Here is a 288,358-nt window from a genome sequence, read left to right as displayed (position 1 = left end):
GTGCAACACAGGGAATCATATACAGGACACAGACATAGGACACAATTCCAAAAACATACACTAACAAGTCAAAACACACACAGCTTAATTTTCTAATAAAAGGAAAAAAATTACAGATGCAATATAGAAATAGGTCTGTGATGTGGCACTCCAAACACACATTACCACAATATGAGGGCAACAAAAAAACAAACAAAAACAAACAAACAAACAAACAAACAAACAAACAGTAAGGTAACTAAGTCTGCAGTTGTTGTGTCAGTGTACAAATACAGACTCAAAATGAACCAGCAAATAGTGGCCTTGACTTAAACAATATTACATTGAGTACTAATGAAATTACACATGTAACTGCCTTCAAAGACACTTTGCACTACTCCAGCCTCTACCATATCAACCACTGATTTGGAAACATTGCACATGGATAACTGAAATAAAAAACATATTCCAACTTTCAAAATGTACAATGTGCAAAAGGAAAACATTATTGCGGGACAATTCAATGACACACCAAGTCCAAACTACACATGGAAAATGTACTGTCCAAAAACCACATGACATACAAGCAAGTAAGACGTTACATTGACTTTTGAATAAAACATGACCCAAAACAATGTATTTGATGACGCACACTTGAAGATGGGAGTAATATGCAATGTCACATGACACACATTTAAAACATACAGTATGGTGATCAAGCCCAATAGGTGAAACGTACGTCCAGCTGCTAGCGGAGTTGCTCTCAATCATCATACAGCTCCTTTCTGCAGAAGGACGCTGTACTTTCGGGCTGGTGAATCTACACCTGATTTTTGGACTATTTATGCTGCTGTGACTACCACATTCTCTGGGTATCAGGAGGACATAGCTGCCATACATGAAAACGTGATGAGAACTGGGAGGACGCACCTGACAGTTTAGCCGCGGTCGGCGGCCCGGTATTTCAAACGTCCCTTGTATTTTTCCCTTCTCCCTGTTTTCACTCCCCTATATTTCAGGCACGCCTCCTGTTCCCTCCTTAAGCAGCAGTTCTCTGTGACTATAACTACAAGTATAGCCCACAATGATCTAAATTTAATTTACATATTTGCACCAGTATAAATGATCTAAATAGTGTTCTTCTCTTCTTTTCTTTTCACAGGTGTCCCTCCGGTCCCCGCGGCGTATTGAAGCCTTGCAATGCATTAGTAACAAGGCCTCTCTAACACCGAATACGGAGACACGGGGGATACTGGGGTCTGTTTTTCTATCAGCATAGCAGTACTCCTACTCTCACTCTTCCTCCGCTCATATGATGAGGGAGGGCAGCAGATGGGAATATCTGCTACATATGCTGTACTAATCTCTATAAGAGAGTGTGCCTTGGTATTTAACGTATATAAATTAGCATAACGACTCAAATTAAAAGAGAATTTGAACTCTACAGCTTGATTACAACAGCTGTGATCAAGAATCTGACCACATATCACACTCTTCTTTTTCTTTTTCTTTCTCTTTTTTCTTTTTTCTTTATTCCGTTTTTTCACAAGTGTCCCTTCGATCTCCGCGGCGCATTGAAGCCTTGCAATGCACCTGGTAACAGGGCCTCTCTAACACCGAACACGGAGACACGGGGGACTCTGGGGTCTTTTTCTCTATCAGCATTTCAGTATTTCCACTCTCACTCTTCCTCCGCTCATATGACGAGGGAGGGCAGCAGATGGGAAGATCTGCCATATATGCTGTACTAATTCTATGATTTTCTTTTTTTCTTCTATACACTCCATTGATTAATAGGCTTTATTAGCTGTAAAGGTTCACTTTGAATTGAGATTAATTCCTGTATGCACTAATATTGATATCTAATTATATGCCTTTTTTAATAATGGAAACATTGATGCTGCCAATGCTTATGCACAGACTTTATAAATAAGATGTGTTTAACTGTGGATATGGAATTGATACTTTGTATACTTCTGCAAGAAAAATATTTGATGCTCTTTTAAGAGGATGCGGATACATTGTATTGCAGCATAAAAAACACCTGCATATTTTTATAATTGTTTATGCGGATACATTGTATTGCAGCATAAAAAACACCTGCATATTTTTATAATTGTTTAGAATTGTCCTGAGGGCTATAAAAAGATTATCTCTCTTATAAGTTGAATTTATACCTAATGAGATGTTTAAGTTATTAATTAACAATCAAGTGGTAATTGAATTCATGGGTTATGGTCGGATGCTTAACAATACTACTACTTTATAGAGACACAATTTTGAAAAATGTCATTACATACTGCTGCAAATGTACAATTGTGTTCAATGTAGCAACTTTGAAGGAGCACTACATGCATAAGAAAAGTGATTGCTTGATATTTCCTACTGCTTTTGCTCTAGCTGTAGGATTCATTTTCCTATACAATAAGGAAAAATGTGATAACATCTATTATAATTATTATAAACAGCGACCATTAATATCTATGTTTTTGTGAACCTCATTAAACATCAAGCCGTTAGCCTTCTTTTTTTGCCCCCCCCTCTTAGGAGGATATATATGGTTTTATGTATGTGTTGTTAGGGTTTAGAATCTTTGAAAGCATTTGACCCCAGTAAGGAGAGAAAGAGAAAAAAATATATTTCTGTAGTGTACAAAAATTTTTTTTCCTCCTTATATATTTTATACTAACAAGAAATAAAGGTTACGTTTTAATCATATATATCATTTCTTTACATTATATTTTCTTAAATTTATTTAAAAGAGTGCTCCAAAAAGGAATTCTCTATGGGGCTAGTCCCCAAAAAAGTATATTCATGTGAAGTTTTTTCATAATTCCAGGAGCACCTCCAGCCTAAATAAATTATATACAGGATCTTCCTGTAGAACCTTTTTTCTAGCTGGTTATAACTTGATATTCTCAATACTTATAGTCTGGTGCAGGAATCAACCTTAGCTTTAGAAAACATACAGTAAGCCAGAAGTAATGTCATAGAATGTTAAGGCAAATACACATGCTCACCATCCTTCCTGGGGCGATCGGACATGGGTTGCAGACACTACTTCTGGAGGGATTATAGTCCGCATGGGCTCCTCATAGTCCAGATATGTGGCAATAAAGGGCGGACCACCACCGGTTTTGCGAGCCGACTTCACCTCCTTGGCCATTTTGGACTTGACACGCCGCTTTATGTCATAGTACCGTTTGTGGCACTTGTCCTCCGTCCGCTTCACCACCCCCTCACTATTTACAGTAGCAACTACTTTCGCCCACAACACAGTCTTCCTCCGTGTTGGCACGTTGGCTGACTCAGGCCCAAATAGCTGGCGCTGATACTTCATCAGCTCCCGCACCAATGCCACATTTTCAGCATAACTAAACTTTACATTCCGCCCAGTCTTAGTAGTGGTGCGTGGCTGCGGAGCTCTCTGACTGTCACTATCACTGTCACTTGAGGCTGCTGCAGCAACCTCACCCACCTCCTCCACCTCACTAACCTCACTCACACTCACCTCCTCCACCTGACCGACCTCCTCCCCCTCACTCACACCCTCCACCTCACCCACCTCTGAGTCACACATAATTGTGTGTCTAAACACTTAACACAGAAAAAGAAAAAGACAAACAACACACTCCTCCACTACCACTGCACAAATCACACACACACACACACACACACACACACACACACACACACACACACACACAGTGACAAGGGACTTTAAAAAAAAATTACTTGAACCAAAAATTAGACAAAACCACAAAATACAAGACTACATCAAAGAAAAAGAGGCGTTGAAAAATCTTAAGCAAAATGAGAATATTGTCATCAAAGAAGCAGATAAAGGGGGGGGGGGGGGTTGTCATTTTAGATAAGGAGAAGTATGATGGAGAATGTGTGAAGTTGTTGGCTGATACCTGTACTTATCAAAAACTTCGACAAAACCCAATGGGGGAATATAAGATGAAGCTAGAGAAAATTTTGAAAGAAGCATTTAGGAAGGGAATCCTTACGAAAGATGAATTTGAATATATATACCCCGAATTTCCGAAAGTGGCGGTATTTTACCATCTACCTAAAATCCACAAGGATAAAAATGCCCCCCCCCCCCCCCCCCCCAGGAAGACCTATTGTCGCTGGGGTCCAGTCATTAACCTCACATCTATCCTGTTATATTGATGTCTTCTTGAAAAAGCTGGTCAATACACAACGGAGTTACATAAAAGACACTGTGCATATTTTGGACATTCTGAGTGGAGTGATATGGGAAGAAAACTGCCTGCTAGCCACGTGTGATGTGAAGTCATTATACACTTCCATCCGACACGATCAAGGAATGGAAAATGTCCGCAAGATCATCACCAATGAATCCGAGATGAAGAGTGAACAAATCGAGTTCATTATGGAGGGCATTCAATTCACACTGGAACATAACTTTTTTTGGTATGGGGGCAATTACTACAAACAAATCCAAGGGACCGCTATGGGTACAAATTTTGCTCCTTCATATGCAAACCTTTTCTTGGCTCAGTGGGAAAACGAACACATATGGACCAATAATGAGTACCTTCCCTATCTTGCCCTATGGGCAAGATACATAGATGATGTGCTCATCATCTGGAGGGGAACGAAGGAGAGTTTGGAACAATTCATTAGAAACATCAATGACAATCTATACAATTTGGAATTTACATGTGAAATGAATGATACAAATATTAATTTTCTGGATTTAACCATCTTCATTGAAGGAAATAAGATCGAAACGAAGACATACAGAAAAGATGTGGACTGTAACAGTTTCCTAAATTTTAAGAGTAATCATCATGCAAAGTGGCTATCGAATGTCCCGAAAGGCCAGATGAAAAGACTAAGAAGAAACTGCTCTAAGAAGGTAGACTATGACATTCAAGTATTGGATCTGATGGAACAATTTGAGGAGAAACATTACATTAAGAGCGACCTCGAAAAAAGCAAGGATGAGGTAGACAAAGTAGCTAGAACAGATCTCCTCCATTACAAAGACAAGAATACGAAGAACAAACAGGATGTGATGTTTCTGACGGGTTATTCTAGCCAACGAAGGTTCCTAGAAGAAAGCATTTACAAACACTGGCATATTCTTACTGCCGACGATGACCTCAAAGAGATTTTACCTACGAAACCAAGAATAATTTATAAAAGAGCACCCAATTTAAAAACAAGTCTGGTTAGGAGCTACTATAAGAATGATAGTAAAGGAGGAGAAACTTGGCTGAAGGAAAAGAAGTCTGGGTTCTACAGATGCAATAATTGCATTGTATGCAAAAAAACCAGAAAGATCACTACTAAGTGTATAGACAAATATACATCTAAAAGTACAGGAAAAGAATACACAATAAGGGATAAAATTACATGCAACTCAAAAGGTGTAATCTACCTGGTGACGTGCCCATGCGGGCTACAATATGTAGGGAAAACCTACCGCAGTCTACACACTAGGATCAATGAGCATCTTAATAATATCAGGACCAACAAAGATAATCACAGTATTCCAGAACATTTTACGAAGATGCATAATAGTGATCCCATGTGATGTGAAGTCATTATACACTTCCATCCGACACGATCAAGGAATGGAAAATGTCCGCAAGATCATCACCAATGAATCCGAGATGAAGAGTGAACAAATCGAGTTCATTATGGAGGGCATTCAATTCACACTGGAACATAACTTTTTTTGGTATGGGGGCAATTACTACAAACAAATCCAAGGGACCGCTATGGGTACAAATTTTGCTCCTTTATGTTTTTTGTTGTATGTGGTTGTCCTTGTGTATACCGGTATTAGGATCACTTTAGATTTTTAAGAATAGAGAGGACCTGGATATTAGGGTCCATTACACATTTATATATATATATATTGGAAATTTTTATCCTGTGTTAGGTTAATAAAATATTATTTTATTTATAAATTATATTGTTTTTTGAGTGATTTATATTTCTATGAGCAGATATTGCCATTGACCATCGACTCCATACCTGACAACATTAGCGCTGGGAGACATTTTATTCTTTTCTACAAGAATGACAAGACTACTTTCAAACACAATACTACACTCAGAAATCGCCCAAAAAACTCCTCACCAAACCAACTACTCACCAACCTCCACAGCACAACCTCCCTCCTCCTCACCACTAACTAAACCCACGTGGTGCGGACGGTTTGGGGCGTATTTATATGGTTGCGCACAGACACTCCTACCATCTGAAACACAACCAATCACGAACGGGGATGAAAATCGAAACTAAAAGTGAAAATGCGGCCGCGGGAAAAAAAAACCCTGCCGCGTTTAACTTAGAAAAGAACCCAGCAAAAACAACAAAAACACGTACGCAAACGATAATGACGGCCGCAAATGTGCCAAAAAAAACGGCTGGCATCGACATCGGAAAACACGAAAACAATAAACTCGAATGCTTAGTAACTTTGCGTATATGGATTCAAAAAGTTGCATGAAAATGCACCCGATACAAAACGAGTTTAAACACTACACAAACCGACTCAAACACGAATATTAGTAAATATTGGCCACTGTCTCTAATAGATATGTTTGTGTAATAATTGATTAAAACACAAAATGCACCAGTTCCAAAATGCAACAATGAAGGGTAGTTTGCTTTGCCAGTCTCCACTTGTGACAGAAGAGAAGTAAGTGTGCTATAAGGGGGAGTTCTCACATTGGCAGTAAAGAATGCATTGATTATACTGTAAGCATACTGGAGGTTGCGTTTACAAATATCAATGCTACTTTTAATAAAGTTGCTTTTCCTTAGCCTATGCATGAGATGCTTGTAGTCCTATGGTTTTGATGTTTTGCTACCCTTTATGGCACATATTAAATCTTATTGTGTAATCAGTGGTAATACTCTAGTGCAGGGCTGGCCAAACCAGTCCTCGAGATCTACCAACAGTTCACATTTTCCAGACCACCTAGCTGGTGCACAGCTGTAGTCATTACTAATTAAGATGTGCTGCATTCATTCCTAACTGACAATTCTACAGATATCCAGGAGGCCTGGAAAACATGAACTGTTGGTAGATCTCGAGGACCGGTTTGGCCAGCCCTGCTCTAGTGCATGCATGTCAAACTCATGGTCATCCAGCTGTTGTGAAACTACAAGTACCAGCATGCTTTACCAGCTGATCAGTGGAAGGTATGCTGGGAAAGCCTGCTCTTGTGAATACATCTGGAATTTTGATCAAATATCAATATGTTTGAAAACCATAGTGAATTTCCTACCATTTTGTTTAAAGTATAATCAAAATTAAGTTGACAAATAATCCCAAGTGCATATCTTGAAGTTAAGTTTATTGTTCTTGTATATTGATAATGGATTCTTGTGACACAGCTGGACTGATATCAGCAAGACAGAAACATGCTGGGGGGAAATCACTGGTTTAGCATGGGTGGTAATCATGTGACCGCCGGTCTGCTGACCGACAGTCACATGACCTCCTCCACCATCCCGCCGGCTCAGTATCCCGATGGTCGGCATGCCGACCAACAGGGACTATTTCCACTCGTGGGTGTCCACGACACCCATAGAGTGGGAATAGAACCCGTGGTGATCGCAGGTCGCCACCGAGCCCACAGCGTGGCGAGCGTAGCAAGCCCGCAAGGGGCTTGCTGCACTCGCCCCTCCCTGCCGGGATCCCGGCGTCGGTATGCTGCCGGGATCCCGGCGTCGGTAAGCTGACCGGCGGTCAGGAGACCGCCGGTCAGCCATACTACACCCGTTTAGCATATATACTGTAGTAGCAAGGTGCAAATAATTGAATGTATCTGAAATTAGCAACTACACAATTATGACACATTAGTACAAACAGTTATTTAAGGCCTGAAAGCTAGAAATTAGAGCATCCTATCTAATATGGTTACTATACAAGTTAGTGCTTTAGAGAGAATTTGTCACTTTTGCAACATCACACACAAAAGAGTTACTAAACAAAAGGCACGGTTTGTGTGCAGAACAGGTTGACAAAGCAGACATTGCACCAGGGGGCTTAACCAAAGAAGCACAATAACACAAGGTTAAGTACAATGACACAGAGACATGCAGATTTGTCCTGTGCCATGCAGTCATAAATGACCCCTATTGAATCTTTTAAAATCCATTTCCGTTGTGTGTGCAGTGTTGACTGTAATGAATTGATGTACATGTTTATCAATTCTTCCAGAACCAACAAATTATATTGGACAGATTTGCTGTAGTGGGATCATAAACTGAACATTGTCAAAATAACATATAGGCCCTCATTCCGAGTTGTTCGCTCGGTATTTTTCATCGCATCGCAGTGAGAATTCTCTTAGTGCGCATGCGTAATGTTCGCACTGCGCATGCGTCAAGTAACTTTACTAAGAAGAAAGTAATTTTACTCACGGCTTTTTCGTCGCTCCGGAGAACGCATTGTGATTGACAGGAAATGGGTGTTACTGGGCGGATGTACGGCGTTTTAGGGGCGTGTGGCAGGAAACGCTACCGTTTCCGGAAAAAACGCAGGCGTGTCTGGAGAAACGGTGGGAGTGCTTGGCCGAACGCTGGGTGTGTTTATGACGTCAGCCGGGACCGAAAAGCACTGAATTGATCGCACAGGCAGAGTAAGTCTGGAGTTACTCAGAAACTGCTAACTCGGTTTTGATCGCAATATTGCGAATACATCGGTCGCACATTTAAGATGTTTAGATTCACTCCCAGTAGGCGGCGGCTTAGCGTGTGTAACTCTGCTATAATCGCCTTGCGAGCGAACAACTCGGAATGAGGGCCATAGTGTATACGCACTTTACAGATGATCTGACTAACAGAACATCTGTGGACTTTATCGTTATGCTAATTACATTATTATAATTAACTACCTGCAACATTTTCTGCCAAATTCATATTGTTTTATACTTATTACGATGAACATTGGCTATATTGGTGAAGCGTGATTTCATTTAATTTATGGCTTATGTTTGTATATCGCTGTTGATGTACAGCATGAAATAAATATACTTTCTTCATATTAGGGATGCAGCAAAGGCATATTTTACATTTCTGCTAAATAGAAAAAAGAAAGCAAAATAATAAACTGTTTACTGAAAAAAACATTAGCAGTTACATTTGTTCACTTAGCTAATGGATATGAGAATTTTATATTGCATTTTATAGTGATTTTTGTTTTTATTTTCCTGGCTTTTTTGTTTTGCATTCCTTCTTGCTTTAATTGTATTCAGTAGAGTATAAAACTTGGTTGATCTACTTATTCATAAGCTAGAGACTACAATAATCTGTTGAATATTTGAACTTTCTTATAGAGGTGTTATGCACACCTAAAAGCTCTTAGTTTAACATACCAATCTTTCTCTTTATGTTGTACCAATTGGAATGCCATGTCTGTGTACAGTCCATGACTACTACATTATCTCCAACTCCCTCAACCACACCGCTGTAGGCAAAACCTGCTCTCCCCATCCAACAGTATTTTTCCCACTGACTGTCATTCTCACACAAACTCTGACCTGGGAGCTGCCAGTATGGTGGCATGGTGGTACTTCTCTGTTCCCAATGCTCCTTCTGGATCCTCCCCTGTAACATCACTCTCTCTTCCTTCAAGGTTTACTCTTTCTTTCCACCCTGATCATCTTCAAGTGATAGTCATCCACTGTAGTGACGTGCGGTGAGGTGAGGCAGAGCCTTTCCTGTCATACTAACGTTTGCGCCAGAGTTTTGACTATATAAAGTATATGAAAAATACAGAGAATATTTTAGAAATATCTTCTTTGTATTATTTTAATCATTTTTATAGTCAAAACTCTGGAGTAAAAAGTCAATGGCAGGTGAGGAAGTGCCTCCCCTGCTTATCTTTTCATCACATCTCTGATCAAAACCCACCAAATTTCCAGGAGTTTATATTGCTGCACCTGTATATAATGCCCACCTGAACCCTTTGGCTCACACTGTATATTGTGTGTAAATCTGTCTCTGATACTAACCAGTGCTACCTGAGCCAATTACCTCACCGCACGTCCCTGATTTACTGTCACCCTCAACACAACATCCACTTCCTAAATAATTTTGCCATCTGACTCCCCCATTTTCTCTCCTCTAACAGTGTTTGCCTTATCCTAGAGAACTTCAAAATACCTATAGACAATCTCACTGACACTGCTTCCTTCAAAATTTTCACCCTCACTTCCATTTTGGCTTCACCCAATGGACCTTACCCCACCCACTCAAGTTGTCACTCTCTTAATCTTGTCTTTTCCCAAACGCTGTGACATCTCTGACTGCACCATCGCTACCTTCACTCTCTCCATCCATCATCTCTTTTTTTTTAGTCTTTCTCTTCCCCTCTCAACTTCTCCTCCTCCTGCTTCTCACGAAACACAACTCAATGCCCTAGAACAAACCCTGTTCCCTTCTTCACTGTACTTACTTCTCTTCCCCATCTCTTACCTTATCTGCTCTAGCAAGGCTCTATCCCTTTACAACTTCACCCTAACTTCAGTCGTACTTTCTGCTTCCCCGTCTGTAAACTCTTATACTCCGTTACTCCGCACCCCTACCTTGGCACTCCAAACTCACCTACTACCAAACACGCACTTGCACAGCCAAGCAGCATTGGAAGAAGTCATGCTCTTCCTGTGACTTCCTCTACTTTTAATTTATTCTTTATTACAGCTGTGCCCTTTCTTTCTCCAAATAAAGTGCGTATCTATAATGCATGCCAGGGTGTGTAGTGCACATGAACCACTAAGGCAACAGGGGCCCACACCTCTTACCCTGCACCAATAGACTATACTTACCTTTCTGCTAACATTGCACAGATCACTGGCAAAATGGTGTTTGCGATAGGATTAGATAGGGTGTGTATTCTGTTTACATCCATACACCACCGGGATAACAAGGGATGCTTCAAGATGCCCCACCCCTTATTGTAGGTAAGCATCATCAGCCTTTTAGGCATCAACTCTTTGCCTACATTTATTTTTCTCCTCTTTCATGAATTTTTGACAGTGCTAGTACAAAATACAAATACAGTTTGGATGAGACTGTGCTATTAAAAATAATGGAAAAATGGAAATTATAGTATCAGCTATGTGTTTATTATTATTACCAGTTATTTATATAGCGCACACATATTCTGCAGTGCTGTACAGAGAATACTTGCCCATTCACATCAGTACCTGCCCCAGTGGAGCTTACAATCTATATTCCCTATCACATGTACACACAGACACATTCACACTAGGGTTAATTTTTGTTGGGAGCCAATTAACCTACCAGTATATTTTTCGATTGTGGGAGGAAACTGGAGTACCCAGAGGAAACCCACGCAAGTACGGGGAGAATATACAAACTCCGCACAGTTAGGGTCATTGTGGAAATTAAACTCATGACCTCAGTGCTGTGAGGCAGTAATGCTAACCATTACACCGTCCGTACTGTTAGATCACTGTAACTCTAAGCATAGCCCTTTTACGGGTGTGGATCATAGGGTTGATAGTAACTAGGTCGACAACTATTGGTCGACAGTGATTAGGTCGACACCTGAAATAGGTCGACATGGTCATAAGGTCAACATGAACTAGGGCAACATGGAAAAGGTTGACACGAGTTTGTTTTTTTGGAATGTGGTTTTCTTCGTAAAGTGACCGGGAACCCCAGTTAGTGCACTGTATGGGCTGTAACACACACTCCGGTTTTTCCCGGATGGCAAAAAGCCGGACAAACTTTGTCTGGCTTTTTGCCATCCGGGAGAAACCGGCAGAGTCTTTCACACAGGACGGCTTTGAGCCGTGTGTGATGCTGTGCGCATGCGCAGCATCAGACATGGCTTGAGAAAAAACCGTTGTGTGTGAAAGCTCCCCTTCACACACAAGGTTCACTGGCTACAAAGACGGCCCGGCGCCCGCCCAGCAGCCGGACCTTCCAGTGGTGAGACCCGGCTGCAACCCGGCAGCCGGGCCGGGGCCGTGCAGTATGAAGGGACCCTACCCCTCACACTGTTAACTACAATGCCGGCACGGGAAAAAGCCGTCCGGCTTTTTCCCGGCCGGCAAAAGCCGGGTAGTGTGTTTTAGCCCTCTCCCCTCGCATGGCTTGATTCGCTCGCCATGCTTCAGGTTACTATTCCAAATCATAGTCCACCTGGATTGTAAAGTATAAAAAGTAAAAAAAAAAAAAAAAAAAGTGAAAAACCCATGTCGACATTTTCCATGTCGACCTAATGACCACGTTAACCTATAGACCAGGTCGACCTAATGCATGTCAACCAATAGTGGTCGACCTAATGAGTGTCGACCTAAGTGCTGTCGACCTAAACCATGCTGCATGCGCTAATCTCATCACGGGGCAAATCATTTAGGAATGTTAAAACCATATGTGAGGAAACGGGATGAAGTTAACATACCAGATGTCAGTATCTTGATGTTCAGGATCCTGACAGCAGGTTAAATGTCAGTGGTCGGAATACTGACCGCTCCCTGGTAATCCCACTCCGGTGTTGGGTCCATGCCACCACACAAGGGAAAACAGAACCTGTGGCGAGTGTAGCTTGCTACCATGCCTGAAGTGTGGTGAGCGCAGCGATCCTGCAAGGGGACCTGCTGCATTCGCTGTCGCTAATGCGGCTTTCAGCATAACATACTGAACCCGAGGAAACTTACACCCAATTGTATCTCCACCAGTGCCTTCATTCATCTAGCCATAACCTTGCTTTAACCCACCTTTGCCTTGACTCATAATCGGTAAGCCAAGCCCCTCTTTTGGCACCAAAAGCAAGGACTGAGAAAGAGAGAGAGAGAGAGAGAGAGAGAGAGAGAGAGAGAGATGCATTTTCTTCAAAATGACTATATCTTCAAACTCAGATCCTGGAATGGTAGAGATGGAATGTGTCCCAACAGGAAAGATGTTCCTTCGCTGAAATTCAATTAAATATGACATTTTCCAAAGCTTGGGCTCCACCTTAGGACTAGTGATGGGCACCGGAAATTTTTCGGGTTTTGTGTTTTGGTTTTGGATTCGGTTCCGCGGCCGTGTTTTGAATTCGGACGTGTTTTGGCAAAACCTCCCTGAAAATTTTTTGTTGGATTCGGGTGTGTTTTGGATTCGGGTGTTTTTTTACAAAAAACTCTCAAAAACAGCTTAAATCATAGAATTTGGGGGTCATTTTGATCCCATAGTATTATTAACCTCAATAACCATAATTTCCACTCATTTCCAGTCTATTCTGAACACCTCACACCTCACAATATTATTTTTAGTCCTAAAATTTGCATCAAGGTCGCTGGATGGCTAAGCTAAGCGACCCAAGTGGCCGACACAAACACCTGGCCCATTTAGGAGTGGCACTGCAGTGTCAGACAGGATGGCAGATTTAAAAAATAGTCCCCAAACAGCACATGATGCAAAGAAAAGAAGAGGTGCAATGAGGTAACTGTGTGACTAAGCTCAGCGACCCAAGTGGCCGACACAAACACCTGGCCCATCTAGGAGTGGCACTGCAGTGTCAGACAGGATGGCAGATTTAAAAAATAGTCCCCAAAACAGCAGATGATGCTAAGAAAAAAAGAGGTGCAATGAGGTAGCTGTGTGACTAAGCTAAGCGACCCAAGTGGCCGACACAAACACCTGGCCCATCTAGGAGTGGCACTGTAGTGTCAGACAGGATGGCAGATTTAAAAAATATTCCCCAAACAGCACATGATGCAAAGAAAAAAAGAGGTGCACCAAGGTCGCTGGATGGCTAAGCTAAGCGACCCAAGTGGCCGACACAAACACCTGGCCCATCTAGGAGTTGCACTGCAGTGTCAGACAGGATGGCAGATTTAAAAAATAGTCCCCAAACAGCACATGATGCAAAGAAAAAAAGAGGTGCAATGAGGTAGCTGTGTGACTAAGCTAAGCGACCCAAGTGGCCGACACAAACACCTGGCCCATCTAGGAGTGGCACTGCAGTGTCAGACAGGATGGCAGATTTAAAAAATAGTCCCCAAACAGCACATGATGCAAAGAAAAAAAGAGGTGCACCAAGGTCGCTGGATGGCTAAGCTAAGCGACCCAAGTGGCCGACACAAACACCTGGCCCATCTAGGAGTGGCACTGCAATTTTCTAGCGAGAGGATGAGTGCTTCCATCCTCATGTGAATCTGAACCACTAGCCATGAACATAGGCCAGGGCCTCAGCCGTTCCTTGCCACTCCGTGTCGTAAATGGCATATTGGCAAGTTTACGCTTCTCATCAGACGCTTTTAATTTTGATTTTTGGGTCATTTTACTGAACTTTTGTAGTATACTTGACGACACAGAGTTAGAGCAGTGGACTACTGTACCGTACTGCTATATATATACTGGTGGACAGCAAAATTCTACACTGTCCTCCTACTATATATTGCGCACAACTAAAATGCAGCACAGGTATGGATGCATAGTATACTTGACGACACAGAGGTAGAGCAGTGGACTACTGTACCGTACTGCTATATATATACTGGTGGTCAGCAAAATTCTGCACTGTCCTCCTACTATATACTGCGCACAACTAAAATGCAGCACAGGTATGGATGCATAGTATACTTGACGACACAGAGGTAGAGCAGTGGACTACTGTACCGTACTGCTATATATATACTAGTGGTCAGCAAAATTCTGCACTGTCCTCCTACTATATACTGCGCACAACTAAAATGCAGCACAGGTATGGATGCATAGTATACTTGACGACACAGAGGTAGAGCAGTGGACTACTGTACCGTACTGCTATATATATATCCTGGTGGTCAGCAAAATTCTGCACTGTCCTCCTACTATATACTGCGCACAACTAAAATGCAGCACAGGTATGGATGGATAGTATACTTGATGACACAGAGGTAGAGCAGTGGACTACTGTACCGTACAGGGCCGGCCCTAGCCAATTTAATGCTCTAGGCAAAATTTTGTCTGGTGCCCCCTAGCACCACCGCTAGTTCTGCATCTGACCCAGCAACACTTTGGCAGTGGGGCCCACCGGAGGGGTACCCTGTGGGCCTGTTCAACCATGCATAATGGCACACAGTGATGCCCATAATACACATAATTCCACACAGTAATGCACCTTACACATATGCCCCACATTAGTAATACTAATAGCTTTTTTTATAAAACGTACTTTTGCTTGCTGTCGTGCTTGCAGTCAGTGTGTGCGCCCATGCAGCTCCCTGGATCCGTGACTGCATTTTGTGTGATGGGGTGGCAGGATGGGTGAGTGCTTGCGCTCGCACCCGTTAAAGGGATGTGACCTCACAGGGTATGCCATCCTGGCAGGGGAATTTTACGGCATGGACTGACTAGGAAATAAAGTGTGAGGAGAACACTGCCCATGTTATGTCCCTGCAGACACCTGGGGTTTGCACAGGGATAAGGGACACACACACAGGATGGCAGGGTTCCCCTCCCCCATGTGCACAAGCAGTATAGGTGATGTCAGATTTATGTGAAGCAGTCTTCCAAATACACATGTGGTATCATAAGGATCCATCCAGTAATAACCTTATATAGTCAGCGAAAATGTCACAGGTCCAGGAATTGCAGTTACCAGGCTTCTGCTGTCTGTCAGAGGTCTCACAAGTCAGGGGCTTTCAAGCATGTAAGAGGGAGTTTAAAGAACTTTAAGGGAGAGTGTGCATTTTATTTGACAAATGTAAACAGCAGTGTGTACAAGTACTGATTGAATACATTTGGAAAGTAACAGTTTGCAGACTGTCCCTCCCAGCATGAGATACTGCAGGGACATGCTTGGATGCCCCTAGACATGCTTGGATGCCCTAGGCAAATGCCTAGCCTGCCTATAGCTAAGGCCAGATCTGGTACCGTACTGCTATATATATACTGGTGGTCAGCAAAATTCTGCACTGTCCTCCTACTATATACTGCGCACAACTAAAATGCAGCACAGGTATGGATGCATAGTATACTTGACGACACAGAGGTAGAGCAGTGGACTACTGTACCGTACTGCTATATATATACTGGTGGTCAGCAAAATTCTGCACTGTCCTCCTACTATATACTGCGCACAACTAAAATGCAGCACAGGTATGGATGCATAGTATACTTGACGACACAGAGGTAGAGCAGTGGACTACTGTACCGTACTGCTATATATATACTGGTGGTCAGCAAAATTCTGCACTGTCCTCCTACTATATACTGCGCACAACTAAAATGCAGCACAGGTATGGATGCATAGTATACTTGACGACACAGAGGTAGAACAGTGGACTACTGTACCGTACTGCTATATATATACTGGTGGTCAGCAAAATTCTGCACTGTCCTCCTACTATATACTGCGCACAACTAAAATGCAGCACAGGTATGGATGCATAGTATACTTGACGACACAGAGGTAGAGCAGTGGACTACTGTACCGTACTGCTATATATATACTGGTGGTCAGCAAAATTCTGCACTGTCCTCCTACTATATACTGCGCACAACTAAAATCCAGCACAGGTATGGATGCATAGTATACTTGACGACACAGAGGTAGAGCAGTGGACTACTGTACCGTACTGCTATATATATATCCTGGTAGTCAGCAAAATTCTGCACTGTCCTCCTACTATATACTGCGCACAACTAAAATGCAGCACAGGTATGGATGGATAGTATACTTGACGACACAGAGGTAGAGCAGTGGACTACTGTACCGTACAGGGCCGGCCCTAGCCAATTTGATGCTCTAGGCAAAATTTTGTCTGGTGCCCCCTAGCACCACCGCTAGTTCTGCATCTGACCCAGCAACACTTAGGTAGTGGGGCCCACCGGAGAGGTACGCTGTGGGCCAGTTCAACCATGCATAATGGCACACAGTGATGCCCATAATACACATAATTCCACACAGTGATGCACCTTACACATATGCCCCACATTAGTAATACTAATAGCTTTTTTTATAAAACGTACTTTTGCTTGCTGGCGTGCTTGCAGTCAGAGTGTGCGCCCATGCAGCTCCCTGGATCCGTGACTGCGTTTTGTGTGATGGGGTGGCAAGATGGGTGAGTGCTTGCGCTCGCACCCGTTAAAGGGATGTGACCTCACAGGGTATGCCATCCTGGCAGGGGAATTTTACGGCATGGACTGACTAGGAAATAAAGTGTGAGGAGAACACTGCCCATGTTATGTCCCTGCAGACACCTGGGGTTTGCACAGGGATAAGGGACACACACACAGGATGGCAGGGTTCCCCTCCCCCATGTGCACAAGCAGTATAGGTGATGTCAGATTTATGTGAAGCAGTCTTCCAAATACACATGTGGTATCATAAGGATCCATCCAGTAATAACCTTATATAGTCAGCGAAAATGTCACAGGTCCAGGAATTGCAGTTACCAGGCTTCTGCTGTCTGTCAGAGGTCTCACAAGTCAGGGGCATTCAAGCATGTAGGAGGGAGTTTAAAGAACTTTAAGGGAGAGTGTGCATTTTATTTGACAAATGTAAACAGCAGTGTGTACAAGTACTGATTGAATACATTTGGAAAGTAACAGTTTGCAGACTGTCCCTCCCAGCATGAGATACTGCAGGGACATGCTTGGATGCCCCTAGACATGCTTGGATGCCCTAGGCAAATGCCTAGCCTGCCTATAGCTAAGGCCAGCTCTGGTACCGTACTGCTATATATATACTGGTGGTCAGCAAAATTCTGCACTGTCCTCCTACTATATACTGCGCACAACTAAAATGCAGCACAGGTATGGATGCATAGTATACTTGACGACACAGAGGTAGAGCAGTGGACTACTGTACCGTACTGCTATATATATACTGGTGGTCAGCAAAATTCTGCACTGTCCTCCTACTATATACTGCGCACAACTAAAATGCAGCACAGGTATGGATGCATAGTATACTTGACGACACAGAGGTAGAGCAGTGGACTACTGTACCGTACTGCTATATATATACTGGTGGTCAGCAAAATTCTGCACTGTCCTCCTACTATATACTGCGCACAACTAAAATGCAGCACAGGTATGGATGCATAGTATACTTGACGACACAGAGGTAGAGCAGTGGACTACTGTACCGTACTGCTATATATATACTGGTGGTCAGCAAAATTCTGCACTGTCCTCCTACTATATACTGCGCACAACTAAAATCCAGCACAGGTATGGATGCATAGTATACTTGACGACACAGAGGTAGAGCAGTGGACTACTGTACCGTACTGCTATATATATATCCTGGTAGTCAGCAAAATTCTGCACAGTCCTCCTACTATATACTGCGCACAACTAAAATGCAGCACAGGTATGGATGGATAGTATACTTGACGACACAGAGGTAGAGCAGTGGACTACTGTACCGTACAGGGCCGGCCCTAGCCAATTTGATGCTCTAGGCAAAATTTTGTCTGGTGCCCCCTAGCACCACCGCTAGTTCTGCATCTGACCCAGCAACACTTAGGTAGTGGGGCCCACCGGAGAGGTATGCTGTGGGCCAGTTCAACCATGCATAATGGCACACAGTGATGCCCATAATACACATAATTCCACACAGTGATGCACCTTACACATATGCCCCACATTAGTAATACTAATAGCTTTTTTTATAAAACGTACTTTTGCTTGCTGGCGTGCTTGCAGTCAGAGTGTGCGCCCATGCAGCTCCCTGGATCCGTGACTGCGTTTTGTGTGATGGGGTGGCAGGATGGGTGAGTGCTTGCGCTCGCACCCGTTAAAGGGATGTGACCTCACAGGGTATGCCATCCTGGCAGGGGAATTTTACGGCATGGACTGACTAGGAAATAAAGTGTGAGGAGAACACTGCCCATGTTATGTCCCTGCAGACACCTGGGGTTTGCACAGGGATAAGGGACACACACACAGGATGGCAGGGTTCCCCTCCCCCATGTGCACAAGCAGTATAGGTGATGTCAGATTTATGTGAAGCAGTCTTCCAAATACACATGTGGTATCATAAGGATCCATCCAGTAATAACCTTATATAGTCAGCGAAAATGTCACAGGTCCAGGAATTGCAGTTACCAGGCTTCTGCTGTCTGTCAGAGGTCTCACAAGTCAGGGGCATTCAAGCATGTAGGAGGGAGTTTAAAGAACTTTAAGGGAGAGTGTGCATTTTATTTGACAAATGTAAACAGCAGTGTGTACAAGTACTGATTGAATACATTTGGAAAGTAACAGTTTGCAGACTGTCCCTCCCAGCATGAGATACTGCAGGGACATGCTTGGATGCCCCTAGACATGCTTGGATGCCCTAGGCAAATGCCTAGCCTGCCTATAGCTAAGGCCGGCTCTGGTACCGTACTGCTATATATATACTGGTGGTCAGCAAAATTCTGCACTGTCCTCCTACTATATACTGCGCACAACTAAAATGCAGCACAGGTATGGATGCATAGTATACTTGACGACACAGAGGTAGAGCAGTGGACTACTGTACCGTACTGCTATATATATACTGGTGGTCAGCAAAATTCTGCACTGTCCTCCTACTATATACTGCGCACAACTAAAATGCAGCACAGGTATGGATGCATAGTATACTTGACGACACAGAGGTAGAGCAGTGGACTACTGTACCATACTGCTATATATATACTGGTGGTCAGCAAAATTCTGCACTGTCCTCCTACTATATACTGCGCACAACTAAAATGCAGCACAGGTATGGATGCATAGTATACTTGACGACACAGAGGTAGAACAGTGGACTACTGTACCGTACTGCTATATATATACTGGTGGTCAGCAAAATTCTGCACTGTCCTCCTACTATATACTGCGCACAACTAAAATCCAGCACAGGTATGGATGCATAGTATACTTGACGACACAGAGGTAGAGCAGTGGACTACTGTACCGTACTGCTATATATATACTGGTGGTCAGCAAAATTCTGCACTGTCCTCCTACTATATACTGCGCACAACTAAAATGCAGCACAGGTATGGATGCATAGTATACTTGACGACACAGAGGTAGAGCAGTGGACTACTGCACCGTACTGCTATATATATACTGGTGGTCACAGCAAAATTCTGCACTGTCCTCCTACTATATACTACAATGCAGCACAGATATGGAGCGTTTTTCAGGCAGAGAACGTAGATATTTTCAGCACACTGAGCACAGATATTTGCAAGCACACTGAGCATAGATATTTGCAGCACACTGAACACAGAAACTGAGAGAACGCAGCCACGTCCTCTCGCTATCATCTCCAAAGCACGAGTGAAAATGGTGGCGACGCGCGGCTCCTTATATAGAATACGAATCTCGAAAGAATACGACAGCAGGATGATGACGCTCGGGTGCGCTTGGGTTAACCGAGCAAAGCGGGAAGATCCGAGGCTGCCTCGGAACCGTGTAAAATGGGTGAAGTTCGGGGGGGTTCGGATCCCGAGGAACCGAACCCGCTCATCACTACTTAAGACCCGTCTGCTGTTGTTGGCATTGCAACAGCAGGCTTCTTTGTGGGCTAGGAAGTGGAAATTAGCTTTCCTCAGCATCATATGCACTGACACCACTTGTGACAAAGGGGTTGGGGATGGAATCCTGGCGGCCGTGATCTCGGAGATCAGAATACAGACACTGGTATCCCAGCCGCCAAAATGCCGGCAGTGGGGCAGAAAGCTCCTTGTGGGTTCGCAGTGCTTGCTACGCTGCAGGTTCTATTCCCGCTCTATGGGTGTCGTGGACACCCACGACTGGGAATAGCCCTGGCACCGCTGCTGGCATTCTGGGCTGTTGGGATCTCGGCGTCGGTATCCTAAACGCCAGAATTTCAAACGTCGGGACATTGACTACATCCCGTGACAAAGAAGCTATGTAGTGGAAGCAAACACTGACTCTGGATTTCTCTACTACGGTTTTATTTAGTAAGGATGAATACACAGTAAATTCATGGCCCTGTCACTAGCTAACAGATCTACTCCCTAGTCACCGGCCAGGTTTCCCAGCATCTTTTTATATCCTAGAGCACAGGTTCTCAAACTCGGTCCTCAGGACCCCACACGGTGCATGTTTTGCAGGTCTCCTCACAGAATCACAAGTGAAATAATTAGCTCCACCTGTGGACCTTTTAAAATGTGTCAGTAAGTAATTAATACACCTGTGCACCTGCTGGGTTACCTGCAAAACATGCACTGTGTGGGGTCCTGAGGACCAAGTTTGAGAACCTGTGTCCTAGAGTCACCCTCCCCCACCTAGACTGACAGGCATGCACCACATTCACCCTGTATTCATAAGGAAGTGCCTTACAGCTGATCTGTTTTAATCAGTCACACGCCTTCAGCTGTGCCAGGCTGCAGGGGAAACCCACTGAAATCAACAAGCAGGTAAGACACACACTTTTTCATCCTCCAAATGCGTGCTATTGCTACAGTATGTTTTGAATATCTGAGCCAAAGAGTTGTGCACAATAACAGAGAATTAAGAGTTTCTGGAATAGGTGGGTGTAAAAAATAAAATAATGTTAAATTCAGGCCTGTGTGCACTAGGTGCTTATGTAACAAAGCTATTATTTATTTATTGAGAGAGAGAGAGAGAGAGAAAAAAAGAGAGAGAGAGAGAGAGAGAGAGAGAGAGAGAGAGAGAGAGAGAGAGAGAGGGATCCTAAACTGCAACTGAAAATAACTACTCTAAAGTTCAAAATTGAATGGAGAAAACCAGCACGGTTAATTAAAATCAAGAGCTGGCACAAGGATGCTGATTATGGGAAAACATCTCTGCAGCCATTCCTGTAAATCTCTGCACCTCTTAACGAATGTCTCTGAATTGCTTTAATTCAGCGTCTTTTAAATAATTTAACGGCACGTGTAATAGGACTATAAAAATCTATTATAACTTCAATAAAGAGCATGCACTGAGCAACAGGGATATTTCTACTATATAGGAACAATATGAGCCATGTGTACATTTCTCAACTTTAATGGGGAGTTTAATGGATGGATTTACAGCGGTTGTGAAATGGAATCTGGTAGGTACAGGATTTGGGCTGCAAAAGACCTAAATTATTATGGCAGATAAAACCATTTGTAGTCCTGGGAATGGAACAAAAATGCTTGCAATGTCTCAAAAGAATAAACCTTTTGCAAAATGTCTGTCAACCATAGATGTAAAACCGTGGGCCTTGGAGTTGATAAATAACCAGAATTTTTAGATTTCCCTTCTTAATCATAACTCATCTGGTGATGATGACAGTAATGCTACAGTAGTTGTCACTTTTTTGATTATGTGCAAAGTGTTCCCAAATCTGTTTTATGGTGTGGCTGACTAGAGTAGTGGTTCTCAAACTCGTCCCTGGGACCCCAAACAGCTCACATTTTCCATGTCACCTAGCAGGTGCTCAGATGTATTAATTACTCAGTGACACATTTTAATAGACCCACAGGTGAAGCCAGGGGTGGACTGGAAAATGGAAAACCAGCCTGAGAAATTGATGCAAGCCACCCTAATGGTCGTAGGGTTTGTTGAGAGGGTGGGGTCTGTCAAGGTGGGCGGGATATGGGTGTGGTCTGTAGAGGGGTGGGGTCCTTCAAGGGGGGTGGGATCCCTCCTTATAGAGCCTGATTCTGAGTTGGACTCAGCTGCGGCCTTCCTTGCATCTTTTGCTGCAGTTGCTCCTGTGACTTTATACTAATGCCACTACAGTGCAATTCCCTGGTGTACATGCATCTAAATATGCAAGGACTGAGGCGCCCACTGTGTCTGCAGATGCTGAATCATGCTTTGTGCCTTTTTACATGCTACCATTGGTTGCACCATTGAAACTTTCACCAGCCCTATGCTAGGTGCAGATCATCCAACTATGGCCTCTAGTATGAGTGAGTCAGTATTTCTGTACACAGCCACTATTAGCAACACACCTATACTATGTTACCTCTGCTTCTGGTTAGCCAACCCCCTCTAACCGCATAGAGAAGCCCAACACATTTCTAATACACTTCTTGGTGCATGCACCTGAATCTGTACTGTAACGCAGTACGAACAGCATCAGGACGCATGTACAGACTAAAAACACATTGGCCCACCTCAGGAAAAAAAACACATTGGCCCCCACAGAAAAAAAACCCTCATTGGCCCCCACAGAGAACAACAAAAAAAAACACCCTCATTGACCAACATAAAACAAACACATTAGCCCCTACAACAAAAACACAAAAACAATGCCTCCCACAGAAAAAAAAACACATCGGCCCCCACAGGAAAAACACACACACACACACACACACACACACACACACACACACACACACACACACACACACACACACACACACACACACTGTATAGGGACCAGATGCACACACACACACACACACACACACACACACACACACACACACACACACACACACACACACACACACACAAAATAAATAAAACACACTGGCCTCCACATGGAAAAAATTAAAACAGACTGGCCTCCACAATAAAAAAATGGGAAGGTTAGTGTGTATATGCCTGGGTTCTGATGCTGAGTGACCTGCCTTAGGTTGGGAGCAGGCTGCATGGAGGATTCAGGAATAACTTTCCTGGTACTGCAGCTCTCCCAGGTACCCAACCCCCAACCTCCTATCACAGCACAACCCAGTCTTGCACTGTGCAGCTCAACGATCCTGAATCGGAGAAGGGAAGGATGCACTGCAGAGTCACAGATGATGGAGTACTGACACTGACCTGTACAAATGCTTCAGTCTGTACACATGCTTCCACGCGCATCCAGTTCCTGCAGGCTGCTGGGTCCTAGTACCCAAAGGTTGTATGGCTCCAGGGCGACCCATGCAATTACACGACTTGCCCGGCCCTGGACGCCTGGCCCCTCAGTGTCCTGGCTGCCCTTGGTCATTTGCTTTGAAGGCAGTACACACTAACTAGCAGTACACATTGCTGCAGCTACGACTTGAATGAGTTTCTGCTCATGCGCAGAAGCTCAGATCGCGGCAGCCGCGGATACAGTATATGAATTGGCCAACCGGTGGTCTGTCTCGGCGGACCAATCCGCCCCTGGGTGGAGCTAATTTTTTCACTTACATTCTGTGAGGAGACCTGGAAAACATGAACTATTTGGGGTTCTGAGGACAGAGTTTGAGAACCACTGGACTAGAGTAACAACCCTCCAAGAAGTCAGACTTTACCAGTACTTGTCTATTTTGCTGAAATGCCCATAAAACAGCAAATTTCTAGGAGCTGTTCTAGCAATGGAAGCAAGCAGGAAGTCACAGATGGAAGGTTGGTAGTGGAAGGAGTGGAAGGAGTCCCTATTAGCCCAAAGTATTAATGTATAAATGTTAACATTAACTAGTTAAGGAAGTGAGGTTAATTATTCTTGATTGATTGATTCATTGATTATGGTTTGTTTCTGTTATATGGTAAAATAAAATGCTTTTAAACTGCAATTAGTATATTATAATGTAATATTAAATGTACTTGCAGGGGCATTATTAGAACATTTTGTTGCTCATAACAATATTTTGATGGGGTCCCAATTTCAATCTTTCTTGAGAAACTTTGCAAGGGTTGCTCATTTTATGCCCCACAGCAGTGCCCCAGTTCACATTGTCCCCATTGTAGTGCCCCTAGTACACATTATTGAAAAACATGTACCTAGTGAGTGCCACCATGTGCCTATATAGTGCCACCTATATATGTGCCTATATAGTGCCACCATGTGGCCTATATAGATCCCTTAGTGGTAGTATTTAATGCATCTAAATTGTAAGATAAGTAGAAAGGTCTTATTTATTTATTTTATTAACAGGTTCTTATATAGCGCAGCATATTCCATTTCGCTTTACAATTGGAAACAACAGTGATAGAACAAACCGGGAAATAACAGACAACATATAGGTAGGAAGAACCTGCTGGTAAGCTTACAATCTATAGGTAGAATAGGCATTGATACACAAGGACATGTGCTATCTTGCATAATTGTCCAGCCAGATTGCAAAGGGCTGTATGATATAGTCACATAGCAATGTTGGCCAAGGGTCAGGAGGATGTGATGTAAATAAAGACAAAATATGTGAGGTTATGTATGGACTGAATAGAAGGGATGTACTTGAGTAGTATAGCTTGTGAAGGCTATGTAGGCAGTTCTGGAATTTGATAAGCTTGCCTGAAGAGGTGAGTTTTAAGTGAACGCTTGAAAGTTTGGAGACGAGAGGATAGGTCTTGTGTAAGGTCTGGTCATAATTTCGATATTTACTTAGATGTATGTTACATGATTTTGAGACAGATTGAATGTAGGTAACAAAGCACAGTTCAGAGTCAAGGATGACACCTGGGCATCGAGCTTGTGTGGTAGAGTTTATTTGTCGAGTTATCAACAGTGATAGAGATATCAGGTTGGTAACTACTATTTCCTGGTGGAAATATAATTAATTCTGTTTTGGAAATATTAAGTTTGAGGTGGCGAGATGACATCCAAGATGAAAAAACAGAAAGGCATTCAACGAAGTGGACTAAAACGATGGTGACAAATTTGGGGAAGGATAGATCGTTCTGAGTATCATCTGCATACAAATGACACTGAAAGCCAAAAGAGCTGATTAGTTTACCAAGAGATGATAGATTGAGAAATGCAGAGGGCCTAAGACTGAGCCTTGCGGTACTCCAACTGATAGAGGTAGCGAAGAGGAGGTGGCTTCAGAGAATCAAACACTGAAAGATGGTGAGAACCAAGAAAGGGCTGTGTCCTGAAGACTTAGAGATTGTAGTGTTTGTATGAGAAGAGGCTGGTCAATGGTGTCAAATGCAGCAGAGAGATCTAGAAGAATAAGAAGTGATTAATGGCATTTAGACTTAGCAGTGACCAGATCATTCACTACTTTAGTCAGTGCTGACTCAGTGGAGTGTTGTGAACGACAGCCTGACTAAAATGGGCCCAATAAGTTGCGCAAGCTAAGAAAGTGTGTGAGGCGAGTGTAGGCAATTCTCTCAAGTAGCTTGGAGGGGCATGGGAGCTGAGAAATGGGCTTGAATTTGAGAGTTAAGGTCAGGGTCAGTTCTTTCAGAATGGGAGTAATCATTGCATGTTCGAACAGTGGTGCCATACTTCCAGTAAAGAGAGAGAGATTAGAGATTTTAGTTAAGATTGTTAATAGCACAAAGCTTTACTAATTTGTGAGGCTATAGGTTCTAAAGGAGAGGTAGTAGAGTAAGAGGATGAATATTAGAGATGAGCGCCTGAAATTTTTCGGGTTTTGTGTTTTGGTTTTGGGTTCGGTTCCGCGGCCGTGTTTTGGGTTCGAACGCGTTTTGGCAAAACCTCACCGAATTTTTTTTGTCGGATTCGGGTGTGTTTTGGATTCGGGTGTTTTTTTCAAAAAACCCTAAAAAACAGCTTAAATCATAGAATTTGGGGGTAATTTTGATCCCAAAGTATTATTAACCTCAAAAAACATAATTTACACTCATTTTCAGCCTATTCTGAACACATCACACCTCACAATATTATTTTTAGTCCTAAAATTTGCACCGAGGTCGCTGTGTGAGTAAGATAAGCGACCCTAGTGGCCGACACAAACACCGGGCCCATCTAGGAGTGGCACTGCAGTGTCACGCAGGATGTCCCTTCCAAAAAACCCTCCCCAAACAGCACATGACGCAAAGAAAAAAAGAGGCGCAATGAGGTAGCTGTGTGAGTAAGATTAGCGACCCTAGTGGCCGACACAAACACCGGGCCCATCTAGGAGTGGCACTGCAGTGTCACGCAGGATGGCCCTTCCAAAAAACCCTCCCCAAACAGCACATGACGCAAAGAAAAAAAGAGGTGCAATGAGGCGCAATAAAAAAACCACGGTTAGGTGGTATATATTATAATAATAATACAATTATGGATGGACGGACTGCCTGCCGAGTTCCGACACAGAGGTAGCCACAGCCGTGAACTACCGCACTGTACACTGGTTGATAAAGAGATAGTAGTATACTCGTAACAACTAGTATGACACTATGACGGTATAAAGAAAGAAAAAAAAATACCACGGTTAGGTGGTATATATTATAATAATAATACAATTATGGATGGACGGACTGCCTGCCGACTGCCGACACAGAGGTAGCCACAGCCGTGAACTACCGCACTGTACACTGGTTGATAAAGAGATAGTAGTATACTCGTAACAACTAGTATGACACTATGACGACGGTATAAAGAATGAAAAAAAAACCACGGTTAGGTGGTATATATTATAATAATAATACAATTATGGATGGACGGACTGCCTGCCGACTGCCGACACAGAGGTAGCCACAGCCGTGAACTACCGCACTGTACACTGGTTGATAAAGAGATAGTAGTATACTCGTAACAACTAGTATGACACTATGACGACGGTATAAAGAATGAAAAAAAAACCACGGTTAGGTGGTATATATTATAATAATAATACAATTATGGATGGACGGACTGCCTGCCGACTGCCGACACAGAGGTAGCCACAGCCGTGAACTACCGCACTGTACACTGGTTGATAAAGAGATAGTAGTATACTCGTAACAACTAGTATGACACTATGACGACGGTATAAAGAATGCAAAAAAAACCACAGTTAGGTGGTATATATTATAATAATAATACAATTATGGATGGACGGACTGCCTGCCGACTGCCGACACAGAGGTAGCCACAGCCGTGAACTACCGCACTGTACACTGGTTGATAAAGAGATAGTAGTATACTCGTAACAATTAGGATGACACTATGACGGTATAAAGAATGAAAAAAAAACCACGGTTAGGTGGTAGGTATATAATAATAAATAATACAATTCTGGTCGGACGGACTGCCTGCCGTGTGCCGACACAGAGGTAGCCACAGCCGTGAACTACCGCACTGTACACTGGTTGATAAAGAGATAGTAGTATACTCGTAACAATTAGGATGACACTATGACGGTATAAAGAATGAAAAAAAAACCACGGTTAGGTGGTAGGTATATAATAATAAATAATACAATTCTGGTCGGACGGACTGCCTGCCGTGTGCCGACACAGAGGTAGCCACAGCCGTGAACTACCGCACTGTACACTGGTTGATAAAGAGATAGTAGTATACTCGTAACAATTAGGATGACACTATGACGGTATAAAGAATGAAAAAAAAACCACGGTTAGGTGGTAGGTATATAATAATAAATAATACAATTCTGGTCGGACGGACTGCCTGCCGTGTGCCGACACAGAGGTAGCCACAGCCGTGAACTACCGCACTGTACACTGGTTGATAAAGAGATAGTAGTATACTCGTAACAATTAGGATGACACTATGACGGTATAAAGAATGAAAAAAAAACCACGGTTAGGTGGTAGGTATATAATAATAAATAATACAATTCTGGTCGGACGGACTGCCTGCCGTGTGCCGACACAGAGGTAGCCACAGCCGTGAACTACCGCACTGTACACTGGTTGATAAAGAGATAGTAGTATACTCGTAACAATTAGGATGACACTATGACGGTATAAAGAATGAAAAAAAAACCACGGTTAGGTGGTAGGTATATAATAATAAATAATACAATTCTGGTCGGACGGACTGCCTGCCGTGTGCCGACACAGAGGTAGCCACAGCCGTGAACTACCGCACTGTACTGTGTCTGCTGCTAATATAGACTGGTTGATATTTAAAGAGATATTAGTAGTATACAACAATACTATACTGGTGGTCAGGCACTGGTCACCACTCCTGCAGCAAAAGTGTGCACTGTTAATTAATATAATTGTACTCCTGGCTCCTGCTAACAACCTGCAGTGCTCCCCAGTCTCCCCCACAATTAATTATAAGCTTTTAATTTATACATTGATGACTGTGCAGCACACTGGGCTGAGCTGAGTGCACACAGACTGAGTCACACTGTGTGACTGACTGTGCTGTGTATCGTTTTTTTTTTCAGGCAGAGAACGGATATAGCAGAGAGAAGTGAACGGATATATTATATTAAATAAAAGTTAACTAGCAACTGCACTGGTCACTGACTGTGGTAAACTAACTCTGTCTGCGACTCTGCACAATCTCTCTCTATCTAATCTATCTATCTCTATTCTAATGGAGAGGACGCCAGACACGTCCTCTCCCTATCAATCTCAATGCACGAGTGAAAATGGCGGCGACGCGCGGCTCCTTATATAGAATCCGAGTCTCGCGATAGAATCCGAGCCTCGCGAGAATCCGACAGCGTCATGATGACGTTCGGGCGCGCTCGGGTTAACCGAGCAAGGCGGGAAGATCCGAGTCGCTCGGACCCGTGGAAAAAAAAGTGAAGTTCGTGCGGGTTCGGATTCAAAGAAACCGAACCCGCTCATCTCTAATGAATATAGATACTTCATATTGATTTGTGGGATTAAATGTAGAGAAGGTGGCAGAGGGTACAGGTGGGAAATTGACCAGGTCACTGGCTGAAGACGAGCATACCATTTCATTTTGCATCTTATCAATCTTACCCTTGAAGTAGGTAGCACGATCTTGCACATTGATCGTGGCTGACGGGTTGGGTGAGGGAGGGTTAAGAAGTGATTTGAAGGTATTAAAATGTCGCTTGTGGTTAGAGGCTTGAGCAGAGATGAGAGTTTGGAAAAATGTTTGTTTGACTGTGTCCAGAGCATTACGATAGGAGTGGTAGATAGTCTTATAAGTGAGGAAGTTGCTCGGAATACTAGATTTACGCCACTGACATCTTACTATATGTGAAAGTTTTTGTAGGTGTCTTGTTAATTTCAAGTGCCACGGTTGACATCTAGGTCTATGTGGAGTGTCATGGGTAGCTGGAGCCACTTCATTCACAAGTATTGCATATTGAACAAATTCCTAACTTGCTATGCAGCAGTGGTGTAAGATCAATGAATACATCCACATGAAAAATGTATAGTAGTCGGGTGTGGTATATTATGCTCACATTCAAAATGTCAACATATATTAGGTCAACAGGAGAATGTCAAGATGGTTGTAATGTAGACACTGAACATGTCGATCAATATGTTCATAATGTTAAATTAACCATGGCGACGGTCAGCATGTCGAGACAGATGAAAGGTCAACATTGTTGAAATGTCAACAGTGACTTTTTAGGGGTGTTGTATGCTTTACCCTAACATTAATCATAACACTAATCCTACAGGTAACCTTAAAGCTATCCTTAATTCTAACAGTAACCTCAGTGCTAACCATAATCCTATTCCTAATGGTAACTACAATGCTAAAAAACCCTAATCCTAACAGTAACCTTAATGCTAACTTTAACCCTAATCCTAATAGTAAATTTAGAACTACCAGAAATTATGGAATTCTGACTGGTAACATTGTGACTGCGTACTATAGTAGTCATGCGTAATTCACAATGAATACCTTACATATAACATACAGTAAGGGCACCTACAAGGTAATCTGGCCTTAATGTGTACTTGGCCAATATCTGCATTATACACGTGCATTCTTTTCAATACATACAGATGTACAACATACACTTATCGCCAAATAGTCCCGTTTGGTCCATTACGGACTTTGGGGGTCATTCCGAGTTGTTCGCTCGCTAGCTGATTTTAGCAGCATTGCACACGCTAGGTTACCGCCCTCTGGGAGTGTATCTTAGCATAGCAGAATTGCGAACGAAAGATTAGCAGAATTGCGAATAGAAAATTCTTAGCAGTGTCTGAGTAGCTCGAGACTTACTCCTACACTACGATCAGCTCAGCCCATTTCGCTCCTGGTTTGACGTCTCAAACATGCCCTACGTTCGGCCAGCCACTCCCCCGTTTCTCCAGACACTCCCGCATTTTTCCCTGATACGCCTGAGTTTTTTAGCCAACGCTTGAAAAACACTAAGTTGCCACCCAGAAACGCCCCTTTCCTGTCAATCATTTACCGAACACCAGTGCGACTGAAAAGCGCCACAGACGCTACAGCAAAACAGCTAAGTTTATAGTAAAATAACTAAGCGCATGTGCTCTGCATACCATGCGCATGCGCAGTAAGTGACTATTCGCAGTATAGTGAAAATCGGCAACGAGCGAACAACTCGGAATGACCCCCTTTGTGACGAGACCTGCCAGAGACTTTACACAAAATTCAAGTCATGTCCTGTCCTGAGTCCCGTCTGCTTCCTCATTTCCCTCTCCCTCTTCACCGCCGCGGCCACTGAGTTCTCCTCTCGCAGTGCTCCTGATGGCCGTTGGCGCATGCGCACCAGTCACTTTTTTTTTTCCGGGCATGCGCACACAGCCTTCCTGGATGGTTCCTGGAGGCTTCCTGCGCCACAGTTGCAGCTTCTGGCTTTGCGCATGCACCAACGGTCATGGGGAGCGCTGCGAGAGGAGAACTCAGTAGCCGCGGCGGTGAAGAGGAGGGAGAGGGAAATGAGAAAGCAGACGGGGGAGCTAAGGGCAAGCGGCGGGCATCGGAGCGGTGAGTGTGAACGGAGAGAAAACGGCACTTTAAGCGGGGGTGAAGGATAGTACATCCCGCCCAGAGGCTGCTGATAGTGTCAATGGAAAGTAAATAGTACAGCTATATCATACTTATGTACCTACTTTTATGGTCTCCTCTCTGCTGGGAGAAGCCTGGACAGGAGATGCTTCAGGACACTTCAGGGGTGGGGCTGGGCTGTCTTGTCACTATGTCCCACCTCTATCACATCAAAATGCCCCAATTAGCAGGTCCACGGGAGTGGGATGGGCTAAATTACATGAATTTGCATAACTTAGCCCTGCCCCCTCTATACAGAGCTCTGAATCCCCAGTATAGTTTCCTCATCCATATCACTAGAAAGTGGATAGGATGCAGTAGATTCAGCCACTCTTCTGTGGGTACAGAGGGCTGCCCCAAATATCGGGAATCTTCCGCAAGAAGGCAAGTATGAGCTATATCCTGTGCAGAGCGTCATTCTGATGGAATGGGAGAACTGGTAGCAGAGAATTTTGATAAATTACTGCTGTTACTGTAAGCAGGGATAAGGAATCAGTGTTGTGTTTCTAGGTGGTGGGAGACCCAGGTACTGTTTATCAAGAGGAGTTTGGTTCACACTGTGCGCTGTTAACAGAGTGCTGCATGGGCTCCTGGAGGGGGTTAAGGGTACCCTAAAGTGTAGATATAATAATGTATTGAAGAAATATACACGGTCATGGGAAGAGAAGAACAGCTGCAAGAGGTAGCATAATTGTGAACTCACAGGAGACTGCACAAGAGAGCAGAAGAGCATATGCTGAGCTCTGATTGGTGGAAATTAGCACATGTAGTAAAGGTGCTAGTGAACTGACAGTAGGTATGTCTGCTAAATTGGAGTACAAAAGAGAAGTGCTGCTCGCTTCTTGTCTCATGGCTATCTGGGTGCAGTGGAGGCAAGCTCCACAGATAGTCCAGGCCCTGTAGCAATGGCATTAAGGGCTGCCATCAGGGGGTTCTGCAAGGAGTTCAGTCCCAAGCCCTGATAGAATTGGGGGGGGGGGGAGGGGGGTGTCTCCACTGGCTCCTACTCCAAAGCTGTGCTGCTGCCAGCATTCGGTAGTCGGAAATAGGCCATGCCGTCTTATCCAGTGCTCCACCTCCTTATCAGATGCCCCACCCCTTCTTGGCCACCCGCCCGGGCAACATACATGGTGAACGCATAGTGTCTTAGCCTGCACTTCAGCAGCTATCAGAGTGTTCTGCAGCCTGAGCATTAGTGCCTTCAGAAAGTGCTGCAATTGTTTTAAATATATATATATATATATATATATATATATATATACTGTGTGTGTATATATATATATATATATATAAATATGTATGTATGCATATATGTGTGTGTGTGTGTAAGTACATATAGACACTAGCATTTGCAGGGTCATCTCAATCTGCCCTCGGCTCTGCCACCTCCACCTCAGCCGGTCTGTCTCCAGCTCTTCCACATCTCTATATGCTGCTCTTATAGGGCTCCCACACTTGCATCGTCCCATTCGCTGTGTATATACACTGAAGGTGGGTACACACTGATAGATATATCTGTCGATCAATTGATCATCAGATATATCTATAGACGGATCGGGCAGTGTGTTGAGCATACACACTTCCCGATCTGTCGGAGACTGACATCATGAACTGGGCGGGCGTGTATACACGCCCGCCCAGTTCATCTGTCAATCACCGCCGGCTGCCGCAGCATGTGTACGGGCGGCTGGCTGGTCGCCCGTACACACACAGCGATGCGCCAATATATCGGTAGATATATTGGCCGTCGGCTGTGCTGCAGGGCTGACGCGATATGTCTGTGAACGACGGAGTTCACAGACATATCACCCATACCCCAATATATCGGCCGTTCAATAGAACAACCGATATATCAGCCAGTGTGTACCCACCTTGAGTCTCTGACTCTATCAGCATACCCCTAAGAACCTGCCCGCACCGTCATGGCTCTATCCCTGACGCTCAGTCCCGACTGCACCTCTGCAGCTCCCGTACTTTCCCCTAAGTTTGTCCTGTCCCCCCACCCATGCTCTTTGGCAAAGGGAGTCCATTTTTATTTTCAGATTATGGCCATGTTAACAAGGGTTTAGATAAGGTAGCGAGAGAGGGGCCTATCTATTTTTACAGTCCCAGACCCCACAATTTCTGATGGCAGTCCTGATGGTACCCCTTGCTCCCACTGTAGTTACACCCCTTTCAACTCCTCCTTACTGTACTACATATTTCTCAGTGTTTCATTATATTCAAGTTTTCTTTAATACATGTCTTCTTTGTCCTTCTTATTTTTAAACCAGGGTGTGCATATGGAAAAAAACAACAACAACAACAACAACAACAACAACAACAACAACAACAACAACAACAACACAGTTTTGTCTATGAACAACTCTTGTATCCATTTGCATGATTAAAGTGCACTTGTTAAGTTTGTCTTCTTCTTCTTTAAAGAGAGCGACAAAGGTCAATCATAGTTCAACCATATGCCAGACATCAGTCTCTGTATTTTACCAAGGAGGTAATAAAAGGAAACTGCTGATTTGTGTTTAATTAAATAACATACTGTATACTCACAATAACACCAAACAGTGTGATCTAGGCTATTCGAGTTATGTGGAAGAGAAAATACAGAATTTCTTCTATTTCCAACCTCTTAGCTTGGCAATATATCTTGGCAACAATCTGAATAGGTTGCTACCAAAAGTGTATACTTTCTGTGTATCCATCTGAACAGAGCAGAGAGGTTCCCCCAGGCTGCCCCACTCACTTACATGAGAAAGCATCAGTCATGAGTCAGAATGGATTAGACAGTAGCAGAGACCATCCTTAAGTATGAGCCAGCTCTGTCTCCAGTAGCATTAAAGTGACTATTGACTACAAACACAGGAGCGTCACTAGCAATTTAATTAGGGTGAATGATTTTTGACCGCCAAGCATCAAAGAGATGCACAGAGGGCATGTAAAAGCTAATGTATTAAATTGGTTCTCATATAACTGTAAACTTAATCTATTGAGAAAGTTTCGGAGAAAGTGGTTAAGATGTGAGCAAGTTCCCTTATATGTTTTGCACAAATTAAGATCTGGCTTAATGCAAGACATTGAAAGAAATTAAAATATTGATAGGCAATATACAAATTATATGTGCCTATAGTTGCTTTAGAATTTGTTACATTTATATTACTTATTGCTAAATGTAATATTTACGCTGTTAACTTTAGTGACAATAAATTGAAGAACCACTAAGAAAAAATAAATGCAATACTGCCCGTCCATATTTTAGTACCTAATTTCTTTCTATCCACGTTACTTTTCTGTAGCTTAAATATTTTGCTTACTTGTAATGAATAAATAAAAAGACTACCAACCCCTGTCATTTTAAAACAATATTAAAATAAAATATATAGAATGTTTTTACTATATTAATTATCTCATTTTGCACAGTTTAAAGATAACTATGACCTCTTTTTTCTAAGTTTCTACTTTTAGGGTGTTTTAAATGCAAATACTGTACTTTCCAGCATGTAATAATCAATGAACCGGGGAATAATAGAAATCTATTGTATTTTTACAGTAGTCTATAATAATATTTAAAGTAAATGAGATCAGACACTAAGGTGCCTATTTATATACAGTATAATTGCATAGAACACCTGTAAATTAGTGTCGTGCCTGGTTAGGTGGTTAACAAATGTCTTTTTTTGTAGCAATTGTGTATTTTTAAAAATTTTTTAGGAGAGGTTGTGGTCTCACCCCCCCAAATTTGTCCATGCCCCCAGTACCCAGGCCTGTGTGAGCTGCAGATGGCCCTACAGAGAGGTTCCTGATTAGAGATAGGCATGGTACAGGTGATCCCGGGGATCTGCTGCTGCATCACTGCGGAGGAGTGTCCAGCAGTTTATAAGAGGAGACCCAGGAGATTGAGATGTGCATCTCAGAGTGTATAATGAAATACCCAGCCCCCATTGAGAGCAGATGACAGTTTATGAAGACCAGCTGAGGAGACATCAGAAAAGGAGGACAGATGTGTGCTGCGGGAGCATCCCCTGGACTGCGTTGCCTTAAAGATGCACCTAAGGGCAAAATGGTTGAGATTTGGAGCCAAACCGCTGACAGGGATCCGTAGCAGAGACCCTGCCCAAGTTGACACTGAGGGACAGAGACCCCAAGTTGAACCCACCAACTATCAGGAGATTCCCTCCAAAGTTCCTATCCCTGCTGCTTGGAGGCATGTACTGACTAGATATAGTGCCAAAAGAGCTATACGGGGACCAAAGGTGCTGAATATATTGTCAGAATAAGAATTTGTAGCTAAGCTAACTATCAAGCTGACAATATTATTGTTTGTCAGATCATTATAAGAGACATCAAAAGGAACAGGGCTAGTCCGCCCCGCATGTCAGGCCCTGCCCCGATGCACAAGTACAAAAGCATTGCACGGTGGCAAAGCTTTTGTACTTAAAGAGTTGCTCACCAGAAACGCAGCTCCTGCGCGATGGCAGGGAGCTACCCGTTGCTGTCAGGGTCACAGCGGCTGCATGTGATGTCACGCAGCCACCACGGCCCGCCCTCCACATGGTCCGGGCACGCCTACATTGCCGGACCGCGCCCCTAAAACAGCGGCCAAACGACGCCGGCCCGCCCCCTCCCACCCAGCGAACGCCTTTGTCTGGCAATCAGGCAGAGGCGATCGCAGGGCTGAGACAGCCGTCGACTGTCTGGCATGCGCCGGCGCATGCGCAGTTCAGACCTGATCACTGCTGTGCGAAAACGCACAGCACCGATCAGGTCTGAATTAGGTCCATAGAAAGGTATCTTTTATTCATTCTGGAAATCCTAATATAATAAGGTTGGGGAATGCAAGTTATATTAGTTTGTACAAATTAGGCTCTATAATTGAAGTGTTTAGTATTGTAACCTACAGTAATATTCTGAACTTTACAGTGCATTCAATGTATAGGTTACATTGTATGGATGGAACTTTCCACTTAATCTAGGTAAAAAGTAAAGCCACATCTTTAATCCATATACCATTGTGGTGAGTTGTTATTGGAAACCAGAATACAATTTACTAGCCCTTAGGTCTAGGAAACTGGTTTTCTGTACCTTGCAGGTTCTGAACTCTGATGTCTCTCGCTGAAACCAGTCTCATGCATGGATTTTTTTTCTCCCAGGAGAAAATCTACCCATGATGGAAAGAAATACCGGCTATACTACTGACAAGTTTACAGAGGAAGTGGAGAGATGAGAAGATACTGTTGCTCTTCTTGCCGAGTCCCGATAGTGGGTAGAAGGAAGGGAGATTCCACGTGTGCCTGGCTCCACTCACTGCAACTGATGTCCCCAGGATTCTAATACTGCACCAGATCCTGTACATCAAACTCTGCTATACACTGCTCTGCCTCCAGCCCAGCTCTACAACATCTGCTCTTATACCCTGCTCTGCCTCCAGCCCAGCTCTACAACATCTGCTCTTATACCTTGCTCTGCCTCCAGCCCAGCCCTACAACATCTGTTCTTGTACCCTGCTCTGCCTCCAGCCCAGCTCTACAACATCTGCTCTTATACCCTGCTCTGCCTCCAGTCCAGCTCTACAACATCTGCTCTTATACCTTGCTCTGCCTCCAGCCCAGCCCTACAACATCTGTTCTTGTACCCTGCTCTGCCTCCAGCCCAGCTCTACAACATCTGCTCTTGTACCCTGCTCTGCCTCCAGTCCAGCTCTGCAACATCTGCTCTTGTACCCTGCTCTGCCTCCAGCACAGCTCTGCAACATCTGATCTTGTACCCTGCTCTGCCTTCAGCCCAGCTCTGCAACATCTGCTCTTGTACCCTGCTCTGCCTCCAGCCCAGCTCTGCAACATCTGATCTTGTACCCTGCTCTGCCTCCAGCCTAGCTCTGCAACATCTGCTCTTATACCCTGCTCTGCCTCCAGCCCAGCCCTACAACATCTGTTCTTGTACCCTGCTCTGCCTCCAGCCCAGCCTTACAACATCTGATCTTGTACCCTGCTCTGCCTCCAGCCCAGCCCTGCAACATCTGCTCTTCCTCTTATACCCTGTTCTGCCTCCAGCCCAGCCCTACAACATCTGTTCTTGTACCCTGCTCTGCCTCCAGCCCAGCTCTGCAACATCTGATCTTGTACCCTGCTCTGCCTACAGCCCAGCTCTGCAACATCTGATCTTGTACCCTGCTCTGCCTCCAGCCCAGCTCTGCAACATCTGATCTTGTACCCTGCTATGCCTCCAGCCTAGCTCTGCAACATCTGCTCTTATACCCTGCTCTGCCTCCAGCCCAGCCCTACAACATCTGTTCTTGTACCCTGCTCTGCCTCCAGCCCAGCTCTGCAACATCTGATCTTGTACCCTGCTCTGCCTCCAGCCCAGCCCTGCAACATCTGCTCTTCCTCTTATACCCTGTTCTGCCTCCAGCCCAGCCCTACAACATCTGTTCTTGTACCCTGCTCTGCCTACAGCCCAGCTCTGCAACATCTGATCTTGTACCCTGCTCTGCCTCCAGCCCAGCTCTGCAACATCTGCTCTTATACCCTGCTCTGCCTCCAGCCCAGCTCTACAACATCTGCTCTTGTACCCTGCTCTGCCTCCAGCCCAGCTCTGCAACATCTGATCTTGTACCCTGCTCTGCCTCCAGCCCAGCTCTGCAACATCTGATCTTGTACCCTGCTCTGCCCCCAGCCCAGCTCTACAACATCTGATCTTATACCCTGCTCTGCCTCCAGCCCAGCTCTGCCACATCTGATCTTGTACCCTGCTCTGCCTCAAGCCCAGCTCTACAACATCTGCTCTTATACCTTGCTTTGCCTCCATCCCAACTCTACAACATATTCTCTTATAGTCTGCTCTTATACCCTGCTCTGCCTCCAGCACAGCTCTGCCTCCAGCCAAACTCTGCCACTCATGCCCTTATATAGGACACTTGGTGCAGAGTACAGGAGTCCCCGAGGGCGTAGCTAACATAGGTGCAGGGGGTGCAGGTGCTATGGGGCCCAGAGCTGAGGGGGGGGGGGGGGGGGCACTTCAGTGTAAAATTTACATGTGTTACATACATTTCACCATTGGGTGGTACAAAAGGGCCATTACAAACTTTTGCATTAGCGCCTGCAATAAATCTAGGTATGTACCTGGGACCTGCTCATAAGGTGAAGGGGCACTGTATTGTGGCATAATATGAACTATGGACACTGTAAGTCATAATGTTAAATGGGGGTACTGTGTTGCATAATGTGTACTGGCAGCCCTACAATGTGACATAACGTGAACTAGGGCACTATGATGGTTCATCAAATAAACAAGGGCACTAGTTTGGGCATTACATTAACTAAGGCATTACTATGATTCAGAAAACGAACTAGGGATCTATTGTGGGGTATACAAGTAACAACTGCTGTGGAGAGGTGTCTCTCTAGGAGCTTAGAGACAGGGTCCCTTCAAAATGTTGCTATGGGGCCCACAAAGTTCTGACTACGCCCCTGGGAGTGCCCACAACTTACTTCCACACCTGTCAGATCCCTTGTGGTTTGAGCACCAACGTTATGACCTGCAGGGATCCCTATGGACAACAGCTAAGGCAATTTACAACTCCCGCTACTCTTGGCAGCTGTGTGGTACAGAGCACAGGATTGCAAACAGAGCCCGATAACCGGATGGAAGATAGTAGAAAGATAGTCATTAAGTCAACACCAAATGGTTGACAGTCAATATGTCAACAGGGTCAAAAGGTCGAACGTTAAATGGTCGAAATGTACTTAGGTCGCAGGTTCAAAAGGTTGACATGCAATTGGTCGACAAAAAAAAGGTTGACACGTTTTTTCATGATTTTTTTGGAGGGTGTTAGGGTTACAGTTAGGTTTAGGGTAAGGATTAGATTTAAAATAACACAGCTCTGCCACCCCTACCCTGCTCTGCCTCCAGCCCAGCTTTGCCACCCCTGCCATCATATACGCGCTCTGTCTCCAGCCCAACTTTGCTTTTCCACTTCGAGCCGCAGCCCACTGACAGGCGTTTGCAGTCTGCCAATGCCTGTCAGAAAGAATGGTAAGTGACACACTATTGGGGGATGAGGCCACGTGCTGCATTTGGCAATATGGTCGGCCTCCTGGGACACTTTCTGGTGACTTTAATGGTCAATCCCTGTGTGCAACACCCAGTTCAGACATGATAATCTTTCTGGAAACTCAAACAATAGTGGGGACTCACCTCCCAATTAAGTACAGTAACCCATTTACATATATTATATTTACCAGTTTGGTGCCTCACCGCATATTCTTTTCCTTGCACTGTAATATGGTTAAAATGTCAAAATATTAGTGAGACAACTGTGCTATTAATATTTTAATAATGCGTAGCTATCAGTAAATCTATTCTTGAATCTAAAACACTTGCTGAAATATGCATATTTCAGAGATGCAAGGCTCTAAAACAGCCTGGCTGCATAATTAAACTCGCAGACTCATTCTTTATTAAGAACCCTTTATTTTCTTTTTGTTATACCTTTTATATAGTATTACATTTTAAAGCCTAGTTAATTACATAGATGCTTGCTAATAATGCCTGTTATTTGCATTGAATTAGATTTTTGTTTCTAAATTTTAGAAATACAAAGCTGAAATCTAAGTACTCAAAATTTTGTGTTAAAGAACAATAATAATAATAATAATAATAATAATTGTATATACTGTATACGTACAGTAGTGCTCAAAAGCATTACAATACTAACAGATACGTTTTTGGGCTTAGAGTTGGCAACAGTGGTCCAATCATCTGTACTGACACATGAAAGCATATCACCTCAGCAGGGACTTCACAAGATATTGGAGAGAACAGTTTCTATCAGAAAAATCCCCCTGGGCAATACTAATAACCCAAACGTACTTTGATGTCTACGGTTTTTAAGTGAGGTGTCTACTAAACATATAATATTCTGCTAATGTGAGGGAGGGATTTAGACAAGCATGTGATTTTGATATCTTGCATCAAAAAGTGTTTGGAATTGCCTCTAGAGGGTCCTGGGCCATGTCAACAACATCACCATTCCAAGAAAACCACAATCAGGGTGGTCGGGATCAGTGTCGGCCTGAGACACGAAGGGCCCACCGGGGGAATGCAGTGGTAGTGGTCCATTTTTAGGGGTGTGGGCAGTCTCCAGAAGGGTTGTGGCCAGCAACCACATTGATTTGCCTAACAATTAGAGAGTGCATGGGCTGGACCCCATGAGAAACTGCTATATCATATATGTATAATGTATAATTCAAGTGCACAGTCTGATCCCTAGAGGAGGAGGTGGGGCCCCAGGCAGTGGGGCCCACCGTGGTTTTCCCCTGTACACCTGTGGGCCAGTCCAACACTGGACGGGATTATTAGAAATATGTCGGTAGCTGATCCTCGCTAGTCTGTGCCTCAAATAGCTCAAGATTTATGGGTAAAATATTAAGTAAATATCCACCTTTTAAATGTAAACCATCAACTGAAAGATCACACTTTACTGGGTTGTTGTCAGAGCAAGATGCCATTCATCAGTGCCAAGAATAGGAGAGCAAGTATTGCTTTTGCCAAGGAGCACCTCAACTCTATGGCTGCTGATTTGTCCAAGCTGTTCTAGAGTGCCAAGAGCAAATTTAATCTAGCATCCTCTGATGACAAAAAGTTTGTCCATCAACCTAAAAATAAAATACACAGTGCAAGGTACCTGGTACCCAACTGTGAAACATGGTGTAAGGACACATCATGGTTTGGGGGTGTTTCTTTAGCAAGGTTGTGGGTCCTCTGCACTGCGTAGTTTACAAAGAAATGCTAAATTCTACCACAATTTGAAAATCAATGTACTAGAGTGGACAAGCCAACCTAAATCGCATTGAGCACACATGGGAAGAGCTAACTAGGCATGTTAGGGCCCAAGAGTACTCAAACCAGGACACTAACTATTGTGCTTTTAAAGGGAAATGACAAAGGTGCCTCGGGAAAGTTTACTTAACATTGATGTAAGAATGTACGCTCTCACGAGCAGGGCCCTCTTCCCTCATGTGCTTATCCTTTCTTACTTTAATAATCTTCAACTGCACCAAATCCAGCAGTCTTCTGCCACCTGATACTTATTCCAGTGTCATCTGCTGATGTAACTATGTTTATTTACCCTGTACTTGTCCTATACTGTCATCAACTGTAAGTTGCTGTTTTCCTGTTTGATTATTTGTTTATGTACTCTGTAATTGGGCGCTGCAGAACCCTTGTGGCGCCATATAAATAAAGGATAATAATAATATGCCTCAGCAATACCAGGCTGTAGTATCAGCCAACGGTTTCGCAACAAAGTACTAGTGCAATTATCTTGAAATAAAATTTTATTTTATTGCAGGCTATGGGGTTAATTAACTAAGTGTTGGTGCTTCAGAATGCGTTTATGCCTTAAATATAAAAGAACAATGCTTTTAATTGGTAATCGGTAATTGTTTTGTGGTGCTTTAAAATAAATAAAAAAACTTGTTTGGAAAAAAATACTAAATATTTTTTGTATGCTTTATTATTAGAATTGATTATTTACTGTATACAGCACCACATCATATCATATTATGCAGCGTTGTACAAGCACTGTGCCACTGTTGTTAAAATATGTAACTGTATTTTCAGTTATATTAACAAAGTGTGGTACTACATGTCATGAATTAATTTAATGTTCTCCGTATATGACAAACTTCTCCTGTGTGGTGTGGTTGGGAAGGATATTTGTGAGAATTCGGGGTAGAACAAAACTGAATTACATGGGAATGTGTGAAAAGAGGCAAGAGATAGAAAGATAGATAGATAGATAGATAGATAGATAGATAGATAGATAGATGCGATAATAGGGGTCGCAGTTCATTTCCCAATGGTCGGGATCTCGGCAGTCAGGAGATATCACACTCCGGACTTTTAAAACTACTTTCTTACCTATGCGATGTCTATCCTGGTTGGAGCAGAGGTCCACGCTCGCTGTGTCCCCACATCGATCCCAAGGGCCCGCTGATGCTGATCTCGCATGAAGTCTCCTGAAGCGGCCACTGCCTCTGTGCATGGCGCTTCACGGTGCTGTCTTCCATTGTTTCGGTGTTCATTCTCCATTGTGCTCACTTCCTGGTGTTTGGGCCTAGTCAGAGTTTCCCTCCAAGGGGGTCATTCAGACCTGATTGCACTCTAGATTTTTTTGCTGCGTTGCGATCGGGTCAGAACTGCGCATGCATATGCACCGCAATGCGCAGGCATGTCGTACGGGTGCTAAGTGAATCGTTGCTGTGCGATGAATTTAACGAAGAATCCATTCGCACAGTCGATCGCAAAGAGATTGACAGGAAGAGGGCGTTTGTGGGTGGCAACTGACCATTTTTTGGGAGTGGTTGGAAAAATGCAGGCGTTTCAAGCATTTGCAGGGCAGGTGTCTGACGTCAGTTCCGGGACCCGACAGGCTAAAGTGATTACAGAGGCTGAGTAAGTTCTGGTCAACTCAGAAACTGCACAAAACTTTTTTGTAGTACTCGGCTGCACATGCGATTGCACACTTGCAAAGCAAAAATACACTCCCCTGTAGGTGACGACTATCTGATCGCAGCACCGCAAAAAATAGCTAGCGAGCGATCAGGTCTGAATTAGTCCCAAAATCCGGGCATGTTGGATTCCGTCAGCTGATCCTCCATTGCCCAATTCTAGAGCTACTTTCATCAGCTGACCGCAGCACCCAATGAATCCACACTCTAGGGTATAAAGGGAACTTCCTGGGATTACCAATTTGCCAGTACAACAGTCTCTTTTTAGGAAGTAACAGCTCTGTGCTTTGTTCCTCCATTCCGGTGACTTTGGTTATGATCCAGTTCCAGTCTAGTAATTTCAAATTGCTCTGCATTGCTCTGATCCAGTTCTAGTCTGGTAATTTCTGAAGTACTCTGCAATATCTCCATGGACTCTTCAGTGTCAAAATCCCGAATTTAGCCCGGTCAGCACTTCAGCCGTTCCTGTTCCATTCCGGTCATCATTCCGGTTCCATTCCTGTCATCATTCCGGTTCTATCTTTATCTCATCATACAGAATCTGCAGTGATCCACAGACCAGTGGCGTCACAAGGCGGGTGCGGGGGGTGCGGCCTGCACCCGGGTGTGACGCCTGGAGGAGGGTGACACCAAATGTCAGCTCCTCCGCACTGACAGGAACCAGGTGCTGCAGTGAGAAAGTCTCCTACAGCACCCGGCTCCTGTCACAGAAGAGGAGCCGACAGCGGACGGAGACTGGCTCTGGGGGAAGCCCAGCATCCCCGGAGATGCTGGGCATGCCCCCAGAGTGACGATTCCGGGATCCCCTCGAAGCCACGCCCCTAAGTACAAGGCTACGCTCCTTTTGTCGCGATCGCGGCAGGAGATCAGGGGCGCGCACCGGGTGTCACCACACCCGGTGACACCTCTGCCACAGACTCTATTCTTAATAAAGTTTAACTCATGTTATATCTGTCTTCACGCTTATCACTGCTAGAACACCAACAATTCTTTTAAGTAGAACACCAACCATTTTTCTAAGTACATGTATCAAGATCCATACACCATACCTGGTTAGAGCCTCCTCGCTTCGTTCACACTCCCTCTGTGCCAGCTCCATCCACAAATGCCTGCCCAAGCCAAACCCAACCCTCCGGCGTGACAGGAGACCAACGCCGTAATCCCGACAGCCGATGAAATCCCGACGATCAGAATCCCGTCAAATGCTCGCTATTCCCACTCGGTTGGCGGGTCCATGTCACCAACCGAGGGAGAATATAATAGTTTCTAGAATCCAAAGCATGGCAAGCGCAGCAAGCCCGCGAAGTGTCTCCTGACCGCCGGGATCCCGACCAGCGATAAATCGTACCGAATCCGATAATAGATAGATAGATAGATAGATAGATAGAAAAATTATTCAACAAAGCTCAACCAACATGCTGCTGCTTTCAGTTTAGCAGCTCTATAGGAGGGTTGCACCTTTAAGTGGATAAAAAGTCTTTAAAGGTCGGGCCTAATTGCACACGGTAATATTGCCGCAGCCACTCAAGTTCTGAGTGTATTTATTTTCAACACCGGTTGCTGTTAAAAATTTTTTCCAGCTGCTGCAATAACCATTTACATTGTGTTAAGTATTCACAGGCAGGGAGCTCCACAATGAAATGTCATGCAGGGCTTTACTGTGTTAAAAGAGTTTTCTGCTCTGGGATTATTACTATTGAAATGAACTGAATAAAAGTGAAAGCATTTTTTTCTAAAATCCTACTCTTCAAGTGATTTCATTCTACTAGAAATAAAGAAATACTGAAAATGTGAATGTGTTTAAGCAGAAAGGCAGCGTTAAGGGACAATTGGGCTGCATTTGGGAACAGCTTATCCGCAAATAATAAATGCTGTTTACTGTCCATTAAATATTGATGTGTAGGAAAAATAATACAATCTTGGGATTATTAGTTATTTTGTATTTGTCAACATCATTATCCAAGTGCAGAATATAAAGCAGGCACTATCTTGACATACAGTACAAGCATAGATGTACACTGCAGGCAGGTGGCCCATAGGTTAATGGGAGTTGCTTCCCAGGAGGAGAGAAATAACAACAGCTTTTAATAAAGATGATAGAAAGCGGAGATTGCAGAACAGATATCTGTATTCTGCTAGATATCTATAAAATTTGGGTTAATAGGAATTTTTTTCCAAGTGGGGAATAATAATCAAAAATAGTATCAGTTCTTCTTACAGAAGAGGATAGAGCCAAGCAGGTAAAGCAAATATGTGTTACCTGCAGTTATCAATTACTGTATGTAAGGATTTCTTTTCTAGCGGTTTTCAATTACATGCATATAACATCAATAAACATATTTTTTACCTCTGCCCAGTTTGCCTGGATAATCATAAACCCGTCTCTGTCTTCACTACCCTTACGTTTCTCCACCACTAGCTCTCATACAACAAGTTCCTGAAGTTCAAACATAGGGCTCGATTCAATTCTGAGAGTTGAATAGCGCCGGGAATAAGCTCCCAGTGCTATTCAATACAGCACAATGGTAAATTGGAGAAGGCCCATTCTCCCCGACTAAACAGGGTGTTTTGTCGGGAGAACCGGCATTCTACAACTTAGTTCCCAGCACGATACTGTTTTCGCCGCACTAAGGGCAGAAATCAGCACCGCGCTGGAACTTTTGTCGTATTTCTGGTAGAGATGAGCGGGTTCGGTTCTCCGAGATCCGAACCCCCCCGAACTTCACCTATTTTACAAGGTTCCGAGGCAGCCTCTGATCTTCCCGCCTTGCTCGGTTAACCCGAACGCGGCCGAACATCATCATCCCGCTGTCGGATTCTCGCGAGATTCGTATTCTATATAAAGAGACGCGTGTCGCCGCCTTTTTTTCCTCGTGCATTGGAGATTGAACGGAGAGGACGTGGCTACGTTCTCTCCCTGAAAAGCTTCATATCTGTGCTCAGTGTGCTGCAAATATCTGTGCTCAGTGTGCTGCAAATATCAGTGCTCAGTGTGCTGCAAATATCTACGTCCTCTGCCTGAAAAGCTCCATATCTGTGCTCAGCGTGCTGCAAATATCTGTGCTCAGTGTGCTGCAGTTTGGTGACCAACAGTATATAGTTGTACAGTACAGTAGGCCATTGCTGTATCTTGCAGCTCTGTGTCACTGCAAGTATACATTCCATATCTGTGCTGCATTTTTGTGAGCAGTATATATAGTAGTACAGTGCAGCATTCTGGTGACCAACAGTATATAGTTGTACAGTACAGTAGGCCATTGCTGTATCTTGCAGCTCTGTGTCACTGCAAGTATCCATTCCATATCTGTGCTGCATTTTTGTGAGCAGTATATATAGTAGTACAGTGCAGCATTTTGGTGACCCAACAGTATATAGTTGTACAGTACAGTAGGCCATTGCTGTATCTTGCAGCTCTGTGTCACTGCAAGTATACATTCCATATCCGTGCTGCATTTTTGTGAGCAGTATATATAGTAGTACAGTGCAGTATTTTGGTGACCAACAGTATATAGTTGTACAGTACAGTAGGCCATTGCTGTATCTTGCAGCTCTGTGTCACTGCAAGTATCCATTCCATATCTGTGCTGCATTTTTGTGAGCAGTATATATAGTAGTACAGTGCAGCATTTTGGTGACCAACAGTATATAGTTGTACAGTACAGTAGGCCATTGCTGTATCTTGCAGCTCTGTGTCACTGCAAGTATCCATTCCATATCTGTGCTGCATTTTTGTGAGCAGTATATATAGTATTACAGTGCAGCATTTTGGTGACCAACAGTATATAGTTGTACAGTACAGTAGGCCATTGCTATTGATATAATAATATTACTGGCATATAATTCCACACATTAAAAAATGGAGAACAAAAATGTGGAGGGTGAAATAGGGAAAGATCAAAATCCACTTCCACCTACTGCTGAAGCTGCTGCCACTAGTCATGGCACAGACGATTCAATGCCATCAACGTCGTCTGCCAAGGCCGATGCCCAATGTCATAGTAGAGAGCATGTAAAATCCAAAAAACTAAAGTTCAGTAAAATGACCCAAAAATCTAAATTAAAAGCGTCTGAGGAGAAACGTAAACTTGCCAATATACCATTTACGACACGGAGTGGCAAGGAACGGCTGAGGCCCTGGCCTATGTTCATGGCTAGTGGTTCAGCTTCACATGAAGATGGAAGCACTCATCCTCCGGCTAGAAAACTGAAAAGAGTTAAGATGGCAAAAGGACAGCAAAGAACTGTGCGTTCTTCTAAATCACAAATCCTCATGGAGTGTCCAATTGTGTCGGTTGCGATGCCTGACCTTCCCAACACTGGACGGGAAGAGGTGGCTCCTTCCACCATTTTCACGCCCCCTGGAAGTGCTGGAAGGAGCTCCCACAGTCCAGTTCCTGATAGTCAAATTGAAGATGTCACTGTTAAAGTACACCAGGATGAGGATATGGGTGTTGCTGGCGCTGAGGAGGAAATTGACAAGGAGGATTCTGATGGTGAGGTGGTTTGTTTAAGTCAGTCACCCAGGGAGACACCTGTTGTCCATGGGATGAATATGGCCATTGACATGCCTGGTCAAATTACAAAAAAAATCACCTCTTCGGTGTGGAATTAATTTAACAGAAATGTGGACAACAGGTGTCAAGCCGTGTGTTGCCTTTGTCAAGCTGTAATAAGTAGGGGTAAGGACGTTAACCACCTCGGAACATTCTCCCTTATACGTCACCTGGAGCGCATTCATCAGAAGTCATTGACAAGTTCAAAAACTTTGGGTGACAGCGGAAGCAGTCCACTGACAACTAAATCCATTCCTCTTGTACCCAAGCTCCCGCAAACCACACCACCAACTACCTCAGTGTCAATTTCCTCCTCCTTAGACAGGAACGCCAATAGTCCTGCAGGCCATGTCACTGGCAAGTCTGATGAGTCCTCTCCTGACTGAGATTCCTCCGATGGATCCTTGAGTGTAATGCCTACTGCTGCTGGCGCTGCTGTTGTTGCTGCTGGGAGTCGATAATCATCCCAGAGGGGAAGTTGGAAGGCCACTTGTATTACTTCCAGTAAGCAACTGACTATCCAACAGTCCTTTGCGAGGAAGATGAAATATCACAGCAGTCATCCTGTTGCAAAGTGGATAACTCAGGCCTTGGCAGCTGTGTTGGTGTTAGACGTGCGTCCGGTATCCGGCATTAGTTCACAGGGACTTAGAGAATGTCTTGAGGTAGTGTGTCCCCGGTACCAAATACCATCTAGGTTCCACTTCTCTAGGCAGGCGATACAGAGAATGTACACAGACGTCAGAAAAAGACTCACTAGTGTCCTAAAAAATGCAGTTGTACCCAATGTCCACTTAACCACGGACATGTGGACAAGTGGAGCAGGGCAGACTCAGGAATATATGACTGTGACAGCCCACTTGGTAGATGTATTGCCTCCCGCAGCAAGAACAGCAGCGGCGGAACCAGTAGCAGCATCTCGCAAACGCCAACTCGTTCCTAGGCAGGCTACGCTTTGTATCACCGCTTTCCATAAGAGGCACACAGCTGACAACCACTTATGGAAACTGAGGAACATCATTGCAGAATGGCTTACCCCAATTGGACTCTCCTGGGGATTTGTGACATCGGACAACGCCACCAATATTGTGCGTGCATTACATGTGGGCAAATTCAAGCATGTCCCATGTTTTGCACATACATTGAATTTGGTGGTGCAGAATTTTTTTTAAAACGACAGGGGCGTGCAAGAGATGCTGTCGGTGGCCCAAAGAATTGCGGGCCACTTTCGGCATTCAGCCACCGCGTGCCGAAGACTGGAGCACCAGCAAACACTCCTGAACCTGCTCCGCCATCATCTGAAGCAAGAGGTGGTAACAAGGTGGAATTCAACCCTCTATATGCTTCAGAGGATGGAGGAGCAGCAAAAGGCCATTCAAGCCTATACATCTGCCTACGATATAGGCAAAGGAGGTGGAAATCACCTGACTCAAGTGTAGTGGAGAATGATTTCAACGTTGTGCAAGGTTCTGCAACCCTTTGAACTTGCCACACGTGAAGTCAGTTCAGACACTGCCAGCCTGAGTCAGGTCATTCCCCTCATCAGGCTTTTGCAGAAGCAGCTGGAGAGATTGAAGGAGGAGCTAAAATGGAGTGATTCCGCTAGGCATGTGGGACTTGTGGATGGAGCCCTTCATTCGCTTAACCAGGATTCACGGGTAATCAATCTGTTGAAATCAGAGCACTACATTTTGGTCACCGTGCTCGATCCTAGGTTTAAAGCCTAAGTTGTATCTCTCTTTCCGGCAGACACAAGTATGCAGAGGTTCAAAGACCTGCTGGTGAGACACTTGTCAACTCAAGCGGAACGTGACCCGTCAGTTCCTCCTTCACATTCTCCCGCAACTGGGGCTGCGAGGAAAAGGCTAAGAATTCCGAGCCCACCCGCTGGCGGTGATGCAGGGTAGTCTGGAGGGAGTGCTGACATCTGGTCCGGACTGAAGGACCTGCCAACGATTACTGACATGTCGTCTACTGTCACTCCATATGATTCTGTCACCATTGAAAGAATGGTGGAGGATTATATGAGTGACAGCATCCAAGTAGGCACGTCAGACAGTCCGTACGTATACTGGCAGGAAAAAGAGGCAATTTGGAAGCCCTTGCACAAACTGGCTTTATTTTACCTAAGTTGCCCCCCTCCAGTGTGTACTCCAAAAGATTGTTTATTGCAGCCGTTCACCTTGTCAGCAATCGGCGTATGAGGTTACTTCTACAAAATGTGGAGAAGATGATGTTCATCAAAATTAATTATAATCAATTCCTCCGTGGAGACATTCACCAGCAATTGCCTCCAGAAAGTACACAGGGACCTGAGATGGTGGATTCCAGTGGGGACGAATTAATACTCTGTGAAGAGGGGGATGTACACAGTGAAAGGGGTGAGGAATCGGAGGATGATGATGACGTCGACATCTTGCCTCTGTAGAGCCAGTTTGAGCAAGGAGAGATTGATTTCTTCTTTTTTTGGTGGGGGCCCAAACCAACCAGTCATTTCAGCCACAGTCGTGTGGCAGACCCTGTGGCTGAAATGATGGCTTTGTTAAAGTGTGCATGTCCTGTTTATACAACATAAGGGTGGGTGGGAGGGCCCAAGGACAATTCCAACTTGCACCTCTTTTTTTTTTTTTTTTCTTTGCATCATGTGATGTTTGGGGCCAATTTTTTTAAGTGCCATCCTGTCTGACACTGCAGTGCCACTCCTAGATGGGCCAGGTGTTTGTGCCACCCACTTGTGTCGCTTAGCTTAGCCATCCAGCGACCACAGTGCACCTCTTTTTCTCTTTTCTTTGCATCATGTGCTGTTTGGGGACTATTTTTTTAAGTGCCATCCTGTCTGACACTGCAGTGCCACTACTAGATGGGCCTTGTGTTTGTGCCGCCCACTTGGGTCACTTAGCTTAGTCATCCCGGACCTCGGTGCAAATTTTAGGACTAAAAATAATATTGTGAGGTGTGAGGTGTTCAGAATACACTGGAAATGAGTGGAAATTATGGTTATTGAGGTTAATAATACTATAGGATCAAAATGACCCCCAAATTCCATGATTTAAGCTGTTTTTGAGGGTTTTTTGAAAAAAAAACACCCGAATCCAAAACACACCCGAATCCGACAAAAAATTTTCAGGGAGGTTTTTCCAAAACGCATCCGAATCCAAAACACGGCCACGGAACCGAATGCAAAACCAAAACACAAAACCCGAAAAATTTCCGGTGCACATCTCTAATTTCTGGTCACATGGTGCTGTATTGAATAGCCCCAGGAGCTAATTCCCGGCGCTATTCTACTGTTATCGAATTGAATTGTGCCCATAGTATGCCTTTCAACCCAAACTCATATACCAACTCCTTATGAATCACTGTATATTAGTTATATAACTACCAGTATTGTTGCTCACTAAGGGGGACATGTACTAAGCAGTGATAAAAGTGGAGAAGTGAGCAAGTGGAGAAATTGCGCATGGCAACCAATCAGCATTGACGTAACATTTAAAATTTGCATACTATAAAAGTATTCAGAGCAGCTGATTGGTTGCCATGGGCAACTTCTCCACTGGCTCACTTCTTAATTTTTATCATTGCTTAGTACATGTCCCCCTTAGTCACCTATCCATAATCATGAACGGGCACCGTTACCAGGGCTGGCTGGCTCATTATGCACAGTACACAGCGGCATATGGCGCCAAACTGTAAGAGCGCCATCTCCCACTGCTGCTGTGCTATTTACTTCTGTCACCTGCCAGCGCCACTGCACGCCGGTGCCGCTAACTGATTCTGACCAGAGTGACTGCAATATACAGGCACTTCGGCAAGATTGGATAAGAAATGGGGGGTGGGGTGGAGTGGGGTAGAGTGGCGATGGGGTGGGGGTTCTAGCAGTGCCCCCTTCAATAAATCAAGCTTTTGACCCACTCAGCTATCAGAATATACATCGGCCACACGACTGTGCACCCTGACAAGGTGACCTAGTGCAAACAAGACAGTTCTCAAAAAGTGTCACTGAGTGTGGTAATGACTGTGGTACAGGGAGAAGTTTCCTATAATTACATGATAGGCATTAGGCAGACTGACAGGTAGTGGTAAAGAGGACAGAAGATACCCAGGGCTGGCCCGACCATTACGCTGGCTACACAACCAGCTAGAGCGCTACATGTGTAGTGTGCCACAGCACACATCAGTGTGCCTTGTATACAGTATACACAGCACAGCCATTTGATATGAGTCTGGACACAGCACAGAAAATGTAACCAGTAGAATAAAGAGCAGCACACAGCAGTGTGCCTTGTATACACTATACACAGCACAGCCACTTGTTATGAGTCTGAACACAGCACAACCAATTTAACCAGCAGAGTATAGTGCAGGACATAACAGCGTGCCTCAGTGAAATGGTACCAAGTCACCAAAGCAGGGTCCTTATATACAGTAGAATCCAAAACCAGCGAGAATCCGACGCTGGGAGGATGATTTTACCTGGGTTTGAAATATGGGGGCGAAAGTTGTTGCTGCTGTCAATAGTGAGGGGGTGGTCAAGCGGACGGAGGACACGTGCCGCAAACGGTACTATGACATAAAGCGACGTGTCAAGTCCAAAATGGCCAAGGAGGCCAAGTCGGCTCGGAAAACCGGTGGTGGGCTGCCCTATATTGCAAGTTATCTGGAGTATGAGGAGCCCATGCGGAGTGTAATCCCTCCGGGATTCAGATAGGCCCAGGAAGAATGGTGAGCATGTGTATTTGCATTTACATTCTATGTTGTTGTTTTTTTTTGTTTTGTTATGTGTGTCATGTGACGTTGCATATTACTCCCATCTTCAAGTGTGTGTCAGCAAATACATTGTTTTGGTTAATGTTTTATACAAAAGACAATGTAACATCTTACTTTATTGTATGTCATGTGTTTTTCAGACAGATATTTTGCATGTGTAGTTTGGACTTGGTGTGTCTCTGAATTATCCTGCAATAATGTTTTCCTTTTGGGCTTTTTTAAAAAAAAAATTGTGACTATGTTTTATATTTAAGTGATCCATGTGCAATGTTTTAAAAACAGTGGTTGTCATGTTAGAGGCTGGAGTACTGGAAAGTGGTTTGAAAACCACTTACATGTGTAATGTCATCTTTAGATAATGTTAATTATTTAATTTAAAAAACAATATATTTTTTTTTGCTTGTATTTGTACCGTGACACCACACTGCAGTGTAATTTTTTTTATAAATTGCTGCATTTTTTTTTTTGCTCATATAGTGGTAATGTGTCTTTGGAGTGCCACATCACAGAGCAAATTATTTATTGCATCTGTAATATTTTTCCTTTCAATACCAAATGAAGTTGTGTGTTTTTTATTTTATTTTATCTTTTCTTGAACTTGTGGCCTATGTCAGTGTCCTGTACATGTTTTCCTGTGTTGATGTTGCCATAGTGCATATGTGTTTTGGTCATTTTTTTTTTACATTTTATTTCTGGTCCTTATGTTTGTTTTAAATAAAAACCAAGCATTTCTAAAAGAATAAATGTTTATAAGCATAATGGGTGGATGTATACACAATAGCATGATTTTTTTTTTTTTAATACAGTGTCTGAAAAAAGCAGTACTACTCGTCGGCCAGTAACTCCTATCACATCTGATGATGATGACGCTGCGGAAGCAGGTAAAGTGTCCATTGTAGTATAGGGTATGCTAGTAAAGGAAAGGGCATAACAAAATTGCACTTTCATTAAAAGGTCCATCAAAAGAAGTATGGAGCAGCAGAAGTGGCACTTCTGAAAGACATCACCACAAAAAACCTGTGGCCGAAAAGAAAGCAAGGTCGTATGTCCCGGCACAAACACAGCAGGCTACCCCGCCACGAAGATTATCGTCCGTATGTTCTGTACCCCCACTCCAAATTTTGGACACACCTCCAAGACGTCATCCACACTCCCCTCATCTTGATTGTGAGTATCAAACTGAAAAAAATGTGTAAAATGTCAGAACATAATTAAAATCAGTCATAACCGCATTAAGTCAAAACACATCAAAAACTAAAATACTTACCGCAGTAAGTAAAAGCTGAAATGGATTCCAAGCTAAATGGCCTTGTCCACATCCAGTAAAGATATGTATGTCCACTTGAGCCATACAGTATGACATTGGGTGTAAGATGCTGCAACAAAAAAGCATGTTTGTTTGTCTGCAAAAAGTAAGGTTGTTTGTCCAAATTTCACATGTGTGCTTGAGCTAACATTGCAAAATACATATAAAAACATTACTATGTTTGTTTGAACAAAGCTATAAGGTAACACATTATGTATTCCAATGTGTTTTTATGGTGGAGTATGTGTGAGCTACAATAAAACTAAAGTGTTTGCTTTCACAATTAAGTAACCAGACACATTTGCCTCAAACAGGCATATGTATGTATTTAAGCTATGAGTGATGATGTTGCTAGCCAGAATAGTTGAAAGCAACAGTGAATGACATGTGTTCCATGTGTAGTGATTTTTTAACATTTCACAAACATATGGATAGCTAACGGAGATTTGTTTAACATTTCAGCTTCGAGTCCTGGGAACAACATCCCTCCGCAACAACACCAACACAGTGACATGGAGGAGACAAACATCTTAGAAATGCAGCCATTAATGCAAGGAATGAGCCCCCCAGCACCTGTGAGTACACCACCACAGCAAAGCACACCACCACCACCACCACCACAACACAGCCCAACAACACCAGGAACACAAGGCCCTGATCAGGTGTTTTGGACTATTTGGGCTAGACAGCAGGCAACTAATGAAGATTGCCTGCGTAAGCAGACACAAATGTTTGCAAGCCTACCATCTCACCTCAGAAGAATATCAAGAAATCTGAGCAGACAAAATGAACAAACAACCAGAATAGGCAATACCATGGAACTCATGCGTACAGACATTACACAGGTCATGGGCAACTTACAGCGCATAATGGAAGAACAGCACAGACAACAGCAAAGTTATATGAGCATTTTTCAAAACAATCAAAAGATTAATGAAAGTTTATTCCGAATAGTAGACAATCAAAATGCTGCTACACGTGAACTCAATGCCACCCTCACTAACCTGAATGAAACACTCAGATGCATGCACCAACAGCAAACAAGCAGCAGTTCTGGTATGACTACTCCAAATATCATGCCAGTCTCATCACCACCAAGACGCTCCACCAGAGCACGACAACATAACAGTGCTAAAGGCAAAGGGCAGGACAAGCAGCCACCCAAAAAAATGTGAAAAAATACAAGTTAGACATTTGTGATAAGTAGCTCAAAATAGTTAGCAAGTTTTTTTGTTGCTAAAAAAATATAACACTTAGCTCCTTGACACTTTTTTCAACATCATTAATTATAAGTGGTACAAACAAAAACAAAAAATTAGTACGCACATTTATTCATTACCATTTTTTTTTTGGTATTGGAGGATGTAAATGTTGATGGAGCCACACATACATGTTAGCAGGAAGTAAACTGACCACTTGATTTTTTTCTAATCATTACTCTTTCTAGATTCCAATCATTCTCTTTGCCTGCAGATACAATAATTGCCAGCCAGGCAGAATGTCTTTAGCAGGAAGTAAACTGACCACTTGATTTTTTTCTAATCATTACTCTTTCTAGATTCCAATCATTCTCTTTGCCTGCAGATACAATAATTGCCAGCCAGGCAGAATGTCTTTAGCAGGAAGTAAACTGACCACTTGATTTTTTTTCTAATCATTACTCTTTCTAGATTCCAATCATTCTCTTTGCCTACAGACAATCCAAATTACAATGTTAGTGATACATATCTTAGCTTTCTTATCTATACAACATTACAAGAAGAACACAATTGAGTTGCGTAAAAAGCTTGTAATATGTTGGCTTTGTTTTGTTTGGAAAACATTGTCCAAATGAATGTCAGTATTGTTGGGACATGTTTGTGTGTGTTAAAAATTAGTAAGAATGTTTTTACACATGATGCTGAAACAAACAAATATGTACTTTTACTACAAAAATAAAAAAATGTGTATAATAATGTATATGTGTGGCAAACTGTGTATTTACTTACACATCATCAAGTTGACAGCATCAAACATTAGGAAATAAATTATTCCTGATTACAGTAAGTTTGTGAGTCTTAAATATGATGGTGCATCACACATAGGGACACATGTATTCCTCAAGGCTAACATATTATATGTTGAGGAGTGTTTTTTGGAAACACAGGTTCTCAAACTCGGCCCTCAGGAACCCACACAGTGCATGTTTTGCAGGTCTCCTCACAGAATCACAAGTGACATAATTAGCTCCACTTGTGAACCTTTTAACATATGTCTGTGAGTAATTCATACACCTGTGCTTCTACTGGGTTACGTGAAAAACATGCACTGTGTGTGGTCCTGAGGGCCGAGTTTGTGAACCTGTGCATTAGGACGTTAAACACAATGATAAAGTGAAATACTAAATGGATGATGTGGGCTTGTAAGAAATTAGCACTGCAAGTTTACGATCACTTATCCAGACTTAATGCATGCCACTCATAATCTGTTGTTTTGAGATTAAAAAAACACACAATACACATGCGACATTTGTTTTTCATATAGCGAGGGTATGTTTGTATGTGTCAAGGAGACAGACACATTCTGAGTAATGGTTTTTGGAAAAAAAGGCAAAACATCTATTTATGATTACACAACAAATGAAATAAGCAAACAAAGCTTACCTTAGAAATAGCGATTGATGATCTGTTGCCTAACCTGCCTCCCTACATCAGTACTCCAAGTATCACCAGATGTCTCTAATTCCTCTGCTTGCTGGCTGCTTTCTTCCTCCTCCTCCTCAACATGTGGCAGATGTTGTTGCAAACACATGTTATGAAGAAAGCAGCAGCAGAACACAATTTGAGTCACCTTGGAGGGACTATAAACAAAAGGCCACCAGACTTATCCAGACACCGAAACCTAGATTTCAGCACACCAAAACATCTTTCTATCACATTCCGCGTGGACTTATGTGCATGATTGTAATTGTGTTCAGCAGGGGTATCAGGTCGGGACAATGGAGTTAGAAGCCAAGAGAAACAGCCATATCCTCCATCACCTAATAGACAGATATAGTAACGTGATTCATGTTAAGATACAGCAACACATAAGTAACACACTGTGGGGCAGATGTATTAACCTGTAGAAGGCATAAGGAAGTGAAAAACCAGTGATATGTGCAAGGTAATAAAGGCAGCAGACAATCTGTTCCTAAATGTTAATTTACATATTGGAGCTGATTGGCTGGTGCCTTTATCACCTTGCACAGATCACTGGTTTCTCACTTCCTTATGCCTTCTACAGGTTAATACATCTGCACCTGTATTTGGACAAAGTATACGCAGGCCTACACATATCAAATTACATACCCAGCAGCCATCCATCTGGCATTTGTCCATCCTCAAACTTATCAAAGAGGGATGACTGACTGAGGATGAAGGAGTCATGGCAGCCCCCAGGGTAACCAGCAACAACACTCATTATTTTGAGATTTGCATCACAAACCACCTGCACATTTGTGGAGTGTTCGAAATGGCGGTTTGTATATATGTGCTGCCTGCCCCTAGGTGGTTTCAGCTGAATGTGTGTGCAATCTATGGCTCCAAGCACATTGGGCATGCCAGCCAGCTCATAGAAATCTATCCTGATGGCATGCCACTGAGACTCCTGGGTAGGGAAGCAGATTGAGGCCTCGATGTGGGGCTGCAAAACAGCCAACACCTGTGTGTACATTTTAAAGAACAATAAACATGAGATTTTAGGACAGAACTGGCCACCGAAAAATTAAAACAAACACAAAACAGAAGAGGTCGTTAGGTATACATCACCTGTGTTAAGATTCTGGAAAATGAGGGCTGTGAGATTCCTATGACATCCCCAGACACAGCCTGAAAGCTGCCAGTAGCCATAAAGTGCAACACAGCCAGGAGTTTGTGCAGGCCTGAGACAGGGCGAGAGCGTGCTGTCTCAGGGTCTAGGCCCAGTTTGACAAGGTCATACAGACGGAAAATGTTGTTACGATTTAGACGGAACATCTGTATGACCTTATCATCGGACAATGCGTTCAAGTTTAAACGCCCCCTAAAAAAATGAGGCCTGCGCAGCCTCTGCGGAACCTGTACAACCTGCTGACCATGTTCAGTTTCTTGGCCCTGGGTACTTACAGGCTGATGTCTGAGTCTGAGGAATCCCACAGCACACAAAAGATCACTGGCCCACAGTCCTGCTGCCATTTCTGAGTGTGTGTGTATTGAAATGGGCCTAACATCCTTTTATAGGCATCCTCATTCAGGTGTGAGTGATTTTTTATTTGCAACACATGTAAACACGACTGAAAAAAGCAGGTCTATTTTTTTGTCGCTTTTTTTTACGAATCGCAAAAAAATACGACTGCATTTGAGCACTCAGAGACTAACACCCAAATACGAATGAATAGTGAATTCACGTATTGTATGAAATAACAGCCGCGTTTGACCGATGGTCTATTCATTCGTATTTCGAAACGTTGTCATTCAAACCATTACGAATAGACCAGACACTGCCGAGATTGGTGCTTAGTGAATTCCCGGATTGGGACTTAGAAAAAAAAAACACAAATCCGCCAAACTCGGATTTTTAGTAAATACTGGCCCAAGTGAGGGAAGGTGAGTCTTCTGCAATACAAGTACATCAGTAAGGGGGTCTTTTACTTGTCCCCCAGTTTTGTAACGTCTTGATAATCTAGAGCTGATATCTGCAGTGCCTTCTTTGCCACCTTTCTCCAAGAGCAAATGAATTAATAAAAGCTGTGACCTTTTACGCCAAGTTGTGGTGTCTGTGCTGTTATTTCATTTGGACAAGTTCATTTAAGTTAAGGGTTTTTAATGTGGTTTATTATTGACAATAAACCAATGTATGTCTTATAGAGGTTTTAGGAGATGAAAGCGTTCCAGGAAACCAGATAATCATATATTATATAGCTTTCTGATTCCTTCTGAAGTCATTTCAAATTAAAGAAACTCTGCTCTATTAAGAGCCAAATTAGAGGTTCAGCTTGTACTGTACGTTATATTTATAAGCTTCAATTTATTTATTTTTTAAAGACATTAATTTTACATGTTCAGTAACATCAAAAACATACTACAGACAAAAACCATATAACTTTAAAATAAAATCATCTTACACGCACTAGTGCATGCACACACACCCAGTCATTCTCCTGCTCATGAAATACATAAATTAGATCATACTTGAGACGCTGCAGGAGACTTAAGGGGGCGGAGCCGGGCAATGACCTCAGCAAGACCTGCTCCCTTCCCGCAGACCTGCGATTCGTGGTGTTTTCTGGATTGCGGGGGCGGGGCCTGCTGATGCGATTCACATCATTTTAACCCCTTCCCCACTCCACGGACCCACAAACACAGGAGTGTATGTCTTCATCCTGCGCGCATCACTAGGATGCGAGCAGGAGGCGGGAGACATGCCTACTCTTCCGGGGGTGTGGGGGGCTATCCCAAAAACCGGGAGCCTCCCGCAGATTCCGGGAGAATAGGCAAGTATGAATGACTGTAGATACATGACTATACCCATACTACAACATTTGGAAATTGAATCTAACCTCAAAGTCCACACTCTAGGTCAGAAAGTTCCTGCAAATCAAATTTCATAGTAACAGGCCATTTTGCACAGGGGCAAATGTCTGGCTATTTAATCTTTGAGTTTTTGAACATTTGCACTGTGGGCCTGATTCATATTTGTAAGTAATGCAAAAAAGCATGTAACTTTGTGTCTGGAACAAACCATATTGCATACCTCCCAACTCTGAAGCCTCTTGATGAGGGACATTTACGGTCGCCAATGGAAGCACCCAAAATTATGGGGCGTGGCCTTGGAAATTAAGGGCGTGGCCTCGTGACTGAGGTGCGTGGGCTCGCAGGAAGTGCTGCGATCACGAGCCACGTTTTCATCACTAATGGGGGTTAAGCAGAGCAGCAAGTACACTGCAGCCCGCAGGTGGGACAGTGGGTCAGTCCCTGAAAAAGAGACTGTCCCCCCATATTAGGACAGTTGGGAGGTATGATATTCTATGCAATGTAAATACTGGCTGCTTTTGCATGTAGTCCATAAATGTTAGACAGCTTCATTTTTACACTGCAATTTAGATTTCAGTTTGAACACATCGCACCCAAATCTAACTCTCTCTGCACATGTTATATCTGCCCCACCTGCAGGGCAACATGGTTTTGCCCATTTGCTTGCTTTTTTTCTGTACTTACAGTACAAACATGAATCAGGCACTGTATTTGTAAGTACACATTTTGCACAATTTTTAGTCTAGACATAAAGTTGTACATCAATGGACATTTTATTCTGGGCCTGATTCAGAGTTGGACATAGTTGCAGACGTGACTGCCTCTTTTGCCGCAGTCGCTAATCCATTGTAGTGCTTACCGAGATGCATAATCGGTAGCATCATCGAAGATTGCAGCAGCTCTACGGAGGCACAGAATTTCCATCTGAATACGGCCGCCTGTGTCAGTGCAACATGGCTGCGCCTGGCTAGTCCCCCCTTCCCTATTACCACCCAGAAACACTCACTGGAATTGCATCTCTCTGTAGGATGCATGCTCAGTGTGACTAGGACGTGTATGCAGACTGAAAACATTGGCTGCTTGCATCCAACATCGTACTGCGACCACCTCTGAATCCAGTCCTTTGTATGGGGGGAAAAGATTAGTACTGGGAAAATTTTAAGCCAAACCGCTGATAACAGCTAAGAAATGTCAACTGTTTGAAAATTTTTGCTCATCTCAACTATTTAAATTGAATTGGGCATAATCTCCAAAAACTTTGAAATATAAATAGTGTTGGAAGGCAACATAAAAGTGTGACTATATTTAACGTTTTCAGCTGTGAGACCAATAAAATACTATGCCAGTACAAATGTATTCAAAAATGGTACTTTACTCAACAATGTCTGCATTGGGCAGGACTTTATAAAGTATTTGTTCTTTAAATTTATGTTGCCAGTACAGACAGAGCAGACAGACAAGCTGGATGGGTAACCACCCAAGGCCAGAGGTCAAAACCTGTAAATCAGAAGAAACAATAAGAGATACGACAATGGCAACAGACAAGACAGATGGAGGACTAGGAAAGGAGAACTGGCTGTTATCTAATCCACTAGCGAAGATTCATGGTCTTTGCATATGCTTCGGCCTATCGCAGCTGCCTTTCCAGGGACTTAGAAAAAACTTACTGAGACCTGCTACAATGCATGCTGCGGAGACAAGGTCATGACTGAGACTTAAAGGTAAATGGTAGGACACAATAATAAGATGCACTTATAAAACAAGGCAGCAATATGAAGATTATAGGAACACAAGACAAACTGAATTGGGACAGATTATGACTGAGGCTGAGACTAAAGACACAAAAGCCGTGGACAAAGACTGCAATAAAAAACTCAGTTGTATAGTGACCTATTAATTGGGTGGAAATACTGGGCTGTGCCAGTGCACTATCCTTAGTTGCTGCAGCAGGCTTTATATAGGTCAGGGCATTGTTGGGATTTGACTACATCTGCCCTTTCTACAAACACGGCAGTCGCAGAACAACCCAACATGCATAAACAAAAAAGGTGGAGAAACAGGCTATAAACCTCCAACTCAATAGCCAAGAACGGTGTTCAGAAATACAGGTTTAGCATATAGGACCAGGCAAACTTAGGAGTGTACATTATGTCACTTATAAGCTACACTTCTAAGGTTTACTGCAGCTTCATTGGTCACTCACAAATCGTGTTTTCTAAAAACAAGTTATAGCTTTCTTTCTTTCTTTCTTTCTTTCTTTCTTTCTTTCTTTCTTTCTTTCTTTCTTTCTTTCTTTCTTTCTTTCTTTCCCATTGGGGGCAAATATAGGTTCTACAGAGAGCAAGAGTGCTCAAACACCGATTGGTGCACTATACAGTTAATAGGGCTCCAAGATGGTGGGGAATAAAGTGCCTGGTCCCGAGATTAACAAAATGCCTCCGTTCCCGATCCCACCCGAAACGGTCTGGATCGTCAAATTAGCAATTTTTAAAATGAAATATTTCCCTGATTCACGCCGATCATCGATGGCGGTTCGATCTGGGAATCAGGGAAAGGGGGCTCTGATGTATCGGGGGCCTTTAGACGCAGAGTAAAGGCAATGAGCTAGCCAACAGCCAGAAAAGCTCTGTTAGCAGAGCAGCAGCAGCTTACAGAGACAGGAGGCTTTGCTTCAAATCATGACAAAATTAATAATTCATCATACCACACAATTATTAGGCTTAGAGTATTTGGTGAAAATAAGGGGCGGGATGTACTAAAGGGGGTTTTACCGCATTTTCAAATGTACTAACCCCCGTCTGCCCGCTTATCGATGTGGAGGGTATCAACATCTTTTTGTGGCGATACCCTATAGAAGCCTATGGGCATCTTATCGCATCCCGCCACCTCCGCCGCTGCACCGTGCCGCTCATGACAACGCCCCTCATCTCGTCCTGTAAGCCTCCTGGTGCAGCTCCATGATGCCTGTGTGGCCCCCCACCTCCTCCTCCCCCTCAGCACAGCCATTTGTCCTTCCGGCTGCAGGATGGGCACCTCTAACATCGCAGGGGGCCTCTGGCATCGCTTTGAGATACTAATTGCATATGTTAGTACATATGTGATTAGCATTGCTGCAATGACCGGAGATGGGCAGCGATGTATATTATTACCCAAGATTCCTTAGTAAAAGAGCTCACTCACCTACAGTATATATACTAAAAAAATAATAATTGAGGCCTTGATTCAGATCTTGACGCTTCTGATTCACTATGCACAATGCACCAATGTTCTGTACTTTGCACATGTGCAGCACCCATACCGCTCATGTGCAGTATGGGTCTTGCATCGTCGGACGCAGAATGGCTGCAGACGTCAGTTGATTGACAAGTAATTTGGGGGCATGCTGAGGCCAAGCTCTCCATCTTCCAATGGATATTCCCTGACCTCTTTGAAGGAACTTGCTGCTGATTTTGCGTGACCCCATAGGTTACGCAGTCAGCCAATGGAGTCACAAGTGATCTGATGCTTCATATTAGGATGCAGCACTGGATTACACAAGCATGCAGGAAGCGCCTTCCTTTACCAGACGTCTCCTGCTGCATTACCATATATGAGCAAGGCAGTGATCACACTCCAACCACATCTGAATCAGAGAGACAACACACAGAATTGTAAATTGCTGGACTGAAAGAGCATAAGATAATTCTGGGAACATCATCCATTAAATAGTGATTGGGATTTCCTCAAGCCATGGTCACACACTTTGGAATTACAGCAAATTGTGGGATTCTACTGCAACATATACATTTAAGAGATTGTATAGTGCCCATAATGGTTCCAGTATATTGTGAACTGTGAGTCTGAGAAGTAAGCAAATACCATCATAGCTGTAAATTTGCACACAGCTGTTGTGCAAAAATATGCAAATGTTGCAGCTGCCAGGATTTGTATTGAGGCGCTCAGTGGAGGCGTCTCTGTGTACAAAGAACCATTGGATGCACATCGGTTAAACATTGATCTTCTGAGTAATCCTATGGGCGCGCAGCATGACCGTCACAAGTAAGATGCCGGAGTCACTGCAATAGTGTATGGGATAGTTACCGCCAACAAACGGCTCCTGACTATGAATCACTTTGTGAACACATCCTCTCTGCAACCACCATTACAAGACCACTGTGGCACGTGCGCTGTGTGACTTACTGTGTATGCATGATCAGTTGCATGAAATTGCTCCACTGTGTACGACATTGCCATTGCACCTGTCTCCCTGTGTTAATTGTGTTTATGTCCCAAGACTCCCAACATCACGTATTACAAACGTTCATGTAAAATGGACCTCTGTCCAAGACACCACCCATACAACTTACAGATGAGTATGAGCTGGCCAAAGTTAATTCGGAGGAGGTACTGCAGCTGCAGCATAACAAATTAGTACACAACATGGGGTACTATATCATTGCACTATTATCACCTACACGGGGTTACAATAATGTTTTTACAGTACAGTTTGGTTGTAGTGATTATGGTTCTTAAGGTCTGGCGGGGGATAGATGTATAGATTCAGCTAAAGCCAATACTAGAAGTTGTACTACAATACTTTGTGGTAGAGATGAGGGGGTTCGGTTCCTCGGGATCCGAACCCCCCCGAACTTCACCTATTTTACATGGTTGCGAGGCAGCCTCGGATCTTCCCGCCTTGCTCGGTTAACCAGAACGCGCCCGAACGTCATCATCCTGCTGTCGGATTCTCGCGAGATTCGTATTCTATATAAGGAGCCGCGCGTCGTCGCCATTTTCACTCGTGCTTTGGAGATTGAACGGAGAAGACGTGGCTGCGTTCTCTCCATGAAAAGCTCCGTAATCTGTGCTCACTGTGCAGAAAATACCTGTACTCAGTGTGCTGCAAATAATCTGTGCTCAGTGTGCTGAAAATATCTACGTTCTCTGCCTGAAAATGCTCCATATCTGTGCTCAGTGTGCTGCAAATATCTGATCAGTGTGCTGCATTGTGGGGACTGGGGACCACCAGTATATAATATATACTTTTCTATAGCTTCTATACTGCTTGTCAGGACACATGGTCACAGTTACACCGCTCTGTACAGATATATACAATAATATATATATACTTTTCTATAGCCTCTATACTGCTTGTCAGGACACATGGTCACAGTTACACTGCTCTGTACTGATATATATAGTAATATATATACTTTTCTATAGCTTCTATACTGCTTGTCAGGACACATGTGTCACAGTTACACCGCTCTGTACTGATATATATACAATAATATATATACTTTTCTATAGCCTCTATACTGCTTGTCAGGACACATGGTCACAGTTACACTGCTCTGTACTGATACATACAATAATTTTAAATAATTTTCTATAGCTTCTATACTGCTTGTCAGGACACACATGTGTCACAGTTACACCGCTCTGTACTACTACTGATATACAGTAATATATATACTTTTCTATAGCTTCTATACTGCTTGTCAGGACACATGGGTCACAGTTACACTGCTCTGTACTGATATATATACAATAATATATATACTTTTCTATAACTTCTATACTGCTTGTCAGGACACATGTGTCAGTTACACCGCTCTGTACTGATATATATATATATACAATAATATATATACTTTTCTATAGCTTCTATACTGCTTGTCAGGACACATGGTCACAGTTACACTGCTCTGTACTGATATATATAGTAATATATATATACTTTTCTATAGCTTCTATACTGCTTGTCAGGACACATGTGTCACAGTTACACCGCTCTGTACTGATATATATACAATAATATATATACTTTTCTATAGCCTCTATACTGCTTGTCAGGACACATGGTCACAGTTACACTGCTCTGTACTGATACATACAATAATTTTAAATCATTTTCTATAGCTTCTATACTGCTTGTCAGGACACACATGTGTCACAGTTACACCGCTCTGTACTACTACTGATATACAGTAATATATATACTTTTCTATAGCTTCTATACTGCTTGTCAGGACACATGGGTCACAGTTACACTGCTCTGTACTGATATATATACAATAATATATATACTTTTCTATAACTTCTATACTGCTTGTCAGGACACATGTGTCAGTTACACCGCTCTGTACTGATATATATATATATACAATAATATATATACTTTTCTATAGCTTCTATACTGCTTGTCAGGACACATGGTCACAGTTACACTGCTCTGTACTGATATATATAGTAATATATATATACTTTTCTATAGCTTCTATACTGCTTGTCAGGACACATGTGTCACAGTTACACCGCTCTGTACTGATATATATACAATAATATATATACTTTTCTATAGCCTCTATACTGCTTGTCAGGACACATGGTCACAGTTACACTGCTCTGTACTGATATATATACAATAATATATATACTTTTCTATAGCCTCTATACTGCTTGTCAGGACACATGGTCACAGTTACACTGCTCTGTACTGATATATACAATAATTTTAAATCATTTTCTATAGCTTCTATACTGCTTGTCAGGACACACATGTGTCACAGTTACACCGCTCTTTACTACTACTGATATACAGTAATATATATACTTTTCTATAGCTTCTATACTGCTTGTCAGGACACATGGGTCACAGTTACACTGCTCTGTACTGATATATATACAATAATATATATACTTTTCTATAGCTTCTATACTGCTTGTCAGGACACATGTGTCAGTTACACCGCTCTGTACTGATATATATATATATATATATATATACAATAATATATATACTTTTCTATAGCTTCTATACTGCTTGTCGGGACACATGTGTCACAGTTACACCGCTCTGTACTGATATATTATATATACAATAATATATATACTTTTCTATAGCTTCTATACTGCTTGTCAGGACACGTGTCACAGTTACACCGCTCTGTACTGATATATATACAATAATATATATACTTTTCTATAGCCTCTATACAGCTTGTCAGTACACATGTGTCACAGTTACACCGCTCTGTACTGATATATATACAATAATATATATATACTTTTCTATAGCTTCTATACTGCTTGTCAGGACACATGGGTCACAGTTACACCGCTCTGTACTGATATATATACAATAATATATATACTTTTCTATAGCTTCTATACTGCTTGTCAGGACACATGTCACAGTTACACCGCTCTGTACTGATATATATACAATAATATATATAATTTTCTATAGCTACTATACTGCTTGTCAGGACACATGTCACAGTTACACCGCTCTGTACTGATATATATACAATAATATATATAATTTTCTATAGCTTCTATACTGCTTGTCAGGACACATGTGTCACAGTTACACTGCTCTGTACTGATATATATGCAATTATATATATACTTTTCTATAGCTTCTATACTGCTTGTCAGGACACATGTGTCACAGTTACACCGCTCTGTACTGATATATTATATATACAATAATATATATACTTTTCTACAGCTTCTATACTGCTTGTCAGGACACGTGTCACAGTTACACCGTTCTGTACTGATATATATACAATAATATATATTCTTTTCTATAGCTTCTATACTGCTTGTCAGGACACATGTGTCATAGTTACACCGCTCTGTACTGATATATATATACAATAATATATATACTTTTCTATAGCTTCTATACTGCTTGTCAGGACACATGTGTCACAGTTACACCGCTCTGTACTGATATATATATATATATATATACAATAATATATATACTTTTCTATAGCTTCTATACTGCTTGTCAGGACACATGGGTCACAGTTACACTGCTCTGTACTGATATATACACAATAATATATATACTTTTCTATAGCTTCTATACTGCTTGTCAGGACACATGTGTCACAGTTACACCGCTCTACTGATATATATACAATAATATATATACTTTTCTATAGCTTCTATACTGCTTGTCAGGACACATGTGTCACAGTTACACTGCTCTGTACTGATATATATATACAATAATATGTATACTTTTCTATAGCTTCTATACTGCTTGTCAGGACACATGTGTCATAGTTACACTGCTCTGTACTGATATATATACAATAATATATATACTTTTCTATAGATTCTATACTACTTGTCAGGACACAGGTGTCACAGTTACACCGCTCTGTACTGATATATATACAATAATATATATACTTTTCTATAGCTTCTATACTGCTTGTCAGGACACATGGTCACAGTTACACTGCTCTATACTGATATATACAATAATTTTAAATCATTTTCTATAGCTTCTATACTGCTTGTCAGGACACACATGTGTCACAGTTACACCGCTCTGTACTACTACTGATATACAGTAATATATATATACTTTTCTATAGCTTCTATACTGCTTGTCAGGACACATGTGTCACAGTTACACCGCTCTGTACTGATATATACAGTAATATAAACACTTTTCTATAGCTTCTATACTGCTTGTCAGGACACATGGGTCACAGTTACACCGCTCTGTACTGATATATATACAATAATATATATACTTTTCTATAGCTTCTATACTGCTTGTCAGGACACATGTGTCACAGTTACACCGCTCTGTACTGATATATATACAATAATATATATACTTTTCTATAGCTTCTATACTGCTTGTCAGGACACATGTGTCACAGTTACACCGCTCTGTACTGATATATATACAATAATATATATACTTTTCTATAGCTTCTATACTGCTTGTCAGGACACATGGGTCACAGTTACACTGCTCTGTACTGATATATACACAATAATAAATATACTTTTCTATAGCTTCTATACTGCTTGTCAGGACACGTGTCACAGTTTCACCGCTCTGTACAGATATAGATACAATAATATATATACTTTTATATAGCTTCTATACTGCTTGTAAGGACACATGTGTCACAGTTACACCGCTCTGTACTGATATATATACAATAATATATATACTTTTCTATAGCTTCTATACTGCTTGTCAGGACACATGTGTGACAGTTACACCGCACTGTACTGATATATTATATATACAATAATATATATACTTTTCTACAGCTTCTATACTGCTTGTCAGGACACATGTGTCACAGTTACACCGCTCTGTACTGATATATATATACAATAATATATATACTTTTCTATAGCCTCTATACTGCTTGTCAGGACACATGTGTCACGGTTACACTGCTCTGTACTGATATATACATTAATATATATACTTTTCTATAGCTTCTAGTATTACAGTGCAGCATTTTGGTGACCAACAGTATACATATATAGTACAGTACAGTAGGCCATTACTATTGATATATTACTGGCATATAATTCCACACATTAAAAAATGGAGAACAAAAATGTGGAGGGTAAAATAGGGAAAAATCAAAATCCACTTCCACCTAGTGCTGAAGCTGCTGCCACTAGTCATGGCACAGACGATTCAATGCCATCAACGTCGTCTGCCAAGGCCGATGCCCAATGTCATAGCATGTAAAATCCAAAAAACAAAAGTTCAGTAAAATGACCCAAAAATCAAAATTAAAAGCATCTGATAATATGCCATTTACGACACGGAGTGGCAAGGAACGGCTGATGCCCTGTCCTATGTTCATGGCTAGTGGTTCAGCTTCACATGAGGATGGAAGCACTCATCCTCCCGCTAGAAAAATGAAAAGACTTAAGCTGGCAAAAACAAATTGAAGATGTCACTGTTGAAGTACACCAGGATGAGGACATGGGTGTTGCTGGCGCTGAGGAGGAAATTGACAAGGAGGATTCTGATGGTGAGGTGGTTTGTTTAAGTCAGGCACCCGAGGAGACACCTGTTGTCCGTGGGACGAATATGGCCATTGACATGCCTGGTCAAATTACACAAAAAAATCACCTCTTCGGTGTGGAATTATTTCAACAGAAATGCGGACAACAGGTGTCAAGCCATGTGTTGCCTTTGTCAAGCTGTAATAAGGAGGGGTAAGGACATTAACCACCTAGGAACATCCTCCCTTATAGGTCACCTGGAGCGCATTCATCAGAAGTCATTGACAAGTTCAAAAACTTTGGGTGACAGCGGAAGCAGTCCACTGACAACTAAATCCCTTCCTCTTGTACCCAAGCTCCTGCAAACCACACCACCAACTCCCTCAGTGTCAATTTCCTCCTTAGACAGGAACGACAATAGTCCTGCAGGCCATGTCACTGGCAAGTCTGATGAGTCCTCTCCTAACTGGGATTCCTCCGATGGATCCTTGAGTGTAACGCCTACTGCTGCTAGCGCTGCTGTTGTTGCTGCTGGGAGTCGATCGTCATCCCAGAGGTTAAGTCGGAAGACCACTTGTACTACTTCCAGTAAGCAATTGACTGTCCAACAGTCCTTTGCGAGGAAGATGAAATATCACAGCAGTCATCCTGCTGCAAAGCGGATAACTCAGGTCTTGGCAGCTGCGGTGGTGTTAGACGTGTGTACGGTATCCACCGTTAAGTCACAGGGAATTAGAGAATTGCTTGAGGTACTGTGTCCCCGGTACCAAATACCATCTAGGTTCCATTTCTCTAGGCAGGCGATACTGAGAATGTACACAAACGTCAGAAAAAGACTTACCAGTGTCCTAAAAAATGCAGTTGTACCCAATGTCCACTTAACCACGGATATGTGGACAAGTGGAGCAGGGCAGACTCAGGACTATATGACTGTGACAGCCCACTGGGTAGATGTTTTGCCTCCCGCAGCAAGAACAGCAGCGGCGGCACCAGTAGCAGCATCTCGCAAACGCCAACTCGTTCCTAGGCAGGCTACGCTTTGTATCACCGCTTTCCATAAGAGGCACACAGCTAACAACTTCTTACGGAAATTGAGGAACATCATTGCAGAATGGCTTACCACAATTGGACTCTCCTGGGGATTTGTAACATCGGACAATGCCACCAATATTGTGCGTGCATTACATGTGGGCAAATTCCAGCACGTCCCATGTTTTGCACATACATTGAATTTGGTGGTGCAGAATTTTTTTAAAAATGACAGGGGCGTGCAAGAGATGCTGTCGGTGGCCCAAAGAATTGTGGGCCACTTTCGGCATTCAGCTACCGCGTGCCGAAGACTGGAGCACCAGCAAACACTCCTGAACCTGCCCCGCCATCATCTGAAGCAAGACTTGGTAACGAGGTGGAATTCAACCCTCTATATGCTTCAGAGGATGGAGGAGCAGCAAAAGGCCATTCAAGCCTATACATATGCCTACGATATAGGCAAAGGAGGGGGAATGCACCTGACTCAAGCGCAGTGGAGAATGATTTCAACGTTGTGCAAGGTTCTGCAACCCTTTGAACTTGCCACACGTGAAGTCAGTTCAGACACTGCCAGCCTGAGTCAGGTCATTCCCCTCATCAGGCTTTTGCAGAAGCAGCTGGAGAGATTGAAGGAGGAGCTAAAATGGAGCGATTCCGCTAGGCATGTGGGACTTGTGGATGGAGCCCTTAATTCGCTTAACCAGGATTCACGGGTGGTCAATCTGTTGAAATCAGAGCACTACATTTTGGCCACCGTGCTCGATCCTAGGTTTTAAGCCTATGTTGTATCTCTCTTTCCGGCAGACACAAGTGTGCAGAGGTGCAAAGACCTGCTGGTGAGACACTTGTCAAGTCAAGCGGAACGTGACCTGTCAACAGCTCCTCCTTCACATTTTTCCGCAACTGGGGCTGCGAGGAAAAGGCTAAGAATTCCAAGCCCACCCGCTGGTGGTGATGCAGGGCAGTCTGGAGCGAGTGCTGACCTTTGGTCCAGACTGAAGGACCTGCCAACGATTACTGACATGTCGTCTACATTCACTGCATATGATTCTGTCACCATTGAAAGAATAGTGGAGGATTATATGAGTGACCGCATCCAAGTAGGCATGTCAGACAGTCCGTACGTATACTGGCAGGAAAAAGAGGCAATTTGGAGGCCCTTGCACAAACTGGCTTTATTTTACCTAAGTTGCCCCCCCTCCAGTGTGTACTCCGAAAGAGTGTTTAGTGCAGCTGGTCACCTTGTCAGCAATCGGCGTACGAGGTTACTTCCAGAAAATGTGGAGAAGATGATGTTCATCAAAATGAATTATAATCAATTCCTCCATGGAAACATTCACCAGCAATTGCCTCCAGAAAGTACACGGGGACCTGAGATGGTAGATTCCAGTGGGGACAAATTAATAATCTGTGAGGAGGGGGATGTACACAGTGAAAGGGGTGAGGAATCGGACGATGAGGAGGAGGTGGACATCTTGCCTCTGTAGAGCCAGTGTCACGAACCTCGGGCAGCGGCGACCGCGCTTGTCCCTGCGGGTGGCCTGGTCTGCCCGGCGCCTCTCTTCCCCTGTCAGTCTCCGGCTTCAGCGGCGGGTCGGCGCTGCTCTCCGGCGGCTTCCCGGAAGCAAGGGCGCCGCCATCACAAGCAAGGGCAAGGAGGCGGAGCAGGTCTGACGTCACCTGCCTGCTCCGCCAATCAGGCTAGGGCGGGGAATTTAAAATCAGATACCAGGCAGAGATCCGATGCCTGAGTATCTTCGTTTCTCCTGTGGAAGCTATGATCCAGAGCTCCCTCGTCCCTGCAAGCATCCTGTGCTTCCAAGCATCCTGTCCCTGCAAGCATCCTGTGCTTCCAAGCATCCTGTCCCTGCAAGCATCCTGTGCCTACAAGCAACCTGTGCTTCCAAGCATCCTGTGCCTACAAGCACCTCCGTGCCTCCAGTTACCTCCGTGTCTCCAAGCACCTCGTGCCTCCAAGCACCTCCGTGCCTCCAAGCACCTCCGTGCCTCCAAGCACCTCGTGCCTCCAAGCACCTCGTGCCTCCAAGCACCTCCGCGCCTCAAGCACCTCCGTGCCTCCAGTTACCTCCGTGCCTCCAGTTACCTCCGTGCCTCCAGTTACCTCCGTGCCTCCAAGCACCTCCGTGCCTCCAAGCACCTCGTGCCTCCAAGCACCTCGTGCCTCCAAGCACCTCCGCGCCTCAAGCACCTCCGTGCCTCCAGTTACCTCCGTGCCTCCAGTTACCTCCGTGCCTCCAGTTACCTCCGTGCCTCCAAGCACCTCCGTGCCTCCAAGCACCTCGTGCCTCCAAGCACCCCGTGCCTCCAAGCACCTCCGCGCCTCAAAGCACCTCCGTGCCTCCAGTTACCTCCGTGTCTCCAAGCACCTCGTGCCTCCAAGCACCTCGTCCCTCCAAACACCTCGGTGTCTCCAAACACCTCCGTGCCTCCAAGCACCTCCGTGCCTCCAAACACCTCCGTGCCTCCAAGGGTCTCCCAGCACTCCCTGTACTCCCAGTACCTCAGTGCCTTCAATACCACAGTGTCTCCAATATCTCAGTACCCCAGCCTTCATTATTTCTACAAGTCTTGTCTTACAGGAGACCTACAAGAATTCCTCTGGGCCTCCCGCCTGCCGTCTTAGTTCTGCATGAGGAAGACCTACATCCGGCCATCTCTACTACGACCCAGTGGCGGTTCCTCTTCCCGGTCATCGGAAGAAGCCCCGAGTCCACAACACTCCCAAACCAGGTCAGTGATAGTATACTCAGGCCACATGGACTCGGGGGATCGGAACACGGACTCTAGTGCCATCCAGAACCTGGCTTCTCGAGTGCAAAGTCAGGAAGCAGCACAAGGTCAGGTGATGCAGTACCTCCAGCAGTTGTCCGGGCGTCTGGATCAGATTCAGGCGTCTCTGGCCTCAGTAATTCCGGCTCCTGTTCCAGCAGTCGCACCAGTTGCCGTTGCCAGCAATGTTCAACCATCGGCCGGTGTCACTCCACGCCTTCAGTTGCCTACTCCGTCCCGCTATAATGGGAATCCCAAAAATTGTCGTGGTTTCTTGAACCAGTGCGAGGTACATTTCGAGCTACTTGCACACAACTTTCCTACAGACCGGTCCAAGGTAGCATATATTATTTCTCTGTTGGAAGGTTCTGCTTTGGATTGGGTGTCTCCATTATGGGAACGATCTGATCCCATGGTTTCCAACTACACCAACTTCATCTCGTCCTTTCGAAGGATTTTCGACGAGCCCGGCAGAATGACCACTGCTTCTTCCGATTTGCTCCGTGTTCGGCAGGGCGCCCGTTCCGTGGGCCAGTACGTGGTTCATTTCCAGACCATTGCTTCCGAACTACGCTGGAATAATGATGCCCTGAGAGCTGCCTTCTGGAACGGTCTTTCCGACCGGCTGAAAGACGAGCTGGTTACTAGAGATCTGCCGGATCCATTAGAAGATTTGATTTCCCTTTGCGTCAAGGTGGATCTTCGGATGCAGGAGCGTGGAAGAGAACGTAACCGTTCGGATCGTTCCAGGTTCCGGAATCCTACTCCTAGGCCGGTGGCCTCACCTAGCTCAGATGAGCCCATGCAAATTAACCGCTCCCGACTGTCTCCGGAAGAACGACAGCGTCGTCGTGAGGGTAAACTCTGCCTTTACTGTGGAGCCGCAGATCATTTTCTTAAATCTTGTAAAGTCCGTCCGGGAAACGGGCAGACCTAGCTTGTTCCGGAGGAGTCAAGCTGGGAGTTACGACAAAAGCTTCTCCAACTTCGGACTGCTTGCTTCCAGTAACTCTAGTCTCCAATTCAGTCTCCAGGTCTTGTGAAGCCCTATTGGATTCCGGAGCTGCAGGGAACTTCGTTTCTTCCTTCTGTGCCCAAAGTTTGGGTTTAAAGTTACGGCCTATCGAGCGGCCAATTTCACTGACGGCTATCAACGGGACTAGAATTTCCAAAGGTCTCATAATGTGGCGCACGGGGCCAGTTAAGCTGCGGGTCGGGGCTCTACATCAGGAAGATTTGGAACTCTTGGTAATCCCAGAAATGCCCCATGATCTGGTTCTTGGAATGCCTTGGCTGAAAAGTCATAACCCCCACATCGATTGGAAGTCGTCACAAATTCTGTCCTGGAGTTCCTTTTGTCACACTAATTGTCTTACTCCTGTTTGTCCGCTCCGTGTTACCTCCAAAACGGATGAAGAGCACATTCCGGAGGCATATCAAGGGTACAAGGACGTATTTTCGGAACAAGCTGCTGACCTGTTACCACCTCACAGGCCTTGGGACTGCCCTATTGACCTTGTCCCAGGGAAGACGCCACCTCGTGGTCGCACATATCCTCTGTCTCTTCCCGAGACTCAAGCCATGTCGGAGTATATTAAGTCCAATATGCTCAAGGGATTCATTCGCCCCTCTTCCTCCCCTGCTGGTGCAGGCTTCTTTTTCGTGAAGAAAAAGGACGGGGGGTTGAGACCATGCATCGACTACCGCGGCCTAAACGACATTACTATTAAGAATAAATACCCCTTGCCACTAATCACAGAGTTATTTGATAGGGTTCGTGGTGCCCGCATTTTTTCAAAACTCGACTTGAGAGGAGCTTATAATCTTATACGCATCCGAGAGGGGGATGAATGGAAGACTGCCTTTAATACCCGAGATGGGCATTACGAATACTTGGTGATGCCGTTTGGTCTTAGTAATGCTCCCGCGGTTTTCCAGGGATTCGTCAACGAAATCTTTCGTGATATGCTGTATCAGAGCGTTGTGGTATATCTGGACGACATACTGATTTTTTCCAAGAATCTTGTCGAACACAGGACTCAAGTCAAAGAGGTGCTACACCGTTTACAAGAGAATCATCTCTACGCCAAGCTTTCCAAATGTACCTTTGAAGTAACATCTATTCCGTTCCTCGGTTATGTCATCTCGGGGACGGAGCTTCGCATGGATCCGGAAAAGTTGTCGGCCATTCGTGATTGGACTCAGCCTCTTTCCCTGAAAGCAATACAAAGGTTCCTGGGCTTTGCGAACTACTACAGGAAATTCATTAAAGGTTTCTCCACCATTGTTGCACCCATTACTGCCCTGACGAGAAAGGGTTCTAATCCTAGTTTGTGGCCTCCGGAAGCCATTGTAGCTTTTTCTCGCTTAAAGTTAGCTTTCACGACGGCTCCAGTTCTCCAACAACCAAATTTCGAGGAACCCTTCTTCTTAGAAGTTGATGCATCTTCAGTCGGGGTGGGGGCTGTCCTCTCCCAGCATTCCTCTGATAAGAAATTACATCCGTGTGGCTTCCACTCTCGTAAATTCTCTCCAGCCGAACGAAATTACTCTATTGGAGACCAGGAACTCTTGGCAATCAAATCTGCCTTGGAAGAATGGAGATATCTTCTAGAAGGGGCTAAACATGTGTTTACCATCTACACGGATCACAAGAATTTACTGTACATCAAATCCGCACAATGTTTGAATCCTCGCCAGGCGAGATGGGCACTTTTCTTTTCCCGATTCTCGTTCATTATCAAGTACCGTGCCGGGACTCTCAATATTAAAGCAGATGCGCTTTCCCGTTCACAGGTTCCCACAGACGAGGATGAACCTCCGGAGCGGGGTTTAATTCTGAATCCAGTTTCTGTCTCTGCTGCTTTAACTACTCCAGCTCCTCCTCCTGGAAGAATGTCCGTACCAGCTAGATTCCGCCCAGGAATACTACGGTGGGTCCATAACTCCAAGTTTTCCGGTCATCCCGGCGCTCAGAAGATGTACAAGTTTCTGCAAAGGTCTTACTGGTGGAACACCATGAGGAAGGATGTACAAGATTGCGTTAATTCATGTCCCCAATGTACACAACATAAATCTCCTCGTCTGCCTCCTGCAGGGTTACTTCGTCCTCTGCCTATCCCTGTGAGACCCTGGACTCACATTTCCATGGACTTCATCACTGACTTGCCCTGTTCCAAGGGTTGCAACACCGTTTGGGTTATCGTTGACCGTTTTTCGAAGATGGCACACTTTGTGCCCTTGACTGGTCTTCCGACAGCACCGAAACTGGCTCTATTGTTTATCCGAGAACATTTTCGTTTGCATGGGTTGCCACAAGAGATTGTTTCTGACCGTGGAGTACAGTTCACCGCCAGGTTTTGGAAAGCCCTTTGTTCAACTCTACACATTAAACTTAAGTTTTCGTCGGCTTATCATCCCCAAACAAATGGACAAACGGAACGAGTCAATCAAGATCTAGAGACTTTTCTTCGGTTGTATCTCTCTCCTTCACAGGACAACTGGGTGGAGTTGTTGCCTTGGGCGGAGTTTGCCCATAACCATTTGTTTCATTCTTCCACTGGGGAATCACCATTTTTCGTCAACTACGGGTTCCATCCCCGTGTTCCGGAATTTCCAAGCCTTCCGATAATAGAGGTTCCTGCTGTAGCGTCCACTCTACGACACTTTGGACAAATTTGGAGAAAGGTTCATGCTAATCTTAAGCAGGTTTCTGTTCGGTACAAGTTCTTTGCAGATAAGAAACGGCAAGCCGCACCTCAATATAAAGTTGGGGACAGGGTATGGCTGTCCACACGGAATCTCCGGTTGAAGGTGCCCACCATGAAATTCGCTCCAAGGTTCATCGGTCCTTACCCTGTGCTACAAGTCTTAAATCCTGTGGTCTGTAAACTGGGTTTGCCTGCCCATCTTCGCATACCTAACGCCTTCCATGTTTCTCTACTCCGTCCCCTCATACTGAATCGATTCCACTCAGCACTCCCAAGGCCAACGTCCGTAGTGGCAGAAGCTGGAGCGGAGTTTGAAATCAAAGCTATTCTGGACTCTCGTTATCTTCATAAAAAATTACAGTACTTGGTGGACTGGAAGGGTTATGGACCTGAGGAGAGAAGTTGGATTGGGGCTACTGAAGTAACGGCTCCTCGTCTGATTCGGATCTTCCACTCCAGACATCCGACTAAGCCCGGGAAGTGTCCAGGGGCCACTCCTGGAGGAGGGGGTACTGTCACGAACCTCGGGCAGCGGCGACCGCGCTTGTCCCTGCGGGTGGCCTGGTCTGCCCGGCGCCTCTCTTCCCCTGTCAGTCTCCGGCTTCAGCGGCGGGTCGGCGCTGCTCTCCGGCGGCTTCCCGGAAGCAAGGGCGCCGCCATCACAAGCAAGGGCAAGGAGGCGGAGCAGGTCTGACGTCACCTGCCTGCTCCGCCAATCAGGCTAGGGCGGGGAATTTAAAATCAGATACCAGGCAGAGATCCGATGCCTGAGTATCTTCGTTTCTCCTGTGGAAGCTATGATCCAGAGCTCCCTCGTCCCTGCAAGCATCCTGTGCTTCCAAGCATCCTGTCCCTGCAAGCATCCTGTGCTTCCAAGCATCCTGTCCCTGCAAGCATCCTGTGCCTACAAGCAACCTGTGCTTCCAAGCATCCTGTGCCTACAAGCACCTCCGTGCCTCCAGTTACCTCCGTGTCTCCAAGCACCTCGTGCCTCCAAGCACCTCCGTGCCTCCAAGCACCTCCGTGCCTCCAAGCACCTCGTGCCTCCAAGCACCTCGTGCCTCCAAGCACCTCCGCGCCTCAAGCACCTCCGTGCCTCCAGTTACCTCCGTGCCTCCAGTTACCTCCGTGCCTCCAGTTACCTCCGTGCCTCCAAGCACCTCCGTGCCTCCAAGCACCTCGTGCCTCCAAGCACCTCGTGCCTCCAAGCACCTCCGCGCCTCAAGCACCTCCGTGCCTCCAGTTACCTCCGTGCCTCCAGTTACCTCCGTGCCTCCAGTTACCTCCGTGCCTCCAAGCACCTCCGTGCCTCCAAGCACCTCGTGCCTCCAAGCACCCCGTGCCTCCAAGCACCTCCGCGCCTCAAAGCACCTCCGTGCCTCCAGTTACCTCCGTGTCTCCAAGCACCTCGTGCCTCCAAGCACCTCGTCCCTCCAAACACCTCGGTGTCTCCAAACACCTCCGTGCCTCCAAGCACCTCCGTGCCTCCAAACACCTCCGTGCCTCCAAGGGTCTCCCAGCACTCCCTGTACTCCCAGTACCTCAGTGCCTTCAATACCACAGTGTCTCCAATATCTCAGTACCCCAGCCTTCATTATTTCTACAAGTCTTGTCTTACAGGAGACCTACAAGAATTCCTCTGGGCCTCCCGCCTGCCGTCTTAGTTCTGCATGAGGAAGACCTACATCCGGCCATCTCTACTACGACCCAGTGGCGGTTCCTCTTCCCGGTCATCGGAAGAAGCCCCGAGTCCACAACACTCCCAAACCAGGTCAGTGATAGCCAGTTTGTGCAAGGAGAGATTGATTGCTTCTTTTTTGGTGGGGGCCCAAACCATCCAGTCATTTCAGCCACAGTCGTGTGGCAGACCCTGTCACTGAAATGATGGGTTTGTTAAAGTGTGCATGTCCTGTTTATACAACATAAGGGTGGGTGGGAGGGCCCAAGGACAATTCCATCTTGCACCTCTTTTTTTTTATTTATCTCTGTATCATGTAATGTTTGGGGCTAATTTTTTTAAGTGCTGTCCTGTCTGACACTGCAGTGCCACTCCTAGATGGGCCAGGTGTTTGTGCCGGCTACTTGGGTCGCTTAGCTTAGTCATCCCGGACCTCGGTGCAAATTTTAGGACTAAAAATAATATTGTGAGGTGTGAGGTCTTCAGAATAGACTGGAAATGAGTGGAAATTATGGTTATTGAGGTTAATAATACTATGTGATCAAAATGACCCCCAAATTCTATGATTTAAGCTGTTTTTGAGGGTTTTTTGAAAAAAAAACACCCAAATCCAAAACACACCCAAATCCGACAAAAAAATTTCAGGGAGGTTTTGCCAAAACGCGTCCGAATCCAAAACACGGCCGCGGATCCGAATCCAAAACCAAAACACAAAACCCGAAAAATGTCCGGTGCACATCTCTGGAGTTAGGCTTCTGCTATAAGCATATAGGAAGCAGTGACATTTAGCTCACCACACGTCCCTGATAGGAAGTTAACTGTAGATTTTCATGTTGGCTTTCTGTAATAGCTAAAACTTGCAGTTAGCAGGTTCTGATTTACTCAGTTCTTAACGCCAAAATTAAGGCGAGTTCGGATTTATCCAGATTTTTCTTATTGGCTATCCAATACACATGACATCCGAGAGCCAATAAAATGCTGTTTTGAGATCCGGATAAATCCGAACCCGTACATCTCTACTTGCAGTATAGGATTGGAGTATGCAGAGTATAGCAGCGAATCTAGCTCATTCTCTTACATCTAATGGAGAGCCCCCTGCATAGGGGAATCTTTGGCAGATGAGCATGTGCCCACCTGCCAGTGTTTGAATGCTGTATTCAGAAGATATTTAATGTAAGCTGTGACTGTGATTGTGTAATCAGAAATGTTTTTCTGTCCGGGGATTCTAGTTCTTTAGATAATTGCAGATCCCCTCAGACTCATCCATGTGACAGTTGAACTGAGCTAGAACTTCACAGACCTGAATTGTTCACAGCTGGAGTTGTGAGAGGCTTGATATTTTTCTGGTTCACTTTGTGGCCTGAAAAGTCAAAGACAGTTCAGATAAATAGAAATCCTTAAATCCATTCAGTACGTCAATTTTTATTAATTATGACAATTATACAATTATACAAATCTTTTTCTCATTTCCATTTTTTTAATGGAAATAAAAAAGAAAACTCTAATGATTAATAAAATTGCCAGAGTTTGTTAAATTACTATGTGAAGTATGATTATAATTATAATATCTTTAGTGCTATTTACAGTATAAAAGAATGGAGAGGAAAAACATTCCCACTGACACATTGCGTTTACAGCACACATGAAAAACTTTTTTTTTTCCCAATAAATTTTTATTGTTTTATGGTATAATAACAAGGCAAATGAGACAGCGTTCATAATTCAACCGATAATACATGGAAACACAATCCGTAAGGTGTAATTATTAACAGTTAAGCTTAGGCGATATGGCCAGATATGAATAAACTCGCTGTCCAGGTTAGTAACTCCCAACCGAGGTCAAATCCGGCCTCTCTGGGTTAAGGCTATCTAAACCAAAGAATTACTTAACACTAAAACTAAGGAAGAAGTAAGGGACAGAAAAGAGTACAGTGTGGAAAAAGAGACTCAGAAAAAGAGAAGGGGAGGGGCAAAGACTGTGTGGACTTTCCCAGATCCAGTCGGGTCAGGGAGCTGAGTTATCAACATCTAACGTCGAGTGACAGTATGGCCACTAAGGGTCGGGAAATAGGGACCCTTGTGCGGGACCCGAGTCAGAGTATCATTATCGTGCAGCTTGTGAGGATTTGAATTCCAGCCAGGGGGACCAAGTAGTCGTGAACCTCCGATGAGCCTCCGGAGTCACCCGCAGTTCCTCCATGGACATATACCAGTCCACTCTGGCCACCCACTCCTTCACAGTAGGGGGCTCAGCGGACCGCCAGTGAACCGGGATAACCGCTTTGGCTGCGCTATTTAGAAACTTAAACAAGGAGTTTTTGTAGGTCGACAGGGGCCATGCAACACAGTTGAGAAGCCAGAAGGCAGGTTCAGCAGGTACCTCCGAACCCACTATCCTCTTTGAGTTGGCGATGACTGTATCCCAAAATGGGCGAAGTGCGGGGCAGTCCCACCAGATATGCATTGGGGAGCCCGTTGCGGAATTACATCGCCAGCACGTGTCGGGTACGTCAGGGAACATTTTAGCCAGGGTTAGGGGACACCTGTACCATCGGGATAGGACTTTAAAGTGCGTTTCGAGGACTGAATAACTTGAGGAACTCACAAAGGTGGCTTGAAAACACTTCTCCCAGTCCTCCTCTGACAGGTCCATCTGTGTGTCATGGCCCCAATCTTTGGCATATTTAGGAAGATCTAGAAATTTATTCACGATCAAAGATCTATAGCATTTTGAGAGGAAGTGCAGTGGGCGGGATGGGTCTACGCATAAATTCTCAAAAGCCGTCAGTGGTCTGGTCAGGTTCGGGCGGATAGCACTCCCCAGGGCAAAGTGTTTCAGTTGAAGGTACCTCCAAATCTCCGAAGGCGGGAGATTCTACTTAGATTGCATCAAGGGGAAGGGGATTATCTCCCCACTTTCCACCAGCTGGCCAACACGCGTCACCCCCACCAGTTTCCAGTAGTCAAATCCCCGGCCTGAGGCTGCCGGCAGGAAATCTGGATTATAGAACAGTGGGGTCAGAGGGGAATATTTTGAAGAAATATACGGGAGAGTCCTAAGTCTATTCCAGCGCAAAAGTGTAGGGCCAATGGTAGGATGGTCTATGTGTGGTAACTGTGAGCGCCAAGGGAAGTAAGCAATGGGGGTGGGTAGCACAGTTCCCTCAATATGGACCCATTGTTTCGTATCATGCGGGCGTGACCACTCCAAAATTCGGTGGAGAATGACAGCTTCATAATACAGTGTGAAGTGCGGTAGTTGAGGACCGCCCTTATGTTTAGGGCAAAAAAGTATGGCGTGTTGGAAACGGGGTCGCTTGCCCCCCCATACAAAGTCCCGGACTACATTATGCATATCTCTGAACCAAGTTTTGGGAATGGAGATCGGGAGCGCCTGGAGGAGATAGAGGACTCACGGAAAAACGTTCATTTTAATGACACTGAGCCTCCCCAACCAGGATAACCTCTTGCTGCCCCAGTCCTGGAACTCGGAGCGAAGTGAGGTGAGCAATTTTTTGAAATTTTCATCAAAAAGGCGCGATAGGTCTTTATGCAAGGTGACCCCCAGGTATTTAAAGCTAGAGGGATGCCAATGAAAGGGGAAGGATTGTTTGAGCCCTTCAAGAGCTTGGGAGGGCTGTGAAACAGTCACTGCCACTGACTTAGAGAGGTTAATCTTAAAATTTGACAGGGAACTATTCTATCAAGTTCGGACATCAGGTTGGGTACTAAGACCACCGGGTTCGACATAATAGCTAACAGGTCATCTGCGAACAGCGCAAGTTTGTATACCCTGCCCCCCACCTTGAGTCCCGAGATGTTAGGATTCAATCTAATGGATCCCGCCAGAGCCTCCATACAAAGAACGAAGATTAGAGGCGAAAGGGGACATCCTTGTCTAGTGCCGTTCCTAATTGGAACTGAACGGGACAAGTCTCCATTCATTTTTATCCTCGCGGTTGGGAAATTATATAGTGCTAAAACGCGGCTCATGCTGACAGGTCCCAGCCCTATGTGTCGCAGGACCCCCTCCATAAAAACCCAGTCAACTCGGTCAAATGCCTTCTCGGCATCGGTAGAAAGCACTACTATCGGTTTTTGGCTATTCGAGGCTAAATGCATCAAATCAATAATTTTGGTCGTATTATCACGGGCTTCTCTCCCGGGTATAAAACCCACCTGGTCCAAATGTACAATGTTGGGGAGTAGTAGCTTCAATCTGTTTGCTATAAGTTTAGCAAACAGCTTGATGTCTGTGTTAAGGAGGGATATCGGGCGGTAACTGGCGCATTGGGACGGGTTTTTCCCTTCCTTTGGTATGACCGTGATGAAAGCCTCTAGTGATTGCAGTGAGAAACCGCGTTTATCGGAAACCTCATTGAACGCCAATAACATTTTAGGTAAGATGGTATTTCTAAAAAGCTTATAATAAGAGACGGTATAGCCATCAGGGCCCGGGCTCTTCCCAGAAGGGGTCTCCTTAAGAGATTGTTCCAATTCTGGGAGAGAAAAGGGGGAGTCTAACCAAGCACTATCATCCTCTGATATTCTAGGAAGTCCTGCGGCACTAAGGTATCCCTCCACCAAGTCTCGAGTAACCGGAAGTGATTCAGGGGCTCCAGGATCCTGAAGATTATATAATTTAGTGTAGTAAGAGTGGAAGGCCTCAGCTATATCTTTCGTGAGGGTGCGGCGGGCCCCCGCCGCGTCTTGTATCGACTGGATAAATAGCGTGGCCCTCTGTGCGCGGAGCGCCCTAGCCAGAAGCTGACCCGGTTTATTACCCCATTGATAAAAGCGGTATCTGCAGAGCCTATAATCCCTCTTAATGTCTGCGAACAACAGGGTGTTGAGAGCTGCTCTCGTCTCGGTCAGTGCGGTCAGCACCGATGAAGACGGGCTCATCTTATGCGTCGTCTCTAAGTCCCTCAGCCGTTGGAGAAAAAGTGGCCTTTTCCCCCAGCCTTTCTTTCTTCAGCATGGAACCTAACTGGATGAGCTTCCCCCGCAAAACATACTTATGGGCTTCCCACACCGTGACCCGGGAGACATCTGGCGTCTCATTAGTTAGAAAATAGTTCTCTAACGTCTCGAGTAGCTGAGGTTGGAACCTCGCATCTGTTAGAAGTTGTTCATTCAACCGCCAGGTGCATTGTTTGGAGTGCGGATAGAATGTCTCCAGGGTCAGGGAGACAGGGGCAAGCCAATATCAGTTGCCCTAACTAGGTGCAAAAATCTGTGGGGTAGGAGAAGATAATCCAACCTGGAGTAGGTGTCGTGGGGTCTGGAGTAGAAAGTGTAATCCCTGTCCCCGGGATGTTGGAGTCTCCAGGTGTCGGCCAGCTGGTGGTCATGAAGGAATCGACGCACTCTACGGTGCGATGCTAGGGAGGGCCTTGTCGGGGTCCCGGAGATGTCCACCTCCGGCTGGAGGGACCAATTAAGATCACCTCCAATAACTGGGATACCCCCAACTAAGGGGGCTATACGATTGAGGGCCTTCATTAGGAAGCTAGGTTGTGATTGATTGGGAACATATAGATTAATGAACGTATACCGCTGATCAAACAGTTTGCATTTCACTAGAAGCGTTCTACCCTCCTCCAAAGACTCAGACGTAATGTCACAGAAGGGCAAGCGTTTGGAAAGCAAAATAGCGACACCCAAAGATTTACCTTTGCTGTTGCTGTTATAAAAGGAATGTGGGTAATTACGGTCTTTGAGAACTGGGGCCGCTCCCGGAAAAACTTTATTTTTTATAAATATGTGTCTCCCGCATTCTTCTTAGATTGCACTGATAGAATACCCACATTTGCATTGCTGGACTTGCTGAGGAAAGGTTTCCTGTGGACCTGATAGGACTGATGAAAGGACCGGACCATAAGATTAGCAGCCAGTGGTACACATGCCTTGAGTTTCAGTTTAAGACATATCTATGAATTTGTTTTAATTGCGAGTGCATTTTATGTTGAGCATTGTTTTAATAAATTAGTGATTTTTGGCAATGCACCAGAGCGGATTGTATTATATTGTCTACCGACATAATCTGACCTGCTTAATAGGGACCGTGGCCAGTGGCGCATGGCGATCCACTGGCCACGGTCCCTATTAAACAGGTCAGATTATGTCGGTAGACAATATAGGCCCTCATTCCGAGTCGTTCGCTCGGTAATTTTCATCGCATCGCAGTGAAATTCCGCTTAGTACGCATGCGCAATATTCGCACTGCGACTGCGCCAAGTAATTTAACAATGAAGATAGTATTTTTACTCATGGCTTTTTCTTCGCTCCGGCGATCGTAGTGTGATTGACAGGAAATGGGTGTTACTGGGCGGAAACACGGCGTTTTATGGGCGTGTGGATAAAAACGCTACCGTTTCCGGAAAAAACGCAGGAGTGGCCGGAGAAACGGGGGAGTGTCTGGGCGAACGCTGGGTGTGTTTGTGACGTCAAACCAGGAACGACAAGCACTGAACTGATCGCAGATGCCGAGTAAGTCTGAAGCTACTCAGAAACTGCTACGAGGTGTGTAATCGCAATATTGCGATTACTTCGTTCGCAATTTTAAGAAGCTAAGATTCACTCCCAGTAGGCGGCGGCTTAGCGTGTGTAAATCTGCTAAAATCGCCTTGCGAGCGATCAACTCGGAATGAGGGCCCTAATACATAGTATACATAGTATAATATATAGTGGTTTCAGATAGGGTTACATGATTTTGTTCTATGGGAGTTATTCAGATTTGTTGCCAATTGGGCAAAACCATGTTGCATTGCGGGTGGGGCAGATGTAACGTGCAGAGAGAGTTAGATTTGGGTGGGTTATATTGTTTCTGTGCAGGGTAAATACTGGATGTTTCATTTTTATACTGCTATTTGGATTTCAGTTTGAACACACCCCATCCAAATCTAACTCTCTCAGCACGTTACTTACATCTGACCCCACCTGCAGTGTAATATGGGCCCTCATTCCGAGTCGTTCGCTCGGTATTTTTCATCGCATCGCAGTGAAATTCCTCATAGTGCGCATGCGCAATATTCGCACTGCGACTGCGCCAAGTATCTTTGCTATGAAGATAGTATTTTTACTCACGGCTTTTTCCTCGCTCCGGCGATCGTAATGTGATTGACAGGAAATGGGTGTTACTGGGCGGAAACACGGCGTTTTATGGGCGTGTGGCTGAAAACGCTACCGTTTCCGGAAAAAACGCAGGAGTGGCCGGAGAAACGGGGGAGTGGTTGGGCGAACGCTGGGTGTGTTTGTGACGTCAAACCAGGAACGACAAGCACTGAACTGATCGCACAGGCAGAGTAAGTGTGGAGCTACTCTAAAACTGCTAAGTAGTTTGTGATCGCAATATTGCGAATACATCGGTCGCAATTTTAAGATGCTAAGATACACTCCCAGTAGGCGGCGGCTTAGCGTGTGTAACTCTGCTAAATTCGCCTTGCGACCGATCAACTCGGAATGAGGGCCATGGTTTTGCCCAATTGCTAACTTTTTTGGTTTGCTAACAAACCTGAATAAGGCTCTATGGGCCTAATTCAGACCTGATCGCTCGCTAGGGGTTTTTTGCACTGCTGGGAGCAGATAGTCGCCGCCCATAGGGGGTCATTCCGGCCTGATCGCACGCTAGGATTTTTTGCTTTGCTGCGATCAGATCCAAACTGCGCATGCATATGCACTGCAATGCGCAGGCACGTAGTACGGGTACAAAGCGGATCGTTGCTGTATGATGGATTTTACGACGAATCCATTCGCACAGCCGATCGCAAGGAGATTGACAGGAAGAGGGCGTTTGTGGGTGTCAACTGACCGTTTTCTGGGAGCGGTTGGAAAAATGCAGGCATGTTGAAGCGTTTGCAGGGCGGGTGTCTGATGTCAGTTCCGGGCAAGAACAGGCTGAAGTGATCGCAGCAGCTGAGTAAGTTCTGAGCTACTCAGAAACTGCACAAAACTTTTTTGTAGTGCTCAGTTGCACATGCGTTCGCACACTTGCAAAGCGAAAATATACTCCCCCATAGGCGGCGACTATCTGTTCGCAGTGCTGCAAAAAATAGCTGGCGAGCGATCAACTCGGAATGACTCCCATAGGGGTTAGGGTTAGGGCTGGGCACTAGGGGGAGGTTAGGGTTAGGCTGCAAGGGGAAGGGGGTGCTGCTAAGATTAGGCACTAGGGGGGAAGGAGGGAGAGGAAGTAGGTTTTAAATACTCACCAAAACCGCCATTCTTTCAGCAGTCTGCACCAGGACCCAGAAGCCGAGCTGGAGCGACTGCAGCCATCTGGACCAATTATGCAAAAAGAAAAAAAGAAAGACTCTGTGTTGGGGCACTCTTATTTCCAATAAGAGTGCCCCAACACAGAGTCTTTCTTTTTTTCTTTTTGCATAAATGTTCTGTTTACTAACTCTGGGTGCACCACCGGCAGATTAATCATACATATTGTGAATTATTACTATTGCCGGTATACAGACTAGGACCCCAACGGAGGCATAGTCTGATATACTTATCTGTCGCGGAACAAAACCACTTGTTGTACTAGCCATCTGGACCAAATAAGTGACTGCTGGGCCACCAGGGATGTTATGTCAACATGCTATTATGTCAACATGTCATCCATTTGTCATGCTGACGTTTGACCATGTCAATATTCTCATGTCGACCTGATGCAAGTCAACATGATAGCTGACAACCTAACATACCACACCCGTATGTGGGAACATTGGGGGTAATTCGAAGATGTTCGCAGCAGGAAATTTTTTAGCAGTTGGGCAAAACCATGTGCACTGCAGGGGAGGCAGATATAACATGTGAAGAGAGAGTTAGATTTGGGTGGGTTATTTTATTTCTGTGCAGGGTAAATACTGGCTGCTTTATTTTTACAAGAAATTTAGATTGCAAATTGAACTCACCACACCCAAATCTATCTCTCTCTGCACATGTTATATCTGCCTCCCCTGCAGTGCACATGGTTTTGCCCAACTGCTAAAAACTTTCCTGCTGCGATCAACTTGGAATTACCCCCAAGGTTTTGCCCAACTGCTAAAAAATTTGAAGCTGCGATCAACTCAGAATTAGGCCCATTATTTCTAAGAACCGTAGTGTCACGATCCAGGTAACTAGACGCCAGTTCCTACCCGTTAGGTGCCTCCTGAGGTTGGCGCAGCGAGCCAGGGCCGGGCTATAGCCATGGTTTTGGTTATTGCCTGCAGCGCTGGTTTTTTACGGCCTCCTCAGTGTATGTACTTGTGGTGGTGCGGCGCTCTCAGTCCCGCCGCGGCCGTCACTGCCGCGCCCGTGGTTCTCTGCTGGATCTGCATCCTCTGTGTGCTCCGGTCACCGCTTCCATCCCTGTGGCCGCTGCGTGCGTCTGGGCGCGTGGAGTTTTTGTTGCTGCTGCCTCCGCCGCCATTGCACATGGTTTCTGAGTATTTAATTCCCCTTCAGTCTCCGTCAATGAGCGCAGCCATTTTGGACTTTAATCACATGTCACCATTTCACCTATCCACAGTGCTGCTGGAGCCAGGGCATAATTGTCAGCCAATCCCTGCTATCCAGCAGTGTGTATTGTTGTGGCTTTCCAGCAGCCACTCTCCAGCAGTTCTCTGTGTACTCTCCTGCCAAATACTCCCCAACATTGTGGAGTATATATTCTACGATCCCCAGCTTCATTCTCAGTCTCATCTGCGAACCACAGCTTCATTTCCAGTTTCACCTGCGAACCCCAGCTTCACTCTCAGTTTCACCTGCGAACCCCAGCTTCACTCTCAGCCTCACCTGCGAACCCCAGCTTCACTTTTAGTTTCACCTGTGAACTCTAGTTTCATTTACAGTTTACCTGCGACCCCCAGCATAACAATATACCTCACTTGGGTTCCCAAGCATTATACAGTGCCATCACTCATATTCTGGAATACTGGTCTCTACCAGTTGTGTTGTTTATAATCACTGGTGACATTTATTATTTGACTGCACTTTATGATTTAATAAAAACCCTCAAAGACATTCTCTGTTGTCGTGGTCACTCCTTCGGGCATCAGGTACTTCTGTCTTAGCGCATGTCTAGGAGTCCTCTCTCACCTCCTAAATTCCGGTACCCGTCAGCCCCTACAACTGAGGCTACCAGTTACCGGCTCTTTTGTGGCACGGGTGTAGTCGCAACAGGGGGGGATCCAGGCGACGGCAGTGGCGCATGCGCAGCAGGACATTGGGTATCATTTACAAAAAATACCCCGATGATGCTGCAAAGAGGCATTGCAGGGACAGATGTCCCTGCATGCGATAATTGATACATCCATGCGATGTAATCAATTATCGCATTGCGAGTGTGAACGATATTATCACCTGTCATTCGCATTATCAGATGCGGTTTGTAATAAATCGGCCCCTGAGTCAGCTGACCAGTAATTTAGCCATGCTTTAGGTGAGGGATTTCTTCATTATCAAGTATTGTTTGTTTTAGTCTGATAGCCATCTAGCAGCAGCAGCTGCTGCATCTGTGCTGCAGTGCCATCCAAAGTGTGTAAGTGGGAGCTGGCCAGGACATACTGTATGAACATACATGTGAAGTTGTATGTAACATATGTCTTGGCTTTCTTACCCAAGAATCAGCAGCCACCATAGGATGGAGCACACTGCTCAGATTGTCAATCGTCATTTAGCTCGCCTCCGGACTCCTGTGAAACCAGTCAATGGGAGTCCGGGGACGGGCTTTCACCGCTACAGTAATTAGTAGCTGCAAAAGTTTGTACTGCCAAGCAGGGCCATATCTACCTATGGCGAGGAGTGCCTGGCACACAGCGCAAAAGCACTGTGGGTGCAGGACTGCCACCAGAAACCCGGGGGCCGCGACTACCGCCACTCGCTGCAGTGCTGACAGCGCTGATTGGCGAGGTACGCCTGGCCCCTTCTCCTGCAAGTGTCGCGGCCACCAGCGCAGTAGCTGTCCGCCCCCTCCCGGCTCCCCATATCCAGCTGCAGCTAATCCTATCACATTCAGTGGCCGCCCAAAGCCCCGCCCACTTCCTCGTGACACCCCTCCCACCCTAATGTCTGTCTGTCTGCTGTATGCAGATTACACTATAGCAGCTGCCAAGACAGTGAGAGAGTGCTTCCAATGTACTCTTATCACTGATCCCCACGCCACCCATCTTGCACTGTAGTGTGTGGAGAAGAACTCCTGGGGGACACAACAGAAGTTGGCAGCTGAATAGATAAGTATGCAGTGCAATACTCACTCTTACTCCCTCACTCTCTTTACACACACACACACACACACACACACACACACACACACACACACACACACACTCTTTCCACACATATACACACACTCTCTCTCCCCTCTAAATAGTTAGCGTAATGTGTATAAGGGGCTCTCCCATGGTATAACATGTATAAGGTGATGAACGGATACTGCTGCTCTCTGTAATGTGACTGACAGACGCTGCTGTTCTGTAATGTGACTGACGGACGCTGCTGCGCTGTGTAATGTGACTGACAGATGCTGCTGCTCTCTGTAATGTGACTGACGGACACTGCTGCGCTGTGTAATGTGACTGACAGACGCTACTGTGCGGTGTAATGTGACTAACGGACGCTACTGTGCGGTGGAATGTGACCAACGGATGCTGCTGCGCTGTGTAATGTGACTGATGAATGCTACTGTGCTGTGTAATGTGGCTGACGGACGCTGCTGCGCTGTGTAAAGTGGCTGACGGACACTACCGTGCAGTGTAATGTGACTGACGGATGCTGCTGCACTGTGTAATGGGACTGACAGATGCTGCTGCTCTCTGTAATGTGACTGACGGATGCTGCTGCGCTGTGTAATGTGACTGACGGACGCTACTGTGCGGTGTAACGTGACTAACGGACACTACTGTGCGGTCTAATGTGACTGACGGATGCTACTGTGCAGTGTAATGTGACCGACGGATGCTGCTGCGCTGTGTAAAGTGGCTGACGGACACTACCGTGCGGTGTAATGTGACTGACGGACGCTACTGTGTGGTGTAATGTGACTGACGGATGCTACTGCGCAGTGTAATGTGACTGACGGAAGCTGCTGCGCTTTGTAATGTGACTGACGGGCGCTGCTGAGATGTGTACTGTGACTGACGGACACTACCGCGCGGTGTAATGTGACTGACGGACGGTGCGGTGTAATGTGATTGACTGATGCTACCGTGCGGTGTAATATGACTGATGGATGCTACTGTGGGGTGTGATGTGACTGACGGACGCTACTGTGGGGTGTAATGTGACTGACAGACGCTACTGTGCGGTGTAATGTGACTGACGGACACTACTGTGCAGTGTAATGTGACTGATGGACGCTACTGTGCGGTGTAATGTGACTGACGGACACTACTGGGCGGTGTAATGTGACTGACAGACATTACTGTGCGGTGTGATGTGGCTGACGGACACTACTGTGCGGTGTAAGTGACTGACGGACGCTACAGTGCGGTGTAGTGTGACTGACGGACGCTATTGTGCGATGTAGTGTGACTGACGGATGCTGCTGTGGTATGTAATGTGACTGACGGGTGCTGCTGCGCTGTGTAATGTGACTCACAGATGCTAATGTGCGGTGTAATGTAACTGACTGATGCTACTGTGCAGTGTAATGTGACTGACTGACGCTACTGTGCGGTGTAGTGTGACTGACGGACGCTATTGTGCGATGTAGTGTGACTGACGGATGCTGCTGTGGTATGTAATGTGACTGACGGGTGCTGCTGCGCTGTGTAATGTGACTGACAGATGCTGCTGCTCTCTGTAATGTGACTGACGGACACTGCTGCGCTGTGTAATGTGACTGACAGACGCTACTGTGCGGTGTAATGTGACTAACGGACGCTACTGTGCGGTGTAATGTGACCAATGGATGCTGCTGTGCTGTGTAATGTGACTGATGAATGCTACTGTGCGGTGTAATGTGGCTGACGGACGCTGCTGCGCTGTGTAAAGTGGCTGACGGACACTACCGTGCGGTGTAATGTGACTGACGGATGCTGCTGCGCTGTGTAATGGGACTGACAGATGCTGCTGCTCTCTGTAATGTGATTGACGGATGCTGCTGCGCTGTGTAATGTGACTGACGGACGCTACTGTGCGGTGTAACATGACTAACGGACACTACTGTGCGGTCTAATGTGACTGACGGATGCTACTGTGCAGTGTAATGTGACCGACGGATGCTGCTGCGCTGTGTAAAGTGGCTGACGGACACTACCGTGCGGTGTAATGTGACTGACGGACGCTACTGTGTGGTGTAATGTGACTGACGGATGCTACTGCGCAGTGTAATGTGACTGACGGAAGCTGCTGCGCTGTGTAATGTGACTGACGGGCGCTGCTTTGCTGTGTACTGTGACTGACGGACACTACCGTGCGGTGTAATGTGACTGACGGACGGTGCGGTGTAATGTGATTGACTGATGCTACCGTGCGGTGTAATATGACTGATGGATGCTACTGTGGGGTGTGATGTGACTGACGGACGCTACTGTAGGGTGTAATGTGACTGACAGACGCTACTGTGCGGTGTAATGTGACTGACGGACACTACTGTGCAGTGTAATGTGACTGACGGACGCTACTGTGCGGTGTAATGTGACTGACGGACACTACTGGGCGGTGTAATGTGACTGACAGACATTACTGTGCGGTGTAATGTGGCTGACGGACACTACTGTGCGGTGTAAGTGACTGACGGACGCTACAGTGCGGTGTAGTGTGACTGACGGACGCTATTGTGCGATGTAGTGTGACAGACGGATGCTGCTGTGGTATGTAATGTGACTGACGGGTGCTGCTGCGCTGTGTAATGTGACTCACAGATGCTAATGTGCGGTGTAATGTAACTGACTGATGCTACTGTGCAGTGTAATGTGACTGACTGACGCTACTGTGCGGTGTAGTGTGACTGACGGACGCTATTGTGCGATGTAGTGTGACTGACGGATGCTGCTGTGGTAGGTAATGTGACTGACGGGTGCTGCTGCGCTGTGTAATGTGACTCACAGATGCTAATGTGCGGTGTAATGTAACTGACAGATGCTAATGTGCGGTGTAATGTGACTGACCCTACTGTGCGGTGTAATGTGACTGACTGATGCTACTGTGAGGTGTAATGTGACTAACAGATGATACTATCCATTGTTATGTGACTGACAGACGCTACTGTGGGGTGTAATGTGACTGACAGACGCTACTGTGCGGTGTAATGTGACTGACGGACACTACTGTGCAGTGTAATGTGACTGACGGACGCTACTGTGCGGTGTAATGTGACTGACGGACACTACTGGGCGGTTTAATGTGACTGACAGACATTACTGTGCGGTGTAATGTGGCTGACGGACACTACTGTGCGGTGTAAGTGACTGACGGACGCTACAGTGCGGTGTAGTGTGACTGACGGACGCTATTGTGCGATGTAGTGTGACTGACGGATGCTGCTGTGGTATGTAATGTGACTGACGGGTGCTGCTGCGCTGTGTAATGTGACTCACAGATGCTAATGTGCGGTGTAATGTAACTGACTGATGCTACTGTGCAGTGTAATGTGACTGACTGACGCTACTGTGCGGTGTAGTGTGACTGACGGACGCTATTGTGCGATGTAGTGTGACTGACGGATGCTGCTGTGGTATGTAATGTGACTGACGGGTGCTGCTGCGCTGTGTAATGTGACTGACAGATGCTGCTGCTCTCTGTAATGTGACTGACGGACACTGCTGCGCTGTGTAATGTGACTGACAGACGCTACTGTGCGGTGTAATGTAACTAACGGACGCTACTGTGCGGTGGAATGTGACCAACGGATGCTGCTGCGCTGTGTAATGTGACTGATGAATGCTACTGTGCGGTGTAATGTGGCTGACGGACGCTGCTGCGCTGTGTAAAGTGGCTGACGGACAATACCGTGCGGTGTAATGTGACTGACGGATGCTGCTGCGCTGTGTAATGGGACTGACAGATGCTGCTGCTCTCTGTAATGTGACTGACGGATGCTGCTGCGCTGTGTAATGTGACTGACGGACGCTACTGTGCAGTGTAACGTGACTAACGGACACTACTGTGCGGTCTAATGTGACTGACGGATGCTACTGTGCAGTGTAATGTGACCGACGGATGCTGCTGCGCTGTGTAAAGTGGCTGACGGACACTACCGTGCGGTGTAATGTGACTGACGGACGCTACTGTGTGGTGTAATGTGACTGACGTATGCTACTGCGCAGTGTAATGTGACTGACGGAAGCTGCTGCGCTATGTAATGTGACTGACGGGTGCTGCTGAGCTGTGTACTGTGAGTGACGGACACTACCGTGCGGTGTAATGTGACTGACGGACGGTGCGGTGTAATGTGATTGACTGATGCTACCGTGCGGTGTAATATGACTGATGGATGCTACTGTGGGGTGTGATGTGACTGACGGACGCTACTGTGGGGTGTAATGTGACTGACAGACGCTACTGTGCGGTGTAATGTGACTGACGGACACTACTGTGCAGTGTAATGTGACTGATGGACACTACTGTGCGGTGTAATGTGACTGACGGACACTACTGGGCGGTGTAATGTGACTGACAGACATTACTGTGCGGTGTAATGTGGCTGACGGACACTACTGTGCGGTGTAAGTGACTGACGGACGCTACAGTGCGGTGTAGTGTGACTGACGGACGCTATTGTCCGATGTAGTGTGACTGACGGATGTTGCTGTGGTATGTAATGTGACTGACGGGTGCTGCTGCGCTGTGTAATGTGACTCACAGATGCTAATGTGCGGTGTAATGTAACTGACTGATGCTACTGTGCAGTGTAATGTGACTGACTGACGCTACTGTGCGGTGTAGTGTGACTGACGGACGCTATTGTGCGATGTAGTGTGACTGACGGATGCTGCTGTGGTATGTAATGTGACTGACGGGTGCTGCTGCGCTGTGTAATGTGACTGACAGATGCTGCTGCTCTCTGTAATGTGACTGATGGACACTGCTGCGCTGTGTAATGTGACTGACAGACGCTACTGTGCGGTGTAATGTGACTAACGGACGCTACTGTGCGGTGTAATGTGACCAACGGATGCTGCTGCGCTGTGTAATGTGACTGATGAATGCTACTGTGCAGTGTAATGTGGCTGACGGACGCTGCTACGCTGTGTAAAGTGGCTGACGGACACTACCGTGCGGTGTAATGTGACTGACGGATGCTGCTGCGCTGTGTAATGGGACTGACAGATGCTGCTGCTCTCTGTAATGTGACTGACGGATGCTGCTGCGCTGTGTAATGTGACTGACGGACGCTACTGTGCGGTGTAACGTGACTAACGGACACTACTGTGCGGTCTAATGTGACTGACGGATGCTACTGTGCAGTGTAATGTGACCGACGGATGCTGCTGCGCTGTGTAAAGTGGCTGACAGACACTACCGTGCGGTGTAATGTGACTGACGGACGCTACTGTGTGGTGTAATGTGACTGACGGATGCTACTGCACAGTGTAATGTGACTGACGGAAGCTGCTGCGCTGTGTAATGTGACTGACGGGCGCTGCTGAGCTGTGTACTGTGACTGACGGACACTACCGTGCGGTGTAATGTGACTGACGGACGGTGCGGTGTAATGTGATTGACTGATGCTACCGTGCGGTGTAATATGACTGATGGATGCTACTGTGGGGTGTGATGTGACTGACGGACGCTACTGTGGGGTGTAATGTGACTGACAGACGCTACTGTGCGGTGTAATGTGACTGACGGACACTACTGTGCAGTGTAATGTGACTGACGGACGCTACTGTGCGGTGTAATGTGACTGACGGACACTACTGGGTGGTGTAATGTGACTGACAGACATTACTGTGCGGTGTTATGTGGCTGACGGACACTACTGTGCGGTGTAAGTGACTGACGGACGCTACAGTGCGGTGTAGTGTGACTGACGGATGCTATTGTGCGAAGTAGTGTGACTGACGGATGCTGCTGTGGTATGTAATGTGACTGACGGGTGCTGCTGCGCTGTGTAATGTGACTCACAGATGCTAATGTGCGGTGTAATGTAACTGACTGATGCTACTGTGCAGTGTAATGTGACTGACTGACGCTACTGTGCGGTGTAGTGTGACTGACGGACGCTATTGTGCGATGTAGTGTGACTGACGGATGCTGCTGTGGTATGTAATGTGACTGACGGGTGCTGCTGCGCTGTGTAATGTGACTGACAGATGCTGCTGCTCTCTGTAATGTGACTGACGGACACTGCTGCGCTGTGTAATGTGACTGACAGACGCTACTGTGTGGTGTAATGTGACTAACGGATGCTACTGTGCGGTGTAATGTGACCAATGGATGCTGCTGCGCTGTGTAATGTGACTGATGAATGCTACTGTGCGGTGTAACGTGACTAACGGACACTACTGTGCGGTCTAATGTGACTGACGGATGCTACTGTGCAGTGTAATGTGACCGACGGATGCTGCTGCGCTGTGTAAAGTGGCTGACAGACACTACTGTGCGGTGTAATGTGACTGACGGACGCTACTGTGTGGTGTAATGTGACTGACGGATGCTACTGCGCAGTGTAATGTGACTGACGGAAGCTGCTGCGCTGTGTAATGTGACTGACGGGCGCTGCTGAGCTGTGTACTGTGACTGACGGACACTACCGTGCGGTGTAATGTGACTGACGGACGGTGCGGTGTAATGTGATTGACTGATGCTACCGTGCGGTGTAATATGACTGATGGATGCTACTGTGGGGTGTGATGTGACTGACGGACGCTACTGTGGGGTGTAATGTGACTGACAGACGCTACTGTGCGGTGTAATGTGACTGACGGACACTACTGTGCAGTGTAATGTGACTGACGGACGCTACTGTGCGGTGTAATGTGACTGACGGACACTACTGGGCGGTGTAATGTGACTGACAGACATTACTGTGCGGTGTAATGTGGCTGACGGACACTACTGTGCGGTGTTAGTGACTGACGGACGCTACAGTGCGGTGTAGTGTGACTGACGGACGCTATTGTGCGATGTAGTGTGACTGACGGATGCTGCTGTGGTATGTAACGTGACTGACGGGTGCTGCTGCGCTGTGTAATGTGACTCACAGATGCTAATGTGCGGTGTAATGTAACTGACTGATGCTACTGTGCAGTGTAATGTGACTGACTGACGCTACTGTGCGGTGTAGTGTGACTGACGGACGCTATTGTGCGATGTAGTGTGACTGACGGATGCTGCTGTGGTATGTAATGTGACTGACGGGTGCTGCTGCGCTGTGTAATATGACTGACAGATGCTGCTGCTCTCTGTAATGTGACTGACGGACACTGCTGCGCTGTGTAATGTGACTGACAGACGCTACTGTGCGGTGTAATGTGACTAACGGATGCTACTGTGCGGTGTAATGTGACCAATGGATGCTGCTGCGCTGTGTAATGTGACTGATGAATGCTACTGTGCGGTGTAATGTGGCTGACGGACGCTGCTGCGCTGTGTAAAGTGGCTGACGGACACTACCGTGTGGTGTAATGTGACTGACGGATGCTGCTGCGCAGTGTAATGTGACTGACGGAAGATGCTGCGCTGTGTAATGTGACTGACGGGCGCTGCTGAGCTGTGTACTGTGACTGACGGACACTACTGTGCGGTGTAAGTGACTGACGGACGCTACAGTGCGGTGTAGTGTGACTGACGGATGCTATTGTGCGATGTAGTGTGACTGACGGATGCTGCTGTGGTATGTAATGTGACTGACGGGTGCTGCTGCGCTGTGTAATGTGACTCACAGATGCTAATGTGCGGTGTAATGTAACTGACTGATGCTACTGTGCAGTGTAATGTGACTGACTGACGCTACTGTGCGGTGTAGTGTGACTGACGGACGCTATTGTGCGATGTAGTGTGACTGACGGATGCTGCTGTGGTATGTAATGTGACTGACGGGTGCTGCTGCGCTGTGTAATGTGACTGACAGATGCTGCTGCTCTCTGTAATGTGACTGACGGACACTGCTGCGCTGTGTAATGTGACTGACAGACGCTACTGTGCGGTGTAATGTGACTAACGGACGTTACTGTGCGGTGGAATGTGACCAACGGATGCTGCTGCGCTGTGTAATGTGACTGATGAATGCTACTGTGCGGTGTAATGTGGCTGACGGACGCTGCTGCGCTGTGTAAAGTGGCTGACGGACACTACCGTGCGGTGTAATGTGACTGACGGATGCTGCTGCGCTGTGTAATGGGACTGACAGATGCTGCTGCTCTCTGTAATGTGACTAACGGATGCTGCTGCGCTGTGTAATGTGACTGACGGACGCTACTGTGCGGTGTAACGTGACTAACGGACACTACTGTGCGGTCTAATGTGACTGACGGATGCTACTGTGCAGTGTAATGTGACCGACGGATGCTGCTGCGCTGTGTAAAGTGGCTGACAGACACTACCGTGCGGTGTAATGTGACTGACGGACGCTACTGTGTGGTGTAATGTGACTGACGGATGCTACTGCGCAGTGTAATGTGACTGACGGAAGCTGCTGCGCTGTGTAATGTGACTGACGGGCGCTGCTTTGCTGTGTACTGTGACTGACGGACACTACCGTGCGGTGTAATGTGACTGACGGACGGTGCGGTGTAATGTGATTGACTGATGCTACCGTGCGGTGTAATATAACTGATGGATGCTACTGTGGGGTGTGATGTGACTGACGGATGCTACTGTGGGGTGTAATGTGACTGACAGACGCTACTGTGCGGTGTAATGTGACTGACGGACACTACTGTGCAGTGTAATGTGACTGACGGACGCTACTGTGCGGTGTAATGTGACTGACGGACACTACTGGGCGGTGTAATGTGACTGACAGACATTACTGTGCGGTGTAATGTGGCTGACGGACACTACTGTGCGGTGTAAGTGACTGACGGACGCTACAGTGCGGTGTAGTGTGACTGACGGACGCTATTGTGCGATGTAGTGTGACTGACGGATGCTGCTGTGGTATGTAATGTGACTGACGGGTGCTGCTGCGCTGTGTAATGTGACTGACAGATGCTGCTGCTCTCTGTAATGTGACTGACGGACACTGCTGCGCTGTGTAATGTGACTGACAGACGCTACTGTGCGGTGTAATGTAACTGACTGATGCTACTGTGCAGTGTAATGTGACTGACTGACGCTACTGTGCGGTGTAGTGTGACTGACGGATGCTATTGTGCGATGTAGTGTGACTGACGGATGCTGCTGTGGTATGTAATGTGACTGACGGGTGCTGCTGCGCTGTGTAATGTGACTCACAGATGCTAATGTGCGGTGTAATGTAACTGACAGATGCTAATGTGCGGTGTAATGTGACTGACGCTACTGTGGGGTGTAATGTGACTGACAGACGCTACTGTGCGGTGTAATGTGACTGACGGACACTACTGTGCAGTGTAATGTGACTGACGGACGCTACTGTGCGGTGTAATGTGACTGACGGACACTACTGGGCGGTTTAATGTGACTGACAGACATTACTGTGCGGTGTAATGTGGCTGGCGGACACTACTGTGCGGTGTAAGTGACTGACGGACGCTACAGTGCGGTGTAGTGTGACTGACGGACGCTATTGTGCGATGTAGTGTGACTGACGGATGCTGCTGTGGTATGTAATGTGACTGACGGGTGCTGCTGCGCTGTGTAATGTGACTCACAGATGCTAATGTGCGGTGTAATGTAACTGACTGATGCTACTGTGCAGTGTAATGTGACTGACTGACGCTACTGTGCGGTGTAGTGTGACTGATGGACGCTATTGTGCGATGTAGTGTGACTGACGGATGCTGCTTTTGTATGTAATGTGACTGACGGGTGCTGCTGCGCTGTGTAATGTGACTGACAGATGCTGCTGCTCTCTGTAATGTGACTGACGGACACTGCTGCGCTGTGTAATGTGACTGACAGACGCTACTGTGCGGTGTAATGTGACTAACGGACGCTACTGTGCGGTGGAATGTGACCAACGGATGCTGCTGCGCTGTGTAATGTGACTGATGAATGCTACTGTGTGGTGTAATGTGGCTGACGGACGCTGCTGCGCTGTGTAAAGTGGCTGACGGACACTACCGTGCGGTGTAATGTTACTGACGGATGCTGCTGCGCTGTGTAATGGGACTGACAGATGCTGCTGCTCTCTGTAATGTGACTGACGGATGCTGCTGCGCTGTGTAATGTGACTGACGGACGCTACTGTGCGGTGTAACGTGACTAACGGACACTACTGTGCAGTCTAATGTGACTGACGGATGCTACTGTGCAGTGTAATGTGACCGACGGATGCTGCTGCGCTGTGTAAAGTGGCTGACGGACACTACCGTGCGGTGTAATGTGACTGACGGACGCTACTGTGTGGTGTAATGTGACTGACGGATGCTACTGCGCAGTGTAATGTGACTGACGGAAGCTGCTGCGCTGTGTAATGTGACTGACGGGCGCTGCTGAGCTGTGTACTGTGACTGACGGACACTACCGTGCGGTGTAATGTGACTGACGGACGGTGCGGTGTAATGTGATTGACTGATGCTACCGTGCGGTGTAATATGACTGATGGATGCTACTGTGGGGTGTGATGTGACTGACGGACGCTACTGTGGGGTGTAATGTGACTGACAGACGCTACTGTGCGGTGTAATGTGACTGACGGACACTACTGTGCAGTGTAATGTGACTGACGGACGCTACTGTGCGGTGTAATGTGATTGACGGACACTACTGGGCGGTGTAATGTGACTGACAGACATTACTGTGCGGTGTAATGTGGCTGACGGACACTACTGTGCGGTGTAAGTGACTGACGGACGCTACAGTGCGGTGTAGTGTGACTGACGGACGCTATTGTGCGATGTAGTGTGACTGACGGATGCTGCTGTGGTATGTAATGTGACTGACGGGTGCTGCTGCGCTGTGTAATGTGACTCACAGATGCTAATGTGCGGTGTAATGTAACTGACTGATGCTACTGTGCAGTGTAATGTGACTGACTGACGCTACTGTGCGGTGTAGTGTGACTGACGGATGCTATTGTGCGATGTAGTGTGACTGACGGATGCTGCTGTGGTATGTAATGTGACTGACGGGTGCTGCTGCGCTGTGTAATGTGACTCACAGATGCTAATGTGCGGTGTAATGTAACTGACAGATGCTAATATGCGGTGTAATGTGACTGACGCTACTGTGCGGTGTAATGTGACTGACTGATACTACTGTGAGGTGTAATGTGACTAACAGATGATACTATCCATTGTTATGTGACTGACAGACGCTACTGTGCGGTGTAATGTGACTGACGGACGCTACTGTGTGGTGTAATGTGACTGACCACTATTTTTGGCACAGGGCACCAAAATGTCTAGTTACCGCTCTGGCCAGCCTAATGTGTAAAAAGGAGGACCCTGCCTTATGTGTAAAAAAGGGGAACTGCCTGCCATAATGTGTAAAAAGGGGGACTCTGTTGCCTAATGTGTAAAAAAGAGGGACTCTGCCTGCCTAATGTGTTAAAAGTGGACTCTGCTGCCGTATTGTGTAAAAAAGGAACTCTGCCTGTCATAATGTGTAAAAAGGGGGACTCTGCCTGCCATAATGTGTAAAAGGGAGCTCTGTGGACACACCCTTCCCCATGAAGCCACACCCCTATATTTTTGGTGTGTGCCGTGCATGCGGCGCGCACTGGCTTTGTTTTATATATGGGGAGGGGGGGGGGGGGGGCGCTGATGCTGTTTCTTGCACACAGTGCTAAAATGTCTAGTTACGGCACTGCTGCCAAGCAGTGTCACTGACCAGGAGTAAGCTTAGGTTGTGTCTGTGCAAAGTGAGGGCAGAAGGGGCAGAGTGATCCGAATAATCCCTCTTTCCACTCTGGATCTCTAATATGGGTGCAGTATGTGCGGTGTGGGCCCCCCCTGGACCCATGGGCCCGTGTGCACCGCACCCATTGCACCCATTATAGAAACGTCAATGAACATACTGTATAGATCCTGTCAGAAATGATTTTTTTTCCCAAAATAACATTTAGATAGTAAGTAGTTAAAATATATCCGTTATTTCCTCTGCTTATTCCTCCTTTCTAAGTTTTAAACATTCCATGCAAAATGTATTTGTTAAAAAGCAGCTGCAAGAGATCAATGTTCTACAGATGTCTAAGAGGTTTGGAAAGAAATCATTTGTAAATTGTTAGTGCACAAAGTAATAGGCATGCACTATGCAGGAAGATCTGTGATGTTCTGGAAAAGATAAAGGCCCTCATTCCGAGTTGTTCGCTCGCTAGCTGCTTTTAGCAGCAGTGCAAACGCTAAGCCGCCGCCCTCTGGGAGTGTATCTTCGCTTAGCAGAAGTGCGAACGAAAGGATCACAGCATTGCTACAAAAAAAGATTGTGCAGTTTCTGAGTAGCTCGAGACTTACTCCTAGCTAGCGATCACTTCAGACTGTTTCGTTCCTGGTTTGACATCACAAACACGCCCTACGTTCGGCCAGCCACTCCTGCGTTTTTATCTGACACGCCTGCGTTTTTCCACACACTCCCCGAAAACGGTCAGTTACCACCCAGAAACACAAACTTCCTGTCAATCACTCTGCGGCCAGCAGTGCGACTGAAAAGCGTCGCTAGACCTTGTGTTAAACTACATCGGCTTTTGTGAAAATACGACGCGCGTGCACACTGCGCACCATACGTATGCGCAGAAGTGCCGCTTTTTCACCTAATCGCTCCGCTGCGAACGAAAGCAGCTAGCGATCAACTCGGAATGAGGGCCAATATGCGCATTTACTACTTAGAGCATGCATTCCCAAATTCGGCCCTCAAGGCACACTAACAGTCCAAGTTTTAGTGATATCCAGGCTTGAACACTCTCTACTAGAACCTCAGTTAGTTTGATTTAGCCATCTGTGCTGAAGCCTGGATATCACTAAAACCTGCACTGTAATACCCCTTTCACACCGCACAAATAACCAAGTATCGACCCTGTGTGTGGTTTGAAAGGGGTCACTGCCGAATTCCCGGGTCGCCTGACCCGGTAATTCAACCCTGGAATAAAGAAGGGTTATTTCCGGGTTTAATACCGGGTCAGGTGCAGTGTGAATAGGTTGCCGGGTCAATGCAACCCAGGACCCATTCACAGCATAAGCAGAGGCGGCGTGGAGATGATCTCATCTCCCAGCGCCACCTCCGCCCCCAATGCCGGCTCCGACCCCTGCCCACGATGGCAACCTTACCTGGCATTTTGCCAGGTTGGGAAATCAGTGTGTAAGGGTCCGATGCCGTGTTCCACCCGGGAAGGACCCATTTCCAATTCCCGGGTGGGACCTGGCATTGCGATCTGAAAGTGGTATTAGTGTGCCTTGAGGACCAAGGTTGGGAATGCCTGACCTAGAGGAATAAATTCTGCTAGAATTCTGTGAGAGCTCACACGAATAATGCCATCTGGACTTTCTTCACTTAGAGGCCAACTTATTGCCATCCGCATCTGAGCATGCGGATGTGATGTGATAAAATTAACCTAATCCGGAATGCGATCATTTATACAGAGAAAGCTCTGTCCCTGCAATGCCATTCCGCAGTATTATCGGGGTATTTTTTTACGAATAAGTGTTGCGCATGTGTCGCCAAGATCGCAGATATAGCCGCCCTCAGGCACCCCATAGTCGCAATGCTCTTTTGCCCCGTTCCGCAACCCCCCTACCCACCCACTGCTGACCACACTTACCCACCCAGGGATGGGTGATTGGTGCTCCAGGAGGGCTGCCAGTCATCGGGGTTCCCTGCTGCTGTGATCACCGGTGCTGTAAAGTGAGTTACCACTTTGCAGCATCACTTTACAGCATCGGAGGTCACAGGAGCGGCAGGGATCCCCAATGACTGGCAGCCCTCACCGGAGCTCCGATCACGATTCCCAGGTAGGTAAGCATGAATTTATTTTCTCTCTGTGGTATATTGGAAATTCCATCTGAGAACTGTCTAAGGTACATTGGGCTTATTCAGAGATGTACGCTACTGCCACAGCAGCTGCAAATTAGTACGCAGCAGCTATGCGAAAATATAAAACTATCGTAGCTGCCGGGATCTGTATTGAGATTCCCACTGGCAGCATCTCTGAACCACTGCTTGCATACAAAGACACAACTATCGGACACACATTAGTCAAACATCGACCTTTAAAGTAACCCTATGGTCATGCGCATGGCAAAACAATGTGACTTATACGCATGCGCAGTGGCAAAAAATAGCTTCACTGCGTACATTATTGACACTGAGTCTATCACTGATTCAAGCCCATTATTGACTCATGCAAAACTGGGTGATCAGAATGTTCCTAAGGTGAAGATACAGCTATAGAGGAGTGCACACACTGTATAAATGGCCACCAGAAAAAGTTACCTATGCATAATGTCTTGCAAATTTAAGTTTCTATAATTTCTAATAAAAAAATCAAATCAATTCAGTGATTAAGCCACAAATTATCAAAATACGTTTACCACTTTTGGGCGATTGTCTTGATTGAAAATCATTTATAAAGTGTACTGGATGAGCACTGGAAAATTCATGGTGGTGCACTGGTGTGTTCTCCACTCTTTGGAAATACCTGAATAAACTAAAAATGCACCACCTACATTTACGGTGAAAAAATCCAAAGAGGCATGCTGTGTAAATGTCACATCAGTGTGATGTCAACATTGTAAAAATATCAACAGACAACATGTCAACAGGAGAACTGTTGACATTGGGGGTGGTAAAGTCAAATATTTACCTTTGAACATAAGCTATGTATCAACACCATGAAGCCGTTATGGCCGCTAAACCACGTGCACGTGCTACGCACTTTGTACGCTATTTGCATACAAAGACTTCGCACGTGGTACGCACGTAACGTACACACGCTGCGCTGGTTGTACGGAATATACACACAGCGGGCGCACACACAGTTGATAACCTTTAAACCTTTTAAATGAACGCAGTAAGGGTATGCTTATACTGTAAACCTTGGCAATGTAAAACCACAATGATGTAATGCTTAAACCTTTAAACGATGTGAATATGGTATGAGCGGTTAATACGCTAAGAGAGAGACCCTATATAATAACTGGTGAAACACACAAGACCTGGTAAGGTTCCAACACCTTCTTAGAAGATTCTTTAGTATATATATATAAAAGGGGAAAACAATTACAGCTTATACACTACAAACCTAACATCAATATCTAAACAGAATAACAAGAAATAAGATATAAACATTAGCAATGCGATCGCAAATACAAGCACACAGAGAGAGAATGAATGGCATACACAAAGGGAATAAATGGCTACAGTGAACTTACACACATGGGGATGATTCGCAAGCGCTTCTGGAACCAGCCTCCAGCCTTCAGTGTGAAAACCTTGCAGAGAGTGAGTGACTGCCCCAGCAATGGTGGTCCTTATATTTACAGCATACATTCACAATACAATGGTCCCTACAATCTCATTGTTCATTGGACACAGGAATGTGTCTCCACATTATAGTAAAGGTCATAGGTGGGTTTAAACAGGTGGGCTGTGTCCTTCTCCAACTGCCCAGGTGGGAGGTATCCTCTGGATTCCCCCCGCATGTGTAATAAACTGCAAATACATTTAATGTTCCAAACATACTTTTGTGCATAACTATACGCAGCAGCGAACAATCTCTTCCTAACCAACACTGAAATGTTACTATTAAAATACTCTACAGCTGGATACTAAACACCACCTTGCAACCTTTATCTGACCCTTCCTATCATGTAAAGAGGAATCTCTCTGTCCACAAACCATTTAAACTAAACATTTTTACTGACATTGTTAAGGGAAATATCTACAAAACACACTATATAGGTTAAATATGTTACGATCGAGTCGCCCGCTACACGCTCACAAACTCTACCGTAAATGCGCATAACACGCGCGTGATCGCCGGAGCGATCTTACGCAATTTGCGGATATGCACACGCACCGCAGACTGGGTGCACGTGCAGCGGTATTGTGCATGGGGTTGGTACAAGGCATGTGAATCAAGATATTTTTCGACTTTGACAGTCCACCCTTTGGCAGTCAACAATAACTGCCACTATCTAAATAATCAAACAGAAAAATATACAATTCAATGAAATACCTATAAATGATTGGGTGGAGGGAGGAGAGGAGAAGGTAGGAAATGTATGTCCTAGTGAGATAGTAAAAGCATGTATGTATGAAATCCATGTCTGAGGGGCATGTATCATCGTGCCGTACATGTTTTAAATAAGCTTCGAGGTATTGCGAAGTATACATTGAATCCTTCTTATACCGTATTAAGGGTCTGTGGATGGGCTGTCAAACTCTACCGAACTCTTTTCGGCTTTTAGTTCCAAAAAATGGGGTGCACATTAGTTGATGATACATGAAGGGGGAAAATATGTGAATGCTAATATGTGAAAGTCACCTGTCGACTATGTGTGGTACTACCTGGAGGTTGTAGAGATGAAGATAAGAAACATGCGTTATAAATGCATTCATATGATTATGTATGTGGTCGTCGATTGGAGTCTTGTTGATGTCTTGTCTGATGTCTTGTCCGGATTGTCGTATCTTTGCTGTAACTTTGCTGTAAGTGGCAAGCAAAGCTCTTCAAGTGTCCATAAAATTACAGTCTCTAAAAGCTCATCAGGTGTTTATAAAATTACAGTCTCTAAGGGTCCATCAGGTGTCGGTGACACAGTTCATCAGTGGTCTGTATAAAGGGTCATCAAATTCTTCTTCCAAATGGAGGTCTTTGTACCTTGAAGAAAACCAAAGGAGAAACGGGTGAAAGAAACGGACCGTGGAATCACATTTTATCACAACATTGTCTCGATTGACGGGTCATAAATCACTTCAGGCAACACTTTTCCAATGTAACACAATCCCTCTGAGTTTGGGGCAAGGAACCTATTCGCCTTCCTCCCACATATGAAATATGCGTCATCGGGGAGGACATATGGGACAGAATATGACATAACCATATTACAAACCTTCCAGGTGAAAAATCCTATCCCTAACTCTCTCATCTGTCTAGTACACGTATCAGGTTGTATGATATGTGCACAGTATCCTGGTGATACTTCTCCAACTCGCATGGGCCTATTCCCTAGAGTGTACCTATATTGGAAATATCTTCCACTGTTGGCTATTTGGCGTATAAGCTCTGAGTCGATGGGCATTCTATCGGCTCTGTGTGAAAATGTCATGGTTTGGTTGTTCCATGACACTTCCCAATTTCCCGGCTTTCGGGGATTGGAAATGTTAAAACATATAAGGGACCTATCTACAAGGTATTGGTGGAGCTTCAAACTAGGAGGGAAAGAAATATTAAATTTCTTGTCCACCGGTCTCCCACCCCTTAACTCAAGTACCTCATCTATCGTTAAAGAGTATGGCACTAGTCCTGACTTTCTATGACCTTGAGGTACTTGTGAGCACACCCAGCATTCTGTTTGGTTTAAAACCTTACCCACTAATGAGTGATAGTCACTCAATGGATGACGGTCCATATCGATATTAATGCTGGACTGCCATCTCTGGATGCACCCATCCTCAATTATATTTTCACAATTCCTACAGATGCATTTCTCTTCAGCTAACAATCCTTCACAATGTCTTTTAATGTCATGGCTACCAGATCGTTTTCTGATACTCGCCTTTGCTCGGTGATTGTGTTGCTCTTGGAATTCTACGAGCCCATCCTTGTCATCAGAACCCATTCCAGATCCTTTCTCGACCTTACTGGTACTCTCACCGAAACAGACTGCTCTGGTCAACAACAGGGTCAATAGGAAAACACGGACTGCAGTCTCTTGAGGTGAGTCCATCTTACAGGAGGAGAAAGAGAAAGTTGTAATGGGGTACAGAAAATAATTGAAGGGGAAAGAAACTTGTTACGACAATTTGTCCTCTAGTCTTGTTGTTCTTCTTGCTCGGCTGTCATCTCAAAGGTGCTGTCTCTCAGTCTTCCCAAAAAGAACACTCCGGTGATACAATATTCTTTCCAAATCAGCGATATTTCTGTAAGGAGCATAAATCTTGCATTACCATTTGTCTAACTGAGGTGTGACATACTATCCGTACAACATGAAAGAACAAAAAGAGAGAGAGAACAAATAGAAAAGAAAAACATTGTCAGATTCATCAACAGGCTGTCGCATTAACATGTCCACCGCTATCTCTGCACAGTCTCCCCCACCAGTATCTCCACTCTCCACCCTTTGCGTCTGGCCAAACACAACGATGCTGGTAAGATATACTGGGGTTGGGTAGACCTCTGAAAAGACCAAGTAGTCAGGTGACGTTTGAGTTCCGTTGGTGAACGTTAGAGATGAGAAGGTTTACCTGGCCGCCCTTGCGTCTACAAGGAATGACCTCCCAATTAGATTGACTGTAACCTCAGGCTTACTATCAAGGCTAATGATCAGCTTTACTGGCTGCAAATTACAGGTGTGGCCCAAAATTCTTCATATATGATCCCTGATTATAATTACGTGTGTCATGTCGTTGTCTAGCGGGTTTATATACCTTATATGGGTCGTTAAACATACAATTCCGTGCATAATGCCCTTCCCTCTGGCAGTTATAACATTTTATCACATTTGACTTACCCACAGGGGTCTGGGGCTTTGACTGAGGTAGCTTACTTATGGTCATCTGCTTACCGCCCTGTGACTCCCTGTGTTTGCTGATGTTCCGCTCGTGCCCAACAGCGGATTTTCTTAACGCAGTCACCGAGATACTTCTCCAGTTAGGTTGAGTAGTCTGTACCCTTGTTCTCAACACTTTTGTTAAACCTTCCATCAATACATAAACTGCTACTTTTCTATGATGTACATTTTCCTCAATGTCCGCGATCCCAGTGTATCTAGCCATTACTTGCAGTGCTCGATTGAAATAATTAGAAGCAGTTTCACCTTCTTTTTGTCTTATGGAGAAGATTTTGTTCTGTCAAAGTCAGAAAAATATCACGATGCACACTGCCATATTTGCACCTCATACAGGTCCGCGCTGCGCATGCGTGCGCTCTCCCGTGCGTGCGCATACTCGCTGTTGCGGGCACCCGCAGGCGCACGGTATGTGCATTTACGGTAGAGTTTATGTGTTCGTAGCGTGCGACTCAATCGTTACATATTTTCACCATATAATGTATTTTGTAGATTATGGTCCCTTTGATAGAATCTGAAAGTTTGGTTAATGTAGCATGTTCGTGGACAGAGAAATCCCTCTTTGTTTGATACGAAGGGTCAGACAGGAGTAATACAGTGGTGTTTAGTATCCATCAGAAGAATATTTAATTAGCAATATTCCGGTGTTGGTTTGAAGCGGATTAATCGCTCGTGCGAATAGTTATGGACATAAGAAGTTTATGTCCATTTACTATTATTTGCACTTACTTATCCATGCGGCGGGAAACCTAGTTTCCCACCCACCTGAGCAGTTGGAAATCGTCACAGCCCACCTGTATGAATCAACCTATGACCTTTTGTTATAATGCGAGGAGGAATTCCTGTGTCCAATGAACAATGAGATTGTAGGGACCATTGAATTGTATTGTGTGTGGGGCATAAATAGACAAGCCGATCACATCCAGCTCTCACTCTTCAACGGTTCTCATTGCTGATAATCGGGAGCTGGATGTCCAGAGGCGCATGCGATCGTTCCCCTTTGTGCGTAAGTTTTCTCCGCAATCATATTGTCTTTCTTGTTATTATGGGCCATATCTCTCTCTCTCTCTTCTCTTTCTCTCGTATTCTCTTAAACGTAATAGTATTGTATTGTATTTCACGTGTAGTTTTCTGGTTAGGTAGTCTATGTTATATTGTAGTGTATGACTTGTACTGTATTATTCTTTCTGCAAGTATAACATATTCATAAGGCGTTAGACCCTAAGCCCGGTAGTTGTGTATTTATTATAGTGTTAAGTATTCACAGAGCGTCGGTGACGCTCAAACAGCTTTTAAGTTAATAAGGTTACACTGTGTTGCATCTACACCCTATCTCTACACTAAGGTTTTACTGCATATTACATTGTTTATGGTTTAGAGATAAAGGTTTAACATTGTGAGCGTCTGCGCCGCTGGTGATCTCCTCATGGTCCCGAGCGTCCGCTACGCTATAGCGAACCACTACGTTAGTCAGCAGCCAATAGCGTGCCTGCCTGTGATCTCTTGGCCGTGAGCGAACGTGACGCTTGAGCGTCTCGACCTCGGCTAAGCGATTGCTACGCAACGTGCGTACCCTTACGGTACTCCATACGTCAATAGCGTACTGTGTTCTTAGGCCTCTTAAAGGGTTTTAAATAAGATAAATATTTAGCTTTATCAATTGGCGGCTCATCCGTCCTTAACATATCTCTGCTAGGTAATTTCAGCAGACATTATCCAGCAGCAAAGGGCGGGAGGTCATATTCCTCGTAGTGCTGTTTGGATAAGCGTCTGCTTAGCTTAGTAAAGGGTGCTGAAGGAATCCGGAACCGGAGGTAAGAACAAAACGCTAGTGTCTTTTAAAACTGTTTATTTCTGTCTTGCGTACGCACGCACGCACATATCTGCATTTCTTTTTCATTCGTGTATTTTCATATCACTCTCCTGTTTGCCATTTTATAATTGATAAAACGTGCTAAGAGAGATTTGTCGCTATTTCATAGTTAAAGTGTAAATGTAATATATAAAGGGATAAAGTGTAAAGCCCACACGCAACTCTACCTAAGGTATAAGGAGAGATTGGTGTGTTGCGCAGTAGACGATCGAGGATCATCTACATTGATAAACGTGTTAGTTGTGTTACGGTGGATATTTGCTTTGCGTACACGCGTCTCTAACAAAGGGTGAGACTCGCGTACGCAACTCAAAGGCCGACGCACGCAGCGTAAATTACGCAACGGAGCATCCGGGTACGCCCACGTAGCTCAAATCACACGGTAGTCTTATCGTAACAGGCGAAAAGGTGGCAACGCGATAAATAGCGCAAGTTTATTTTAGTGTCCGAAATTTAGACTAACAGATCCTTCTCCAAATTCACAACACATCTGGTTTAAAGAAAATTTCTGCGCAGAAATAGAAATAGAAACAAAAGTGTACATGTGGTGAGTGAGTGTTTTGTATATATAAGTTTATACAATTTTCCAGGTTGAACCACAAGAAGTCGAGTTCTCGCAGAGGTACATGCATGTAAGTGTCGTACATGGTGGCGAGGGAGGCATCCTTTGTTAAATATAAAATTTGAGCAGTAGAGTATAGTAGACCAGGAGGTCATACTACAGACCAGGAGGTCCAGGTACAGCAGACTAAGAAGTCTGCCATAAATAAGAGAAAAGGGCACAACCCAGGGGGTTGGTGCAAAACCCATATAGGCCAATAAAGCTCTGGCTGAAGGAATTCGCAGCCGAAATTTTCGATTCCACTGGTCGCTCAGCACATAAGATTAGTTGCTTATGTGCTGAACGATTGTACCGCACATAATTGTGTGCATTAGTTAATCTGACCAGTACCATTTGTGTACGAACCCGGTCATAAAACTATTTGTACATTCTGATGTGATTTGTGTAATTTTTTATTTTCTGAAGGGAAGTTCGCTGGTCACTCAGGAATTGTCCAACAACCAATAGTTACTGGAAAGAGTAAGTGTTCTGCGGATATCCCTCGCATGTTCCAGTAAATAGAGGTTCATAGGGGCCCTGGGTCGAGTACGCCAGCGCTAAGGCAGTGTGTAGGTCGTATTGGTCGGCGTGGGCGAGTGAGTGGGGTACTCGGTAAACCGCCACCGTCAGCCTATCGTGAACATTTTGGTTTTTGTAAGGGTTCGCTGAAGACCCTGATTGAAGGTCAGAGGTGGTGAAAGCAACGCCTGCAAGTTATGGGGGCCAATTGTTCAGGAAGGGGGCGATCAACTTCGGTTCGGGTTGATTCAGTAAACCGACCAGTCGGGTCGGCAAGGTACGTAATGTGTGAAAAATATGGTTCACATACAGAGGTTTTATGTGATGAATGGGAGAGAATGACAGTGCATGACGGGGAGAAATTCCCAAGAGTAGGTAGCTTTAGCCCAGAAGTGTTGCAAAATTTAAGGAGGAGGATATGTCTCATTAAATCAACAAAGAGACGAATCCAACATTATGATTATTTGCAGTTATGGCAACAGGAGGGTGAAATACAGAGAGGATTGGCTCTGGCGGCGGGATCTAATCCTATCAAGAAATTGGTAGCCACGGCCCCGCCGCCACCATACATATCAGGAGAGAAATTGGTTGCGGAGAATGACGCATTAGGGTGTAACAAACAAACACTTAGCAACTGTGTAAATGTTAATAAGTTAACAAATGCAAGTATTAACCCGTGCAAGTTGTACCCTGTTTTGAACTTTCCCCAGGAGTGTGATCAAGAGGACGAATCGGCAACAATATCGGCGCTCTCTCTAGCAGCCACCATAGCAGAGACAACAGTAGGCACGGCTCCACCCACGAGATTAGTAACAAAAGCCCCTAGCGGAGGGATAGGTGAGGTCGTATCTACAGGTAAGTACGGCACCATACACTATGCTGAAACCATTTCACCACAGGCTGTAGAACCTACACAGAATGATGTTAGTAGACTTAATCCTGTTAGGGTAATAGCAGTGCCAAATGGGAAAACTGACACGACAGGAATCACACCTGTTAGGAACATTGCCATGTACAGCCCATTTTCCCGAATGGAATTAAGAACCATAGTGTCAGAATTCCCTGACCCTAGGAAAGACTTAGTTGCTAGCCAGAAATACATCAGAGACCTAGGAAACACTTTAGAGCCCAATAACAAAGACTGGCAGATATTGCTGAGGGCATGTTTACCCTCCAATGTCGACGCAGCTCAATTATTAGCTGACTGTGGATTGGATCAGGATGTACCTCTTACAGATGTGTACAACAAAGATAACGTAAAAAGAATAAGTTTACAGTTAAAGGAGTATTTTCCAGCGGTAGTTAAGTGGAACAAGATTTTCTCCATTAAACAGAAAGAGTCAGAAACTGCTGCAGAATATTTTCACAGGGCATTACTAGAAATGGCAAAATACACAGGTATAGAGGACATTAAAACAAACATAAACCATCGAGAAGTAGCAGTATCTGTACTAATGGATGGTTTAAAAGAGACATTAAAGACAAGGGTACAGACCACGCAACCATGTTGGCGAGGTCTGTCGGTGGCTACTTTGAGAGAGGCTGCTATTGATCACGACCGGAATATCACCCGACACAGGGAGTCACAAGGTGATAAGTTAATGGCCATAAGTATACAGGCCCTGACCACAAGGCAGCCTTTGTATAAATCACCAAACCCTGTGGGTAAGTCAAATGTGGTAACTTGTTTTTCTTGTCATAGACAGGGACACATGGCACGAGACTGTAGAGTGAAAAATTCACAAAACTCATATCAACCCCCTAGACAATGACACGACACACGACATTGGGAGCAGGGTCCGCAGAAACGGAGTTATGAGCCACATGCAGGGGAAACAAAAAGATACCCCCCGAACAGAGACTGGCAAGCCTCTGGCAGTTCCCATTTAACCCCTTCACAAGTAGTTGCTGCCAGCGGGATTCAGGGAGGTCACCATACCCAATAGGGGTGTGGCCATACCTGTAATCTGCAGCCAGTAAAATTGATTGCAAGTCTTGGGAGTGAACCCGAAATTGCAATTAATGTAGCTGGTAAAACATTAAACTTCCTTGTAGATACAGGGGCGGCCAAATCAGTGATAAATTCGACAGTGGGCATGAGAACCACTGGTAAGACAATTCCAGCCATAGGAGTAACGGGAGTAGTCCAGCACTACCCTGTTAGCAAACCAGCCGAGATTACAGTAGGGCCTTTACATACCAAGCATTCCTTTTTGCTGGCTGCATCGGCACCGACTAATCTCCTGGGAAGAGACTTATTGTGTAAAATGGGGTGCGTCATTTATTGTACTCCTGAAGGTGTATTCTTGGACATACCTGAGAATCACGCTCAGGAAGTGCGAGACATGTTAGACTCCCCATCAAAATTAATGTCACATACCATTATGACAAATAGGACTCCATCCCAAGTAGAAGAAATGACATCCCAGATACCAGAGTCACTTTGGACTAAAGATGGACAGGACACTGGATTAATGGCAAACGTAGCTCCGGTAGTTGTACAAGTAAAAGATGGTAGGATAGCTCCAAAAATCCCACAGTACCCTCTGAAGCCAGAGGTGGAGTTAGGAGTTTACCCAGTAATAGAGCGCTTGCTACAACAGGGCATTCTGGTAAGAACGTCCAGCACTGCCAATAGTCCCATCTTCCCTGTGAAAAAGAGTGGGGGGAGGGGTTACAGGCTAGTGCAGGATCTAAGGGGGATTAACAAAATAGTTGAGAGTCAGTTCCCCGTAGTGCCAAATCCAGCTGTCATCCTTATGCAAATCCCTCCCACTGCGAAATTTTTCACTGTTATTGACCTCTGCTCCGCTTTCTTTTCGGTACCTCTGCACCCTGACAGCCAATATTTGTTTGCATTTACATACAGAGGAGTCCAATACACATGGACTCGATTACCACAAGGTTTCATAGACAGTCCAAGTATATTTTCCCAGGCTTTGCATGATTGTTTACAGTCTTTCCAACCAGAGAGTGGATCAGTATTAATACAGTACGTGGATGATCTACTACTGTGTTCTGATTCATTGGAAGCATCCCTGAAGGATACGAAACAGCTCCTGTGTCATCTTAAGACACTGGACACAAGGTTTCCAAAGACAAGTTGCAATTATGCCAAACTAGGGTAAAGTATTTGGGACACTGTCTAACACAAGGACTGAGACACCTGACCGCTGATAGAATTCAAGCAATTAGAGACATGACTCTGCCACAAACCCAGCAACAGATCAGAACATTTTTAGGAATGTGTGGGTATTGCCGTAACTGGATCCCAGGGTTTTCCATTCTAGCGTTACCTTTGCAGGAGATGGTCTCCTCAAACAAACCTGATCGGATTTCGCACACAGACGAGTCCGAGATGGCATTTGAGAGACTTAAACAGTGCCTAACGCAGGCACCAGCATTAGGTATGCCAGACTATGGGAAACCCTTTGAGCTGTACGGAACAGAAAGTGCTGGTTGCGCGGCAGGCGTCTTAACCCAAAAGCACGGTGATGCCAGCAGGCCAGTAGCATACTACAGCGCTCAGCTAGATACGGTAGCGCGATCCCTCCCCACATGCTTGCGAAGCGTTGCTGCGATAGCATTGCTAGTAACGAAAAGCGAAGATGTAGTGCTAGGTCACAACCTCACAATTCATACGTCACATGCAGTGTCAGCCTTGCTAAATTCTGCCCAAACCAGGCACATCTCATCAGCGCGGTTTACAAGATGGGAATTGGCACTAATGGCCCCCGTAAACATCACCATAAGGAGATGCAGTGCATTAAATCCTGCAACATATCTCCCAGGTGTGCCTGGACAGGCACAAAGGGTGGAGGATGAGAATGGTGGGGAAGGAGAATTTAATACAAAGGAGGACACACATGATTGTATGGAATATTTGACCCAAAATTTTACCGCAAGGCCTGACATCAGTGACAACCCACTGGAAGATGTAGATCTAACTTTCTACACGGACGGTAGTTGTCACAGACAGTCAGACTCGGGAGACTTGTGTACTGGATACGCAGTCGTAGATGACTAAGGCACCATAGAAGCGGAACCGCTAGGCCCACCTTACTCAGCCCAGGTTGCTGAACTGGTCGCCCTACCAGAGCATGTGAATTGGCTAAGGGCAAATCAGCCAATATCTACACCGACTCTAGATACGCATTCGGGGTAGTCCATGATTTCGGAGCCCTATGGCGCCTCAGAAATTTCATGACGGCAGCTGGTACACCGGTAGCGCATGCAGCTCACATCAAAAGGCTTCTAACAGCGATACAGGAACCCGACAGAGTGGCTGTTATCAAGTGTAAAGCACACACATATAGCCAAGACCCAGTATCACTTGGTAACAGCCGAGCAGACGAAGCAGCTAAGTTAGCAGCTGGTACCCCCAGACAGACAGACACCACACAACTGATGGTATTTAATACCATCAACACACAGAAGCTGTGTGAAATGCAAAATTTGTGTTCCACACAGGAAAAGGCAGTCTGGAGGGCAAAGGGATATGGCCAGGAGTCCTCAGGACTCTGGACGGATGGACAAGGTAAACCAGTGGCCCCCAGAGCATATCTTCCATGTTTAGCTGAGGCAGCTCACGGGCTGACTCATCTGGGCAAGGAAGGAATGTGCAAGTTGGTAAGAGCATATTGGTGCGCCCCAGGATTTTCATCTCATGCAAGTAAGAGAGCAATGTCATGCCTTACATGCTTGAGAAAGAATATCGGAAAGGCAATACCAACAGAACCATCTCATATCCCACCTACAGGCGGTCCTTTTCAGGTAATACAGATTGACTTTATTCAATTACCCCCTTGTCGAAATTTGAAATATGTACTTGTTTGTATAGATGTGTTCTCAAATTGGGTCGAAGCATTTCCTGCGGCCACAAATACCGCTATGTTTACTGCTAAGAAAATTGTGCAGGAATTTGTATGTAGATATGGTATCCCTAGAATAATTGAAAGTGATAGGGGTACCCATTTTACAGGTGATGTCTTTCAAGGAATGTGTAAGTTGATGGGAATTGATAGCAAGCTGCACACTCCATACCGTCCACAGGCGAGTGCGAAGGTGGAAAGAGTGAACAGCACTATTAAAAATAAACTGAGCAAAGTTATGGCAGAAACAGGATTGACATGGCCAGAAGCTTTACCCATTGTACTGTACAGCATCAGAACCACTCCCAGGTCCCCTCTTAATCTGTCTCCCTTTGAAATCTTGTTTGGTCGACAACCGCATGTTATGATTAACCCTCAGGATGATTTGAAGTGTAACAATGAAGTGACTGTAAAGTACCTGGTTAATATGAGTAAACAGCTAAGGAACCAAAATGACAATCTGAAGCTAGTGATTCCTGATTTGCCAGATAGTAATTGTCATGACATTGAACCTGGGGATTATGTAATGATACGGAATTTTCTACGCTCAGGTTGCCTTATTGACAGATGGGAAGGACCATACCAAGTCTTATTGACTAGCACTACAGCATTGAAAGTTGCCGAGAGAGAGACTTGGGTTCATTCGTCCCATTGTAAGAAGGTTGCTGACCCAGAGAGGTCCCGTGATAAGGAACAGACGGTAGAGGAAGTTGTATCACTGGAGTGTCTGTTCCAGGAGGACTGAGGCGGCACCTGAGCATTGAAAATCACAAGATCAAAAGCAGTTGTCGATTCCCTGTTCCCTTTTATTGTTTTTCTCCACTTCCCATCCCCTCTCCCTCAAATTATTTTTCCCCCTTCTCATTCTTCTTCGTTTCCTCCTATAAGATGGACTTGCCCCAAGAGACTGTGATCCGGATTTTCCTGTTGACCATGGTGTTGACCAGAGCAGTCTGTTCCGGCGAGAGTACCATGGAGGTCGATAGAGGTTCTGGAATGGGTTCTGATGACAGAGATGGAGGCGTAGTTTCCCAAGAACAACATAATCAACAAGCAAAGGCGAGTATCAGAAAACGATCCGATAGCATTGACCATAGAAGGGATTGTGAAGGATTGTTAGCTGAAGAAAACTGTATCTGTAGGCTCTGTGACAATGTAGTTGAGGATGGGTGCATCAAGAAATGCCAATCCAGTTTTAATATCCACATGGACCGGCATCCCTTGAGTGACTATCACTCCTTAGTGGGTAGTGTGTTAAATCAAACAGATTGTTGGGTATGCTCTCAAGTACCTCAAGGTCATAGCAAATCAGGATTAGTACCATTTCCTTTAACGATAGGGGAGGTACTTGAGCTAAGTGGTGGGAGGCCGGTGGACAGGAGGTTTAATATCTCCAGTCCTCCTAGTTTGAAGCTCCACCAATATCATGTGGATAGATCCCTAATATGTTTTAACATTTCCAATCCCCGAAAGCCGGGAAATTGGGAAGTGTCATGGAGTAACCAAACCATGACCTTTTCATATAGAGCAGATAGAATGCCGACAGATACAGAGCTTATACGCCACATAGCCAGTAGAGGAAAATCTTTCCGATATAGGTATACCCTAGGAAATAGGATTACGAGAGTTGGAGAGGTATCACCAGGATACTGTGCACATATCGTACAAGCTGATACGTGTACTAGACAGATGGGAGAATTAGGGTTAGGAGATTTCACATGGAAGATGTGTAATATGGTTATGTCCTACTCCGTCCCATATGTTCTCCCCTATGATGCATATTTCATATGCGGGAGGAAGGCGTATAAGTGGCTTGCCCCAAACTCTGAAGGATTGTGTTATATTGGAAAAGTACTGCCTGAAGTAATGACTGTATCACATGCCAAAATGAAAGATATACACCGTGTTGCCCAAGCTCCTTATACTCATACCCATTACGAGCACGTAGTTAAACGGCACCTGATAGAAAGAACAGAGCATCCGGCCTCTGACATGATCCATGAATCCACCGGGATTCAGTTTCTAATCGCGTTAGATATCACTCGCACCGCTAGAGGAGTGCTGAACTATAGATACATCTCTGCGCTTGCAAATTTGTTAGATAATATCACAGAAATGTACGATGACACGTTTAGGTATACTGGAAGAGAACTTCAAGCTTATAAAACAGAACTGGTTCAGCATAGAATGGTTCTTAATTATCTCACAGCAGTAACAGGTGGATATTGTGTCACACTGGCAACGCAGTACGGCGTGAAATGCTGCACATATATAACGAATAGTACCGAGGACCCGGTCGAGGTCATAGACCAAAAGATGGACGATATTCTCCAATTGAAGTGGGAATTTCGCAGGAGACACAATCTCACCCTTGCTGCTGTGAGTAATGAGCTGACTAGTTGGGTGTCATGGTTGAACCCGCGAAATTGGTTCTCTGGTTTAGGAGAATGGGCTCAAGGAGTCATAATGGATGTTGGGAAGTTTCTCCTATGTATCTTAGGTGTTGTCATAACGATTGGCTTGATATTTAGATGCGGTCAGGCTTTAATGAAGTGCAAACGTAGTACCAGGGTAATGAGTCTAAGGAGTGAGGAAATTGTAATACCAATGGATTTGATTTATGACCCAACTGTAGAAACAATGATGTGATGAAAATGCGATTTCTACGGTCCGTTTCTTTCACCTGTTTTTCCATTTTTTTTCCAAGGTAAAAAGACCCACTTTTGACGAGGAATTTGATGATCCTGTATACAGACAACGGATGGATTAAAGAAGAAGTTTTGACAACCTTATACACAGAGATTTGATGAACTATGCCATAGACCCCCAGTTTCCCTAGAAATTTTAAAATTACGCTAGCCCAACACTTTTGTAAGTCTATGGACATTGACAAAGCTTTTTGCCCACACGCCTTTTGGCAAAAGCACAAAGAAGACTGCATTCAACAGACACCGAACAAGACTTCAACCGACAAATGTTCATTAACCTGACATAGAATACCACTGCATTTTACCATAAGTGTTCTTTATCTTCATCTCTACAACCTTCAGGTAATTACACACATAGTCGATAGGGAATACAGGCACAGATATCAGCAATCACATATTCCCTCATTCATGTATCATCAACTAAAATGTGCTCCCCATTTTGTTACAACCACAGCCGAAGAGAGCTCGGTAAAGTTTGACAGCCCATCCACAGACCCGTACCACGGGATAAGAAGGAATTCCAATGTATACTTCGCAATACCTCGAAGCTTGATTTAAAACACGTACGGCACAATGATACATGACCCCCAAACACGGATTCATTCACACATGCTTCTGCTATCTCACTAGGTCATACCCTTTTCCTACCTTCTCCTCTCTTCCCCTACCCAACCATGGAAATGTATTAACCCCTGACATATATTTTTCTCTTTTTGAAATGTTTTAGGAAGTGGCAGTTATTGTTGACTGCCAAAGGGTGGACTGTCAAAGTCAGAAAAATATCACGATGCACACTGCCATATTTGCACCTCATACAGGTCCGCGCTGCGCATGCGTGCGCTCTCCCGTGCGTGCGCATACTCGCTGTTGCGGGCACCCGCAGGCGCACGGTATGTGCATTTACGGTAGAGTTTATGTGTTCGTAGCGTGCGACTCAATCGTTACATATTTTCACCATATAATGTATTTTGTAGATTATGGTCCCTTTGATAGAATCTGAAAGTTTGGTTAATGTAGCATGTTCGTGGACAGAGAAATCCCTCTTTGTTTGATACGAAGGGTCAGACAGGAGTAATACAGTGGTGTTTAGTATCCATCGGAAGAATATTTAATTAGCAATATTCCGGTGTTGGTTTGAAGCGGATTAATCGCTCGTGCGAATAGTTATGGACATAAGAAGTTTATGTCCATTTACTATTATTTGCACTTACTTATCCATGCGGCGGGAAACCTAGTTTCCCACCCACCTGAGCAGTTGGAAATCGTCACAGCCCACCTGTATGAATCAACCTATGACCTTTTGTTATAATGCGAGGAGGAATTCCTGTGTCCAATGAACAATGAGATTGTAGGGACCATTGAATTGTATTGTGTGTGGGGCATAAATAGACAAGCCGATCACATCCAGCTCTCACTCTTCAACGGTTCTCATTGCTGATAATCGGGAGCTGGATGTCCAGAGGCGCATGCGATCGTTCCCCTTTGTGCGTAAGTTTTCTCCGCAATCATATTGTCTTTCTTGTTATTATGGGCCATATCTCTCTCTCTCTCTCTTCTCTTTCTCTCGTATTCTCTTAAACGTAATAGTATTGTATTGTATTTCACGTGTAGTTTTCTGGTTAGGTAGTCTATGTTATATTGTAGTGTATGACTTGTACTGTATTATTCTTTTTGCAAGTATAACATATTCATAAGGCGTTAGACCCTAAGCCCAGTAGTTGTGTATTTATTATAGTGTTAAGTATTCACAGAGCGTCGGTGACGCTCAAACAGCTTTTAAGTTAATAAGGTTACACTGTGTTGCATCTACACCCTATCTCTACACTAAGGTTTTACTGCATATTACATTGTTTATGGTTTAGAGATAAAGGTTTAACATTGTGAGCGTCTGCGCCGCTGGTGATCTCCTCGTGGTCCCGAGCGTCCGCTACGCTATAGCGAACCACTACGTTAGTCAGCAGCCAATAGCGTGCCTGCCTGTGATCTCTTGGCCGTGAGCGAACGTGACGCTTGAGCGTCTCGACCTCGGCTAAGCGATTGCTACGCAACGTGCGTACCCTTACGGTACTCCATACGTCAATAGCGTACTGTGTTCTTAGGCCTCTTAAAGGGTTTTAAATAAGATAAATATTTAGCTTTATCAGTTCCACTTGACAACAGTTGGGAAGTATACTCCTAATTGAATGTTTATCTGCTTAACATTTTCCTGATTGTATGCATCAGTGAGAGGTCTCTCTTCGTCTAACCTACAATCAGAAATTAATTTCAAGGGGTCAATAGTAGAGGGCAAACATGCCCGCAGTACTGTTCGCCAACCTTTGTTAGTGGGTTCAGTGGCGTTACCTAGTTCTTTAATGAAACTTTGGCATGCAGCTAGATCGCTCCTGGGATCGGGAAATTCAGACATAATTGTCCTCAATTCTGTCCGGGACCAGGGACAATGCATAACAATGTCTCTGACGGGAGTGACTCCCTGAGCGTCAGTCCTCCCATTGGGGACTGTGATCACCCTGACAGAATTTAGTTCAATTACACCATCTTGTGTTGACTCTACAATGTGAGGTGTAATTGTCTGTGCATGATATACAATACCGTACTTACCTGTGGACACGACCTCACCTGACCCTCCGTTAGGGGGCTTGACTACTGCCTTTACCGATTGGGCCGTGCCCACCTGGGTGTCTCGTATGATGGCTGCTGTAAAAGGTGCCGACATCGTGCTGGGCTCACTTTCTTGCTTGTAATCCTGAGGGAAGTTTAACATGGGGTGCAACTTGCACGGGTTAGAATTTGTACATTTATCAGTTTTCCTTCTATCATTATTACATTTATTACATTTATTACATTTACTCTTATCATTGTTAATACAGTTACTAAGTGCATTATTATCATCATATCCCAGTATGCCATTCTCTGTAGCCATTGTTTCTCCAGTTGCCATGTATTTCCTAAAGTGAGAACAAGCTGTGTAAGTTAATTCCCTTTGTATCTCACTTTCCTGTTGCCATAAATGTAAACAATTATAATGTCTATTCCGTTGCTTTCCGGATTTTATGAGACCTATCCTTCTCCTTAAATTTTGCAACACCTCAGGATCAAAACTGGCCACCCTGGAGAACTGTTCTCCATCATTCACAGTCATACGTTCCCACTCATTGCATAAAACCTCTGTGTGTGATCCATATTTTTCACACATTATATACCTCGCCGACCCAACTGGTCGTGGTACTAAATCAACCTGAACCTTGGTTGATCGTCCCTTACTTGAGCAACTGGCCCCCATTATTTGCAGGTATTGCCTTCTTAGCGAATTCCTACAAAAAACCAAGTTGCCTGAGGTAAGGCGACAGTGAAAGCTCAACGAGTGCCTTCACCCACTCTCGCCCACGTTGACCAATACACCCAGAAACTGCATTAGCGCTGCTGTACTCAACCTAGGGCCCCTATGAACCGCTATTTACTGGGGCGTGTGGGAGTATGCTACCCTCCCCAGTAAGTATTGGCCGTTGAAGAATTCCTGAGTGAACAGCGAACCTCCCTTAAAATAAAAAAAACCTACACAAATCACGTTAGAATGTACAAATAGCGTTTATGATCCCACAAAAACTGAATGGGTATCAAGGTAACCAACTAATGCACACAATTACGTGCGGTACAGTCGCACTTCGTATAAGTAACTATTACTTATCCGCCTTACGACCAGCGGAATCGGTTGTTTAGGCTGCAAAACCTTCAGCCGGAGCGTATTCTCAACACGGGCCTACATGGGTTTTGCGCCAACCCCCCTCTGGGTTGCGCTCACTTACCTCTGACTTTTCTTAAGTCAGGGTCTTCAGAACTTCGTATAGGTACTTTTAACGGATTTCTGATTTTAGCGACCTTCTGGTCTGCTGTAACACTACTTGCTCCTTTTATCTTATTTCACTGTTAACGTGAGCTGCCTCCCACGCCACCACGTGCTTCACTTCACGGGTGTACTTCTACGAGATCCCGATTTTTCTCAAGGTTCACCCAAAAGAAAAATTCACTTGCATACAAACGCTTCTTTCACTTCAAATATACTTTGATTTTTCTGTACAGAAAATTACTTTCATTCAGGTAACACAGGTTAATCCTAGAGGAGATGCAGCAAGAGAAGGATCTTTTTTTTAACTAGTTTTAGGAAACTGAAAGAAATTTTGCTATTATCTCGAGGCTTCCGTATCGCCTTACTAAAACAATGTTATCGTGTGATTTGTATCTAGTGGGCGTATCTGTACGCACGTTGCGTAATTTACGCCACGTGTGTAGGCCTTTGCGTCGCGTACGCTTGACTCGCACTCGGTGAGAGACACGTGTACACAGGCCGGAAACGTCCGCAGTAACACAAATAACACGCGTCTATAAATGTAAGCGATATTTCACTATAAACGCTTACCAAACACCACACAGTATCTTCTATGCTGCGTGCGTGTTTTTACAATTACTCCCTTAAGTATTACTCTTTACTTTTAACTAAAATAGCAACCAATTTTCTCTCAGCACGTTTATCAATGCAAATGGCAAACAGGAAGGTAGATATGTGAAAATACACAAATGAAAATTCTAAATTAATCTAATAATCAATGCTTCCAATAGTATGATTCATATTGGATAGCCATCTTGCAGAACATACATTGATGTAAACACACACATAATTATAATATTATCTCTATGTACCCATTAAGTGTTTCTAATTTGCATATGAATGCTGTGCTTTTGACTGTCTGTGAAGGTGATTTTTTCACTGCCAGAAAAAAAAGCAGCCACACAGGTTAATTTGCATTTCAATGGCTTTCCTGCAACAAGCAGAGTTTAACTGAATCACAGAGGTAAGGAGAGAAAAAAAAAACACAAAACTTTGTTTATCTGTGTGTGTCGTTCCTAAATCAAATATTCATTTTATTATTATTTTTCATTAAGCCCCATCTGAAACTATTTGTAATTGATTATGACATTGGTTAAATAAATGCATTGGTAACTCAAATGGTGATTTCTTTTTTTTTTTTTTTGACCATGGTCGGCTGATTATTCCTGAGTAGACTGAAAATCAGCTATTTTGAAAAAAATGACTTTCCCCAAAATGGCCGCTGCTCCTCCCCCTTCCACATCCATGAGGGTTACACAAAATGGAGGAGAGACCATGCGGCTTCCTTTGTCACAAAAAAAAAAATCACCATGCAAGCCCCTGAAGTTATTTTAGGCCTGGGTTAAAAATAAAACTATCAAGCTATGCAAACTTTTAAAAATACTTTTAAACCTACTTAAACAGATAAGCAATCCAATCTGAATCAAACACAATATGACTCATTTGAACCTTGTTTTGCAACAATATGATCAGATATGCAGAGTACAGGTGTGTGCGTGTGTTACGTGTCTTGCGTGTGCAGTTGGCACCAAACAGAAATTAAACAGATTAAAAACAAAAAAAAACAAAGCTTTACGTTCTTACCTTCTGGAACCGGATTCCACCAGCATCCCTACAAATCAAGCGAAGCAGACGCAGACGCTTATCTGATCAGCACTACCGTATCCCCAACCACAAACACGGATACAGGGGATACTACCTTTCCACCCTTTGCTGACGGATAAAGTCTGCCTGGTTTCGCTTGACTGCGGATATGAGGTGGACTGGACGAGCCGCCAATTGGTAAAGTCAAATATTTACCTTTGAACATAAGCTATGTATTAACACCATGAAGACGTTATGGCCGCTAAACCACGTTATTTGCGTACAAAGACTTCGCACGTGGTACGCACGTAACGTACACATGCTGCGCTGGGTGTACGGAATACACACACAGCGGGCGCACACACAGTTGATAACCTTTAAACCTTTTAAATGAACGCAGTAAGGGTATGCTTATACTGTAAACCTTGGCAATGTAAAACCACAATGATGTAATGCTTAAACCTTTAACGATGTGAATATGGTATGAGCGGTTAATACGCTAAGAGAGAGACCCTATATAATAACTGGTGAAACACACAAGACCTGGTAAGGTTCCAACACCTTCTTAGAAGATTCTTTAGTATATATATATATAAAAGGGGAAAACAATTACAGCTTATACACTACAAACCTATCATCAATATCTAAAAAGAATAACAAGAAATAAGATATAAACATTAGCAATGCGATCGCAAATACAAGCACACCGAGAGAGAATGAATGGCATACACAAAGGGAATAAATGGCTACAGTGAACTTACACACATGGGAATGATTCGCAAGCGCTTCTGGAACCAGCCTCCAGCCTTCAGTGTGAAAACCTTGCAGAGAGTGAGTGACTGCCCCAGCAATGATGGTCCTTATATTTACAGCATACATTCACAATACAATGGTCCCTACAATCTCATTGTTCATTGGACACAGGAATGTGTCTCCACATTATAGTAAAGGTCATAGGTTGGTTTAAACAGGTGGGCTGTGTCCTTATCCAACTGCCCAGGTGGGAGGTATCCTCTGGATTCCCCCCGCATGTGTAATAAACTGCAAATACATTTAATGTTCCAAACATACTTTTGTGCATAACTATACGCAGCAGCGAACAATCTCTTCCTAACCAACACTGAAATGTTACTATTAAAATACTCTACAGCTGGATACTAAACACCACCTTCCAACCTTTATCTGACCCTTCCTATCATGTAAAGAGGAATCTCTCTGTCCACAAACCATTTTTACTGACATTGTTAAGGGAAAAATTATCTACAAAACACACTATATAGGTTAAATATGTTACGATCGAGTCGCCCGCTACACGCTCACAAACTCTACCGTAAATGCGCATAACACGCGCGTGATCGCCGGAGCGATCTTACGCAATTTGCGGATATGCACACGCACCGCAGACTGGGTGCACGTGCAGCGGGCATGTGCATGGGGTTAGTACAAGGCATGTGAATCAAGATATTTTTCGACTTTGACAGGCGTCATTCCGAGTTGATCGCTCGTTGCCGATTTTCGCTACGGAGCGATTAAGGTGAAAATGCGCATGCGCATGGTACGCAGTGCGCATGTGCTTAGTATTTTAACACAAAACTTAGTAGATTTACTCACGTCCGAACGAAGAATTTTCATCGTTGTAGTGATCGGAGTGTGATTGACAGGAAGTGGGTGTTTCTGGGCGGAAACTGGCCGTTTTCTGGCAGTGTGCGGAAAAACGCAGGCGTGTCAGGGAAAAACGCGCGAATGTCTGGAGAAACGGGGGAGTGGCTGGCCGAACGCAGGGCGTGTTTGTGACGTCAAACCAGGAACGAAACGGCCTGAGTTGATCGCAATCTGTGAGTAGGTCTGGAGCTACTCAGAAACTGCTAAGAATTTTCTATTCGCAATTCTGCTAATCTTTCTTTTGCAATTCTGCTAAGCTAAGATACACTCCCAGAGGGCGGCGGCCTAGCGTGTGCAATGCTGCTAAAATCTACTAGCGAGCGAACAACTCTGAATAACCCCCTTTGTCAGAATGGCAACATTAGGTGTAGGCAACAGACTGGAGAGTTAGCATTAGACTGTGGGGTTAGGCACTAGGGAGAGCTAGGGATTAGGTATAGCATATACGTACCTGGACACCCATACATTGGAGGTCTGACCCAGAAGTGATGGTCACATGACTGCCAGAACCCAGAAGACACAGCTGGAACCGTTGCACATGACAGGAGCAGGTAAGTCTCTGCTGGGCCACTAGGGTGAAATGATGACATTCTAATATGTCAACATTTCATAACTGTTCACATGATGAATACCAACATAGTCAATGCCAACATTAGGACCATGCCGATATTCTCATGTCAACATGATACACGGAAACATTAGACTGTTGATATTTCAGACCCAACCCTGCAGGTGTAAAGCTTGTATTTCACATTAGGCAAAATGTATCTAGAAATGGATTTCTCAACTGAAGTATATATAGAAGGTGATACGTGTGTAGCCCAAAAGGACTAGAACAAGGGGGGTAATTCCAAGTTGATTGCAGTAGGATTTTTTTTAGCAATTGGGCAAAACCATGGGGGTAATTCCAAGTTGATCGCAGCAGGATTTTTGATAGCAATTGGGCAAAACCATGTGCACTGCAGGGGAGGCAGATATAACATGTGCAGCATGAGTTAGATTTGGGTGGGTTATTTTATTTCTGTGCAGGGTAAATACTGGCTGCTTTATTTTTACACTGCAAATTAGATTGCAGATTGAACACACCCCACCCAAATCTAACTCTCTCTGCACATGTTATATCTGCCTCCCCTGCAGTGCACATGGCTTTGCCCAATTGCTAACAAAAATCCTGCTGCGATCAACTTGGAATTACCCCCATGTGCACTGCAGGGGAGGCAGATATAACATGTGCAGAGAGAGAGATAGATTTGGGTGTGGTGAGTTCAATCTGCAATCTAATTTGCAGTGTAAAAATAAAGCAGCCAGTATTTACCCTGCACAGAAATAAAATAACCCACCCAAATCTAACTCTCTCTGCACATGTTATATCTGCCTCCCCTGCAGTGCACATGGTTTTGCCCAACTGCTAAAAAAAATCCTGCTGCGATCAACTTGGAATTACCCCCTAGATACTGTTTTCTCCATCTCTGACCTGTGCTAAATTCATGTGGTTTTGCAGGTTGAAAATTGCAGTGGACCCTTCCATGAAGCAAGGAGCGCCATCCTCTCCTCCTCTCACCCTCTATCACAAATTTCTTCCTGTAAAATTATATTCTGTTCTTGTGTTGCTTAACAAAACTGGTTCTGTCAAAGGCAGGTTGGCCTATTCCACAAGGGTTGCCCACGCCTTGTGTACCTGCCCCCATCAGACAGTACAAAGTATTGCTCCTGTGCTCACTCTGCCACACTGCATCATACACGGAAGGCTAGGGGCAAGCAACCCAGCACCAAAAAAAAGATTTTGCAGTTCTTTTAGACATACTAAACATTTAGCCTTGTTGGAGATGCGAGGACAGCACGTTATTTGTCAATCAAATGGTTAATTCTGTCCAAATTACTGTTTAAAGCATTTTTGCTTTCCGTGTTGCTGAGGGGTGTGTATCCATCCCCTGGATAATAACAACTAACAAGCCTCGCTCTCTCCTCCCTCCCGAAAAATCATTTATTCTCCAAGGAACATAGATTTCAGTCTGATTATAGAAAGGCAATCAAATCTCGCTGTCAAATTCAGCCCAAAATGAGACTTGTTAGTGATTACCACAGGGGTATTGTTAAATCCCCCTATGCAATTTCAAGTAAGTTGTGTTTTTTTTTTCTTAAGGAAATTACTGTATAGAAAAAAAGAAGAAAAAAGCAATTTTGCTTCTTCAAGAAAAAAAAAAGACAAAAGGCTTCTGTGTTTTTTATGAAATACCTATAATTTCCTAGCTTTTTACACATTTTTGTGTGCGCTCCACTCGGTTGATTTAAGCAACTCCTTGTGAAGGCAGATGGAAAAAATATTTCAAAACTTTCTTACCTATCAATCATGCTTAAAAATAAAATATTCTACTGAGTGGGATTCATATGTGCAGGGAAAATGAAACGTGTAGTTGCCTTAAAAAATATCCACAATATGTTTTATTCATGCAGGAGAAAACACAGGCGGAGGACGAAACAAAGGATAAACTATGCCTGCCATTTCTGACTTTATCCAGATTGCTGGAGTTGAACTTTTTGCTAATTTTTATTTACTAAATATAATGAAAATATTGTTTGCGTCATTCAAAACTGCGTATGTCCAAATGATGACATCGCCAATTAGAGTCACTTGTTTTAAATGAAAAATACACTATGTTGTTCTTTATCTGGTTATTCCAGTAATAGCACACTATCAGGTTGGGGATGCTTGGTATCAGGGTGGGGATGCTTGGAGAAGAGGAGGGCTAAGCAATGCTGGTATTTCTGCTGCTGCGGCTCCTGTTCTGCCTTCAGAGAATGCTTGGTAGCCACTGGAAGTACATTGAAGCCCTATTTGAACTTTTGGATCCAGAACTAAAATGGTGCTTCACTAGGCTTAAACCACCCCTCACATATGGTCAGTAGAGCAGAGCAGGGGCCTCTAAATAACACAAATAACAAATTATCCCCAGTGCTGTCTCAAACCCTAACAAAAGGCAAATCTTGAACCATCTCTGGAAAATCATTTTACTTGCAATCATGACAAATAGCAAAAATGATCAGTTTCAGAAAACCAAAATACACAAGAATATACTACAAACTTCACAATATATTTAATATCATTATATTTTGAAGTTTTTGGTGTACTGTATACTAGAGATGAGCGCCTGAAATTTTTCGGGTTTTGTGTTTTGGTTTTGGGTTCGGTTCCGCGGCCGTGTTTTGGGTTCGAACGCGTTTTGGCAAAACCTCACCGAATTTTTTTTGTCGGATTCGGGTGTGTTTTGGATTCGGGTGTTTTTTTCAAAAAACACTAAAAAACAGCTTAAATCATAGAATTTGGGGGTCATTTTGATCCCAAAGTATTATTAACCTCAAAAACCATAATTTACACTCATTTTCAGTCTATTCTGAATACCTCACACCTCACAATATTATTTTTAGTCCTAAAATTTGCACCGAGGTCGCTGTGTGAGTAAGATAAGCGACCCTAGTGGCCGACACAAACACCGGGCCCATCTAGGAGTGGCACTGCAGTGTCACGCAGGATGTCCCTTCCAAAAAACCCTCCCCAAACAGCACATGACGCAAAGAAAAAAAGAGGCGCAATGAGGTAGCTGTGTGAGTAAGATTAGCGACCCTAGTGGCCGACACAAACACCGGGCCCATCTAGGAGTGGCACTGCAGTGTCACGCAGGATGTCCCTTCCAAAAAACCCTCCCCAAACAGCACATGACGCAAAGAAAAAAAGAGGCGCAATGAGGTAGCTGTGTGAGTAAGATTAGCGACCCTAGTGGCCGACACAAACACCGGGCCCATCTAGGAGTGGCACTGCAGTGTCACGCAGGATGTCCCTTCCAAAAAACCCTCCCCAAACAGCATATGACGCAAAGAAAAAAAGAGGCGCAATGAGGTAGCTGACTGTGTGAGTAAGATTAGCGACCCTAGTGGCCGACACAAACACCGGGCCCATCTAGGAGTGGCACTGCAGTGTCACGCAGGATGTCCCTTCCAAAAAACCCTCCCCAATCAGCACATGATGCAAAGAAAAAGAAAAGAAAAAAGAGGTGCAAGATGGAATTGTCCTTGGGCCCTCCCACCCACCCTTATGTTGTATAAACAAAACAGGACATGCACACTTTAACCAACCCATCATTTCAGTGACAGGGTCTGCCACACGACTGTGACTGATATGACGGGTTGGTTTGGACCCCCCCCAAAAAAGAAGCAATTAATCTCTCCTTGCACAAACTGGCTCTACAGAGGCAAGATGTCCACCTCATCTTCACCCTCCGATATATCACCGTGTACATCCCCCTCCTCACAGATTATCAATTCGTCCCCACTGGAATCCACCATCTCAGCTCCCTGTGTACTTTGTGGAGGCAATTGCTGCTGGTCAATGTCTCCGCGGAGGAATTGATTATAATTCATTTTAATGAACATCATCTTCTCCACATTTTCTGGATGTAACCTCGTACGCCGATTGCTGACAAGGTGAGCGGCGGCACTAAACACTCTTTCGGAGTACACACTTGTGGGAGGGCAACTTAGGTAGAATAAAGCCAGTTTGTGCAAGGGCCTCCAAATTGCCTCTTTTTCCTGCCAGTATAAGTACGGACTGTGTGACGTGCCTACTTGGATGCGGTCACTCATATAATCCTCCACCATTCTATCAATGTTGAGAGAATCATATGCAGTGACAGTAGACGACATGTCCGTAATCGTTGTCAGGTCCTTCAGTCCGGACCAGATGTCAGCATCAGCAGTCGCTCCAGACTGCCCTGCATCACCGCCAGCGGGTGGGCTCGGAATTCTGAGCCTTTTCCTCGCACCCCCAGTTGCGGGAGAATGTGAAGGAGGAGATGTTGACAGGTCGCGTTCCGCTTGACTTGACAATTTTGTCACCAGCAGGTCTTTCAACCCCAGCAGACTTGTGTCTGCCGGAAAGAGAGATCCAAGGTAGGCTTTAAATCTAGGATCGAGCACGGTGGCCAAAATGTAGTGCTCTGATTTCAACAGATTGACCACCCGTGAATCCTTGTTAAGCGAATTAAGGGCTCCATCCACAAGTCCCACATGCCTAGCGGAATCGCTCCCTTTTAGCTCCTTCTTCAATGCCTCCAGCTTCTTCTGCAAAAGCCTGATGAGGGGAATGACCTGACTCAGGCTGGCAGTGTCTGAACTGACTTCACGTGTGGCAAGTTCAAAGGGCATCAGAACCTTGCACAACGTTGAAATCATTCTCCACTGCACTTGAGACAGGTGCATTCCACCTACTATATCGTGCTCAATTGTATAGGCTTGAATGGCCTTTTGCTGCTCCTCCAACCTCTGAAGCATATAGAGGGTTGAATTCCACCTCGTTACCACTTCTTGCTTCAGATGATGGCAGGGCAGGTTCAGTAGTTTTTGGTGGTGCTCCAGTTTTCTGTACGTGGTGCCTGTACGCCGAAAGTGTCCCGCAATTCTTCTGGCCACCGACAGCATCTCTTGCACGCCCCTGTCGTTTTTAAAAAAATTCTGCACCACCAAATTCAAGGTATGTGCAAAACATGGGACGTGCTGGAATTGGCCCAGATTTAATGCACACACAATATTGCTGGCGTTGTCCGATGCCACAAATCCACAGGAGAGTCCAATTGGGGTAAGCCATTCCGCGATGATCTTCCTCAGTTGCCGTAAGAGGTTTTCAGCTGTGTGCGTATTCTGGAAAGCGGTGATACAAAGCGTAGCCTGCCTAGGAAAGAGTTGGCGTTTGCGAGATGCTGCTACTGGTGCCGCCGCTGCTGTTCTTGCGGCGGGAGTCCATACATCTACCCAGTGGGCTGTCACAGTCATATAGTCCTGACCCTGCCCTGCTCCACTTGTCCACATGTCCGTGGTTAAGTGGACATTGGGTACAACTGCATTTTTTAGGACACTGGTGAGTCTTTTTCTGACGTCCGTGTACATTCTCGGTATCGCCTGCCTAGAGAAGTGGAACCTAGATGGTATTTGGTAACGGGGGCACACTGCCTCAATAAATTGTCTAGTTCCCTGTGAACTAACGGCGGATACCGGACGCACGTCTAACACCAACATAGTTGTCAAGGCCTCAGTTATCCGCTTTGCAGTAGGATGACTGCTGTGATATTTCATCTTCATCGCAAAGGACTGTTGAACACTCAATTGCTTACTGGAAGTAGTACAAGTGGGCTTACGACTTCCCCTCTGGGATGACCATCGACTCCCAGCGGCAACAACAGCAGCGCCAGCAGCAGTAGGCGTTACACGCAAGGATGCATCGGAGGAATCCCAGGCAGGAGAGGACTCGTCAGAATTGCCAGTGACATGGCCTGCAGGACTATTGGCATTCCTGGGGAAGGAGGAAATTGACACTGAGGGAGTTGGTGGGGTGGTTTGCGTGAGCTTGGTTACAAGAGGAAGGGATTTACTGGTCAGTGGACTGCTTCCGCTGTCACCCAAAGTTTTTGAACTTGTCACTGACTTATTATGAATGCGCTGCAGGTGACGTATAAGGGAGGATGTTCCGAGGTGGTTAACGTCCTTACCCCTACTTATTACAGCTTGACAAAGGGAACACACGGCTTGACACCTGTTGTCCGCATTTCTGGTGAAATACCTCCACACCGAAGAGCTGATTTTTTTGGTATTTTCACCTGGCATGTCAACGGCCATATTCCTCCCACGGACAACAGGTGTCTCCCCGGGTGCCTGACTTAAACAAACCACCTCACCATCAGAATCCTCCTGGTCAATTTCCTCCCCAGCGCCAGCAACACCCATATCCTCCTCATCCTGGTGTACTTCAACACTGACATCTTCAATCTGACTATCAGGAACTGGACTGCGGGTGCTCCTTCCAGCACTTGCAGGGGGCGTGCAAATGGTGGAAGGCGCATGCTCTTCACGTCCAGTGTTGGGAAGGTCAGGCATCGCAACCGACACAATTGGACTCTCCTTGTGGATTTGGGATTTCGAAGAATGCACAGTTCTTTGCTGTGCTGCTTTTGCCAGCTTGAGTCTTTTCATTTTTCTAGCGAGAGGCTGAGTGCTTCCATCCTCATGTGAAGCTGAACCACTAGCCATGAACATAGGCCAGGGCCTCAGCCGTTCCTTGCCACTCCGTGTGGTAAATGGCATATTGGCAAGTTTACGCTTCTCCTCCGACAATTTTATTTTAGGTTTTGGAGTCCTTTTTTTTCTGATATTTGGTGTTTTGGATTTGACATGCTCTGTACTATGACATTGGGCATCGGCCTTGGCAGACGACGTTGCTGGCATTTCATCGTCTCGGCCATGACTAGTGGCAGCAGCTTCAGCACGAGGTGGAAGTGGATCTTGATCTTTCCCTAATTTTGGAACCTCAACATTTTTGTTCTCCATATTTTAATAGGCACAACTAAAAGGCACCTCAGGTAAACAATGGAGATGGATACTAGTATACAATTATGGACTGCCTGCCGACTGCAGACACAGAGGTAGCCACAGCCGTGAACTACCGTACTGTACTGTGTCTGCAGCTAATATAGACTGGTTGATAAAGAGAAGATGTCTATGTAACTATGTATGTATAAAGAAGACTGAAAAAAATCCACGGTTAGGTGGTATACAATTATGGACGGACTGCCTGCCGAGTGCAGACACAGAGGTAGCCACAGCCGTGAACTACCGTACTGTACTGTGTCTGCAGCTAATATAGACTGGTTGATAAAGAGAAGATGTCTATGTAACTATGTATGTATAAAGAAGAATGAAAAAAAACCACGGTTAGGTGGTATACAATTATGGACGGACTGCCTGCCGAGTGCAGACACAGAGGTAGCCACAGCCGTGAACTACCGTACTGTACTGTGTCTGCAGCTAATATAGACTGGTTGATAAAGAGAAGATGTCTATGTAACTATGTATGTATAAAGAAGAATGAAAAAAATCCACGGTTAGGTGGTATTACAATTATGGACGGACTGCCTGCCGAGTGCAGAGACACAGAGGTAGCCACAGCCGTGAACTACCGTACTGTGTCTGCTGCGACTGGATGATAAATGATATAAAAAATATATATATATCACTACTGCAGCCGGACAGGTATATATTATATATTATATAATGACGGACCTGCTGGACACTGTCTGTCAGCAGAATGAGTTTTATTTTTATAGAATAAAAAAAAAAAAACACACAAGTGAAGTCACACGACGAGTGTTTAACTTTTTCAGGCAATCACAATATAAGTATACTACTAACTATACTGGTGGTCAGTGTGGTCAGGTCACTGGTCAGTCACACTGGCAGTGGCACTCCTGCAGCAAAAGTGTGCACTGTTTAATTTTAATATAATATGTACTCCTGGCTCCTGCTATAACCTATAACTGGCACTGCAGTAGTGCTCCCCAGTCTCCCCCACAATTATAAGCTGTGTGAGCTGAGCAGTCAGACAGATATATAATATATATAGATGATGCAGCACACTGGCCTGAGCCTGAGCAGTGCACACAGATATGGTATGTGACTGACTGAGTCACTGTGTGTATCGCTTTTTTCAGGCAGAGAACGGATATATTAAATAAACTGCACTGTGTGTCTGGTGGTCACTCACTATATAATATATTATGTACTCCTGGCTCCTGCTATAACCTATAACTGGCACTGCAGTAGTGCTCCCCAGTCTCCCCCACAATTATAAGCTGTGTGAGCTGAGCAGTCAGACAGATATATAATATATATAGATGATGCAGCACACTGGCCTGAGCCTGAGCAGTGCACACAGATATGGTATGTGACTGACTGAGTCACTGTGTGTATCGCTTTTTTCAGGCAGAGAACGGATATATTAAATAAACTGCACTGTGTGTCTGGTGGTCACTCACTATATAATATATTATGTACTCCTGGCTCCTGCTATAACCTATAACTGGCACTGCAGTAGTGCTCCCCAGTCTCCCCCACAATTATAAGCTGTGTGAGCTGAGCAGTCAGACAGATATATATAATATTATATATAGATAATAGATGATGCAGCACACTGGCCTGAGCCTGAGCAGTGCACACAGATATGGTATGTGACTGACTGAGTCACTGTGTGTATCGCTTTTTTCAGGCAGAGAACGGATATATTAAATAAACTGCACTGTGTGTCTGGTGGTCACTCACTATATAATATATTATGTACTCCTGGCTCCTGCTATAACCTATAACTGGCACTGCAGTAGTGCTCCCCAGTCTCCCCCACAATTATAAGCTGTGTGAGCTGAGCAGTCAGACAGATATATATAATATTATATATAGATAATAGATGATGCAGCACACTGGCCTGAGCCTGAGCAGTGCACACAGATATGGTATGTGACTGAGTCACTGTGTGCTGTGTATCGCTTTTTTCAGGCAGAGAACGGATTATAAAGTAAACTGCACTGTCCTCACTAGTAAACTCTCTCCACTCAGTCTCTACACTTCTACAGTAACAGTACTCCTCCTAGTCAGCTCCAGTAAATCTCTCTCAGTCTCTTATAATCTAAATGGAGAGGACGCCAGCCACGTCCTCTCCCTATCAATCTCAATGCACGTGTGAAAATGGCGGCGACGCGCGGCTCCTTATATAGAATCCGAGTCTCGCGATAGAATCCGAGCCTCGCGAGAATCCGACAGCGTCATGATGACGTTCGGGCGCGCTCGGGTTAACCGAGCAAGGCGGGAAGATCCGAGTCGCTCGGACCCGTGAAAAAAAACATGAAGTTCTGGCGGGTTCGGATTCAGAGAAACCGAACCCGCTCATCTCTACTGTATACTATTTTGATCTCATGATACTGACTGTTTGCACTAAAAACATGAGTCCCTATAGGAGTATGGGACTCATGGGAGTAATCCTGAGTTGATCGCAGCAGCAAGTTTGTTAGCAATTGGGCAAAACCATGTGCACTGCAGGGGGGGCAGATATAACATTTGCAGAGAGAGTTAGATTTGGGTGGGTTATTTCATTTATTTGCGGGGTAAATACTGGCCTGTTTATTTTTACACTGCAATTTAGATTTCAGTTTGAATACACCCTACCCAAATCTAACTCTCTCTGCACATGTTATATCTGTCCCCCCTGCAATGCACATGGTTTTGCCCAACTGCTACCAAATTTGCTGCTGCGATCAACTCAGAATTAGGTCCTATATCACTCCAGGACCCACCAACAGAAGTGGATTGGGATGCCGGGACAGTTTGCAGCTGGAACCTTAGTGGTTGTGCTTCCCCTTTCACGGTCACCAGGCAGACAGGGAGGGAGAGATTACAACCTCCCTGCGTAAAGAGGCGGCTCAGCCTGCACGGAGCTACTGTCACAGAGAAAGTGAAACTGCAGGAGACAGTACAGCTTACTTGCTGCTGCTAGTGCGTATGCTTGCTGCTTATGGAGGGGGGGGGGGGGGGTACATGCAGAAATGGACTGAAGAGAGTCTGGGGGAACTGAGGAGGGAGGGGGGTAGGGGCAGATAAGTAATGGGAAGAGAGAAATCGGCATGTGGGGAGAGGGAGGGAAGCAGATATTTTTAATATAGTATTACAAATAATTTAAAAAGTAATTACCCCTTACCCTTGTGATTATATAGCTTAGTGATGGCCAAGTGCAAATGGGTCTGTAAATGTTCCACCTAACTTCTTTTTTCCTGTTGGGTATAAATGTAATGGTTATTTTCCTTTGGCGGCCAATGTGTAACGCAATGTGTTTATTTATTTTTCTTCTGCAATGTTTTTCATCTGCACCAGCATCCTGGTGGTGCTCGTACAGAACCACAGTACAGAGAAATGTGTTTGGTGCTCCTCAGCTGTTATAGGGAGTTTGCTAATCAGATGCAGATGTAGCATAGTATGGTATAGCTATGATATTAGAGTGGCAATAGAGTGACAATGGCATGTTGCTGAAAGTGGATGCATACAGACCGTAGAGATGTGCAGTTGGCACTTTTCGTGTTTTGTGTTTTGGTTTTGGTTCTAATTCCACTTTCGTGTTTTAGTTTTGGCATGGTTTTGCCAAAACCACCCTTTTCGTGTTTTGGTTTTGGATCTGGATGATTTTTGAAAAAAACATACAAACAGCTAAAAATCACAGAATTTGGGGGTAATTTTGCTCCTACAGTATTATTAACCTCAATAACATTAATTTCCACTCATTCCAGTCTATTATGAACACCTCACACCTCACAATATTGTTTTTAGGCCAAAAGGTTGCACCGAGGTTGCTGGATGACTAAGCTAAGCGACACAAGTGGACAACAGAAACACCTGGCCCATCTAGGCGTGGTACTGCAGTGGCAGACAGGAGGGTAGAGATTTAAAAAAATGCCCCAAACAGCACATCGTGCAAAGAAGAAAAATAATTGCAATGTATGACTAAGCCAAGCAACACCAGGGCCGAAACTAGGATTTCTGTCACCCGGGGCAAGGCAGTAATTTGGCGCCCCCCACCCCACCCCACCCAAAAAAAATTAAATAAAAACATAAATAAATAAAATAATAAATACAAAACACAGAAAACCCCACAACTGTACACTTTGCCCTTTCAGACATCTTTCAACCATGAACGATGGCCCTTCTGACATAAATGTAATATCCATCCCTTAAAAATATTGAGTGAGGTTTCTTAAATAACACCATCAAATATCCAAATTGTTTTATTCAAATTACAATTATTGAAATAACATAATATTTATAATCAGTGGCGCTTGCAGTGCCGACCATATAGTGCAGGGGGAACTGCTTAGCAGAAGTAAACATACATTCAGCCACTACTGGTTACAATATAAAACACAGATGCACACAAAAATCAATTAAAGCTGTACTCTCCTAGCTTTTTTCGCAGCAAATATTTTTATAATGTCTTCATAGCAAAGAGTGGAGGCTCTCTTGTGTTCAATTGAAATTATGCTGAGGTTTGTCAGCCTTTCCTGACCCATGGTATTCCTTAGGTAGGTTTTAATAAGTTTTAATTTACTAAAACTTCTTTCCCCGGAGGCGACAGAGACTGGAAGTGTTAGAAAAATTTGAAGTGCTGTAGTGATATTAGGATATGCCTCTTCAAGCCTATGTTTGTAGATAAGGGTCAAGATGGTCGCTGGAGGGGATGATTTCATCTTTTCGTCGACTTCCAATGCATGAAATTTAAAACTCTCGATTTCATGGAGGAACTCTTCTTCATTTATATCTTCCTTGTAAATTTGTGCCAGTTCCTTTGCTTGTGTTTTCAGATGCTTTGTTTCTGATTTCTGTAGTTCCATTCCAAATTTTTCATTGATTTTTTCTAGTGCTAGAAATCTTTTATTAAGTTCACTTATTATTCGATCAATAATTTCCAATAGTGAGATCCTAAACAATTTTTCCTGTGAGATGTTAGATGCATCATCACCAGGAGTTTCACTTTCATCAAACATCCTCTTTTCTTTCTTCTTCTTGTTTCTTTAAAATCAGTTGTAAGATTGTCAGTGTGTGCTATATCTTTAGCCTCAGTTATAGCTTCGGGCACAGCACTCTCTCTTGCTGACTGAATCAGGTTTATCAGCCCACGTATATTTCTTACTGCCTTGTCAACTGTTACATCATCTCTCTGTAGATACTGACTCACACGGTCAATCTTTCTTAGGATTCCATACCAGAAACAAGTGATGATGATAAATTCAAACTTGCTTATGTGTTTTAACAGAGAGTTTGCCTCTGACTTAGTTTCTGGAGAAGACAGAGGGTTGGTCCCCAATTCTTCCAGGGCCTTCATAACTTTATCTAAATGTTTGTATACTGCCTCAACAGCTTCCACCTTCGCTGACCATCTCGTCTTACTTTGTGATCTTAGTGAGGTTGGGACATGTTTCTTCAAAACTTCCCATCTTGAAGTTGATGCTGCAAAGTACAGATAGAGAGAGTGAAGTGTCCCAAAGAAGGTCTGTGCTTCAGGAGATATATCAGCAGCATGTACTCCTACTAAATTTAGTGAGTGCGCCGCACAAGGCACAAAATATGCCAATTCGTTTTCTTGGAGTATTCTTGCCTGGACGCCTTTATAAACTCCAGCCATGTTTGCTCCATTATCATATGACTGACCTCTGCAAAACTTCATGTCTAAACCATCATTTTGGACTTTCTTGAGGATTTCTTCACTCAGACCAAGGCCTGTCTTGTCAGAAACTACAAAAAAGTCAATAAAACTTTCTACAATTTCTGGGCCATTTTCACTTACTTTGACATATCTAATTACCTCTGTCATTTGTTCAAGTTTGGTCACATCTGGAGTGCAATCAAACATGAGCGCAAAATATCTAGCTTCTTTTATTTCATTCAGTATATCTTGTCTTACTTTTCCTGCAATTATTTTAAGGAATTCATCTTGAATTGCTGAAGAAAAGTAGGTCACTTGGCCTTTCTTGTGCCGTTCTATGTGTTCACGCAAAGGAGCGTGGTAGTGTGATATAAGGTCTATGGTGTTTAGAAATTTGCCACTGTTGGGATTCCCAAAATCACTACTTTCTTGAGATCCTCTCAAGGGACTCCCCTGCTTGGCCAAGAACATAATAGCATCTATAATACAATGCAAGACTACTCGTCAATGTTTTTCTTCCTTAGCTATCTGGAGTTGCAGTTCTCTGTCTATACCACCAATTCCGAGGGAGGTTTCAAGAGTTTTCCAATTACAAAAACGTGATTTGTGATGTAGGGAGTTCTCGTGGTCTGGGATTTTGTCACTGAGCTTTCGCCACTGAGTTAAACCTTCCTCTTTAGCCAAATAGGGCAGTGTTGTCTCTGATGAAGCTTGTGAAAATAGCCTACATGGAATGCAGAACAAAGCATTTTTTGTTTGGCTATAACCTAGCCATGATCTGTTTACTTTTTGACCATTTGGTAGTTGTTTGAAAAACCACTCCTTTGTGAGATGTCTTCCTTCTCTCAAGCTTCTGCTTAGATCAGGATTATGTTGGGTCCCTGCTCTCATTCTTGTGATGAAACATCTCTCAGGATCAGAAATTCTACTTGGCCATGTACCTGGGTCATTGAAATCAAAAGCAAAATCCATGCAACTTACACCTTGTGTGCCTGCTGAGGTTCCAGAAATGGTGTCCTGGTTGTGAATGTCTGCAGAAATGGTACTGCTTGAAATATCTTCCTGCTGATCCCTAATCTTCTCTTGTGTCTTATCTGCCTCCAAATCACAGCTCTTTTCCATTTCACCTGAAAAAAACCAAATAATATAAAAATATAATATTTTACAACTTACTACTTCACCTGAAGCATTTTAATGTAGTCTTATTATAAATGCATATTTTTAATGTACCTTTGTTGGAGCTTTTGTCACTCAGCCATGATGACATCAAGGACGATGATCGTTGTGCTGCTCGTTCTCTTTCCTTTGCCTTCTTCCGGTACTCTGCTCCCGATGGTTTCTTTGACATCTTTGCAAACTTTTTTCAGTTTATGCAAATTAAAGTCCCTAATTTTTATTTAAACACCCCCCCCCCCCCCCCCCCCCATTCCTCCCTGCTAGGTACAGAGCAGGAGTATTTTCTTACCTAATGTGTACGGTGGTTTCTCTGCAATGGGGAACCTGCGAATAAATGGATCCACAATAACTTCAGTCAGTATCCACTCATAAAGGTGATCACATGGTTTAGAAGAAGTCTGTTTATGTAGGAATATAACCAATGTCACCATCATACAACAGAAGTAATGTTTGTTTGTTTGTTTTCTTAATTTTATTTGAATTGGTGTCTTAATAAATATTATTGTGCCCCATCCCCTTCTACACTGTCTCTCCTCAACAGTCTCATCCCACTGCATCTCTCCGTAACCTTAGCTTCCTCCCACCCAGTGTTCTACTAAGCAGGACTGAAGTTTAACGGGAATGGGATCGCCCTGCACAATCTGTACTGCACGTTTAAATAAAAAAGGACACTGTCTCCCATCATTCAATGACTGCATTAAATATTAGTGTCCTCCCCTCACTGAATGCACCATTTCCCCCCATCCCCTGAGGGGAATGAGGCAGGGGTGTACTGTGTATTAGAGGGGATGGAGTGATCCATCTATCTATCTATCTATCTATCTATCTATCTATCTATCTATCTATCTATCTATCTATTTATCTAATCTATCTAGTTGTAAATTATCCAGGCACTCATCCTCTTTGTGGTCAAGCAAGGATCGTTATATGTAGGTATACTCAGGTGCTTGTGGCATGAAGTGCTTTACTGAGTAGCTGCCTCATCCTCTATGTGGTATCTTACGTGCTAAGGTGCAGTCTCTACGGTATTGCGGCTGTACATGTGTTTGTAAATGAGACGGAACTCCCAAGTCTTTCAATACAAACATAAACATATATATATATAATAGATTGCAAGCTCGCAAGAGCAGGGCCTTCTTTTCTCATGTGCCTTTCCTTTTCTTACTTACACTATCTTATAATCCATACTCCCTTTGATGGCAACTAATTGCTGGTTTTCCATACCTGTCCAATATTGTCTTGAACTGTAAGTGCTTTTTTCTTATTTGCTCATTTGATTATTTACTGTGTAATGGGTGCTGCAGATCTTGTGGCACCATATAAATAAAGCATAATAATAATAATTAAAAAAAAAAAAAAAAAAAAATATATATATATATATATATATATATATATATGGGGAATAGTGGAAAATAGCGCCTACGTATACCTGGTCAGGCACCCTGGTATGAAAATACAAAAGGATTGATTTCTGATAATCCTTTTTAGTGAACACGACACACCTCATACATAAGTGAGTGGCAGCTCTAAAACAGTATATAGGTAAAATTTAAGAAAATGGATTAAAAAAAGCGCCTAATAGTGTCAGTCAGAGAAACCTTTGTGGGTTCAAACGTAGTGATAAATTTAAACAATAAGTCATTGCTTATTGTTTAAATTATCACTACGTTTGAACCCACAAAGGTTTTTCTCACTGACACTATTAGGCACTTTTTTTACTCCATTTTCTTATATATATATATATATATATATATATATATATATATATGTATGTAACAAACAGCAGTAGGCGCCACTCACGGCTCGAAGAAGAAATAAAGGATTCCCTTTGAACGTGTCAACGTTTCAATGTTTATAATAAAACATTTTCGTCATTATAAACATTGAAATGTTGACACGTTCAAAGGGAATCCTGTATTTCTTCTTCGAGCCGTGAGTGCCGCTTACTGCTGTTTGTTGTATTTTTGGAGACTTTGCCTCCAATGGAGGGCACCGTCCATAACTGGATGTCTATTTCTACACTATATGGAGTGCCGCTGACTATGTATTGCTATATATATATATATATATATAAACCAATAAGGGGTACCTTCAACTAATGTCCATAGAAAAAGGAAACCAGGCGGCACTCCAAGGATTTTGTTCAAGCAAAAAATTTTTGTATTAAAGTGACAGTGCAAATGATTTAATCCAGCATAGTGCAAGCCACCGACGTTTCAACGCCCATCCGGCGTTTTTTTCAAGGTGCTATGCTCTAAAGTGCAGCGTGACAAACAGCAACATCAAACAGCAGCTCCGTGCTTTCAGTCTCACTAGCCGGGTGCGCGCGTCACGCCACATGCACGTGCGCGTGCGACGTCATGACGTCACACGCGCGATGACGTGCCTGCGCCCGCATCCCGGAACACAGATGAGCCGCGTCTAGTGCTGCTGCTGGCTTCCTACAGCCGGTCAGTAGCTACAGACGAACTGGGCTCATTAGCGCCCCTTACAGCCCAGCACCCGGGGCACGTGACCCCCTAGCCCCCCCTTAGTTTCGGCCCTGGCAACACAAACAATTGGCCCGTCTAGGAGTGGCACTGCAGTGGCAGACAGGAGGGCAAATATAAAAAAAGGCCCCAAACAGCACATCATGCACAGATGTAGACGAGGTGCAATGAGGTAGCTGTATGACTAAGCCAAGCGACACAAACAATTGGCCCATCTAGGAGTGGCACTGCAGTGGCAGACAGGAGGGCAGATATCAAAAAAAGCCCCCTAACAGCACATGATGCAAAAAAGAAAAAAAGGTGCACCGAGGTTGCTGTATGACTAAGCTAAGCGACACAACTACCTGGCCCATCTAGTAGTGTCACGCAGTGGCTGAATGTCGAGAGTGGGACACAATTGTTCGGTCCACTGACAGCATCTCCAGCACACTGCAGTCATTTTTAAAAAAATTCTGCAATTGGTGGACTTATACGGCAGTACCCCAGGACTAATACAGCAGTACCCCTAGACTCATATGGCAGTGTCAGACAGTATGGCACTTTTCAAAACCTAGGCCCCAAACTGCACCTCATGCAAAGTAGTGATGAGCGGGTTCGGTTTCTCGGAAACCGAACCCCCCCGAACTTCACGCTTTTTACACGGGTCCGAGGCAGACTCGGATCTTCCCGCCTTGCTCGGCTAACCCGAGCGCGCCCGAACGTCATCATCCCGCTGTCGGATTCTCGCGAGGCTCGTATTCTATCGCGAGACTCGGATTCTATATAAGGAGCCACGCGTCGCCGCCATTTTCACACGTGCATTGAGATTGATAGGGAGAGGACGTGGCTGGCGTCCTCTCCGTTTAGATAGAGAGTGAGACACTTGATTTACTGGAGCATTAGGAGTACTCAGAGAGTGCAGAGTTTTGCTGATAGTTATACTAGTGACCACCAGTTTTATTTATTATTTAATATAATCCGTTCTCTGCCTGAAAAAAAACGATACACAGTCACATACCATATCTGTGCTCAGCCTCATGGTGCTGCATGATAATATCATCTATGTATATCTGACTGTGCTGAGTAGTGCTCACTGCTCACACAGCTTAATTGTGGGGGAGACTGGGGAGCAGTTATAGCAGGAGTACATATTTAACAGTGCACACTTTTGCTGCCAGAGTGCCAGTGTGACTGACCAGCAGTGACCACCAGTATATTGTCTGCCTGAAAAAGTTAAACACTCGTGTGGTGTTTTTTTTTTATTCTATAAACGCATTCTGCTGACAGTGTCCAGCAGGTCCGTCATTCATTATATTTCTATCTTCTTCATACTAGTAGTTTAGGAGTCTGCAGTGCTGACAGTGTCCAGCAGGTCCGTCATTATATAATATATACCTGTCCTGCAGTAGTGATATATATATATATTTTTTATATCATTATCATCCAGTCTATACTAGCAGACGCAGTACGGTAGTCCACGGCTGTAGCTACCTCTGTGTCGGCAGTCGCTCGTCCATAATTGTATACCTACCTGTGGTGGGTTTTTTTTTTTATCTTCTTCATACTAGTAGTTTAGGAGTCTGCAGTGCTGACAGTGTCCAGCAGGTCCGTCATTATACAATATATACCTGTCCTGCAGTAGTGATATATATATATTTTTTATATCATTATCATCCAGTCTATACTAGTAGACGCAGTACGGTAGTCCACGGCTGTAGCTACCTCTGTGTCGGCAGTCGCTCGTCCATAATTGTATACCTACCTGTGGTGGTTTTTTTTTTCTATCTTCTTCATACTAGTAGTTTAGGAGTCTGCAGTGCTGACAGTGTCCAGCAGGTCAGTCATTATACAATATATACCTGTCCTGCAGTAGTGATATATATATATATTTTATATCATTATCATCCAGTCTATACTAGCAGACGCAGTACGGTAGTCCACGGCTGTAGCTACCTCTGTGTCGGCAGTCGCTCGTCCATAATTGTATACCTACCTGTGGTGGGTTTTTTTTTCTATCTTCTTCATACTAGTAGTTTAGGAGTCTGCAGTGCTGACAGTGTCCAGCAGGTCCGTCATTATACAATATATACCTGTCCTGCAGTAGTGATATATATATATATTTTATATCATTATCATCCAGTCTATACTAGCAGACGCAGTACGGTAGTCCACGGCTGTAGCTACCTCTGTGTCGGCAGTCGCTCGTCCATAATTGTATACCTACCTATGGTGGGTTTTTTTTTTTCTATCTTCTTCATACTAGTAGTTTAGGAGTCTGCAGTGCTGACAGTGTCCAGCAGGTCCGTCATTATACAATATATACCTGTCCTGCAGTAGTGATATATATATATATATTTTTTTTATATCATTATCATCCAGTCTATACTAGCAGACGCAGTACGGTAGTCCACGGCTGTAGCTACCTCTGTGTCGGCAGTCGCTCGTCATCCATAAGTATACTAGTATCCATCCATCTCCATTGTTTACCTGAGGTGCCTTTTAGTTGTGCCTATTAAAATATGGAGAACAAAAATGTTGAGGTTCCAAAAATAGGGAAAGATCAAGATCCACTTCCACCTCGTGCTGAAGCTGCTGCCACTAGTCATGGCCGAGACGATGAAATGCCATCAACGTCGTCTGCCAAGGCCGATGCCCAATGTCATAGTACAGAGCATGTAAAATCCAAAACACCAAATATCAGTAAAAAAGGACTCAAAAATCTAAAATAAAATCGTCGGAGGAGAAGCGTAAACTTGCCAATATGCCATTTACCACACGGAGTGGCAAAGAACGGCTGAGGCCCTGGCCTATGTTCATGGCTAGTGGTTCAGCTTCACATGAGGATGGAAGCACTCAGCCTCTCGCTAGAAAAATGAAAAGACTTAAGCTGGCAAAAGCACAGCAAAGAACTGTGCGTTCTTCGAAATCACAAATCCACAAGGAGAGTCCAATTGTGTCGGTTGCGATGCCTGACCTTCCCAACACTGGACGTGAAGAGCATGCGCCTTCCACCATTTGCACGCCCCCTGCAAGTGCTGGAAGGAGCACCCGCAGTCCAGTTCCTGATAGTCAGATTGAAGATGTCAGTGTTGAAGTACACCAGGATGAGGAGGATATGGGTGTTGTTGGCGCTGGGGAGGAAATTGACCAGGAGGATTCTGATGGTGAGGTGGTTTGTTTAAGTCAGGCACCCGGGGAGACACCTGTTGTCCGTGGGAGGAATATGGCCATTGACATGCCTGGTGAAAATACCAAAAAAATCAGCTCTTCAGTGTGGAAGTATTTCAACAGAAATGCGGACAACATTTGTCAAGCCATGTGTTGCCTTTGTCAAGCTGTAATAAGTAGGGGTAAGGACGTTAACCACCTCGGAACATCCTCCCTTATACGTCATCTGCAGCGCATTCATCATAAGTCAGTGACAAGTTCAAAAACTTTGGGCGACAGCGGAAGCAGTCCACTGACCAGTAAATCCCTTCCTCTTGTAACCAAGCTCACGCAAACCACCCCACCAACTCCCTCAGTGTCAATTTCCTCCTTCCCCAGGAATGCCAATAGTCCTGCAGGCCATGTCACTGGTAATTCTGACGAGTCCTCTCCTGCCTGGGATTCCTCCGATGCATCCTTGCGTGTAACGCCTACTGCTGCTGGCGCTGCTGTTGTTGCTGCTGGGAGTCGATCGTCATCCCAGAGGGGAAGTCGTAAGGCCACTTTTACTACTTCCACCAAGCAATTGACTGTCCAACAGTCCTTTGCGAGGAAGATGAAATATCACAGCAGTCATCCTGCTGCAAAGCGGATAACTGAGGCCTTGGCATCCTGGGCGGTGAGAAACGTGGTTCCGGTATCCATCATTACTGCAGAGCCAACTAGAGACTTGTTGGAGGTACTGTGTCCCCGGTACCAAATACCATCTAGGTTCCATTTCTCTAGGCAGGCGATACCGAAAATGTACACAGACCTCAGAAAAAGACTCACCAGTCTCCTAAAAAATGCAGTTGTACCCAATGTCCACTTAACCACGGACATGTGGACAAGTGGAGCAGGGCAGACTCAGGACTATATGACTGTGACAGCCCACTGGGTAGATGTATTGACTCCCGCCGCAAGAACAGCAGCGGCGGCACCAGTAGCAGCATCTCGCAAACGCCAACTCTTTCCTAGGCAGGCTACGCTTTGTATCACCGCTTTCCAGAATACGCACACAGCTGAAAACCTCTTACGGCAACTGAGGAAGATCATCGTAGAATGGCTTACCCCAATTGGACTCTCCTGTGGATTTGTGGCATCGGACAACGCCAGCAATATTGTGTGTGCATTAAATCTGGGCAAATTCCAGCACGTCCCATGTTTTGCACATACCTTGAATTTGGTGGTGCAGAATTATTTAAAAAACGAGAGGGGCGTGCAAGAGATGCTGTCGGTGGCCAGAAGAATTGCGGGACACTTTCGGCGTACAGGCACCACGTACAGAAGACTGGAGCACCACCAAAAACGCCTGAACCTGCCCTGCCATCATCTGAAGCAAGAAGTGGTAACGAGGTGGAATTCAACCCTCTATATGCTTCAGAGGTTGGAGGAGCAGCAAAAGGCCATTCAAGCCTATACAACTGAGCACGATATAGGAAGTGGAATGCACCTGTCTCAAGCGCAGTGGAGAATGATTTCAACGTTGTGCAAGGTTCTGCAACCTTTTGAACTTGCCACACGTGAAGTCAGTTCAGACACTGCCAGCCTGAGTCAGGTCATTCCCCTCATCAGGCTTTTGCAGAAGAAGCTGGAGACATTGAAGGAGGAGCTAACACAGAGCGATTCCGCTAGGCATGTGGGACTTGTGGATGGAGCCCTTAATTCGCTTAACAAGGATTCACGGGTGGTCAATCTGTTGAAATCAGAGCACTACATTTTGGCCACCGTGCTCTATCCTAGATTTAAAACCTACCTTGGATCTCTCTTTCCGGCAGACACAAGTCTGCTGGGGTTCAAAGAACTGCTGGTGACAAAATTGTCAAGTCAAGCGGAACGCGACCTGTCAACATCTCCTCCTTCACATTCTCCCGCAACTGGGGGTGCGAGGAAAAGGCTCAGAATTCCGAGCCCACCCGCTGGCGGTGATGCAGGGCAGTCTGGAGCGACTGCAGATGCTGACATCTGGTCCGGACTGAAGGACCTGACAACGATTACGGACATGTCGTCTACTGTCACTGCATATGATTCTCTCCCCATTGAAAGAATGGTGGAGGATTATATGAGTGACCGCATCCAAGTAGGCACGTCAGACAGTCCGTACTTATACTGGCAGGAAAAAGAGGCAATTTGGAGGCCCTTGCACAAACTGGCTTTATTCTACCTAAGTTGCCCTCCCACAAGTGTGTACTCCGAAAGAGTGTTTAGTGCCGCCGCTCACCTTGTCAGCAATCGGCATACGAGGTTACATCCAGAAAATGTGGAGAAGATGATGTTCATTAAAATGAATTATAATCAATTCCTCCGTGGAGACATTCACCAGCAGCAATTGCCTCCACAAAGTACACAGGGAGCTGAGATGGTGGATTCCAGTGGGGACGAATTGATAATCTGTGAGGAGGGGGATGTACACGGTGATATATCGGAGGATGATGATGAGGTGGACATCTTGCCTCTGTAGAGCCAGTTTGTGCAAGGAGAGATTAATTGATTCTTTTTTGGTGGGGGTCCAAACCAACCCGTCATTTCAGTCACAGTCGTGTGGTAGACCCTGTCACTGAAATGATGGATTGGTTAAAGTGTGCATGTCCTGTTTATACAACATAAGGGTGGGTGGGAGGGCCCAAGGACAATTCCATCTTGCACCTCTTTTTTCTTTCATTTTTCTTTGCGTCATGTGCTGTTTGGGGAGTAGTTTTTGGAAGGGCCATCCTGCGTGACACTGCAGTGCCACTCCTAGATGGGCCAGGTGTTTGTGTCGGCCACTTGGGTCGCTTATCTTAGTCACACAGCTACCTCATTGCGCCTCTTTTTTTCTTTGCGTCATGTGCTGTTTGGGGGGTGTTTTTTGGAAGGGCCATCCTGCGTGACACTGCAGTGCCACTCCTAGATGGGCCAGGTGTTTGTGTCGGCCACTAGGGTCGCTTAGCTTACTCACACAGCCACCTCATTGCGCCTCTTTTTTTTCTTCTTTGCGTCATTTGCTGTTTGGGGGGTGTTTTTTGGAAGGGCCATCCTGCGTGACACTGCAGTGCCACTCCTAGATGGGCCAGGTGTTTTTGTCGGCCACTTGGGTCGCTGAGCTTAGTCATCCAGCGACCTCGGTGCAAATTTTAGGACTAAAAATAATATTGTGAGGTGTGAGGTGTTCAGAATAGACTGAAAATGAGTGGAAATTATGGTTATTGAGGTTAATAATACTTTGGGATCAAAATGACCCCCAAATTCTATGATTTAAGCTGTTTTTTAGGGTTTTTTGAAAAAAACACCCGAATCCAAAACACACCCGAATCCGACAAAAAAAATTCGGTGAGGTTTTGCCAAAACGCGTTCGAACCCAAAACACGGCCGCGGAACCGAACCCAAAACCAAAACACAAAACCCGAAAAATTTCCGGTGCTCATCACTAATGCAAAGATGTTGAAGAGGTGCAATGAGGTAGCTGTATGACTAAGCCAAGCGACACAAACAATTACAACTGGAATTATACGTCCAATTCACTGGAATTAATTGGTAAAATCACTGGAATTATACATCCAAATCACTGGAATTAATTGGCAAGATCACTGTAATTATATGTCCAAATCACTGGAATTAATTGGCAAAATCACTGTAATTATACGTCCAAATCACTGGAATTAATTGGCAAAATCTCGCTATCGCCTACCTAGTGAAGTGGAATCTAGATGGGATTTGGTACCGGGGACACAATACCTAAATCAATTGTCTAAATCCCAGTGCACTAATGGCGGATACCGGTCTAACACCAAAATAAGTGTCAAGGCCTCAGTTATGAGGGCTTCCATCGTCATGTGAAGCTGAACCACTAGTCATGAACATAGGCCAGGGCCTCAGACATTCCTTGCCACTCTGTGTCGTAAATGGCATATTGGCAAGTTTACGTTTCTCCTCAGACCATTTAAATGTATTTTTTGGGGTCTTTTTACTGAACTTTGGCTTTTTGGATTTTACATGCCCTCTACTATCACAATGGGCATCGGCCTTGGCAGACGACGTTGATGGCATTTCATCATCTATGTCATGGCTAGTGGCAGCAGCTTCAGCACTAGGAGGAAGTGGTTCTTGATCTTTCCCTATTTTGTCCTCTAAACGTTTGTTCTCCATTATTTTTCTGGAGTTATATAACACAGTGGTGGTCATTCCGAGTTGATCGCAGCCAGCAACTTTTAGCTGCTGCTGCGATCAATAGTCCACGCCTATGGGGGAGTGTATTTTAGCTTAGCAGGGCTGCGATCGCTTGTGCAGCCCAGCTAAGCTAAAAAAAATTCAAGCAGAAGTCGACTAGGACTGGACATACTTACTCTGTGCGATGGATCCAGCGATGATGGGCCCCGGCTTTGACGTCACACCTCCGCCCTCCGTTGTCCTGGACACGTCTGCGTTTTACTCACCACTCCCCGAAAATGGTCTCCAACGGTCCGGAACCGCCCATCCACGCCTCCTTCCTGTCAATCTTCTTAGCGATCGCCACTGCGACCGCTTCCATCGGTAGCAGCGACATAACCCGGCGACCCCTGTCGCTGGGGAACGTCGCGCATGCGCACAACGGCCACCACGCATTCGCATTCTGCACCCGTACGCACTGCAGCGGAAAACCGCTGCGTGCGAATGGGTCAGAATGACCCCCAATATGCGGCACAAGAGAGCGTACCCCTACACCTCACAGGGCCAACCCTGTAAAAAATATTTGGATTCAATATTAATAACCACTTTATTTGGAGTAAATAATATACAGCACAGGACAGCACCACTGAACTTATATGGTAGCACCAGTGGACCCTATTTATATGGAATTATATGGACTTATATGGAATTATACGGCAGTATTCCGAGAATTATATGGCAATATCACAGGATTTATATGACAGTATTCGGAGAATTATATGGCAATATCACAGGAATTATACGGCAATATCATAGGAATTATATGCCAGTATTCCGAGAATTATACGGCACTATCACAAGAATTATACACCAGTATCACAGGAATTATACGCCAGTATTCCGAGATTTATATGGCAATATCACAGGAATTATACGCCAGTATTTCGAGAATTATATTGCAATATCACAGGAATTATATGGCAATATCATAGGAATTATATGGCAATATCATAGGAATTAAACGCCAGCATTCTGAGAATTATGCGGCAATGTCACAGGAATTATACGCCAGTATCACAGGAATTATACGGCAATATCACAGGAATTATACGCCAGTATCATGGGAATTATACGGCAATAACACTGGATATATGGCAGCAGAGGACACCACCACTGTGACTGGTCACTGGACTGATGCTGCACAAGACACTTCCCCTGGTCTAATGCAGGGCAACACAGCACCACTGAAAGGGACTTATACAGCTAAACTGGATATATGGGAGCAGAGGACACCACCACTGTGACTGGTCACTGGACTGATGCTGCACAAGACACTACCCCTGGTCTGATGCAAGACAACACAGCAAAACAACAAAAGCTGTGTCGACCACATGTGTGTCGACCATTTGCACTTGTCGACCTTATGTACCTATCGACCATAAGCACTGTCAACCGTTTACATATTGACCCATTGACCGTGTTGACCGAATGCATGTCGACCATTAGAGTTCGACCTAATGACTGTCAAACTTATTATTTGTAGAGATGAGCGGGTTCGGTTTCTTTGAATCCGAACCCGCACGAACTTCACTTTTTTTTTCACGGGTCCGAGCGACTCGGATCTTCCCGCCTTGCTCGGTTAACCCGAGCGCGCCCGAACGTCATCATGACGCTGTCGGATTCTCGCGAGACTCGGATTCTATATAAGGAGCCGCGCGTCGCCGCCATTTTCACACGTGCATTGAGATTGATAGGGAGAGGACGTGGCTGGCGTCCTCTCCATTTAGATTAGATTTAGAAGAGAGAGAGAGAGAGAGATTGCTGTGATACTGTAGATTAGAAGAGAGTGCAGAGTGCAGACAGAGTTTAGTGACTGACGACCACAGTGACCAGTGACCACCAGAGACAGTGCAGTTGTTTGTTTTATTTAATATATCCGTTCTCTGCCTGAAAAAAACGATACACAGTCACACAGTGACTCAGTCTGTGTGCACTGCTCAGCCCAGTGTGCTGCACATCAATGTATTGTATATAAAGCTTATAATTGTGGGGGAGACTGGGGAGCACTGCAGGTTGTTATAGCAGGAGCCAGGAGTACATGATAAATAATATTATATTAAAATTAAACAGTGCACACTTTTGCTGCAGGAGTGCCACTGCCAGTGTGACTAGTGGTGACCAGTGCCTGACCACCAGTATATTAGTAGTATTGTATACTATCTCTTTATCAACCAGTCTATATTAGCAGCAGACACAGTACAGTGCGGTAGTTCACGGCTGTGGCTACCTCTGTGTCGGCACTCGGCAGGCAGTCCGTCCATCCATAATTGTATTATATACCACCTAACCGTGGTTTTTTTTTTCTTTCTTTATACCGTCGTCATAGTCATACTAGTTGTTACGAGTATACTACTATCTCTTTATCAACCAGTGTACAGTGCGGTAGTTCACGGCTGTGGCTACCTCTGTGTCGGAACTCGGCAGGCAGTCAGTCCATCCATAATTGTATTATAATATATACCACCTAACCGTGGTTTTTTTTCCGTTCTTTATACCGTCGTCATACTAGTTGTTACGAGTATACTACTATCTCTTTATCAACCAGTGTACAGTGCGGTAGTTCACGGCTGTGGCTACCTCTGTGTCGGAACTCGGCAGGCAGTCCGTCCATCCATAATTGTATTATAATATATACCACCTAACCGTGGTTTTTTTTTCGTTCTTTATACCGTCGTCATACTAGTTGTTACGAGTATACTACTATCTCTTTATCAACCAGTGTACAGTGCGGTAGTTCACGGCTGTGGCTACCTCTGTGTCGGCACTCGGCAGGCAGTCCGTCCAACCATAATTGTATTATATACCACCTAACCGTGGTTTTTTTTTCATTCTTTATACCGTCGTCATACTAGTTGTTACGAGTATACTACTATCTCTTTATCAACCAGTGTACAGTGCGGTAGTTCACGGCTGTGGCTACCTCTGTGTCGGCACTCGGCAGGCAGTCCGTCCAACCATAATTGTATTATATACCACCTAACCGTGGTTTTTTTTTCATTCTTTATACCGTCGTCATACTAGTTGTTACGAGTATACTACTATCTCTTTATCAACCAGTGTACAGTGCGGTAGTTCACGGCTGTGGCTACCTCTGTGTCGGCACTCGGCAGCCCGTCCATAATTGTATATACCAGTGACCTAACCGTGGTTTTTTTTTCTTTCTTTATACATACATACTAGTTACGAGTATACTATCTCTTTATCAACCAGTCTATATATTAGCAGCAGACACAGTACAGTGCGGTAGTTCACGGCTGTGGCTACCTCTGTGTCGGCACTCGGCAGCCCGTCCATAATTGTATATACCAGTGACCTAACCGTGGTTTTTTTTTCTTTCTTTATACATACATACTAGTTACGAGTATACTATCTCTTTATCAACCAGTCTATATATTAGCAGCAGACACAGTACAGTGCGGTAGTTCACGGCTGTGGCTACCTCTGTGTCGGCACTCGGCAGCCCGTCCATAATTGTATACTAGTATCCAATCCATCCATCTGCATTGTTTACCTGAGGTGCCTTTTAGTTGTGCCTATTAAAATATGGAGAACAAAAATGTTGAGGTTCCAAAATTAGGGAAAGATCAAGATCCACTTCCACCTCGTGCTGAAGCTGCTGCCACTAGTCATGGCCGAGACGATGAAATGCCAGCAACGTCGTCTGCCAAGGCCGATGCCCAATGGCATAGTACAGAGCATGTCAAAACCAAAACACCAAATATCAGTAAAAAAAGGACTCCAAAACCTAAAATAAAATTGTCGGAGGAGAAGCGTAAACTTGCCAATATGCCATTTACCACACGGAGTGGCAAGGAACGGCTGAGGCCCTGGCCTATGTTCATGGCTAGTGGTTCAGCTTCACATGAGGATGGAAGCACTCAGCCTCTCGCTAGAAAACTGAAAAGACTCAAGCTGGCAAAAGCACCGCAAAGAACTGTGCGTTCTTTGAAATCCCAAATCCACAAGGAGAGTCCAATTGTGTCGTTTGCGATGCCTGACCTTCCCAACACTGGACGTGAAGAGCATGCGCCTTCCACCATTTGCACGCCCCCTGCAAGTGCTGGAAGGAGCACCCGCAGTCCAGTTCCTGATAGTCAGATTGAAGATGTCAGTGTTGAAGTACACCAGGATGAGGAGGATATGGGTGTTGCTGGCGCTGGGGAGGAAATTGACCAGGAGGATTCTGATGGTGAGGTGGTTTGTTTAAGTCAGGCACCCGGGGAGACACCTGTTGTCCGTGGGAGGAATATGGCCGTTGACATGCCAGGTGAAAATACCAAAAAAATCAGCTCTTCGGTGTGGAGGTATTTCACCAGAAATGCGGACAACAGGTGTCAAGCCGTGTGTTCCCTTTGTCAAGCTGTAATAAGTAGGGGTAAGGACGTTAACCACCTCGGAACATCCTCCCTTATACGTCACCTGCAGCGCATTCATAATAAGTCAGTGACAAGTTCAAAAACTTTGGGTGACAGCGGAAGCAGTCCACTGACCAGTAAATCCCTTCCTCTTGTAACCAAGCTCACGCAAACCACCCCACCAACTCCCTCAGTGTCAATTTCCTCCTTCCCCAGGAATGCCAATAGTCCTGCAGGCCATGTCACTGGCAAGTCTGACGAGTCCTCTCCTGCCTGGGATTCCTCCGATGCATCCTTGCGTGTAACGCCTACTGCTGCTGGCGCTGCTGTTGTTGCCGCTGGGAGTCGATGGTCATCCCAGAGGGGAAGTCGTAAGCCCACTTGTACTACTTCCAGTAAGCAATTGACTGTTCAACAGTCCTTTGCGAGGAAGATGAAATATCACAGCAGTCATCCTACTGCAAAGCGGATAACTGAGTCCTTGACAACTATGTTGGTGTTAGACGTGCGTCCGGTATCCGCCGTTAGTTCACAGGGAACTAGACAATTTATTGAGGCAGTGTGCCCCCGTTACCAAATACCATCTAGGTTCCACTTCTCTAGGCAGGCGATACCGAGAATGTACACGGACGTCAGAAAAAGACTCACCAGTCTCCTAAAAAATGCAGTTGTACCCAATGTCCACTTAACCACGGACATGTGGACAAGTGGAGCAGGGCAGGGTCAGGACTATATGACTGTGACAGCCCACTGGGTAGATGTATGGACTCCCGCCGCAAGAACAGCAGCGGCGGCACCAGTAGCAGCATCTCGCAAACGCCAACTCTTTCCTAGGCAGGCTACGCTTTGTATCACCGCTTTCCAGAATACGCACACAGCTGAAAACCTCTTACGGCAACTGAGGAAGATCATCGCGGAATGGCTTACCCCAATTGGACTCTCCTGTGGATTTGTGGCATCGGACAACGCCAGCAATATTGTGTGTGCATTAAATATGGGCAAATTCCAGCACGTCCCATGTTTTGCACATACCTTGAATTTGGTGGTGCAGAATTTTTTAAAAAACGACAGGGGCGTGCAAGAGATGCTGTCGGTGGCCAGAAAAATTGCGGGACACTTTCGGCGTACAGGCACCACGTACAGAAGACTGGAGCACCACCAAAAACTACTGAACCTGCCCTGCCATCATCTGAAGCAAGAAGTGGTAACGAGGTGGAATTCAACCCTCTATATGCTTCAGAGGTTGGAGGAGCAGCAAAAGGCCATTCAAGCCTATACAATTGAGCACGATATAGGAGATGGAATGCACCTGTCTCAAGTGCAGTGGAGAATGATTTCAACGTTGTGCAAGGTTCTGATGCCCTTTGAACTTGCCACACGTGAAGTCAGTTCAGACACTGCCAGCCTGAGTCAGGTCATTCCCCTCATCAGGCTTTTGCAGAAGAAGCTGGAGGCATTGAAGAAGGAGCTAAAAGGGAGCGATTCCGCTAGGCATGTGGGACTTGTGGATGCAGCCCTTAATTCGCTTAACAAGGATTCACGGGTGGTCAATCTGTTGAAATCAGAGCACTACATTTTGGCCACCGTGCTCGATCCTAGATTTAAAGCCTACCTTGGATCTCTCTTTCCGGCAGACACAGGTCTGCTGGGGTTGAAAGACCTGCTGGTGACAAAATTGTCAAGTCAAGCGGAACGCGACCTGTCAACATCTCCTCCTTCACATTCTCCCGCAACTGGGGGTGCGAGGAAAAGGCTCAGAATTCCGAGCCCACCCGCTGGCGGTGATGCAGGGCAGTCTGGAGCGACTGCTGATGCTGACATCTGGTCCGGACTGAAGGACCTGACAACGATTACGGACATGTCGTCTACTGTCACTGCATATGATTCTCTCAACATTGATAGAATGGTGGAGGATTATATGAGTGACCGCATCCAAGTAGGCACGTCACACAGTCCGTACTTATACTGGCAGGAAAAAGAGGCAATTTGGAGGCCCTTGCACAAACTGGCTTTATTCTACCTAAGTTGCCCTCCCACAAGTGTGTACTCCGAAAGAGTGTTTAGTGCCGCCGCTCACCTTGTCAGCAATCGGCGTACGAGGTTACATCCAGAAAATGTGGAGAAGATGATGTTCATTAAAATGAATTATAATCAATTCCTCCGCGGAGACATTGACCAGCAGCAATTGCCTCCACAAAGTACACAGGGAGCTGAGATGGTGGATTCCAGTGGGGACGAATTGATAATCTGTGAGGAGGGGGATGTACACGGTGATATATCGGAGGGTGAAGATGAGGTGGACATCTTGCCTCTGTAGAGCCAGTTTGTGCAAGGAGAGATTAATTGCTTCTTTTTTGGGGGGGGTCCAAACCAACCCGTCATATCAGTCACAGTCGTGTGGCAGACCCTGTCACTGAAATGATGGGTTGGTTAAAGTGTGCATGTCCTGTTTTGTTTATACAACATAAGGGTGGGTGGGAGGGCCCAAGGATAATTCCATCTTGCACCTCTTTTTTCTTTTCTTTTTCTTTGCATCATGTGCTGATTGGGGAGGGTTTTTTGGAAGGGACATCCTGCGTGACACTGCAGTGCCACTCCTAAATGGGCCCGGTGTTTGTGTCGGCCACTAGGGTCGCTAATCTTACTCACACAGTCAGCTACCTCATTGCGCCTCTTTTTTTCTTTGCGTCATGTGCTGTTTGGGGAGGGTTTTTTGGAAGGGACATCCTGCGTGACACTGCAGTGCCACTCCTAGATGGGCCCGGTGTTTGTGTCGGCCACTAGGGTCGCTAATCTTACTCACACAGCTACCTCATTGCGCCTCTTTTTTTCTTTGCGTCATGTGCTGTTTGGGGAGGGTTTTTTGGAAGGGACATCCTGCGTGACACTGCAGTGCCACTCCTAGATGGGCCCGGTGTTTGTGTCGGCCACTAGGGTCGCTAATCTTACTCACACAGTCAGCTACCTCATTGCGCCTCTTTTTTTCTTTGCGTCATGTGCTGTTTGGGGAGGGTTTTTTGGAAGGGCCATCCTGCGTGACACTGCAGTGCCACTCCTAGATGGGCCCGGTGTTTGTGTCGGCCACTAGGGTCGCTAATCTTACTCACACAGTCAGCTACCTCATTGCGCCTCTTTTTTTCTTTGCGTCATGTGCTGTTTGGGGAGGGTTTTTTGGAAGGGCCATCCTGCGTGACACTGCAGTGCCACTCCTAGATGGGCCCGGTGTTTGTGTCGGCCACTAGGGTCGCTAATCTTACTCACACAGCTACCTCATTGCGCCTCTTTTTTTCTTTGCGTCATGTGCTGTTTGGGGAGGGTTTTTTGGAAGGGACATCCTGCGTGACACTGCAGTGCCACTCCTAGATGGGCCCGGTGTTTGTGTCGGCCACTAGGGTCGCTTATCTTACTCACACAGCGACCTCGGTGCAAATTTTAGGACTAAAAATAATATTGTGAGGTGTGAGGTATTCAGAATAGACTGAAAATGAGTGTAAATTATGGTTTTTGAGGTTAATAATACTTTGGGATCAAAATGACCCCCAAATTCTATGATTTAAGCTGTTTTTTAGTGTTTTTGGAAAAAAACACCCGAATCCAAAACACACCCGAATCCGACAAAAATAATTCGGTGAGGTTTTGCCAAAACGCGTTCGAACCCAAAACACGGCCGCGGAACCGAACCCAAAACCAAAACACAAAACCCGAAAAATTTCAGGCGCTCATCTCTAATTATTTGTCGAGCTATAGTCTGGATATCAATGGCACATGCCTTCTGTTTTGTGGTTTATTACACTTCAAATACAATCAAATCATTGTTAATGTAGACACATTGAAGTGTTAGGTAACCACATGAGAGAATGAGAGAAATGTTATATTCTTTACAGCTCTACATGGAGTCTATTTATAGCAGTGTGAAAATTTTCTGCTCTTATTTTTAATTATTTACCACTTAATGTATTCTGGGCTTAATTCATTGGTTTTAGCATTACAAAGTTCATCATTAGTTATTGAGAAAATAAAAGTTAGAAGCAGAGTCAGAACAGTATCACACAATTGCAAAGGCTTATTATTACAGTACATATGGCAAGGATACAGGTGATCCCCAAAGAAAAAGTATAATTTGAACTTAAACTGCAGATGTATATCTCTAAATACTCTAATTGCCATTTGAAATATATCTATACGGCTTGCAGAGTTGTCTTTGAATGGATCTCTTTTGTTACTTTCTTTACTCAACTTTACATTGTCAATTTTTTTATGACACTGTATTTGTGCAGGGCACTCTATGCTTCCTATCCAATGTGTCCCAGTTGTCATATTTTGAGTATTAGTGTGTCCTTCAAAGCCTTACACTAGGACTGATTGTCTAAGAAACAGGAAAATACAAGTAAATGATAATGCACATTTTTTTTTACCCTGTGACACATATACATCAAAAGTAACAGACCATCAAAATGCTATCTTGTTGAGTACTGTAAATGTAGCTGAGTATGGAAGACATATACTGCAGTTGACCAACCACTATATAACATAACAGATCATGCTGTTTACATTCATAACAAATAGGTGTGTCCACTTGTGTCCTTGGTGGCAGCGTGGTAAGCGAATTGGCGCGCATGTGGGCAACTCATTACCCATGGGATCCTATGGGATCACGGTGGCGAACACAGTGCATGTGCCCACAGGCGGGTACTCTCTCACGACATGCATGACGTGCCGTAGCGGCAGCAAAGATGCAAGTGGACACATCTGTATTTACTGTATGTCTTTATCACTTGCCTTACAGTCCATCTCCTTAGATGGTTGGATGCCACACTTGGGTCAACTAAAACTCCTTTTCAACACATGTACTACAATGCTCCAATGTAATTTTAATAATGTTAATTATTATTACTACCTTACAGTATTATTGTTTAAAATTCAATAGTGCTAATTTTTTTTTTGGGGGGGGGGCTCTTAATCAGTAACAAGAAAAATTCTCCATGTCCCCACAAACAGTACATAGCTTTGACTAAGTGATGGATAAGAACTTCTAAATACTGCTCAATTAAGCCTTGTGTGTATCCAATTTTCTAGTCATGTTGTAAGCTCCCTGTGGTGTTCAGACCATTTTCCTTATGTGTTTACCTATATGCTTCTCATCTGGAAATTATACATACAAGAGCTCAAGCACAGCCTTGACAAATGGTCTCCTAGTGTTTGCAACAGGAGAACTTATAATTGCCACGCTTTGAACGTCTCTATATCCAGAGTTAGATTGCACTGTAACCATACCTCCCAACATGACCCTCTCCAGGAGGGACAGAATGCTCTGCTCCTGGACTTCCCTCTTGCTGTATGATTGCCATCACCTGTGCTGAAACACCTTTCTTATCCATTAACCTGTTCAACACAGGTGCCAGCAATTATACATTAAGAGAAAAGTCCAGAAGCAGAGCATTGTGTCCCTCCTGGAGAGGGTCATGTTGGGAGGTATGCTGGAACTATTATTGTTTTACCAATAAAATATTGCTATGCCATAAGGAACCAGTCTAACGCTAGGTTCTGTTTCTGAATCAAACTCAGTCCTGACCCCTAGTTTGCAAATAAATATTGAGTATCACTGGGTTGCTAGCTACACAGAATGGAGTGTATGGATGACTTAGCCTGGATATGTGTGCTGTGCTGTGGCATCAGTCTTTGTCTAGAGGGCTAAGACAGGGGTGAAGGGGCGTGTAGATGTTGTCAAACTATAGTGAGGAAGTTCACACAAAACTTATCCCATGATTCTGTGTACCAAATAAAACACCTACACATATACTGTTTGCAGATTGATTACACACCTGGTGCAAGTTACAGATTGATGATGATCCAACCCAATTATGCTAACAACAGCCATGCAGCAATCTATTCCCAGGATTACCTGTCAAGATGGATGCATCCTGTGCTGTGGGCAGCTGTGTATCAGCAGCAAAAATGTGTATTTTATGTGCAAGAATACGCACCATGGGGGTCATTCCGAGTTGTTCGCTCGTTGCCGATTTTAGCTATACTGCGATTAGTCGCTTACTGCGCATGCGCAAGGTTCGCAGAGCGTATGCGCTTAGTTATTTTACACAAAAGTTTATTTTACTCACGGCATAACAAAGCTTTTTCATCATTCTGGTGATCGTAGTGTGATTGACAGGAAGTGGGTGTTTCTGGGCGGAAACTGGCCCTTTTCTGGGAGTGTGCGAAAAAACGCTGGCGTTTCTGGGAAAAACGCGGGAGTGTCTGAAGAAACGGGGGAGTGTCTGGGCGAACGCTGGGTGTGTTTGTGACGCCAAACCAGGAACGAAACTGACTGAACTGATCGCAATGTAGGAGTAAGTCTGGAGCTACTCAGAAACTGCTAAGAAATTTCTATTCGCAATTCTGCTAATCTTTCGTTCGCAATTCTGCTATGCTAAGATACACTCCCAGAGGGCGGCGGCTTAGCGTGTGCAATGCTGCTAAAAGCAGCTAGCAAGCGAACAACTCGGAATGAGGGCCCATGCGTTTATCTCAGCCGGGCTCACAGTATGTTTTACCTGCACAAACTTTTCCTGAATTGTGCACAGATGTGAGAATGAGGGGCATATTTATCATATGTCAGTGCTAACTAAAAATCTGCTTTGCCGCTTATCACTATGTCACTGTCACAACTGAGGGCCTGAGCTGACGGGAGGCAGCCTCAGTTGTAGGGGCTGAGATGTAACGGAACCTGGGAGGTTGTATCAGACCCCTAGACATGTAAGTAACATGTAGAATAACTGCCCGAAGGCGTGACCACGACAACCAGGATAAAAGTCAATGATGTTTATTATGACAAACTCCGTAACACAGCAGCAGTAAAGGAAACATAAAAGTCAATAGAGGATAAATACAATTCCTGGGTACTACAGGGTGGCAAGGGCCACAGGCACTGGTAGAGTGAGACAGTTCTAATAATCTTCTAGTTGGAAAGTCCTTACCAGGCCTGACTGTAGCAATGGAGAGAACCCAGGATCGTACCAGCTGGTGTTCCAGGAAAGGCTGGGTTGCTGAAGATAAAACGGCTGCTGTGGATACTGGCTGGAACCAGACTGTTGTTGGTACGGAGTGGATACTGGCTGGAACCAGTTAAATAATAAATGAACTTGAGAGCGATGAAATAATAATGAAGTTTGGAGTTTGAGAGCGGTGAAATAATAATACCGGTGGAGAGTGGTAAACTGCAGAAAGGACACCGGCCCTTTAAGAGAAGCTGTACACTGCTGGAAGCTGGGCTGGAAGCAGGTGATTGATGAAGTTTGGAGTTTGAGAGCGGTGAAATAATAATGAAGTTTGGAGTTTGAGAGCGGTGAAATAATAATACCGGTGGAGAGTGGTAAACTGCAGAAAGGACACTGGCCCTTTAAGAGAAGCTGTACACTGCTGGAAGCTGGGCTGGAAGCAGGTGATTGATGAAACTGGAAATAGGTGAGTCCAGAATGGATCGGAGAGTCAGGCTACACCGCAGATGGAATGCTGGTGCGGGTCTCTATAGCAGAAGTCTGGAGACAGGAGCTGGAACCTGGAAGACAACCACAGGAGAGAGACAAACTGGAACTAGGTTAGACAACCAAAGCACTGACGCCTTCCTTGCTCAGGCACAGCTTACTTATACCTGCAGCAAGGAAGGGGTTGGCTAGGCAATTATGCAAATCAACAATACAGACAGCAGATTGGTGGAAATGATCAGATGACAAAATCCAAGATGGCTGCGCCCATGCAGACACTTGGAGGGAAGTTTGGTTTGTAATCCATGTGAGAATTGAAACAGTAATGGCGACGCCGGCCACAGGAGACAGGAGACGCCAGACTGACAAGCGCACATTTAACCACGCGGGCACAGCGGAGGCCGCGGCTGATGAAATCACCACTCTGACATTCTGCATGTGGAAACTCAGGAACAGCGGGATCCGGTCCTGGAACGCTGAGCCAGCCTTAGGAGGCATCTGAAGGGTAAGTAATGGCGTCCAGATACCCGGATCGTGACAGCACCCACCCCTTTAGGAGTGGCCCCAGGACACTTCTTAGGCTTTAAAGGAAACTTTGCGTGGAAATTTCGGACCAAGGCAGGAGCATGGACGTCTGAGGCATTGGTCCAAGAGCGTTCTTCAGCACCATAGCCCTTCCAGTCAATGAGGTATTGTAACTGACCGTAACGGAAACGTGAGTCCAAAATCTTGGCCACCTCGTACTCGACTCCCCGTTGAGTCTGAACTTTGGGAGCTGGAGGAAGTGCGGAATGAAACCGATTCAGGATCAGCGGTTTCAACAAAGAAACATGAAATGTCCTGGGTATTTTCAAGAAGGATGGTAACTGTAACCTGTAGGCAACAGGATTAATGACTTGTTCAATCTTGAAGGGTCCGATGTAGCGAGGTGCAAATTTCATGCTGGGAACTCTCAACCTCAAATTCTTTGTGGACAGCCACACACGATCACCCACCTTGAGAGCAGGAACCGCTCTACGCTTCCTATCGGCAAACTTCTTATACCTGAATGAGGCTTTAAGCAGGGCTGCGCGGACGTTCCTCCAGTTATTTGAAAACTGACGCAAGGTGACATCCACTGCTGGAACAGAAGTTGCGGGAAGCGGTTGGAATTCTGGAACTTTAGGGTGGAATCCATAATTAATGAAGAATGGTGTAGAAGAAGATGAGGAATGGTATTGATTGTTGTGGCTGAACTCGGCCCAAGGAAGGAGTTGAACCCAGTCATCTTGAGAGGAAGACACATATATACGGAGGAAGGCCTCCAAGTCCTGATTCACCCTCTCGGTTTGACCATTGGTCTGAGGATGGTAAGCCGTGGAAAACTTTAACTTGACTTGGAGGGCTTGACACAAACTTCGCCAAAATTTGGCTACAAATTGTACTCCACGATCCGAGATGATCTCTTCAGGAAGACCGTGAAGTCGGAAGATCTCTTGTATAAACACTTGAGCCAACTTGGAAGCTGACGGAAGACCGGTGAGAGGGATGAAATGTGCCATCTTGGTGAACCGGTCAACTACCACCCAGATGGTATTAAACTTGTTGCAGATAGGTAGATCGGAAACAAAGTCCATCGACAAATGGGTCCAAGGTCGACGGGGAACAGATAATGGAACCAGTTGCCCCGCAGGCGACTGGCGGGAGACTTTGTGTTGGGCACACCTTGGGCAGGAGGCAATAAATTCCATAACGTCCTTCTTCAGAGTTGGCCACCAGTAGGACCTAGAAATAAATTCAAGGGTTTTCTGAATGCCTGTATGTCCAGCAAAACGGGAAGCATGGGCCCAATGCATGAGCTTCTTCCTTAGACCTGGCTTAACAAAACTTTTCCCTGGTGGAGGCGTAGAGTCCATCCCTACCGTGGAGAATGCCAACGGATTAATAATAGGATGCTTGTCTGCAGACTCGGACTCATTTTCTTGCTCCCATGAGCGGGAAAGGGCATCGGCCTTACGATTCTGAGAACCCGGACAGAACTGGAGTTTAAAGTCAAACCTAGAGAAGAAAAGTGCCCATCTGGCCTGACGAGGATTCAGACATTGTGCGCCTTTGAGATATAAAAGATTTTTGTGGTCGGTAAGTATGGTGATTGAGTGGGAAGCTCCCTCCAACAGGTATCTCCACTCCTCCAGAGCGAGCTTGATGGCTAGCAACTCCTGATCGCCAATGGCATAGTTGCGCTCAGCTGGGGAGAACTTCCGGGAGAAGAAACTGCAAGGATGTAGATGTCCATCTTTGGCCCTCTGGGATAACACTGCTCCTACTCCAACGGAGGAGGCATCTACCTCTAAGATAAAAGGAGAGTCGGTGTCGGGCTGTTTCAGAACTGGTGCAGAGATGAACCGTTGCTTCAGAAGGTGAAAGGCCTGTGTAGCTTCCTCGGACCACTTGGACGGATTAGCACCTTTCTTGGTTAATGCAGTGATAGGCGCCACAATGGTGGAAAAGTCTCGTATAAATTTTCTATAATAATTGGCGAACCCTAAGAACCTCTGGACCCCTTTGAGGCTTAAGGGTATAGGCCAATTCTGGATTGCTTGGAGTTTCTCAGGATCCATCTCTAGTCCGGAACCGGACACAATGTAACCTAGAAACGGAATGGTTTTAACTTCAAACACACACTTCTCCAATTTACAATAGAGGTGATTGACACGGAGACGGGAAAGAACCTCTTTTACCCAGAAACGATGATCTTCGAGATTATTAGCAAAGATGAGGATGTCGTCTAGATAAACCACAACATGGCGGTACAAGATGTCCCTGAAAATCTCATTCACGAAGTGCTGGAAGACTGCTGGAGCGTTGCTCAATCCGAAGGGCATGACGAGGTACTCATAATGTCCGTCACGGGTGTTAAAGGCGGTCTTCCACTCGTCACCCTCACGGATTCGGATGAGATTGTAGGCACCCCTCAAGTCCAGCTTTGTGAAAATAGTTGCACCACTAACTCTATCAAAGAGCTCGGTAATCAGGGGTAAAGGGTATTGGTTCTTGACGGTAATGTCGTTCAGACCTCTGTAGTCGATGCACGGACGCAGACCACCGTCTTTCTTCTTAACGAAGAAGAAGCCTGCGCCGGCTGGAGAAGAAGATGGTCGGATGAAACCCTTCGCCAGGTTCTCTTTGATGTACTCTTCCATGGAGTGTGTCTCAGGCAGAGACAACGGATAAGTTCGGCCTCGCGGTGGAACCTTCCCTGGAATGAGGTCGATTGGGCAGTCCCATTCTCTATGAGGAGGTAGGATATCAGCAGAGGCTTTACTGAACACGTCCGTGAAGTCTTGATATGGAGGAGGCGGAACATCAGATGACCTGGGGAAGGAAGAACAAACAGGAAGAACTTTGGCTAAACAAGTCTCAGCACAGGAGGGACCCCATGCCAGTATTTGCGTAGTCGTCCAGTCAATTGATGGGTTGTGGAGACGGAGCCATGGAAGGCCTAAAACCACTGGATGTGTGGCTCTTGGAATCACTAAAAAAGAAATATACTCAGAATGAAGAACTCCCACTCTCAGACGAACTGGAAGAGTCCTTAAGGAAATGACTGCGTCAAAAATCTTGCTGCCATCCACGGCAGTCAAAGAGATGGACGAGAACAGTCTCTCGGTGGGTAGGGACCACCGTTTAACATAAGCTTCGGTTATGAAATTCCCAGCTGCTCCGGAATCAAGGAGGGCAATGACGTTCCTGTAACGTTGAGCAATTTGGAGCGACACTGGGAGGTTACAGTCATGAGGAGATGGAGAGGAGATCATTACTCCTAGCCGGCCCTCTCCTTGGCGAGCTAGGATCTGGAGTTTCCCGGACGTTTGGGACAGGCATTGATAGTGTGCGACGGAGCTGCACAGTAGAGACAGAGAGACTCAGAGAGACGTCTTCGGCGCTCAGCGGGAGATAGACGGGAACGACTAATTTGCATAGGCTCATCCTTGGATGGAGATGGTTGACGAGGAGGAGGAGCAGAAGATTTAGGAGTAGATGATCTTCCTCGCTCGGTTGCTCTCTCTCTGAAACGTAGATCAACCTTCGTGCAAAGAGAAATTAGCTCATCCAACTTAGAGGGCAAGTCTCTGGTAGCTAACTCATCCTTGATGCGTTCTGATAAGCCATGCCAGAATGCAGCATACAGGGCCTCGTCGTTCCATGCCAGTTCGGATGCCAGGATTTTAAACTGTATAAGATACTGTCCCACAGTACGTGTTCCCTGGCGTAAACGGAGAATCTCAGATGAAGCAGATGTTATCCGGCCTGGCTCGTCGAAGATGCGCCTGAATGTAGCTACAAAGTCAGTATAGGAGGATAGCAGGGGATCAGACTTCTCCCATAAAGGTGATGCCCAGTCAAGGGCTGAGCCACTGAGAAGGGAGATGATATAGGCAATTTTGGTACGGTCACTGAAGAAATTGCCAGGTAGAAGCTCAAAGTGGATTTCACATAAATTGAGAAATCCCCTGCAGAACCTTGGAGATCCATCAAATTTTGCTGGCGTTGGAAGATGAAGATGTGGACTGGAAATGGGTAAGGTGGGTGGGGTTACAGCTGGTGTCACTGTAGTGGACGCACCGGACGTGCCAGGTCCACGGAGGGTCGTTTGAATCCCATCCAGCCGTGTAGAGAGATCCTGGAGACAGCGGATGATGTGGCCCTGTGCAGCCTCCTATTGTTCAAGTCGGGCTGCCAGTTCTTGCATCGGCCTGGCCGCTTGATCCTGGTCTCTGGCTGGATTCATTAGGTCAGTGCTTACTGTCACAACTGAGGGCCTGAGCTGACGGGAGGCAGCCTCAGTTGTAGGGGCTGAGATGTAACGGAACCTGGGAGGTTGTATCAGACCCCTAGACATGTAAGTAACATGTAGAATAACTGCCCGAAGGCGTGACCACGACAACCAGGATAAAAGTCAATGATGTTTATTATGACAAACTCCGTAACACAGCAGCAGTAAAGGAAACATAAAAGTCAACAGAGGATAAATACAATTCCTGGGTACTACAGGGTGGCAAGGGCCACAGGCACTGGTAGAGTGAGACAGTTCTAATAATCTTCTAGTTGGAAAGTCCTTACCAGGCCTGACTGTAGCAATGGAGAGAACCCAGGATCGTACCAGCTGGTGTTCCAGGAAAGGCTGGGTTGCTGAAGATAAAACGGCTGCTGTGGATACTGGCTGGAACCAGACTGTTGTTGGTACGGAGTGGATACTGGCTGGAACCAGTTAAATAATAAATGAACTTGAGAGCGATGAAATAATAATGAAGTTTGGAGTTTGAGAGCGGTGAAATAATAATACCGGTGGAGAGTGGTAAACTGCAGAAAGGACACCGGCCCTTTAAGAGAAGCTGTACACTGCTGGAAGCTGGGCTGGAAGCAGGTGATTGATGAAACTGGAAATAGGTGAGTCCAGAATGGATCGGAGAGTCAGGCTACACCGCAGATGGAATGCTGGTGCGGGTCTCTATAGCAGAAGTCTGGAGACAGGAGCTGGAACCTGGAAGACAACCACAGGAGAGAGACAAACTGGAACTAGGTTAGACAACCAAAGCACTGACGCCTTCCTTGCTCAGGCACAGCTTACTTATACCTGCAGCAAGGAAGGGGTTGGCTAGGCAATTATGCAAATCAACAATACAGACAGCAGATTGGTGGAAATGATCAGATGACAAAATCCAAGATGGCTGCGCCCATGCAGACACTTGGAGGGAAGTTTGGTTTGTAATCCATGTGAGAATTGAAACAGTAATGGCGACGCCGGCCACAGGAGACAGGAGACGCCAGACTGACAAGCGCACATTTAACCACGCGGGCACAGCGGAGGCCGCGGCTGATGAAATCACCACTCTGACATTCTGCATGTGGAAACTCAGGAACAGCGGGATCCGGTCCTGGAACGCTGAGCCAGCCTTAGGAGGCATCTGAAGGGTAAGTAATGGCGTCCAGATACCCGGATCGTGACAGTCACATGCTGTAGTTGCACCCCCAGTTACCAGGCACCTCTTGCCTAACGCTGCCAGCAAACAATAAAAGCAATAGGTGCATGCACGGCTAATGCCCACGTATACAGTAGCGGATCTTGCCACGGGCAAGCATGATTTTGCCCGGGGTGCCGCCTTCCGGAGGGCGCCAGCGCCATCCGGAGGGCGCCGCACCAGGGCAAGATCCGCTGCTGCTGTGCCCCCGGCTGCCCGCTGCCCCCCGCTGCCGCTGGCCGCTGTGAAGGGAAACTAGAGTTTCCCTTCGTGGAGAGGTCCTTTACTGTGCGGTGCGCGAAGACGTCATCGCACATCGCACAGCAAAGGTCCTCTCCACGCGTAGCGTCTAGTTCCCTTCGTGGAGAAGACCTGCAGCGGGGGGGCACATTTCAGAGCGCTACAGTAGTATGTACAGGGGGCGTAAATGACCACGCCCCCTGTATGAAGCCACGCCCCCCATTGCCGCCCGGGGCGCGCAAAGCCCCAGAACCGGCCCTGCACATATATGCATATATTTCTTATCCAGAGTGGATCCTGCAAAGCTTCTTCTGATTTCACTGTTTACACATTGCTGGGCATAGGCGTGCGCAGCACATTTTATTAGGGAGTGCACCGTCGGAGGGGTGTGTCAAGCACCGCCTTTTGGGCGTGTCTAGCATGATCTATTGACGGTCAACGCAATATAAAATATCCACCTTGTACCAATCCTAATAAAGCAGATACATTGTCAGATGTTGTGGTGTGCACCAAACAAACACCCCTGATGGCACTCACTGCAATTACACTGCTCCTCCTCATCCTGGTCTGGCTCCCCCTCTCTTTCCCCTGCAAGCTGCAGCAGCTTACTTACAAGTCAGTCACTCACTGACACTAACAGTCGCAGACTAATACTGCTGCTGCTGGAAAAACGAGTGACGTGCCAATGCTGCTACCGACCGCCTGCCAGTATTGAATTTGTCTTCCTAAGAGGAACGCTGGCTGCATGCTGCTCCTCATCAGTGGCTGGTGTTGGCATAGCATAGAAGGAGAGAGGTGGGCGTGTGGCGGGTGTGAGGGGTGGGCGTGCGAGCAGCATGACGTAATCATGTCACATCATGCTGTTTTTGTACATGGAGGTGGAGCCGGGAGTTTTAAAGCCGGGGCAGTGGCACCCTTGATTAACCCAGGTGTCTGGTCAGTAATACAGTCCTGACACGGTGCAGCGCAGAGGGGACAGTAATCAGCCTGCTCGGCGATCGCTGCATCAGGCATGTGAGATCGGGGTGCCAGACATTAGGGGGTGCCTGTGCGCACCAGGCACCCTCCCTGCGCACACCTATGTTGCTGGGGTTAGCAATGCCATCTTGTGCTTTTTGATATTTTGTAAAATTGAGTCAGCCCATTCTCCCCAAAAACAAATCTTTGTGGTTTACCACATGAGTGACACCACCTTTCCCTGCTAAAACGTAAGAGAATGACACTGCTTTATAAAAAGACCCTTGAGGCTGACTGTACTGTATCAAATACAATATACAATACTTCCACAAACGAGCCATTACAAAACTGCACTGACATATACTGTATTTCTGCCTTTGACTCAAAAATATTTCCCTTATAGGGCCTAATTCTGAGTTGATCGCAGCAGCAAATTTGGTAGCAGTTGGGCAAAACCAAGGCCCTCATTCTGAGTTGTTCGCTTGCTGCTAATTTTAGCAGAATTGCTAATAGGCTAAAATCCGGCAGTTGTGCGCATGCGCATGCACAGCAGGGCGCATGCGCTAAGCAAATTTACACAAAAAAACTATGCTATTTTACTCACAGGCGAACAAAGCTTTTCAATCGCTCTGCTGATTGACAGGAAGTGGGTGTTTCTGGGCGGAAACTTGCCGTTTTCAGGGAGTGTGCTAAAAAACGCAGGCGTGCCAAGTAAAAACGCAGGAGTAGCTGGAGAAACGGAGTAGTGGCTGGTCGGACGCTGGGCGTGTTTGTGACGTCAAACCAGGAACTAAACGGACTGAGGTGATCGCAATCTAGGAGTAGGTCTGGAGCTACTCAGAAACTGCAAGGAAATTGCTTTTGTTAGCAATTCTGCTAATATTAGCAGAATTGCTAATCTTTCGTTAGCAATTGCTAATCTTTCGGGGGTAATTCCAAGTTGATCGCAGCAGGATTTTTTTTTAGCAGTTGGGCAAAACCATGTGCACTGCAGGGGAGGCAGATATAACATGTGCAGAGAGAGTTAGATTTGGGTGTGGTATGTTCAATCTGCAATCTAATTTGCAGTGTAAAAATAAAGCAGCCAGTATTTACCCTGCACAGAAATAAAATAACCCACCCAAATCTAACTCTATCTGCACATGTTATATCTGCCTCCCCTGCAGTGCACATGGTTTTGCCCAACTGCTAAAAAAAATCCTGCTGCGATCAACTTGGAATTACCCCCATCGTTAGCAATTCTGCCATGCTAAGATACACTCCCAGAGGGCGGCGGCTTTGTGTTTGCATTTCTGCTAAAAGTAGCTAGCGAGCGAACAACTCGGACTGAGGGCCCATGTGCACTGCAGGGGTGGGGCAGATATAATATGTGCAGAGAGAGTTAGATTTGGGTGGGGTGTGTTCAAACTGAAATCTAAATTGCAGTGTAAAAATAAAGCAGCCAGTATTTACCCTGCACAGAAACAAAATAACCCACCCAAATCTAACTCTCTCTGTACCTCTTATATCTGTCCCCCCTGCAGTGCACAATTGCTAACAAACTTGCTGCTGCGATCAACTCAGAATTACCCCCATAGACCCCTCTGTTCTGCCATAGATTTGTATTTGTGCCTCCCATACACACTAATACTTGCTCTCATTCCTGGTTGTACAGTTTAAGACTGGACACTGTGGAATCCTTCCCTCATACAAGATACAAGATTTCAGACATTTCCAGAAAACCCACCGTTCACCAAACTTTCCAAACACACGGACCACCGTTCTAACCTCGATAACAGTCTGCCTGACTACCACCCCCTTCTGCACAAATAACTCATTCTTTTCCAATATATATTTTATTGAAGCTTTCCATATGACATTGACATATAAGAGATCCAATAAAACATTAAAACATGCAATGATAATCCAATACAGGATATACTGTAGGAGATACTAAAATCTGAATTACATGAAAGATCCTCTAAAATGTTATAGAACTAATTCATTATATATGTAATTATTATAACTAGACCCAAGATTTTCAGTATCTAAAAAACTAAAATTAGGGTTTTCAATCCATGTTCTAGGATGTTATAGGTTTTAAAAATCTCAGTTTAGGAATTTATACTTTGTATGAAAACAAAAGAAAACCACGCAACATATCATTATGTTTGAAACACTGCGCCTTTATTACAGATGTGTTCTGCTACCATACCTCCCAACTTTCCCGATGTTTACAATTTTTTCTGGACTGTCCCACACTCCGGCTACAGTGTCCGTGTCCCGCGGTGGGGGGGGGGGGGGTAGTTGGGCAGCTCTCTGCCACTCACTGCTCTGCTGTGAATAGCTGATGTGCGCATGCGCATAGCGTCTATTCGTAGGAGACAGAGTGGCTGGGGGCACGGTCAGCAGCTCACAGAGCCATGCAAGCCCTACAAGAAGACGTGGTAGAATAATTGGGGTTCCCTGTGGTTTGATGGCAAAAACAACACCAAAAAAAAATGTTGGGGAAAAGATGAGGGTTAGGGGGCTAAATATGGGGCTGTCCGGATTATGATGGACGGGATGCCAGTGTCGGTATAATGACAGCCGGCATCACGTCCATCGGTATATCATACTGAACCCTGTTTCAGAATACTCCTTCCTCAGGAACGGATAATATGCCTCTGCAAATCTGCATTTTTATTACCCGTATTCCGGATCAATAAGCCACCTGATTTCAAGGTATCAGCTACCGGAAGTGACATGCAGTTGTGTTCCAGCTGGTGGCCATCCTATTACTTGCATTCCAAGCAGTATCTCTTAATAAATATCCACCACTGAATTCTCCTTGTGGCATTTGCATTCTTTTTGACTCTAAACTTATATTCCGCCTTATAGATGGAAATACTTTAAAAATGGGGAACTCAATGGTGTCTCATCATTAGTGTGCCTTTATAATAATTTCATAATGGAATTTTTCACTGGTCTGGTGATTATCCGACCTCCTCCATGCCTAAAGCTACAATTGTACTTTTTCTTCCAGTGGAGTCCTTCCCTGTACCAGAGGAGGGGATTTTCACCTAACCAGGCTTTATTAATACATTGGTGATCAGATCCATGTAACATGTAAACAAAATATAAAAAATACATGGATAAGTACACATTAAAACTGATACATGTAAAAAGAAATGTAAATAAATCAGATGTTAATCTAAAAACCACATTATGGCCCATTATGATTCAAAGTATGTAAATAAAAAAATCCACCTCATCTCGCTTTGCCCAAGTTTCTTTTCTACATCTCTATCTTTTCAATTTTCTTTGATCCGCTGAATCCCCAGTGTTTTACAGAAAAATGTTCAGACAAGGGATGAGTGGTAAGGCCTTTCGTAATGTTACAGAATATATATGTATGTATGTAATTTTTTAATTCCTTGCAGTCCTCCTTATAAAGATCAGCCCGCACGAGCCTTCTAACATACAAACTACATTGCGGAAATGATAAAGAAATGAAATAATGGATTTTGTATTTCTTCCATTTTACTTTAAAATCCATGATTTTACTTTTATGCACATGCTATTGATGATGTCTTTTTATTTGGAAAGGAGATATACAAAATTATAACATACACCTGAAATATTAGGTTTTTTTTATATCTAAAATATCTCACATTCCTCTTCCCCTTCCTCTTTGAGGGCATCACTACTTACTTGCACCTTGACTATTCTCGTCATACTCTACTTCTTTTCTCTCTTTCCTCAGCTCCCATTTCCCAAATTTACCCTACTGCTTGGACCACCTTGGTTACATTAGCAAGTTTCATTATGAGCCAACGAGAGCACAGAGCACAAGTGACTAGTTGTGCTGATTTTTTTTTAATTATGGTTCCATTTTTTATTTTATTTGTCTTCTCGGACCCCTACAGAGTTACACCCAAATTTGGAACTCTATGTATTTTTAGTGGAAGTGAGCTTATTATCATCTCTTCCTTGAGTTTTCTCATATGATTTTTTCTTTGTGGGTGAATGAGGTGCAGTCAAACAGTTAAAGTCTGACAGTTGTTTGGACATTTTTCTTTGTGTGCATTGTGCACAATGTTTGTTTGATAGGTCTAATGCACAGGTTCTCAAACTCAGTCCTCAGGACCCCACACAGTGCATGTTTTGCAGGTCTCCTAACAGAATCGCAAGTGAAATAATTTGCTCCACCTGTGGACCTTTTAAAATGTGTCAGTGAATAATGAATACACCTGTGCACTTGCTAGGTTACCTGCAAAACATGCACTGTGCGGGGTCCTGAGGACCGAGTTTGAGAACCACTGGTCTAATGTGTTAATAATACATAAATAAATAAAAATATATTTTTTTAAATAGTTTCTCTTAAAAATAAACCTGAGAAAATTATAAAAATATATTATTATTATTATTATTATTATTATTACTATTATTTTATTATTTTAAATAACAAAGCATCTTTTCTTGTGCACACCCCCAGCCCACACAATCCAGAGCAGGACTTTAATACTCCCACAGCTGTTCATGAGAAATCACATGATGCTTACGATAGCTTTCACCTGCAGGGGAGCTGTGATAAATAGGGCTTTGAGAATTTGCTGAATAGCCTCCTAATTATTTCCCTGTATTAACCTAAGCTCAATTCACTAATTGACGTAAAAGCCTAATTTTATTAGTTCATTAAATTAACCAAGATAAATGCAAGAAAAAAAGTTTATAAATTTGAGGGCAGACAAATATTAGCCTAATGAAATGGGTCAGGTTTATGTCTACTGTAGTATGATGTCAGTCATCATCAATATGTGGTATTAAAAAAAGAAGAAAAAGAAAACGTTGATCAAATATGAGCTACAGAACCAATGAAATCTGAAAGCTTCTCAAGGATACTTTGGTCAGAGTTTATTAGTATCATCCTGAACTTACACATTATCACTTATTCCCTGAGGACACCAAAAATAAAGGTGTATTCTGAAGGGTTACAAGAAATGGGACCAGAATATTATATTTTTTTATGCTTTATAGCTAGGCAATGTTTTCTTAGTTAATGGCTAGGATGAAATAGGAGGGATGATTTCATATGTTATTGGTAGAAAGCAATGCACATTTTTGAATGACAATTTTAACAAGATCTCATCCATTAGCACACGCATCTGATGCATTTTGGAGACTTTAGCAAATGTAAGTGCTAAACTCGTTTTTTTTTTTTCACATGACACATTTAATGCTGTCAAAAAAAGGTTTTCAGGCTTTCATTAACACCCGCCTTAAATGAAGCTCCTACACAGATAGTTTAAGTGGATTTTCACATTCACACCTCTTGTCTTGTGTTAAAAACAAATTTACTGTGCTGTTGAAACATCGCTGCTGTTATATAGAGACATGTGAATGCTTTTATTAAATTTCGCAGGCAACTCATTATAAATGCATATTAAACAAAAGACAACATATTTAACAGGTTAATAACCTTATGAATTTTAAAACAAACAATGGGGGTGATTCCGACTTGATCGTAGCTGTGCTAAATTTAACACAGCTACGATCAGGAACACAGGCATGCGGGGGGACGCCCAGCACAGGGCTAGCCCACCCCGCATGTCAGTCTCTGCCCCATCGCAGAAGTGCAAAAGCATAGCACAGCGGCAATGCTTTTGCACTTCAGGGGTAGCTCCCGGTCAGCGCAGCTTTTGCGTACTGCCAGAGAGCTACTCGTCGCTACTCATCCCTGCATGGTCCAGCCATGCCTGCGTTGGCCCCACCATGCCCACAAAATGGCGGACAAACGTCGCTGTGCCGCCCCCTCTCGCCCAGCGACCGCTTCTGCCTGTCAGTCAGGCAGAGGCGATCTCTAGGCAACGACAGCTGTTGGCTGACAGCCATGCGCCAGCTCACTGCAGCGCCGGCGCAGTTCTGACCTGATCACTGCGCTGCGAAGAATTGTCTATTCACTTTACTATCCATCTCTGTTTCCATGCAGCTATGGGAGTCATTATATAAAATGCTTTGGAGCTTGTCTTTTTCCATCATTTGAAGAGTCATGCTTAAATTTACTAAATTATGTTGAAACCTTACCACATTACATTTCAGTACTCCTAACAGTGACTATAGAAGTTGTTCAGTAGGAATATTACTAGTTTTGACTATTGATAAACAGTACATTATTATATTTGATCCAGCTTTAATACAGGTGTCCTGACAATTATTCTTTTTTCTCTTAAGTTCTAGAGGATGCTGGGGTCCACATTAGTACCATGGGGTATATACGGGTCCACTAGGAGCCATTTGCACTTTACGATTTTGAGAGTGTGGGCTGGCTCCTCCCTCTATGTCCCTCCTACCAGACTCAGTTTAGAAAATGTGCCCGGAGGAGCCAGTCACAGTTAGGGGAGCTCCATAGGAGTTTCTCTGGTTTTCTTATTTTTCATAGAGTTTAGGCACAGGGAGGCTGCTGGCAACAGCCTCCCTGCTTCGTGGGACTTAGGGGGGGGAGTAGTGTCCGCCCTGCGGGGTTCGAGCCATTATCTCCGCTGACAGGACACTGAGCTCCTGAGGGTGATTGTTAGCTGCCCCAGGCGACCGCTCACTCCCGCAGCACTGCCGCCACTCTCTAACAGAGCCAGAAGATTCCGGTGGCGAGTGAGTCACCGGCCCCCATAGCAAGCGGGGAGCTGGTGTGAAGATGGTGGCAACAGGGTGGGAGCGCAGTATTAACTGCGCTCCGGAGGCTCAGCAGTACATAGTGCAGCACTGTGAGGGGCGCCATGAGCCAGCGCCTATACCCTACACTGGCACCAAGGCTGTCAGGGAACTAGGTAACACTGCCAGCACAATTCCTCAGGCCAGTATAAAGAAGTGGAGAGCGGGAAGCAGCGCCATGTTCAAGGGACGGAGCTTCTCCTCAGAGCGGACCCAGCAGCGTTCAGCGCCATTTTCCTGCCTGCAGATCCTGTACAGAGGAACTGACAGGGAGAGCTGTCCCTCCAAGCAACTCCAGCTATCCTGTGCGGTACCAGGGGGTTATAGAAGGAGTGGGGGAGGCTGTGTAAATACTGTGTAGTCTATTAAGGTACTCAGTAAGCGCCAGGTAGTGTCTATTATATCTACCTTGGGAAGCGCTGTGTGTGGGTTGGCTCCAATTTCTGTGTTTCTCTGTGGCAGTCTTGGGTGGTAACTGTGCCTGACAATTCCCTGTGTGCACAGCTACGATCATTCACACTGACATGCGAGTGGACGCCCAGCACAGGGCAAGTCAGCCCCGCATGTCAGTGCCGGACCCCAGCAGAAGTGCAAAGGCATCGCACAGCGGCGATGCCTTTGTACTTCAAGAGTAGCTCCCGACCAGCGCAGCTTTAGCGTGCTGGCCGGGAGCTACTCGTCGCTCCCCAGCCCACAGCGGCTGCATGCGACGTCACGCAGCCGCCGCGGCCCGCCCCCCCAATGGTCCGGCCACACCAGAGTTGGCCGGACTGCTCCCCCTAAACGGCGGCTTAACGCCGCCGTCCAGCTCCCTCCCGCCCAGCAACCGCCTCTGTCTCAGAGGCGATCACTAGGCAACGACGGCTGCCGTGCGCCGACGCATTGTGGTGCCAGCGCATGCGCAGTTCCGACCCGATCGCTGCGCTGCGAGAAACTGCAGCGAAATGACCCCCTCTGTATCTTATGCTGCAGAGGACATTTCCTCTCAGGAGGAATCCATTCCATGTATACAGGAATGTAATGTCTTGTCTCAGATCCCTATTACTGAGCCTGAGTGGTTATCCTCTATTAAGGGTATGATCTCTCAAATCTCTACTAGGGTAGCTCATATTGAGACTGAAACTCAGGTTTTAAAGAAGTCTATGGCAGTTTGGTCAGGTTTTGTTCCTCCTATCCCTTCAAAATTCCCTAGCATGAACCCACAGAAATGTGCACTTGCCCAGATTCTACAAGATGACACGGATACCGACTCTGACACGGCAGACGGTGATGTGGATGTGCTGAGGGGGGCGGCATCCCTTGCAAAGGGGGTCCAGCTCATGATTGAAGCCATTAGAGATGTGTTAAACATTACAGGTTGAGGAGGCTTACTTCACAGACAGTAAGAAAGCCTCGCTAACCTTCCCTGCGTCTAAAGAATTAAACGTTTTATTTGAAAAATCCTGGGAAAACCCTGAGAAAAAATTCCAGATTCCAAAAAGGGTTCTGGTTGCTTTTCCCTTCCCTGAGGAAGATAGGAATAAATGGAAAACCCCCCCCCCCCTAGTTGACGCATCTGTTTCCAGACTGTCGAAAAAGGTGGTTTTACCTGTACCTGGATCTACCGCGTTAAAAGAACCGGCTGATCGTAAGATTGACACTATGCTCAAATCCATATACACTGCTTCAGAGGTGGCACTTAGGCCTACTATTGCCTGCGCATGGATCTCTAAAGCTATAGTAAAGTGGTCAGGCACGTTACTTGAGGACTTGGATTCAATGGATAGGAGTGACATTGAATTATTTTTACGTAACATACAGAATTCTGCGGGGTTCATAGTGGAATCCATGAAGGACCTGGGTACGCTGACTGCAAGGATATCTTCCATGTCTGTCTCAGCTCGCAGGGGACTCTGGCTACGCCAATGGTCTGCAGATGTGGAATCCAGGAGAAGTGTGGAGAACCTACCCTACACAAGTCAGGCTCTATTTGGGGAAGCATTGGATGCATGGATTTCTACGGCAACCGCGGGTAAGTCACCCTTTCTTCACTCAGCTACGCCTTCTACGAAGAAACCCTTTTCTTCATCTGCATCGCATTCCTTTTGGACCGCTAAGACAAAAAAAGTCCAAGCCTCCTACCACCTTCTTTAGAGGTGGGCGGGCAAAATCCAATAAGCCTGCACCCGCAAGCTCCCAGGACCAGAAACCTGCTTCTGGTACCTCCAAATCCTCAGCATAACGGTGGATCACACGGCCTGGAGGACGGGCTGGTGGGGGCCAGACTCAGACGTTAGAGCCATGTCAAGCCTGAATCCCTGGGTACAGGATATTGTGAACCAGGGGTACAGACTGGAGTTTCAAGAAACCCCACCTCGCCGATTCTTCAAATCAGGCTTGCCAGCTTTACTGACAGACAGAACTGTCCTACAGGAAGCTATCCAGAAATTGGAAAAGTCAGAGGTCATTTTTCCAGTTCCACCTTATATGCACAATGTGGGTTACTATTCAAACCTTTTTGTGGTACCAAAACCGGATGGTTCGGTCAGACCAATTTTGAACTTGAAATCGTTAAACCCTTATCTAAGGGAGTTCAAATTCAAAATGGAATCTCTGAGAGCGGTGATCTTAAGTCTGGAGGAGGGGGAGTTCCTGGTGTCCCTAGATATCAATGATGCGTACCTCCACATTCCGATTTGGCCTGCGCACCAGGCTTATCACAGATTTGCACTGTTAGGCAGTCATTATCAATTTCAGGCGCTGCAATTCGGTCTCTCCACAGCACCGAGGGTCTTCACCAAGGTGAATGGCATAGATGATGGTTCTCCTCCGCAGACAGGGAGTAAACATAACTCCATACCTGGACGATCTGCTGATAAAGGAGTCGTCCAGGGAGAAGCTGTTGCAGTCCATTACTCTCACGACTCATCTGCTCAGGGTCCATGGTTGGATCCTGAACCTTCCAAAGTCACATTTGGAGCCGACAAGGAGATTGTCTTTCCTGGGGATGATCCTCGACACAGAAGTGCAGAGGGTGTTTCCATAGGTGTGCGCAGGGGGGGGTGCCTGGTGCGCACAGGCACCCCCTAATGTCTGGCACCCTGATCTCACATGCCTGATGCAGTGATCGCCAAGCAGGCTGATTACTGTTCCCTCTGCGTTGCACCCTGTCAGGACTGCATTACTGACCGGACGCCTGGGTTAATCAAGGGTGCCACTGACACCGGCTTTCAAATTCCCAGCTCCACCTCCATGTACAAAAACAGCGTGATGTGACGTGATTACGTCATGCTGCTCGCATGCCCACCCGCCACATACACAGTTCTCTCCTTCAATGCTGTGCCAACGCCAGCCACTGATGAGGATCAGCATGCAGCCAGCGTTCCTCTTAGGAAGACAAATTCAATACTGGCAGACGGCCGGCAGTAGCATTGACACGTCACTCATTTTTCCAGCAGCAGCAGTACTAGTCTGCGACTGTCAGTGTCAGTGAGTGAGTGACTTGTAAGTAAGCTGCTGCAGCTTGCAGGGGAAAGAGAGGGGGAGCCAGACCAGGCTGAGGAGGAGCAGTGTAATTGCAGTGATTGCCATCAGGGGTGTTTGTTTGGTGGACACCACAACATCTGACAATGTATCTGCTTTATTAGAATTGGTACAAAGGTGGATATTTTATATGTGTTGACCACCAGTAGATGGTGCTAGACACGCCCAAAAGGCGGTGCTAGACACACCCCTCCGACGGTGCACCCCTAATAAAATGTGCTGCGCACGCCAGTGGGTGTTTCTACCGGTGGAGAAGGCGTTGGTGATACAATCAATGGTCCGGGATGTCCTGAAGCCAGCCCGGGTATCGATTCATCAGTGCATTCGTCTTCTGGGGAAGATGGTTGCCTCTTACGAGGCTCTGTAGTTCAGAAGGTTTCATGCTCGATCCTTCCAGTTGGATCTCCTGGACAAGTGGTCGGGTTCTCATCTACATATGCACCTGAGGTTACGTCTCTTGCCGAAAGAAAGGATTTCACTCCTCTGGTGGCTACAAATGCCTCACCTTCTGGAGGGCTGCAGGTTTGGGATTCAGGACTGGATCCTTCTAACCACGGATGCAAGTCTCCGGGGCTGAGGCGCAGTCACTCTAGGGGAAACCTTCCAAGGAAGGTGGTCAAGTATGGAATCCAGTCTTCCAATAAACATTCTGGAACTAAAAGCCATATACAACAGTCTTCTCCATGCGGCTCATCTTCTGCGAGATCGACCCATTCTAGTGCAGTTGGACAATGTAACGATGGTGGCCTACATAAACCGACAAGGCGAAACAAAGAGCAGAGCTGCAATGTCGGAGGTATCAAGAATCATCCTCTAGGCGGTAAAGCATGCATTGGCATTGTCAGCAATTTTCATTCCGGGAGTGGACAACTGGGAAGCGGACTTCCTCAGCAGACACAATCTCCATCCAGGAGAGTGGGGCCTCCATCCGGAGGTGTTCACGGAGGTGACAAATCTTTGGGGGGTTCCTTGAATAGACATAATGGCCTCCCGCCTCAACAAAAAACTGTGCCACTGACTCCTCAATTTCATCAAACTCTTTGTATGTTGTAAGGGCTCTGAAAATCTATGTGAAGAGGACTGCTCATCACAGAAAATTGGACTTTCTGTTTGTCCTGTATGATCCCAAGAAACTTGAGTGTCCTGCTTCTAAGCAGACGATCTCTCGCTGGATCAGGTTCACTATCCAGCATGCGTATTCTACGGCAGGATTGCCATGTCCTACAACTGTTAAGGCCCACTTTACTCGTAAGGTGGGTTCTTCCTGGGCGGCTGTCCGGGGGGTCTCGGCTTTACAGCTTTGCCGAGCGTCTACTTGGTTTGGGACGAACACGGTTACAAAGTTTTACAAGTTCGATACTTTCGCCTCTGAGGACCTGAGGTTTCGTCAATCAGTTCTGCAGGAGCCTCCGCACTCTCCCTCCCATTCCGGGAGCTTTGGTACATCCCCATGGTACTAATGTGGACCCCAGCATCCTCTAGGACGTAAGAGAAAATAGGATTTTAATTACCTATTAAATCCTTTTCTCATAGTCCGTAGAGGATGCTGGGCGCCCGCCCAGTGCTTCGTGATCCTGCAGTGGTTACTTAGTTCAGTACTGCTTTGTTCTTTGTTAAGTACTGTTTTTTTCTTACTTGGTTAAGTGATATTATTCAGCCGTTGCTGAATTTTCAAGCAGGTTATCTTGGTTTGCCTTGTATGTGTGAGCTGGTGTGAATCTCGCCACTATATTTGTAAAATCCTTCTCTCGAAGTTGTCCATCTCCTCTGGTAGTTTCTAGACTAGTCTGGTAGGAGAGGCATAGAGGGAGGAGCCAGCCCACACTCTCAAACTCTTAAAGGGCCAATGGCTCCTAGTGGACCCGTCTATACTAATGTGGACCCCAGCATCCTTTACGGACTACGAGAAAAGGATTTACCGGTAGGTAATTAAAATCCTATTATTAGGAAATGTTCTTTTGTGCAGATGCTTAACCCCATAAAAGGATATTTATTCAGAAGATGGAACATATAATATACTGCCCTTGCTTATAATCCTCAAAATAGGTGTCAGGTCATTTAAATCTAGTTACAGCAAAGTAAAATTTTAATAAAAATTTAAGCCACACCATTAATAATAATACCTATGCAAGAGAAGGAAGCAATTGTGTGGGTGCACTAAGCACCTCAATAAACGACATAATAAAAATACTAATCTATCCCCTATTGGTACATGATTACCTTATATAGGGTGTGATGTACTCAGCATCAATTTTGCGATGCGGCTCTTCCCGCCACTTACCGTGTCTATACTAATCTTGATTAGTATTGCAGAGGACAGCTCTCCCGACAAGTGCTGCCCTTCCGGGCTTTGGCCCCTGCAGTCCCTCTGTGCATGTGCCGAAAGACACGGTGGCCGCGGTAGGTCCTGGGAGGGATCCGTTTTGTGTTACCCACCATATCCAAACCCCTGAATGCATAGCATTCCAGTATTTAGTACATAATCGAAATACAGGCAAAGTCCAAAAACATCCGTATTGGGGGTTTTGGCTGCATTTTCCCTTTAGTGCATCCCGCCCACTGATCTATCTTGGTTTAAAGATGGATGTAGTTTGGTCATATTTCAGGATGGAGTAATGTCTATGTGCAGAAAATAAACTTAAAAGCTTTTTATAAATATTTTTTTAATAATTGTAAAATGCTCCTACCAAAGCAAAAACATTTAAATGTTGCTTATGAAAAAACTTTTACAATGAAATATGAATATGAGTGATCACTTTAGAAATTACGTCACTTCTCTTATGGGACCCTGCAGTGCTATGGAACCCTCTCCTGGTACTTTCTGCAGAGTGTAGCCCAGAGGCTACAGCGATTACTGCCATCTGAAGATGGCATTAGTTGCCAGGTCCAAGCTCCCGAAAGTCTAACAGCCCCCCGTAGACACCTACGGTGCCGCTTCTGCTGTTAGAAATGAAGGGACAGTGGCAGATATCGGAAATATCTCCTGGGGTCCCACCATGTTACATTCAGGGGATCCTAAATATTTGTAGATACCACCTGAAAATGGGTGTTCTTGGGGCATTGATTACACGAGGGTACATCTTAATCCTGTGCATACACATGCCCACTGACCACCACCTCCCATACTAGAATCCTGAGCATCTCTTCTCCCCATTTGCTTCCATCAGTGTTCTGCTGTCTGCATTGTGTGCCCCTGTGTGCATCTATCTACCATTCCCCCATTTCTCTTTAACTTTCTGTCTCCCATACACATGTGTACCTCTATTCCCCAATGTGTGATTCTGTCAAGCCACCTGCTATGTGTATGTTTCCATCGGTATCCTCTTTGTATTTGTCTGTTCTATTATTTCCAATTCTGGGGCTGATTCTGAGGTGGGAGCAAAGCAAAAAAAGCAAATAATTTTGTATGTGGATCAAACCAATGTGCGATGCAAGGGGTGTGAATACAATTATTAATTATTTGCATGCAGTGGCGTGCGGTGAGGTCAGTGGCTGGTGAGGCACTGCAGCCATAATGTCTGTTGAGTCCCGCCGAAGACTCCTACCGCTGCCAAGCCAATGCCAGCTACTGCTAATGGCTACTGCCCCATTGTGGGGGCGTACTGTGTCTAGGGGGCCAGTGTGTGGGGTGGAGAATGTGTGTCCCTAGAGCCGGGGGGGAAGAGGTAGTAAAGTGGGTAGTGTATGTTAGTGATGAGCGGGTTCGGTTCCTCGTAATCCGAACCACCCCGAACTTCAGCCTTTTTACACGGATCCGAGGCAGACTCGGATCTTCCCGCCTTGCTCGGCTAACCCGAGCGCGCCTGAACGTCATCATCCCGCTGTCGGATTCTCGCGAGGCTCGGATTCTATCGCGAGACTCGGATTCTATATAAGGAGCCGCGCGTCGCCGCCATTTTCACACGTGCATTGAGATTCATAGGGAGAGGACGTGGCTGGCGTCCTCTCCATTTAGATTAGAAGAGAGAGAGTGAGAGTGAGACACTTGATTTACTGGAGCTTAGGAGTACTCAGAGAGTGCAGAGTTTACTAGTGACTGACCAGTGACCACCAGTGCAGTTTTATTATATTATTATTTAATATAATCCGTTCTCTGCCTGAAAAAAAACGATACACAGTGACACAGTAACAGTATACCATATCTGTGCTCAGCCTCAGTGTGCTGCATCATCTATGTATATCTGAATGTGCTGAGTGCTCAGTGCTCACACAGCTTAATTGTGGGGGAGACTGGGGAGCAGTAGCAGGAGTACATATTATTTAACAGTGCACACTTTTGCTGCCAGAGTGCCACTGCCAGTGTGACTGACCAGTGACCACTGTCTGACCACCAGTATATTGTGATTGTCTGCCTGAAAAAGTTAAACACTCGTCGTGTGGTGTTTTTATTCTATAAACGCATTCTGCTGACAGTGTCCAGCAGGTCCGTCATTAATTATATAATATATACCTTTCCGGCTGCAGTAGTGATATATATATATATATTTTTATATCATTATCATCCAGTCTATATTGGCAGCAGACGCAGTACGGTAGTCCACGGCTGTAGCTACCTCTGTGTCGGCAGTCGCTCGTCCATCCATAATTGTATACCACCTACCTGTGGTGTTTTTTTTTTTTCTATCTTCTTGATACTAGTAGCTTACTTTAGGAGTCTGCAGTGCTGACAGTGTCCAGCAGGTCCGTCATTATATAATATATACCTGTCCGGCTGCAGTAGTGATATATATATATTTTTTATATCATTATCATCCAGTCTATATTAGCAGCAGACGCAGTACGGTAGTCCACGGCTGTAGCTACCTCTGTGTCGGCAGTCGTTCGTCCATCCATAATTGTATACCACCTACCTGTGGTGTTTTTTTTTTTTCTATCTTCTTGATACTAGTAGCTTACTTTAGGAGTCTGCAGTGCTGACAGTGTCCAGCAGGTCCGTCATTATATAATATATACCTGTCCGGCTGCAGTTACATAGAGATGAGCGCCGGAAATTTTTCGGGTTTTGTGTTTTGGTTTTGGGTTCGGTTCCGCGGCCGTATTTTGGGTTCGACCGCGTTTTGGCAAAACCTCACCAAATTTTTTTTGTCGGATTCGGGTGTGTTTTGGATTCGGGTGTTTTTTTCCAAAAAACCTAAAAAACAGCTTAAATCATAGAATTTGGCGGTCATTTTGATCCCAAAGTATTATTAACCTCAAAAACCATAATTTCCACTCATTTTCAGTCTATTCTGAATACCTCACACCTCACAATATTATTTTTAGTCCTAAAATTTGCACCGAGGTCGCTGTGTGAGTAAGATAAGCGACCCTAGTGGCCGACACAAACACCGGGCCCATCTAGGAGTGGCACTGCAGTGTCACGCAGGATGGCCCTTCCAAAAAACCCTCCCCAAACAGCACATGACGCAAAGAAAAAAAGAGGCGCAATGAGGTAGCTGTGTGAGTAAGATTAGCGACCCTAGTGGCCGACACAAACACCGGGCCCATCTAGGAGTGGCACTGCAGTGTCACGCAGGATGTCCCTTCCAAAAAACCCTCCCCAAACAGCACATGATGCAAAGAAAAAAAGAGGCGCAATGAGGTAGCTGTGTGAGTAAGATAAGCGACCCTAGTGGCCGACACAAACACCGGGCCCATCTAGGAGTGGCACTGCAGTGTCACGCAGGATGTCCCTTCCAAAAAACCCTCCCAAAACAGCACATGACGCAAAGAAAAAAAGAGGCGCAATGAGGTAGCTGACTGTGTGAGTAAGATAAGCGACCCTAGTGGCCGACACAAACACCGGGCCCATCTAGGAGTGGCACTGCAGTGTCACGCAGGATGTCCCTTCCAAAAAACCCTCCCCAAACAGCACATGACGCAAAGAAAAAAAGAGGCGCAATGAGGTAGCTGACTGTGTGAGTAAGATAAGCGACCCTAGTGGCCGACACAAACACCGGGCCCATCTAGGAGTGGCACTGCAGTGTCACGCAGGATGTCCCTTCCAAAAAACCCTCCCCAAACAGCACATGACGCAAAGAAAAAGAAAAGAAAAAAGAGGTGCAAGATGGAATTGTCCTTGGGCCCTCCCACCCACCCTTATGTTGTATAAACAGGACATGCACACTTTAACCAACCCATCATTTCAGTGACAGGGTCTGCCACACGACTGTGACTGATATGACGGGTTGGTTTGGACCCCCACCAAAAAAGAAGCAATTAATCTCTCCTTGCACAAACTGGCTCTACAGAGGCAAGATGTCCACCTCATCATCATCCTCCGATATATCACCGTGTACATCCCCCTCCTCACAGATTATCAATTCGTCCCCACTGGAATCCACCATCTCAGCTCCCTGTGTACTTTGTGGAGGCAATTGCTGCTGGTCAATGTCTCCACGGAGGAATTGATTATAATTCATTTTAATGAACATCATCTTCTCCACATTTTCTGGATGTAACCTCGTACGCCGATTGCTGACAAGGTGAGCGGCGGCACTAAACACTCTTTCGGAGTACACACTTGTGGGAGGGCAACTTAGGTAGAATAAAGCCAGTTTGTGCAAGGGCCTCCAAATTGCCTCTTTTTCCTGCCAGTATAAGTACGGACTGTGTGACGTGCCTACTTGGATGCGGTCACTCATATAATCCTCCACCATTCTTTCAATGGTGAGAGAATCATATGCAGTGACAGTAGACGACATGTCCGTAATCGTTGTCAGGTCCTTCAGTCCGGACCAGATGTCAGCATCAGCAGTCGCTCCAGACTGCCCTGCATCACCGCCAGCGGGTGGGCTCGGAATTCTGAGCCTTTTCCTCGCACCCCCAGTTGCGGGAGAATGTGAAGGAGGAGATGTTGTTGACAGGTCGCGTTCCGCTTGACTTGACAATTTACTCACCAGCAGGTGTTTGAACCCCAGCAGACTTGTGTCTGCCGGAAAGAGAGATCCAAGGTAGGCTTTAAATCTAGGATCGAGCACGGTGGCCAAAATGTAGTGCTCTGATTTCAACAGATTGACCACCCGTGAATCCTTGTTAAGCGAATTAAGGGCTCCATCCACAAGTCCCACATGCCTAGCGGAATCGCTCCGTGTTAGCTCCTCCTTCAATGTCTCCAGCTTCTTCTGCAAAAGCCTGATGAGGGGAATGACCTGACTCAGGCTGGCAGTGTCTGAACTGACTTCACGTGTGGCAAGTTCAAAGGGCATCAGAACCTTGCACAACGTTGAAATCATTCTCCACTGCGCTTGAGACAGGTGCATCCCACCTCCTATATCGTGCTCAATTGTATAGGCTTGAATGGCCTTTTGCTGCTCCTCCAACCTCTGAAGCATATACAGGGTTGAATTCCACCTCGTTACCACTTCTTGCTTCAGATGATGGCAGGGCAGGTTCAGTAGTTTTTGGTGGTGCTCCAGTTTTCTGTACGTGGTGCCTGTACGCCGAAAGTGTCCCGCAATTCTTCTGGCCACCGACAGCATCTCTTGCACGCCCCTGTCGTTTTTTAAAAAATTCTGCACCACCAAATTCAAGGTATGTGCAAAACATGGGACGTGCTGGAATTGGCCCAGATTTAATGCACACACAATATTGCTGGCGTTGTCCGATGCCACAAATCCACAGGAGAGTCCAATTGGGGTAAGCCATTCCGCGATGATCTTCCTCAGTTGCCGTAAGAGGTTTTCAGCTGTGTGCGTATTCTGGAAACCGGTGATACAAAGCGTAGCCTGCCTAGGAAAGAGTTGGCGTTTGCGAGATGCTGCTACTGGTGCCGCCGCTGCTGTTCTTGCGGCGGGAGTCCATACATCTACCCAGTGGGCTGTCACAGTCATATAGTCCTGACCCTGCCCTGCTCCACTTGTCCACATGTCCGTGGTTAAGTGGACATTGGGTACAGCTGCATTTTTTAGGACACTGGTGACTCTTTTTCTGAGGTCTGTGTACATTTTCGGTATCGCCTGCCTAGAGAAATGGAACCTAGATGGTATTTGGTACCGGGGACACAGTACCTCCAACAAGTCTCTAGTTGGCTCTGCAGTAATGATGGATACCGGAACCACGTTTCTCACCACCCAGGATGTCAAGGCCTCAGTTATCCGCTTTGCAGTAGGATGACTGCTGTGATATTTCATCTTCCTCGCAAAGGACTGTTGGACAGTCAATTGCTTGGTGGAAGTAGTAAAAGTGGTCTTACGACTTCCCCTCTGGGATGACCATCGACTCCCAGCAGCAACAACAGCAGCGCCAGCAGCAGTAGGCGTTACACGCAAGGATGCATCGGAGGAATCCCAGGCAGGAGAGGACTCGTCAGAATTGCCAGTGACTTGGCCTGCAGGACTATTGGCATTCCTGGGGAAGGAGGAAATTGACACTGAGGGAGTTTGTGGGGTGGTTTGCGTGAGCTTGGTTACAAGAGGAAGGGATTTACTGGTCAGTGGACTGCTTCCGCTGTCGGCCCAAGTTTTTGAACTTGTCACTGACTTATTATGAATGCGCTGCAGGTGACGTATAAGGGAGGATGTTCCGAGGTGGTTAACGTCCTTACCCCTACTTATTACAGCTTGACAAAGGGAACACACGGCTTGACACCTGTTGTCCGCATTTCTGGTGAAATACTTCCACACCGAAGAGCTGATTTTTTTGGTATTTTCACCAGGCATGTCAACGGCCATATTCCTACCACGGACAACAGGTGTCTCCCCGGGTGCCTGACTTAAACAAACCACCTCACCATCAGAATCCTCCTGGTCAATTTCCTCCCCAGCGCCAGCAACACCCATATCCTCCTCATCCTGGTGTACTTCAACACTGACATCTTCAATCTGACTATCAGGAACTGGACTGCGGGTGCTCCTTCCATCACTTGCAGGGGGCGTGCAAATGGTGGAAGGCGCATGCTCTTCACGTCCAGTGTTGGGAAGGTCAGGCATCGCAACCGACACAATTGGAGTCGGACTCTCCTTGTGGATTTGGGATTTCGAAGAACGCACAGTTCTTTGCGGTTCTACTGCTTTTGCCAGCTTTAGTCTTTTCATTTTTCTAGCGAGAGGCTGAGTGCTTCCATCCTCATGTGAAGCTGAACCACTAGCCATGAACATAGGCCAGGGCCTCAGCCGTTCCTTGCCACTCCGTGTGGTAAATGGCATATTGGCAAGTTTACGCTTCTCCTCCGACAATTTTATTTTAGGTTTTGGAGTCCTTTTTTTACTGATATTTGGTGTTTTGGATTTGACATGCTCTGTACTATGACATTGGGCATCGGCCTTGGCAGACGACGTTGCTGGCATTTCATCGTCTCGGCCATGACTAGTGGCAGCAGCTTCAGCACGAGGTGGAAGTGGATCTTGATCTTTCCCTAATTTTGGAACCTCAACATTTTTGTTCTCCATATTTTAATAGGCACAACTAAAAGGCACCTCAGGTAAACAATGGAGATGGATGGATTGGATACTAGTATACAATTATGGACGGACTGCCGAGTGCCGACACAGAGGTAGCCACAGCCGTGAACTACCGCACTGTACTGTGTCTGCTGCTAATATAGACTGGTTGATAAAGAGATAGTATACTCGTAACTAGTATGTATGTATAAAGAAAGAAAAAAAAACCACGGTTAGGTGGTATATACAATTATGGACGGGCTGCCGAGTGCCGACACAGAGGTAGCCACAGCCGTGAACTACCGCACTGTACTGTGTCTGCTGCTAATATAGACTGGTTGATAAAGAGATAGTATACTCGTAACTAGTATGTATGTATAAAGAAAGAAAAAAAAACCACGGTTAGGTGGTATATACAATTATGGACGGGCTGCCGAGTGCCGACACAGAGGTAGCCACAGCCGTGAACTACCGCACTGTACTGTGTCTGCTGCTAATATATAGACTGGTTGATAAAGAGATAGTATACTCGTAACTAGTATGTATGTATAAAGAAAGAAAAAAAAACCACGGTTAGGTGGTATATACAATTATGGACGGGCTGCCGAGTGCCGACACAGAGGTAGCCACAGCCGTGAACTACCACACTGTACTGTGTCTGCTGCTAATATATAGACTGGTTGATAAAGAGATAGTATACTCGTAACTAGTATGTATGTATAAAGAAAGAAAAAAAAAACACGGTTAGGTGGTATATACAATTATGGACGGGCTGCCGAGTGCCGACACAGAGGTAGCCACAGCCGTGAACTACCGCACTGTACTGTGTCTGCTGCTAATATAGACTGGTTGATAAAGAGATAGTATACTCGTAACTAGTATGTATGTATAAAGAAAGAAAAAAAACCACGGTTAGGTGGTATATACAATTATGGACGGGCTGCCGAGTGCCGACACAGAGGTAGCCACAGCCGTGAACTACCGCACTGTACTGTGTCTGCTGCTAATATAGACTGGTTGATAAAGAGATAGTATACTCGTAACTAGTATGTATGTATAAAGAAAGAAAAAAAAACCACGGTTAGGTGGTATATACAATTATGGACGGGCTGCCGAGTGCCGACACAGAGGTAGCCACAGCCGTGAACTACCGCACTGTACTGTGTCTGCTGCTAATATAGACTGGTTGATAAAGAGATAGTATACTCGTAACTAGTATGTATGTATAAAGAAAGAAAAAAAAACCACGGTTAGGTGGTATATACAATTATGGACGGGCTGCCGAGTGCCGACACAGAGGTAGCCACAGCCGTGAACTACCGCACTGTACTGTGTCTGCTGCTAATATAGACTGGTTGATAAAGAGATAGTATACTCGTAACTAGTATGACTATAAAGAAAGAAAAAAAAACCATGGTTAGGTGGTATATACAATTATGGACGGGCTGCCGAGTGCCGACACAGAGGTAGCCACAGCCGTGAACTACCGCACTGTACTGTGTCTGCTGCTAATATAGACTGGTTGATAAAGAGATAGTATACTACTAATATTATATATACTGGTGGTCAGGTCACTGGTCACTAGTCACACTGGCAGTGGCACTCCTGCAGCAAAAGTGTGCACTGTTTAATTTTAATATAATATTATGTACTCCTGGCTCCTGCTATAACCTATAACTGGCACTGCAGTGCTCCCCAGTCTACCCCACAATTATAAGCTGTGTGAGCTGAGCACAGTCAGATATATATATACATTGATGCAGCACACTGGGCTGAGCAGTGCACACAGATATGGTATGTGACTGAGTCACTGTGTGTATTGTTTTTTTCAGGCAGAGAACGGATATATTAAATAAAACAAACAACTGCACTGTCTGGTGGTCACTGTGGTCGTCAGTCACTAAACTCTGCACTCTCTTCTACAGTATCACAGCCTCAGGTCAATCTCTCTCTCTCTCTCTCAACCCTAATCTAAATGGAGAGGACGCCAGCCACGTCCTCTCCCTATCAATCTCAATGCACGTGTGAAAATGGCGGCGACGCGAGAATCCGACAGCGTCATGATGACGTTCGGGCGCGCTCGGGCTAGAGATGAGCGGGTTCGGTTTCTCTGAATCCGAACCCGCCAGAACTTCATGGTTTTTTTCACGGGTCCGAGCAGACTCGGATCTTCCCGCCTTGCTCGGTTAACCCGAGCGCGCCCGAACGTCATCATGACGCTGTCGGATTCTCGCGAGGCTCGGATTCTATCGCGAGACTCGGATTCTATATAAGGAGCCGCGCGTCGCCGCCATTTTTCACACGTGCATTGAGATTGATAGGGAGAGGACGTGGCTGGCGTCCTCTCCATTTAGATTATAAGAGACTGAGAGAGATTTACTGGAGCTGACTAGGAGGAGTACTGTTACTGTAGAAGTGTACAGACTGAGTGGAGAGAGTTTACTAGTGAGGACAGTGCAGTTTACTTTATAATCCGTTCTCTGCCTGAAAAAAGCGATACACAGCACACAGTGACTCAGTCACATACCATATCTGTGTGCACTGCTCAGGCTCAGGCCAGTGTGCTGCATCATCTATTATCTATATATAATATTATATATATCTGTCTGACTGCTCAGCTCACACAGCTTATAATTGTGGGGGAGACTGGGGAGCACTACTGCAGTGCCAGTTATAGGTTATAGCAGGAGCCAGGAGTACATAATATATTATATAGTGAGTGACCACCAGACACACAGTGCAGTTTATTTAATATATCCGTTCTCTGCCTGAAAAAAGCGATACACACAGTGACTCAGTCAGTCACATACCATATCTGTGTGCACTGCTCAGGCTCAGGCCAGTGTGCTGCATCATCTATATATATTATATATCTGTCTGACTGCTCAGCTCACACAGCTTATAATTGTGGGGGAGACTGGGGAGCACTACTGCAGTGCCAGTTATAGGTTATAGCAGGAGCCAGGAGTACATAATATATTATATAGTGAGTGACCACCAGACACACAGTGCAGTTTATTTAATATATCCGTTCTCTGCCTGAAAAAAGCGATACACACAGTGACTCAGTCAGTCACATACCATATCTGTGTGCACTGCTCAGGCTCAGGCCAGTGTGCTGCATCATCTATTATCTATATATAATATTATATATATCTGTCTGACTGCTCAGCTCACACAGCTTATAATTGTGGGGGAGACTGGGGAGCACTACTGCAGTGCCAGTTATAGGTTATAGCAGGAGCCAGGAGTACATAATATATTATATAGTGAGTGACCACCAGACACACAGTGCAGTTTATTTAATATATCCGTTCTCTGCCTGAAAAAAGCGATACACACAGTGACTCAGTCAGTCACATACCATATCTGTGTGCACTGCTCAGGCTCAGGCCAGTGTGCTGCATCATCTATTATCTATATATAATATTATATATATCTGTCTGACTGCTCAGCTCACACAGCTTATAATTGTGGGGGAGACTGGGGAGCACTACTGCAGTGCCAGTTATAGGTTATAGCAGGAGCCAGGAGTACATAATATATTATATAGTGAGTGACCACCAGACACACAGTGCAGTTTATTTAATATATCCGTTCTCTGCCTGAAAAAACCGATACACACAGTGACTCAGTCAGTCACATACCATATCTGTGTGCACTGCTCAGGCTCAGGCCAGTGTGCTGCATCATCTATATATATTATATATCTGTCTGACTGCTCAGCTCACACAGCTTATAATTGTGGGGGAGACTGGGGAGCACTACTGCAGTGCCAGTTATAGGTTATAGCAGGAGCCAGGAGTACATATTATATTAAAATTAAACAGTGCACACTTTTGCTGCAGGAGTGCCACTGCCAGTGTGACTGACCAGTGACCTGACCACACTGACCACCAGTATAGTTAGTAGTATACTTATATTGTGATTGCCTGAAAAAGTTAAACACTCGTCGTGTGACTTCACTTGTGTGTTTTTTTTTTTTTTATTCTATAAAAATAAAACTCATTCTGCTGACAGACAGTGTCCAGCAGGTCCGTCATTATATAATATATAATATATACCTGTCCGGCTGCAGTAGTGATATATATATATTTTTTATATCATTTATCATCCAGTCGCAGCAGACACAGTACGGTAGTTCACGGCTGTGGCTACCTCTGTGTCTCTGCACTCGGCAGGCAGTCCATCCATAATTGTAATACCACCTAACCGTGGATTTTTTTCATTCTTCTTTATACATACATAGTTACATAGACATCTTCTCTTTATCAACCAGTCTATATTAGCTGCAGACACAGTACAGTACGGTAGTTCACGGCTGTGGCTACCTCTGTGTCTGCACTCGGCAGGCAGTCCGTCCATAATTGTATACCACCTAACCGTGGTTTTTTTTCATTCTTCTTTATACATACATAGTTACATAGACATCTTCTCTTTATCAACCAGTCTATATTAGCTGCAGACACAGTACAGTACGGTAGTTCACGGCTGTGGCTACCTCTGTGTCTGCACTCGGCAGGCAGTCCGTCCATAATTGTATACCACCTAACCGTGGATTTTTTTCAGTCTTCTTTATACATACATAGTTACATAGACATCTTCTCTTTATCAACCAGTCTATATTAGCTGCAGACACAGTACAGTACGGTAGTTCACGGCTGTGGCTACCTCTGTGTCTGCAGTCGGCAGGCAGTCCATAATTGTATACTAGTATCCATCTCCATTGTTTACCTGAGGTGCCTTTTAGTTGTGCCTATTAAAATATGGAGAACAAAAATGTTGAGGTTCCAAAATTAGGGAAAGATCAAGATCCACTTCCACCTCGTGCTGAAGCTGCTGCCACTAGTCATGGCCGAGACGATGAAATGCCAGCAACGTCGTCTGCCAAGGCCGATGCCCAATGTCATAGTACAGAGCATGTCAAATCCAAAACATCAAATATCAGAAAAAAAAGGACTCCAAAACCTAAAATAAAATTGTCGGAGGAGAAGCGTAAACTTGCCAATATGCCATTTACCACACGGAGTGGCAAGGAACGGCTGAGGCCCTGGCCTATGTTCATGGCTAGTGGTTCAGCTTCACATGAGGATGGAAGCACTCAGCCTCTCGCTAGAAAAATGAAAAGACTCAAGCTGGCAAAAGCAGCACAGCAAAGAACTGTGCATTCTTCGAAATCCCAAATCCACAAGGAGAGTCCAATTGTGTCGGTTGCGATGCCTGACCTTCCCAACACTGGACGTGAAGAGCATGCGCAGTCCAGTTCCTGATAGTCAGATTGAAGATGTCAGTGTTGAAGTACACCAGGATGAGGAGGATATGGGTGTTGCTGGCGCTGGGGAGGAAATTGACCAGGAGGATTCTGATGGTGAGGTGGTTTGTTTAAGTCAGGCACCCGGGGAGACACCTGTTGTCCGTGGGAGGAATATGGCCGTTGACATGCCAGGTGAAAATACCAAAAAAATCAGCTCTTCGGTGTGGAGGTATTTCACCAGAAATGCGGACAACAGGTGTCAAGCCATGTGTTCCCTTTGTCAAGCTGTAATAAGTAGGGGTAAGGACGTTAACCACCTCGGAACATCCTCCCTTATACGTCACCTGCAGCGCATTCATAATAAGTCAGTGACAAGTTCAAAAACTTTGGGTGACAGCGGAAGCAGTCCACTGACCAGTAAATCCCTTCCTCTTGTAACCAAGCTCACGCAAACCACCCCACCAACTCCCTCAGTGTCAATTTCCTCCTTCCCCAGGAATGCCAATAGTCCTGCAGGCCAGGTCACTGGCAATTCTGACGAGTCCTCTCCTGCCTGGGATTCCTCCGATGCATCCTTGCATGTAACGCCTACTGCTGCTGGCGCTGCTGTTGTTGCCGCTGGGAGTCGATGGTCATCCCAGAGGGGAAGTCGTAAGCCCACTTGTACTACTTCCAGTAAGCAATTGACTGTTCAACAGTCCTTTGCGAGGAAGATGAAATATCACAGCAGTCATCCTACTGCAAAGCGGATAACTGAGGCCTTGACAACTATGTTGGTGTTAGACGTGCGTCCGGTATCCGCCGTTAGTTCACAGGGAACTAGACAATTTATTGAGGCAGTGTGCCCCCGTTACCAAATACCATCTAGGTTCCACTTCTCTAGGCAGGCGATACCGAGAATGTACACGGACGTCAGAAAAAGACTCACCAGTGTCCTAAAAAATGCAGTTGTACCCAATGTCCACTTAACCACGGACATGTGGACAAGTGGAGCAGGGCAGGGTCAGGACTATATGACTGTGACAGCCCACTGGGTAGATGTATGGACTCCCGCCGCAAGAACAGCAGCGGCGGCACCAGTAGCAGCATCTCGCAAACGCCAACTCTTTCCTAGGCAGGCTACGCTTTGTATCACCGCTTTCCAGAATACGCACACAGCTGAAAACCTCTTACGGCAACTGAGGAAGATCATCGCGGAATGGCTTACCCCAATTGGACTCTCCTGTGGATTTGTGGCATCGGACAACGCCAGCAATATTGTGTGTGCATTAAATATGGGCAAATTCCAGCACGTCCCATGTTTTGCACATACCTTGAATTTGGTGGTGCAGAATTTTTTAAAAAACGACAGGGGCGTGCAAGAGATGCTGTCGGTGGCCAGAAGAATTGCGGGACACTTTCGGCGTACAGGCACCACGTACAGAAGACTGGAGCACCACCAAAAACTACTGAACCTGCCCTGCCATCATCTGAAGCAAGAAGTGGTAACGAGGTGGAATTCAACCCTCTATATGCTTCAGAGGTTGGAGGAGCAGCAAAAGGCCATTCAAGCCTATACAATTGAGCACGATATAGGAGGTGGAATGCACCTGTCTCAAGTGCAGTGGAGAATGATTTCAACGTTGTGCAAGGTTCTGATGCCCTTTGAACTTGCCACACGTGAAGTCAGTTCAGACACTGCCAGCCTGAGTCAGGTCATTCCCCTCATCAGGCTTTTGCAGAAGAAGCTGGAGGCATTGAAGAAGGAGCTAAAAGGGAGCGATTCCGCTAGGCATGTGGGACTTGTGGATGCAGCCCTTAATTCGCTTAACAAGGATTCACGGGTGGTCAATCTGTTGAAATCAGAGCACTACATTTTGGCCACCGTGCTCGATCCTAGATTTAAAGCCTACCTTGGATCTCTCTTTCCGGCAGACACAAGTCTGCTGGGGTTGAAAGACCTGCTGGTGACAAAATTGTCAAGTCAAGCGGAACGCGACCTGTCAACATCTCCTCCTTCACATTCTCCCGCAACTGGGGGTGCGAGGAAAAGGCTCAGAATTCCGAGCCCACCCGCTGGCGGTGATGCAGGGCAGTCTGGAGCGACTGCTGATGCTGACATCTGGTCCGGACTGAAGGACCTGACAACGATTACGGACATGTCGTCTACTGTCACTGCATATGATTCTCTCAACATTGATAGAATGGTGGAGGATTATATGAGTGACCGCATCCAAGTAGGCACGTCACACAGTCCGTACTTATACTGGCAGGAAAAAGAGGCAATTTGGAGGCCCTTGCACAAACTGGCTTTATTCTACCTAAGTTGCCCTCCCACAAGTGTGTACTCCGAAAGAGTGTTTAGTGCCGCCGCTCACCTTGTCAGCAATCGGCGTACGAGGTTACATCCAGAAAATGTGGAGAAGATGATGTTCATTAAAATGAATTATAATCAATTCCTCCACGGAGACATTGACCAGCAGCAATTGCCTCCACAAAGTACACAGGGAGCTGAGATGGTGGATTCCAGTGGGGACGAATTGATAATCTGTGAGGAGGGGGATGTACACGGTGATATATCGGAGGGTGAAGATGAGGTGGACATCTTGCCTCTGTAGAGCCAGTTTGTGCAAGGAGAGATTAATTGCTTCTTTTTTGGGGGGGGTCCAAACCAACCCGTCATATCAGTCACAGTCGTGTGGCAGACCCTGTCACTGAAATGATGGGTTGGTTAAAGTGTGCATGTCCTGTTTTGTTTATACAACATAAGGGTGGGTGGGAGGGCCCAAGGACAATTCCATCTTGCACCTCTTTTTTCTTTTCTTTTTCTTTGCATCATGTGCTGATTGGGGAGGGTTTTTTGGAAGGGACATCCTGCGTGACACTGCAGTGCCACTCCTAGATGGGCCCGGTGTTTGTGTCGGCCACTAGGGTCGCTAATCTTACTCACACAGTCAGCTACCTCATTGCGCCTCTTTTTTTCTTTGCGTCATGTGCTGTTTGGGGAGGGTTTTTTGGAAGGGACATCCTGCGTGACACTGCAGTGCCACTCCTAGATGGGCCCGGTGTTTGTGTCGGCCACTAGGGTCGCTAATCTTACTCACACAGCTACCTCATTGCGCCTCTTTTTTTCTTTGCGTCATGTGCTGTTTGGGGAGGGTTTTTTGGAAGGGACATCCTGCGTGACACTGCAGTGCCACTCCTAGATGGGCCCGGTGTTTGTGTCGGCCACTAGGGTCGCTAATCTTACTCACACAGCTACCTCATTGCGCCTCTTTTTTTCTTTGCGTCATGTGCTGTTTGGGGAGGGTTTTGACAATGCTAAATTCCTTTGTCGTATAAACAACCCTTTATGAAGCTAAGAACACTGTACGCTGTTTACTTAAGAAGTACCGTAATGGTACGCTAGTTGCGTAACGATCGCTCAGCCGTAGGCGAGACGCTCAAGCGTCACGTTCGCTCACGGCCCAGGGATCACAGGACACATTGGCTATGACTAGAGTAATGATTCGCTATGGCGTAGCTTACGCTCGAAACCACGAGGAGGTCACCAGCGGCGCAGACGCTCACAACGCTATACCTTTATGATAAAACCTTATACCAATGAAATACACAGAATACCTTAATGTGAGTACAGGGTGTAAGTACAACCTTGTGTAACCTGACTAACTACAAAGCTGCTTGAGCGTCACCGACGCTCAAGTGAACACTTAACACTATAGGAAATACACAGATGCTGGTTTAGGTTCCAAAGCCTATTAACTGTATTATATCTAATATACTTGTAAAAGGGGATAACAGTACAAATGATACACTACAATATAACAGAGACTTCCTAACCACAGAACTAAACAATAAATACAAAAAGACAATACTACACTGACCTAAATGCAATACAATACAATACTATCTAATACAATACAATACTAGCCTAGTCTAGGGGAGATATGAGAGAACAGAACAGAGAGAGAGAGAGAGAGAGAGAGAGAGATGAGATGAGAGAAATTGGCTCACAGAAAGACAATGATTACGGAGAGAAACTTACGCACAAAGGGTATGATCGCCTGCGCCTCGATATCCAGCTCCCGGCTATCAGCAGATAACCGTTGATGAGAGAGTGAGAGCTGGATGTGGTCGGCCTGCCTATTTATGCCCCACACACAATGCAATCTCCTGGTCCTACAATCCCATTGTCCATTGGCCGAAGGAATTCGGCCCTGCATCATAACAAAAGGTCATAGGGTGATTCATACAGGTGGGCTGTGACGATTTCCAACAGCTCAGGTGGGTGGGAAACTGGGTTTCCCGCCGCATACCTGAGTATGTGTAAATAATAGAAATGGACATAAACTTCTTATGTCCATAACTATTCGCACGAGCGATTAATACGCTCCAAACCAACACCGGAATATTGCTAATTAAATACTCTTCCGATGGGTACCAAACACTGCTGTATGATTCCTGTTAGACCCTTCGTACGATATAAAGAGGGATTCCTCAGCTCTGGGACATTGTATTTTAACCAAACTTTCAGAATCTATCAAAGGGACCATGATCTATAAACTACATTAATTGTGAACATTTGTAACGAATGAGTCGCACGCTACGACTACATAAACTCTACCGTAAATGCGCATACCGCGCCTGCGAGTGCACGCTATTGCGGGTATGCGCCTCCACGGGAGAGCGTACGCACGCGCAGCGCGGACCAGTGTGCGGTGCAAATATGGCAACGTGCATTGAGACATTTTTCTGACTTTGACAGTCCACCCTTTGGCAGTCAATAATAACTGCCACAAAACATTTAAGGAGAAAAATGTAAGTCAGGGGTTAATTGATTTCCATGGTTGGGTAGGGGAGGAGAGAGGAGAAGGTGTGAAGAGGGTATGACCTAGTGAGATAGCAGAAGCATGTGTGTATGAATCCATGTTTGGGGGGTCATGTATCATCGTGCCGTACGTGTTGTAAATCAAGCTTCGAGGTATTGCGAAGTATACATTTGAATTCCTTCTTATCCTGTGGTACAGGTCTGTGGATGGGCTGTCAAACTTTACCGAGCTCTTTTCGGATTTTTGAACAAAATGGGGAGCACATTTTAGTTGATGATACATGAGTGGGGGAGGTATGTGGTTGCTGATATCTGTGCCTGTATTCCCTATCGTCTATGTGTGTCATTACCTGAGGGTTGTAGAGATGAAGATAAAGAACACTTACGAAAAATGCAATGATATTCTATGTCAGGGAAATGTACATCTGTTGTTGAAGTTGTGTTCGGTATCTGTTGAGAGTCGTCTTCTTTGCGCTGTTTTGCTCCTTAGGCATGAGCAACAAGCTTTGTCAGTGCCATCAGATTTACAAAAATGTTGGGCTAGCGTGAGTTTAAAAATACTAGGGAAACTGGGGATCCATGGCAAAGTTCATCAAGTGTCCATATTTAAAGTTGTCAAATCTTCTTCTTTGGTCAATCCGTTGTCTGTATACATCTCGTCTCGTCAGCTTCCTCGTCCAAGGGGGTCTTTGTATCTTGGAGAAAAGCAGAAAAACAGGTGAAAGAAACGGGCCGTATAATCGCATTTTCATCACATTCTGGTTTCTATCATTGGGTCATAAATCAAATCCAGGTTAATTACAGTTTCCTCACTCCTCAAGCTCATCACTTTTGTACTTTGTTTGCACCTCATTAAAGCCTGCCCGCATCTAAATATCAATCCAATCGATATAACGACACCCAAGATACATAGTAGAAACTTTCCAACATCCATTATGACTCCTTGAGCCCAGTCTCCTAAACCGGAGAACCAATTTCGCGGGTTCAACCATGACACCCAACCAGTCAGCTCATTACCTACAGCAGCAAGGGTGAGATTGTGTTTTCGACGAAATTCCCACTTCAATTGGAGAATATCGTCCATCTTTTGGTCTATGACCTCTACCGGATCCTCGGTGCTATTTGTGATATACGTGCAACACTTTATGCCGTACTGTGTTGCCAATGTAACACAATATCCGCCTGTTACTGCTGTAAGATAATTAAGAACCATCCTATGCTGAACTAGTTCTGTTTTATAAGCTTGAAGTTCTCTTCCAGTGTATCTAAACGTGTCATCATACATTTCAGTGATATTATCTAACAAATTGGCGAGTGCGGAAATGTATTTATAATTCATCACACCTCGAGCGGTGCGAGTGAAATCTAACGCTACCAGAACCTGAATCCCGGTGGATTCATGGATAAGATCAGAGGCCGGATGCTCTAACCTTTCTGACAGTTGTCTTTTAACTCGGTGCTCGTAATGAGTGTGAGTATAAGGAGCTTGGGCACCACGGTGTATGTCCTTCATTTTGTCATGTGTAACAGTCATCACTTCAGGCAATACTTTTCCAATATAACACAATCCTTCAGAGTTTGGGGCAAGCCACTTGTACGCCTTTCTCCCGCATATGAAATATGCATCATCGGGGAGAACATATGGGACGGAGAAGGACATGACCATGTTACAAACCTTCCAGGTGAAATCTCCTGACCCTAATTCTTCCATCTGCCTAATGCACGTATCGGTTTGTACGATATGTGCACAGTATCCTGGTGATACCTCTCCAACTCTAGTAATCCTATTTCCTAAGGTATATCGATACCGGAAAGATTTTCCTCTACTGGCTATGTGGCGTACGAGCTCTGTATCTGTAGGCATTCTATCTGCTCTGTGTGAAAAGGTCATGGTAAGGTTGCTCCATGACACTTCCCAATTTCCCGGTTTTCTGGGATTGGAGATGTTAAAACATATGAGGGACCTATCCACATGGTATTGGTGGAGCTTCAAACTAGGAGGGCTGGAGATGTTAAACCTCCGGTCCACCGGTCTCCCACCACTTAGCTCAAGTACCTCCCCTAACGTTAAAGGAAATGGTACTAGCCCTGATTTGCTGTGACCCTGAGGTACTTGAGAGCATACCCAACAATCTGTTTGGTTTAACACGTTACCCACTAAGGAGTGATAGTCACTCAATGGATGCCGGTCTATATGGATATTAAAACTAGATTGGCATTTCTTTATGCATCCATCTTCAACCAGATTATCACAGAGCCTACAGATACAATTTTCTTCAGCTAACAATCCATCACAATTTCTTCTATCGGATCGTTTTCTGATACTCGCCTTTGCTTGTTGGTTTGGTTGATCTTGGAAAACTACGCCTCCATCATCATAATCGGAACCCATTCCAGAACCTCTCTCGACCTCTATGGTACTCTCGCCGGAACGGACTGCTCTGGTCAACATCATGGTTAACATCAAAATCCGGATCACAGTCTCTTGGGGCAAGTCCATCTTTGAGGAGGAAATAGAGAAGAATGAGAAGGGGGAAAAAGAAATTTTAAGGGAGAGGGGCTGGGAAGTGGAGAAAAACAATAAAAGGGAGAAGGGAGTCGACAACTGCTTTCGGTCTTCAAGGCTCAGGTGCCGCCTCAGTCCTCCTGGAACAGAAACTCTAGTGATACAACCTCTACCGTCTGTTCCTTATCACGGGACTTCTCTGGATCAGCAACCTTTTTGCAGTGGGATGAATGGACCCAAGTCTCTCTCTCAGCAACCTTCAATGCTGTGGTACTAGTCAATAAGACCTGGTATGGTCCTTCCCATCTATCAATAAGACAACCTGAGCGTAGAAAATTTCGTATCATTACATAATCCCCAGGTTCAATGTCATGACAATTACTATCTGGTAAATCAGGAATCACCAACTTCAGATTATCATTTTGATTCCTCAACTGTTTACTCATGTTAATCAAGTACTTTACAGTTACTTCATTGTTACATTTCAAATCATCCTGAGGGTTAATCATGACATGCGGTTGTCGACCAAACAGAATTTCAAAAGGGGACAGGTTAAGAGGGGACCTGGGAGTGGTTCTGATGCTATACAAAACAATGGGTAAAGCTTCTGGCCACGTCAATCCTGTCTCTGCCATTACTTTACTCAATTTATTTTTAATAGTGCTGTTCACTCTTTCGACCTTCGCACTCGCCTGTGGACGGTACGGAGTGTGCAGCTTACTATCAATTCCCATCAACTTACACATTCCTTGAAAGACATCACCTGTAAAATGGGTACCCCTATCACTTTCAATGATTCTAGGGATACCATATCTACATACAAATTCCTGCACAATTTTCTTAGCTGTAAACATAGCGGTATTTGTAGCTGCTGGAAAAGCTTCGACCCAATTCGAGAAAACATCTATACAGACAAGTACATATTTCAAATTTCTACATGGGGGTAATTGAATGAAGTCAATTTGTATTACCTGGAAAGGGCCGCCGGCAGGTGGGACATGGGATGGTTCTGTAGGTATTGCTTTTCCAATATTCTTTCTCAGACAGGTAAGGCATGACATTGCTCTTTTACCCGCATGAGAGGAGAATCCTGGGGCGCACCAGTATGCTCTTACCAATTTGCACATCCCCTCCTTGCCTAGATGAGTCAGCCCGTGAGCTGCTTCAGCCAGACATGGAAGGTATGCCCTGGGGGCCACTGGTTTACCATGTCCATCCGTCCAGAGCCCTGAGGACTCCTGGCCATATCCCTTTGCCTTCCAGACTGCTCTTTCCTGTGTGGAACACAAATTCTGCATCTCACACAACTTCTGTGTGTTGATGGTATTAAATACCATCAACTGTGTGGTGTCTGTCTGTATGGGGGTAGCAGCTGCAAGCTTTGCGGCTTCGTCTGCTCGGCTGTTACCAAGGGATACTGGGTCTTGGCTATATGTATGTGCTTTACATTTGATAACAGCCACTCTATCGGGTTCCTGTATCGCTGTTAGAAGCCTTTTTATATGAGCTGCATGCGCTATCGGTGTACCAGCTGCCGTCATGAAATTTCTGAGACGCCATAGCGCTCCGAAATCATGTACTACCCCGAACGCGTATCTAGAATCGGTGTAGATATTGGCAGACTTTCCCTTAGCCAATTCACATGCTCTGGTTAGGGCGACCAGTTCAGCAACCTGGGCTGAGTGAGGTGGGCCTAGCGGTTCCGCTTCTATGGTGTCTTGGTCATCTACGACTGCGTATCCAGTACACAAGTCTCCCGAGTCTGACTGTCTATGACAACTACCGTCCGTGTAGAACGTGAGTTCTGCATCTTCCAGTGGATTGTCACTGATGTCAGGCCTTGCGGTAAAATTTTGGGTCAAATATTCCATACAATCATGTGTATCTTCCTTTGCATTAAATCCTCCTTCCCCATCACTCTCACCTCCCACCCTTTGTGCCTGACCAGGCACACCTGGGAGGAATGTTGCAGGGTTTAATGCGCTGCATCTCCTTATGGTGATGTTTACTGGGGCCATTAATGCCAATTCCCATCTCGTAAACCTTGCTGATGAGACGTGTCTGGTTTGGGCAGAATTCAATAAGGCAGATACCGCATGCGGTGTATGGATTGTGAGGTTGTGGCCTAGCACAACATCTTCGCTTTTCGTCACTAGCAATGCTATCGCCGCAACGCTACGCAAGCATGTGGGGAGGGATCGCGCTACCGTGTCTAGCTGAGCGCTGTAGTATGCAATTGGCCTGCTGGCGTCACCGTGTTTTTGTGTTAGTACACCTGCTGCGCACCCAGCACTTTCTGTTCCGTATAGTTCAAAGGGTTTCCCATAGTCTGGCATACCTAGTGCTGGTGCCTGCGTTAGACACTGTTTGAGTCTCTCAAATGCTGTTTCGGATTCGTCTGTATGCGAAATCCGATCAGGTTTGTTTGAAGAGACCATTTCCTGCAAAGGTAGCGCCAATATGGAAAACCCTGGGATCCAATTACGGCAATACCAACACATTCCTAAAAACGTCCTGATCTGTTGTTGGGTTTGTGGCAGTGTCATGTCTCTAATGGCTTGGATTCTATCAGCGGTCAGGTGTCTCAGTCCTTGTGTTAGACAGTGTCCCAAATATTTTACCTTAGCTTGGCATAATTGCAACTTGTCTTTGGAAACCTTGTGACCTGTGTCTGAAAGATGAAACAGGAGCTGTTTCGTATCCTTCAGGGAAGCTTCCAATGAATCAGAACACAGTAGTAGATCATCCACGTACTGTATCAACACTGATCCACTCTCCGGTTGGAAAGACTGTAAACAATCATGCAAAGCCTGAGAAAATATACTTGGACTGTCTATGAAACCTTGGGGTAACCGAGTCCACGTGTATTGGACTCCTCTGTATGTGAATGCAAACAAATATTGGCTGTCAGGGTGCAGAGGTACCGAAAAGAAAGCGGAGCAGAGGTCAATAACAGTGAAAAATTTGGCAGTGGGAGGAATTTGCATTAGGATGACAGCTGGATTAGGCACTACGGGGAACTGACTCTCAACTATTTTGTTAATCCCCCTTAGATCCTGCACTAGCCTGTAACCCCTCCCCCCACTCTTTTTAACAGGGAAGATGGGACTATTTGCGGTGCTGGACGTTCTTACTAGAATGCCCTGTTGTAGCAAGCGCTCTATTACGGGAAAAACTCCTAGCTCCACCTCTGGCTTCAGAGGATACTGTGGGATTTTTGGAGCTATCCTACCATCTTTTACTTGCACAACTACTGGAGCTACGTTTGCCATTAATCCAGTGTCCTGTCCATCTTTTGTCCAAAGCGACTCTGGTATCTGAGATGTCATCTCTTCTACTTGGGATGGATTCCTATTTGTCATAATGGAATGTGACATTAATTTTGATGGGGAGTCTAGCATGTCTCGTACTTCCTGAGCGTGATTCTCAGGAATGTCCAAGAATACACCTTCAGGAGTACAATAAATGACGCAACCCATTTTACATAGTAAGTCTCTTCCCAGGAGATTAGTTGGTGCAGATGCAGCCAGCAAAAAGGAATGCTTGGTATGCAAAGGCCCTATTGTAATCTCGGCTGGTTTGCTAACAGGGTAGTGCTGGACTACTCCTGTTACTCCCATGGCTGGAATTGTCCTACCAGTGGTTCTCATGCCCACTGTCGAATTTATCACTGACTTGGCCGCCCCTGTGTCTACAAGAAAGTTTAAAGTTTTACCAGCTACATTGATTGCAATTTCTGGTTCGCTTCCAAGACTAGCAATCAACTTAACTGGGTGCAGATTACAGGTATGGCCACACCCCTATTGGGTATGCTGACCTCCCTGAATCCCGCTGGCAGCAACTACTTGTGAGGGAGTTAGCTGGGAACTACCAGAGGCATGCCAATCTCTGTTCGGGGGATATCTTTTTGTTTCCCCTGTATGTGGCTCAAAACTCCGCCTCTGTGGACCCTGCTCCCAATGTCGTGTGTTGTGTTGTTGTCTAGGGGGTTGAAAAGATCTTTGTACATTCTTTGTTCTACATTCTCGTGCAAAGTGTCCCGGTCTGTTACAAGAAAAACATGTTATTACACTTGCCTTACCCACAGGATTCGGTGGTACATACGCAGGTTGCCTTGTGGTCAGCGCCTGTATACTTACGGACATCAACTTATCACTTTGCGACTCCCTGTGCCTAGTGATGTTTCTGTCGTGATCAATAGCAGCCTCTCTCAATGTGGACACTGACAGACCTCGCCAACATGGTTGTGTGGTCTGTACCCTAGCTTTTAATGTTTCTTTCAAACCATCCATCAGTACAGATACTGCTACTTCTCGATGGTTTGGGTTGGTCTTAATGTCTTCTATACCAGTGTACTTTGCCATTTCTAATAGTGCCCGGTGAAAATACTCTGTTGCCGTTTCGGACTCCTTTTGCTTAATGGAAAATATCTTGTTCCATTTAACAACGGCTGGGAAATACTCCTTTAGCTGTAAATTTATCCTTTTTACATTATCCTTGTTGTACACGTCTGTAAGCGGTACATCTTTATCCAATGCACAATCAGCTAAGAACTGAGTTGCGTCAACATTGGAAGGTAAACAAGCTCTTAGCAGTATCTGCCAATCCTTGTTGTTGGGTTCTACAGTGTTACCTAAATCCCTGATGTATTTTTGGCTAGCAACTAAATCCTTCCTGGGGTCAGGAAATTCGGACACTATTGTTCTTAATTCCATTCTGGAAAATGGAGTGTACATGGCAATGTTCCTTATGGGAGTGGCTCCAGACACATCTGTTTTTCCATTGGGAACTGCTATTACCCTTACAGGAGCAATTCTAACAGCCTCTTCCTGTGTAGATTCTACAGCTTGTTGTGGTACAATTGTTTCAGTGTAGTGCATGGTGCCGTACTTACCCGTTGACACGACCTCACCTATCCCTCCGCTAGGGGCTTTCACTAATCTCGTGGGTGTCGCTGTGCCTACTGTGGTCTCTGCTATGGTGGCTGCAAGAGAGAGAGCTGAAATTGTTGCTGAATCGTCTTCTTGATCACACTCCTGAGGAAGGTTCAAAACAGGGTACATCTTGCACGGGTTAATACTTGCATGAGTTATTTGGTTAACATCATTAACATTTACAGGGTTACTAAGAGTTTGTGTTTTACAACCCAGTGCGTTTCTCTCCGCAATCAACTTCTCTCCTGCAATGTATGGTGGAGGAGGAGCTGTGGCTATCAGCTTCCTGACTGCCCCAGATCCTGCCGCCAGAGCCAAACCTCTCTGTATCTCACCTTCCTGGTGCCATAACTGTAAATAATCATGATGTTGAATTCGTCTCTTTGCTGATTTTACGAGACATATCCTCCTCCTTAAATTTTGTAACACTTCTGGACTAAAGCTACCTATTCTTGGGAATTTGTCCCTGTCTTGTACAGTCATTCTCTCCCATTCATCACATAAAACCTCTGTGTGACTACCGTATTTTTCACACATTACATATCGTGCCGACCCAACTGGTCGGTTCTCTGAATCAACCCGAACCGAGGTTGATCGCCCCCTACCTGAACAAATGGCCCCCATAATCTGCAGGCGTTGCTTATTCCTCCTTGGATCTTTATCTCAAGGTTTTCAGCGAACCCTTACAAACAAACCAAGATGTCCTTGGGCAGGCCGGCGGTGGTGGTTTATCAAGTACCCCACTTACTTCTCGCCCACGTTGGCCAGTACTGCAATCACTGTAACCAGAGCTGCTGTACCCAACCTAGGGCCCCTGTGAACCTTTATTTACTGGGGCGCGTTCCCCAGCAAGTATCGGTTGTTGGATAGTTCCTGAGTGACCAGCGAACTTCCCTTCCAAAAATAAAAAATTACACAAATCACGTCAGAATGTACAAATAGCGTTTGTGACCACTTTACTCTAATGGTATTAGGTCAGATTACTAACTACTGCACACAATTACGTGCGGTCCAATCGTTCAGTACACGAGCACTACTTGTCATGTACTGAAAGATCAATGGAATCGATGTTTCCGGCCGCGATTCCTTCAGCAAGAGCTTATGGCCTATATGGGTTCTGCACCAACACCCCAGGCGTTGTGCCACTGGACTTTTATAGCGGACCTCTTTGTCTATTTTACCTGTTACCTTATGACCTCCTGGTCTGTTACCTTATGACCTCCTGGTCTGTTACCTTATGACCTCCTGGTCTTGTTACCTTATGACCTCCTGGTCTTGTTACCTTATGGTCCGCTATACTCTAATGCTCAAATATTATTTAACCAGGGATGCCTCCCTAGCCACCGTATATGTCACTTACACGTGTGTCCCTTGACGAGTACCCGGCTTTCCTTTTGGTTCCACCTTAAAGTTATATAAACTTTTGTATACAAAACACACTCACTCAACACATGTACACTTTTGTTTCTATATCTATTTCTGCGCAGAAATTGTCTTTAGGCCAAAAGTGTTACCAATTAGGAGCAGGATCTGTTAAACTAAATTTCAGATTTTTCCAAAAATAGATTTGCGTTATTTACCGCGTCGCGTTATCTACCGCTGTGCGTTACTTATCGCCTTTGCGTTACTTCACTTTATCACAGCTTGAGCTACGTGGGCGTAACCGGACGCTACGTTGCGTAATGAACGCTGCGTGCGTCTGCCTTTGGATTGCGTACGCTAGTCTTTGTTAGCGACACGTGTACGCAATATAAAGATCCACCGTAACACAATTTCTATTTTTATCAATGTAAATGATCCCTGATCATCTACCGCAATCCACACTGACTGCCTTGTATCTCAGACAAACCGTGTGTTTGTTCTATACTTTAACTATCGCCTCTACTATGAAATAACAGCAAATCTCTTTTTAGCACTTTCTATCAACTATAAAATTTGGCAAACAGGAATAGTGATATACGAAAATGAAACAGAAAATGCAGATATATGTATGCGTGCGTGTATACGCAAGACAGAAGAGAAATAAACAGTTTTAAAAGACACAAGCGTTTTGTTCTTACTTCCGGTTCCCGGATTCCTTCAGCACTCTTTATCTAAGCGAAGCAGACGCTTATCCCGTCAGCACTGTGAGACAACCTCCCACCCTTTGCTGGAGGGATAATGTCTGCTGATCTACCTAGTGCAGATATGAGAAGGATAGGACGAGTCCCCAATTGACAATGCTAAATTCCTTTGTCGTATAAACAACCCTTTATGAAGCTAAGAACACTGTACGCTGTTTACTTAAGAAGTACCGTAATGGTACGCTAGTTGCGTAACGATCGCTCAGCCGTAGGCGAGACGCTCAAGCGTCACGTTCGCTCACGGCCCAGGGATCACAGGACACATTGGCTATGACTAGAGTAATGATTCGCTATGGCGTAGCTTACGCTCGAAACCACGAGGAGGTCACCAGCGGCGCAGACGCTCACAACGCTATACCTTTATGATAAAACCTTATACCAATGAAATACACAGAATACCTTAATGTGAGTACAGGGTGTAAGTGCAACCTTGTGTAACCTGACTAACTACAAAGCTGCTTGAGCGTCACCGACGCTCAAGTGAACACTTAACACTATAGGAAATACACAGATGCTGGTTTAGGTTCCAAAGCCTATTAACTGTATTATATCTAATATACTTGTAAAAGGGGATAACAGTACAAATGATACACTACAATATAACAGAGACTTCCTAACCACAGAACTAAACAATAAATACAAAAAGACAATACTACACTGACCTAAATGCAATACAATACAATACTATCTAATACAATACAATACTAGCCTAGTCTAGGGGAGATATGAGAGAACAGAACAGAGAGAGAGAGAGAGAGAGAGAGAGAGAGAGAGATGAGATGAGAGAAATTGGCTCACAGAAAGACAATGATTACGGAGAGAAACTTACGCACAAAGGGTATGATCGCCTGCGCCTCGATATCCAGCTCCCGGCTATCAGCAGATAACCGTTGATGAGAGAGTGAGAGCTGGATGTGGTCGGCCTGCCTATTTATGCCCCACACACAATGCAATCTCCTGGTCCTACAATCCCATTGTCCATTGGCCGAAGGAATTCGGCCCTGCATCATAACAAAAGGTCATAGGGTGATTCATACAGGTGGGCTGTGACGATTTCCAACAGCTCAGGTGGGTGGGAAACTGGGTTTCCCGCCGCATACCTGAGTATGTGTAAATAATAGAAATGGACATAAACTTCTTATGTCCATAACTATTCGCACGAGCGATTAATACGCTCCAAACCAACACCGGAATATTGCTAATTAAATACTCTTCCGATGGGTACCAAACACTGCTGTATGATTCCTGTTAGACCCTTCGTACGATATAAAGAGGGATTCCTCAGCTCTGGGACATTGTATTTTAACCAAACTTTCAGAATCTATCAAAGGGACCATGATCTATAAACTACATTAATTGTGAACATTTGTAACGAATGAGTCGCACGCTACGACTACATAAACTCTACCGTAAATGCGCATACCGCGCCTGCGAGTGCACGCTATTGCGGGTATGCGCCTCCACGGGAGAGCGTACGCACGCGCAGCGCGGACCAGTGTGCGGTGCAAATATGGCAACGTGCATTGAGACATTTTTCTGACTTTGACAGTTTTTTGGAAGGGCCATCCTGCGTGACACTGCAGTGCCACTCCTAGATGGGCCCGGTGTTTGTGTCGGCCACTAGGGTCGCTAATCTTACTCACACAGCTACCTCATTGCGCCTCTTTTTTTCTTTGCGTCATGTGCTGTTTGGGGAGGGTTTTTTGGAAGGGACATCCTGCGTGACACTGCAGTGCCACTCCTAGATGGGCCCGGTGTTTGTGTCGGCCACTAGGGTCGCTTATCTTACTCACACAGCGACCTCGGTGCAAATTTTAGGACTAAAAATAATATTGTGAGGTGTGAGGTATTCAGAATAGACTGAAAATGAGTGTAAATTATGGTTTTTGAGGTTAATAATACTTTGGGATCAAAATGACCCCCAAATTCTATGATTTAAGCTGTTTTTTAGTGTTTTTTGAAAAAAACACCCGAATCCAAAACACACCCGAATCCGACAAAAAAAATTCGGTGAGGTTTTGCCAAAACGCGTTCGAACCCAAAACACGGCCGCGGAACCGAACCCAAAACCAAAACACAAAACCCGAAAAATTTCAGGCGCTCATCTCTAAAAAAAACATGAAGTTCGTGCGGGTTCGGATTCAGAGAAACCGAACCCGCTCATCTCTACTGCAGTAGTGATATATATATATTTTTTATATCATTATCATCCAGTCTATATTAGCAGCAGATGCAGTACGGTAGTCCACGGCTGTAGCTACCTCTGTGTCGGCAGTCGCTCGTCCATCCATAAGTATACTAGTATCCATCCATCTCCATTGTTTACCTGAGGTGCCTTTTAGTTGTGCCTATTAAAATATGGAGAACAAAAATGTTGAGGTTCCAAAAATAGGGAAAGATCAAGATCGACTTCCACCTCGTGCTGAAGCTGCTGCCACTAGTCATGGCCGAGACGATGAAATGCCAGCAACGTCGTCTGCCAAGGCCGATGCCCAATGTCATAGTACAGAGCATGTAAAATCCAAAACACCAAATAACAGTAAAAAAAGGACTCAAAAATCTAAAATAAAATTGTCGGAGGAGAAGCGTAAACTTGCCAATATGCCATTTACCACACGGAGTGGCAAGGAACGGCTGAGGCCCTGGCCTATGTTCATGGCTAGTGGTTCAGCTTCACATGAGGATGGAAGCACTCAGCCTCTCGCTAGAAAAATGAAAAGACTCAAGCTGGCAAAAGCACAGCAAAGAACTGTGCGTTCTTCGAAATCACAAATCCACAAGGAGAGTCCAATTGTGTCGTTTGCGATGCCTGACCTTCCCAACACTGGACGTGAAGAGCATGCGCCTTCCACCATTTGCACGCCCCCTGCAAGTGCTGGAAGGAGCACCCGCAGTCCAGTTCCTGATAGTCAGATTGAAGATGTCAGTGTTGAAGTACACCAGGATGAGGAGGATATGGGTGTTGTTGGCGCTGGGGAGGAAATTGACCAGGAGGATTCTGATGGTGAGGTGGTTTGTTTAAGTCAGGCACCCGGGGAGACACCTGTTGTCCGTGGGAGGAATAGGGCCATTGACATGCCTGGTGAAAATACAAAAAAAAACAGCTCTTCGGTGTGGAAGTATTTCAACAGAAATGCGGACAACATTTGTCAAGCCGTGTGTTGCCTTTGTCAAGCTGTAATAAGTAGGGGTAAGGACGTTAACCACCTCGGAACATCCTCCCTTATACGTCACCTGCAGCGCATTCATCATAAGTCAGTGACAAGTTCAAAAACTTTGGGGCGACAGCGGAAGCAGTCCACTGACCAGTAAATCCCTTCCTCTTGTAACCAAGCTCACGCAAACCACCCCACCAACTCCCTCAGTGTCAATTTCCTCCTTCCCCAGGAATGCCAATAGTCCTGCAGGCCATGTCACTGGCAATTCTGACGAGTCCTCTCCTGCCTGGGATTCCTCCGATGCATCCTTGCGTGTAACGCCTACTGCTGCTGGCGCTGCTGTTGTTGCTGCTGGGAGTCGATGGTCTTCCCAGAGGGGAAGTCGTACTCGTAAGACCACTTTTACTACTTCCACCAAGCAATTGACTATCCAACAGTCCTTTGCGAGGAAGATGAAATATCACAGCAGTCATCCTGCTGCAAAGCGGATAACTGAGGCCTTGGCATCCTGGGCGGTGAGAAACGTGGTTCCGGTATCCATCATTACTGCAGAGCCAACTAGAGACTTGTTGGAGGTACTGTGTCCCCGGTACCAAATACCATCTAGGTTCCATTTCTCTAGGCAGGCGATACCGAAAATGTACACAGACCTCAGAAAAAGACTCACCAGTCTCCTAAAAAATGCAGTTGTACCCAATGTCCACTTAACCACGGACATGTGGACAAGTGGAGCAGGGCAGGCTCAGGACTATATGACTGTGACAGCCCACTGGGTAGATGTATGGACTCCCGCCGCAAGAACAGCAGCGGCGGCACCAGTAGCAGCATCTCGCAAACGCCAACTCTTTCCTAGGCAGGCTACGCTTTGTATCACCGCTTTCCAGAATACGCACACAGCTAAAAACCTCTTACGGCAACTGAGGAAGATCATCGCAGAATGGCTTACCCCAATTGGACTCTCCTGTGGATTTGTGGCATCGGACAACGCCAGCAATATTGTGTGTGCATTAAATCTGGGCAAATTCCAGCACGTCCCATGTTTTGCACATACCTTGAATTTGGTGGTGCAGAATTATTTAAAAAACGAGAGGGGCGTGCAAGAGATGCTGTCGGTGGCCAGAAGAATTGCGGGACACTTTCGGCGTACAGGCACCACGTACAGAAGACTGGAGCACCACCAAAAACGCCTGAACCTGCCCTGCCATCATCTGAAGCAAGAAGTGGTAACGAGGTGGAATTCAACCCTCTATATGCTTCAGAGGTTGGAGGAGCAGCAAAAGGCCATTCAAGCCTATACAACTGACCACGATATAGGAGGTGGAATGCACCTGTCTCAAGCGCAGTGGAGAATGATTTCAACGTTGTGCAAGGTTCTGCAACCTTTTGAACTTGCCACACGTGAAGTCAGTTCAGACACTGCCAGCCTGAGTCAGGTCATTCCCCTCATCAGGCTTTTGCAGAAGAAGCTGGAGACATTGAAGGAGGAGCTAACACAGAGCGATTCCGCTAGGCATGTGGGACTTGTGGATGGAGCCCTTAATTCGCTTAACAAGGATTCACGGGTGGTCAATCTGTTGAAATCAGAGCACTACATTTTGGCCACCGTGCTCGATCCTAGATTTAAAACCTGCCTTGGATCTCTCTTTCCGGCAGACACAGGTCTGCTGGGGTTCAAAGAACTGCTGGTGACAAAATTGTCAAGTCAAGCGGAACGCGACCTGTCAACATCTCCTCCTTCACATTCTCCCGCAGCTAGGGGTGCGAGGAAAAGGCTCAGAATTCCGAGCCCACCCGCTGGCGGTGATGCAGGGCAGTCTGGAGCGACTGCTGATGCTGACACCTGGTCCGGACTGAAGGACCTGACAACGATTACGGACATGTCGTCTACTGTCACTGCATATGATTCTCTCCCCATTGAAAGAATGGTGGAGGATTATATGAGTGACCGCATCCAAGTAGGCACGTCAGACAGTCCGTACTTATACTGGCAGGAAAAAGAGGCAATTTGGAGGCCCTTGCACAAACTGGCTTTATTCTACCTAAGTTGCCCTCCCACAAGTGTGTACTCCGAAAGAGTGTTTAGTGCCGCCGCTCACCTTGTCAGCAATCGGCGTACGAGGTTACATCCAGAAAATGTGGAGAAGATGATGTTCATTAAAATAAATTATAATCAATTCCTCCGTGGAGACATTCACCAGCAGCAATTGCCTCCACAAAGTACACAGGGAGCTGAGATGGTGGATTCCAGTGGGGACGAATTGATAATCTGTGAGGAGGGGGATGTACACGGTGATATATTGGAGGATGATGATGAGGTGGACATCTTGCCTCTGTAGAGCCAGTGTGTGCAAGGAGAGATTAATTGCTTCTTTTTTGGTGGGGGTCCAAACCAACCCGTCATTTCAGTCACAGTCGTGTGGCAGACCCTGTCACTGAAATGATGGGTTTGTTAAAGTGTGCATGTCCTGTTTATACAACATAAGGGTGGGTGGGAGGGCCCAAGGACAATTCCATCTTGCACCTCTTTTTTCTTTCATTTTTCTTTGCGTCATGTGCTGTTTGGGGGGTGTTTTTTGGAAGGGCCATCCTGCGTGACACTGCAGTGCCACTCCTAGATGGGCCAGGTGTTTGTGTCGGCCACTAGGGTCGCTTAGCTTAGTCACACAGCTACCTCATTGCGCCTCTTTTTTTTCTTCTTTGCGTCATGTGCTGTTTGGGGACTAGTTTTTTGAAGGGCCATCCTGCGTGACACTGCAGTGCCACTCCTAGATGGGCCAGGTGTTTGTGTCGGCCACTTGGGTCGCTTATCTTACTCACACAGCTACCTCATTGCGCCTCTTTTTTTTCTTCTTTGCGTCATGTGCTGTTTGGGGAGTGTTTTTTGGAAGGGCCATCCTGGTTGACACTGCAGTGCCACTCCTAGATGGGCCAGGTGTTTGTGTCGGCCACTTGGGTCGCTTATCTTACTCACACAGCTACCTAATTGCGCCTCTTTTTTTTTTTGCGTCATGTGCTGTTTGGGGAGTGTTTTTTGGAAGGGCCATCCTGCGTGACACTGCAGTGCCACTCCTAGATGGGCCAGGTGTTTGTGTCGGCCACTTGGGTCGCTTATCTTACTCACACAGCTACCTCATTGCGCCTCTTTTTTTCTTTGCGTCATGTGCTGTTTGGGGAGTGTTTTTTGGAAGGGCCATCCTGCGTGACACTGCAGTGCCACTCCTAGATGGGCCAGGTGTTTGTGTCGGCCACTTGGGTCGCTAATCTTAGTCACACAGCTACCTCATCGCGCCTCTTTTTTTTCTTCTTTGCGTCATGTGCTGTTTGGGGAGTGTTTTTTGGAAGGGCCATCCTGCGTGACACTGCAGTGCCACTCGGTGTGCATTAGGGAACACAGTTTTTTTTTCCTACACAGAATTACCCCTCCCCTTTTAGCACCTGAGTGACATTACAATCTGATTGAGCAGCTTCCCACCTTGTGTATTGTATATAGAGAGGCACAAATGGGTCAGCATTAGGAGGGATTGCTGACTCTAGTAGTGCCATAGGGGAAGTCAGGGGTATCCCCAGGTAAGCTGGCTCTCAGATGCTGTAGGTGCCATTACCATGTGGCCTTACACTGGGAATTTAACCCAGATATATATATATATGTAATTATTTATGGGGTGGGTGTGGGGTGCAGTGGCCCCTGTGTCGGTATGGGTGGGCTGCTGCAGGTCGGCACACCCTAACACTTTATTAACACTTATTATTTTTCCTATCACTTTGTATATATTATTTTAATCACACCACTTACATAGCACTTCTGTGCTTCTTATTAACCCCTATTAATTTTCACCTGTGTGCTGACCTGGGGTGGCCGACCTGTGCCGACATTGTGGGGTCCTGCGCCCCAGGCCCATACCTAGTATTAGGGACCCCCAGTGACGGAGAAGCCTTGTCGATCGGCCTGGGGGCTTAACCCTATATCTGCAGATATACGCAACTAAGATCTCCGTATTATCTGATTATTATATAGTAATATTATTCACTCGGTGTGCATTAGGGAACACAGTTTTTTTTTGTTTTTTTTTTTCCTACACAGAATTACCCCTCCCCTTTTAGCACCTGAGTGACATTACAATCTGATTGAGCAGCTTCCCACCTTGTGTATTGTATATAGAGAGGCACAAATGGGTCAGCATTAGGAGGGATTGCTGACTCTAGTAGTGCCATAGGGGAAGTCAGGGGTATCCCCAGGTAAGCTGGCTCTCAGATGCTGTAGGTGCCATTACCATGTGGCCTTACACTGGGAATTTAACCCAGATATATATATATATGTAATTATTTATGGGGTGGGTGTGGGGTGCAGTGGCCCCTGTGTCGGTATGGGTGGGCTGCTGCAGGTCGGCACACCCTAACACTTTATTAACACTTATTATTTTTCCTATCACTTTGTATATATTATTTTAATCACACCACTTACATAGCACTTCTGTGCTTCTTATTAACCCCTATTAATTTTCACCTGTGTGCTGACCTGGGGTGGCCGACCTGTGCCGACATTGTGGGGTCCTGCGCCCCAGGCCCATACCTAGTATTAGGGACCCCCAGTGACGGAGAAGCCTTGTCGATCGGCCTGGGGGCTTAACCCTATATCTGCAGATATACGCAACTAAGATCTCCGTATTATCTGATTATTATATAGTAATATTATTCACTCGGTGTGCATTAGGGAACACAGTTTTTTTTTCCTCCACTCCTAGATGGGCCAGGTGTTTGTGTCGGCCACTTGGGTCGCTTATCTTACTCACACAGCTACCTAATTGCGCCTCTTTTTTTCTTTGCGTCATGTGCTGTTTGGGGAGTGTTTTTTGGAAGGGCCATCCTGCGTGACACTGCAGTGCCACTCCTAGATGGGCCAGGTGTTTGTGTCGGCCACTTGGGTCGCTTATCTTACTCACACAGCTACCTCATTGCGCCTCTTTTTTTCTTTGCGTCATGTGCTGTTTGGGGAGTGTTTTTTGGAAGGGCCATCCTGCGTGACACTGCAGTGCCACTCCTAGATGGGCCAGGTGTTTGTGTCGGCCACTTGGGTCGCTGAGCTTAGTCATCCAGCGACCTCGGTGCAAATTTTAGGACTAAAAATAATATTGTGAGGTGTGAGGTGTTCAGAATAGACTGAAAATGAGTGGAAATAATGGTTATTGAGGTTAATAATACTTTGGGATCAAAATGACCCCCAAATTCTATGATTTAAGCTGTTTTTTAGGGTTTTTTGAAAAAAAAAAAACGAATCCAAAACACACCCGAATCCGACAAAAAAAATTCGGTGAGGTTTTGCCAAAACGCGTTCGAACCCAAAACACGGCCGCGGAACCGAACCCAAAACCAAAACACAAAACCCGAAAAATTTCCGGTGCTCATCACTAGTGTATGTACCCGCTGGCCTGAAGGGGTACTGTATGTTCAGGAGGACGGAGGTGTTAGTTAGGGGTGGTCTTCAGGTTGCCGGCGGCCGGGCTCCTGGTGACCACCATACCGGCACCGGAATCCGACTGCCGGCATACCGACATCTTTTCTCCCTCTTGGGAGTCCACGACCCCCCTGGAGGGAGAATAGATAGCGTGGCGCGCTCATTTGCACTCGCCCAGCTGTCGGTATGCCGGCGGTCGGGATTCCGGCACTGGTATGCTGGTCGCCGGGACCTCGACTGCCGGCAAACCATACTACACCCATTAGTTAGAATAGGTAGTGTACTGTGAGGCATGGAGCACAAGCTCTGTACACAATAGTTGAAAGCAGGGGGCAGGATGGGAGCAGTAGAAGTGCAGAGCAGGGGGCAGGTTGAGAGCAGTAGTAGTGGTGGAGAGCAGGGTCAGGTTGAGAGCAGTAGTAGTGGTGGAGAGCAGGGGGCAGGTTAAGAGCAGTAGTAGTGGTGCAGAGCAGGGGGCAGGTTGAGAGTAGTAGTAGTGAGGAGCAGTGGGGGCAGGCTGGGAGTAGTAGTAGGGAGCAGGGGCCCAACTTAGAGTAGTAGCAGGGGAAAGGAGGGAAGTAGTTGGGGACATGAATTGAGTAACAGTAGTGCAGAGTAAGGGGCAGGCAGGAAGTAATAGCAGTGGGGGCAGGAATAGGAGTAGTGGTGGGAAGAAGTGGGCAGGATGGCAGTGGAAGGGACTCGGGGCGGGATGTACTAAAGGAAAAATGCAGAAAACCCCCCGAAAACTGGGGTTTTACAGCATTTTCAAATTTACTAAGACCCTACCGCCGCGTTTTCACCGTCCAGGGTATCGCCATCTCTGGAAGGCGATATCCTATAGAAGCCTCTGGGCTTCTTATCGCCGACCGCCACAACCCGCCAACACCACCGCCTCCGTCGCAGACGCTGCCCCCCCCCTCCCCCCGGCTTACCTTCCTCCAGGCTGCCCTGGACCCGAAAGGTAATCTCCTCCTCCCCCTAGCAACGCAGCCGGACGTCCTTCCATACCATAAGCATAAGTTAGAAAAGGATCTCACCTTCTCTTTGCAGCTCCCGGGTCCCGGCTGCTTCCTCCATGCTCACGCTGGACAGACACTCGGACAGCTGATGGGATCCGCTCATCTGGTAGCTGAGCTCACACTCGTCTATTCCCTGGGGAGCTTGAACACGGAGGTGGATACGACCTGCGATCAGGTTGGGGAGGTTGGTGGCACCGAACCTCCGCACCAGCTTTACAGCCTGCATGTAGCAGTGGCCGCCTCATCATAACAGCCCACAGACATTCCCCTAAACTGGCGCTATGTGTGGCAGTCGGCGGCCCTGGGAGGGGGCAGGACCTCCCATGCAGCTCTGTTCTCCCTGCGGCTTTAAAATAGGTAATGCTGCTGAATCTGATTTATACTCCAGCTGGGAATGGGCGAGGGGGGGTGTGTGTCTTGGCAGCCGCAGATGTAAGCTGGAAGGGGGGGGGCACTGACTTGGTTGCCGCTGATGTATAACCGGGGGGGGATCTCTCGGCAGCCGCGGATGTCAGCCGGGCGTGGGGGAGACTTAGCTGCCGCGGATGTGATGTCAGCTGGGCGTGGGGGGGACTTAGCTGCCGCAGATGTCAGCCGGGCGTGGGGGAAGGGAACTTGCCTGCCGCTGATGTAACAGCCGGGCGTGGGGGGGACTTAGCTGCCGCTGATGTCAGCCGGGCGTGGGGGGGACTTAGCTGCCGCTGATGTCAGCGGCGGAGGAAACTTTCCTGCAGCTGATGTAAGCCGGGGGGGGGGGACACGACTTGGCAGCCGCACATGTAAGCTGGATGGGGTGTGGGTGGCTAATGTTTGTGGCAGCTGGGAAGAGGAAGGGGGGAGAATTGCTGATGGGTAGCGCCAGATAAAACAATGAGCCCTGCCGCCGAGCACAGCATGTTTGCTGCTTAGCTGGACCGGCCCATCTGCAGAACAGCCCTGCCCACTGCCCTATTATATCTGTTCTAGTGACAGGGGCGTGCTTTCATATGGGCTGAAAGCACGCCACAGTCAAAGAGGCACTTCCAGAGATGCCGCTTACAGGGCTATTTTTAATGGGCAATTACTGCCTGATGCTTCGCCCCGCCCCCCGCTTCCAGCTCTTTTACAACGACAGCCGGAGGCACCGAGAGCGGTGCCTCTGATACATATTTCAGACATTTTTACACAATAAAAATAATTTAAATAATATAAAGGCTAAAGCATATACTTATAACACAGTAGCTGTGTCATAAGTATCTTCTTTATATAATTTTAATCATTAATGACAGGAGAGGCACTGCCTCCCCTGCCTCCCCTGACTGCACGTCCCTGTTTGCATGCATGTCTACGTTTATATGTATCCCACAAATGCTAGGCAGCTTTATTTTTACACTGCAATTTAGATTTGAGTTTGGACACGCCCCTCTCACATATAAATCTCTCTACACATGTTATACAGTATCTGCACCATCCAGGGCTAGGGTGTTCGGCGCTCCCCTGCAAACCATAAATTTGCATTCTCCCATACTTTACAAAGGGACAGCGCACATAATACCCCCTGTAGTAGTAACGCTTACACACGTAACGGGTATGGGCCGTTGGATCGACACAACTTAGGTGGACAGTCATTTGGTCGACCTAGTGACCCTGTCGACCTAATGCATGTTGACCAATAGTGGCCGACCTAATGACTGTAGACCTAAGTGGTGTCGACCTAATAACCGAATCCCCACGTAACGCCCCCTGTAGTAGTGACACTTACACACGTAACACCACCTGTAGCAGTGACACTTACATACATAACACCGCCTGTAGCAGTGCCGCTTACACATGTAACACCACCTGTAGCAGTGCCACTTAGACATGTAACACCCCCTGTACCAGTGCCGATTACACACGTAACGCCCCCTGTACCAGTGCTGCTTAGACACGTAACGCTCCCTGTACCAGTGCTGCTTACACACGTAACGCTCCCATGTACCAGTGCTTCTTACACACGTAACGCCCCTTGTATCAGTGCCGATTAGACACGTAACGCCCCCTGTACCAGTGGCGCTTACATATGTAACGCCCCTTGTACCAGTGCCTCTTAGATATGTAACGCCCCCTGTACCAGTGCCGCTTAGACACGTAACACCCCCTGTGCCAATGCCGCTTACACACGTAACGTCCGCTGTACCAGTGCCACTTACACACATTATGCCACAGTCACACATACACACAGATACATACACCACATATACATATATATATATATATATATACATACACACACACACACACACACACACACATACATACTGTACATACATTACACACATACATACATACATACATACATACATACACAGTCACACATATATACAGTATATATACAGTATACACATACACATACTCACTCTCTTTCCAGACACGTACCTAAAGAAGTCTGGCAGCTGGCTGGCCGGAGCTGTAGCAGCTCATACCATGTGTATCTGGCACTGCTGGGGGGCAGATCATGGATATCTGGCAATGCTGGGGGGCATATCATGTGTATCTGGACCTGCTGAGGGGTATATCATGTGAATCTGGCACTGCTGGGGGGCATATCATGTGTATCTGGCACTGTGGGGGGCATATAATGTGTATGTGGCACTGCTGCGGGGCATATCATGTGTATCTGGCAGTGCTGGGGGGCATATCATGTGTATCTGGCACTGCTGGGAGCATGTCATGTATACCTGGCACTGCTGAGGGGATATCATGTGTATCAGGCACTTCTGGGGGGCATATCATGTGTATATGGCACTGCTGCGGGGCATATCATGTGTATCTGGCACTGCTGGAGGGCATATTATGTGTATCTGGCACTGCTGCGGGGCACATCATGTGTATCTGGCACTGCTGCGGGGCACATCATGTGTATCTGGCACTGCTGCGGGGCATATCATGAGTATCTGTCATTGCTGGGTGGCATATCATGTGTATCTGTCACTGCTGGGAGGCATATCATGTGTATCTGGCAATGCTGGGGGGCATATCATGTGTAACTGGAACTGCTGGGTGTCACTGACCTGGGTTGGGGATGTTGTGGACTCGGGGGTTCTTCCGATGGTCGGGAAAAGGATTTCCTCATACAAGACTCTAACAGTTAGGTTTGGTAAAAGAATGCTGAGGAACTTTATTAAGGGAAGGGAGCAATACAGCGGCACATGAAAGAACGTGAACTTGCAGGCAATGTCAAAAAGTTACTGAAGAATTCATGAGCAATGATGAAGGACACTGAAGAATTTGTGAGCAATGTTTAAAGACACTGATGAATGAAGAACTTGTGAGCGATGGTAAATGACACTGAAGAATTGTGAGCAATGTTTAAAGACACTGATGAATGAAGAAGTTGTGAGCGATGGTGAATGACACTGAAGAATTGGTGAGCGGTGTTTAAAGACACTGATGAATGAAGAACTTGTGAGCGATGGTAATGACACTGAAGAATTTGTGAGCAGTGTTTAAGGACACAGATGAATGAAGAACTTGTGAGCGATGATAAATGACACTGAAGAATTGGTGAGCGGGGTTTAAGGACACTGATGAATGAAGAACTTGTGAGCGATGATAAATGACACTGAAGAATTGGTGAGCGGTGTTTAAGGACACTGATGAATGAAGAACTTGTGAGCGATGATAAATGACACTGAAGAATTGGTGAGCGGTGTTTAAGGACACTGATGAATGAAGAACTTGTGAGCGATGGTAAATGACACTGAAGAATTGGTGAGCGGAGTTTAAGGACACTGATGAATGAAGAACTTGTGAGCGATGGTAAATGACACTGAAGAATTGGTGAGCAGAGTTTAAGGACACTGATGAATGAAGAACTTGTGAGCCATGATAAATGACACTGAACGCTGGAAGCACTAAGGTTGGTTCGGCCCGCAGGCCTTGCTGAATCCAGGGAGCGCTGGCAACTGCACTGCAGAGGAACACACTATTTGCTCGGATCACTGGAGACTGTGCTGCAGGAAGGCACCCTGAATGCTAAGTGCACAGGAGTATAGCTGCTGGAAAACACACTGCGTACGGGAGCTCTGGCATCCACTTCAGAAAAGAGACGATACTCAGGCACCGAGGCTCTGCCCGGCGTCTGACTTTGAATCTCCCGCCTCCGCTGGATTGGCGGAACAGTCTGATGACGTCACCTGCTCCCCGCCCACGTGATGCCGGGTGTCATGGCGGCACCCCTGCCCCGGAGAACCGCCGGGAGCCGCGCCAGCCAGACACCGGAGCCCGTGGACCATCGAAGGCGGAGGCCGCAACACAGACCAGCAAGCACGCAGGGGTAAGCGCGGCTAACGCCGCCTCTGGCGTGTGACAGTACCCCCTCCTCCAGGAGTGGCCCCCGGACACTTCCCAGGTTTTGTTGGATGTCTGTAATGAAAGATCCGCACCAGTCGGGGAGCCATAACTTCCGTAGCCTTGACCCAGCTCCTCTCCTCAGGGCCAAAACCTTTCCACTCCACCAAATACTGTAGATTCTTGTGAAGATAACGAGAGTCAAGAATAGCTTTGATTTCAAAGTCCGTTCCAGCTTCAGTCTCTGCAGAGGTTGCCCTCGGGGACTTTGAATGGAACCGGTTTAAAATAAGGGGGCGAAGGAGAGAGACATGGAAGGAATTTGGTATCCGGAGGTGGGAAGGCAATCCCAATTTGCAGACAACCGGGTTCAGGACTTGTAACATGGGATAAGGACCAATAAACCTCGGAGCGAACTTCATAGTGGGCACCCTTAACCGAAGATTGCGGGTAGAGAGCCATACCCTGTCACCAACCTTATATTGGGGAGCTGCTCGTCGCTTCCTGTCCGCAAAGAACTTATAACGGCTGCAGACTCTCTTGAGGTTAGCATGGACTCGACTCCAAATTTGACTGAAGTGTCGGATAGTAGAGGCTGCAGCAGGAACATCCTCCGGAGGACAAATGGGTAATTCTGGAACTTGGGGATGGAATCCATAATTAATGAAAAATGGGGACTCACCGGTCGACGAGTGGTACAGATGATTATGGACAAACTCGGCCCATGGCAACAGTTCCACCCAATCATCTTGCGAGGAAGAGAGGTAAACACGGAGAAAAGTCTCTAAATCTTGATTGACGCGTTCAGTTTGCCCATTGGTTTGTGGATGGTAAGCGGATGAAAACGTGAGTTTTATTTGTAAGGCTGTACAAAGGGCTCTCCAGAATCTTGCAGTGAACTGTACCCCCCGATCAGAGACGATTTCCTGTGGTAACCCGTGCAGGCAGAAATGTTCCCGGATAAATAACAAAGCCAACTTGGGAGCTGATGGTAACCCGGTCAAAGGTTCAAAATGTGCCATCTTAGAGAAACGGTCAATAATTACCCAGACGGTATTGTGACCCTTGGAGAGAGGCAATTCAGTGACAAAGTCCATAGAGATATGGGTCCAAGGCCTCTTAGGAATGGACAGTGGATGCAACAACCCCGCAGGAGGCAAATGAAGAATTTTGTGCTGAGCACACTGAGGACATGAGTTGACATAATTTTGAATATCCTTCTTCATAGTGTCCCACCAGTAAGATCTTCGTAGAAACTCCCACATCTTTTGAACTCCAGGATGACCATAAAACTTGGAAATATGAGCCCACTGCAACAACCTTGGTCGGAATTTAGCTGGCACAGACATTCTCCCAGGAGGAGGACCCAGAGCGGTGGGAGCTGCTGAAATAGAAACTGGACTGAGAATCAAAGCCTTTCCAACGGGGTTCTCCTCATCTGAAGCCGTCAAGGAGCGAGATAAAGCATCAGCTTTGGTGTTAAGCGTCCCGGACCGGTACTTAATGACAAATGAGAATCGAGTGAAGAAGAGCGCCCATCTAGCTTGACGGGGATTCAAGCACTGGGCTGTCTTGAGATACAGCAAGTTCTTGTGGTCGGTATAAATCGTAATTAGGTGTTTAGCACCTTCCAATAGATATCTCCATTCTTCCAGGGCATATTTTATTGCCAAGAGTTCCTGATCTCCGATAGTGTAGTTTCGTTCAGCAGGAGAGAACTTGCGAGAATGGAAACCACATGGATGCAACTTCCCGTCAGAGGAGTACTGTGAGAGTACGGCACCGATGCCGACCGAGGAAGCATCGACCTCCACGAAGAATGATTTTGAAAAATTCGGTTGCTGGAGTAACGGAGCGGACATAAAGGCTGCTTTCAACTGGGCAAACGCTGCTACAGCTTCAGAAGACCAGTGACTTGGGTCAGACCCCTTTTTGGTTAGAGCAGTAATAGGTGCCACGATGGTAGAGAATCCCTTTATGAATTTCCGGTAGTAATTCGCAAAACCCAGAAATCTTTGTACCGCTTTCAAAGAAAGAGGCTGAGTCCAGTCCCGAATAGCAGTGAGTTTTTCCGGGTCCATGCGAAGCTCCATACCTGAGATGACGTAACCAAGAAATGGAATTGAAGGTACCTCAAAGGTACATTTGGAGATCTTACCGTAGAGATGATTCCTTCGTAGACGAAGAAGTACCTCCTTGATCTGAATTCTATGCTCCGTGAGATTCTTAGAAATTATCAGAATGTCATCCAAGTATACCACTACACTTAGGTATAACATATCTCTGAAGATTTCATTCACAAAACCTTGGAAGACGGCAGGGGCATTACTGAGCCCAAACGGCATTACCAGATATTCGTAATGCCCATCTCTGGTATTGAAGGCCGTCTTCCATTCGTCCCCCTGTCGAATACAAATCAAATTATAAGCTCCCCTTAAGTCGAGCTTCGTGAAGACATGGGATCCGTGAACCCTGTCAAATAGTTCCGTGATGAGCGGCAAAGGATATTTGTTCTTAATGGTGATCTCATTTAAGCCGCGGTAGTCAATGCATGGCCTCAACCCTCCGTCCTTCTTCTTCACAAAGAAGAAGCCGGCTCCCGCCGGTGAAGAAGAGGGGCGAATGAATCCTTTCTGCAGATTAGACTTGATATAGTCCGACATGGCTTGGGTCTCGGGCAATGACAAAGGATAAATGCGCCCCCGGGGTTGCATCTTCCCTGGGATGAGCTCAATGGGACAGTCCCAGGGTCTATGGGGTGGTAACTGATCGGCCGCCTGTTCCGAAAACACGTCTGCGAACTCCCGATAGGCCTCCGGAATGAGCTCCTCATCCGACTTGGAAGATACACGGAGCGGATAGACAGGAGTGAGACAATTAGAATGACAGAATGAACTCCAAGATATTATTTGTGACGACTTCCAGTCGACGTGAGGGTTGTGTACCTTAAGCCAAGGAAGACCAAGAACCAGATCGTGAGGCATCTTCCGAATCACTAGGAACTCCAGATGTTCTTAATGTAGAACTCCAACCTGCAGTTTGATTGGCACTGTGCGACTTGAAATAAGACCATTAGAAATTTGGGTACCATTGATGGCAGTCAGCGTAATAGGTCGTTCGACGGATTGTAACTGTAAACCCAGTTTTTGAATGCAAGAAAGAGAAACAAAATTCCCTGCAGCCCCGGAGTCCAGCAGGGCCTTAACAGGTTTGGCTATAGACCCAGAAAACAGAGACACGGAGAGTAAACAGTCCACTGTCAGAGAAGGTTTTGATGTAACCCCTAGCTCGACTCCTCCGGAACAAGCTAGAACTGCCCGTTTCCCGGACGGGATTTACAAAACTTGAGAAAGTGATCCGCAGCTCCACAGTAGAGGCAGAGTCTACCCTCACGACGGCGCTGTCGTTCTTCCGGAGACAGCCGAGATCGATTAATTTGCATAGGTTCATCTGGACTTGGAGTGATCGTTTGCTTAGTTGGGAGAGACCGGAATCTGGATCGTTCAGTCCGACTACGTTCACCACCTCGTTCCTGCATACGAAGATCCACCTTTACACAGAGTGATATCAACTCTTCTAAGGAATCTGGCAAGTCCCTAGTGATCAGTTCGTCCTTTAGACGGTCAGAGAGCCCATTCCAGAAAGCGGCCCGGAGAGCATCCTTATTCCAGCGCAGTTCCGAAGCTATGGTTTGGAAATGAATCACATACTGTCCCACTGAACGGGAGCCTTGTCGGACTCGGAGCAAATCCGAAGAAGCAGCGGTCGTTCTGCCGGGCTCATCGAAGATCCTACGGAATGACGTGATAAAGTTGGTGTAACTGGAAACCAATGGGTCAGAACGCTACCATAACGGAGACACCCAATCCAACGCTGAACCTTCAAGAAAGGAAATAATGTATGCCACCTTGGACCGATCTGTGGGGAAGTTGTGTGAAAGAAGTTCAAAATGTACCTCGCATTGGTTGAGAAAACCACGGCAATTCTTTGGATTCCCGTTATAGCGAGAGGGAGTGGGGAGCTGGAGGCGTGACCTGGTTCCGGGCAAGGATTGAACATTACCAGGGACAACTACTGGAGCGGGTACTGGAGCTGGAGCCGGGACTACAGAAGCCAGAGAAGCCTGAATTTGATCCAGCCGTCCAGATAACTCCTGGAGATACTGCGTCACTTGGCTTTGTGCTGTCTCCTGACTTTGAACTCGGGAAACCAGATCCTGGACGGCGCTTGCCCCTGGGTTCCGATCCCCCGGGTCCATGTGGCCTGAGTATACTGTCACTGACCTGGGTTGGGGATGTTGTGGACTCGGGCGTTCTTCCGATGGTCGGGAAAAGAATTTCCTCATACAAGACTCTAACAGTTAGGTTTAGTAAAAGAATGCTGAGGAACTTTATTAAGGGAAGGGAGCAATACAGCGGCACATGAAAGAACGTGAACTTGCAGGCAATGTCAAAAAGTTACTGAAGAATTCATGAGCAATGATGAAGGACACTGAAGAATTTGTGAGCGATGTTTAAAGACACTGATGAATGAAGAACTTGTGAGCGATGGTAAATGACACTGAAGAATTGTGAGCAATGTTTAAAGACACTGATGAATGAAGAACTTGTGAGCGATGGTGAATAACACTGAAGAATTGGTGAGCGGTGTTTAAAGACACTGATGAATGAAGAACTTGTGAGCGATGGTAATGACACTGAAGAATTGGTGAGCGGGGTTTAAGGATACTGATGAATGAAGAACTTGTGAGCGATGATAAATGACACTGAAGAATTGGTGAGTGGTGTTTAAGGACACTGATGAATGAAGAACTTGTGAGCGATGATAAATGACACTGAAGAATTGGTGAGCGGTGTTTAAGGACACTGATGAATGAAGAACTTGTGAGCGATGGTAAATGACACTGAAGAATTGGTGAGCGGAGTTTAAGGACACTGATGAATGAAGAACTTGTGAGCGATGGTAAATGACACTGAAGAATTGGTGAGCGGAGTTTAAGGACACTGATGAATGAAGAACTTGTGAGCGATGGTAAATGACACTGAAGAATTGGTGAGCGGAGTTTAAGGACACTGATGAATGAAGAACTTGTGAGCGATGATAAATGACACTGAACGCTGGAAGCACTAAGGTTGGTTCGGCCCGCAGGCCTTGCTGAATCCAGGGAGCGCTGGCAACTGCACTGCAGAGGAACACACTAGTTGCTCGGATCACTGGAGACTGTGCTGCAGGAAGGCACCCTGAATGCTAAGTGCACAGGAGTATAGCTGCTGGAAAACACACTGTGTACGGGAGCTCTGGCATCCACTTCAGAAAAGAGACGATACTCAGGCACCGAGGCTCTGCGTCTGACTTTGAATCTCCCGCCTCCGCTGGATTGGCGGAACAGTCTGATGACGTCACCTGCTCCCCGCCCATGTGATGCCGGGTGATATGGCGGCGCCCCTGCACCGGAGAACCGCCGGGAGCTGCGCCAGCCAGACGCCGGAGCCCGTGGACCACCGAAGGTGGAGGCCGCAACACAGACCAGCAAGCACGCAGGGGTAAGCGCGGCGAACGCCGCCTCTGGCGTGCATATCATGTGTATCTGGCACTGCTGCGGGGCATATCATGTGTATTTGGCACTGCTGCGGGGCATTTCATGTGTATCTGGCAATGCTGCGGGGCATATCATGTGTATCTGGCAATACTGCGGGGCATATCATGTGTATCTGGTTCTGTTAGGGGCATATCATGTGTATCTGGCACTGCGGGGGCATATCATGTGTATCTGGCACTGCTGGGGGCATATTATGTGTATCTGTCATTGCTGGGGGGCATAACATGTGTATCTGGCACTGCTGGGGGGTATATCATGTGTATCTGGCCCTGCTAGGGGCAAATCATGTGTATATGGCCCTGCTGAGGGGCATATCATGTGTATCTGGCACTGCTGCGGGACATTTCATGTGAATCTGACACTGCTGGGGGCATATCATGTGTATCTGGCACTGCTGGGGGGCATATCATGTGTATCTGGCACTGCTGGGGGGCATAATATGTGTATCTGGCACTGCTGGGGGCATATCATGTGTATCTGGCACTGCTGCGGGGCATATCATGTGTATCTGGCACTGCTGGCGGGGCATATCATGTGTATCTAGCGCTATGCTGGAGACATTATGTGTAAGGAACACTACTGTAGCTGTTATGTTTAAGGCTGCTAACTGTGTGTGTAGAGGGGGGGTGAAAATGTATTTATTTATAGTTTGATAATATGAAGTTGCGAGGCCACGCCCATTTTTCCAGGAGTGGTGAGGGGAATCAATTTAGACATTTTCTCCTCTGGGTGCTAGTAGGCCTGGAGCCGGCCCTGCCTCATGTGCCTAATGAGAAATTCACCACTGGCAGCCAGCAAGAGAGGAGCAAACACCTGAGACAAGTGCCAGCAACACAGGCTGCAGGGAGAAAACAGAAATGGGAGAAGAATTGGAGGAGCAGGTGACTAAACAGAGAAGGGATCATAAAGTCAGTAAATATATGTATAAGGGGTAGGGGGCACACATTCATTTAATATATATAAGGAGTAGGGGGCACACATTTGTTAAATATAAATAAGGTAAATCACTTCTTTACCCTTCCTCACCTCCCCCACTAGCTACTATCCGTGCACAAGAACTTGCTTCCTACTTCAAGGATAAGATTGATAAAATCCGAGATGAAATGGTATGCTCTAACTCAGCCAGTGACCTGCTCAATTCCCTACCTGAACCCTCTGGCACTTTCTCTTCATTTGATCCCACAAGTGAAGATGAAGTATCAACACTCTTTTCATCCTCCTACTCCACTACCTCTCCTCTTGATCCTATACCCTCACAGGTCAGTAAAACTTTGTCTCCTGTGCTTATCCCAACCTTAACTAAAATCTGTAATCTCTCTCTCTCTACTGGTATCTTTCCCTCTCTGTTTAAACATGCAGTCATTACTCCCATTCTAAAAAAACACAACTCTGACCCAAACACACTCTCTAACTACCGTCCCATTTCTCAGCTACCCAGTCCCTCCAAGCTACTTGAGAGGCTTGCCTACACTCGCCTTACACACTTTCTTAACTCGCACAACTTATTGGACCCACTTCAGTCAGGCTTTTGTGCCCAACACTCCACAGAGACGGCACTGACCAAAGTAGTGAATGATCTAGTCACTGCTAGATCAAAAGGCCATTACACACTGCTCATTCTTCTAGATCTCTCTGCTGCTTTTGACACTGTTGACCACTCTCTTCTCATACAAACACTACAATCCCTAGTTCTTCAGGACATAGCCCTTTCTTGGTTCTCATCCTATCTATCTAATCGCTCTTTCAGTGTTCACTTCTCTGATTCTACCTCCTCTTCTCTACCTCTATCAGTTGGAGTACCGCAAGGCTCAGTCTTAGGTCCTCTGCTTTTCTCAATCTATACCTCCTCTCTTGGTAAACTAATCAGCTCCTTTGGATTTCAGTATCATTTGCACGCTGATTATACTCAAATCTACCTATCCTCCCCAGATTTGTCACCACCAGTATTGGCTCGTGTCACTGGATGCCTGTCTGCCATTTCATCTTGGATGTCATCTCGCCACCTCAAACTCAACATTTCCAAAACCAAATTAATTATTTTCCCACCAGCTAAGAGTAGTTACCAACCTGATATCTCTATAACTGTTGACAATGCAACTATCCACCCCACCCCACAAGCTCGTTGCCTAGGTGTCACCCTTGACTCTGAACTATCCTTTGTTCCACACATTCAATCTGTCTCTAAATCATGTTACATGCACCTTAAAAACATATCCAAAATACGCCCTTATCTTACACAAGACACTGCAAAAACTCTAATCCATGCACTCATCATCTCCCGCATTGATTATTGTAATAGTCTCCTTACTGGTCTTGCCAAACATAGGCTATCACCACTTCAATCCATTTTAAATGCAGCTGCGAGGCTAATCTTCCTCGCCAGACGTTCTTCATCTGCTGATCCGCTCTGTCAGTCCCTCCATTGGTTACCGGTTTTCTACCGTGTCAAATATAAAATACTTTTACTTACATACAAGGCTATTAACCAAACTGCACCATCATACATCTCCTCACTCATCTCAAAATATCTCCCTACCAGACCTCTCCGCTCTGCACAAGATCTGCGTCTCTCATCCACATGTATTACCTGTTCCCACACAAAATTACAGGACTTTACCCGGGCTTCACCCACTCTGTGGAATGCACTCCCACGCACAATAAGACCCTCCTTTAGTCTCCAAACCTTTAAACGTTCTCTGAAAACTCATCTCTTCAGACAAGCCTACCAAATTTCAGACCCACACACATAACCTTAATAGCTTCCCTATCAAGTTACATCCCGGATCTCTGTACAGTCCACATAAACTCACATTTTGTCTTCCAACATTGCTGGGTGATCGTATCATATACAACCCATTAAGAACCTAGCAACCCGGGGAACCATTATGTAACAGGTAGCATCTATCCTTGTGTATCAATGCCTATTTCCCTATAGATTGTAAGCTTGCGAGCAGGGCCTTCCTACCTCTGTCTGTCTGTCTGTCTGTCTGTCTTTGCCCAGTTTTGTTCTATAATTGTTGTTCTAATTGTAAAGCGCAACGGAATATGCTGCGCTATATAAGAAACTGCAAATAAATAAATAAATAATAAATGAGGTAAGGGTTAGGGGCACATAATCATTAAATATATATAAGAGATGGTGTTGGGGGCACATAATTGTATTTTTATAAGGGCAGGAGGCCACATAATCATATACTGCATAATGGGGGTCATTCCGAGTTGTTCGCTCGTTGCCGATTTTCGCTATATTGCGATTAGTCGCTTACTGAACATGCGCAAGTTTCGCAGAGCGCATGCGCTTAGTTATTTTACACAAAAGTTAGGTATTTACTCACGGCATAAAGAGGATTTTTCATCGTTCTGGTGATCGTACTGTGATTGACGGGAAGTGGGTGTTTCTGGGCGGAAACTGGCCGTTTTCTGGGCGTGTGCGAAAAAACGCTGGCGTTTCTGTGAAAAACGCGGGAGTGTCTGAAGAAACGGGGGAGTGTCTGGGCGAACGCTGGGTGTGTTTGTGACGTCAAACCAGGAACGAAACTGACTGAACTGATCGCAATGGCTGAGTAAGTCTGGAGCTACTCAGAAACTGCTAAGAAATTTCTATTCGCAATTCTGCTAATCTTTCGTTCGCAATTCTGCTAAGCTAAGATACACTCCCAGAGGGTGGCGGCTTAGCGTGTGCAATGCTGCTAAAAGCAGCTAGCGAGCGAACAACTCGGAATGAGGGCCAACATGTGGGGGCCACACTTATGTATATATATATATATATACATACATATATATATATATATATATATATATATAAGTGATGTGCACCGGACATTTTTCGGGTTTTGTGTTTTGGTTTTGGATTCAGTTCCGCGGCCGTGTTTTGGATTCGGACGCGTTTTGGAAAAACCTCCCTGAAAATTTTTTGTCGTATTCGGGTGTTTTTTTCACAAAAACCCCTCAAAAACAGCTTAAGTCATATAATTTGGGGGTCGTTTTGATCCCATAGTATTATTAACCTCAACAACCATAATTTCCACTCATTTCCAGTCTATTCTGAACACCTCACAATATTATTTTTAGTCCTAAAATTTGCACCAAGGTCGTTGGATGACTAAGCTAAGCGACCGTAGTGGCTGACACAAACACCTGGCCCATCTAGGACTGGCACTGCAGTGTCAGACAGGATGGCACTTCAAAAAATAGTCCCCAAACAGCACATGATGCAAAGAAAAAAAGAGGTGCACCAAGGTCGCTGGATGGCTAAGCTAAGCGACCCAAGTGGCCGACACAAACACCTGGCCCATCTAGGAGTGGCACTGCAGTGTCAGACAGGATGGCACTTCAAAAAATAGTCCCCAAACAGCACATGATGCAAAGAAAAATGAAAGAAAAAAGAGGTGCAAGATGGAATTGTCCTTGGGCCCTCCCACCCACCCTTATGTTGTATAAACAGGACATGCACACTTTTACAAACCCATCATTTCAGCGACAGGGTCTGCCACACGACTGTGACTGAAATGACTGGTTGGTTTGGGCCCCCACCAAAAAAGAAGCAATCAATCTCTCCTTGCACAAACTGGCTCTACAGAGGCAAGATGTCCACATTGTCCGATTCCTCACCCCTTTCACTGTGTACATCCCCCTCCTCACAGATTATTAATTTGTCCCCACTGGAATCCACCATCTCAGGTCCCTGTGTACTTTCTGGAGGCAATTGCTGGTGAATGTCTCCACGGAGGAATTGATTATAATTCATTTTGATGAACATCATCTTCTCCACATTTTCTGGAAGTAACCTCGTACGCCGATTGCTGACAAGGTGAGTGGCTGCACTAAACACTCTTTCGCAGTACACACTGGAGGAGGGTCAACTTAGGTAAAGTACAGCCAGTTTGTGCAAGGGCCTCCAAATTGCCTTTTTTTTCCTGCCAGTATACGTACGGACTGTCTGACGTGCCTACTTGGATGCGGTCACTCATATAATCCTCCACCATTCTTTCAATGGTGACAGAATCATATGCAGTGACAGTAGACGACATGTCAGTAATCGTTGGCAGGTCCTTCAGTCCGGACCAGATGTCAGCACTCGCTCCAGACTGCCATGCATCACCGCCAGCGGATGGGCTCGGAATTCTTAGCCTTTTCCTCGCAGCCCCAGTTGCGGGAGAATGTGTAGGAGGAGCTGTTGACGGGTCACGTTCCGCTTGACTTGACAAGTGTCTCACCAGCAGGTCTTTGAACCTCTGCAGACTTGTGTCTGCCGGAAAGAGAGATACAACGTAGGCTTTAAACCTAGGATCGAGCACGGTGGCCAAAATGTAGTGCTCTGATTTCAACAGATTGACCACCCGTGAATCCTGATTAAGCGAATTAAGGGCTCCATCCACAAGTCCCACATGCCTAGCGGAATCGCTCCGTTTTAGCTCCTTCTTCAATCCCTCCAGCTTCTTCTGCAAAAGCCTTATGAGGGGAATGACCTGACTCAGGCTGGCAGTGTCTGAACTGACTTCACGTGTGGCAAGTTTAAAGGGTTGCAGAACAATCTCCACTGCGCTTGAGTCAGGTGCATTCCCCCTCCTTTGCCTATATCGTAGGTAGCTGTGTAGGCTTGAATGGCCTTTTGCTGCTCCTCCATCCTCTGAAGCATATAGAGGGTTGAATTCCACATCGTTACCACCTCTTGCTTCAGATGATGGCGGGGCAGATTCAGGAGTGTTTGCTAGTGCTCCAGTCTTCGGCACGCGGTGGCTGAATGCCGAAAGTGGCCCACAATTCTTCGGGCCACCGACAGCATCTCTTGCACGCCCCTGTCGTTTTTTAAATAATTCTGCACCACCGAATTCAATGTATGTGCAAAACATGGGACGTGCTGGAATTTGCCCACATGTAATGCATGCACAATATTGGTGGCGTTGTCCGATGTCACAAATCCCCAGAAGAGTCCAATTGGGGTAAGCCATTCTGCGATGATGTTCCTCAGTTTCCGTAAGAGGTTGTCAGCTGTGTGCCTCTTCTGAAAAGCGGTGATACAAAGTGTAGCCTGCCTAGGAACGAGTTGGCGTTTACGAGATGCTGCTACTGGTGCCGCCGCTACTGTTCTTGCTGCGGGAGGCAATACATCTACCCAGTGGGCTGTCACAGTCATATAGTCCTGAGTCTGCCCTGCTCCACTTGTCCACATGTCTGTGGTTAAGTGGACATTGGGTACAACTGCATTTTTTAGGACACTGGTGAGTCTTTTTCTGACGTCTGTGTACATTCTCTGTATCGCCTGCCTAGAGAAGTGGAACCTAGATGGTATTTGGTACTGGGGACACAGTACCTCAAGCAATACTCTAGTTCCCTGTGAATTAACGGTGGATACCGGAAACACGTTTAACACCGCCCAGGCTGCCAAGGCCTGAGTTATCCGCTTTGCAGCAGGATGACTGCTGTGATATTTCATCTTCCTCGCAAAGGACTGTTGGACAGTCAATTTCGTACTGGAAGTAGTACAAGTGGTCTTCAGACTTCCCCTCTGAGATGACGATTGATTCCCAGCTGCAACAACAGCAGCTGGGAATCGGAGGAATCCCAGGCAGGAGAGGACTCATCAGACTTGACAGTGACATGGCCTGCAGGACTATTGGCGTTCCTGTCTAAGGAGGAAATTGACACTGAGGGAGTTGGTGGTGTGGTTTGCAGGAGCTTGGTTACAAGAGGAAGGGATTTAGTTGTCAGTGGACTGCTTCCGCTGTCACCGAAAGTTTTTGAACTTGTCAATGATGTCACAACTGAGGGCCTGAGCTGACGGAAGGCAGCCTCAGTTGTAGGGGCTGAGGTGTAAAGGAACCTGGGAGGTTGTATCAGACCCCTAGACATGTAAGTTACATGTAGAAGAATTGCCCAAAGGCGTGACCACGACAACCAAAGTAAAAGTCAATGATGTTTATTATGACATACTCCGTAACACAGCAGCAAATAAGAAAACATAAAACTCAGCAGAGGATAAATACAGTTCCTGGGTACTACAGGGTGGCAAGGCCACAGGGCCCTGGTAGTGTGAGATAGTTCTTATAATCTTCTAGTTGGAAAGTCCTTACCAGGCCCGACTGTAGCAATGGAAATAGCCCAGGATCGTACCAGCTGGTGTTCCAGGAAAAGCTGGGCTGCTGTGGATAAAACGGCTGCTGTGGATACTGGCTGGAACCAGACTGATGTTGGCACGGAGTGGATACTGGCTGAAACCAGTTAAATAATAAATGTAGCTTGAGAGCGATTAAATAATAATACCGGTGATAAATGGTAATCTGTAGAAAAGGGTACCGGCACTTTAAGAAGAGCTGATCTCTGCTGGAAGCTGATTGCTGTAAGCAGGTGGATCTGTAGCTGGAAGCAGATGAATCCAAATGGATAGGAGAGTCAGGCTACACCGCAGGTGGAATGCTGGTGCGGGTGGATCTCTTTAGTGGAGGTTTGGAGATAGGAACTGGAACCTGGAAAACAACCACAGGAGAGAGACAAACTGGAACTAGGTTTGACAACCAAAGCACTGACGCCTTCCTTGCTCAGGCACAGAATACTTATACCTGCAGCAAGGAAGGGATTGGCTAGGCAATTATGCAGATTAACATTGCAAACAGTAGATTGGTGGAAATGAACAGATGACAGAATCCAAGATGGCTGCGCCCATGCAGACACTTGGAGGGAAGTTTGGTTTGTAATCCATGTGGGAATTAAAACAGTAATGGCGGCGCCGGCCACAGGAGACGGGAGACGCCAGACTGATAAGTGCACATTTAACCACGCGGGCACAGCGGAGGCCGCGGCTGACGTAATCACCACTCTGACACTCTGCATGCAGAAACTCAGGAACAGCGGCGGAGGCCGCGGGAGACGCCATTCCGGATGTTACAGGCGTTGCGGTGACCGCGTCTCAGAGTGACAGGAGAGGAGGCAGGAATGTGGACATCAGTATGACAGATGGGATCTGGTCCTGGAACACTGAGCCAGCCTTAGAAGGCATCTGAAGGGTAAGTAATGGCGTCCAGATACCCGGATCGTGACAGCACCCCCCCCTTTAGGAGTGGCCCCAGGACACTTCTTTGGCTTTTGAGGAAACTTGGAATGGAATCTCCGGACCAAGGCAGGAGCATGGACATCAGAAGCATTGGTCCATGAGCGTTCCTCAGGCCCGTAACCCTTCCAGTCAATAAGATACTGTAGTTGACCGTAACGGTGACGTGAGTCCAGGATCTTGGCCACTTCATACTCAACGCCTCGTTGAGTTTGGACTTTCGGAGTTGGAGGAAGTGAGGAATGAAACCGATTCAGGATCAGCGGTTTCAACAGGGAAACATGGAATGTCCTGGGTATTTTTAAGAAGGGAGGTAACTGAAGTCTGTAAGCAACAGGATTGATGACTTGCTCAATTTTGAAAGGACCAATGTAGCGAGGTGCAAACTTCATACTGGGAACTCTTAACCTCAAATTCTTCGTGGATAACCATACCCGATCACCCACCTTGAGAGCAGGAACCGCTCTACGCTTCTTGTCCGCAAACTTCTTATACCTGAACGATGCCTTGAGCAGAGCTGCTCGTACACTCTTCCAGTTGTTTGCAAACTGATGCAAGGTGATATCCACTGCTGGAACAGAAGTTGCTGGGAGCGGTTGGAATTCAGGGACTTTAGGGTGGAATCCAAAGTTGGTGAAGAATGGTGTTGAAGAAGATGGGGAATGATACTGATTGTTATGACAGAACTCGGCCCAGGGAAGTAATTGAACCCAGTCATCTTGAGAGGAAGACACATAGATGCGGAGGAAGGCCTCCAAGTCCTGATTCACCCTCTCAGTTTGACCATTGGTCTGAGGATGGTAAGCCGTGGAAAACTTTAGTTTGACTTGGAGGACTTGACATAAACTTCGCCAGAATTTGGCTGTGAATTGAACTCCTCGATCTGAGATAATTTCTTCAGGCAGACCGTGGAGTCGGAAGATCTCTTGTATGAACACTTGAGCCAACTTGGAAGCTGACGGAAGACCGGTGAGAGGAATGAAGTGTGCCATCTTGGTGAACCGGTCAACTACCACCCAGATGGTATTGAACTTGTTGCACATGGGTAAGTCTGTAATGAAATCCATTGACAAATGGGTCCATGGTCGACGGGGAACGGATAGTGGAACCAGTTGCCCCGCAGGCGACTGGCGGGATACTTTATGTTGGGCACACTTTGGGCAAGATGCAATAAACTCCATGACGTCCTTTCTCAGAGTTGGCCACCAATAGGACCTAGAGATAAACTCCAGGTTTTTTTGGATACCTGTATGTCTGGCAAAACGGGAAGCATGGGCCCAATGCATGAGCTTCTTCCTCAGTACCGGCTTCACAAAACTTTTCCCTAGTGGGGGCGTAGAGTCCATCCCTACCGTGGAGAATGCCAACGGATTGATAATAGGATGCTTTTCTGAAGACTCTGACTCATTTTCTTGCTCCCATGAGCGGGAAAGGGCATCGGCCTTGCGATTCTGAGAGCCCGGACAGAACTGGAGTTTAAAGTCGAACCTGGAAAAGAAAAGTGCCCATCTGGCCTGACAAGGGTTGAGACATTGTGCGCCTTTCAGATATAAAAGGTTCTTGTGGTCTGTAAATATGGTGATTGAATGAGAAGCTCCCTCCAACAGATATCTCCACTCCTCTAGAGCGAGCTTGATGGCTAGCAACTCCTGGTCACCAATGGCATAGTTGCGCTCCGCTGGGGAGAACTTCCGGGAGAAGAAACTGCAAGGATGTAAATGGCCATCTTTAGCCCTCTGAGATAACACCGCTCCTACTCCAACGGAGGAGGCATCCACCTCTAAGATGAAAGGAGAGTCGATGTCGGGCTGTTTCAGAACTGGTGCAGAGATGAACCGTTGTTTTAAGAGATGAAAAGCTTGCGTAGCTTCTTCAGACCACTTGGACGGGTTAGCACCCTTCTTAGTTAAAGCAGTAATAGGCGCCACAATGGTGGAAAAGTCTCGTATAAACTTTCTGTAATAATTGGCGAACCCTAAGAACCTCTGGACCCCTTTGAGGGTTAAGGGTATCGGCCAATTCTGGATTGCTTGTAGTTTCTCAGGATCCATCTCTAGTCCGGAACCGGACACAATGTAACCTAGAAACGGAATGGACTTGACTTCAAAGACGCATTTCTCTAATTTGCAATAGAGATGATTGACACGGAGACGGGACAGAACCTCTTTTACCCAAAAACGATGTTCCTCTAAATTGTTGGCAAAAATGAGGATATCATCTAGATAGACCACGACATGACGGTATAAAATGTCTCTGAAGATCTCATTGACAAAATGCTGGAAGACAGCTGGAGCATTGCTCAATCCGAAGGGCATGACGAGGTACTCATAATGTCCGTCACGGGTGTTAAAGGCGGTCTTCCACTCGTCACCCTCACGGATCCGGATGAGATTGTATGCACCTCTCAAGTCCAGCTTTGTGAAGATGGTAGCTCCGCTAACTCTATCAAAGAGCTCAGTAATCAGGGGTAGTGGATAGCGGTTCTTGATGGTAATGTCGTTCAGACCTCTGTAGTCAATGCACGGCCGCAGACCACCATCTTTTTTCTTTACGAAAAAGAAGCCTGCGCCGGCTGGAGAAGAGGAAGATCGAATGAACCCTTTTGCTAGGTTCTCTTTAATGTATTCCTCCATAGAATGCGTCTCAGGCAGAGACAACGGGTAAGTTCGGCCTCGAGGTGGAACCTTCCCTGGAACGAGATCAATCGGGCAGTCCCATTCTCTATGAGGAGGAAGGATATCAGCAGAAGCCTTACTGAACACATCCGTGAAATCTTGACATGGAGGAGGTGGAACATCAGACGACCTGGGGGAGGAAGAACAGACAGGCAATACTTTAAACAAACATGTCTCAGCACAGGAGGGACCCCATGCCAGAATCTGCGTAGTCGTCCAATCAATAGATGGATTGTGAAGACGGAGCCATGGAAGGCCCAGGACCACAGGATGTGTGGCTCTTGGAATCACTAAAAAAGAAATAAATTCGGAATGAAGAACTCCCACTCTCAGACGAACTGGTAGAGTCCTTAGGGAAATAACTGCATCAAAAATCTTGCTGCCATCCACGGCAGTTAAGGACGAAGGAAGTCTCTCGGTGGGTAGGGACCACCGTTTAACATAGGCTTCAGTAATAAAGTTCCCAGCTGCTCCAGAATCAAGGAGGGCAATGACGTTCCGATAACATTGAGCAATTTGGAGCGACACTGGGAGATTACAATCATGAGGAGATGGAGAGGAGACCACTACTCCTAGCCGGCCCTCTCCTGGGCGAGCTAGGGTTTGGAGTTTTCCCGGACGTTCGGGACAGGCATTGATGGTGTGAGACGGAGCTGCACAGTAAAGACAAAGAGACTCAGAGAGACGTCTTCGGCGCTCAGCAGGAGTTAAACGGGAACGGCCAATTTGCATGGGCTCGTCTTTAGATGGTGACAGTTGGCGAGGAGGAGGAGAAGAAGATTTTGAAGCAGATGATCTTCCACGCTCAGTTGCTCTCTCTCTGAAACGTGAATCAACTTTTGTGCAGAGTGAGATTAGCTCATCTAACTTGGAAGGTAAGTCTCTGGTAGCTAACTCATCTTTAATACGCTCAGATAAGCCATGCCAGAATGCAGCATACAGGGCCTCGTCGTTCCATGCCAGTTCGGATGCCAGGATCTGGAACTGTATAAGATATTGTCCTACAGTACGTGATCCCTGGCGTAAACGGAGAATCTCAGATGAAGCTGAAGTTACCCGGCCTGGTTCGTCGAAGATACGCCTGAATGTTGACACGAATGCAGTGTAGGAGGATAGCAGGGTGTCGGACCTCTCCCATAACGGTGATGTCCAATCAAGGGCTGAGCCACTGAGAAGAGAGATAATGTAGGCAATTTTTGTACGGTCACTGGGAAAATTGCCAGGTTGTAGCTCAAACTGAATCTCACACTGGTTGAGAAATCCCCTGCAGAATCTTGGAGATCCGTCAAATTTTGCTGGCGTTGGAAGATGAAGACGTGGAGCAGTAATGGGTAAGGTGGGTGGGGTTATAGCTGGAGTCACTATGGTTGACGCACCGGACGCGTCTGATCCACGGAGGGTTGTCTGAATCCCATCCAGCAGAGTAGAGAGATCCTGGAGACAGCGGACGATGTGGCCCTGTGCAGCCTCCTGATGTTCAAGTCGGGCTGCCAGTTCTTGCATCGGCCTGGCCGCTTGATCCTGGTCTCCGGCTGGATTCATATGGTCAGTGCTTACTGTCACAACTGAGGGCCTGAGCTGACGGGAGGCAGCCTCAGTTGTAGGGGCTGAGGTGTAAAGGAACCTGGGAGGTTGTATCAGACCCCTAGACATGTAAGTTACATGTAGAAGAATTGCCCAAAGGCGTGACCACGACAACCAAAGTAAAAGTCAATGATGTTTATTATGACATACTCCGTAACACAGCAGCAAATAAGAAAACATAAAACTCAGCAGAGGATAAATACAGTTCCACAGGGCCCTGGTAGTGTGAGATAGTTCTTATAATCTTCTAGTTGGAAAGTCCTTACCAGGCCCGACTGTAGCAATGGAAATAGCCCAGGATCGTACCAGCTGGTGTTCCAGGAAAAGCTGGGCTGCTGTGGATAAAACGGCTGCTGTGGATACTGGCTGGAACCAGACTGATGTTGGCACGGAGTGGATACTGGCTGAAACCAGTTAAATAATAAATGTAGCTTGAGAGCGATGAAATAATAATACCGGTGATAAATGGTAATCTGTAGAAAAGGGTACCGGCACTTTAAGAAGAGCTGATCTCTGCTGGAAGCTGATTGCTGTAAGCAGGTGGATCTGTAGCTGGAAGCAGATGAATCCAAATGGATAGGAGAGTCAGGCTACACCGCAGGTGGAATGCTGGTGCGGGTGGGTCTCTTTAGTGGAGGTTTGGAGATAGGAACTGGAACCTGGAAAACAACCACAGGAGAGAGACAAACTGGAACTAGGTTTGACAACCAAAGCACTGACGCCTTCCTTGCTCAGGCACAGAATACTTATACCTGCAGCAAGGAAGGGATTGGCTAGGCAATTATGCAGATTAACATTGCAAACAGTAGATTGGTGGAAATGAACAGATGACAGAATCCAAGATGGCTGCGCCCATGCAGACACTTGGAGGGAAGTTTGGTTTGTAATCCATGTGGGAATTAAAACAGTAATGGCGGCGCCGGCCACAGGAGACGGGAGACGCCAGACTGATAAGTGCACATTTAACCACGCGGGCTCAGCGGAGGCCGCGGCTGACGTAATCACCACTCTGACACTCTGCATGCAGAAACTCAGGAACAGCGGCGGAGGCCGCGGGAGACGCCATTCCGGATGTTACAGGCGTTGCGGTGACCGCGTCTCAGAGTGACAGGAGAGGAGGCAGGAATGTGGACATCAGTATGACAGATGGGATCTGGTCCTGGAACGCTGAGCCAGCCTTAGAAGGCATCTGAAGGGTAAGTAATGGCGTCCAGATACCCGGATCGTGACAAATGACTTCTGATGAATGCGCTCCAGGTGACGTATAAGGGAGGATGTTCCTAGGTGGTTAACGTCCTTACCCCTACTTATTACAGCTTGACAAAGGCAATACACGGCTTGACAAATGTTGTCCGCATTTCTGTTAAAATAATTCCACACCGATGAGGTGATTTTTTTTGTAATTTGACCAGGCATGTCAATGACCATATTCGTCCCACGGACAACAGGTGTCTCCCCGGGTGCCTGACTTAAACAAGCCACCTCACCATCAGAATCCTTCTTGTCAATTTCCTCCTCAGCGCTAGCAACACCCATATCCTCATCCTGGTGTACTTCAACAGTGACATCTTCAATTTGACTATCAGGAACTGGACTGCGAGTGCTCCTTCCAGCACTTGCAGGGGGCATGCAAATGGTGGAAGGCGCCACCTCTTCCTGTCCAGTGTTGGGAAGGTCAGGCATCGCAACCGACACAATTGGACTCTCCTTGGGGATTTGTGATTTAGAAGAACGCACAGTTCTTTGCTGTGCTTTTGCCAGCTTAAGTCTTTTCATTTTTCTAGTGGGAGGATGAGTGCTTCCATCCTCATGTGAAGCTGACCCACTAGCAGAGGCGGATTGGCCATAAGGTCCACAGGGAAGATTCCCGGTGGGCCGACGCACCCATGGGGCCTGTTTTGTTTGAGGACATGTGGTCCTATTTATAGACATAATGAATAAGATGCCAAACAATTTGCATATATGAAAATGACTTTGCCACTTAGCCTGTGATTGCAGATGATCTAGTGTATGCTCTGTCTGCCTACTTGGCTGACATAGAAGATTGAGTGAATAGTGATTGGGATGCGGTTGGTGTAATAAGCAAGAAAACATATCTTTCTAAAGAATTATATAGTTTCCTAAATTCTGAAGGTGTATCATCTAATGTGCTCATAATATTTAATTTTATTTCCTTTTAACTTCCCCTTGATACTGGACATCCCCACTATCTGGAAAGTCTTGGGGGGAGGGAGCTGCTGCCATGGCCCATGGCTAGACCTTACACCTCTGGTGCTGCCCAAGTGGGGCCACTAGTACAATTATTTTCCAGGGCCGCTTTTTGTTCACAATCCGCCCCTGCCCACTAGTCATCAGGAACATAGGAGAGGGCCTCAGCCGTTCCTTGCCACTCCGTGTCGTAAATGGCATATTGGCAAGTTTACGCTTCTCCTCAGACGCTTTTAATTTAGATTTTTGGGTCATTTTACTGAACTTTTGTTTTTTGGATTTTACATGCTCTCTGCTATGATATTGGGCATCGGCCTTGGCAGACGACGTTGATGGCATTTCATCGTCTCGGCCATGACTAGTGGCAGCAGCTTCAGCACGAGGTGGAAGTGGATCTTGATCTTTCCCTATTTTACCCTCCACATTTTTGTTCTCCATTTTTGAATGTGTGGAATTATATGCCAGTAATATATCAATAGCAATGGCCTACTGTACCGTACTGCTATATATTATATACTGGTGGTCAGCAAAATTATGCACTGTCCTCCTACTATATATACTGCGCACAACAACTAAAATGCACCACAGGTATGGATGGATAGTATACTTGACGACACAGAGGTGGGTAGAGCAGTGGCCTACTGTACCGTACTGCTATATATTATATACTGGTGGTCAGCAAAATTATGCACTGTCCTCCTACTATATATACTGCGCACAACAACTAAAATGCACCACAGGTATGGATGGATAGTATACTTGACGATACAGAGATAGGTAGAGCAGTGGCCTACTGTACCGTACTGCTATATATTATATACTGGTGGTCAGCAAAATTATGCACTGTCCTCCTACTATATATACTGCGCACAACAACTAAAATGCACCACAGGTATGGATGGATAGTATACTTGACGACACAGAGGTAGGGAGAGCAGTGGCCTACTGTACCGTACTGCTATATATTATATACTGGTGGTCAGCAAAATTCTGCACTGTCCTCCTATTATATATACTGCGCACAACAACTAAAATGCACCACAGGTATGGATGGAAAGTATTCTTGACGACACAGAGGTAGGTAGAGCAGTGGACTACTGTACCGTACTGATATAATACTGGTGGTCACTGGTCAGCAAAATTCTGCACTGTCCTCCTACTATATACTACAATGCAGCACAGATATGGAGCATTTTTCAGGCAGAGAACATATAATACTGGTGGTCACTGGTCAGCAAAACTCTGCACTGTCCTTCTACTATATAATACTGGTGGTCCCCAGTCCCCACAATAAAGCACACTGAGCACAGATATTTGCAGCACACTGAGCACAGATATGGAGTGTTTTTCAGGCAGAAAAAGTAGATATTTTCAGCACACTGAGCACAGATATTTGCAAGCACACTGAGCACAGATATTTGCAGCACACTGAGCACAGATATTTGCAGCACACTGAACACAACTGAGAGAACGCTGCACGTCCTCTCCCTATCATCTCCTATGCACGAGTGAAAATGGCGGCGACGCGCGGCTCCTTAAAAGTGAGAATAGGCACCTCGTAGTGTGACCTTCACCCTCTGTATCACCCAAGTGAATTAAAGGTGTACCATGAATGGTGGAATTCCAACCACTTCTTTGAATAGCACAGTGTCACGGTTCTGACATATGATAGGATTAGTTGTCATCAATAATGGTCTGGTGGTCCTTTTCATATGTTTTGACCTGTCAGCACAGCGTCACCTGCAGCCGGAGATCAGATCACTCCATGTGGAAAACAGAAGCGAGGAAAGGACTGCCACCCCATAAGAGAAACAAATGGGGGAGTGTACCAGAAACATACAGAAGTTTAAATACTATCAAAGGAGATAGGACTTGTGAGCTGAGAGGAAGGAGTAGCGCCCATTACCACCCCTTTTCCAATAAATATATATATATATATATATATAATTAATCTCAGTTGTCATGGTTACGATTTGTCATGTCCAGTTATGTGGACGGTGACGTCATTCAACTTCTTGTGTACTCCGCTCACCATGGATGCCAGAGTTTACCTCCGGTCACATGGTTTGGAGCTATTGCAGTGATTGGCCGTTTACCGCATCTCCTAGCCATGACTGTACAGAGCTCTGGCCATGGCGGCGGCGGCCGCAGCTGCTTTACAAATTGAAATACAGGTGAGTCTGATTACTAATCTAGTTCTGGGTATTTATACAGGCCATCCACAGTGTGTCACTAGCTCATGATTAAGGTGTGGGTTGCACACCGAAACGGCTGTCGAGCCGGACGCACATACAACAGGAGGACCCATACACACCCTGACATTTAGATAAGTAACATTATGCTATTATGTCCTGTGCAATTAGTTTGTCAACTGCTAGTCTCCTGTTTTTGTTATTGCACGATGCACTTTATGGAAAAAATTTTGTCATGATAAAAGCAATATAAAAGCTTTATATTGGATGTTGCTGGCTTTTTCTTGTTTCTCTATTTACATTTATAAGGCCTTGCACTCCATATTGTTGGACTCTAGAGTGGGTGCTGCTTGTCTCTTACTCTCTTTCACTCTCTCTCTCTCTCTCTCTCTCTCTCTATATATATATATATATATATATATACAGTTGCAAGAAAAAGTATGTGAACCCTTTGGAATATCCTGGATATGTGCATAAATTGGTCATAAAATGTGTTCTGATCTTCATCTAAGTCACAACAATAGACAAAACAGTCTGCTGAAACTAATACTACACAAACACTTATAGGTCATCATGTTTTTATTGAACACACCATGCAAAGATTCACAGTGCAGGGTGGACAAAGTGTGTGAACCCTTGGATTTAATAACTGGTTGACCCTTCTTTGGCAGCAATAACCTCAACCAAACATTTCCTATAGTTGCATATCAGACCTCCACAACGGTCAGGGGGAATTTTGCACCATTCCTCTTTACAAAACTGTTTCAGTTCAGCAATATTCTTGGGTTGTCTGGTGTGAACCGTTCTCTTGAGGTCATGCCACAGCATCTCATTTTGGCTGAGGTCAGGACTCTGACTGGCCCACTCCAGAAGGTGTATTTTCTTCTGTTGAAGCCATTCTGTTGTTGATCTACTTCTGTGCTTTGGGTCGTTGTCCTGTTGCATCACCCATCTTCTGTTGAGCTTCAATTGGTGGACAGTTGTTTCTCCTGCATTTCTCCTGTTTCTCCTTAAGTTCTCCTGCAAAATGTCTTCATTAACTTAGGAATGCATTTTTCTGTTGATGATAGCAATCTGTCCAGGCCCAGAGGCACCAGAGCAGCCCCAAACCATGATGCCCTCTCCACCATACTTCACAGTTGGGATGAGGTTTTGATGTTGGTGTACTGTGCCTTTTTTTCTCCACACATAGTGTTGTGTGTTCCTTCCAAACAACTCAACTTTGGTTTGATCTGTCCACAGAATATTTTGCCTGTAGTGCTGTGGAACATTTGGGTGCTCTTTTGCAAACTTCAAAAGTGCAGCAATGTTTTTTTTGGACAGCAGTGGCTTCCTCCGTGGTATTCTCCAATGAACTCCATTCTTGATCAGTGTTTTACGTATGGTAGATTCGTCAACAGAGATGTTAGCATGTGCCAGAGATTTCTGTAAGTCTTTAGCTGACACTCTAGGATTCTTTTTCACCTCATTGAGCATTCTGTGCTGTGCTCTTGCAGTCATCTTTACAGGACGCCCACTCCTAGGGAGAGTAGCAACAGTGCTGAACTTTCTCCATTTATAAACAGTTTGTGTTACCGTGGACTGATGAACATCAAGGCTTTTAGAGATACTTTTGTAACCCTTTCCAGCTTTATGCAAGTCAACAATTCTTAATCGTAGGTCTTCTGAGAGCTCTTTTCTGCGAGGCATGGTTCACATCAGGCAATGCTTCTTGAGAATTGCAAACTCAAAACTGGTGTGTATTTTTTATAGGGCAGGGCAGCTTTAACCAATCTCATCTCATTGATTGGACTCCAGGTTGGCTGACTCCTGACTCAAATGAGCTCTTGGAGAAGTCATTAGCCTAGGGGTTCACACACTTTGTCCACCCTGCACTGTGAATGTTTACATGGTGTGTTCATTAAAAACATGAGAACATATAATTGTTTGTGTGGTATTAGTTTCAGCAGACTGTGTTTGTCTATTGTTGTGACTTAGATGAAGATCAGAACACATTTTATGACCAATTTATGCACAAATCCAGGAAATTCCAAAGGGTTCACAGAGTTTTTTTTGCAACTGTATATATATATATATATATATATATACTGTTCATAAATAAACTCCTAAGTATATAATTATGAAATTCACTGCCACACATTTGTTTTTATAGTCAATCATATTTAACTCAGGGGTGTAATATTATACATCTCAATTTTTGCATTAAATACAGTATGGCTGTGATATAAAAGTGTTCTGATAAAGTTTAGTAGTAACTGTGTCACTGGCTTTTATGGGAGCAAATTGCTTTGACCACTTGCTCCGAAATGCAGAGAAACTGACAAAATTAAATTAAATAGATTTTACCAATTTGTCTGATTGACCATTTTTGTCAGTTTTCTGACATTTTGGAGAAAATGGTCAAATGTTATTTGCTCCCTTAGAATTGTGTGTAGTAAATATAGTATGGCTGTGATATAAAAAGTTTTCTGATAAAGTTTAGTAGTAACTCACTGGCTATAGGATAATTTTATTTAGAAAAAAGCCAATTAATTTATCAAGTATGTATTGTAATTTGTGGATATATTAGGATGAATGTTCATGATAACTGCAAAGATTATTAGCACATAAATAGGTAGATTATTGTTTCATTATTACCATTCCTTGTATACAAAGTGGTTGAACTAATTTAACAAGCAGTGATATTTTTCTGGAAAAATAGGTTCAGAAACTACAGGTCTAGGGGTGGAGCTATTAAAATTTTTTATAGCTAGATAGATGATAGATATATTTTAGAAAAGAAGGCACTCTAAATGGACTTTAAAATAAAACTATAGATAGATAGATAGATAGATAGATAGATAGATAGATAGATAGATAGATAGATAGAAAAGAAGGCACTTAAAATGGACTTTAAAATTAAACTTATCGTATGGAAAATACATTTTTGCCCAAGACAGGTTCAGGAACTCAGTTCCTCATTATGTCATCTTTAATGAGAGGTTCCTGCTGAAAAATAGCACTGTTAACAGGTAACATCTGCACTTGCCCACTCTTTAGAAGTCTTGAGTCCAGAGCCGTAACTAGACATTTTGGTGTCCTGTGCCAGAAAGAGAATTGATGCCTCCATTCCCCATCTCCACCCCCCCTCCCCCAATAAGTAAAATTGGGACAGTGCTTGCCGAAGGCGTGCAGCAAAAATATAGGGGCATGGCTTCATGGGAAAGGAGCGTGGTCACAAATAATACTAATTCATACTACGCTGCAATGTAGTCTCCATAATTAAAATTATGCTACACAGTAGTGCCACTTACACATTATGCCAGGTAGAGCCCCCTTTAACACATCACTCCAGGTAGAGCCCCCTTTTACACATTACTCCAGGCAGAGCCCCCTTTTACACATTATGCCAGGCAGAGCGTGTGTGTGTGTGCTAGGTTATACTTATGTTGCTCCGGAGCAGCAGCTACCACCAGCCTCCACCCAAACACTTCAGCTGTTCAGATGCTGCGGACACAGAAGGGGAAGCTGGGAGGGGCCAAGCGTACCGAGGGGTGGGAAGCTGTAGCCCTGCCTCGCTACCTATGTGAGAAGTAGCCATGCGCTGCAACTACCTAGTGGTATTTGGAGAAAGGAGAACACTGCAATCCAACATAAAAACTAGAGATGAGCGGGTTCGGTTTCTCTGAATCCGAACCCGCCAGAACTTCATGTTTTTTTTCACGAGTCCGAGCGACTCGGATCTTCCCGCCTTGCTCGGTTAACCCGAGCGCGCCCGAACGTCATCATGACGCTGTCGGATTCTCGCGAGGCTCGGATTCTATCGCGAGACTCGGATTCTATATAAGGAGCCGCGCGTCGCCGCCATTTTCACACGTGCATTGAGATTGATAGGGAGAGGACGTGGCTGGCGTCCTCTCCGTTTAGACACTTGATTTACTAATTTTGGGGAGCATTAGGAGTACTCAGTAGTGTACAGTGCAGAGTTTTGCTGATAGTGACCAGTGACCACCACTTTTATTTATAATCCGTTCTCTGCCTGAAAAAAGCGATACACAGTACACAGTGACTCAGTCACATACATACCATATCTGTGTGCACTGCTCAGGCTCAGGCCAGTGTGCTGCATCATCTATATATATTATATATCTGTCTGACTGCTCAGCTCACACAGCTTATAATTGTGGGGGAGACTGGGGAGCACTACTGCAGTGCCAGTTATAGGTTATAGCAGGAGCCAGGAGTACATAATATTATATTAAAATTAAACAGTGCACACTTTTGCTGCAGGAGTGCCACTGCCAGTGTGACTAGTGACCAGTGACCTGACCACCAGTATATAATATTAGTAGTATACTATCTCTTTATCAACCAGTCTATATTAGCAGCAGACACAGTACAGTGCGGTAGTTCACGGCTGTGGCTACCTCTGTGTCGGCACTCGGCAGCCCGTCCATAATTGTATATACCAGTGACCTAACCGTGGTTTTTTTTTCTTTCTTTATACATACATACTAGTTACGAGTATACTATCTCTTTATCAACCAGTCTATATATTAGCAGCAGACACAGTACAGTGCGGTAGTTCACGGCTGTGGCTACCTCTGTGTCGGCACTCGGCAGCCCGTCCATAATTGTATATACCAGTGACCTAGCCGTGGTTTTTTTTTCTTTCTTTATACATACATACTAGTTACGAGTATACTATCTCTTTATCAACCAGTCTATATATTAGCAGCAGACACAGTACAGTGCGGTAGTTCACGGCTGTGGCTACCTCTGTGTCGGCACTCGGCAGCCCGTCCATAATTGTATATACCAGTGACCTAACCGTGGTTTTTTTTTCTTTCTTTATACATACATACTAGTTACGAGTATACTATCTCTTTATCAACCAGTCTATATATTAGCAGCAGACACAGTACAGTGCGGTAGTTCACGGCTGTGGCTACCTCTGTGTCGGCACTCGGCAGCCCGTCCATAATTGTATATACCAGTGACCTAACCGTGGTTTTTTTTTCTTTCTTTATACATACATACTAGTTACGAGTATACTATCTCTTTATCAACCAGTCTATATATTAGCAGCAGACACAGTACAGTGCGGTAGTTCACGGCTGTGGCTACCTCTGTGTCGGCACTCCGCAGCCCGTCCATAATTGTATATACCAGTGACCTAACCGTGGTTTTTTTTTCTTTCTTTATACATACATACTAGTTACGAGTATACTATCTCTTTATCAACCAGTCTATATATTAGCAGCAGACACAGTACAGTGCGGTAGTTCACGGCTGTGGCTACCTCTGTGTCGGCACTCGGCAGCCCGTCCATAATTGTATATACCAGTGACCTAACCGTGGTTTTTTTTTCTTTCTTTATACATACATACTAGTTACGAGTATACTATCTCTTTATCAACCAGTCTATATATTAGCAGCAGACACAGTACAGTGCGGTAGTTCACGGCTGTGGCTACCTCTGTGTCGGCACTCGGCAGCCCGTCCATAATTGTATATACCAGTGACCTAACCGTGGTTTTTTTTTCTTTCTTTATACATACATACTAGTTACGAGTATACTATCTCTTTATCAACCAGTCTATATATTAGCAGCAGACACAGTACAGTGCGGTAGTTCACGGCTGTGGCTACCTCTGTGTCGGCACTCGGCAGCCCGTCCATAATTGTATATACCAGTGACCTAACCGTGGTTTTTTTTTCTTTCTTTATACATACATACTAGTTACGAGTATACTATCTCTTTATCAACCAGTCTATATATTAGCAGCAGACACAGTACAGTGCGGTAGTTCACGGCTGTGGCTACCTCTGTGTCGGCACTCGGCAGCCCGTCCATAATTGTATATACCAGTGACCTAACCGTGGTTTTTTTTTCTTTCTTTATACATACATACTAGTTACGAGTATACTATCTCTTTATCAACCAGTCTATATATTAGCAGCAGACACAGTACAGTGCGGTAGTTCACGGCTGTGGCTACCTCTGTGTCGGCACTCGGCAGCCCGTCCATAATTGTATATACCAGTGACCTAACCGTGGTTTTTTTTTCTTTCTTTATACATACATACTAGTTACGAGTATACTATCTCTTTATCAACCAGTCTATATATTAGCAGCAGACACAGTACAGTGCGGTAGTTCACGGCTGTGGCTACCTCTGTGTCGGCACTCGGCAGCCCGTCCATAATTGTATATACCAGTGACCTAACCGTGGTTTTTTTTTCTTTCTTTATACATACATACTAGTTACGAGTATACTATCTCTTTATCAACCAGTCTATATATTAGCAGCAGACACAGTACAGTGCGGTAGTTCACGGCTGTGGCTACCTCTGTGTCGGCACTCGGCAGCCCGTCCATAATTGTATATACCAGTGACCTAACCGTGGTTTTTTTTTCTTTCTTTATACATACATACTAGTTACGAGTATACTATCTCTTTATCAACCAGTCTATATATTAGCAGCAGACACAGTACAGTGCGGTAGTTCACGGCTGTGGCTACCTCTGTGTCGGCACTCGGCAGCCCGTCCATAATTGTGTATACCACCTAACCGTGGTTTTTTTTTCTTTCTTTATACATACATACTAGTTACGAGTATACTATCTCTTTATCAACCAGTCTATATATTAGCAGCAGACACAGTACAGTGCGGTAGTTCACGGCTGTGGCTACCTCTGTGTCGGCACTCGGCAGCCCGTCCATAATTGTATACTAGTATCCAATCCATCCATCTCCATTGTTTACCTGAGGTGCCTTTTAGTTGTGCCTATTAAAATATGGAGAACAAAAATGTTGAGGTTCCAAAATTAGGGAAAGATCAAGATCCACTTCCACCTCGTGCTGAAGCTGCTGCCACTAGTCATGGCCGAGACGATGAAATGCCAGCAACGTCGTCTGCCAAGGCCGATGCCCAATGGCATAGTACAGAGCATGTCAAAACCAAAACACCAAATATCAGTAAAAAAAGGACTCCAAAACCTAAAATAAAATTGTCGGAGGAGAAGCGTAAACTTGCCAATATGCCATTTACCACACGGAGTGGCAAGGAACGGCTGAGGCCCTGGCCTATGTTCATGGCTAGTGGTTCAGCTTCACATGAGGATAGAAGCACTCAGCCTCTCGCTAGAAAACTGAAAAGACTCAAGCTGGCAAAAGCACCGCAAAGAACTGTGCGTTCTTTGAAATCCCAAATCCACAAGGAGAGTCCAATTGTGTCGGTTGCGATGCCTGACCTTCCCAACACTGGACGTGAAGAGCATGCGCCTTCCACCATTTGCACGCCCCCTGCAAGTGCTGGAAGGAGCACCCGCAGTCCAGTTCCTGATAGTCAGATTGAAGATGTCAGTGTTGAAGTACACCAGGATGAGGAGGATATGGGTGTTGCTGGCGCTGGGGAGGAAATTGACCAGGAGGATTCTGATGGTGAGGTGGTTTGTTTAAGTCAGGCACCCGGGGAGACACCTGTTGTCCGTGGGAGGAATATGGCCGTTGACATGCCAGGTGAAAATACCAAAAAAATCAGCTCTTCGGTGTGGAGGTATTTCACCAGAAATGCGGACAACAGGTGTCAAGCCGTGTGTTCCCTTTGTCAAGCTGTAATAAGTAGGGGTAAGGACGTTAACCACCTCGGAACATCCTCCCTTATACGTCACCTGCAGCGCATTCATAATAAGTCAGTGACAAGTTCAAAAACTTTGGGTGACAGCGGAAGCAGTCCACTGACCAGTAAATCCCTTCCTCTTGTAACCAAGCTCACGCAAACCACCCCACCAACTCCCTCAGTGTCAATTTCCTCCTTCCCCAGGAATGCCAATAGTCCTGCAGGCCATGTCACTGGCAAGTCTGACGAGTCCTCTCCTGCCTGGGATTCCTCCGATGCATCCTTGCGTGTAACGCCTACTGCTGCTGGCGCTGCTGTTGTTGCCGCTGGGAGTCGATGGTCATCCCAGAGGGGAAGTCGTAAGCCCACTTGTACTACTTCCAGTAAGCAATTGACTGTTCAACAGTCCTTTGCGAGGAAGATGAAATATCACAGCAGTCATCCTACTGCAAAGCGGATAACTGAGTCCTTGACAACTATGTTGGTGTTAGACGTGCGTCCGGTATCCGCCGTTAGTTCACAGGGAACTAGACAATTTATTGAGGCAGTGTGCCCCCGTTACCAAATACCATCTAGGTTCCACTTCTCTAGGCAGGCGATACCGAGAATGTACACGGACGTCAGAAAAAGACTCACCAGTCTCCTAAAAAATGCAGTTGTACCCAATGTCCACTTAACCACGGACATGTGGACAAGTGGAGCAGGGCAGGGTCAGGACTATATGACTGTGACAGCCCACTGGGTAGATGTATGGACTCCCGCCGCAAGAACAGCAGCGGCGGCACCAGTAGCAGCATCTCGCAAACGCCAACTCTTTCCTAGGCAGGCTACGCTTTGTATCACCGCTTTCCAGAATACGCACACAGCTGAAAACCTCTTACGGCAACTGAGGAAGATCATCGCGGAATGGCTTACCCCAATTGGACTCTCCTGTGGATTTGTGGCATCGGACAACGCCAGCAATTATTGTGTGTGCATTAAATATGGGCAAATTCCAGCACGTCCCATGTTTTGCACATACCTTGAATTTGGTGGTGCAGAATTTTTTAAAAAAACGACAGGGGCGTGCAAGAGATGCTGTCGGTGGCCAGAAAAATTGCGGGACACTTTCGGCGTACAGGCACCACGTACAGAAGACTGGAGCACCACCAAAAACTACTGAACCTGCCCTGCCATCATCTGAAGCAAGAAGTGGTAACGAGGTGGAATTCAACCCTCTATATGCTTCAGAGGTTGGAGGAGCAGCAAAAGGCCATTCAAGCCTATACAATTGAGCACGATATAGGAGATGGAATGCACCTGTCTCAAGTGCAGTGGAGAATGATTTCAACGTTGTGCAAGGTTCTGATGCCCTTTGAACTTGCCACACGTGAAGTCAGTTCAGACACTGCCAGCCTGAGTCAGGTCATTCCCCATATCAGGCTTTTGCAGAAGAAGCTGGAGGCATTGAAGAAGGAGCTAAAAGGGAGCGATTCCGCTAGGCATGTGGGACTTGTGGATGCAGCCCTTAATTCGCTTAACAAGGATTCACGGGTGGTCAATCTGTTGAAATCAGAGCACTACATTTTGGCCACCGTGCTCGATCCTAGATTTAAAGCCTACCTTGGATCTCTCTTTCCGGCAGACACAGGTCTGCTGGGGTTGAAAGACCTGCTGGTGACAAAATTGTCAAGTCAAGCGGAACGCGACCTGTCAACATCTCCTCCTTCACATTCTCCCGCAACTGGGGGTGCGAGGAAAAGGCTCAGAATTCCGAGCCCACCCGCTGGCGGTGATGCAGGGCAGTCTGGAGCGACTGCTGATGCTGACATCTGGTCCGGACTGAAGGACCTGACAACGATTACGGACATGTCGTCTACTGTCACTGCATATGATTCTCTCAACATTGATAGAATGGTGGAGGATTATATGAGTGACCGCATCCAAGTAGGCACGTCACACAGTCCGTACTTATACTGGCAGGAAAAAGAGGCAATTTGGAGGCCCTTGCACAAACTGGCTTTATTCTACCTAAGTTGCCCTCCCACAAGTGTGTACTCCGAAAGAGTGTTTAGTGCCGCCGCTCACCTTGTCAGCAATCGGCGTACGAGGTTACATCCAGAAAATGTGGAGAAGATGATGTTCATTAAAATGAATTATAATCAATTCCTCCGCGGAGACATTGACCAGCAGCAATTGCCTCCACAAAGTACACAGGGAGCTGAGATGGTGGATTCCAGTGGGGACGAATTGATAATCTGTGAGGAGGGGGATGTACACGGTGATATATCGGAGGGTGAAGATGAGGTGGACATCTTGCCTCTGTAGAGCCAGTTTGTGCAAGGAGAGATTAATTGCTTCTTTTTTGGGGGGGGTCCAAACCAACCCGTCATATCAGTCACAGTCGTGTGGCAGACCCTGTCACTGAAATGATGGGTTGGTTAAAGTGTGCATGTCCTGTTTTGTTTATACAACATAAGGGTGGGTGGGAGGGCCCAAGGATAATTCCATCTTGCACCTCTTTTTTCTTTTCTTTTTCTTTGCATCATGTGCTGATTGGGGAGGGTTTTTTGGAAGGGACATCCTGCGTGACACTGCAGTGCCACTCCTAGATGGGCCCGGTGTTTGTGTCGGCCACTAGGGTCGCTAATCTTACTCACACAGCTACCTCATTGCGCCTCTTTTTTTCTTTGCGTCATGTGCTGTTTGGGGAGGGTTTTTTGGAAGGGACATCCTGCGTGACACTGCAGTGCCACTCCTAGATGTGCCCGGTGTTTGTGTCGGCCACTAGGGTCGCTAATCTTACTCACACAGCTACCTCATTGCGCCTCTTTTTTTCTTTGCGTCATGTGCTGTTTGGGGAGGGTTTTTTGGAAGGGACATCCTGCGTGACACTGCAGTGCCACTCCTAGATGGGCCCGGTGTTTGTGTCGGCCACTAGGGTCGCTAATCTTACTCACACAGTCAGCTACCTCATTGCGCCTCTTTTTTTCTTTGCGTCATGTGCTGTTTGGGGAGGGTTTTTTGGAAGGGCCATCCTGCGTGACACTGCAGTGCCACTCCTAGATGGGCCCGGTGTTTGTGTCGGCCACTAGGGTCGCTAATCTTACTCACACAGCTACCTCATTGCGCCTCTTTTTTTCTTTGCGTCATGTGCTGTTTGGGGAGGGTTTTTTGGAAGGGCCATCCTGCGTGACACTGCAGTGCCACTCCTAGATGGGCCCGGTGTTTGTGTCGGCCACTAGGGTCGCTAATCTTACTCACACAGCTACCTCATTGCGCCTCTTTTTTTCTTTGCGTCATGTGCTGTTTGGGGAGGGTTTTTTGGAAGGGACATCCTGCGTGACACTGCAGTGCCACTCCTAGATGGGCCCGGTGTTTGTGTCGGCCACTAGGGTCGCTTATCTTACTCACACAGCGACCTCGGTGCAAATTTTAGGACTAAAAATAATATTGTGAGGTGTGAGGTATTCAGAATAGACTGAAAATGAGTGTAAATTATGGTTTTTGAGGTTAATAATACTTTGGGATCAAAATGACCCCCAAATTCTATGATTTAAGCTGTTTTTTAGTGTTTTTGGAAAAAAACACCCGAATCCAAAACACACCCGAATCCGACAAAAATAATTCGGTGAGGTTTTGCCAAAACGCGTTCGAACCCAAAACACGGCCGCGGAACCGAACCCAAAACCAAAACACAAAACCCGAAAAATTTCAGGCGCTCATCTCAAAAACCTGATAATATCTGTGAAACACGTGGTAATGGTGGTACAGGTTGAGTATCCCTTATCCAAAACGCTTGGGACCAGAGGTATTTTGGATATCGGATTTTTCCGTATTTTGGAATAATTGCATATCGTAATGAGATATCATGGCGATGGGACCTAAATCTAAGCACAGAATGCATTTATGTTACATATACACCTTATACACACAGCCTGAAGGTCATTTTAGCCAATATTTTTAATAACTTTGTGCACTAAAAAAAGTGTGTGTACATTCACACAATTCATTTATGTTTCATCTACACCTTATACACACAGCCTGAAGGTCATTTAATACAAAATTTTTAATAACTTTGTGTATTAAACAAAGTTTGAGTACATTGAGCCACAGAAAACAAAGATTTCACTATCTCACTCTCACTCAAAAAAGTCCGTATTTCGGAATATTTGGATATGGGATACTCAACCTGTATCATGGTTTGGGCCTGTTTTGCTGCATCTGGCCCAGGATGAATTGCCATCATTGATGGGACAATGAATTCTGAATTATACCAGAATATTCTAAAGGAAAATGTCAGGACATCTGTCCAAGAGAATATGGGTCATGCAGCAAGACAATAACCCAAAGCACACAAGTCATTCGACCATAGCACGGTTAAAGAAAAATACATTTAAAGTTTTGGAATGGCCAAGTCAAAGTTCTAACCTTAATCCAATCGAAATGTTGTGAAAAGACGTGCAGCAAGCAGTTTGTGGGAGGAAACCCACCAGCATAACAGAGTTGAAGCTGTTTTATACAGAAGAATGCGGTAAACTTCCTCCAAGCCGATGTTCAGAACTAATCAACAATTACCGGAAATGTTTCCATGCAGTTATTGCTGCACAAGGGGGTCACATCAGATACTGAAAGCAAAGGGTCACATATTTTTGCCACTCACAGATATGTGGTATTGGATCATCTTTCTCAATAAAAACATGAGCAAGTCTAATTTTTTTGTCTCATTTGTTTGATTTGGTTCTTTTTATCCAGTTTTAGGACTTGTGTGAAAATCTGAGGTCATTTTTGGCCAAATTTCAGCAAAAATATAGAGATTTCTGAGGCAGTGCATCAGTAAGGACGGAGAGGCCCGAAATAAGGGCCACATGGACCTGAGGCTGCGTAAGTATGTCCAGTGGCCGCATACACCCCTTAGACCAGGGGTAGCCAACCCTGGTCCTCGAGAGCTACCAACAGTTCACGTTTTCCAGGTCTCCTCACAGAATCACAAGTGAAGTAATTATCTCCAACTGTGGATGATTTAAAATGTGTCAGTTAGTAATGACTACACCTGTGCACCTGCTAGGTGAGCTGGAAAACGTGAACTGTTGGTAGCTCTCGAGGACCAGGGTTGGCTACCACGGCCTTAGACTAACAGCCCAATATCTGCTTATATATGTGAAAGTAGAAAAATTTAATAATTATGTGAGGAAAATCAAAATACAATTTTAATACTAATGATTTACAGCTGAGTAACTGGTCATCATTATGCTCTCATGACGATAGGCCTGTTTTTATGTAGAAGCCTGAAGCTGTAGTTCTATCCACTCCAGTGTTAATCTGGCCATCAGGAGTGCTCCTGCAGCACTGTCAGCACAGCTGCTGTGCCTGCACCAAAGTATACTGATACTAACAGCATAGTCACTGGCCTAGCAGTCTTAATTTAATTTGGGTTCTTCAGCATACCCTCCAACATGACCCATTCCGTTAGGTATAAAATGCTCTGTTCCTGGACTTTCTTGCCTTTGGCAGTTTCATAGATGAGGCTGCAGCTCTACAACTGCCACTGGCAAGGAATTCCAGTAACAGAGCATTTTGTGCCTAATGGAATGGGTGATTTTTGAGGGTATGCTCTTCGGAACCTGGACTACCTTTTATTGTCTTTAAGGTTCTATATAAAAACAAAGATAAATAAATGCATAAATACACTTTAGAGCAAAAATAATAGCAGAGCAGAGGTAAATAAGTGCGACACTCATCTGCCACTGGTGTATGTGGCAATGAAAAAGGGTGGTAGGAGGGGGACGGGTTAGAGATAACGAGTAAACCAGTGGTGGATTTAGGAGAGTACACACCAGCATAATTGAGACGGTGCCACAACTACCATTGCCCCCACTAAATTAGGCTCCTTTGCCAGCACTTAACTGTGCTACTCCTGTTATGCAGTGGTCCAATGCCTTGCCTTTGTAATGGGACATCTATATAGCGTCTGGTTGCCTGCTCTGTTATGACAATGCAACGCTGACCATGGAGAGGAGCTGAGAGCACTGTAGACAGCAATGAAGAAGAGAAATGAAACAGAGAGAGAAAAAGAGGAAAGAGGATCGAGCTAAGTAAACTGCAAGGGTTAAAGAAAACAGGGGAGGTGGGGGACTATGAGTAAAATGATTATATATAGTTATAATAAATAAACAAATATATATATATATATATATATATATATATATATATATATATATACTAGGATTATGGGACAATAATTTATGAATAAGTAACCTAGAATTTAAAACTACAATAGATGGGATAATCTCTTGCTGTAGCAACAAAGTGTTATAGATATCCTCCAGTCAAGTATAAATTGAAAGCAAGATCACTTGCGCTGAGTAATATAAATGTATTTTATTAATACATTAAAATGATATATTTAAAACTTTACATCAGATAGTTCATTAGCCAAATTATAAAACAAAACATAAAAACAAGGACAAACTGAATAATGTATGTAATTCAACAGTTTTGTATTGAGACTGGCTAATTAATATCTCCAACATAGAATGATAATCTGTCGAAGTCAAAAATATTACATACACACAACATATAAACTCCAAACAGAGAGGTCTCTGTTCGTGCGCATACACGCAGCGTGCACAGGATATACGGTAGCATATGCATTCACACAGAGAGGCCACAAAGATATATTCAACACATATTTCATACAACACATAAATTACACATAGACAAAACATGACAAGCACCAGACGTTATAATGTATTTATATAATAGAGTGTAATAACAGATATATATGTATTATTGGAACGGAACAAATTAATCATATAATGCTTTATGTCAAAATGATCAGGAGAATGTGTGGATTAATTTGATAGCTATGGGTAAATTGTAGCACATTGCAACAATTAGTTATGATTAAATGTATGAAATCTAAAGTCACTCTTAGAACAAAGAAAGCATGTGTGCAGAAAACCAGTGGCTAACCCCTATAATTGCATCTTGAAACTGGATGTTGCTTGCATATGAACTGACCAATAGCACATCATGAATGAGAGACCTCCCTCCCCTGGACCAATAGCAGAAGATTCAGCCCCAGACATGTACCTCCCCCAATACACAGTATATAGTTATTTCCCCTCGCCCAGGAAGCTCTGTTGGGGCAGATTCTAAAATGGAGACGACTGTTCACTGAGCATGGGGTGACGTATGTATATTGGCTGTAACTGATTCTTATGTAACTGCAATTGCTTCTTGTGTAATTGTAACTCTGTAACCATATATATACATGTTATACTTAATGATATACTGTACATATTTTATTTTGTATGCATACCCCTTTTAATATCAAATATATATATATATATATATATATCTATATCTGAGCATTGGACCTCAGTATATCATGTGTGGGACTGCTTGCCTTCTCTTAAGGGACATAGGGCTGTGACGTTCAGCGCACTTTTATCGTATATGGTAATAAGATGCGCCTTGCATCCGCAGTATATATTAAATCTGGCATTGAAATGTGTTTTTTTTAAATAACTGGAAATTCACAAATCTTATTTATTTATTTATTTATTTATTGGGAACAGTATAAGTTCATTCATCAGCATATACTGTCAATCAGAGCCGGCCCTAACCAATATGATGCCCTAGGCAAGATTTTGACTGGTGCCCCCTAGCACCACCGCTAGTTCCGCCTCTGATTCTGCAACCCTTTCCCAGCACCATCACCCCCACCCATAGCAGTCCTTTTTTTTGTTTTCCTACCCCCTGAAATTTAAATAAGAACAGTGTGCACATTCGGCGCACAGCCCAAAAATGTATGTGTTTTTGCTGGCAAGGGGCATGCCCACACAATAGTTCCTCCAATTCAAATTATGCCTCACAGTAGTGCAACTTTATTCACAATTTATCATGTGATAGTGTCCCTTATTCACATTACATCACATAGTAGTACCACTTTACCTTATATACGTTACTCCTCACAGTAGTGCCCCTCATTCACATAACATCATACTGAATTGCTCCTTATTCACATTACACCACACCATATTGCTCTTTATTCTCATTACACCACACCATATTGCTCCTTATTCACTTTACACTGCACCATATTGCTCTTTATTCACATCAGACCACACAGTAGTGCCCTTTCTTTACATTACGCCACACAGTACAGCACCTTAAACACATAATGGCACACACTGGTAATGCATTTATACACATAATACCACACAGTAATGCCCCCTACACATACGACACACATTATTAATGCCCTTATAAACATAATGCGCCTTACACATTATGCCAACCCTTATCAATGCCCTTATACACATAATTTCCCTTACACATATGCCGTACATTGTTAATGCCCTTATACACATAATGACACACATAATGTCCCTTACACATATGCCGCACATTATTTGTGTCCTTATACACATAATGACACATATAGTTCCTTGCTTGAGTCAACTGGCAGCTCTGCTAACGTCGGGTGCCTATTTTTTATGAAAATGCATCTTATTTGCATTGTTATGTGGCTAGGATGCACAAGCAGCTTTAGCTGATTAAAATGATATGTGGCATGCAGGGCCGTCTTAACAGCAGTGTAGGCCCCTGGGCACAGCAATGCACTGGGCCCCCTACGCATCCTCCAGCAGTAGGGGTGGGGGGTGCTATCAGCGGCAGATTTGATGTCCCGCAGGCGGTAGGGGGTGTTCTATCTGCCACTCAGCATGTAGGACCTGGAGCAGTCATTTCTGCTAATTACTCCTTTACTGCACAGATGGGGCTAAACTGTAGAAGGGGAATTAGGCTGAATGAAGAAGCCCCGGTACATGACTTCCAGGGTGGTAGGGGGTGTTTAATACGTAGGGGAGGGGTGGATAGTGGAGTGGGCTTAATATTTATAATTTTCCGGTGGGAGGGCAGCTTGCTTGACTGCAGATATCTCAAGTTCCTGAAAATATATTTCTGAATGGGATAAAAATCTAGAGAGTCTGACCTGTCTGGAGGTACTGGGGATTTGGGGATCAGAGTTCAGGAGCCAGAGCAATTCACCAACGAAAATCTAAAACTGCATATTAGGCGTGTGGAGCGGATGCAGAGACCAGCTGATGGAAGGCTGATATCTCTGGTTCTGGTCACAGTAGAGACAAGCTGTTAGTGTCCACCGAAAGGGGAGAGTCACAGCTTTAGGATTATACCCTCAGAAAAACTCCAAATCAGACAGAACCTGAGATATCTGGCTGGGAATAGCAATTAACAGGCTTGGATGGGGACCACTACTTTCAAGTCGGATATTTCCAGTTCCCCAGGTCCGATTTTCAAAAATCTGGTACCCCTGGAAAGAGGGGACCCTCAGCTATCAGGCTAGGGCCCTTATACTCCTGGGGCCCTTGGGCAAGAGCCCATTGAGCCCATACGAAAAGACGGCCCTGGTGGCATGCCTATATACTGTGTGCGACTGTAGCTGTATCTGCATACGAAATGCTACACACAATATAGGCATGCCGCATATCATTTTAATCAGCAGAAGCTGCTTGTGCCCCTAGGCATACCAGATGCTCTAGGCAATTGCCTAGTTTGCCTATGCCTAAGACCGGCTCTGCTGTCAATGAAGCTGTAATGTGGGTGCTGGCGGGCCCTATAATCACAGTGACACATGACCACACCCTTTAGTATCAGGGCCCACACTTTTACATGGTAGCCCAGATTATGGTGCCACTCCTGTCATTTCTGATGTTTGCTAAAACAAGTGCCTCTTAAATGGATTAAACATTGATATTGAAAAACATTTTTTTTCTTGCTCAAATTCGTTGGTTAGCTAATTAACCAGTTGACATTGAAAGGGTTACACTCTCAACAACAAGCCCATTAGCACTCACTTGCAGTATTTGTGTTGCTGTACAAAAGAATTAATGAAATGGGAACATGAAGTGAGGTATGCATGTGATATGAACATTAATTGGCTGATTAGAGAAGTAGAATTGGGAAATACAACAGAGAACACCTCATAAATTAAACAGGCCTTATGCAAATCAAATATTCTGTTTATTAATCATAAATAAAGTATGAGACATATTTTTAAATTTCATCTACTTTTAAAACCAGTTTCCCAAGCCACTCTAACATGATACATAGGGAAATGAACTCAGCAGTGTGGGTCCTTAGAAATGTTTTAATTTTTCTTTGAAATGCAGTGAACATACTTTAATACAATAGGAAAGCCGCTCAGTCGTGCAGCTCTACATGGGAAATTATATTTTCAGCCTATTTGATAGGCAACTCCTTGTGTTCCAGAGCTCACAAAACACTTGCCATACTGCTCAACCAGTCCTAAATCATTATAGAAGATGTAGTTCTAGATTTGCCTGCAGTATCAGTGGCCACAACTCTACAAATAAAATGTAAGAATTCAAACATACAAAAATCTTTGAAATAAGACACTTGTTCATAAACAGAAATTGTCGAGACTCGAGATGGCAAATGAAGGTGATTGGAGGAGAAATGAATATGTAATATGTATGTAGAGAGCATTGATCTCTAAGTAGAGATGGCCGGCCAGTATACCTGGCCATTTTTCCAAGGTAAGCACAAACAGGGGTAAATAAATCATGTCCCAATTCTCCTCAATCCATTTTGGTCATCAGGGCCATCTTAGCATATAGGCCAGGGCTGGACTGGCCATCTGGCGTTTCTGGACGGTACAGCCACAAAGACACTGGGGACGGTCGAGCAGCCTCACAGCTCTCTACTCGGCTGCCTGGCACATGTAGACAGAGGCTGGCCGAGCAGCAGCACCTCCTGATGCTCTGCTCTGGTGCCCCTGCAAACAGACACATCAGTGCTTGCCGCAAAACCATGCCCCATGACCTGTGACCACAGATCCTTGTTACGTGCGTGATTACAATGCCATAGCTATTACAGAGCCACAGCTGGTCCCTGATATAGGCACATTGGGCAGCTGCCCAGGGCCCCACAATTCTAGGGGGCTTCGAGCAGGGGTGGGCGTGGTCACACAATTAGAAACAGGAGACTGCATTCTGACCTGCCTCCCAACCTGCAGCTAGACAGTGAATGGCTATCAGCATGCTGATTGGTTGATGGCTGAAGATATCCACCAGCATGCGGAGAGATGACGCGAGACCACAGGAGGGCATGTCATAATTATTTTTTTTCATTTGTTCCCGTGAATGGGTACGTAGGGTCCCCAGTGCATTTATTTGCCCAGTTCCTACAATGTTGTTAAGATGGCCCTGTTGAACAATCAGCCCTTTTCCCTGCACAGAGAGATCTGTGTGGTCTATCTGCCCTCTATTCACATATTTCAAAGCGGAAAAGTCCTTTGTCATGCCAGCAGGATTGGAACTAGAACGCAAGTGGGTAGTAAGCAACGCTCTGACTGTTTTGTTCCATGATGCAGCCGTGAAGATACAAAGTAGAGGTAAATAAAGTAATCCTAATCTCTAACTAGTGTAGTTTACCAGATGCTACAATATAATACAGTACAATATTATTGAACACATGCAAGGCTTTCATATGCAAATGAGAAGACTAAAAGAAAGATGCTACACCATAGATATTATTTATACATTCTGATTCAACAATAAAAAAAGAATATTGCAGAAAGCATTTTATTTCAGGTTTTATTACTTGTAATACAACCAGCAGATGAGTACGGTGATGAACACACAATGGGTTTATGTAAATCTCTGCTGTTTTTTGATCTGTGCATGTGCAGACCTGTTTCTGTAACGTCGATCGTAGTGCGCCAGAGCCACAGTATGACTAACATGCTGCTGGTGTTTTGGGGCAGCGATGGGGAGCGCTTCAGAAAACGGAGGTGTGTCGGCCACATTTTCTGGGCATGTCAAAGCCAGTTGTTGCGTCCTTGGATGCAGCCTCCTTGGCCCCGGTAGTGTGATTTTGCCAGACAGATGTCCGATGTTCACGCAATTGATCTGATGCTGCATCATCGGACACAGCCGCGGTTCACAGAAGCCTGACATGGGCGTCTATTTACTTAAGACACCTCCAGCTGATAGTGATGCTCTTATGACCTTATCGTTTAGTTAAATATGTACAATTTGGGTGTTAAAATTAAGATACTTGAAACTGAAGGCTCACTCTCATTTAGTTTGAAGTCCAATTGAAAGGACAATTGTGAACCCTGGCTAATCTATGTTGTGCTGCAGGTTGCGGGACAGATTTAGTGTTAACATCAATCAAGCTGAGCAAGTACATGCAGGTACAGTATATGCCATACTTACAGCACTGCTGCACTCACAGATTTCTTTTTGCACCAAATTAGGGTTGTGTGCAAAAATCAGTGAGTCCGATGCGAGATAGGCTCCACTGTCGGTGTTTCCACACCATTACAATCACAATTTGCCACCCTTGCGGTCAATTGAATTGAGCCCTTACAGTTGGGATGAAATTGCTAAATCAGTGTAAAGATAATGTTTCTCAATATTTGTGTACTAAATGCAAAAGAAGCCAATATGTTGCCTTCAAGAAAACAAAAATATTGCATTGCAGTATGGTCTATTTGGTGAACATTTGCACCGTTATCTGGACATTCTCTCTATTTAGCAGTTATTCCCAACCTCTGTCCTCAAGGCATACTAACAGTCCAGGATTTAGTGACTACAGGTGGTTATAGCTTGACCACAGGTGGTTATATCAAAATAACTGAGGTGCTAATTAAGTCTCCTGTGTTTAAGTATTTCTATCCTTAAAATCGGGACTGTTAGTGTGCCTTGAGAACCGTGGTTGGGAACCCTTGCTAAATGGGGACCAATAATATTAGTAGTATTATATTTTCAAAATTCAATATACTGCGCAAGACATATAGTCCAGACATGCTAACTTTTTATTCAGCTTTTATCCGTCTTCTTTCTCTTTATTTGGAATAATGCATTATTTGCAAATAATTTAGTTGAGAACAAATTAAGTACGCACTCTAAAAGCAATAGGCTTCTACCACTGTAGCTCTGAGCAAAAGATTAAAATCCAATTTAATAAGCCATTTAGATAGATCCTGCTTTGGCATTTAAAAAAAACGCCCTTGTAATAACCATGCTATAATAAACGTTTCACTCAATACGTACTAGTACATCATATTGAAAATACTAATTATTATGTATTATTTATGTCACACACATAATTTTGCACTTTCTCAGACATGTCACTAACTGCTCAGTGTAATAGAGCATTGCGGATCTCACAGGTTTCAGGGTTAAATGCCTTTTTAGAGATCAGTACAGTGTTAGATATGATTCATGAAAGGAAGTGCGGAGAGAGAGACAGATTGCAGAGCAGACGGAGGAAGCAGGGTAGGGTATAAAAAATAAATCATACACTACATACGCCAGGAATGAAGGCCTGACCAGTGAAAATCCCATTACATTTTTAGTCCCCCTTTACCATGTGTTGTGTATTTCTTTTTTTGCTGGTTCTGGACATTGAATTCTTTATAGCATATAATAGGCACACTTGGTGCAGCTTGTCTGATCTGTTCCTACGTTCTATAAATCATCATTCCTTATTATAGCTTGTTGTTACACTGTCTGTACCAATGACATGGGGTACTAGGCTCAACTGGATTTGCTAAATAATAGTTTTCTCATTTCTGTTGCAATGCATACAAGTATTTGGTAGTTTGTTTTGATGTATGTTTATCAGATGTACCCACTTAAATAAAGTGAAGTAGTGTGTTGTACTTTAATAGAAATTGAATCAAACGTGTAAAATCACTAGTGCTTGTTCTAGGTACCATAGGCCAACACTCCATGTTGGGGTACTATGGGGACATTCATTGTTTTAGGGGCCCCTAAACAAATGGCAGCCTAGGTTCTAGATTTGACTAATGGTGATGCCAGCCCTGCCTGAAGTACACAGTTGATTAGCAAGGAAAATTTATTCGTATACTGTGTTTTATAAGACATGAAAAGTGGGGCCATACAGGAAGCAGATGATGAGCAAGGACAGGAGACTGTTGCTTAGGCCAGTGCAGGCTTTTGGCAGTCAGGTAATGTGCCAGCCAGTAGTCCTGGTCCTAATATTATAATAAATGTATGCATACAAAGACACATGTAGGAAGGTGTGCTTATGGCTTTGTGTGTTGAGTCAAAAGCATCAGAAGATGAATACAATTCATCAATAGGTGTATTTACTCTTTATGTACATCAGGCCTACTAGTGGGTATATTTACATCTAATGACAGTGTCAGGGGCATTTTAAGAGAGGAGGTGTCCCATGTGCTTGCTTTGTGCCATCCCCCTCCTCTCTGTGGTGCAGTACACACTGTGCCAGGGGCTACTGCACATGCACAGGTCTTCTCTACCGCACATGCACAAACCTCTGGGAAAATGGACTCCATTCTATTTTCACAGTGATTTCTACTGCTGCTGCAGTGCCGACGAAGGATCCGAGGAATAGGGTGTAATTGTATGGGTGCAGGGTGTGTGCTGTGCAGCCATTATCAATATACCATTGGCAATGTAGAGTGCATCTAGACACTGTTAGCAGTAAATGCTAATATCAAATTACACTATATTATATTAAAGTATTATATACACATGAGGCAGTAGTGTCTTGGCAGTTATTAATAAATGCATTAAACTTAATAATTGAGTAATGAGAATAGATGGCTGAACCTTCATATAATATTGCTGCTAATGAAATAAGCATGATCAGGTGGAGAGGTCTGTACAGAAGCAGCCCATTAGAGGTGAGTGGAAGGTACTAATCCAGGCCCGCAGGAAGGAAGCTGTTCCACCTTGCCTCAGCCATCCTGGGCCAAACCATCTGCCCCAGTCACAGCCAGCTAATAAAATAAAAAAAGAAGAGGATTATTGTAGATTAAAGGAGGGATTGAAAATATATTACAAAAGGGGGTGAAGGAGTTGATTGGCATACAAATTATTATATATGGGGTGGGGATGAGGGGTATAAAATATTTAAGGGGTAGAGGTGATTAGGGGCATTTAATATAAGGGGGGCAGCTCACAGCACCAAAATGTCTAGTGAGGGCTCTGGTGCTGTGTATGGCCATCTCCATCTTGGCATATTTCTTCACCAGCCCCCCAGTGGCAGCAAGAGAGACTCCCCCTAAAAGTTACTATTACTTTGTAATTGTTTCATTGCTAGATGAGTACTATTCTGAACCTCTGTTATTAACAAACAACTGAATAAACATATGGCTTATGTCTATCCAATTTGTTCTAACATGTCACTGCCTAAAGGCTAGAGGCATTGACTCAAGGTACCCACCAGCTCAGGATAATAGTACAATCCTGGTAAGTTACTGTACTGTAAGTTTCTCAGCAACCCACAAACCTGAGTATTCATTTTGAGTACCTGATCTTTTTTAGGAAATGGTTTTACAGGCTATGGGGTCTATTTACTAAGCCTTGGATGGAGATAAATCCAACGGAGATAAAGTCCCAGCCAATCGGCTCCTAATTGCCATGCCACAGGCTGGGTTTGAAAAATGACAGGAGCCGATTGGCTGGTACTTTATCTCTGTCAGATTTATCTCCATCCAAGGCTTAGTAAATAGATGCCCGTATTAATTACATGTATAAAAAAAAAGAACTAGCTACTCAGTTTTCCAAATCGCCAAAATATATTTTCTTGTTCCAGGATATATTAAAAAGTAGAGAGAAGCTATTTCTCATGCCCCAATCTTTTACCTAATAAACACAGTTTACTGCTTTCATAAAAATGCTTAGTAATAGAAAAGCTATTAAGACACACACAGATGAGATAACTCCAAAATGATGCCAGTTTCCGCTGGCCCTGATGTCTTGTTGGCAATTATACAAAAGGAAAGCTCAGAACACCAATTACAGCTAATGTAAAACAACTATAGGCCAAATTGCAATACATTTTATGATCTAAGCAAAGCGCGGTACATACAGTACAATCTGAGAGATGACAAAAGACAATCATCCGCACTGCTCAATATTTATTACTAAGGGTACCTTCACCAGTTATGCAGTGTTTGCATAGCACTCGGGGGAAGAAATAACTAATTGTATAAATATTTGTTATTCCAACGTGTCTTTGAATACAAATCAAGTTGTGCAAATATCTGTTGTTTATATCACTTATAAAGGGTTTGTGGAAATCTCAGCACTGGAAGTATAACAACTGGCTGGGGGAGGATAAAAGGGCTGCTGCAGCTTATGGATTGTAAACAGTTCTCTGACTTGGGGGTCTATTTAGTTTACTAATCCTTGGATGGAGATAAAGTCGCTGGAGATAAAGTACCAGCCAATCGTCTCCTAACTTCCATGTCACAGGCTGTGATTGAAAAATTACAATTAGGAGCTGGTTGGCTGGTACTTTATCTCCATATACTGTACTCCTTATACTGTAAAGATATGTACACATCAGTGCGATGTCCGCACGATGCAACATAGCCTGCAATGGGGTCCTGACATCGGCAAGTCACTTGCCGATGTCGGCTGCGATGGGAGAGGGGAGGAGCGGCGCAGCATGGCCCTCGTAAGCAATATGGCATGTCAGGCACGACGTGCGTTTCTGTATACGACCTGCTGGAGCGCGCATCGTATCCTCTATCATGCATACACACTAAACAATATCACAACAAACTGACCGATATCAGCCGGCTCGTATGCGATATTGCATAGTGTGTATGCACCCTAAGTATGTCAACATTTATTTTTCTTTATTTCTTGCCCAGCTGGTGATTTCAGGGGTGCCCACCTTTGCCCACCACTCAGCTTCCTGCTCCCTACATGCACAGGACCTTTTTTGACAGATGGTATAGACCTCTTTTCCATGTGACTCATCTACTGAACTTCCCTAATACTCTGTAACGTGCTATATAAATTATTATTTATTAATGGAGCCTGGTAATGGGATTGTTGCCAAAATGTTTCACATTAATTTTGGGACCCATTCATGAATTAGATAGTAGACAAATTAGGGGAATAGTAGAGAAATTAGGGGGACAATATTTGACTTTTTTCCCCATCTCTGATTGGGTAAAACTAGAGTTCAGAGGAATCCATATAAGAAAATTATTCTAGAATCACTTACTGTATGGCAGTTCCATCCAGGTGATCAGGTAAGTGGTCTCTGTTCTAAGCTGATGGGGGAGATAACTTAATATGTATTTCTATTTTTTACATTTGGACTACATTGGTTTAAAAGTTAAAACTACAATGCTATGTATAAAGGTGAGGTATTTCAGGACTTATAATAGACTAGAAATAAATATTTTTTTTATAATGGGAATGTTACTATGAATTCATATTTCATAAATGAATTTAATTGAATTTAATCATTAATCGATTTCTTTTTCCTGTAACCCAGGCTTAAGAAACACACGGCAAGCAAACCTTTGTCAAACTAAAAATTCTATCATGCTAGACTTTGGAAAGCTAGTAGTTGCCTTAACCCTTCCATGTCCTAACGGAATAGGGGGAACCCTGGTGGTGGCATTCATAAATCCAACAACCATCAGACAGATAGGGACCACAGCAAAAGGGCTAGAAAGTTTTATGTAATACACCCGCCACTCAGTTTAAGGAAGAAGTTGAAATAGTATCTGCAGAAATTAATGGTCTGCATCAAAATGTCAGCGTTCTCAAAGGTCACTGATTCATTTTGTTGAGTTGTGGAAAAACAGAACAATGGGAGATAAGTATGTTACTATTTTAAAAATGAAATCATATTCAGACATTGAAGATTTATGGTACAAAAAAGTTTCAAATTCAACTCATGGAACAATGTTCTAGCTCTTAATTTTGTGATCACACAGTGCTTTGCTGATTGCTATCATATCATATGCTATCATAGACAGGATACAAGCTGCATCCTATCTTAAGAGCCAATCATGGGAAATAAACACATGCAGCTTGCAACGCTCTTGTTCATGTTAAAGTATAACATACATGACTCTATGAAATCATTAATCAAGTCATTGTCTGGCAGATGATAGTCACAATTGCTGTCAGTATATAACTCTACGCATCTCTAGCTAGGATGTGCCATATATCAATTTTACATTGTAATTAGTCATTCAAAGAATCACATATAACTATATGTATTGTATTTACCCTTTCTGTTTTACGCATTTTATTCCTGATTACATACAGTAGTAAAAACTAAGCAATGTTACAAAACTGCTTGGGCACCGTACATACAATAAGACAAACCTAGTGCGTGGGAAATACAGCACGAGATTGCTGCCATTGTACAATATACCTAAAACAAAATACATTAATAGATAAAGAAAAAAAGCATTGTCAATAATGAAAATGATGTGTGTTGTATTACAGCACTGTTCTGTACTGTAGTGTACACTTAGTTGCATACCACCAGTGTCGGACTGGGGCATGAAGGGCCCACCGGATGGATCCAGTGATAGGGGCCCATATTTATGGGAGTGGCCAGCCTACAAAGGGGGTGTGGATAGCCTCAACAGAGGCTTGAAATACACAATTGTCTTTTGCAGTGTAATGCAACATAGCTACCATGTATAATACAAGGGCACAGTCTGGAACCTAGAGGAAGGAGTGAGCCCTAAGGCAGTGGGGCCCATCAGTGGTTTCCCCTGTACCTCTGTGGGCCAGTCCGACCCTGCATACCACTATTGTACATGAATATAAAGATTTGCACGAATGGTTGAGATGTTCACTCCAGGGGGTATATTTACTAAAATGGGAGTTCTATTTAAGATGGGATGTTGCCCATAGCAACCATTCAGAGTCCAGGTATTATCTTCTAGAAGGTGCTAGATAAATGAGAAGTAAAAATCTGATTGGTTGCTATGTGCAACATCCCATCTTAAATAATACTCCCATCTTAGTAAATTTACCCCCAGGTATTGCGGTTGTCTTAACAACAAAGTGGAAAATTATCAAGGTCTATTCAGTTTTCTGCAGCAGGAGAGAAGTATCAATCTTGCTGCAGTATTCAGAATGAATTCTAGTGGATCAGCTGGTTGAGAGAAAGACCAACTAAGAGGAGGCTGCAATAATCTAGGCTGAAGATAACAAGAGAGTGAATCAGTATTTCTGCAGCATCCCCATTAAGGAGTGTATTCTTGTAATGTTATGAAAAAGGAGGTGGCAGGATAGGGTGATGGACTGTATGTAAGGGTTGAAGGTGAATTAGCGGGTGACTACTGTCTCAGAGAGTCAGGGGAACTCTCAAATCTTGACTGGCTCTACCAGATGCCCAGAAAAGTGGGCAGGCCTCCTGAAGCACCCTTGCGACAGCCAGGTGCTTTCCACTTTCCATTTCCAAGTGAAGTGGGTGGTCTGGTCATCTTGTTGGTGCAATTTCTGCTGAACTGCATCATCAGGGCCCACTTTACAGTGCTGGTAATCAAAGCATTGTATAGCAGGGTGGGTCCACGATTATGCAATCATGATATCATACTCCACACTACCTTCTTGGCCACACAACGTCCCTCGCAACTCAAACCTGGCTGCATCTGGAGGTTGTGCGGTGAAAGGAAATGAGGGTGTTAGGTGTTGTTAAGGTTGTCATGGTAATGGGTAGTACAAAGTGAATTGTAACATAGATGGGAAATGTGTGTATAAGGAGGGGCTTGAATGTACAGTATAATGAAATTACAAAAATGGGGAACATGTGTAACATGAATGATCAGTAGGTGTAAGGCAAAACTAGATTGTTGTATAGATTATATAGATTATATATTTGTAGTATAATAGTATTTAAAAATAAAATAAAACATATGTATGTATATAGATGAATGTAAAAAGTAAAATTACACATATACAAAGGACTTAACTAATTAGAAATTAACAGGATGATGGGATACAATACAATATACTAGCAATACCAGTTACAGTATGTGAATGAAATGTATGGTCATTCAATGAAATGGCCTTTGGAACAACACTGAGATTAAGAATAGTTTGTATGGCATGCCTTTATGTATATTTTTCTAAATACAGTATATGTATATATACACTAGGTGAATAATATATGACATTTTGGGGGCTGTGAATAATGTAGGGATAAATAATAACATGGAGAAGAATGCGATACAGGTACAGGATTAGTACAAAACAAAGGCACACATGGCTTCCTTACTGGTCACTGTATGGAAATATGTTTTGGAGTCTGTGTGCTGTGATTGGTGGACAATTGCATCAAGGTCATTATGCACAGAAAACACCCAGATCATTGGCTGCTAGTAAAACTGGATGGAGAATCAAAAATGCAAGATGCTTGATTTAACAGAGCAGCAGAATGCATAAAGAGGGCATCAATCAGGATGTACAGTCAGGGCCGGTTCTAGACCTTGTGGCGCCCAGGGCGAAAGTTTCCCCCGCACCCCCCGAGACGGAAACATAGGGGTTAGTGCACGCCTTCGGCGTGTGCAAAAAATTGGGGGCGTGGCTTCATAGGAAAGGGGTGTGGTCAGCTTTGCTCCCTGTAGTTTTGCCCCCTGTAGCGTTGGGCACCCTGTAGAGCTGTGCCCACAGTAGCTGTGTTGTGCCCCCTGCAGCTGTTGTGCCCCCTGCAGCTGTGCCCCCAGTAGCTGTTATGCCCCCTGTAGCTGTGCCCCCAGTAGCTGTTATGCCCTCCTGCAGCTGTGCCCCCATTAGTTGTGGCCCCAGTAGTTGTGCCCCCCTTAGTGTGCCCCCTGCAGCTGTGCCCCCATTAGTTGTGCTTCCTTAGTGTGCCCCCTGCAGCTGTGCCCCCATTAGTTGTGCCCCCTGCAGCTGTGCCCACATTAGTTGTGGCCCCTGCAGCTGTGCCCCCATTTGTTGTGCCCCCTGCAGCTGTGCCCCCATTAGTTGTGGCCACAATAGTTGTGCCCCCATTAGTTGTATAAAAAATACTTACCAGCCCCGTTCCTGTTCCTGACCACTGCACTGTCTCCGCCACCGGTGCTGCTCCTCTGATCTATGGGAGAGACGTCATAGCGCTGCACAGAAAGGTCCTCTCCACGAAGGGAAACTAGACGCTACCGCACTGCGCGTCTAGATTCCCTTCGCGGAGAGGACCTTTTCAAACCCGCCGCCGCCGCCATCCTAGTTAGTAGCGGCTCTTGCTACGGCGGCAGCGCCCCTGGGACAGCGGCGCCCCGGGCAAAAGTACTGCTTGCCCGTGGCAAGAGCCACTACTGTGTACAGTATCCACAAGATAAACCAAAGAGTGTGCACGAATCTTGTAAAATTTAGCAAATTATATTTCTGCATATACAAGTGTAGTATTTTAAACTAGAAATTAAGTTTTACTGTACACGTTCTCAAACATTTCCCAGAAATGAGGCATGCTTGAAGGATCCTGGGGCAGAGTTTGGGTCTTGTGTACAGTATGTATACTATGCAGTTTCACACTGACATTGAAGGCACATAACATCAAGTGCACAGATATTTCATACAGGAGGACGCTAGAGGATTTTTAAGATCTATTTAGAATATTCATTTTAATATTATAATATAGAATGAAGAAAAGGCATCTGTTTCAGATGTCAACCTAAATGTATTATCTCATTATATAGGCGACTTTACCCGATTTTACAAAATTGCCAATTTCCCCACCAGTGAAATGATAAAAAATGTTTTTAAAAATCTGCAAATTAGTTCACTTCACAGTCACAGTGCAATGCAAAGGCTATAATTATACAACTGAACACCCCGGGGCTTTTAAATTCAATTATTCACAATTCAGTGTGAAATTTCACAGCCCAATCTCACCTTTGAGGCATCACATTTTATTTAGGCTGCACCCTTTAAAAATATTCCCCACATGTTTAAAAATACATATGGACTTTAATGAAAAGGAATTGTGCACTGATTTACTCTTTCACTTTCAAGACATGACTTCATTTGTGCTTACTGACACCCATCAGAGCATTTAATAGCAGAAAATCAGTATGTGGGTGTTGAAAACTATTTAATGATAACTTATTATATTAAAAAAATAGGATTTTAATTACCTACCGGTAAATCCTTTTCTCGTAGCCCGTAGAGGATAGTGGTGTTCCATTTAGTACCATGGGGTATAGATGGGTCCACTAGGAGCCATGGGCACTTTAAGAACTTGATAGTGTGGGCTGGCTACTCCCTCTATGCCCCTCCTACCAGACTCATTTTAGAAAATGTGCCCAGAGGAGCCGGTCACGCTTATGGAAGCTCCTGAAGAGTTTTCTGCATTTATTTGATATGTTTGTTATTTTCAGGCAGGGCTGGTTGGCACCAGCCCGCCTGCTTCGTGGGACTTGGGGTGGTGGTGGTGGTGGGGGGGGTAACGGCCCAATCTCTTGAAGGGTTAATGGTCCCGTTCCCCGCTGACAAGACACTGAGCTCCTGAGGGAACTATTCGCAAACCCCACCACGGCGAGCGTACATTCCCGCAGCACACTGCCATCCCTAACAGAGCCAAAAGAAAGAAGATTGGTGAGTACTAAGCCCGCGTCCCAACTAGCGGGTCGCCGGCCATTATGGCTGCATGAGGGTACGGAGACGCACAGCTTCTAACCGGGCGGGTTGCGTCTCCAGACACAGTACACAGCTGCATCTCAGTACACTGTACACAGTACCCACACTGGCAAAAACAGCCTTAAAATGGTATTCTCTACATTTTAAGCAACAGATTACCTCAGCCATTGAAGGGGCAGGGCTTCACTATGAGAGGATCCAGCAGCTCACCAGCACCATTTTCCCCCTGCAGTGGACACAGACACTGACTAACAGGAATGCACAGGCTGTCACGTAAAATTGTATTGCCTGGTCCTGGTGCAGCCTCCTTAAAAGATACGGCTGATCGTAAAATTGAGACTACACTCAAATCATTGTACACAGCTGCTGGGGTGGCCCAAAGACCCACTATTACATGTGTGTGGATCACAAAAGCCATTGCTAAATGGTCAAGTAACCTAATTGAGGGGTTAGATTCCTTGTCTAGAGGGGATGTTGTTTTACTCCTGCAGCATAAACAGGACACTGCGAACTTTATGGTGGAAGCCATAAAAGAGATTGGTTTGCTTAATGCACGCACCACCGATATGGCAGTGTCAGCACGCAGGGGCTTGTGGCTACGCCAGTGGATGGCTGATGCGGACTCCAGGAAAGGCGTGGAAGGCCTACCATTCACAGGAGAGGCTTTGTTTGGAGACGAACTAGACAAATGGATCTCCAAAGCTACTGCGGGTCAGTCTACGTATCTTCCTTCTGCATCTCCCCCAGCCAGGAAAACTTATTCAGCTTCAAATTTATAGTCCTTTCGGACAGCCAAGTTTAAGGGAAAATCCAGAGGTGCTTCTACAGCCTCTAGAGGCGCAAGAGGTAAACCACGCAAACCAGCAACTGCAGGTGTTCAGGAACAGAGCGCAGGCTCTGCTTCCTCAAAGCCTTCAGCATGACAGTGGACCGCGAGGCCAGGAGGTCTGTCAGGTGGGAGCCCGACTACAATTTTTCAGTCACATCTGGTCAAGTTCGTGCCGGGATGCCTGGGCAATAGGTCTTATTTCCCAGGGCTACAGACTGGAGTTCCAAAAGCTCCCACCTCACAGATTCTTCAAATCAGGCTTACCAGCTTCACAAGAGTCAAGTATAACTTTACAGCAGGCCATCCAAAAACTGGTACAGACTCAAGTCATTGTTCCAGTTCCACCTCATCTACACAACAAAGGGTACTATTCCAACTTGTTTGTAGTACCGAAACCGGACGGTTCGGTACATCCGATTCTGAACCTCAAGTCCTTGAACCGGTTCTTAAGAGTGTTCAAGTTCAAGATGGAGTCTCTGAGAGCAGTGGTCTCCTTGTGTCTCTGGATATCAAGGATGCGTACCTTCACATTCCGATCTGGCCGCCTCACCAGGCTTATCTATGGTTTGCACTACAGGACTGTCACTACCAGTTCCAGCACTGGCATTGGGTCTCTCCATGGCACTGAGGGTGTTCACCAAAGTGATGGCAGAGATGATGTTTCTACTCCGCAAGCAGGGAGTGAACATAATTCCATACCTGGACGATCTTCTGTTAAAGGAGCCATCCAGGGAGAGGTTGCTGGACCGCATTGGCCTCTCAACCAAAGTTCTCCAGGATCACGGGTGGATTCTGAACCTTCCAAAATCTCACCTAGAGCCATCACGGAGGCTCCCATTCCTGGGAATGATACTGGACACGGAGTCACAGAAAGTGTTCCTTCCGTTGGAAAAGGCATTGGTAATCCAGTCGATGGTTCGGGATATCCTGAAGACAACCTGGATATCTGTGCATCTATGCATTAGCCTTCTGGAGAAAATGGTGGCCTCTTACGAGGCGCTTCAATATGGAAGGTTTCACGCAAGACCCTTCCAGCTCGATCTGTTGGACAAATGGTCCGAATCGTATCTTCACATGCACCAGAGGATTTGTCTGTTGCCAAAAGCCAGGATCTCCCTTCTGTGGTGGCTACAGACCTCACACCTCGTCGAGGGTCGGAGGTTCGGAATTCAGGACTGGATCCTGTTAACCACGGACGCAAGCCTCAGAGGTTGGGGAGCAGTCACCGAGGGGGTGCATTTTCAAGGAAGATGGTCAAGTCAGGAAGTTGTCCTTCCAATCAACATTCTGGAACTCAGGGCCATATACAACGCCCTTCTGCAGGCCTCTTATCTTCTTCAGGATCGGGCCATTCAAGTCCAGTTGGACAATGTAATGACAGTGACGTACATAAACTGACAGGGCGGAATGGAAAGCAGAGCAGCATTGTCAGAGGTGTCAAGAATTCTCCTCTGTGCAAAAAAAATGCTGTGGCGTTGTCAGCGGTCTTCATTCCGGGAGTAGACAACTGGGAAGTAGACTTCGTCAGCAGACACGACCTGCACCCTGGAGATTGGGGCCTTCACCTGGAAGTGTTCAGGTGATTGACTCGTCGGTGGGGGATATCCACATCTTGACATGATGGCCTCTTGTCTTAACAAGAAGCTCAAGCGGTACTGTTCCAGGTCGAGAGACCCATAGGCAGTGGTGGTAGACGCTCTGACGACTCATTGGGTCTATCAGATGGTGTTCGGGTTTCCTCCACTTCCTCTGATCCCAAGAATTCTCAAAAGAATAAAAAGGGAAAAGGCTCAAGCAATACTCATTGCTCCGGACTGGCCATGAAGGGTCTGCTACGCGGACCTTTTGGAGATGCTCCTCGAAGATTCGTGGCCTCTACCTCTTCACGAGGATCTTCTGCAACAGGGCCTGTTCGTCTATCAGGACTTACCATGGCTACGTTTGACGGCATGGAAGTTGAACGGCTGATTCTAGACAGAAGAGGGATCACAACAACAAAGTTATCCCGACTATGATCCAAGCCAGGAAGGGGGTAATGTCTAAACATTACCACCGTATTTGGAAGAAATACGTCTCCTGGTGTGAGAGCAGAACTTATTCTGCGGTGGAATTTCACCTGGGACATTTCCTGCTTTTTCTGCAGGCAGGTGTGGATGTGGACCTACGTCTGGGCTCCATAAAAGTCCAGATTTCGGCCTTGTCCATTTTCTTTCAGAACCAATTGGCTTCTCTCCCTAAAAAACAGACATTTTTGAAAGGTGTTCTGCGTATACAACCTCCCTTTGTGGCTCCCACGGCACCTTGGGATCTCAATTTGGTGCTGCAGTTCCTCCAATTGGACTGGTTTGAACCATTACAGGAGTTGGCCTTGGCTTCAGCAAGATGTGTGTCGGAGCTGGGTGCTTTGTCTCACAAGAGCCCCTATTTAATTTTCCATGAGGACAGAGCTGAACTCAGAACTTGTCAGCAATTTCTTCAGAAAGTGGTGTCAGCGTTTAACATCAACCAACCTATTGTGGTTCCGGTTATCACTGACACTTCCGCTACTTCAAAGTCTTTGGATGTTGTGAGGGCTTTGAAAGTATACGTAAAAAGAACAGCTCGTGACAGGAAATCTGACTCGCTGTTCGTTCTATATGATCCCAATAAAATTGGGTGTCCTGCTTCAAAGCAGACAATTGCACGCTGGATCAGGCTCACTATCCAGCATGCTTATTCCATTGCAGGTTTGCCGGTTCCAAAATCTGTACAGGCCCACTCTACTAGGTCGGTGGGTTCTTCCTGGGCTTTACAGCTCTGCCGAGCAGCTACTTGATCTGGATCGAACACGTTTGCTAAGTTCTACAAGTTCGATACTTTGGCCTCTGAGGACCTTCAGTTTGGTCAACCAGTTATGCAGGAAACTCAGCACTCTCCCACCCAGTTTGGGAGCTTTGGTTCATCCCCATGGTACTAAATAGAACCCCAGGTTAGCATAACTTTCCTCTGTGTGTGCTGGTTCGGAATCTCACCACTATCTTTATCTATCCTTCTCTCAGAGTATGTCCGTCTCCTCGGGCACAGTTTCCTAGACTGAGTCTGGTAAGAGGGGCATAGAGGGAGGAGCCAGGCCACACTATCAAGTTCTTAAAGTGCCCATAGCTCCTAGTGGACCCATCTATACCCCATGGTACTAAATGGAACCCCAGTATCCTCTACGGGCTACGAGAAAAGGATTTACCGGTAGGTAATTAAAATCCTATTTTTTAATATAATAAGTTATCATTAAATAGGTTTCTCCACCCACATACTGATTTTCTGCTATTAAATGCTCTGATGGGCAGAAATCCAGATCCATTTCTGGCTTCTCTTCGGTATCAATGTCTTTATGTGTTAAAGTCTGGAGTTTAAGAGATTAGCAGAATAGAAATATAGGGCAGAATGTAATAAAGTCCGAGTTCGGCGGCCGTGCAGAATGCCGGTTGAATGTTTTTTTTTAAAGGGTCAATCACTTACAAGGCATGGTTTAGCCTTATAAATTTTTACCCCTTTAAAAAACATCTGAGTTCTGCCGTCATACTGCACGACCGCCGAACTCGGACTTCATTACATCCCGCCCATGGTGTAATAACATTCATTATCATAGGCCCTCATTCAGCATGGATTGCCTATGTAAAGCTGCTCGCAGATAGCTTTGCAAATATGATCCATTCTAATGCAAATGCAGTTGGAGGTGACAAGGCCGTAAGTAGGTGTGCGCGGAGGGGGCACTGCACATAGCGCTGCAGGGTAGTGGCGCTGTTGGCAGCACTTGACAATTATCTGTTTTTATTACTTTCACTTGCAGCTTAGGGTGGCTGCACACTACATAGATCTGCTCAACTGCAATGCTAATAATTTTTTTTACAAAGTACAAGTAGCTTCATCTAAAATGTGGGAAGGGGTATCATAGCATGGGCTTTCTCTGGGATCAATCTTGTTTTGCCCTTTCCCCACAAGGCATGTACCTTTATCTCTATTGTAAAAATGGGGGGGAGGTGCCAATTTGGTGCACAGGGTACTAAAAAGTCTAGTTACGGCTCTGGAAGGTGTTAAGCACCTCCTTGCTGCATTTGCGATCCCAGCGCATTGACCACGTAGCGCCTGGGATCAACATCGCGACTGATGGTCGCAATGTTTCATGTTCCCAGCAGACTGCCAGCTGAGCAACCCTTAGCTTACTCAGGCTGCCCGTCTCAGGGGCCCTTGCGAGGGCAAGAAATCAGCATCTGAGAAGCATACCTTGACCTCGCCACTCCCAGAAAATGGGGGCGACACTGTCAATCAGGCATAGGGTGTTGTAAAAATGCGAGCCACATGCAGGACCCACTCTGCACATGCGTAGATCGAGGCCTGTGCAGTTTCCCTATAATCAGTGTTGGCTGGCAACATCCCCACCTATTGAATGGGTCCCTACTATTGATGGGCTCATCTTGTCCTGGTCCAGCATTGCTGGTTTACAAAGACAAGTTCAACAAATTGGCTGCGTAATTAGGATTGCGGTGAAGAGGCATTGAATATAAGCAGTTTACAGTTCCTTGCCAGATTCTAGTTATTAATATCCAAACCTGCACAAATACTGTATAAGGAGCATCAAATAGCAAATGAGGCAGAGGCTGCAATGCTGCAAGTCAGGGTTTGAGTCTTGATGATAAATTTACCAAGCGGCGCTTTTCAAAGACTGTTTGTCTTTGGCAGCTTCAGCAGCTGGATTAAATGGGCAATAATATTAAATTCAATACATGCCTGGTTTTGTAAATTAGTATTACTGCACAGTATCGACTGGACATCACAGCAAGGCAAGTTCGGGACTGCAGAAGCACAAGACCTAAAATTATCCCCTCCTTCCAAAGGGAAAAATAAGCCCCCCCAAGTTTGTCTGGATGCTAATAATAAACCCACCTGGTTTGTAAGGAGAGAGGCAGTAAACTATGGTGCAGGACATTGGCCGTAGTTTCCAAAAATCTTTCAGACAGACTATTAGGGGTATCCTATTAGAAACAGTAATTTACCACTGCTAATAGGATCGCCAGGGGCTATTCAATTACCCCCATTGTGGAGCGCTCCTCCCCCCGATGCAAGCACTTATCAGGGATTATGCTTCAAGTTCCTCAGGCACCCAAAGCATAATCCATGATAAGTGGCCACCGAAGCTGCAATATCACAAGGGAGCTTATCCCGGATCTCATGTGTTATCTCACGATCTCGGGTCCGTTTTCAGCCGATAAAAAAATGGCATCAAATTGGATACCACGATAATGACCATGGGTCAAAAATCGCGATATCAGGCCTTTTTTAATGGACGAAAATGGATTGCTTCTAATTGAATACCCCCTATAATCTTTGCATTTATTGAGGAATTGGAGCTAGCCTTTGATTTTGTGAGAATCTAGTACAGGTTGAGTTTCTCATATCCGAAATAGGGAATATTCAGAAAAACTAAAAAAAATTTGAGTGCAACTAAGACAGTGAAACCTTTGCTTTCTAATGGTTTAATGTACACAAAATTATTTCTGATGGTTTCAGGCACAAAATTATTAACCATGGGGGTCATTCCGAGTTGTTCGCTCTGTATTTTTTTCTCGCAACGGAGCGATTAGTCGCTAATGCGCATGCGCAATGTCCGCAGTGCGACTGCGCCAAGTAAATTTGCTATGCAGTTAGGAATTTTACTCACGGCATTACGAGGTTTTTTCTTCGTTCTGGTGATCGGAGTGTGATTGACAGGAAGTGGGTGTTTCTGGGCGGAAACAGGCCGTTTTATGGGAGTGTGCGAAAAAACGCTACCGTTTCCGGGAAAAACGCGGGAGTGGCTGGAGAAATGGGGGAGTGTCTGGGCGAACGCTGGGTGTGTTTGTGACGTCAAACCAGGAACGACAAGCACTGAACTGATCGCAGATGCCGAGTAAGTTTGAAGCTACTCAGAAACTGCTAAGAAGTGTCTATTCGCAATTCTGCTAATCTTTCATTCGCAATTTTGATATGCTAAGATTCACTCCCAGTAGGCGGCGGCTTAGCGTGTGCAAAGCTGCTAAAAGCAGCTAGCGAGCGAACAACTCGGAATGACCCCCCATATTGTATAAAATTACATTTGAGCTCTGCGTTTAATGTGTATATAAAGTATTAGGGTCGCCATCAGCGGGGTACTGGGGGCTCAGCTGTCCCAGGCCCGGCCTCTCTAAAAGAGAGAGGAGGGTCCGGGCTGCTCTTGCCACCGTCCGCTCACCGCCGTCCGTCCCTGTCTATCCGCCCGCAGTACTCTATGAAAAATGTCCTTCCCAAAATGGCCACCATCTCAGAGGGACAGTTATTAAAGATGCTAGAGGAGGCCTCTAGTATCTTTAATAACTGTTTCCTCTGAGGCAGTGGCCATTTTGGGAGGGAACAGCTGCTCTTGCCTTGACAAAAGACCTACAGCGGCGGCGACAATGGCGGTTGGGTGGGGAGACCCCTGACAACGAGCAGAACCCCTGACATCGAGCAGGTACTGGCATGATTACTGTGTGGGCATAATATGGTGACAAGGGCATTAATGTGGGGGCATAATATGGTGTCAGGGGCATTACTCTGTGGGTCATAATATGGTAATAAGGCATAACTAAATAAAAATTAATAACTGTGGGGGCATAATATGATGACAGGGGCATAATATGGTGACAGGGGCATAAATGTGGGGGCATAATATGGAGACAGGGGCATAACTGTTGGGCATAATATGGTGACAGGGGCATAAATGTGGGGGCATAATATGGTTTATGGGGCATTACTGAGGAGACTTAATATGGTGCAAGGGGCATAATATGGTGTTGCTCACAATTTCTGATGGCAGCCCTGTAAAACATAAATTAATTTCATATAAGTGCACAAGCTATATAGTATAAGATACATTATATTTGAAACATAAATGCATTCTGTGTTTAGACTTGTGTCCCATTTCCAAGATATCTCATTATAGTACTGTATGCAAATATTCCAAAATATGGAAAATACGATATTCAAAATAATTCTGGTCCCAAGCAGTTTGGATATGGGAGACCTGCATATCACCTAAAATTTACTCTAGCTGTCTCTGAACTCAAATGGGAGATACTGTATACTGTAGCTTTTCATTTGCAGCTTTTAATAAGGACACATGGATAAATCTCCCTCAACTGTTGTAGTTGAAAGTTTATAACAGGCAGTTTATTAATTATTTGAAATGTACTAGGGTAACTCTCTGTTCTGAGTAAGGAGGTAATTCAGATCTGATCGCTGGGCAGCGATTTTTGCAGTCCTGCGATCAGATAGTCGCTGCCTACAGGGGGAGTGTTTTTTAGCTGTGCAAGTGTGCGATCGCATGTGTAGCAGAGCTGTACAAACAGACTTTGTGCAGTCCCTGTGCAGCCCAGGACTTACTCTTCCTGTGCGATAGGATCCTGATGATCGGGGCCGGAGCTGACGTCAGACACCCTCCCTGGAAACACCTGAGCCCACCTGCATTTTTCCGGACACTCCCTGAAAACGGTCACTTGCCACCCACAAACGGCCTCTTCCTGTCAATGTCCTTGCGAAAACACGTGCGAATAGATTGTTCGCACCATTCCGTCGCAGGGCGCTGATGCCCGTTGCAGCCATGCGACACGCCCTCACATTGCGGTGCATACGCATATGCAGTTTGGATCTGATCACCTGCTGTACGAAAACGCACAGCAGCGATCAGATCTAAATGACCCCCTATGTGAGATGACCATCCAAGGCAAAGATATTTTGTAGACAGTCATACCTTTTGGGTAATTTGAAAGAGTGCAGTGCAGATCAGCTCGTGTCTGCTTGGGATTTGTGGGAATGTTCAGCTGTACTAGTGCCTTGCATGAGTCTTTTGGATAGTTTGAAATGGCTAGCTGATTACCTGAATCCAATTAACTTGTTAATACGGGTTCAGAGATACTGCTTCAGTGTGCGATTTACTTGTTTTGTTTGTCCAGTGGATGTGTGTAGTAAACTGTTAATTTATCTGGTGCATGTCATAGAATGCCTCCCAAATTCATGCAGTGAATTGGACATCTCTAACTCATAGAGTGTCCTCTGGGCACCCTCGGAGGCAGTAAATTCCTTTAGTGAAATGTCTGTAAGCCATACTTGCCTACCTGACCCTCTCCATGAGGGAGAAAATGCTCTGTTCCTGGACTTTCCTGGTAATGTATGATTGCCATCACCTGTGGTGAGCTAGTTAATTGATAAGAAAGGTGTTTCACCACAGGTGATGGCAATCATACATTACCAGGAAAGACCAGGAACAGAGCATTTTCTCCCTCATGGAGAGGGTCAGGTAGGCAAGTACGCTGTAAGCAGAGGTTATTTAGAGGAAGAAAATTGCCATGTTAGCCTAATCATGATTAAAAAGATCATAGAATCATAGAATTTTGACAGCAGATAAGAACCACTTGGCCATCTAATCTGCCCATGTACAGTACACACACATACATACACACACACACACACACACACACACACACACACACACACACACACACGCACATACTAGGGTTAATATTTGTCGGGAACCTACCAGTATATTTTAGGAGGAAACCGAAAGATGGTACTGAAAATTGAAGAGACAGACAACATGAATATAAAGTCCATAGACATGAATCTCCATGGCCCTGATGGAAAAGGAAGGAGTTGTGAAAAATCTGCTGTATGAGTATATGGCTTAGCCTATTCTACAAGGCTGGAATATTGGTAACTAACAATTTTGGCTTACTATTTCCAGTATAGTTTAGACATTATAAAGCTGCTTTAAACCCTGGTTTTATAGTCTTTCAATACTGTAGATAAAATTGCCTAGTCTTGTACAGCAGACACCCATCAGTTTGAATAACAAGTCCTGGGTAATATACCTTATATCTTGGGGAATTAGTGTCCCTTCTTGATATCTTCTGAGATAAATGTGCACAAAGGTCCATCATTTTCTATAATAGACTCTTTCAGAATGCTCTTTGGAAGTGAAACTATCAAGATAAGGTATTTTATTTAGCATTGCGAATGCTAATTATGCAAAAAATTAGGCCCATTGTGTTGTTGTTTAACAGCCATGAAGTATTCTTAGGTTTCTGTGGTCTGGGAAAACCATAAGGTGTAGTGAAGAGCCTTCCAGTAAATGGCTCCACTCATTTGAAAGTAGCTTAGAATAAAAGTTCTGAATCCATGTAACAATTTACAGGAGTAATTTGCACAATTATGAAGAAGCAATGACCTTGGTTTGGGCAGAATACATTTGTAACCCCTGTGGCAAATTATGAATCCTAGGAGTTCCAAGAATTCATGTTTGAAGGAACATTTTTTTAAGCTGACAAAGAGCTTATGTAGGTGGAGACATGACAAAATCATTGGACATGCTTTTAGTGTCCTAAAGTAGACTATAGGTCATTTTCACCAACTATTGTAGAAATTAAGTATTGAGGCTAGGGTGGTCAATCCTGAGATCGGGATCGGCGAGATCCTGAGATTTAGGCAAAATTTAGCTGGGATTCAATCCCGGGATTGGAAGCTCCAATCCCGGGATTGGAAGCTCCAATCCCGGGGATTTTGGGATCAGGCGGACCCTTGTTTTTTTTAAATGCCGGAAAGCATTGTGCGTCCACAGAAGGCTCGGACGCTGCCTGACTGCCTCCTCCCGGCTCCCCATGTGCAGCGTGATGAGAAGTCAGAGGTCACACTGCGCAGCCACCCACCCACCGCACAGACCTTGCCGAACTGGAGGAAGTTATCCACCCTCCCTCCCAGGTACCATGGTGGTGAGTTATTTGTGTGGTGCAGTGCGGGGGTTAGGGGGTGTTTTGATACAGGAAACAAACCAATCCCAGGAGTCCCGGGATTGTCCATTTTTGAAAAAAAATGGACAATCCCGATACCCGGGATTGAAAAAATGGCCCGTGATTGGCCACCCTAATTGAGGCCAATCATTGCAAATGTAATCACTGATAACTCCTGTGAATTTCCATTTTTTCTAATAAATATTTAAAATGCCAGCGTTAATATATACTGCGGACGCAAGGCGCATCTTATAACCATATACGATAAAAGTGCGCTGAACATCACAACACTATATCCCTTAAGAGAAAGCAAGCAGTCGCACACACAATAAACTGAGGTCCAACGCTCAGAGATATATATATTTGATATTAAAAGGTATGCATACAAAATAACATATGTACAGTATATCATTAGGTATAACATGTATATATATATATATATATATATGGTTACAGAGTTACAATTACTCAAGATGCAGTTACAGTTATAAAAGAATCAGTTACAGCCAGCATACATCACCCTGTCCCATGCTCAGTGAACAGTCATCTCCATTTTAGAATCTGCACCAACAGCGCTTCCTGGGTGAGGGGAAATACCTATATACTGTGTATTGGGGGAGGTACATGTCGGGGACTGAGTCTTCTGCTATTGGTCCAGGGGAGGGAGGTCTCTCATTCATGATGTGTTATTGGTCAGTTCATATGCAAGCAACATCCAGTTTGAAGATGCAATTATAGGGGTTAGCCACTGGTGTTTTCTGCACACATGCTGTCTTCAGGAAGTTCCTTTGTATTCATACATTTGGTCATAACTAATCGTTGCAATGTGCTACAATCTACCCATAGCTATAAAATTAACACACACATTATCCTGATCATTTTGACACTAAGCATGATATGTTTATCTTGTTCCGTTCTAATAATACATATATATCTGATGTTACACTCTATTATATAATTTAATACAAAATGGTGCTAAACATGTTTTGTCTATGTGTTGTATGAATATGTTGTATATGTCTTTGTGGCTTCTCTGTGTGAATGTGTATGCTACCGTATATGCGCAAAACGCACGAACAGAGACCCATTGGTTTGGAGTTTGTATGTTGTGTGTATGTAATATTTTTGACTTCGACACTCCTTCTTACCTTTCGGTCCCGATCTGTTCTAGCATCCTCATACAATAGTAAGGAGACCAAAATTCATCAGACTCAAAAAAAAATTAAATTTCCTCCTCAGATGGCATTGGTTCCCGGACCCCCACTCCGTCCTATGGGAAGGTTGTGAAAAAGGGATCTAAACTGTGTTTAAACCCTCCACAGGATGTCAATATATTAGTATATATGCGTTTACACAGTACTGTAGCTTTCCAAAACATCAGTGTTAAGATCTTGGGGTCAGCTGATTTTCAGATCAATTGTTCCTGTAACGGGACACTGTTGAATTGCTCCGGAGTTTTAGCATATGCGTGGCAGTGCCAAATAAACAGAGCCCAAAGGGTTGTTTTAAGACTACTTTCTCTTATTACAGCTGCTTCAAAATACCTTGTACAGTATGTTCCTGACTCATCCAGTAACACAGATAGTTGTTCATAAAACCCATTCTCTTTTTCTGATTATTTCTAAGACCGTTGAAAAGAAAGGTTTTGTTTTAAATGTAATCAACGCAAAACTGTTTACCTTTCATTATGACCTTGTGCATTTCTGAATTAATTTTTAGTTATTCTGATGATAATCACTTGCCGTATCATTATTCAACAATGAGCAAAGTGTGATGATGCATTAAAGAGGTTCTCCTGCCAATATAAATATTTCCCATACTACTACACTTTGCCCAGACACTGTACCCTGTGCAGCTCTTACCGAACAGAACCTTAGCTGGATTGTTAGTTAGACCACCAAGGCTCCAGCCAAGCACCTGGAGGACGTCTCAGCTACTGTCTGCTGCTCACAATACCCTAACTTGTTTTTCTTTTTTTTTTTTAAGTAGCACACAAAAGCCCTAAATTTGCCCTATAGTTTTATTAAATGCTGAGCTCCTCCAATCTGGACTTCTCTGAAAAGTTAATTAAAAAGTACTGTAACTTTGGCTGGGTGCCCTCAGACCCCAGCACTGCAAAATAATTTTTAGGTTGTGAACGGCGCTGCAATTATGGCGGTACGGGGCGGTACGGCGTACCGGTAAGAAATTCCCAGCCGGTACACCGTACTGCCGGGCCGTCCACCATACTGCATCCCGCTGGCTTCATTCTGTGTGAGGGGAGGAGAGCACAGTGCCTCTCCTGCCCCTCAATTCTCTTTGATGCCCGGTCTCACTCTCCATCGGCGGCGGCGGGATCAATTCGAATAAGGCACCAGTTTGCTAGCCAATCAGAGCTCGCGGACCGGCAGCCGCTGCTCCTGATTGGCTGTCAGTTCACGAGCTCTGATTGGCTAACAAACTAGGGTCAGATTGACCCCTCCGCCACCGCCGAAGAGCGAGACCGGGCATGAAAGAGAATTGAGGGGCAGGAGAGGCGCTGCGCTCTTCTCCCCTCACATAGAAGAAACAGCCAGCGGTAAGGGGGGGGGGGGCAATGAGCGCACAGTGGGGCAATGTATATCTGGCACTGTGGGGGCATTGTATATCTGGCACAGTGGGGCATTGTATATCTGGCACAGGGGGGCATTGTATATCTGGCACTGTGGGGGCAATGTATATCTGGCACAGGGGGGCATTGTATATCTGGCACTGTGGGGGCATTGTATATCTGGCACAGGGGGGCTTTGTATATCTGGCACAGTGGGAGCATTGTATATCTGGCACTGTGGGAGCATTGTATATCTGGCACAGTGGTCTACAGAGTGGTAGCTGAGTGGCATGAGGCATTTGGACTCGCTGGCTGAGTAGATGTAAATCAAACATTTATGGGGATGTTATTTAGTGTTGGTGAATTGAAAGTTTCTAAACAAGCCAATTAAATAAATTTCATTAGCTGGAAAATAATGGAAAGGCATTTTCAAAGCATGAAATGACATCTGCACTAAGCAAATCATCAGTGTAGAGTACCTACATTTTTACAAGCATAGACACATAGAATTTGATGTCCATCTAGTCTGCCCATATTCACGCACACCTACACAATAGGGTTAATTTTTGTCAAGAGCCAATTAACCTACCAGTATATTTTTGTATTGTGGGAGGAAACCAGACCACCCAAAGGAAGCCCATGCAAGTATGGGGAGCATATTCAAACTCCACACGGTGGCGCCATGGTGGGAATTTAACCCATGACCTCAGTGCTATGTGGCAGTGATAATAACCATTATTAATAATAATTCATACTGCCCACATGCTTACACTTTTGCCAAGCTACATGAAATATCATTATTGTCTTTTATTTAAAAGGTTCCACAAGTGTTCCAGACTAATACAGACTGTATTCTCAGAGAGTGCAGTTATCTTATTATTTAGAGATGACAAAAGGGAGGGGGCCCTGCTCATAAGAGTTTACAATCTATATTGCATATGGGTAGACAATATGGGGAGAAGAGGGCAGAGACTGCAGAATTAGAAAAAGGGCCATTGAGCTAGAATGAAAAATTTG

This window comes from Pseudophryne corroboree, chromosome 1, assembly GCF_028390025.1.
Source record: "Pseudophryne corroboree isolate aPseCor3 chromosome 1, aPseCor3.hap2, whole genome shotgun sequence".
NCBI classification, from domain to species: domain Eukaryota; kingdom Metazoa; phylum Chordata; class Amphibia; order Anura; family Myobatrachidae; genus Pseudophryne; species Pseudophryne corroboree.
The sequence above is the reverse complement of the archived record's forward strand: the minus strand, read 5'-3'. Positions refer to the sequence as shown.